Source organism: Strix uralensis, chromosome 4 (genome assembly GCF_047716275.1).
Source record: "Strix uralensis isolate ZFMK-TIS-50842 chromosome 4, bStrUra1, whole genome shotgun sequence".
Classification (NCBI taxonomy): domain Eukaryota; kingdom Metazoa; phylum Chordata; class Aves; order Strigiformes; family Strigidae; genus Strix; species Strix uralensis.
The window spans coordinates 85,020,953-85,256,410 of record NC_133975.1 but is presented as its reverse complement, the minus strand read 5'-3'; the positions used below and the strand labels follow the sequence as shown (position 1 = coordinate 85,256,410).

The 235,458-nt window shown below is 46.8% G+C and overlaps 9 protein-coding genes across 38 annotated transcripts; 3 read left to right on the top strand and 6 right to left on the bottom strand.

Annotated features, from left to right (window-relative positions):
• Positions 1-18,392: 18,392 nt before the first annotated feature.
• HNRNPD (heterogeneous nuclear ribonucleoprotein D) lies at positions 18,393-30,140 on the bottom strand. 6 transcript variants are annotated; one of them, XM_074867598.1, is made up of 9 exons: positions 28,397-28,488; positions 24,777-24,837; positions 24,426-24,594; positions 23,453-23,614; positions 22,160-22,291; positions 21,143-21,242; positions 20,901-21,047; positions 19,507-19,613; positions 18,393-18,712 (listed from the first exon to the last, which is right to left on the bottom strand). In XM_074867598.1, coding segments are annotated over exons 2-9 (882 nt in total). In that variant the 5' UTR covers positions 24,779-24,837; positions 28,397-28,488; the 3' UTR covers positions 18,393-18,649. The 6 variants fall into 6 exon arrangements, 5 of the variants coding, with proteins under 5 accessions (XP_074723699.1, XP_074723701.1, XP_074723700.1 ...); XM_074867600.1 differs by lacking the exon at positions 28,397-28,488 and adding an exon at positions 28,036-28,140; XR_012628839.1 differs by lacking the exon at positions 24,777-24,837 and adding an exon at positions 19,923-20,020 and having other exon boundaries at positions 18,690-18,712; positions 28,397-28,714.
• Positions 30,141-30,239: 99 nt separating this feature from the next.
• HNRNPDL (heterogeneous nuclear ribonucleoprotein D like) lies at positions 30,240-34,723 on the bottom strand. Of its 2 annotated transcripts, XR_012628840.1 has the most exons (9): positions 34,540-34,723; positions 33,873-34,041; positions 33,623-33,784; positions 33,225-33,356; positions 32,992-33,106; positions 31,987-32,154; positions 31,683-31,780; positions 31,197-31,300; positions 30,240-30,502 (listed from the first exon to the last, which is right to left on the bottom strand). XR_012628840.1 is itself a non-coding variant. In XM_074867601.1 (8 exons), the coding sequence occupies exons 1-7, from the start codon at positions 34,626-34,628 to the stop codon at positions 31,710-31,712; spliced, it is 906 nt and encodes a 301-aa protein (XP_074723702.1). In that variant the 5' UTR covers positions 34,629-34,701; the 3' UTR covers positions 30,240-30,502; positions 31,683-31,709. The 2 variants fall into 2 exon arrangements, 1 of the variants encoding a protein (XP_074723702.1); XM_074867601.1 differs by lacking the exon at positions 31,197-31,300 and having other exon boundaries at positions 34,540-34,701.
• A 356-nt stretch (positions 34,724-35,079) lies between these two features.
• On the top strand, positions 35,080-46,462 carry ENOPH1 (enolase-phosphatase 1). Its single transcript, XM_074867590.1, has 6 exons — positions 35,080-35,424; positions 38,868-38,969; positions 39,735-39,937; positions 43,084-43,216; positions 43,503-43,626; positions 44,525-46,462. The coding sequence occupies exons 1-6, from the start codon at positions 35,341-35,343 to the stop codon at positions 44,662-44,664; spliced, it is 786 nt and encodes a 261-aa protein (XP_074723691.1). The 5' UTR covers positions 35,080-35,340; the 3' UTR covers positions 44,665-46,462.
• On the bottom strand, positions 46,447-70,754 carry TMEM150C (transmembrane protein 150C). 4 transcript variants are annotated; one of them, XM_074867592.1, is made up of 10 exons: positions 69,830-69,897; positions 69,130-69,260; positions 65,012-65,152; positions 58,444-58,528; positions 57,338-57,391; positions 57,186-57,218; positions 57,016-57,083; positions 53,618-53,745; positions 51,043-51,220; positions 46,447-48,833 (listed from the first exon to the last, which is right to left on the bottom strand). In XM_074867592.1, exons 3-10 carry the CDS (start codon positions 65,016-65,018, stop codon positions 48,625-48,627), a joined length of 762 nt encoding a protein of 253 aa, XP_074723693.1. In that variant the 5' UTR covers positions 65,019-65,152; positions 69,130-69,260; positions 69,830-69,897; the 3' UTR covers positions 46,447-48,624. The 4 variants fall into 4 exon arrangements, with proteins under 4 accessions (XP_074723693.1, XP_074723694.1, XP_074723692.1 ...); XM_074867593.1 differs by lacking the exons at positions 69,130-69,260; positions 69,830-69,897 and adding an exon at positions 70,688-70,754; XM_074867591.1 differs by lacking the exons at positions 69,130-69,260; positions 69,830-69,897 and adding an exon at positions 70,424-70,616.
• Positions 70,755-78,704: 7,950 nt separating this feature from the next.
• On the bottom strand, positions 78,705-118,152 carry SCD5 (stearoyl-CoA desaturase 5). The gene is made up of 5 exons (XM_074867589.1): positions 117,904-118,152; positions 90,743-90,873; positions 85,678-85,883; positions 81,002-81,234; positions 78,705-80,436 (listed from the first exon to the last, which is right to left on the bottom strand). The coding sequence occupies exons 1-5, from the start codon at positions 118,052-118,054 to the stop codon at positions 80,246-80,248; spliced, it is 912 nt and encodes a 303-aa protein (XP_074723690.1). The 5' UTR covers positions 118,055-118,152; the 3' UTR covers positions 78,705-80,245.
• A 6,952-nt stretch (positions 118,153-125,104) lies between these two features.
• Positions 125,105-172,513, bottom strand: SEC31A (SEC31 homolog A, COPII coat complex component). 15 transcript variants are annotated; one of them, XM_074867572.1, is made up of 30 exons: positions 172,287-172,513; positions 171,722-171,960; positions 171,007-171,089; positions 170,184-170,307; positions 166,964-167,162; positions 165,338-165,433; positions 162,474-162,614; positions 160,295-160,437; positions 159,244-159,343; positions 157,817-157,978; positions 157,465-157,617; positions 155,789-156,037; positions 155,109-155,183; positions 152,629-152,679; positions 151,782-151,859; positions 149,248-149,323; positions 148,488-148,666; positions 146,546-146,672; positions 145,503-145,648; positions 143,828-144,001; positions 143,258-143,431; positions 140,525-140,617; positions 139,728-139,857; positions 138,431-138,784; positions 134,927-134,974; positions 133,112-133,170; positions 130,744-131,013; positions 130,260-130,379; positions 127,369-127,440; positions 125,105-125,707 (listed from the first exon to the last, which is right to left on the bottom strand). In XM_074867572.1, exons 3-30 carry the CDS (start codon positions 171,083-171,085, stop codon positions 125,528-125,530), a joined length of 3,852 nt encoding a protein of 1,283 aa, XP_074723673.1. In that variant the 5' UTR covers positions 171,086-171,089; positions 171,722-171,960; positions 172,287-172,513; the 3' UTR covers positions 125,105-125,527. The 15 variants fall into 15 exon arrangements, with proteins under 15 accessions (XP_074723673.1, XP_074723676.1, XP_074723678.1 ...); XM_074867575.1 differs by having other exon boundaries at positions 134,936-134,974; XM_074867577.1 differs by having other exon boundaries at positions 138,476-138,784.
• A 303-nt stretch (positions 172,514-172,816) lies between these two features.
• Positions 172,817-178,139, top strand: THAP9 (THAP domain containing 9). 2 transcript variants are annotated; one of them, XM_074867564.1, is made up of 5 exons: positions 172,817-172,939; positions 173,032-173,205; positions 173,313-173,601; positions 174,256-174,406; positions 175,666-178,139. In XM_074867564.1, exons 4-5 carry the CDS (start codon positions 174,288-174,290, stop codon positions 177,671-177,673), a joined length of 2,127 nt encoding a protein of 708 aa, XP_074723665.1. In that variant the 5' UTR covers positions 172,817-172,939; positions 173,032-173,205; positions 173,313-173,601; positions 174,256-174,287; the 3' UTR covers positions 177,674-178,139. The 2 variants fall into 2 exon arrangements, with proteins under 2 accessions (XP_074723665.1, XP_074723664.1); XM_074867563.1 differs by having other exon boundaries at positions 173,010-173,205.
• Positions 178,140-180,927: 2,788 nt separating this feature from the next.
• Positions 180,928-222,260, bottom strand: LIN54 (lin-54 DREAM MuvB core complex component). 6 transcript variants are annotated; one of them, XM_074867566.1, is made up of 14 exons: positions 221,995-222,260; positions 205,160-205,887; positions 199,708-199,828; positions 196,727-196,872; positions 195,035-195,190; positions 192,481-192,697; positions 191,666-191,739; positions 191,314-191,511; positions 189,399-189,490; positions 188,075-188,146; positions 185,540-185,642; positions 185,211-185,348; positions 184,314-184,516; positions 180,928-183,739 (listed from the first exon to the last, which is right to left on the bottom strand). In XM_074867566.1, the coding sequence occupies exons 2-14, from the start codon at positions 205,850-205,852 to the stop codon at positions 183,538-183,540; spliced, it is 2,415 nt and encodes an 804-aa protein (XP_074723667.1). In that variant the 5' UTR covers positions 205,853-205,887; positions 221,995-222,260; the 3' UTR covers positions 180,928-183,537. The 6 variants fall into 6 exon arrangements, with proteins under 6 accessions (XP_074723667.1, XP_074723671.1, XP_074723668.1 ...); XM_074867570.1 differs by lacking the exon at positions 221,995-222,260 and adding an exon at positions 219,559-219,607; XM_074867567.1 differs by lacking the exon at positions 221,995-222,260 and adding an exon at positions 213,581-213,739.
• A 101-nt stretch (positions 222,261-222,361) lies between these two features.
• COPS4 (COP9 signalosome subunit 4) lies at positions 222,362-231,980 on the top strand. The gene is made up of 10 exons (XM_074867562.1): positions 222,362-222,708; positions 223,898-223,977; positions 224,729-224,880; positions 226,143-226,246; positions 227,103-227,256; positions 228,351-228,501; positions 228,880-229,050; positions 230,418-230,533; positions 230,899-230,983; positions 231,409-231,980. The coding sequence occupies exons 1-10, from the start codon at positions 222,635-222,637 to the stop codon at positions 231,540-231,542; spliced, it is 1,221 nt and encodes a 406-aa protein (XP_074723663.1). The 5' UTR covers positions 222,362-222,634; the 3' UTR covers positions 231,543-231,980.
• Positions 231,981-235,458: the final 3,478 nt, after the last annotated feature.

Below are 235,458 nucleotides of genomic sequence, written 5' to 3'. Positions count from 1 at the left end.
GCCCCCAAAGCTTGTTTTAAGGCCCAAAAACACAGCACTTACTTAATCTCTGTTTTCAGAAGATGAAAATGCAGGATTTGGTCTGCATTTTTAGTCTCAAAAACACAGCACTTTATGTTTGGTTTTTTTTCTGAGCCCCAAATTCACAGCATTTTATTGGGTACCCATAAATAACATGTGCTCACTCTTGCCTCACAGTTCCCTGTGATGCCTCTTCTGTTCTCTGCACCAGCTGCTGTAAATGAAGGACACAGTCAGAGCTGGGGAGCTCAGTTCCTCTACTGGAAGGACAGAGGGACTCCGACTCCCAGACCAGTAACCCACAGCACTACCAGCCACCTTCCCACCCCCTACCCATCTGCTTTTCTCACCACAGGGATGCCCAGCAGGACTCCAGACTGTGCTGGAGCTTTCTGGGCTTTAAGACAGGCACCCTGGGCAAGGGGACCTGGGCATGCAAAGCAGTGGCCACAGGGGCTGCACCCCTGCTTAGGGCGAGCTCAGTCTGCTGCCTGGACTGCAAAGTGCCTGGGACTGCGGGGGACTGGCCAGGCCCTGAGTTACTGGGCAGCCCTGGTCCCGAAAGCCAAAGGAGGCTCCTTCTCTCCAATTCAGGGACACCCTGACGGGGTGGTCGCCCCGCATGAGCTGCCAGTGGAGCACCGAGGCTTACAGGCAGGCAGGTGGATGCACCAAAGAACTAGTCCTACCCCCACAGCAAAGGCACACCACTCAGCAGCCAGGCAGTGGAGCAGCACGGCCAAAGGCCAGGGTGCTGGGACCCCAACCCCAGTGACAGAGCCCCTTACCCAGCCCCACACATCTCGGCCTCACACCTCTGAAAGTCCAGGGCCAGAGATACCTGCCTGATTACAGGGGATCCCCCCCCAGGCAACCCCCGCCACATGTTCGACACTCTCAGCGAGCCCCATGGAGCAGGAGGCTCCAGCCTAAGCTAGACTTACAGGCTAGCCCTCCCAACTGCAGCGTGCCACCTCATCTTCAGGAGCCCAGGGAGCGACCTTGAGCCCAGCTGTGGGGAGGTCACCCCAGTCAAAAGTAGCGCCAAAGGCAGGTTTTCCCCCTACCTCCAGCACAACGCTTTCTCAACCTGCACCCTCTGAAGGGCGACGGAGGGGTCACTCCTGCTCACTGGCTAAAGCTGCAGCACTGCAGCCTCCCCAGCCCTGCTTACAAGGTCAGGGCTGCTCCTGGGGACGAAGGACTTCGTGGCTGGTGACACATACCTCAAGGATGGGGCTGTCATGCTGGCAGGTCACCAGAGACCCAGGCCCTGACTACAGGCAGGTCACCTTGCTCACACTCCCGTAGAGTGGCTTCTCTCTGTCCAGGGAAAGAAAGGGCAAGCCTGGACTCTCCTGCCACTCGTTGCCTGAGAGGGGACCACCCCCTGCAGCTGCACAGAGCCCTTCTTTCTTTCCTGCGAAACTCAAGCTAAGCTGCAGCAATTTGATCAAAGATCTAAAGGATGAGCTCACTCACTCACACCAACATGGACAAGGACAGGGTAGGAACAACCATGGCTTTCCAAAGGAGAAAGAGAGCTCAGTGCAGCCAACGTCTTGGAGATCCAGCCCTAGCTGCGAGCAAGGAAGAACACCCTCAGACCCGCTCCCAAGCTGCGTGGAGGCCAGACCACTCAACATGCCTAGGAACTTCATGGGTGACCAAAGGGCAAATGCCATGATGTGCCCTGATGACAGGCAGTCATGCTGGCCAGGCTGTCAGCAGGCAGAAAACTGCCAAGGCTGGAGGACTGGGACAGGGAAATGGCCCTCCTCTGCTTACAGGATGGCCTTGGCGTCCAGAGAGCTCAGTTTCCCCCTTGGGTGCAGAGACAGTGACTGTCCCGTCCTGCTCAGATGAGGGAGACAAGTGACTCAGATTCACAAATCCCCAATGGAGTGGAAAATGGTGAGACAAGTCTCAAAGTCCATTTATTAACTTCCCACAAGGTACTAATTGGACACACGATAATTGGCTGAGTATATAACGAGTTGTGGCAAGCAATACAGTATGCCTTGCATTGCTTAATGGTAGTGAAGGAAAAGGGGAAAAAGGAAAGGAGGGAGATGGAGGGAATAGAGGAATAGAGATCACCGGTCTGGGTTCCTGCGTCGATCCTGCCAGCAAGGGTTCCAGGAGGCAGCCGTCTCCTTCGCTTCACTGCACTCTCCAAACCACCCCTCCTCCTTGCTCCCCTCAAATTATACCCACTTTCCTTGGGTCCGTCCCCTGGGTCGACCCACATACCTACGTATCCCATGGATGGGGAGGGGTAAGGTGTTTCATGGGATGATGTAATTAGCATGATCTTGTTAATCTTCGTTAGCATATTGAGGGTGTGAACTTTAACATACATTTCATGGATAATGAAGCAAAGGGCATTCACCAGACAGATGCCCCTTGGAACTTGACCAGGTGCCCCAGAGCAGAGCCATCCTGTCTCCACAGGGCTACCCCCTCCAGCCACATCCTCTGTTACTGGGGCAGCCTCATCAGCTTTGACCTCCACACCATCCACCTTGTGACTCATAGTTTTGGCTTACGAGTGTTTGAGGCATTTCTCAGCTCAGAGGGCCTCAACTTTTCTCTCTTTCTCTGGCTGTTTTTCTCAGTCCATGTTTCTCACAGCCCTGGTTTTTTGTCTCTGACAGTGACTCTCGGGGACCCTCCTTACAGGGTTGTCATTCTCTCCAGGCAGCCAAAGGAGCAACATGGCAAAAGGCCAACAAAAGTGAAGACCCAGGCCCTGGTTACAGGGAGGTTGCCCAGGGCAAAGCCAGCCAGGGCACCAAAGGTGCCAGCAATGCTCTTGCGAGACCACAGCCCTGGTGATGGGGAGACCCCTTTGCCCAGGGTGCCCTTCTCATCCCCCTCTTCAGTGCGCTGCTGCTATTCGTGCTCACTCACTCGTTCCACACCATGCCTCTTCTTTCTTCTCCACCAGCTGTTGCGAGGGAAGGAGGACAGTAAGAACTGAGAAGCACTAACTCCTGACTGCTACACCCAGGGATGGACTGACTCTCGGAGCAGCACTCCCTCAGTCAGGCCTGTGACCTACCTGCAGTCCACATCAAGGGCAATTGTCCATCCTGACATCCTCCTCTCCTTTCTTCTCTGACCTCTCTCTCCCACTCCCCACCCCACTGTCACACTGTTTGTATCTCTCAATAGACAGGACAACATACTCTGTGATTTAAACTTTATTTCATGAGCTCACTGGGAAATACGACAAACAAACAGGCTCAATCCCCTTTTAACCAGACTAGTCTATCACATGAAGTCAGTTATTCACCATTCAAGCCATAAGGTTTCATAACTTACAACCAGTAACTCTTAATATCATGCATCTATGAGCAAGAAAAAAGAATTAGTTACCTAGCTGACAGTGAGAGTGCTCATCCTTCCTCCTTGGTCATGGTGTGGGCATCCCCTGTATCACAGCGGGAAGCACGAATGCCTCAGCAGTCCAGCTGCTGTTGGGTCTGCCTTCAAAAGGGTAAGCTGATGTTTTATACCCTCCAGCTTGGAGGTTTGGTCTATACCATTTCCATAAATTAGTGGATTCTGAGGAAACTGCCAGACAAAAGATAATAACTGATGGAGACAGCAATTTGCAGGTGAGAATGGTGGCATAACAACCCTTTAGATCTTCCTGGCCACCTGTCCTGCCTACTTGGTGCACTGGCTTTGACCTAATGGTGCAGCTCCCAGTATAAAGCAGGCTTTAGCATGAGCCGGGGTAGACAAAATGTAAGAAGGAGTTGAGTGAACAGTCACACCTCACCCCTTGGTGTAGACCAAACATCCAGCAAATCCATCGCCTCAATGAGTGGAGGTACTGTTCTCCTCTTGATTTGGCAGGGGTGAGGGTAGTGGAAAGTTCTGAGCATTTTCACTGAAGTCTGTCTTCACGGTTTGTAATCAGGTAACGATGGGACATGCTGTCAACACAGCAAGGTAAGCAATAAACACCGTTATGCATGTGTACTAATGACATGGTTGGTGAGGGAACCAACTAGGGAAGGCACCCCACTGGCCCTGTTGTTTGTGAGCAGAGAAGGACTTGTGGGTGATGTGATGGTTTGAAGATGTCCAGGGCATAGTGATCACAAAATGATAAAGTTTTCAGTTCTTGGAGAAGGAGGGGGATTAGCAGAACTGCCACCTTGGACTTCCGGAGGTCAGATTGTGGCCTGTTTAGGGGCCTGGTTGCCAGAGTCCCTTGGGAGGCAGTCCTGAAGGGCAAAGGATTCCAGGAAGGCTGGACATTCTTCAAGAAGGAAATCTTAAAGGCACGGGAGCTGCCTGTCCCCATGTGCCAAAAGATAAGCCTGCGAGGAAAGACCACTGGCCTGGCTGAACAGAGAGCTTTGGCTGGAACTCAGGAAAAAACAGAGAGTTTAAGACCTTTGGAAGAAGGGGAAGGCAATTCAGGAGGACTGCAAGGATGTTGTGAGGTTATGCAGGGAGAACATTAGAAGGGCCAAAGCCCAGCTAGAACTTAATCTGGCTATTGCTGTAAAAGACAATAAAAAATGTTTCTATACATTCACAACAAAAGGAGGGCTAAGGAGAATCTCCATCCTTTATTGGATGTGGGGGGGAACACAGTGACAAAGGATGAGGAAAAGGCTGAGGTACTTAATGCTTTCTTTGCCTCAGTTTTTAATGATAAGACCAATTGTTCTCAGGGTACCAGCATCCTGTGCTGGGAGACAGGGATGGGGAGGAGAACGAAGCTCCCATAATCCAAGGGGAAAGTGTTAGTGACCTGCTACACCACTTAGACACACACAGGTCTATGGGGCTGGATGGGATCCATCCAAGGGTACTGAGGGAGCTGACGGAAGTGCTCACCAAGCCACTTTCCATTATTTATCAGTGGTCCTGGCTAACCGGGGAGATCCCAGTTGACTGAAGGTTAGCAAATGTGATGCCCATCTACAAGAACAGTCAGAAGGCGGATCCGGGGAACTACAGGCCTGTCAGTCTGACCTCAGTGCTGGGGAAGGTTACAGAGCAGATGATCTTGAGTGCCATCATGTGGCATGTATAGGACAAACAGGTGATCAGGCCCAGTCAGGAGGGGTTTATGAAAGGCAGGTCCTGCTTGACTAACCTGATCTCCTTCTATGAAAGGTGACCTGCTTAGTGGATGAGGGAGAGGCTGTGGGTATTTTTTACCTGGGCTTTTCATAAAGCTTTTGACACCATTTCCCACACCATTCTCCTAGAGAAACTGTCTGCTCATGGCTTGAACAGGTGCACTCTTCTCTGGGTAAAAAAATGGCTGGATGGCCGGGCCCAAAGAGTTGTGGTGAACGGAGTTAAATCCAGTTGGCAGCTGGTCACAAATGATGATCCCCAGGGCTCAGTATTGAGGTCAGTTTTGTTTAACATTTTTATCAAGTGATCTTACCCCTGTACTCGGCACTGGTGAGGCCGCCCCTCGATGACTGGGTTCAGTTTTGGGCCCCTCACTCCAAAAAGGCCATTGAATGACTCGAGTGTGTCCAGAGAAGGTCAACGAAGCTGGTGCAGGGTCTGGAGCGCAGGTCTGATGGGGAGCAGCTGAGGGAACTGGGGGAGTTTAGTCTGGAGAAGAGGAGGCTGACGGGAGACCTCATCGCCCTCTACAACTCCCTGAAAGGAGGGTGCAGAGAGGGGAGATGAGTCTCTTGACCCAAGGAACAAGCGCCAGGACAAGAGGGAATGGCCTCAAGCTGCGCCAGGGCAGGGTCAGACTGGCTCTTAGGAAGTATTTCTTTCCAGAAGGGGCTGCTGGGCGTTGGAATGGGCTGCCCAGGGCAGGGGTGGAGTCCCCTTCCCTGGAGGGGTTGAAGAGTCGGGTTGACCCAGCGCTGAGGGATCTGGTGGAGTTGGGAACGGTCAGGGTGAGGTTCATGGTTGGACTGGAGGAGCTTCAAGGGCTTTTCCAACTGAGATGATTCTGGGATTCTGTGATTCAATGGTCTGGATGAGGGGATCAAGTGCACTCTCAGTAAGTTTGCAGACAACACCAGGTTGGGCGGGAGGGTTGATCTGCTGGAGGGTAGGAAGGCTCTACAGAGGGATCTGGACAGGCTGGATTGATGGACCAGGGCCAAATGTATGAGGTTCAACAAGGCTGAGTGCCTGGTCCTGCACTTCGGTCACAACAACCCCATGTAATACTACAGGCTTGGGGAAGAGTGACTGGAAAGCAGTCTGGTGGAAAAGGACCTGGGGGTGTTGATTGACAGATGGTTGAACATGAGCCAGCAGTGTGCCCAGGTGGCCAAGAAGGCCAATGGCATCCTGGCTTGTATCAGCAATAGCGTGGCCAGTAGGGACAGGGAAGGGTTCTTACCCCTGGACTCGGCACTGGTGAGGCCGCCCCTCGAATACGGTGTTTGGTTTTGGGCCCCTCACTACAAGAAAGACATTGAGGTGCTGGAGCATGTCCAAAGAGCAACAAAGCTGGTGAAAGGCCTAAAGAATAACTCCTGTGAGGAGGAGCTGAGGGGACCAGGGTTGTTTTGTCTGGAGAAACGGAGGCTGAGGGGAGACCTCATCACTCCCTACAACTACCTGAAATGAGGTTGTAGCAAGGTGAGTGTCAGGCTCTTCTCCCAAGTAAGAAGCGATAGGACAAAAGGAATGAGCCTCAAGGTGCACCAGAGGAGTTTTGGATATTAAAAATATTTCTTCACCAAAACGGTTATCAAGCATTGGAACAGGCTGGAACAGGGAAGCGGTTGAGTCACCATTTGTCCTGGTTTGGGCCAGGATAGGGTTAACTTTCCTTGGGCTGAGAGGGAGCACAGCTGGAGGGCCAGGCCTGGATTGGTCATTGGAGTATTCCAAATGATGTGACATCATGATCAGTATATACGGGGACATGTGCTCTCTCATTTCCATTTCTGTTTCCCAGTGGGCACGGCGGGATTTTTGGTGCTCTCGGGATCACTGCTGGGGGCAGGCTGCGTACCAGTCACCGGTCAGTGAGCAATTGCATTGCATATTACCCATTTGGACTTAATATTGTTACTGTTGTTTTATTACTATTACTAATTTTTTTTTAATTCAACCTATGAATTTCTTTTTTTTGTCCCTCCCCTATTTCACCAGGACGGAGGGGGGAAGTAAATGACTGGCCATGTGGTGATTGGCTACCAGCCGAGTTCAAACCACGACATGTAAATATATACCTGTATTTTTATATATATATATATCTCTATATACTTCACTACGCTTTGCAGTGCACATCCTCTCCCTGAGAGTAAGCTGGGAGGCAAAAATACAGCGGGAAGGCACATGGTGACGGTGAGGTGATTGCACACAGCGAAGCGAGAGCTGCGTTTATCTCATCTGTAGTCTTGTAATACACAGTTTGTGTCGATTTAGTCCCCTGGAAGTTTTGGCTTGCAACCACAGTTTAAAACTCACATAGTACACTGTCACTTGAGATGTAGGAAAGACTCAGAGCATAGTCAGTCAAGCGGGAGAAGACAGTGAGCACCTTATTTGTTTGGATCAGCCAAGGCAAAAGGGTTTGTAAGCTCTGGGTGTGAAAGCCTGTCACCTCCTAGGAATGCCTGCTGCCACCTGGCCCAGCCCCACGCTGCAAGAGAAACCGCACATGCTGGTGACCTCCCCAGCTCCTGCGGGCAGGAGTAAAGAAAACGGCTTCCAGTGCAACCCTTGAAAAAAGCAATGGCAAGAGATGGGGTCAGCGCTGAACTCTGACAGGCAAAGTCAGGTGCTGGGCGCACGGGCAGGGAACGGCACTTCTGCCTCTTCCCAAGGGCTGAGCAGATGCAGTGACCCCCTGACAGACCACGCTTCTCAGCCTCCCAGTGCTCTGGGGAGCCAGGAAGGGCATTTGTGGACCGCTCTGCTAGAATAAAGACCTTAAAAGTAGTTTTGATGCTCCTGGAAAGAAACAATTTTCAGTGGAGAAGCACCTGAGATGACCCCGCACCAAGAAGTGGCAGAGGGTGGGAACGCAGCATCAGAGATGCGTCTCACTGGCAATCGGTCTTCAGACTGCAGGAAAGAACGGGTTGGTTTCCTTGCCCCCCTCCTGCCCATTTCTTAGTCCTCCAGTCAGTCGGGGCAGGAGCGTTACGGTGGCACCAAGGCACTGCTGCTGGCTTGTTTCCCTCCAGGGCAGCCAAGAGGCATTTATTTAGTCCTCACGGCTCTGGGGAAGACAAGGCGTGGGGAAGCGATATGATGATCAGGCTCAGCACCAGCTACGTGAACAGCAAAGTGTTGTCGGCACAATGTTCTCAACTTGGTGAATCTTTACTTAATGTGATGCTTAATTGCCTGTTAACACAGACTTCTAATCACTGTTTCAGGTATTGAGATTAAAAAAAGAAAACATGAGCAATTAAACATTTCAGTAAATGTTCCTCCCCCTTTCTGAGGTTCAACTCAAGCCACACACCTCTCCTCCGCTCCTCCTTAGTCTTCATTTCCTACAGCAAAAATGTTGTAGGTTGCCCTTAGCACATCCCCAGTCCCTCAGGAAATTCCCATTCCTTCAGGAATTTCTGTCGGCAGCATGGAAGGTTGGGGCTGTGTGCTGCCATCACCGCTCCAGCATGGCTGCAGACCCCCCCAAGGTGAACCCCTCCACCACGCAGAGCATGTCCACCCAGGAGCATGTCTCCAGCTGCATGTCTCCTTCACCATGTCTCCTCAGAAATCTCATTGCACAGCTCCTCACATGGCACCTTGTCTCACAGCTTCCTTAACTCTGCCCGACCAGTGGTCCTTGGGCTTTTCTCACCAGCTGTCATTTGGGCATGTGATGCCCCCAGCAACCTGAACCCTGCAATTTTAGTCCACCACAGCACTCGTGCGAGTACTAAATGGGCACTCACACATGAGAAATGGCTGCTCACACGTGAGCTGATTCAGAACTGAGGCATGAATTAACTGGATGCTTGTGTGAGCTACCTTTGGTGCTCATGCTCAGATAAATTGGATATTTGTGCATAAAGTAATTGGATGCTTAGGTATAAATGAATTGGGCACTCATGCATGAACTAACTGGACTCTAATGCATTTTAGGGCACTCAGGTGTGAAATAATTGGATGCTAATGCATTGGGCTGTTCATGCATAAAAGTATCGGGTGCTCATAGTTGGCTGAACATGAGCCAGCAGCGTGCCCAGGTGGCCAAGAAGGCCAATGGCATCCTGGCTTGTATCAGAAATGATGAGGCCAGCAGGGACAGGGAAGGGATCTTACCCCTGTGCTCGGCACTGGTGAGGCCGCCCCTCGATGAGTGGGTTCAGTTTTGGGCCCCTCACTCCAAAAAGGCCATTGAGTGACTCGAGCGTGTCCAGAGAAGGGCAACGGAGCTGGTGCAGGGTCTGGAGCACAGGTCTGATGGGGAGCAGCTGAGGGAACTGGGGGGGGTTTAGTCTGGAGAAGAGGAGGCTGACGGGAGACCTCATCGCCCTCTACAACTCCCTGAAAGGAGGGTGCAGAGAGGGGGGATGAGTCTCTTGACCCAAGGAACAAGCGCCAGGACAAGAGGGAATGGCCTCAAGCTGCGCCAGGGCAGGGTCAGACTGGCTCTTAGGAAGTATTTCTTTGCAGAAGGGGTTGTTGGGCGTTGGAATGGGCTGCCCAGGGCAAGGGGGGAGTCCCCTTCCCTGGAGGGGTTGAAGAGTCGGGTTGACCCAGCGCTGAGGGATCTGGTGGAGTTGGGAACGGTCAGGGTGAGGTTCATGGTTGGACTGGAGGAGCTTCAAGGGCTTTTCCAACCCAGATGGTTCTGTGATTCTGTGATTAGGCACTCATGCAAGCATGCCATTAATCCTGCATTTTCTGCCCAGCAGAGGCGGTCACACTCACACACTGGTTATGCCTTTCTGCTTGCCACCAGCTGGGCACACATGAGCATTCATTCACACATCTCCCTCTACCTCCAGCCCTGGCTGGCCAACAAGCACAGAGCAGTATTTTTTGCACAAACTGGCCTAGAACAAATCCAGACCGAAACAAACCTCCAGGCAGGAGATGATGATTGTGTTACGTGCCATCCGACGCGAGCTTTTATCCTGATGCATGTGAATGAATCAATAGTGCTGCACTGCAAAAGATGTTGATTTTCTTGTCTGCCTGTGGAAATGGAGCACGCATTTGCAGGCAGCATTTACAAAAAGCTCATGATGGGCTCCGTAGGGGTCGATGGTGTGACAGCCTGGCTTTCAGACTCAGTTAAATGAATCGAGAGTTTGCACGAGTCATTACAGCCCCAAGCCCTGATAACTCCTGATTTCCAGGAGGTCTGCGGGAGGACAGTAGGCATGTGGATTTGAGTGCCTCTGGTTTCCCAGTGGTACCTCTGCCCTCCAGCAAACCCCTTGTCCCACCAGTGCTTCCACTGTGGCCACTGAGCATGCCCTGCTTTCCTCCAAAGTCCCAAGCAACAAACCCCAGCACCCCTTCAGTGCCTTTCTGCTGGTGCCCAAAGTGAGGATAGCTTCAGTTTGGGAAGTCTCCCAGCCCTCAGGCTCAGCGCTCTGCCAGGAGCAAGGATGCACCCCAGGGTGGGGGGGCTTCTGGCAGCCCATGGCTGCGAGTCCAGCCCCAGAGCCCTGCCCCAGAGGCAGTCCCCTACTCCTCCGGATTCCCCCAAGCCATTTTGTGTGATGCCATTGCCTCGTTTACAAACCTCCGCACCCCTCTTTGTAAAGTAGATCCTTTTTATCCAAATTACTGCAGGAAACAGCCAGGACCTGCAGGACCCTGTGACATTTCGAGGTAGCTTATGTTATTTTTGCATGTATAAACCCCCCAACCTGCCTCTGCTTGACTCCCCCCCCAGCTGGCGGTCCCCACAGGGTCAGCAGCCCGGGCATTTTCTGCTCTTGGGATGCGCGTGAAGGTCAGCACCCCAGGAGCTGGGGCCCACAGGCAGCCCTGGGCAGGCAGCCCCCGCACCTGGCTGCAGGACCTGACACGTTTCAGCTTGTGCAAGATTTTCCCCCCCTTTCCCCAAAGGAAAGGATCAGCCTGGGTGTGGGAGCTCAGCAGGAGCCTCTCGAAGCTGCTGTGCTCATGGGCAGCCCATTGCCCTCCCCGGGGAGGCAGAAGGTCCTGACTGTGCCCCTCACCCTGGAGCCTGTATTACCCCAGAGACACTTCTGCCTCCCTGAGGTGTCTTCCTCCCAGCAGGGACTTTGAAAAGCAGACCCACTCCTTCCAGCCCTTTTTTTTTTTTTTTTTTTTCCTCAGGGCAGAGCCTGGCCAGCCCTGTCAAGGGCTAAAGCTGACAGCAACATCCCCCCGCGTTACTGATTCCAGCTAATTCCCAACTGCAGAGAGCAGCATGAGCAACATTCACCACTTCCAAAAACCAAAAGGACACGTGTGTTTTAAAATCCACCAAGGCTGGGGGTGTTGCCAGACCACTGCCAAGACAGCCAGTCCTACCCTGAGCTGCCTCATCCCCTCCCCGTCCAAGCCCAGTGGGAGGACTCTGGGAATAAGGGTGCCCAGCCTGAGCCAGGTACCCTCACTGCACTGAGCAGAACACACTAAATTTTTACCATTATAGGCCAAAAACGGTGAAATTATAGCTCTTTCCCCATATGGCTAGCTTTTTTGAACTTGGAGAAATTCAAGTCAAGATGTCAGGGCGGATTTGCCAACTAAGCAGATGCTGTGCAGAATTCACCACTTTGCAGATATACACCAAGCAGTAAGATTTAAAATAAACCCAAAGGTTCTATCTTTTGGCAGCGCTGTTAGGTAACTACCATTTTCAGCCTCCATATAATTTTTTTCATTGCAGGTGTTTTGCTTGGGAGTGTTTAATAATTTTCTGATTCACAAAAATTTTATCCCCTGAGAAACAGAAGGACTAAACAGCTACTATTTTCCCCAAGTTTTACCAAAAAATGCCAGGTCATGTATACATTCCTGTGGCACTAGCAGAACAACTCTAATTAAAAAAATTGGAGCTGCTCAGCCTGCCCAAGTAAAACAGAAAACAGAAGTAGAAAATCCAGCAATTTATTCATCTGCTCCTGAATCTTAGCCCCACAAGCAATTGCTTTGGCATTCAGTAAATCATGGGACTGAAAAAAATCTCCTGCATGGGAGCAGAAAGAGCAGCTAGGCGCACATGGGAACTTCCTGACACAGACGTGTCACCAGTTGAAAAAAAAAAGATTTTTCCATGCACCCTCGCAGAGACCGTGGCTGCCTCATCCATCCATATATTCCTGGCCCTCCATGACCACCCAGAACTCCCCCGCTTCAGCTGGCAGAAGAGACACAAACAGCAAGACAAGGAAAGCAGCTCTGCTCGCTCTTTCTCTTTTTCTTTCTTCCTTCTTTCTTTCTTTTTCTTTCTTTCATTCTTTCTCTCTCTCTTTCTTTTCTTTCTTTCTTTCTCTTTCCCTTCCTTTTTCTTTTCTTTTCTCTTTTCTTTTCTTTTCTTTTCTTTTCTTTTCTTTTCTTTTCTTTTCTTTTCTTTTCTTTTCTTTTCTTTTCTTTTCTTTTCTTTTCTTTTCTTTTCTTTTCTTTTCTTTTTCTTTTTCTCTTTTCTCTCTCTCTCTTTTTCCTTTCAGCAGTGCCTGGTCTCACCAGAGGATTTACGTTCACTGGCATGAATACCTCGTGAACTTGAAAATTCCCCTCTTTCAACCACGGTATTAAGGTGACCTTTTGAATTTTCCTCTTCTCACACATACAAAAGCAATTTTCTTTGCTTTTAAACACATCAAAGACACGTAGCCCATGTAAGGAAAGTATTTCCATTGTAGTAGCCATTAGACAACTAAACATACTCACAGCAAAGATGACAAGGGAGGCATTAACTCAGACAAATATTTTGAACCTTTTTTTTTTCCAAAACTGGGGACTAAGTCTTCACTTAAGTTTTAATGAGATGATGGTGCCCTTGGCTTCTCAAGGGCAGGTTGTACATTGTTTCGCCTCTTTAAAAATTTGAGCAGATGAGATGTGGCAGTATGAGGGATGATGGAGCAGTACCTGCTGGGGAATACTCACTCTTGTGAGTACAACCAGGAGTCAAAGGATGCTACAGTTCCCCTCTTACGCAGTCAAGCTGAGGGAGTTAAAAGTCCTGCCACCCACCAACAAAGAAGTTTTGGAAGAGAACCTGAAAGAGCTGCTTGGAAGAACAGATGACCTCCAAACCCTGGTACTGATGCCCCCCTCAAGCCGTGGCACTGCTTTTTCAGCCAAACTGTCGCAATTGCAACTGTACAATTGCATGGTGTTTTGCAAAACTGCCCAAGTGCTTCTCTTCTAAATCCCGGTTCTTGTCGTCCCAAATGCAGAATGTTTTAAAATGTCTCTTAAGGTAGCAACAGAGGGAAGTATGTGCAAAAAGTTAAGGATTTGACTTGACTAAGGATTTGAATGACTGCATGCTGTACATCTTCTAGCAAACTTTGTACACCCAAAGCCCTGCAGATTATGTCATCCCTTGAGTGCTTATAGCCCATAAACATTACAGCAGCAAAATGAGCTCCTGACAGTAATAAACTACATGCTGAAGGTACTACTACCTTACTCACACCACTAACTTCCCAGATAACTTTATCTCACAGAGGCTGTTCATACTAACATTTTTGTGAGAATAAATGAGGCATATTAGGAATCCTTTCATGCCTTTTATTGTGTATGTTTAAAATGCTAAAATGTCATTGTTTCGCACCTAGCATCTGACATTTTTCTGAAACCACTGCACAACATAGATGAAATTTAGCCCTGAAAAACAAAGAAATACCATATTTTCAGCATTTTTTCTGTGCTCGGACTTTTCAAAAATTGAGAAGGATTTCCAGTAAGATGTGGAGGAAAAACACCAAAATGAGTCGTGACTGCTCTAATAGTTCTCTTACTTGTTCTAATATTCACCGTTCTCCTAGTTACGTGGCAATCCCGATATGAACTTTTAGGACCTCACTGGCTTCTATCGCTCGTGCAGAACTATCCCCGAAAGCTGCTCAGAAAGTCTGGCATCATTTCTCCCCAGGACAAGCACCACGACACAACTGCAGAGATGAAACAATCCCGTTTCCCACACCTTTGCTCCAGATCTGCACAAACCCCACGTAGGGACAGCTCGTCACTTCAGCCAGATGACAGCAAATGTCATCATCTTCCAGTTGCTGTACTTCTCTGTCTAGAGAAATTTTGGGCCAGCCAGTGATGCTGACCTGATTAGAAAACAGCTAGGTCATAGAGAAACTCAGAAATCACATACATTTGTCCTTTCATGTCCTTAGAGAAGTCCTCCCTTTTCAGACACTTCTGTTCCTTATAACTTCATTTTTAGTTTTGGCATCACACTATTGGAGTGGACACAGGAAAAAATTATTATTAGAATATCACCTCAAAGAAAAATAATGACATTTGTGAGAAAGCACCTGATCGGTACAACCCAGCTCTTCCACAGGTACGCGTGCTTGAGCTGCTAGTTGCTTCCCTGCCTCTCTGCTTTTCACCCGTGATTTGCAGCAACCAGGGCAGAGTTTTGCTGTACCTACAAGATAATTACCTCCAGCAGATAATGACAGTCACATTGCTTCCCATTAAAAAGTGAACACTCCAGACACACGCACACACACAGGGTGCTATTTTGTAATTAGTTGCAATTACCTGGCTGTAGGAGGTGGCTTGCTGGAAGACATTAGCAAGCAGAAGCTAACAGCTAACACAGCCTCCTTGCACCCATCATGATCCCAATATTTCACAGGAGCTCTAAACATCAGTGGCGAGAGGAATACCCTGTGCTTTGTTCAGTAAGGAACGCTTAGATGCTCCTATCAAGTGTGCCTTCTTGGCGTTATTATAATAATTCAAATCTCAAAATCAAGTGACTTGCTGAGTTTAAGGGAATGCAAACCCTCTGCTTCTCCCTCCATAAAGCTGCCCTTTGACTGCATATTTTCTCCCCCATAAATCCTCTGCCAGTTACAGCTAAAACTCAATTTTAAAAAAGAAAAAGCTGCTACCACAGTCTCTGGGCAACTGAAATGTCCAGGCCTGTCCATGGAAACATCCTACTCACTTGTTTTATTATCTTCTAAACAGAGACAATCAGCCTGCCCAACAGATTACGCCTGTTTGTACACACTGAAGTGTTCTTATCCCTCCAGCAAGGAAAAGATGGAAGTTCTGTCTCTTAATTACAAATTGCTGGTTCTTTTTGAAGAACTACATTGACAATGTTACCTTAAAAAGATGTGCAGGGAACTTTGCTGTCTCTAACTTCAAGCACAAAGCAGTGACAAACCCAATTCAACTACCCTTTTCCGCTATTCCTAAGCGAGGCAGCGTGGTGAAAGCATCATTTCCCAAAGGTGACTCCTGGCTGAGAAACTGCAAATTCCAATTTACAAGACTGAAACCCCAAGGTCACTAGAAAACATTCCTCCTCATTGCTCACAAGAGCCAAAATGGAGAATCATTTGGGCTTAACTCCCCATACATCTGGGAACCAAACAGCTCAGCTAATAAAACACTGCGTTGCTTAAGCAGTGAGACAGCAAAGCTGCACAGTGATAATGATGCTGCACTGAGAGAAAGCCAATAGCTCTTCTTTCCATCACATTTGTCAAGGAAGTATTCAGATGTCTGCTTTTGTGAGACTTCAAAACAAAGCTTCATTTTTCTAAGATGAGAAGCTAAGCAAATTCAATACTTGCATGTTACTCGCTCTCCTTGCTAAGCTGGGTGTAGCCTTACCGACCACCTGAGCAGTAGTTTGTGTTGCACAACCTATCTCTACCCCCAAAAACGAGCCAAAGATGGTATTCAGGGCATTCCCCAGCTGCAGTTGGAGATGCAAAATGTTACCTCAGGAAGTTCCTTCAGTAAGTCTATGCAGCAGAGCTGAGCTTCTTTCCGTAAGAAGTTTATGCACAGCTCAGGGTGTTCAGGGACACAGTCAGTAAGCAAGAACAGGAGCTGCTTTCACAACCCAGTGTTACATGCACCGACCATTAATTCCTACTCAGTGTGTGCTGGGCATGCCTAGCAGGGAAGAGAACCTTCACATGTCATGGGTGAAGGAACAGAGACTACGGTAAAAATTACATTCCTATAGTCAAGTGCACTTGAGAGCTAGACAAAGACTGAAAAATATAAGGGATTAAGACATTTATTAGTAACTGCTGGCATGTAATGTAGAATATCCTACAATCTTCATATACAAAGAATTCATGGCAATTTCTGGCCAAGCATCGCAAAACACCGGTTAAACAGAAGGAAGCTGAAACAGTACGCACACTATTAAGCTGTTCTGCACACGTAAATCCATCTCATACTTGTCCGATCAACCCATTTTCAGTCCTATTTAAGTGCTACAAGGACCGAGCTTAAGGATTTAAAAAAGGACTGGAGACTGGCAGCTGTTTGCAAGCAGTAGGATGCAACTCCAAGTGACAATTCCCTCCCTGCTTAGGGCTTGATTCCACTCACTATGAGCAAAGTCTACAAGCAAACAACCCAATTTTCATCTATCACTGCAAAGAAAATGGCAGATGATTCTGTAACAGGTCATGCTTCCGAGTCCCCTCTTCTGAAGGGGCTATAAAGGCTATAATCTCATGTGACCCATTCGGTCACAGCATTCCCTGTGCCTTCACTTGCTTGTAGAACCACTGTGCACAAAACACCAGTTCATTTTCAAGCCAGCTGGCCAGTAACCTTCCCTCCCAGTTCTAGGTTTTACTACCTCTGCTTTTTCCTATTTGTACCTAACCTTTCACAGCACCAGCAGATGCTGCTACGATGACAGGGCGTTGCACACCCCAAGAAGTACAACCCAGCCATCAGACCACACGCTGACATTCCCTACAGCTTTGACTGCGTAACGTCTACTCTGGCTGGAAACCTTTCACAGAGTCACAGCATCATCAAGGTTGGAAAAGCCCTTGAAGCTCCTCCAGTCCAACCATGAACCTCACACTGACCATTCCCAACTCCACCAGATCCCTCAGCGCTGGGTCAACCCGACTCTTCAACCCCTCCAGGGATGGGGACTCCCCCTCTGCCCTGGGCAGCCCATTCCAACGCCCAACAACCCCTTCTGCAAAGAAATACTTCCTAAGAGCCAGCCTAATCCGACTTCAGCTCAGAAGTACCATCAGGAGATTATTACAACCTATGTCAACTTGACTAGAAGCGAACCTTGAGTAGGATAAAACCTCTTCTTAACCTGTGTCTGATACTAGGCACATTGTGCTCAGTTGCACATCCTTCAGTTGTACACAGAAATGCTTTACAGCTCTACTCTGGACTAGTCGTGAATCAGTACTCTGAAGAGCAACCCTTTAACATGCACATAAACCGAGTGCAAAAGCTTTCATTCAGATACAAGAATTTTAAACGTTACTCTGCAGTAAACCAGCTTGTAAAACTGGCTCCTAGTACTTTTGCTGCAGAGGCAAAACAGGCAGTTTAAACGCAGGCCTGCCGTCTAGATGGATGGAAGCATATAGACTCAAATGCAGTTGCAGCAGCTTGCCCACAATGTATCTTTTTGCAGCATTTTCTACTGCTACTTCAACAGGCAAGTGATCAATTTCCATTGTAATTAAAATCCAGGGTGAACTTACTGATTATCTCAGTTACTTCTATGTCATATGCTGTTGGAAATTTTCTAAGACTATGACAGCTGCTAAACAGTAGGGAAAATTCCTACATATTTTCTGAATCAGAGTAGTCTAAGATACAGAGAATTGTTCCTCGACCTTTGTGTAGATCCCCAGAGTCACCCAAGTCTGAGAAACTCCCTGGCCATTCAAGTTCAGAGCATTATTACACGCTTTGATGTAGAGCCAAATAGCAGACTTGCCCTGTGCAGCGTGCCCACGAGGCCTTCCAAAACTCACCCATTAATACTGCCCAGTAATTTTGTTATTAAAATAACACAGCAACAGGGCACGTGAAACAGGAGCCACAGTTTGATCCAGCCTGCAGCTTGTAGAATCCTCACTCCTCGCAGGCAACCTGCCTCCTGCCTCCTCCAATATAACACACCCAACTCAGCCCTTACTTGATATTGCCCACGGAAGGTTGGATTCATTACTTCTGGTCCTTTATCCCCTTCTCCTCTTCCTGCAGCCAAGCTACTATTAAGTGTTCCTTTAAGTTAAGTGTTGTTTCTATATCACACTTTAAAAAAAATGATGACATAAGGCATTTAGCAAGAAGAGACCTGGTTTTGGAAAACAAGCCCCCTTTATAATCAAGTAGTGCCTAACTAATCTCATTGCTTCAACGACAATACCAACACCTGCTGCAAAACAGAAACTGCTTTTCCAATTCAAACTTGCATGTGCCTCTGGTCTTGCAACAAAAGGAGTCCACACACATTTATACAAAAAGATTTATTAAAAAACCAGTAAGACACTACTACATCATGACACTGTCACACTGGGCTTTTGAACACAAGACTTTTGCTACAATACTGAGGAAGGGGCATAAAACAAATTGATTCTTAAGCATAGCAATCAAGAAATAAGACCATGAAAGCAATTTTGTCTTAATGGAAACTCAATTAAACTTCAGAGGGACCCAACGTCTTACTTCCAATTCAGGGACTTGATACAAAAATTAGTTTGAACTGCTATTAGCAGGTAGCATGTGCCACCTCAAATGAATCTTCAAATGAGAAAATACTGCGTGTCTCCACCTAGAAAAAAGAAAAGAGAGAAAAGTCATTCTGTGGAAATTGACAGCCAACAGAAAAAAGTTGTTTGTTTTTTTTTAACAGACAACTGTATTTTAGATACCCCTATTTCCCACTCTATGTAAATATTGTATATCAACATTAATCATGTAAATATATGCTTTTTAAATTAAAGCTGAACAGGAGAGTCCATGAGCTGGAAATCCACATGTCCACCAATGTTTTAAGACAAGCTTTATATTGTATGCTGTAAATTTACTTAGAAAATGCTTCAAGTCTTAGATGTTACAAAACATCTATGATACCCATAACCACCATCAAAACTATTTTGGTGGATGCGCCTTTTGGGCCCAAAACTTGCATTTAAGAATTGTGCCGACCCACTATAGAATATTATTAGCTTATCCGTTAAGAAAATACAACTAAAAGAAAAGGTTTTGTAACTACTATAGTAGGATTGTGTTCAGAAGCTAGGGAGAAGTCGACACAACAGGAATTCAGCTCAAGAACTTCTTGCAATTACTGCTACAATGTCTATAAATGGGAAAAGCAAGCATTAAAATAGATTAATAAAATATAAAATTAAGACTGGAAAATCCAGAGACAAGCTGTATCCTTAGAAGAACAAAGTTAAAATTATTCAGTAAGCTGACGTATTTAACCATTACTGGGCCTGTAAAAAATGCATTAAAATTACATTACATATAGTTTTAAAAGCAAAGAAATAAGTGAAGGCAAAGCTTGAAGTATCCATTTTATTTTATAATGCTGATACAGGATGTTGGAAGAGACCATACCAAACGGCAGCATTCGAGAGCGTGAGCATCTCGTACCCTGTCCGCATTGAGCGGGCCTGTGAGAATCGTGAAGTCAGCGCGACACAGGGCCTGCAAGGAAGTTCCCGCTGGCGGGTACAAACAAGGTATAATGTCAGAGTTAGTAGGCAATATTGTTTCGCTGCAATTCCTTAATTTGTACCCATTAGCAGTACTTTACCTGTTAACTTTACTGACTTGTTAATTATAGGGCAAAAGGCAAAAGCTTAAGAGCACCTGTGTTATATATCTTCAAAGTCATTATGTTACATTATGGTAAGCACGTCTGGGTGCTGTGAAATTTTAAAACATTAATCATTACAAGTATCTTATGCAGTAGATTTGAAAAATTACTATTAATTACAAAAAAAGGTTGTAAGTAGATATTTAGGACATACCTGTTTGGGGTAAGTTGCAAACGAAATAATTTAGTATGGTTTGTAGCTATTTTGATGACCACCTCGCCGAGATACTTTCCCATAACCACTCTGCTGATCTAAACACAACAGAAAGCTATCAGATGGAAGGTTCCAGAGCCTACAGCCTTTCAGAAGGAAACAATGCCACCAGCTCAGGCAGCTTTCAAAGCCAGCTTCCCTCACCCCAACTCCTAAGCAACATGCCACTATTGTTTTCACCCTGCCCACAACTTCAGCTTCGCTGGGATATGAAGATTTACACCCGCTCCTTCAACACATCTAGGAGAAGAACCACCACATTCACTAAAATCCTAGCTTATTCCTAAACGTCACGTAGTTTTTGCCATACTGAGACAGCAAATTTACCATAGGCAGGAAAATGCCCCCGGAAGACAGACTGCCTCCGCTACTCTTCATGAGTGTGTAAACGTACAGCTGCCTGCAGCGCCTGCCCAAACTCAGCTTACAGCCCCATAACCCCTGCAGTAACTACAGCCTTTTGTAGAGAAGTAGCTTAATCGTTTATCATGCCATCACTGCATTCCTCAAATTTATGTTCCGTTCTTGGCCAAGACAGCCACTTCAGGAACCCAAACAGTCTAGAGAGCGGGTTTATAAAGAGACATAAAGTTTGTAAGGGTGGGGGCCCTCTCTCTCTCACCAACTAACAGTGCTGTGGAACTAAGGAACATGCTCCCATCTCCCAGGAAGAGGGGGCTTTCCAGCAGTATCACCGCCCCACAACGTAACAAGCGTCCATGCACACTTGACACAGCAAAGCGGAAGCAGTGGGGACAGTGGGGTGCTTGAAACCAAGGACCCCATAGATAAGATGAATGCAGCTAAGTCAGCTGAAAGCCTAAACCAGCATGTTTGAAAGCCATCTATCTTTTATATCTGTAGTAGCAATTCTCTCACAAGCAGCAGAATAGGACTTTTTATAAGTTCAGTACTTACTGCTATAGTCACCATATCCATAGTAGTTGTTGTAACCAGTGTAGTCATAGCCTCCATAACCTCCATACCCTTGGCTGTTGTAGCCATAGTTCCCATACCCCTGATTCCAGTAGTTGCTGTATCCCTGGTTCCAGTTTTGACTGGGGCCTGCAATACAACGTGCCAAAACTCAGAGCTGCAGGAGACTTGCCTTCATTCAGCTGAGCCCCTCACCTTCCGACACCACGGCAGCGCAAGCTTACCTCCACCTCTTCCTCGAGCTCTTCCCACAAATCCTCCTCGACTCCCCCACTGCTGCTGCTGCTGGTACTGTTCCTTTGACATGGCTACTTTTATTTCACACTGGAAACGTAAAGTCAAATCCAATTAGCAAAGATAACCCCCACAAACCATTCTTAAACTCACAGAACACTAGCAGAAAATACAATTTGGTCATCCTAGTGCTTTTCCTGAAAAAAAACGGGCAGCTTACTCTCTCCAATGTGAAAAACCGTTCTAAGACACTGGCATTACAAAACATTTTAAGTTTCCTAATTTTCCACCAGTAGAACCAATTCTGATACGAATGCTTGTTTCTTTGCACGTCTTTCTGTTTTCCCTTTGAAACAGACCTCCAAGGTCTATTTATCTGGGAAAAGTGAAATCAGATCTGAGTTACAATAGTATGGTCAACATTTTTACTCAACTCTGTTTTGAAGCTTCCACTACATATTCATCCAATGAAGAAGAGGCCAGCTACAATTTGAGCTTCTGCTACTAGGTTGAATTTCAAACAGGTTTCCGAAAGGAACCTAACTTCCAACAGGAAAGCCTAACTTCCCATTTCATTTCAGTTTTGGAAGCACTCTAAGATAAACTGACAGTTTGCTTATAACAACAAAATACTTCCATATTAAACACACAAAGATCCAGCTACCAGGAAAACATGGTGCAGGCCGATAGAGTGGGTCAGTGACACACACTGTGACCACACAGTTAGAGCATGTGGGAGCTTCACAACGAACAAATATGCCGTGGCCCAGCCCTCTTCTCCACAGAGGGTGCAGTACAAAACCTCAATGGGAACCCCCTCAGCTCAGAAATTAAGATTACAGGATCCTATTCCTAGCACCTATATAAATACTTCATAGGCTTAATGCCTACATATGAGAAATAATGCTCACAGGTATTTTCAGACTATTATCCCCAAACAGATGCAACTAATAATGTTACTCCCTCTATTGCCATTGTTCAGTTTCTCTAGGAAAAACTCCACCTACTTTACTAAGCCCAACATTGTGGTATTTCTTTTCCATTATTTTCTTCACCGGTTCCTCCTCCTTGAAAGTAATGAAGCAAAATCCACGCCTCTTGTTAGTTTTGTTGTCCATGGGGAGCTCTATCGATTCAACCTGGTAGAATACAGTGATTTTATCTTTTATCCTGCAATTCATGGCACTTAAAAATGTTAGTTCTAGCAGGTCGTATTTGTTAACTGAAATTATTCAGACTTGAATAGGATAACATGCCTCCTTTGTAGCGCTTTACATCACTAGAAACCATCACCATCAGCATCACAAACATCACCTTCCCTAGAAGTAAGTGTTCATAATGGTGTAAAATACTTGTTTCCTCTAACTCATAGTATCATTTGCCCATTCCGGAACTCATACAAAATATGGCGCACACAGAATATTTCAGCTGTGGTGGATAAATAGTCTAACTTTCAGTTTTAAGTTGGTTAAGACTGAAGTAACTAGGCATTTCAAACCCTGAGCAGGCCTAAACCTTCAAGTTTCATATGAAAGAGATGTAGCTTTGTCCAAGTGCATAGTTCTGTTCATCCACAACGCTACTAAAATCGTATGTGAAACAGGACAAATCTTACACCTAACTACAAAGGGTAAAGTTCTCCTTACATATGGCACACGAGACTTCAGTCTAGGCAAAGAGTAGTTAAAGTCTATAGTGAACTGTCTGTAAGGTACTAAGATGGCAGGTATTTGACAACCAAATTTCCCAACAACAGGGTTGCCACGACCGATGCTGGCAACATCTGAGAACTAACAGGGAAGCAGCAGCTGTACCAAGCTCATACAAGGCCAGCTTTTAAGGACCGCAGTGATACTTTGTTCATCTGCACCACCAAAAACTGGGGACAGCAAGAGGTAGACTGTAAGTTACATAATTCAGGCAAACTGTCTGAACCTGTGCCACAGCAGATCAGCTGGGGTGGCTGAAGAGCATCTCACACAACTGACCAAAGCAGCATGCTCAAAAACATTGTCTCCTGTACCCGTCTCAGTCCAGACTGTCAGACATCCCATGAATCAGTTCCTGACCCTCTGACCTACCCCAGCTCCTCCTTCTATTAACCCAGTTTATGCAACCCAAAGCCTGTAATTAATACCCTTATCATTAAAATTCTGACTACTAAGACACATGGAGCTACACTGGCCATTAAGCTTAGAGTAGCATCCATGCCAGGTTGCTTTTGGGGGCTGATTTTTGTTACTAAATTTGCAAAGACAGAACAAGTTCTACAAATATAAGCAGTTTATTTCATCACGTACCTCACCAAAACCTCCAAAATACTCCCTTATTTTCTCCTCAGGCGTGTCTGGAGATAAGCCCCCAACAAAAATCTTTTTAACAGGTTCTTTTGTTTTCATGGCTTTAGCTCTTTTTGGATCAATGACCTTTCCATTCAGCTTGTGTTCCTTCTGGTCCATGACCTGTAGAAAAATCAAAACATGATCTTAGTTGCAGTCCAAGCTAAATGTTTCACTAATGTTTTGAGCAAGGCCTAGTTATTTTATACTTTGTTTTTGTTAATGCTATCGCTTCAATTCCAATACTTTCATTACAGCAATAATTTGTTGCACAAACCCAAACAGTTCCATGATTTTGATGGCTATCCACTGACACAGACAGTTCTGACAAAGCCTTTCAGGAGTCACCTGGAGCCAAGTATCACCCAAGGGAAGTTAAGAGTGTAATGCTTCTGAGAAAGTAGGCTACAATCCCATCCTCAAACCTGATGAAGAATCCATACTTCAGATACCACCAAAGGTCAACAAAGGTGAAAACTCTTCAGTGTGCTGTGTCAACAGCATTTTAGAAAGGTTAACAGCTAATTTTTGCTTGGATAAAGCCCAAATCTATCAAAGCCACTGGCTCTATTCTAGGGGTTCATGTTGCAGCTCTAGAATGCAAACACTGTAAGTGCTTAGTTTAGACTGTTTTCACAGTAGTAGGCAGCAGACATTTATATACAGTATTTTTGAAGTGCTCAAGTCCAGTGGCTTACAGTGCACTCCCCTCTAAGTAGCCAAAGCCACACTTTGGGAATCATTGCTGGTCCTGGCCACTGCATCACGAGTAAGATGGTTTAGGAAAAAAAAAATTTCAATAAGCATCTTAAATATACTGTATCCCAGAATCATCTTTAACAGATCATATACAAGCAACTAAGCACACAATCATCTGAGTGCTGTATCTTTGCTACCTAAAATTGAACATGTTGTTTCATTACATTAATACTACCTTATCTACGCTCTCCGATTCCTTGAAGAGTACAAAGCCGAAACCTCTTGATCGCCCAGTGATGGGATCTAACTTCAGAGTGCAGTCTACAACTTCACCAAATTTAGAGAAATAGTCCTTCAGATCTTTCTTTGTAGTGTCCCAGCTAAGGCCACCAATAAACATTTTCCTGTTGAGACAAGATGGTTTATCTGTTAATGTGTCTTACCCAAAGTCCTGTACTGTCAAGCTTTATGAGCTCAAGTTACCTAATGTAAAGAATAGCAGAATTTTATCAGTGACACTACACATAGGCCTGCACTTTCTGATAACTTGCTTAAATGATCCTGTACAGATTAGATACAGACTTACATGCACGTAAAAGTTTTGCACCATCTTCCACTGCAGCTGCTTACTCTGCTATCCCAAGAAACTACAAAGAGTGACAAAAAGATATTTTACTACTTCCTTGCATCCCCACCACAGGCTTAATTCCATTTAGTTATCTGCAGAGCCTCCACACAACTGCTTATGAAACAAACACAGGCAGAATAGATTTATAAGGCAGTTGCAGTTAAACAGAAGCATTTGTGTACTAGGTTGGACTACACATATGCCAATATTAATAAACAAATAAAGTTTTGTTAAGTCCCCTTCCCCAGAAAGCAGTAAAAAGAGAGAAGTATTGGATGGTCAAAACTTATCTTTCCCCTCAAACACATGATATAAACACCTGGCATAACTTGATACGATCACGAGAACATCTTCCCAACATACTACCTATAGGAGTAGCGTTGGTGTGCAAACGTGTATAGCAGATAAATCCCATCATGACTTGTATTTTCAAAAGCACACTGGAAGCTTGGAATCAAATCATGACCATCCCATCGCATTAGTAAACACAAAAGAACCAGAAAAATCAAGCAGCACCACGTCTCGAGAGGAAACACTTCATGATTTGCATCAACTAAAAAAATGAGCCACTATGCACACAAATGAAACATTGCTAGTTATTAGGCAGAGGGCTTATGCATCCATTCAAAAGAGGATTTGATTTGAGATCATCTCTTCTAATACTGATGAAGAAGATTTTACAGCCGGCTCAAAACAAAAGGTATGATCCATTACAATCTATAAAAATGCTTTCTACAAAGCTTTGTCCATTTTCACCGTACCAGCTTACTCCACAATCACAGGCAGAGTTATCAGAAAACCGGAAAAAACCACTGTAGCACGTTTCCAACTCCTTCACTTTCCACACACAAATATTTCTGCCAATCATGTACAATCATGTTGTACTTCCACAAGTCAAACTCTCTCAAATCAAAAGCTGCTCATGTGCACTAACTCTGTCGAATTAGCTGTGCTCTTACAGAATTAAGGAGCGCACTCAGCTTCTGACAAACATCCAACCTCCATACAGGTTCAGGAGCTTCAGATGTTTCTGTAGTAAGTCTTGAAGTCTATAAACAGGAGTACCAATTCCCCATCCCTTTATCCACTTTTCCCATTAGTTCCAGATCTCTCTTCAACAAAACACCAAAAGCCCTTTCTAGCGTGACATCCTATTGTCTTCAGGATCAATATGGAAAAAATGGTCCATCCTGGTAAACCATCAGCCTCATACCAGTACGGATAGTTTTTCAAAGGATGCTTTGTGCCCTTGCGTTCATCCATCTTTTTTGTTTTGTGGGTTTTAAGCAGCAAAACGGAACACATACAAAGGATGCAGCATTGTATTTCTAACACATGGGGAATAATGAAACTGTAGCAGTTACTACCGAATGCATACTTGCTACATGACATATAAAACACCTGATTTACAGTTATCAGCAAACCATTAACATAAACATAGAAAACCTGGTTTACAGTTCTAACAAACAATCAACATTAACATACAAAACCCTGCTTTTTATCACTAAGCACATGACAGACCAAGAACAGGTCTGAAAACTGACAGCCCTCCGAAGGATTTTCTTCCCACCATGCAATAATTGCATCTGAGTCCAGTTACAGAGCGGCAAAGCACAACTGCTTCAGCTTGCCACCACAGAAGCTGACAAACTACTGCTCCACTGCAAACCTGAGGTCAGATCAAGGATACAACACAAATGTGAACACAACAAACAATTAAAGTGCAACCTCACAGTGCTGTCAAAAGCTTGTAAAATACGTACATTTCCCAAACCACAGCCTGCCTGGTGTAAGTCACATCAGTATATAGTTTTCTAAAATAAGTTACCAGAAGTATACTGGGAAAGTTGTCAAACTTCAGACTTAGCTAAACAGAGTACAGACACTACCATGACTAGTGGCTTTGGTCTTCCTCCAACAGACTAGTCAGGAAGTTGACAACACATGGATTTCTCAAGTCTACAGTTCCAACTGAGGAGATCTGAGGATACGAGAACCTGCACACTGTTTTTCCTGAAGACATTGTCTCTAATTCCTAATGCAAAGGAAACACCAATGTACCTGCATCCAGCGGCTACCAAGGATGTGCTGTTTTCCCCCTACTACCACGAGAGCTATGAAAACACTTTGTTTCCGTACAGCATCACCCATAAGAACTGACAGGTCAAAAAAACAATTGAACTAAACTAAAAGTCAATGTATGCTACATGTAATCACTGCCCAATGTCACTGAGCCACTCAGTGACGACTTTTTCTAGGCTGTGTTGACTCAAAAGAAGGTGTGCTTCCTCCTGAAAACTCTTTAATAGGTGTGTATTCACGGGCAAAAAGTAAAACAAATATGCAAACTGCAAAGGTACTTAAAGCCATTAAGAGCAGGCACAAAGTAACAAAAACATTCTAAGTTTTCACTAACACTAGCAAAACACTCAAAGAAGGTTCCTGTTCTCTCTCCCTGCTCTCAGTAATATCCCTGGTTATTAGAGGAGGAGGAAGACACTCAGGAAGGTTTTGCAGCAAGTCTCTACAGGACACAGTAGCTAGTGTTCCTTTATCCAGTTTATTTTTTATCTTGATCAAAAACAGACCTGCAGCTTGAGTTTCTTATTGGCCTGACAGGAGACAGCATACAGCAGCAGCCCATCTTGTAACTGGATTTATTGTAAGTGAATTTTACCTACTATATGAAAGCAACGCTGTCCCACGCCAAGCATTAGGCAGAGACCCTTCAAAAATTAAAAGCAGCCTTCATTCTTAAGCTGCCACCTAAAGCAATCTTTCTCGCAGCAAGTTTCATGAGGAGGAATGGTTTAGGATGGGAAGAAGTCAACGCTTCTTGCGGACACACAACTGACATACCGTTTGTTTGCCACACAGAGCAACACTGAGCGACCGCAACCTGAGCGTTCTGCTATATTGAGTTATGGTCCTTGACACACACACTGCATGCTAACTTTTAGAAAAGACACCCTCAAAACCAATAAAAAAGTTTGTAGTTTATTATGCGTCACACCAGATGTCCCCCTCAGGACCTGTCACTGCCAACTGCCATGGGATTGGGGTTGACAGGGGCATGAAACTTTCCCCGCTTGACAGCAGCCTTCGGAACCCCATGACAGAGCTACTCCCGCTGATTTCGAAACCGAACCAGGGCACAAAATCCCCCCCGACTCCCTACAATGCTGAAGAGCAAACCAGCTACCGCCCCGGCTTGCACCTTCCAAGCGCACGCCAGGCCCCTGGGCCGCGTTGAGGCTTGCAGCTCCGCTACGGGGCGACCAGCGGCCCGGCTCGCCTCCCTCCCTACCGCGCCGCGGGGGCCCCTCTCCCGCTCCTCACGCCCCGCTGCCGCCGGCGAAGAGGGAGGCGGAGGTGCCCCAGCAGCAGCGGCGCCGCCCGCCCGACCCCCGCCGGCGGCCCGCCCCCGCCGGGCCGGCCCGGTACGTGACGTCGCCGCGGCGCCAAGTAAACAAACAGGGCGGCGAGCGGGGCCGCGCCGGGCCAGGCCGAGCCGGAGGAGACAACCGCCGCCAAGTAGACAAAAGCCGCGGGGCGCCCGCGCCGCCCCCACTGCTCACCCCTCGTCCTCCTCGTTCTTGCTGGCGTCGATCTTGGCTCCCTCCGACTCGATCCCGCCGCTGCAGCCGCCTCCCCCGTCAGCGCCCCCCGCCCCAGCCCCCGCCAGCCCCTCAGGCTGCTCCGCCGGCTCCGCCGAGCTGCCTCCGGCGCCCGCCGCCGCCGAGTCTATGGCGAACTGCTGCTCCGACATGGCGCCGCTGCAGCTGGTCCCGCTGCCGCTTACCCCGCCGAGGCCCCGGCCCCGGCGACGGCACAAACGCACCGAGCCCTCCCCTCCCTGCGCTCGCTTGTTTTAATGGCGCCGCCACCGACCCAACCTAAAATGGCGGACGGAAGGAGGGCGGCGGGCACGGTCATGTGACTCGGCTGCCCGGGGAGGCCGCGCGGCGGGGCGCGCCCCGCTGCCTGCTCCCGCCGGTCGGGGCCCGGGGCCGCAGCGCTGGCGGGGGGGCTGGCGGGTGGCCGCAGGTACCTCACACCCTGTGCCCACCGCCCGGAGCATCCGGGGCCTGAGACTGCCGACAGAAAGCTTTCACCAAAAAAAAAAAGCCGCTTTTAAATTTAAAACATAAATTTCTACAGATTGAAGTAAAACTTGACTTTTAAACAAGTGAGTTTTTGTATATTAACAAAAAAGTGCAACAGCAAAGCCCTGTCCTAGTGGCTTTACTGTGCTCACAGCCATCTGGAGGCACTGCTCACTACTGGCTCCTGCATCTGGCTGCACTTGGAAAAGTTGGGAATAAAGTCACATACATACCGCTGCAGCTTCTCCACGGCCAGGCACTGGTCTCTTTAGTTTGTAGCCAGCGATGTCAGAGTCTTCTCTCATCCAACCTAATTGCTAAGGTGACAGGAACCTCTCCAGGTCTAGGAACTGCTTAACCCATAGCAGTTTTGGCATGTAGCACCCCTGTACAACAGGAGAACAAAATAAAATACCCAGCTGCCTGAGAGAGAAATAAACACCAAAATTACACTTTGGAAACTTTCAGAGAAACCCCTACCCAGACTACTCCCTTCAAGTTTGCAAGGCATCTCCCCTGTGAAGTAGCTCCCCACATTTCACTTTTCTAACAAGCCAGGTTTATTTCAGATGCACATCTAGATACTTGTGCTGAGAAAAAAACCCAACAAACTTAAGTCTTTTGGCCTCAGACAGAATGTGTATGTCCACTTACCCACTGCAACTGTTCTCTTCAGGAGACAACCTGCTGGTTAGTTTCCCTTCAACAATCATTTGTTCACATTTTTGTTACATTGCTTATCAGTATACACAACATGGGAAAGCTGTTTTCTGATTCAGTTGTCCAGCACAGAATCCAACTTGAAGGAAGAGATCCCAACTTGTACAGAAACTAGGTGCTGACCCTGAAGTTCAGGAACTTGTAATCTCCTGCTTGGAATTGGAATAGATGGGGAGCAATTGCTCTAGGGAAGTAGTTAAGTTATAGCCTTGAGTATTCTAGAACCTACATGCTTGAAAAAACCTAGAAATGCAATATAGATCTCACCCTCCAACCCCTCAAACACTGCTATCAGCATTAAAACAGTGCTGCTGTAGTTTTAGGTCCCTCCCTTGAGATGCAGGAAATGGGTATTGTGCCACACACACACACCCGCCTCCTCTTTTCTGCAGACTTTGTCATCTTCCACAGTGCTGTTAACTCAAGGCACTATAGTGTGCTCTTAGGACAGGTCAGGAGGAGGGGGTTGTACTGACCTGCATACACAGCAACCTTGTCTTGAGTCATTTATGATCTCCAGAAAGGTACCTGCCCTTCTATACAAGTAAAAGTATAGTTATACCGCTGAACTGACAGCAAACAGCAGGACTACACATTCACTTAAGTAAGCATTTATTAGAGAATCCTTTAACATGAAATTATACAAATAAAGTTTGTATAAACACAAGTCCACATTGTCTCATAACATGAATGGCAAAAAGAAAAAGTAAAAACCATAAAAGAAAACTAGTCAGCCACTATGTACAGTTGGACACAGTTGTGTCATACACTAAAAGTCTTTTACAAAATAGCCATTTCCTCTCATGAAGACCACCATTCACGATGCGCTGCAAGATGGCTTTGTTGCAGTATCTCTACCTAAAAATCAAGACAAAATATATGTCAGGTCTGTGCAAGTTACTACAAGAATCGTTAAAAGGTCCATTTTCATGAACTGCTTTAAGTCTTCTATATATTCCTTTCTTCACTGTTAAAGATCATATGCATATTTATGAAGGTAACACAAGAGGTTTTGTTACCCATCAGTAATTTTGACTTCCCAAATATATCCATTCAGCCCATTTAGGAAGCTGCTCCAGAACACAACACACATCCGATTTAGACTATTAATCAGGCTCTGGATCAGTTTTTTTCCCCCACTGGAAACACTGCCAAAAGGGTTTCTGATTATTTATCCCATTTAAACGACTGCTGTGCAAACACAAGGCAGGTTGATTTAGTTCAAACAGTCCACATGCGTATGATCTTTAATGTTTTTCCAGATTTAAAAGTTCGTTTTGGTTTGCAGATTTCACTATTAGCTATAAAAAGAAAAAAGCAAGCATTAAATCTTAAAGAATGCACACTTAAAATGAGGTTCCACAATTGAAATACAACACTAAACAGAAGACCAAATGATTAAGCTGTAAAGGCATTTATGTACTTTAACTCCTGTAAAAAACCATTTAAGTTAAGACACTTAATCTCCAAAAAGATTAAAAAAAAGAAGCCAAAGTCTGAAGTTTTCCACTTTAATCTTTACGCTGGTACATGAAGTTGGAAGAGACCATACCACAGGACAGCGTTTTCTGGTGTATGCCTTGCGCTCTGCCTGCAACGTGCGACCCCAGAGATAGACGTGGTCAGGGTGACACACGGCCTGCAATGAAGTTCCCGCTGGCGGGTACAAACAAGGTATAATGTCAGAGTTAGAAGACAACATTCTTGTTTTCCTTAAGTTGTACCCATTTCAGTACTTTACCTGTTAATACTTCTAATAAGTTTAATTATTCCTCTAGACCACCTGGTACACAACGCAAAACAGAAAAACTCTTATGTTTTTCTGAAGTACTAAAGAAGATAAAGTCACATTTTTACAAAGTTAAAGATCTATAGACACTGTAGGCAAAGCTGGTTTTAAAAAAAAGTATTTTTTTAAGTTAACAAAATCTTAATTAAAGGAAAAGTCATGCTACACAAGTTTTTACTCTTCATTTGTCTATTGATCTTTAAATTAGATTAGACATACTCAGAGTGGACCTTGCACTCATGTACACACCTGTTTCCTCAAGTACTAGGTACTGCTTTAGTACGGCTGGTAGTTGTTTTGGTGATTGCCGCCACCACGGGATGCCTTTCCATATGTGCTTTGTTGACCTGCAGATAACACAGGGTGGGGGGAAAAAGCAAAAGCATTAACATCCAACACTCTGAAGGAGATTGTTCCCATACAGTACACCAACAGGGCTACTCTTTAGAGCCGTGTATTAGGAGTAAGAGGTGTTACAGAACAAGTTACTAAGGGCATCCCCTGTTTAAAGATGCATGCTATTCTTATCTGGAATGAGATCAAAACCACTTACCACTGTAATCTGTGTATCCTGGCCCATATCCATAATTGGGATAGTTGTACCCAGAGTAGTCATATCCTCCATAGCCACTGTAGCTTTGATCACTGTAAGCGCTATTGTAGTTTCCGTATCCTTGATCATAGTAGTTATTAAATCCCTGATTCCAGTTTTGTCCCTGACCTGAAACCAAGTAGAGCATTTATAAGTTACAGAACATTATTTCACTCCTCTCCTGTGCCACTTGATCTAACTTTCTACAGCAATTTTTCTATGCCAGAACTATTACCTGGAAGAATCCTCTTACCTTCCCAAGAATCCAAGAAAAATAATAGTCTAAAAACAACTGAGGAATATCATTTGGATATGAGTCATAAGATCCTATTACCCACAACAATGTTAGAGAAAGATAGCAGGTAGTTCTGGTCATAAAACAGTCAGGAAAAACAAAACACAACACTGAAGGCGTGCACTACAGCAGCTCCTGCTGTTTTCCTTTAACTTCCATTTTGGATCATTAATTGTCCGAAAACCAAGTTACAGCACAGGATCAGTTTTACTGCTTTGTGTTGGTTCTGACTGCTTGACTTTAAGACTGAGATGCATTAACCTGTAACACGACAGCTGCCTGCTTTTCATCTGTTTGCAAGGTGTAGCAAAGTGACTGTCTTCCTCTTCAGTGAGCAGCTTGTGGCTTCTCAACCACGAGCCAAATAGCAGTGTATCCCTTCACATGGAAGAGTAACTGCCCTATACATGTAGCTATGCTGTCAGCTGTGGGTATACAGAAGCACCCTACACCCAGCTTGCCACTTCACCACTTGAATGCAAGCAGAGATTCTGAAGCTTCCACAAGCAGTCACAACCACCAAAATACCATTTACTAACAGGCTACTTTCCATGTTCAATTTAAACATGAGATTTGCACACAGCCCAAAACTTGAGAGTATCAACCAAGACCTCAGTGTTTGGTACAGACACTTAAGCGTTTAGATTAATTTCAACATCCAAAACACTCACCCCGTCCACGCCCCCTTCCGCCTCCTCGTCCACCAGCTGCATTGTTTTTTCCTCCTTTCTGCTGCTGCTGCTGTTGCCTGTATACCTCTTTCGGCTGTGCTACTTTGATCTCACACTGTAAAGAGAGAGAGAATTGTTAACTCGCCAAAATTTCAAGACCATTTTCTGAGTTGCTTTCACAGAAGTCTACAGAAATGGTCTATTTCACATGCCAAGAACAAGAGCCTCCATACCTTGCCTGAACCAATTTGATGGTATCTGCTCTCTAATAACTTCTTTACTGGCTCTTCATCTGTGTAAGTGATAAAACAGAAGCCCCTCCTTTCATTCGTCTTTGTGTCCATGGGAAGCTCAATGTTTTCAATCTGAAATCAAAAGTAACTATCAATAATGCATGAAATCTGTAAGCAATTTTTAATGCTACCAGAACTACTCAGCAGCCCAACATCTTTGCTGACTGCAAATCAGCCCATTGCAACGCTACGGAATCATCAATACACCTACAGTTTCAACAATCCCTAGTTTTATGTAAGTCTGACCCAGCTCTCTCCTCAAAAATTATTCCATCTTAAGACAGAGGCAACACTGCACTTGAAAACCAGAACTGTTCTTATATGCCATTATACTATACCTCGCCAAAAGCTCCAAAGTACTCTTTAATCTGTTCTTCAGATGTATCTGGACTCAGCCCACCAACAAACACTTTTTTTGGTGGCTCCTTCCCTTTTAGGGCTTTTGCCCTTTTAGGATCTATTAGCTTCCCATCCAGTTTGTGTTCCTTCAGTTCCAACACCTAAGAAGCACACAAGGAAACAAAGTCTCAGATCGCTACGGTGACACAGGCAGGCTCTGTGCCATCGATCCAGCAGAAATCCACCCACCTTCTCCACACTGGCAGCATCCTTAAAGAGCACGAACCCAAACCCCCTCGACCTCCCAGTGACCGGGTCTGTTTTAATCGTACAGTCCACAACCTCGCCAAAACGAGAGAGGTACTCTGTCAAGTCTTTCTTGCTAGTGTCCCAGCTGAGGCCTCCAATAAACATTTTCCTGGAACGCAAGAAGTACGAATACATGTAAACACACGTGTGTACACACGCAGATAGGTGCAAATGCTCGCGGGGAGCATGGAGCAAGCCCGCTCGCGGCCGCCGCAAGCCAAAGGCGATCGGGAAGCCGCCGCCGCCCGGCTCGCCTCGCAGAGGCAACCAGCCGCCGCAGGGGCAGCCCCGGGGAGCTGCTGCCGCTGGCCCGGCCTCACCGTTACATGCTGTCCGAGCAGCGCAGGCCCACAGAGCCTGCCGGTGACGTCACGCCCCGGATCGGCAGCCCTCCCCCCCTCCCCTCCCCGCCCCGCCCGATGGAAACTGGGTCACCAGCCCGGGACACAAAAGCGGGCTGGGCTACCGGCGTGGGAAGGGGGAGGGCCCGGCCCGCCCGGCCCCGCCTCCCCCGAGCCGCCCCCTTCCCCCCTCCCCCGGCGCGGCCCAAGACTGAGAGAGATGGAGGCGCGGCCCCCCCCTCCCCCCTCCCCCTCCCCAGCCATACCCGTCGTCCTGCTGGTTCTTGCTCGCGTTGATCTTGGAGCCCTCGGCGAACTCCTCCGGGCCGCCGCTCATCTCGGTCGCGTCCTCCATGGCGGGGCGAGGGCAGCGGGGCTGCTCCGAGCGAGCGGCGGAGACCTGCGCGGCAGAGAAAATGGCGGCGGAAGAGATCCGGGCACCGCCTGCGCCGCCCTTATATATGCGCACCGGCAGCCAATCAGCGCCTCGCTCTCGCCCGCCGCCGCAGCGCCCCTGGCGGCCGCCGCCGGGACTGCAGCACCCGCCCGCCGCCGGGCCGCTGCCGCGCCCCCCCCCCCCCCCCGGCCCCGAGCCCCCGGGCCGCGGCGCCGGTCGGTCCAGCCGGGCCGGTCCAGCCGGGCCCCGCCGAGGGGCCCGGAGCGCGGCCGCCGTCCCCGCACGCCTCGGCCCTCCGCGGTGCTCAGCGCTCCCCGCCGCGGGCCCTGGGGCGAGGCGGCGGCGGTATGTGGGGGGTGTCGCTGCCCTGGGTGGGAACAGCGACCGGGGGACCGGGACAGGCGGGCGCTGGGGGGGGTGGGGGGTGACGTCCGACCCAGCAGCCCCGTTCAGGGGGCGGTGGGGCGGGGCGGGCGCTCCGAGGGCGGGCACAGCCGGCGCGGCACTCCCGCCGCCGGGGTCCTGCCGTCGCCGCACTCGCCTGCCGTGATCCGCGGCGGCTCGGCCCGGCGCGGCCCGGCCCGGCCCCCCGCGCAGCCGCAGGGCGGAGCGCCCGCCGCCGCCGCCGCACTCCTCCGGTGTGCCCCGCGCCCCACGTGCCGCTGCCGCCATGGGCGTGCTGCCGGTGCCGGCGGAGGTGCGCGCCATCCTGCTGGACATCGAGGGCACCATCACCCCCATCGCCTTCGTCCAGGTGAGACCCGGCGGGGCGGGCGGCAGCGAACCACACCCCCCCCCCGCGGCCGGGACCCCGCTGGCACTGCCGGGGGCTCCGCTACCATCGCCGTTATTATCGTCATACCCCGCCCCAGCCCGGGCAGCCGGCGGACGGGGAAGAGCCTCTCCCAGGGCTGCAGCTTCACCGAGGGCGGGCCTGAGTTTCCTCCAGAACCGTAAAACCGTGACACATTTTCTGCCTTTTTTTTTTTTTTTTTTTTTCTGAATAATGCTCACGAGAAAACACGCCTAGTTTTACCGATCGCCTGCCTCTTTTGTGGGCAGGAGAACAGGGAATTATTCAGATCAAGGGCAGTTCAGTAAATTATTTTTTTCATGAATATGGGGCACTTGAAGCCTCATTTAGGAAAAGCCCTCAAGCGTCAGTGTTGCTCGGAGCTGCAGCACCCCACCCGAATTTGCAGAGAGCCTCAAATACTATCTTGGGGTTGCTCGCCGCCTTTTCCCTTCAAAAGGGTGGGACAGTCAGATGCCTCCAGTGTCACCAGAGCTGTAGTGTGGCTTTTAGACTGGCTCTTAGGAAGTATTTCTGTCCAGAAGGGGTTGTTGGGCGTTGGAATGGGCTACCCAGGGCAGGCGGGGAGTCCCCTTCCCTGGAGGGGTTGAAGAGTCGGGTTGACCCTGCGCTGAGGGATCTGGTGGAGTTGGGAACGGTCAGGGTGAGGTTCATGGTTGGACTAGAGGAGCTTCAAGGGTTTTTCCAACCGAGATGGTTCTGTGATTCTGTGTATCCTTCCTCCAGCATGCACAGGACCAGTCCAGGGGAAGGACAGCAGAGAGATCGTGTCAAGCGTACATGAGGAAGACTGTACTAACAGCAAATGTGTACGAGTGGCTTCCCTTGCCTAGGAGAAAGCTTGAGGCTATTGAAAATGTTGGTCTAGGTGCAGAAGCTGGGGCACTGGGAAGTCTGGGAGGCCAGCAGGAGGCGTCGGGACAAACGCCATAAATATGCTATTAAAATTTTCAGGACCCTCCTCTCTGAGAGGTTTTGGTCCCCAACCAAGCTCGTGTCCTCACAGGAGGGAGCAATTTGCTTGTATTTAAGACACGAAACGGAATTATCCCTGCTCCTGCCATTAGCCTGTATTTCTCCACGAGACATTATAGGATTTGGTGGATGTTTTTTGCTGGTAGTTTATGAAGGTGCTTTGTGACCCACACAGTGCGTGGAGGGGTGAATGAAGGCTCTTGTCAGGCTTTCTAGGTGTTTCTGCTAACACAGTTTAACAGATGAACGTGACCTACATCTTTCCTGTCACTGTTCTTCCAGTGCTCTTGAAGAAACATCAGGTCTAGATGACATTACAGCTGCCTCCCTCGCCTCAATATCTTTCAATTTAAATAGATTTTTTACTAAACATCTAACAGAGCAATGAAGTTGACTATATCCACCTTGAATCCATTTTGCTGTTGTGCGAATAACATGCAATACACCTGAGATGGTTTCCTACCCAAAGTCTTTCTGTTGCAAGAAAGCCGAATAAGTTACGGTTTTCAATTAAAAGTTTGCTGGATATCCTGAAAATGCTTGAAACAGGTTATTTCACTTGGACTTCCACTTAACCTCCATAATTTCTATTTCCCTTTAAAAGGTCCACTGCTGGTTTTGCAGGCCTTTTATTCTTTAATATTGAAGGATTTTATTTAATCCTTTCTTTAGTATTAGAATTACTGAATACACAAAGTAAGGAAATAGTATGAGCCGGTTGATGGGTGGATTAAGGAAAGATACCGGAAAAGAGAATATTTGGTGGCCCTGTGTTAGAGGTCACCAAGTTTTCTGTTTTGCTGAGTCCACCCTGGCAGAGAAGAGTAGATGGCAGGGGAGAGAGGTAATTTGTTAGACTACATCCTCTAGGATTTGTCAGATCTCCTGTAAAAGAGCAGATTGTCACTGAACTTTGTGACAGCTTGCATGGACATCGAGAGGAAAATTGACCCTGGTTGCTCGAAATCCTGCAAGCGCTAATTACAGCGTGCTACGTGGGTGTCTACTGACGGTAAAAATACCGTCCTTTCTATACTGGGTTTAACATTGCTGTGAACCCCTCTTAAATCACAGACGGATGCGTTTGCCAGTGGGCCAAGGCTTCTACCCTTTTAAAACCCACTGAATCACCAAATACACCATGCTTTCAGAGCCTATTTGGAAGTTTTTCTTTACAAGCACTGCTTTTGGAAAGCAGTTAGGACCTTTTGACATCTGAGTTGTAAGGGAAGTTAAACCAAGTCAGCAGGTCGGTTGCATTTCCCAGTGGATACTCATTAATTTCCTCCATGATTTAAAAGATAGTTTGAAAGCAGCTAAGCTCAAATAAAGGAGAAGAGAGAGTAACTGGGGGTATTACAAGGCTGTTAATTTTCCTAGACAAGTTTGTGGTAATTTTCTACGCATTTAAGAGATTTTCCTTTCCCCTAAATGTACACTGTTTTTAAAATATACAACGTGGAAAACACCATATTGGAGCAAAAGAAAATCCTGCAGTTCTGCTGCCACATCATGCTCTCAGGGCCACCATTTTCTTAATTCAGTAACAAGTTAAAGGTGACATACAGTGAGGAGAAAAATATCACTGGCCGTTTTTTGAGGAGAGATGAGCTCAGGCTGGTTTCCTCCCATCTCCTCCCCATCCCAAATTTTCCCCCATTAAGAAAAGCTCAGTTCTGTACCTGAAGGAAGAAGCTCCCTGCCCTCCCCTTGTCCTGAGGCTCTTCCCGCACCCAGAGATGCTGTCGCGGTGGCTGCTTGTGGCTTCTCACTTGCGAAATTCCACTGATGAGAGCGATTTGTAATTATTTATGGTTGCCCTTGGGATCTCTGGGAAGGTTTGTAATTCTCCTGTGGCACTTTTCCCTAACCCTGTTTCATTTCATTTGCAAGACTGTCCTGTAGAGCTCAGTGTCACTGGACTAGACTTTTCTTTTTAAAAAAGTCTTCTAGCTCTGGTGAGAAGTTGAGATGTGTTTTCGGAACAACCTTCATTAGGACAAGAGCCCCATTAAAAATAGAGTAGTATAACTTCTCAGTTCACAGTACAGTCAGTCTTGTACTCCTCAGCTGATGGGAATTTGGGGTCATATATGCCATTTGAGACATTTTTTGGCAAGCCCAGAAGAAGTTATCACCCACCTTACCATCCTGGGTTTTAAGTTGCAGCAACATAAGCATTTGTGCAAAAAATCCAGCTGTGCTAATCTTGGCCCGAGGTTGGCTCTGGCCTGTGACCAGGCAGCCCACCCTTGGCAGTCAGTTTCACAAGCTGCAGTACTGTAGGGAAAGCTGGAGCGGGGAAAATAACTGTACACACCAGCATGTGCACACAGTTGCTTTAAAAACAAGTCAGCCTTACCTCTGCCAGGTTCAAGGAGCTGCCTGTTTTTCTTGTGTGCTGCCAGGAGACCTTGTTCCCTTACATCAAAGACAACGTGAAGGAGTATCTGCGCGCTCACTGGGAGGAGGAGGAGTGCCAGCGGGACGTCGGGCTTCTGAGGAAACAGGTTAAGTAATGGAGCTACACTGTCTCTTTCTGGGTTTTCACGGCATGCCAGAGACTTTAGGCCACTGGGACTCCCCCAATCACCCAACATGAGCCCATACCTCTCTTTGGCCCCCGCAGAGGCTGGTTGTCTTGATGGGCAAAAGCCTGGGGTTGTGCTCAGGAAGGGCTGGTGCTTGGTAGGCAGCAGCTCAGCTGCTTCCCTCAGCTTGCCTTGGTCTTCATGGCCCCTGAGCAGGTGTCGAAACACAGCTTTCCAGCTTTGTGCCTGCATTGTGCCCTTCTCTTGCCGAATCTGCCACCTTTGGCTTCCAGGTGCCTGTTTGGGAAGCAGCACGGAGGGGTGGCAGAGTACTTGTCCTGCACAGGGCAGCGTATTCTGCCTCCGTACAGGGACACAGCATCAGTTGGAGACCTGTGGCTGTCTAAAGCCAACAGATGCATTTGCTTCCTTGCCTTAATTTCAATAATTAAATACTTAAGCAAGTATAATTCTCATTAGAGTATTTACAATACACCTACAATAGTGCTAATTGTTGGGTTTGGAAAGTACAATCCAAGCAAGTGTTTCTAAGCACTACTGAAGTCTGAATTTCCCATTGAGAAAAGCATTCAAACAGTGTTGTAACCCTTCACGTCAAGAGCAGTTCAAGCTGTGTCCTGCACAGAGGTGTGTGGATGCAGGTGTTAGACCCCTTTCCTAAACTGAGATGTTGAGACCGCTCCACCTCTTCCCTCACCTCTTTTTATCACGGATGATTCCCAGGCTCAGGAGGACTCGAGCTTGGATGGGGCTGTGCCAATCCCTTTGGAGAGCGGCAGCGGGGAAGAGGAGCTGGAGCAGGTCATCCAGGCTGTCGTAGACAACGTGCACTGGCAGATGTCTTTGGACAGGAAGACCACGGCACTGAAGCAGCTGCAGGGCCACATGTGGAGGGCAGCCTATGCAACTGGACACATCAAAGGAGAGTAAGTAATTGGGGGTGTGAGTAATTGTGTGCCCCTTTCACTGGGGCGGGTACGGGGTGCATCTTTCCTAGACTTCTGTTAGCAGAATAGCTGCATAAGCTATTCCTGGAAGCAGCCCCATGTACAAGTGCAAATAGGATTACTACCTTGGTGGAGAAGACAATGTATTTACGTTCAGTCATGGCTTAAGCCAGGCCGCTGCTGTTGTGGAACCAACGGCAGACACTTCATTTCAAACTTGATCATGCAGTGAAACACAACTCCATTGAGCTTAATCTTTGAATCGGGGGACCCAAAAGCTTACGGTAAACTTGGGACTGACCAAGTTGTCTCAGTCCCCACTGGGAAGATGACAAGTGGGTGAGAGTGTTTCTCCTTAAGGAATAATCGGCAGGTACATGCTGGGGAACAGCCAGTTCTCTGGCCACCTGGACAGAGTCTGTAAAGGAGACAAGGTCTGAGAAACAGAATGAGGTAATGGAGGTGTCACACAGGGCGGTTCTGCTCCCACGACTGGTAGAACATTCATCTGGGACAACTATCTTTTACATTAAAAATTCAGAAAATGTCTCAATATTTCTCTATAGAGATTTCTTGGTAAACCAAGAGACTGAGGCAGAAATATGAACTTCTTACAGTTCTCCATTTTGCATTTTTTATCCCTGAATTGCACTCACGTTTTGGAACAAGGCTAAACAAGCCGGGGTTGCAGGGTCAGGTCCTTTCAGTTGTTTCCTCCTGTGTTGTCTCTTTACGTGAGCGTTTCCTGCCTTTCCACTTCTTTTTGTCTTCAGGCTCCTCTTCAGCTACAACGCGAGTGTGCATAAGTAGGAACGACTGGAGTTAAGCCTGATTTTCTTACTTAGGTCAAGAGATACTTGGTTAAACTATGCATTTCAAGTTTCTAAGGAGGTAAAACAAACCCTAAGTTCACAAAGTGTTTTGCCAAAGGAAGAATGAGGAAGAAGAAAAAGAACTCACAGAAAAATGTAAACATCCACTAGAGAAAGCAACAAAACCCAAAAGCAAAGCAAGAGGGACAACCATCCTGTTGGTTTTCTTTTTAAAAACAGGGCTAATTGTCTTATAGTGGCCCAAAAACTGTGGAGCTAGCCTTGCTGCTTGGCAGCATTCAAGGAGTGAGATCTTCAAAGTCACCCCCTTGCCCAACTGTACCTGGCACATCAGTGTCTGAAATCCAGGCACTGAACTCAGCATGTGAAAACACGGGGGTGGCTGGGAGTTTCTGCGGGTGCTGTACAACCTCAAAGTCTTTTCATCTGACACCAGAGACATTTAATAAATAACCATGGAAAAAAGCGAACTTTTTTTTTTTGTAAATACATAACGAGGCCCTGAGCAGATAGCCAAGAAACTGGAGATGAAGAAAGGGCCAACTGATGGCTACAAGTCTGCAAAATTCAGTCTAACACCTCCTTTTGCATCTATTTGGAGTCCTCTTCAGGTGTTCAGGGGCTCAGATCCCCTTTTCAGGGCAGTACCTCTGGGCCTTGGCCCAAGTGGCCACGCAGAGCTGGTACATGGTGGGAAGGCTGCAATTTGGACTGGGATGAAAACTTGGTTCCCTGGGGATCACGTCTTCTCCAGCTCCTCTCTCCATCCTTTTGCCATATCAAACTCAAACCCCCTCCCTGCCCTTCTGAGACTGTTTGTGGCCTTACCTTAACCATCACATGTATTACTGAGGGACTTAATGTCAGCCTCACTTTGTCCCTCTTGAGCATCCTCTAGTCTTCGGTTTCCCCCACTACATGGGTAATCTTGTAAATGTCCTTTGCATACAAAGAGCTTTTACATACATGTAAGTGCAGCACTGGAGAGGACACGTGGTACAAATGAGAAGGCTATGAGGGAACTGACAGACATGTCCATTAGCAGTTACACAGCAGTTGCCTTGGCTTTGGTCTTCCTTCCGTCTCTCACAGCTTTACTCCCTGCTGCCGGGCTTGTCTTTACGCAGCTACTACCCAGGAGTTAGATGGAGCTCACATTTTGAGACTCATCAGCTCGTTGCTAGACTGGTATCTTGTCTTCGCAGCGCTCTTCAAGGCTGGAAGAATAAGGGGAGAGACTGCTGCCTAGTGAACAGGAACTGGTTCACCCTTTGCAGTGCAGTTAAGCCAGGGATGCATCTGGCCCACGGGTAGTACTGTACAACCTGACTGAGTCACTGAATAGAGTAGCTCTGACCTCAGTCCCTTAGGGGACACTCCTTTCCCGAGTAGTTGTCTGGCTTCAAACACAGAATTACAGAATCATCCAGGGTGGAAAAGCCCTTGAAGCTCCTCCAGTCCAACCATGAACCTCACCCTGACCGTTCCCAACTCCACCAGATCCCTCAGCGCTGGGTCAACCTGACTCTTCAACCCCTCCAGGGATGGGGACTCCACCCCTGCCCTGGGCAGCCCATTCCAACGCCCAACAACCCCTTCTGGAAAGAAATACTTCCTGATATCCAGTCTAATAAACAGTTCGTACAGTGCTGCTCGTTTAGCTCCTGCGGGCTGCAGCCTCCTCTCAGCTCCTCCCTACACACAGTCAGAGCCTGAGCCTGCGGGCTGCGTTTGCCCCGTGTGGGTGCAGCTTACAGCCGTAGCTCTTAGCAACAGGGGAACCTTAGTAGCTTGCAAGACAGGGGGGACTCAGGATGCAAGAGCCTGTGCTCCCCTTATTCTTCCATCTCAGAGGAAAGTGGCAGGATGCCATCTTCCCTAACCTTTCCTCCCGTCTCTAAATTGATGGGGCTGGAGAAACTCCTGGAGAAACGTAGCACTGAGGGATCTGGTGGAGTTGAGAACTGTCAGTATGAGGTTAATGGTTGGACTGGAGGATCTTCAAGGTCTTTTCCAACTGAGATGATTCTGTGATTCCTGCCAAATGTCTGAGACAGCTCATTAGAGCTGCTGTCTGTGACTGCATAGCAGTCAATGAGCTGCTCGGTTGGCTGGAGCTAAGGATATATCACCCACTGCTGAAATAGACTCCCCGGCTGCAGAAGCCCTGAGCAGATTGAGAACAAAGTCCTCTTGCAAACTAATGGGACAGTTGTCACAGTGCCTGGCTAAAGGTGTCCTGGCTCAGGTGCCTCTGGCTTTGCCCTTACCTGCTGCCCTGTTTTGCTCCAGAATCTTCGAGGACGTGGTTCCAGCCATCCGGAAGTGGCGGGAAGCGGGGATGAAGGTCTATATCTACTCCTCAGGCAGCATTGAGGCCCAGAAGCTTCTGTTCGGATATTCTACAGAAGGTGATATCCTAGAGGTAGATAACCTTATCACCTTCCTTACAGCTCCTCCCTCTGCAGAGCACTTCCCTCCCACAACTGCCTTTGCCTTAACGCGTTGTGAATAGAGTCTGGGACAGGAAGGTGGGGCGGTGGGTTTGGCCCTCGGGAGTTAAGCTCAGCCAGTGGCGTATGCTAGCATGGCTGCATCAGCCCCCCGTTACTGTGGGAGAAAGGAAAGGGGACGTCTTGCGTGGGAGCGAAGTTTAGCCCTGCTCTTCAGGTGGCACTGAGCAACTGCCTTTGCTTTTCTCTCTCTTTCAGCTCTTTGATGGCCACTTTGATACCAAAATAGGCCCCAAGGTAGAAAGTGAGAGCTACAGAAGGATTGCTGCCAGTATCGGGTGCACCACCACCAACATCCTCTTCCTGACGGATGTCCCTCGAGGTAGGTGGCCTGCCAGTCCTGCTGGCTCTCACCTGTGCTCTTTGAACACGTGCTGCTGACTTGTCACAAGCACCCCAGAAATGCTGCAGACCACCTTGCTTCAGTGGCATCCCCCTAACTGCTGCCACGCTTCTTCCCTACACATCCAGGCTCTCACACAGCGGTGGGATGTCTGTGAGCAGTGCTGCCATGAGGGAAAGTAGGTCAAGTAGAAAACCTGCCCTTGCTCCAGCAAGCAAGGAGACTGTTAAAGCAGAGTGGAGTGTTTGCTGAAGCGGTTGGCGTGCCCCATTTACAAACAGGGTCAGTGGTTTTCGTGACCCGTGCTCAGGGGAACAGACAATGTCCGCTGTGCACATGCGGTGGCTGGTTCTTTGTGCCACTTGCTCTTAGGTTGTGTTCAGCAGCAGGAAAACATTGCTCCTGGTCGCCAGGACTTGACCCCTGGAAAGCCAGGCTCAGGAAGCTAATTTAATTGCCTGCCATTGCTGGGAACATCTTTCTGGCAGAAATGACACTGGGTTGTGATCTCAATCTAAGCCAGCTCAGTCCCCAGGAGTTAGGCCTTACCTCCTCCCCAGCCCTGGCAGCAGAGCTGGTGGGAACTTGCAGTTTTCCCTGTGTTGTCTTCCTGTAGCCTCCTGCTGTGCTTGGGGAGCGAAGGAAGCTGGTGAGAAGGGACTCCTGGCAGGGGGTGTTGGACTCGCTAATGCCACAGTCCAACCACAGCCCAGCTTCTTTGTGACAGGAGCTGGTCCCTCTCTAGAGCCCTGCACTGCTCTCTCAGTCTCAACGTTTAAAAGCACTTCAGTGTTTTGGGGCACCTTCAAGCCAAGAAGACCCTCATGTGGGGAGGTCAGTAATCACATCTCATCTCCATTCTCCCTGCCTGTTTCAGAAGCCAACGCGGCCGAGGAAGCAGATACTCACGTGGCTGTGGTGATCAGACCGGGCAATGCAGGACTGACAGATGATGAGAAATCATATTACAGCCTCATCTCATCTTTCACCGAACTTTTCCTGCCTTCCTCCACTTAGGGAAAGTGGTGCATGCACGAAAGACACTGCTTCATCTGAATTGTCCTTGTGTAACATTAGGTAACTTTGTCCATAATCAGAATTGAAAACCAAACCCGCATCATGTCTTGGACCCGTGACTAGTGCAGGCAGGTATGGATGGAGCGTGTGGTGTGGGGTCCCTCGTGCAGTAGGACAGAGGCCCGCAGCAGCCAGCTGGAGCTGGGAACAGCGTGAGGAACAGCACCCGTAAGCCCTGCTGTTCCTCTCCTTTCCCGGCTAGCAATGAGCTCAGGGGATACTTCCTTCAGAGACACCCATTGAAATCTGGGGCTGAGACGCCCCACCACCAGCTCCGTCATTTTTAGAAACAGTCTGCAAACAAGGTGTATGATGTCCCCCTGTCCCAGAGGGACCTCCAGGGACCATTAGGGGATAGGAGCTTCTTTCTGCAGACAGGGTTGCTGGCTAAGTCAAAACTTTTGAAGTTAGAGGGGTTAGGATGCCCTCAGGAAAGTGCTGAATGGGGGCTATAATACAGTAGGTTTGGACTGCCACAGAAAAAGCCAGCCCTTGCTGCAGGCAAGCTCTTTAGACCAGGAACAACTTAAATCTTGGCTGTATCCACTGCAGGTGTAGGTACCAAACAGTACAACTTGCAGATGGAAGCTGCTTAGAGCTACACAGCCAGCCTACCACAATGAAGTAGAATATATATAAATATAGCTTTAAAAATTAAATTCTAGACCCACCTCACTGCTGCATCGTGGTGCTGGGCTATGGGATCCAACTGACTGATCACCAAAGTCAGCTTGACCGCATTTCTGAAGTATCTCCCTTAGCACTAACCCGTGGAGCTCCTTCTTGGTAGCCAACATCAGTCACCCTGTCACACGTTCGTAGCACTGGTCAGCTGACAAACAACTGCTCCCGAGGGACACATCCTGCTGCATTTAAGGAGAATTAAAACCCTGATCTTTTCACCCACCCTACCTAAATTGTGCCAATTTCTATCAGATGGTCATGGAACTTTTCCTAATGTAGTAAATAAAAACACAACTTTGCTTTCATGTGTTCACTCCATCCCACTATTTAGCTTTCCTGTCTATCACCAGTGATCCCAGCACCTAAAGGCAAAAGTCTTTTTTTTGAACCCGTGCACACTTTATTTTCCTGCTTTCGCCCTCCCTGGTCCTTTCTTTAAGGCAGACAACCCTGTCCTGCCAAGGAAGCTGTATTACCTCCCTGACCGTCTTATGATTTCAGTATGGGTGCAGGAGGGAGAGCCACAGCTAGGTTATACCTAGTAATAGTGGAGGCAGAGGCAGTTTGACACCCCAGTTCCCTGCCTTCGTGCATGAGTGTCACTTGCTCCTTAAGCATTCCTGCGTGGCTGCGCTTGAGCTTGCCCTCACAGCCAGCCAACGTAGAATACTAACGCGCGTGTTGCCTTCCTGAGCTCTGATCTACAGCTGTCCCTGATGAGGGAGGCTGCTGTGTAGAGAAGAAGGAAGAGACGGGCATTTTGAGAGCACACCACATCATGCCAGCATTGCCCTTCTAAAACTTTGATGGTAGCAGGTAAGGCTGTGAGGCAGCTAGTCTGGGTGCCTTTCTGAGCTGCGTAATGAGTCTGATCCTAGAAAGAACCTGCACTGTTAGAATAAGTGTATCTGCATGGCTGAATAGTCCCTGGCTTCCTTAAGTGTTAATTTTAATCATGACACTGTAAATACTCACCTTTTGTTTTGCCTTTGCTATCAGAAAGCTATGCATGGGGTAGGGGACAAAAATAAAACTCACTTTCTCCATAAAAGCACTTTATTTAGTGGTCGTGTTTCAGTGTTTATCAGATGTCATTTAGTTGTACTGAAATGTGTTGTTAGAAATACTCTAAGAAATGTACAAAGTTATCACCAAAACCTGAAGTTCAGTTTGGATTGCATATAGGAAAAGGAGAGAAAGAAAAAAAAAAATCACAAACATCTTTTTTTTTCCTTTCGCAAAATTACAAACTATAAAATGATAAACTGAAAGTATTAACTGATTTTTAAAAAGTCACATTGGACTATTTACAGTAAAACACCCTTAAAACAAGTTGCTGTTTTGTGCTCCATATGTACTGAGCGTGCGTGCCCGTGTAAGAGGATCCCCACCTGCATCTTCTCCCGGCTGTCCCCTCCTGCCCTTGCCCAGGAGCTCCCCAGAGGGGCTGCTGGGGAGCCCTGAGCCTTACGCTGCGGTGCCTTTGGGCCACCTGCAGCACAGCCCTCTGGGGAAGCTTCCCGCTAATGTCACAGCTACAAAGGAGGCCTTCAGCAGTTCAGCGACAACCCTCCGTTGGCTGGAGATGCTCTGGATTTGTAGCAGCTGCCTGAGAACAAATACTGGCCCAAAGAAGATAAAGGGCTGGCTGAAAGCTTTCAACTTACACTAGTTTTGACAGAAGTTTTTCTCAACTTTTTCTTCTTTCAGGAGAGGCCTCTGACCTTTACAGAAGACTGAATACCATACCCTCATGCCTTTTCCCTCACTGTCAGAAATGCCACAGCACAATACAAGTTCCCCTTCACCGTGCCTTTTGCCACCATTTTCATTTCTGTTTATTTTCCTGCAGCTCAGACAAGGTGCAAATCTAAGCTGAGCCTGACCCATGGAGGACAACAGGAGCCATGTCCGTGAGACAACTGCCCAGCCAATACATCAGCCTTCCCAAAATCATTTTCAAACGGGGTTTGAGCTCCTGCTTTTTCTCTGAAAACAGACCTGTTTGAAAACCTCCCATCAGGGAGGACAAGCCCTTCTGGTTTTGCTATTTCCTTCCTGCACCTCCAGCCCTCAGGCCACATCACCCAACCTCTGGGGCTGAACTGCCTCCCCGCACCTTGGAAGGCCGCTTAAACCTGTAACAGACAGGACAACAAGCCACACTGAGGGGTCTGGAGCTCAGGCCTAGTGTCAGAGTGTCTAAAGTTTGACTTCTAAGTGCCCAAGGAACAAAACCAAACCCTATGCCCAGAACCACCTGCATCAGTTCTGTTCTCATGGCAGGCAAGCCCAATGTCTCTAACACAATGTCTTCCCCCTCAGTGAACAAAAAAAAGCTTCTGAAATATTACACACAATAATGTGGTGGAAGCACTACACACATACGAAGAGCAGCCTTTCCTGGGTCATCTTCAGAGCACACAGGCATTCCCATCCTCATGCAGCACCTCGCTTCCACCAGTCCCTACCACTGAGTCTGAAACACGAAGCTGAGCAAGCACCCCACTGTGCCATCTCCTCTGACCTGGGGACAGCCTGCCCAGACACAAGGCAGCATCAGCAAAGTCTCCCTTCCTGATCACAGCAGTTTCTCCCAAACCCAGCTTTATCGTCAGCTGCTTTCCAGGCTGGAAGAAATGCTTGCCTGCTTGCCATAAAACCCAGTCAGTTGGAGCCTTCCACGGCTCGATTCCAAGTCCAGAAGAAAGAGACGCTCTTTCTCACCCTACCAAGGTACACCAGTTGGCAGCAAAGAAAACAACACAAGTAACACACAGAAGATGCAGTCTGGTGACACGGGAACCTCCTGAAGACTCTTGGTGCCCAAAGAATTCTGATTTCTTCATCTCCTCCTCTGCAGAACAGGCTGAGGAGTGCCTGTGTCGAAGGGGCATGGCGAGGACTGGCTGTTGAATGTTTTGAACAACAGGAGTGTGACAGAGCCACTCAGAAAGAGTCACTGGTAGCACAAGCTAAACAGCTTGTGCTCTCATGCTGCTGCTGAGAACAATCCACTCCTCTTCCAGCAGACAGCTATTTTTGTTTGGCTCTTAATGAGACAGCCACCCGCAGAGCCCTTTGGCAATACGGTCATGATTGCACATGAAAACAAACTCATCAAAAAAGTGTAAATGAGGTCATGTTTAACCCATGAGACCACACCTGTCCCCTTCCTACCCGTCCCTCCCCCCCCCGCCCCCGCCAGAGGACAAGCTACACCTGATCTGTCTGGTACTCAGAGGCTTCCGATAAGCTTTCGGAAAAGCTCAGAAAATTTTCTTGGTACTCAGAGCAAACGATCTCAAATCTGTAGTGCCTGAACTCCACTGCAAAGGTGCCAAAGTAGCACAGGAAGCACATGACCAGGCCCCACTGGATTCTGGAAGCATGCATGTGAATGCCCTGTGCCATGAGGATGAAATCTGGAAGAGGAAAGTCAAGGAGATCTAGTGGGAGCAGAGACACCGACCAGGACGAGAGAAAGCCAACAGGGAAGACAATAAAATCCTAACAATCAAAGTCACCCGGATGACAGTCAACTCAGCCAGCCATCATCAGGAAAGCGTGAACGTGGTGCCAGTGCCAGAGATGTAAGGTATCCAGTGATGTCCACGGAGCACAGCAGGTCTCCTGTACAGACCAGGGCTTCCTGACCCCAAGTCAGGCTGATAAACACGTAGAGAGGGAAAGATTTAGGTGCGGAGAAGTCCACAACTTGCTTGAACATCCGACTAGGCAGTGACAGAGCCTGCAAGCTGGGGATCTGGCTGTGGGCCCCTACCTGCCAGGAGCCTCCCAGCAGGAACTGGATCAGATCTCTGCACCACGGGCAATGGGAACACCTTTCAACCTACACTGTGCAATCTTTCATTCTCTTTAGATCACCTGCAAAATCATTGCTTTCTGTGAAATCTGGAAACATCAGGCTATGCAGTACGGCATGTTATACTGAAAGGAAAAAGAATGTTGTCAGAGCCAGGAAACTGTCCTCCAGGCTCATGTACCCACGTGCTTGGACTGCATATTGCCTGGCGTTGGGGTCTCACTGCTGTGCCTCAGGTTGTGCTGGGGTACTCCATAAAAGCCATTCTCAGCTCCCCTAAAGCAGAGGGCACCCTCCTGAGCTGGGGACCTGCCCTAGCCCAGTGTACACCTCTAAACCTACTGGCTCTCCTGTCTTTCAGGATGTCTTCTGCACTCCAGGAATGCAGGATCACAGATCTTCACAGGTAAAACAAACAAACAAGCAGCCTCTCCCATGCTTTAACTACCCAAAGCAGGTAATCAGAAACACTTCATCTTGGGCTTAGTGTAAGCAACCACAGCTTCACTCAGCAAACAGCATTCTGTGTCTGGCTTTAAGGATCTTCTACTTTCCCTGTAGTGCAAGGGTTATGCATAAGCTGCATGGGATGGGGTGCCAGCCCCAAACCTTTGCAAAGCTGGGGAGGGGGGTGGTGGAGGGGAATGGGACTTCTGCCTCAGCCTGCTCCCCTTCACAGAGGGCCCAAGCAGCGCCAAGCAGCAGGCTGGGGCAGACTGGGCTGGGAGCACCCAGCGTGTCACTACAGGAGCAGCTACACCCTGGCTTACCTGGCTGCTCCTGCTTCCAGATGGGCAGAAACCTCCAAAGGTGGCAGCACAGCAGGAGCCCAGCGGGCCCAGCTCCTCGCAGGCAGCCCTGCCCCAGACACCTTGCGGGAGCTACGAGCTGGTGGCAAGGCAAGGCGGGGAGCACAAGAACCGGGCAAACTCCCGGACTGTGTACACCAAAGCGTTGTGCTCAGCTACAAATTTTTCCAGGGAAGCTTAAGAGGGGACTGACAATACATCTCCAATCTGTTATTCCACTGGACACTGGCTGAAATGTTCAAAACCAGCCAAATGACTAAAGAATTGTTTAGTCCCCCTCCGAAGAGGGGGATTAGTTTATTCCTCGCCAATTATTCCTGCTCTCTTGCTTACCCCAGCACTAACATTGATGCAGCCATGCAGTGAATGGATCCACCCTAAATACCAAGAGCGCTGGTGTGAACAGAAGGGCTGGAGTGGGGCTGACAGGCATGAGGTGGAGAGAAAGGCACATGGACATCCAGTCTGAGTGACCACAGATCCCACAGCCCAAATCCCATTTGTAAAGTACCTAGTCTTACTCGAAGTTCACATGACCCATCAGCTCTTGACTGTAATAACTGTCTTAAAAGGCAGAGCTGGATGTAGCACCCTGGAGCATTTCAACAAACACATCGAAATCTCCTCAACTTCAGAAACCCGATTTCTTCCTTTGTTCCTTTGTTCTCCTGAGGACTTTCATCTCAATATTTTGCATAATCTTAAATGCTACTGTGTAGGTAACCAGTGGTGTCATTAAACCACACAGATACTATTCAATATTGCAACCACTTTGAATACCACTGAGAAGTTTTAGAAACATTTATGAAGTAGGTGAGCCCATCTGTGAAGCAGTGCATCCTGGCAGATCACAAAACGAGCCAATCATACGATCATGCCATGAAGACAAGCTGAGTTGTATTTCTAAATGCTTTGAGATCCTAGGACAGCGTTCCCTGCTGCAGAGAGTGTCAGGCATGGATGATACCTGGCTTCCCAGGGAGCAGGACAAAAGGATACAGAGCACCACGCAGAGGGTGATGCTGGCTGACAGGGTGACTCGTGGAATCCCAACTTTCCGTCCCTCATTCTTCAGGTTGATCTTGAGAGTGAGGGCAGACTGGATCCAGCACGCCAAGGTCCCAAACCCAAAGGTCAGCGACGTGCCCACATTGTGGATCTCTTCATCACTGGAAAGCTAGGAACAAACAAAACAGTGATTGTTTGGATGCAACAGGAATTATCTGCTATACCTTGGATTGCTGCTGGGGTGGGATAGAAGAGAGTGGGAATCACTGGGGTGTGAGACAGAAATGCTGTACCATTTCTTCTGGCAGAGGTGTAAGGTGTAACATAACCAAGGTGAGTGACAGCTGTCACAGACAAGCAGATCTTGTGCCCAAAGCCCAAGCACAGTGGAAAATGCAGGTGCTTGGGGACTGTCCTCCCTCACAAGACACACCAACGCAGAGCTCAGAAATCAATCCTTTCCTGGCTCGATGTGATGGCCAGGGCCGGCAAGGACAACCCGCTGGGTACGGCTCCCTCCAATGGAAGCAAGCTGTGCAACCTTCAGTGCCAGCTTCATGGAGCAGTGCTGCCAGAGCCCTGACACCTCCGCTGAGCTAGCGCAAGCCAAAAGACAGACACATGCTCCTGGTTTGGCAAGTTTCTCCCACCAAAAAGCTTGACTGCCTGTTCCCTCTTCTGCCCATCCTCGAGGTCTGAGGCAATACGGACCCCTCTCTGGAGTGCAAGTGCTTCTCTGCTCCCTGGGCTGCCCTGTCTCACGGGGCTCAGGGACTGTGCAATCCTGCAAGGCAAAAGGGTAGCCAGGTTCAATGAGCAAGAATCTGCAAAGAAACCTTGAGGCTGCAAATCCATCCAGAAAGCCCAGCATGGACAAGACTTAAGTCAAACAATTTCCCTTTTCCCTCTGCCTCCCAGGCTTTTCTAGAAAAGAAACCAGCAGTCTGTAACTCCTCCCTGCAGCTCCGATTCCTGTTCAGTGATTTAACCAATTCCCATCAAACAAGATGCAATCTACAAGGTAACAGTCTAGTTACTGTGTCTCCATTGATCTCTCCCCTCTCCACTCCCTACCTTGAGGGTTTTTTTCAAGGGTAGGTCCAAATCATAGTACAGGCAAAAACGGGATTGAGTTGCCTTTCTCAAGGTAGCCTGCACTGCAAGGGACTCACAGCCATAATGTCCCTCTAATACAGCTAATCTGTAATTTTCCAGAAATACTATTTAATGCCACATTCAGTTTAGCAGGCAGGCAGGGAAAAGCATGGTCTCACTACCCCATGCTTTCATGGTTTGGCAAAAGATCTAGGCGAGGATACAGGTAACTAACAAGGAGTGGATAATTGGCTCAGAATTTATAACTAGGCATGATTCAAAGTATCCACTTCTAAATAACAAGCATTTGCTTTGAGGAGCAAAGGAAGGAGAGGTTGAAACTACTTCCTAGTGCCTGCCCTGTACTAGCAATACTCACACCTAGACGAGGCTGTTACAAAAGCCTCATATTTCCTAGCTGGGAAGCTCTCATGAAACAACAAGACTCAAAAAAAAGTGTTTTGCTTGGAGTTAGAAGACCAGGTCCAAAACAGTCAAATTACCTCATACCTCATTCAAAAAAAAAACCAAAAACCTCCAAACAAAAAAAACAAACAAAAAACAACAAAACCCCCCAACTGTAAAGGACACAAAGTTCCTGCAATTGCTCCACAACCCAAACAGGCGCTCACCCTTTACAAAACAAGTACCTTGTCTATATTGGAAAAGCAGCTCCTTGCCTACAAAGCCAAGAAAGAAGCCAGCCTACACTGACCTTCTCAGTTCCTGCCATTATAGGGGGTCATCACTTGCACCCCAGTGAGAGACAGAGCATCAGAGACTGCAAAGGGATGGGAAAACCCAAGTGCCACTGACTCTAATGCCTTGATTTTCACTGCAGGCCTAACAGACACACTCGTGATCACAGTGGACACCCAACCCTACAGAGCAATGTTGTGACACTGAAAAAAGTTTCTTGTTTGTATAATGTTGCAGAACAGATGGAGAATCGGAGGCACCTCATCCAGGCACCCGTCCCATCAGGAGAAGTCGTGGCACTCCTCTGCTGCATCCCTCTTGGGCCCAGTCGGAGGACAAGCAGGAGGTAGATCTGAACAACATATGTTTTAAACGAAGGACACTGAATTGTCTGCTAAATCTGTTCACACAGATGTGTACATGAACTTCCAGCTCAATCCTTTTACCCAGGACCATCTGTGCCAACCCCCGAGGCTCAAGAGAATCAGTAGGTTCCTGGCTCTGTCTCTCGGCAGGTCAAGTGTAAGCACGCAGGTGCAAATCCTGCTAGGAATATGCAAAAAATGATTGAGGCCCTTCATCTCAGCATGTCACTGGAACCACGGCAGCAGCAGATAGAGGTGGCAGAGCAGGTACAAGGAGGGCTGGGGCACAGCCAGACGCGTTATCTCCTGAGCTCACATCACAGGTGGTTCAAAGACCTAAGCAGATCTGCTAGAAAAGCAGGAACCTGACAGCAGAGACACGGTGGTCCAAGCCTGGAGTCCAGTACCTGAAAGTTGCCAAGTAGGGTCATCCCAAAAGAGGCCAAGCATAATGCCACCAGGCCGCTGACATTCAGCCAAGGGTTTAGCACCTTGGGCTTCAGCTGAATGAAGCGCAGGACAGCCACAACAAGCGCTGAGAAGAAAACAGAATGCAAGGTGCATCATTAGGTAGAACATGCTGCAGCAACCACCTGGCTAGGGGCTCAGGGACCCCTCACCCCCTTTCCACCCAGAGGGGAGAGCTCACTGCAGGCTGGCTAGCTTAGAACTTCTGCATGGCTCCCTCCCACTTAGTCATCGACAAGAGTAAGCACAGGAAGCATTTTTCTTTAATCCAGTTACACTGAGCTCCCACACTCCCTCTTCTCATGATGCCTTGTCTAGGAGCTGGGTTGCAAATTTTTGGTGGGAAAGAAGAGCACCTTCCTATTTGCCCATGAAGCTCCCAGCACACAGTCTATCACATACACACCATGCGTTCACATCGTGGCAGCTGGGCTTGCAGCAAGTTTCACTCCACTCACGAGCACTGAGCTCTCTTGGAGGAGGTATGTCAAACCCTACCTGTGTTAGAAAATGTATGAACAGCACAAAAATATTTCTGCAGCTTTTACCATAATGCCTGCTGCCTCTTCTCCTCCTCTGGAACAAGTTGCTGGTGCCACAAACATGAGCCAAAATATTGCACTATTTTCTGCAAAGACTGGAAGAGCAGTCCTTCCAAGCTTACAATCATCCCAAGCGCTATGCTATATGATACATGATATATATATATATATATATATCATATGATATAACATAACCACAGGAGATATGCACATCGTATATTCTTGCCCTCCCTAGGGAATGCTGCATGGAACAACACGGAAAGCCAGGCAATCAATTGGCCTTCAAGGTGGGGTTCAAACCAGACCACTAAAAAGCAATTTAGTTGAACAGGGAAATTTGCTGGTTGCTGCTGAACACCTTCTTATGCTTATGCCCAAACTGATAGCATGCAGGTCATATGGATCTGCATTAGCAAATCAGATCTATATTTTCCACAAAATGCCTGGTATAATACCAAAAACATTGTTTAGAAAAATAAGGGCATTGTAAGTGAAAAATATCCACTTTTATCCAAACTGCAAAATATGTTTGAATTTACTCTCTCACAATTTGCTTTAGTGAATCAATCCACTCCAAATCCTTGAAGAAAAGAGAATTTTGTTCCCCCAAAAAACAAAATTTCTGTTTTCCATCCCCAGGTAATTGTTTGGGACAGCCACCCTGTGACTACTTGAGCTCACATGAAGGAACTTTTTCATTTCTATTTCTACGGGACAGGACCCTGCAATTATGTGATCTTTTCCTAAAACACTGATGGGAATGACAAAAGGGAATTAAAAGGTCACCTTTCAGCATTACATGCAAAACAATGTAATTTTCAGCATTTGGTAATGCCTATGTTTCTAGCAGGTTGTTGTAGTTTTCTTCCACTATAGCAAAAGCTTTGGCACAACTAAGGTGGCCAGAGGTACGAGCTAAAAGCAGTTCTCAGAAACACCCAATACAGCAGAGGAAAGCTTGGCTTTATCCACAAAACAGAGATAGGATAGGATAGGATAGGATAGGATAGGATAGGATAGGATAGGATAGGATAGGATAGGATAGGATAGGGTAGGGTAGGGTAGGGTAGGGTAGGGTAGGGTAGGGTAGGGTAGGGTAGGGTAGGGTAGGGTAGGGCAGGGCAGGGCAGGGCAGGGCAGGCTAGGCTAGGGCAGGGCAGGATAGGCTAGGCTAGGCTAAGATAGGATAGGATAGGATAGGATAGGATAGGATAGGATAGGATAGGATAGGATAGGATAGGATAGGATAGGATAGGATAGGATAGGATAGGATAGGATAGGATAGGGTAGGATAGGATAGGATAGGATCATTTCATTTGGAAGGGACCTACAACAATCCTCTAGTCCAACTGTCTGACCACTTCAGGGCTGACCAAAAGTTAAAGCATATTGTTAATGGCATTGTCCAAATGCCTCTTGAACACTGACAGGCTTGGGGCATCAACCACCTCTCTCGGAAGCCTGTCTCAGTGTTTGACCACCCTCTTGGTAAAGAAATGCTTCCTAATGTCCAGTCTAAACCTCGCTTGGAGCAGCTTTGAACCATTCCCACACGTCCTATCCCTGGATACCAGGGTGAAGAGCTCAGCACCTCCCTCTCCACCTCTCCTCCTCAGGAAGCTGTAGAGAGCCATGAGATCGCCCCTTGGCCTCCTTTTTTCCGAACTACACAAACCAAAAGTCCTCAGCCACTCCCCACAGGACACGCCTTCCAGCCCTTTCACCAGCTTTGCTGTCCTCTGGACACATTCAAGGACCTTCACATCCTTCTTAAATTATGGGGCCCAGAACTGCACACAGTATTCAGGGTGAGGCCGCACCAGCGCTGAACGCCTCTCTTGCCCGGCTGTTCTGCTGTGCTGGATGCACCCCAGGAGGTGCTTTGCCCTCCTGGCCGCCGGGGCACACACTGCTGACTGCTATTGAGCTGCTGCCAACCAGCACCCCCAGAGCCCTTCTGCAGGGCTGCCCTCCAGCCACTCCTCTCCCAGTTTATACTTGTGCCCAGCGTTACCCCATCCCAGGTGCAGAATCCGGCACTTGCGCTTGTTAAATTTCATGACTGCCCAATGCTCCAAATCAATCTAGATCCCGCTGCAAGGCCTCTCATCCCTCAAAAGCATCAACAGCACCTCCCAGTTCGGTATGATCAGCAAACTTGCTAATGGTGCATTCAACTCCTGCATCCAGACTGTTGATAAATATATTGAACAGCACTGGCCCTAGAATTGAACCCTGAGGAACACCGCTGGTGACTGCTCACCAGCCAGATGTAGCCCCATTCACTACAACCCTTTGAACCCTGCCCTTCTTCAGCCAGTTCTTCATCCAGCACACCATGAACCCGCTCAGCCCACAGTTGGACAAAATGCCAGTAAACTTCCACAGGTTTAGTAATGGAGTTTAGGAAAAGGTGGGGTAGGGGGACTTCAGCACAGATGATATTTTGCATAATCAGTTGCTGCATTTGCCAATATTCCCATGCAATTATCTCACATTTACAGCATATATCCCACCATACATTGAAAAAGAGTCACACAGATTCAAGGCTAAGATGAGACAATTAAAAACATGAGAATAAATCAGAAACCAATAAAGTTCAAATGCATCCAGCTTCATTCCATCTTTCTACAAATGAAGACAAAATAATACTGTCTTAATCAGCAGCAATCACAGTTTAAATGATTTCACACCATCAGATTCAAGAACAACACGTATGGGGTATTACTTACGCTTCAGTGACTTCTTAAAACAAATTATGAGAGAGAAAGAAACATTCCCCTCACGTTTCCTACCTAGAAATGCCGCCATGTTCATGACTTGGCTAAACACGCAGCTTGCAGGAGGTGCATCACCTGCAATACTTGGAAAATATAAAGTGTATCATTGTAACTCTGAGGTGGCAAAGACACATAAATAACAACCATTAATCAGAACAGTAGTTGGAAGAAAAGCATTCACTTACCTTATATAAGGTGGTCTTTTGGAACCAGGTGTCCTAAGAGACATAAATGCATAGGAATAAAGATTCAAGAGTTTCTTTCCCATTTAGCTTTCACCGTTTTATTATTTTAAAGAAACAAGTGATTGAACGTAAAGCCCGCAACCAGCTCTTACCTATCTGGCACATTTAGTGGGAGAATTTTGTTATCTTCCACTGCTATAAAGTACCTGTCAAAAAAAACCAAACAAACATGAAAATGGTGTAAAACCTCATCCTGGCTTCAATTCCAAGTATCACTCAAACAACGCATTAAGTGTCTCAAAGGTCGCTGGCAGGATCTGCTGGAGGCAACCTGTGTTTCTCTCTGCTCAAGCAGGCAGTTTTTCTCACTTCCCGGCCTAACTATTTGCCTTCCTTTGTGTGGCATGGTCAGGTAGACAGACAGGGTCAGTGAATTGAGCTGCCTTAAAAATAACCAATTGGGGCAACGTTTTAATTTTTAATCTGAATAATTTGATTCATCTGGTTTACCATGGTCCCACCTTTGCAAAAGCTGTTCTAATACAAACAGAGTGGATAGGACAAGAAGAACCACAAGCAATAGGGGTCAGACAAAGGACTTAAGCTGCCTCTGCTGCTGAGAAACAACATCCACAGACCATGGCCAAAGCCATATCCTACAATATAACTGCTTCTCAGGCTGAGCATAGCTGCTGATCACACATTTATTGCTCAAAAATTCATGCTGCAGTCATCTGCCTGCATGCTTGGAGAAAGCCCAGCTCAGGGAAATGCATGTCCCATGTACGTTTTGGTAAGAATTTAGTGAGAAAGTGAGGTGTCAGCATTAAACCACTGGCAGGTTGTCAGTGTGGTGCTGGATGCTGCAGATTTTGAGTCTGCACCCCAAAACAGGGCCTAAGTGCTTCTCCAAGAGCTCTGCTGAGTCACTCGAAGAAAATGTAACGAAAGGGAATTTTTGCATTTTTGTCTGTCTCTTTTCAGGCAGCTCCCAGTAACACGTACCAGGAAGAAGGCAAGGTCAGAAACTCGGCCTGGGGAGCGCATAAACTCAGGGATAAAAATGTGATCCTCCAAGTCATGAACTGGCACGGACTGGCCCCTGCCCCTACCATGTGCCTTCCCAGCCCCACGGTAACTCAAGGACAGAGCATCTCCAAAAGACTCTCTGGACTAAGATGCAGCCCACACCACAGCGGTACTTCCAACTTCCCCAGCCTAACCTGCCCTCCCGAGTAACCAGCAAGAGATAACTTACACTATCCATAATCCAGCTGATGTAAACAGGGTAAACACAAGAGGTAAAAACATCCACACGCTGCATTTCTTCCCATCCATACCTGCTAGAAACAAAGAACAAAGTAAAAACAAAAGAAAGAGGGCAGAGGTACCCACCTGCCTCGGCCCCCCTCTTTTGAAAGCATGAAGAGCATTCACACAGAGGTGCTGAAGCATCCCAGGATCAAGCTCCTAATGGCCAGGCAGCAGGCGCTGCAAACCTTTCATACTGTCATCACTGGCATAAGGGGTTAAGCTGCTGCACAGAGGCAGCATCATCCGCAATGTGAATAAAAAACAAGGCACAAAGAGCCTGGAGTTGTAGAGGGGGAGACTCTTCAGACATACCTACAGAATTTGAGCAGTTTTCAAAGTATTTTTCTCAAGCGTTTTGCACAAGGTGACACCGCAAGACCTGCAGCCCTAATTCCCTGCTCCTGCCCATAGGCACAAAGCAAGGCAGCCTCCTTCCCAGGATCATTACCAATTCCACACATGCTGCCTCAGCAAAGCCCGCAGCACTAAGGGAGAAGGATGCACAGGCTGTCTCCTCCTCTCCACAAAGCACACAACCATCTCCCATCCTGGCCGCAGCAATCAGCTAAAAATAGCATTCGGCCGCACCCAGAGCAGAGCCCAGCTCAAGTGCCCACACCCAGAGTACTGTCAGGATGAGGCATTACAAACGGGATCAGCTCTTGACGTGTAGGCACTGTGAGATCCTGCACGGGGTGTAAGGATGCTGCGTGCACCACCTCCTAAGGAAGCATTTGTCCTCCAGGCAAGATCATGCTGGATGAGCATCTGAGATGTTGGGGCTGTTCCTGTAACACACACAGTTCAGAAACGCTGCCGTGTTGCTGGGCTCTGGAGATAGTCCTATGTCTCCCCGTGAGTCCGTTGACAACAGATCAAATATTTCCTCATGCTCTGTCCTCCTCCAGAAATGTTCCTCCAGGCGCCAGCGCAGCTGAGAGCCCCAGAGTGCAAACAACACGAGGCTCACAGCTCCAGCACCTGCCTTACTTTCACCAGGGCAGCGGCACCTGCACCCCTGCTCTCTGCCTCCTCCTCCTCCTGCCTCCTCCAGCCTGCTGCAGGGCAGCATTTCCTGGGGTCACGGAGGTTCCCACGGGACAGGGCAGCTCGGTTGTGATGGCCTTTCACTAGAGCCTGCTGGCATTTGCAGCTCAGTCATATATCCTTAAAGCAATGACTCTTCCCTTTGCTCCAGAGAAGAAAGCACTCACGTTGTCATCCTCCTCCTCTCAGCTCCCCTGACCTTCCTACATCTGCAGCACAGGAGCCATGGTCTCTCTGGGCTGCTGCCCTGCTCTCCCTCTTCTGTAAGGATCCACAGAGCAGAGCAAGCACCCTCACTGTGTCACAGCCAGCCCCCAGCTCACCCGTCCCACAAGAGGGGTCCGAAGGCAACACTGGCCAGACACTGCTTGAGGCCCCAGCCACTGACTCCCACCCTGTGGCAGAGGCTGAAGGAATTGAGGTGAGGCTCCCCAGACCCTGCAAGAAGGCATAGCAGCCTCATACGTGCCTCTGCAGGTCAGCTGTCCTGTCTTCCCTGCACGTCGCCTGGCAGGGGTACAAAACAACACCCTGGCGGTACCCTGAGCCACGCCACACTTGCACAAAACCACGAGGCTCTGCTTTGGTGCTGTCTGTACAGACAGCCTTGAGCGAGGCTGAACTGCAAACCTTAAAAGACAGAAAAGCAATCAGATAAGGTCTCTTCCCTGACCTGGGAGCAGAGAGAACTACAGACAGGGAGCATGAAGCAATCTACGTATTAAGTATGTCAATTTAAAAGGCAGTCAGCTCCAGCACATATACAGATCTTTAGCATGGTGTATTTCAGAAGAAATCGTCAATGAGGGTGGACTAGATTTCCCCACCCATCTCATCTCTATTCCTCCTGCACAGGAGACACCAAGCGTTTGACGGCTCTGCTCCCCGCACAGCCCCTGCTGTAGTGGTTGCAACTGTTCTGTGAAGCCCTGCCCTTGCCTTTTCCTCCTGCAGCTCACCAACACGCAGCAGCATCCCTTAGCCGGTGCTGGCCGTGGCTCCGGTGCTGGCAGACCCATACCAACAATGTCAGGGACCGCTTCCAGGTGGCAGCTGCCTGTCCCTGCCAGGCCCTGGCAGCACAGTGCCCAAGTGATCACTGCTGTAGCTGAGGTACCCACTCCTGCCCTGGTTGAAGGGAAGCAGGCAGGTAATGTCACCTCCTGTCCTCTGCAAGGTAGTTGCACAGTGCTCGACTCTCCTCTTTTCTCTGGTGGTGGCTGGACTAAGCCAAGGTAACAATTCTTTCAGGTCAGGGGATGGCAGATCTTATTATTTACCCTTCCCCTTTGGAAAGGTATAAAGAATTCATTTACACAATAAAAGCAATACTAGCCATAACACTTGTCTTCATTAATGGGGTTGCCACAGCTCCTCCACCTTCTGGCATGTCGCCCAGCCAAGAAAGAGCAGCCTTCACAAGCTGTGTCAGCATCGTCTGTCATGCAGAGAGGGAGGTGGCACTGGGCTTCTCCCCCAGGCAGAGCAGCGAGGCAGCACACAGGGACGGGGACTCCCGGCCCAGATGAGGTGGGGAAATATGAAAATGCTGTCAGGATAACCATAACTCTGTGCTGAGCTCTGCAACAGAGCCGGGGCAGGACTGGTGCCCAGCCTCATCAAAGTCAGCGTGACATGGCTACAGATTCGCTCCCTTGGAAAACAGCCCTGTGTTTAATATTTACTGTGCCAGAGTCCCCTTCTATCCACCACTAACAGAAAACGACATCCAAAATCACTGCACATTAAATGAACAACCAGCTAGAGTACAGTGTCCCAATGGGAAGATAGGCCCATTGTTCAGAGGAACATGCTCATTTCAGCTGGATAAAAAGAAACACCTAGAGAACATAGCTCCCGCACACCTCTCATCATGGCTGGTTGGGTTCACAATGAGGAGGAAGGACAATGCTCCCACAGAGTACAACAACGACCTGCACGGGGTCAGGTCTTCACCAGAGCTCAGTGCAGCCAGGGCTGGACCTTTTGGAAAGTAAAGCTGCCAGTCAGAGAGGGACCTGGGGGTGTTGATTGACAGCTGGCTGAACAGGAGCCAGCAGTGTGCCCAGGTGGCCAAGAAGGCCAATGGCATCCTGGCTTGTATTAGCAATAGGGTGGCCAGCAGGGACAGGGAAGGGATCTTACCCCTGGACTCGGCACTGGTGAGGCTGCCCCTCAATGACTGTGTTCAGTTTTGGGCCCCTCACTCCAAAAAGGCCATTGAATGACTCGAGCGTGTCCAGAGAAGGGCAACGGAGCTGGTGCAGGGTCTGGAGCACAGGTCTGATGGGGAGCGGCTGAGGAAACTGGGGGAGTTTAGTCTGGAGAAGAGGAGGCTGAGGGGAGACCTCATCGCCCTCTACAACTCCCTGAAAGGAGGGTGCAGAGAGGGGGGATGAGTCTCTTGACCCAAGGAACAAGCGCCAGGACAAGAGGGAATGGCCTCAAGCTGCGCCAGGGCAGGGTCAGACTGGCTCTTAGGGAGTATTTCTTTGCAGAAGGGGTTGTTGGGCGTTGGAATGGGCTGCCCAGGGCAGCGGGGGAGTCCCCATCCCTGGAAGGGTTGAAGAGTCGAGTTGACCCAGCGCTGAGGGATCTGGTGGAGTTGGGAACGGTCAGTGTGAGGTTCATGGTTGGACTGGAGGAGCTTCAAGGGCTTTTCCAACCGAGATGATTCTGTGATTCTGTAAGCACCCCACATCAGACTGGCCAGCCTCACAGGGTGCGAAGCTCTGTGTCAGCTTGCCTCTCAGGGCAGGCAGCAAGAATTGACCAGGAAAGGATGTTGCCACTGTGCACCTTCCTCTGACAGGCTCCACACCGAGGCATGGGTGTGGGACAGCAGGAGCAAGTACTCTCTAGCACACCCTTGGAATGAGAGCAGGGGGCAATGGCTGGACCAGCAGTGTTGGTGGCCCCTGCCAGCCCACACAGGAGGAGTGAGCTGCCTGTGTCTGACACATGAAATACCAAAAGCAGGAAAGAAGGGTCCCTTTCCCCAAAGTCCCCACATGGCAACACCTTTTAATGCTGTCCATTGGCACATCCCACACGTGCTTGAAGATGTTTCAGCATCCCCATGTGTGCAGAGGATGGTTTAAAACCAGGACTCAGCTCCTGCACATTCCTCATTTACTCCCTGCTGTGTTATTTGGGTGCCAGGAACAAAATTACATGTAACCTCACTTCCTCCCAAAGGAGAAACCCCAAGCATGTGCGAGGCTGCCTAGCTTTGCTGTAGTGTTCAGCAGATATCCCTCTCAGCAGCTACCTTTAGGTTAGCCTGTCCTCTTCAGGGATGGCCCCAGTGCTTGTGCCTTCAAGCTGGGAAACTTCTGTGAACCCTAAGACTTCAGCAGCAGCCAGAACAAGAGAACAAGGAACCCAAATGACTTACCCAAAATAAAATGGCAAGAGTGATAGGAACAATAACCTAAATTCTCTGTGGAAAATGTAGAAATGATTTCTTTGACAGCTAATTGCTCCACAGGGATGACATAAAGCCAACCTTCCTCTCCACAGCTCTGTTCTGTACCACTGCCGTGACCAGTGATGCCAAACTCAAGCAGTCGACTCCACCTGGTGACAGCAGCCATCTCCGCTGGCCCTTATTTTCCCAAATAAACACACTGCATCCATGAGGCAGCTGATAATTGCACACACCTGGTTGCCTTCCATTTTTAAGGCTTGCACAGGAAGGCCTTCAGCGACAGAAAGCCCTCACGCTGCAATGGATTCACAAGGCTAGTAACAACATGTTTTCAGCTTTGCAGCTGACCCCAGCTGGAGTCAGCCCACCTTCCCAAAACCACACGCTGTGGTTTTCCACTCCCTTGACTCACGGTCTCACACCAGCACCATAAAACCCCATCAAGGTGTGCTCCTGCCGCCAGCTACCACGGCTCAGGGTTCAGAACTGCAAAGGGTTTCACAGTAGCACTGCCACAGGGTGTGGGTTACTCCCTTATCTCCATTCCCATTTTTATGTCTAATCTACTAAGACTGTCAGCTGTTTGCTCTGCTTTTATTACGATTGCCCCACTCTACCCTCTCAACCAATTAAGCTCCCATTCCTCTAATGTACACACTTCAATTCCAGCAGACTGCTGTAATATATACTGCTGCTTGCTCAAGGTTCATTTAATGTGGCCATCTTAATTTCATCTGCCAAACAAAGTTACAGGCTCTTCCTGAAGTTGCTTTTGCCAGATAACATGAATGCAAGAAAGGAAAATATTAGCATGTTAACAGAGTTGTACATCTTTTTTAAGACTGGAGCATGCAGATGCATTTCAAGGGCCCATACATAAGCCGCATAATAAGCCAGAGCAACGCTCCTGCGTTTCACAGCACCAGGCCATCGAGTCACGTCGGAGAATAAGTACAGAGCCAGAAGCACTGGGAGAAGGAGGACACAGTTCAAAACATATGGCAAGTCATAAAGAATTGCTGCCAGTCAGCAACAATCAAAGGAGAAAAAACCACAATTTGTCTTTTAGGGGAGCCCACTATAACTCTCAGTCACTTTTAAAAGAAAAACTAACCACAGTCACTTGATACCTAATCACTGTAACTGAGCTGATACAAACCAGCACATTACACAACCTGCCACCTGCAAGTCACAAAGGCCAACATAAAAAGCAGAGTGTTTTCAGGCTTATCTCAAGGTTCCCAGCCTGAGTGCACAATCAGAGAGATAAGGCACGCCAGAGATTTGTAAATACATAACAAAATAGTGGGGTAACAGGAAAAGAAGCCATCCCCTTCCTCAACAGGCTATGATGCTCTTCTTGCTCCAGGTACCTACCTACCATCTCAAGGGTGTGCAGAAACACCATTTTCATTTATTTATATAAGAGAGGAATGCGAAAAGGTAAAGACATCTCCAGGTTGCACGTGGGGGAAGCGGGAGATGCTTCGGTAACCCTACAATGATGTTGAGAGTCAATGCTTTCATCCACAGAAACATCTGTACATGTTTCTTGTCTCCTTTCAGCCTGTAAATGCATTCAGCATGCTAACGAAATGCTCTGGCCAGCACAAACCTAACAGAGATGGGTGAAGCACACCAAAGGAATGAAACCTTCTAGTCACCAAAAAACAGGGGCAGAAATTAGTATTAGTATCTGCTTGTCCACACCATCCCTCCAAGTTTCCCCAGGAAGCTGTCTCCTGGGATTGTGTAAAGTTAATTTGTTATCAGTTCTGCAAAAATACATATATATATATATATATATGAATATATATATGGAAAAAAATATATATGTATTCAGTCTTTTCTGAGTGCCTTGGGAAGAAGATCATGCAACCGACAGCATGTCCTACCCAGAGATACTCCTGCAGCACCACTGGGTCCCGAGGCCAGCATCACCCCTCTGCACCCTACTGTCTTTCAAAGGGTGCCCTTGGTATGCTGCTTCCTGCTGCTGCACAGCCTTCACCCTCAATTGCACATGAGTACTTACAGGCCATTTAGGAACCAGTGTTGAGCTGCTGTGTTACGGCCAGAGACGTCGACTGTCAAAGCTTCTGGGCTGTGTCTGCCTTCCTCACATTTGGCGTTGTACAAACGAGGCGCGTCCTGCTTCAAGACCAGGTTCCTGGATCTTATAAAAGAAAAAATAATGTAATTTGACACATTAGGACCAAAGAGGTATTCTGCGGGCTTTGACAGCACAGAATCACAGAATCATCTCGGTTGGAAAAGCCCTTGAAGCTCCTCCAGTCCAACCATGAACCTCACACTGACTGTTCCCAACTCCACCAGATCCCTCAGCGCTGGGTCAACCTGACTCTTCAACCCCTTCAGGGATGGGGACTCCCCCGCTGCCCTGGGCAGCCCATTCCAACGCCCAACAGCCCCTTCTGCAAAGAAATACTTCCTAAGAGTCAGTCTGACCCTGCCCTGGCGCAGCTTGAGGCCATTCCCTCTTGTCCTGGCGCTTGTTCCTTGGGTCAAGAGACTCATCCCCCCTCTCTGCACCCTCCTTTCAGGGAGTTGTAGAGGGCAATGAGGTCTCCCCTCAGCCTCCTCTTCTCCAGACTAAACCCCCCCAGTTCCCTCAGCCGCTCCCCATCAGACCTGTGCTCCAGACCCTGCACCAGCTGTGCTCTGACCTGTGCACCTACATTGGCCCGCAGTGACTTCCACGAGGTCCCACTCGTACTCCAAGCAGGGCTTGGGCAGTCATGGCCCTCAGCCTGCAGTAGGCAGAGGGGGATCAGGCAGAGGCAGGAGCGGGGTCAGGCAGAAGGTACACATCCAGTTCAGAGAGAAAGAGCTGGGTCAGCAGGCAGTGAAACCAGCTGGGAGCAGCCAGGGCTTAGAGCGACCCTCACAGTGAGCATTTAGCAGGTGCTATGTGTTTGTTTGCCCCGAGGACCCCATTCTGCTTGGGAGCACCCATTGCAAGATTCAGCCCTCCTGGCTCCTCGCAACCTCAGGAGCTGCGCGAGCCAGGCAGCAACCAGCCCCCAGCGAGAGCATTGGACTGCCCACACCCCAGAACAGATGGGTTACCATCTCTCCAAGAGCAGAGGAGCTCAAGACTGAGGCCACTTCAGCCAGACCTCTCCTGAGATGCAAGGGACATCTCTAGCAGAGAGTCTCAACACAGACCCAGCCCCAGAGTCCCATCCCATTGCCACAAGGGCGTATTTTCCCCTTCCACAATCAGCCAACCCTTTGGTCTGGGATGCTTGTGAGAATGGCACTTACCCCCAAGTCCCAGCCAAACCCCAAAAGCGAAGAGTTGCTGGAGAATTACGAGGGCTGTTTTTCTCCTAATAAAATAAAAGACAGCAAAGCTCTCCCTGCTTCAGCTATGCTGTGAGGAAAGAGTCTCGGAAACCATCTCCTTGCTCTGCAAGCAATACACAGACGCAGGCTGATGTTCTGGCAAAGCCCAGAAAGTCTGAGGCACTGTGCAGACAGCCTGTCCGGTGATCATCCTCCACCTTAACCACCCCAACCTAATGACCATGGCCTGAACCAGCAACGAGCATAGTGGGTGTTTCTCCTCCCGTAAGGTATAGTGACAGTGTATTAATAGACTGATAGAGGTCTGCGGAGCTGTTTTATTTGCTCCTCAGTTCCAAAACCACGAATGCCTTCAAGCATTTCCAATGTGCGTAAGCAGCAAAGCCAAGAAAAACATTACAACAGAAGGGGGTAGGAAGCCTGCCCGAAAGGTTTGTCCCTTTATCGGGAAAACAATGTAAGTGTTGGGAGTGGCAAAGAACAGGCAAGGGAGGTGAAACCTGGCAAAGAAAGAGGCAGATATGTCACGTTGACTTACAGATAGCTTTGAAGGTAAGGAAACAGATTAAGCCCAAAGGAGCAGACTTTGCAGAGCAGTTATTCCTGGTTATATTGTCTCCTTCTGTTGGTTATGGATGGCAGAGTGCCTGTTCTGGAAGGCCAGAACAGTTCCAGGTTTCCCTCCCTTTGCTACCCTGCCGCAGTTTTTTTCCCAACAAACACAAAACCTACACTCAAGCTACAGAGCTTCCCACGCAGTGTAAGCAGGGCTTTCCCCACCCATTCACCTCGTCTTTCACCTCTCTTGTCCCTTCTACCCCTCTTTTATTCACTATTTGGAAGCACAAGCTCCTTTTCTCACTGCACTTCGCAGCTCTACAGTTTTGAAGAGATGTGCGCTGCCCCAAAGCAGCATTTCCTTCGGTTACACCAGTGGGCACCACCACCAGAAGCATAAATACCGAGCAGTCTGTCAGCCATGGGGAAAACACGCAAGGCCCGTGAGCTTTTAGGGAGTGTGGTATAGCACACTGAGCTTTCTCGGGACATTTTTGCCTCACCAACCTCTTCAGCCTGAGGACTTAGGCCACCTCCACTACTCATGTGGCAAACTGAGGTCCTTTTCCCCTCTTATTAACCACCAAAGCCCCAGAGAAGCAGCAATGAGATGATGGGCCAGATGACAGGCTACAAGGAATGGACATTCAGTACTCATGACTTGGCTTTTGTCATTGCTCTAAGGTAGCCCTCTCTGGCATGGAGATTGTCAAGGGTACAAACTATCATGTCAGTCTTTTAGCTTTGTTTAGACCTGTGGAAATCATTTTTCCTGAGACAATTACAAGGTAAGCAACTGTACACAGGCATTTCTGTGGTGTTCATCACTGCCTTGCCAGCGTTCCATCTTCTGGAGGAACTTACTTGTTTATTTACCAGTCCCCCAGGCTGCTGCAACCATAAATTGCTATTTGCAGGGTGCTCAGGTGAGCCACAGGAGGAAGGTACCACACAGCATTTCACTTCATGCAAACCAACACAACGGACAGACGGAACCAGGGAACAGCCTCCTCCTGTTAAAGCCTGCGAGCCTGCTGTGAGCAGCCTCTCCATCACATCTGGAGGGCTTAAAACTTTTGCTCCTTTTTGAAGTATTTTCAAAGACAGACTTTTCTGTGGTGCAAGAGACCACATTAAACCACCCTCTAAGAGCATTCAGCTGGGCCAAGACCACACTGGGGAAGCTCTCCCTGGCAAAGCTGTGGCCATCTCCAGTGGCTTGACCAGGCAAAATCCACTCCTGCAGTCCTGTGGTGCCAAAGCTGACAGGCCACTGGCTCTCCTGGCTCAGGTAGCCACACAGCGATTCCTCATGGGGAGCAGGAAATCAGACCAGGAGGGCAGAAGTTCACTCCCCAACTACCTGGATCTGCCCCAGCTCAGAAAATCGAGCGGAGGATGCTGAGCACCTGCCCCCCATTGCAAGTCCCCCGGGCTTTTTCTCCCTTCCTGCTGTTTCTCACATTCTCCTACCAGCACCAGGCAGCACCCCAACCTCCCCTCCCACCAGACTTGCAGAACATGCCCCCTGTTCCACAGGGGAGCACAGCTCACCAGCTCCCGGGTGCTGGGGAGGAGGCCTCTGCTTTTCTGTGTAGCAGGCAGGGTGGAGAGGGGGCTTCCCTCCTGCCCCACACATGGGACCAGCCCTCCCTGAGAGAGCCAGGTCTGCACGCCTGCCAAAGGCAAACACTTCTCCACTGAGCAAACAGCAACCTGACAGAGAGACTGCTGCTCTAGTAAGCACCTCTCCCTTGCAGGCACAACCATCCAGAGGCAACCTCAGCATTAAAAATTTGCGTTAAACACCATGCAAGGTATAGCTGTTTTAACAGCTGCTTTCATAGCTTTTGAAGCTTCATCAGTCTTCTTGTCCTTTCTGCCCTCCCACTGTTCACTCCACCCTTCTCTCTTCACCTGTTCCCAAGGCACTTTGCTTCCCTTTCACCCCTCTCATCCCACTTTCAGGTGACTGCTTCTGCAACCTGCGGGGACCCAAGGTGAGGGGACCGAGGCACCTAGAGACCTTTGCAAGTCTTCTCAAGACAGCAAAAAATATCATTATTCCCATTTTAGACAACGGGGCCAGTAAGCTGATCTCTGAGAGGTCACACGGGAAATCGGTGGCACAGAGGAGTGTGCATTCAGAGTCCTGGTCCAAGCCTTCTACCACAGCAGCAGCCTCCTCAGCTGCCAGCCTTCCCCCCTCACAGTTTATTCCTCCCAATATACTGCTTAAGATCATCTCTCTCATTTCCCACATACCCTTCTCTGCCTCTTCGCTCCCACTTATCCTGCAGAGCTCATTGTTTCAGCTTGGACTGCAGGATTGGGACCTTAAAGGGTCTCTGTTGGGCCAAACCGCAACCTTGTGATCCCAGGCTGCCCAGAAATGGCTGGGGGAGGAGAGGAAATCGTGGACATGGCGTTTCTTCCAAGAAAAAACAATCGAAAATGTTGGTGTTCATACAAGCACACATCCCTGCTCTGCATCTGAAAAGCAAACACTGCAGCACAAGGAATCTTAAAAAGGGAAATGAAACAACTGCACTGACTTCCACCGCCCTGGCTCAGAAAATGCTGATGGCTGGGCATGAGGAGCAGCACAAGAAAATAATTTGACTTTTAACAGTACAACAGTGAAAACAGGAGCCAGATGTTTGTCAAGCAAATATGAGTCCCCATTCTTTACCCTGCTACCCAAAGGCAGAAAGTCACCAAGAATCAAGTCCCCTTCTTTTAGGCAGTTTTATCCATTTGAGCAAGACACAAGAGGCAGTCAGTGTGCTGCGATATACCTTTCACACGCTTCCCTCCTCCATATTGAGTTGCTATTCATAATTAAGCATACATGTGTACATTGTTATGGCGTAAGGACTGTGTGAACATTCACAGAATCCCAGAATCATCTCGGTTGGGAAAGACCTTGAAGATCCTCCAGTCCAACCATGAACTTCACCCTGACCGTTCTCAACTCCACCAGATCCCTCAGCGCTGGGTCAACCCGAAGATTGTCCTTAAGGTCACTTTTCCGAGAAGCTTTGTTTAAAAAGAGAAGATGAAAAAGCAGAAGGGAAGATTAGCTCAGAATTTCTCCAACCTTTACAGCCTGAGCGCTCTGAACCAAAGGTCTGGCACAAGCCTGCTGCTGTAAGAAAAAGCCAAGGCTGAGATCGCGAGTGACCCCGTCAGCATCCCGGGACATCAGCACCCAGCTCGGCTCAGAGGCAGAACCTTGCCCTTCCTTCCCTGAGGGTCCCCAGCAGAGCCGAATGCGGGCCCTTTCTGGAAAGCTCTTGCCCTCCCGGGGATGTAGCCGGACCCGCATGCCAGGCACCCTGAGAGCATCTGGGGAAGGCAGGACCTGTCCCACCCCACAGCCCCTGTGCCCAGAGGTGCCGGCAGCGGTCTGGCAGAGGGCCCTACCGAGTTCTGTCACCATCGCACCCCTCAGCCCCCCCAGGGTACCACGGAGGGGCAGGAGGATGCCGGCAGGACCGCCTGGGGCATCTCCCCCAGAGCTCGGTCCGCCGGGCCCCGGGCCGAGCGCGGTGCCTACCTGCCGCGGATCGGGCGGCGCTGGGGTCTCGGCTCCTCCCGGGGAGAGCGGGATGCCCTCGGGGAGGGGGCAGCGCCCGCCGCCCGCAGTCCCCCCGCACGCCGCCACGGGGCCCGGAGCCCCGGACCGCGGCCGGGCAGGGAAGCGACTGCGCGGGGGGGGGGAAGGGGGGGATCGACGAGTCGCAGGGCGGTGCGACAGGGCGGCGACAGCGCGACAGGAGGGGCCGGAGGGTTTGGCGCTCCCAGCGGGGGCGGCTCCTACCTGCGGGCGGCTCCGGCGGCGCCTCCGCCCCCGGCCCCGGCGGCGGCGAGCGGCGGGCGGGCGGCGGGGCCGAGGGGGCCGGGCCGGGCCGGGGAGGTGCCCTGGCATCGGCCCCCGCCCCGGACGGGCGGGGATTACGCCGGGAGAACGCGCTCTGCGGCCTGAGCGCCGGCTTTGGGTTGGTGGGGGGAGAGCACAGCCCCACCGGGAACCCAGAGCACCCCCCGGCCGTGGCTGGGCCGTGGCGAACAAAAACAAGCCCCCGTGGTCAGCGCCATCACCGGGCATGGACCCTCTAGCGGCACCTCCACAGCCACCAGCTGGGCTGTGAACCGGCTGGAAAGGGGGTCTCCTACTCTGTCCCCTCCCTGCCCTCCCTGCCCAGGCCCACAGCACCTGCCCGGCGTGCGGCTCCGGGTCACACCTGCTGCTCCAGAGCCCCCAGGAGCACTGAAGGGGGGGCACCACCCAAAACGGGCCGTGACATCTTCGCAGTCACACAGAATCACACAGAATCATCTCGGTTGGAAAAGCCCTTGAAGCTCCTCCAGTCCAACCATGAACCTCACCCTGACCGTTCCCAACTCCACCAGATCCTTCAGCGCCGGGTCAACCCGACTCTTCAACCCCTCCAGGGATGGGGACTCCCCCCCTGCCCTGGGCAGCCCATTCCAACGCCCAACAGCCCCTTCTGCAAAGAAATACTTCCTAAGAGCCAGTCTGACCCTGCCCTGGTGCAGCTTGAGGCCATTCCCTCTTGTCCTGGCGCTTGTTCCTTGGGTCAAGAGACTCATCCCCAGCTCTCTGCAACCTCCTTTCAGGTCCTCCTGGGGTGTCAGGCCCATTCACTAAGTGCTTCAGCAGACCTGAAAGAAGCAGCCACCCAGCAAGAGACCCCAGCGACAGCCCCTTTCCACCCCCTTTCCCTTACTGGATGGTGGGCTTTGAGTCTCCATAAAGCATCAACTATGTTTGGGAATTTGAGACATTCCCAGCAAAACAGCTCGTCGATAACCATTTGGGAATGTTTCCTGGGGTGGAAACATCCCTTTGCTCTTTTGACCTTTGTGGGATTAAGTCAGCATGAACACTACCACTTCTGTCTCCCGTCCCTCCCCTCTCTCTCTGCCAGGATGCAGTATGACCGATGTTATTCATTGACTGTCTTGTTTCTTCTCCTAAAACCCAAATAAGGTGGCACTTATCCAAAGTTTTGCCCTGGTGCTATGACTTATGAGCCAACACAAGACCTGCCTAAACCCACGCCAGCCCCAGAACTGAGCCGAGTTATACATCAGCAGTTTATCAGTATTTTATGCACTGTCTTTCTAATCATCAGGCAACACCCCGCCCTGCAGCTTTAGCCCTCGTGGCACACCCTGGAGAGATTTCATCACTTCCATCCCTGGGGATTACGAACCCCTCAAAGCACAGGTCCTCAGAGCAGGCACAGCACCAGCAGGTCCCCTGAGCCCTCACCAAAGTGGCTGCATCTCTGCGGCGGCAGCGCTGCCAAGGGAGAGGGCAGCCACTCTCGCAGAAAGGCAACTGCTGCATACACTTCTCGCTCTTCTAAAGGCTGAGGGAGCTATTTTTAGTGCTGAAATAACGTTCTTCCTGCTCTGGTATTTCAAATCTTGTGTCATCCTGGACTAAGAAACAGCTCCTCGCAGCATTTTCTTTTTGCAGCCCCACAAAATCCAGAGATCTTGGCCAGGTTTTCCTTCTGTGCGCACCTGATGCTGCCCCATGGCGCTGCCACACTATGGAGCTGCAGGCCAAGACAGGTGACTGCTGGGCATGGCTTTCCTTGGGCAAGGAGTTGCTATTGCCCCCATGTCACCAAGACAGGCTGCAAAATCAGGTGCCTGGAAAAAAGTATGCCTGAAGTATCAGAATTAACCCCAACCCTGACTGCAAGGCTTCCTGCGATAGCAGAAGTCAAGCAAGCTCACTTCAAAAATAACAGAGGGGAGATCTTTGAGTTCAGTAACCTCCGGCTTTCAGCAGCAGAGGCTGAAGAAAACCTTCTGACAAACAGGTGGGAAGTGACAGCACTCAGCCCCAGTGATTTTGGCCAGAAAAGAAAACACAGTGACTAATCAGAAACTGCCTTAGACACTTCACCTCTGCTGTCAGCCCAAGCTGGAAAGAAAACAATGCAGCATATGGGATTTTAAAGCAACTTCATTTTTGGTAAACTCTGAGCATCTGAGACATTTTGTTCACAGCTCTTTTTTGAGCAGATGGTGTCCCTTTGAGTGCTGGAAAATGCACGATGCTGACAGGCCCACCAAAGACCTCTCATAAATTAAAAAATCATGGCTTAAAAGAAAGGGTGCAGCCTGGGGACAGCAAGCATGTGCTGGAGCCCACCCAGTGCAGGATATAACAGAGGTGCAGGGAGGCACCAGCCATCAAGGGGTGGTGTTATGTGGGCCCACGGGGGTATTTCCCACAATCTTTTCTGCACAGGACACCAGTCCCATGGAGGAGCAGCCCCTCTCCCGTGAACCTTGTCCTGCAGCATTCCTCTGCCAAGGGGGTGTAAGGAACTGAAGGAGAAATGCCTCAAACATTCATCAACACAGAAATTGCCTAATGACATGTTAATTACTAACGGCCCCTTCGCCATTGAGGTGGTAACAAGAACTGCTAAGAGGGGATCATTTCTGGGACGACTGATAAGGTCTCTGGGAACAGAGGAGAAACCAAAGCTGGGCAGCGACCACCAACTCAACTGGAACCCATGCTCCACCTTTTTCCTCGTCTCTCATGGAAATGAATTTGTGGAATACCTGCCCCTCCTCGTCTAGTATGCTAATCAGCTAATAAGATGAACTTAAAAGGGCAACAGAAACTTTGCTGAACCACATCCCACAATAACACATCCCTCGCAGTGATGCTGCGCATCCCAAAGCCTGCTGCAAACTCACCTTGACCTGTGGAAAGAGCCTTTCCTCTCACATCTGTGCCAACGCTGCCTTGGCAAAGAGGAGTAGCCACAGGTACATTCCCCCAACTGGCTTCCCCAGGGGTGGGTGTGCCAGAGGCTGACACTGAGGTCTCTCCCCACTCAGCCCACGTCTTCAAATTGCAACGACACTGGTGCCCAGACATGGCAATGCTCCTGGGATGCTGAGAGCAGCGCGTGACTTCCCTGCCCCAGTCCTCACTGAGTTTTCCTGCTGGGCCACTGGGACCCACTGGGGATCTGCCTGGCAGTTCAACTGGCCTGGAAAGCGGACCTGCTCCAAGGCAAGCAAATATTCAAAATGATGGCTTTGCTTTGCTGTCTGTTAATTCATATTTCCTCCACCTGATATCTTACAGCACGTGCATGTTCCCTCTCCAAATTTCACCACTTCGGTGCTCTTCGTGGGGCCCACACTGCACACCATCTCCACATCTGCTTTCTTCCGGCGACAGAGAAGTGGGAAAGCTGGGCCCCGGTGTCCTGACATGAAGTAGCAGGATCAGGCCTCGAAGGTATTTTATTTGTCATGTAAAAGAGAGGACTACCACAGAGCTAACCCTTGCCCTTGCAGACCTCACTTGTGGCTCAGGAAGAAACAAAGCAAACTGATTTCCCTCTAATTACAGTTGTCTCCAGGCTGACATTACCACCTAAGAGTGGCTAAGGGTTTACTGGGCTGTTTTTTTTTGCGGGGGGGGGAAGGTATGCAGAGGCGAGGAAAACAGAAAAGGGAATTGCTTTGGGTTTGCTTTCATTCCTGGGAAATATATATCTTCTGTAAATAGATTTACCACCTGGTTTTCCTGTTCTGCTCCTTTCTGCTCCAAAGCTGGAGCAAGGCCTGGCAAGGAACGTCACCCAGCCAGAAATGGGAGCAGCGGGGGAAAGGGGCCAGGGATCGCTCAATGGCAGCCAGCAGACCTGCTCCATACCCCGTGCATGGGCTAAATACAGCACCCAAGCAACTGTTTCTCAGCTTAAGCGTTAACCCTCATTTCATTAGCCAAATCATCTCTCGTCAAAGCCATCTGTTCTTTTATCCAGCTTTTAAAATATTGTGATAGACTTCATTTCTCCAAATGCCCCACTGCTAAACAGACACCATCTGAGCGTGCGCACCCTTGGCTCGGCATTAACATTTGTGCTCAGAATTTGCTGGAGAGGCAGTCACCTGCAAAGTGCTCTCTCTCACCCTAAGAAATATCCCCAGATCCGGCCCTCCGAGATGAGGCACTCCTTCTTCCTATCTCACCCACGTGATGCCAGCTGAGAAAAATTCACCTGGATTTGGGATTGGAGCAGCAAATTGAAGTGACCCGCCCCATCTCTCTGCAAGAAAGTGACACCATTTACGTGGTAGTAAAGGAAATGAAGAAAATGGATACAAAACCTCATTTTTTTTTCCATAAAAAGAGAAATCCAAAAAATTCCATGAGATAAACAGCACTTGCCTGCGAGATGGTCAGGGTCCAGACTCTGGGAAGGAAACCCTTAAGTGCTGGTGTGTGCGGATGAGAGCTGCAGGCTGGTGTGCCCTGGTCCCGATGGGCGTGTGTTCTGGCCTGGCAGGAGGACAGGCCTATATGAAGCACTGAAAACACTGTAAAAAAGACTTTTTTTTTTTTTTTTTCTGAGAATAATGAGATTTAGTAAAATAATAATTTCCTATTATTATGCTATAAATGCTAATGGAATTATGTCAGCCACTGAGGTTAGGCATTACTGCACAGGGATGGCAAGCACCATTTCACCTACAGTTTTTATCTGTGCTGCTCACTGGAGCTTTTCTCCTGGGCATCTTCCAAGACCCGCAAAAGGGGATTTTTTTGGTTTTTTTGTCCTGCTTGAAGGGTTTGCTGCTTATCTGCTTCTCTTGGGCAGTAGATTTATCTTTACAGATGCATCTGGTGGGGGGCAGGGCCCCACTTTTACCTTTTACCTTTGCTCCCTGCCCTTTTGGCTTTAATCCCAGCTTGGCCATGGTGGGTGCAAGAAGCGGGGTGGGCCAGCAGCACCACTCCCGGTGCAGGGCTGCAAACCGTTCACCTCCCTGGGACTCGCTACGGCTGCCACCAAAGCCAGCAGGACAGGATGGGTATGGTGGCAGCCAGGGCGCAGAGCAGCTGGACAGGCCTACTGGGGTCAGCTGGCTGCAGATTTGCAAAACCAGGGTGGGAATTCTGCTATTATTTTCTCAGAAAAAGCCTATATCAGGGTTTAACTCTCCAGGAAGCAGGACAGCAGGAGATGCACTCAGTAAACACAACGCGTCCCATATGCGAGGGGTGGTTTAAACAGCAAAAGCCTCCAAACCATCCAGTGAGCAGCTCTGCCCATGTGAGGGCACCCCTGGCTCCTCCACAGACTCAGCACTTTGCTGGGTTTCACAGAATCATCTCGGTTGGAAAAGACCCTGAAGCTCCTCCAGTCCAACCATGAACCTCACCCTGACCGTTCTCAACTCCACCAGATCCCTCAGCGCTGGGTCAACCTGAGTCTTCAACCCCTCCAGGGATGGGGACTCCCCCTCTGCCCTGGGCAGCCCATTCCAACGCCCAACAACCCCTTCTGGACAGAAATACTTCCTAAGAGCCAGCCTAAACACTCCCTGGAAAGGGAAGTTTCAGGGCGTTTTTTTCCCCCCCCTCCTCATTCGCCCCTGTCTAGCAGGGCTGGTGTTGCTGGATATGCGCCCCTGGATGTCCGAGGTTTCAGCTCCCAGACTGGGCACCACCGAAGCAGAGCCACTGTGGGAGCTGTGGCACACGGGCCCGTGTTAGCAAATGCCTCCTTTCCGTCTGGGCTCTGCTTTCTGTTTTCCTTTTCATTCTTCATTTAAGAGAAGATCTTAAAGGAAGTTGTACCTTGATTCACAGAAGCTATGCCTGCCCTGGGACTTGGCACAATCACTAAAGGAGGATTTCAACTGGAAAGCTGGTGGCAGTCATCACATGCAAATACCTCTTGTTCTCAGTCTTACGTGGTGTTATTCCTGAGTTCAACTTGCTGAGAACAGGGTTAGACAAAACAGATCAGGCACTGTCAGACCATCAGGTCTCTGCGAAGCTTGACAGTCACTGTATCCTTGGTTTAGCCTACTTGCAATCTGTGAAGGGAGATAAGGATGCATACATCACCCAGGGTCACCAAGCACCTCTTCTACATCCCTGTAGCCCCCCAGAAATCCCCCACTTTCACCAGGTATTTTTAAACTGGCCCAAAGCTGACCACACACCCTTTTCCCATCGCAGGCCCCATGCTAAAGCTCTGCATCAGAGTGCCAAAGGGCTGAGTGAAGTTTTAGTGCTGCCATGCAGGACCCCAGCACAGAACTCTGCCCGACAGCACAGAGCAGAACTGCCACCAGCTTTGGGGAGCACAGCAGTGGGGCTGCCGGGCAGGAGGTGGCACAGGAGATGTCTGCTCCGCTTTGCTGCTTTTCAGGCACTGCAAATCCTGACACATTTCTTTAGAGCCAGCACTCACCCTCTCACTGCAGCCCCTTTCTCGAGTCGTAACTCCAGCACCAGCAGGTTTTGCTCATGCTTACCCTCCGCTCTGGGGGATTACCCAAATGCAGCCCAACCCAGAGATGGGTTAGATGGAGCCTGGAATCTCCTCTGTAGTTAGCTATCACAACCTTGGCCTCAAACCACACCCTGACATTGTGTTTATACACAGCCCTGATGGGGTTTTGTCAATGTTTGCATAGCCATGTACACGCTATAGCTTACAGCTGGAATCCTCCTCTAGTGATTGTGCCAGGTCCCAGGACAGGCGTAGCGTTTCTTCAAGCCACCCCACTACCAAAAGCAGGGGACCTGCTCGGGGGTTTCTGCTGTGGAAGGAGCACACGACTCCTGAGCCAACATTGCATTTCCTAAGGACCCCACCAGTTCTGTGAAAGGCATCAAAAAAGATCCAGTCCCTGCTCTGTGCCAAAGCTGAGAGCCTGGAAACACTCAGTGCAACACTGCATGAGACAGTGTACAAATACCTCTTCTTCCCAGTCCTACGTGGGCAACGGAGCTGGTGCAGGGTCTGGAGCACAGGTCTGATGGGGAGCGGCTGAGGGAGCTGGGGGGCTTTAGTCTGGAGAAGAGGAGGCTGAGGGGAGACCTCATCGCCCTCTACAACTCCCTGAAAGGAGGGTGCAGAGAGGGGGGATGAGTCTCTTGACCCAAGGAACAAGCGCCAGGACAAGAGGGAATGGCCTCAAGCTGCGCCAGGGCAGGGTCAGACTGGCTCTTAGGAAGTATTTCTTTGCAGAAGGGGCTGCTGGGCGTTGGAATGGGCTGCCCAGGGCAGGGGGGGAGTTCCCATCCCTGGAGGGGTTGAAGAGTCAGGTTGACCCGGCGCTGAAGGATCTGGTGGAGTTGGGAACGGTCAGGGTGAGGTTCATGGTTGGACTGGAGGAGCTTCAAGGGCTTTTCCAACCGAGATGATTCTGTGAAGCAACAGTGCAGTCTTTCTAACCAGCAGATCAGAAACTTCCAGCCCATTTCCACCCCCTCCCGCAGGCACTGTAGGGGATGGGGGGTAGATGTCTCCTACTTCCGTGCGTGTAATTCCCATCTCTGTCAAACAGCCCCGAGTCCGGATCAATGCACATCAAGACACAACTTCTGGCTCGCCCAGGTCTTCAGGCACATCTCAGCAGAAACAAGGAGAACTTACAGCAAAATCTTAACAAAATAATTAATATTTACAGTCAAAGTATTGTCCTGCAGTCACACTGGGTATTTTGCTATTAAAGTGGGATTTTCACATGCGAGGACTTGCCCCGGTCTCCTTTCAAGCTTACGTCAGCTTGAGTTTCCTTTCCCCCCTCTATCAGCTTGGCCAGTAAGCCTGAAGTTATGAAATCTCTTGACGCCCTTCCGTTTGACAACATTCCTCTTCCACTGATGAGGAAGCCAGAAATGCTGAGGGAGTAAGTGTTTTGGAAACACCGCGCAAAACACCGCTGTAATTCTGGTGTGTGATGCACAAAGCCTTTCGCTTTGGGAGACGTTTCAAAATAAAACACAGCAGCCAGTCTAACTCATAACTGTTTATTGTAAATCACTCAAGAGTTTACACATCATTAATGGCAAAGTAACACTGTTAAAACACCTGCTGGATGAAATACAGAATAAAGACAACTCTTTTATATTATATGGCATCATTTAAAAAACAAGAAACAGAACAAAGAAGAAACCATTTTAGTTTGTTTTTTTTTTTTTTTTCCAGTTCTACATCTTTGCTGAAAATATCTGGGCCTGAGTCTCAGTTATCTCAAGATCCCTGCCTTGCCCAGGTTATGGGGCTGCACAGCTGGAAAACGGGCACTCCTTCGCCAAGGGGCAAGGTGGTGATCTTCTTTATAAATGAAAGTCATGCCCTCTATCTTCAAAAGTGCTCCAGTGCTGACAGTACAAAGCCTCTCTCATGCACTGGCTAACATCTAACACAAACAGCTATATGACCCATTAATTCCACATGCTTTTTTTTTTTTTCTTTCTTCATATTTTTGCTTTTTTTTTTGTATTTTTTTTTAAACAAGGCAACTGTTAAAATTCAGACGCTACGTAACTGTCTTTATATTTTGCTCAGAAACCAATGGATGTTGCATGCAGCTGAAATACTGGTAGAGACTCTGACTTTGATAAAGATCAGTTTTCTAAGATACGCTAGTCAAAGGCAGAAAAAGAAATTAAGAGGCCTCTTGTGCAAAAGGAGCTAAAATATGCATGCATTGATGGCCATGACCAATTAGAATATAACTCAGGTCTCCAAATATCGAAACTGAAGCTTTATTTGGCTTAAGACATGGTTGAGCTCTGTACCTTTACAATTTACAATGCGACAATAAAGGAATCATCTCAACACAGCATCAGTTGGTGTTTTGGCCTGTATAGAGACTAATCTTCAACACAAAAGCCTGCTCAGCAATAAATGGTTTTCGTATGTAGCAAAGACAGCAGCACACTGGGCTGGCTAACAGGGCTAACGAAAAGAAGAAAGCAGGTTTTCAAACTAACATCTAACTGAATTTAGGCCAATTTTTCCCCTTGGACATCCTGTTTTTCATCAGGGCTGTTACTGTCCTTTCCATTAGTCTGTAGTTGAAACAGCACATTGGGCCGTGCCCCATCCCCTCCAAGAGAGGCATCTCAAAAGCGTTATTTGATTAACAGTAGAAACAAAAATCTCCCCTAACTGCACTTGGAAAGGATAGTTAGTTCCTCCAACCTGCCAACATTTACCATGAACAAGCAAATTACAATGTATTTCAGACATGAACTACAGTGACTAAAATCAAGTCTCTCTTCTGTTTAACTATAATATTAAATAATATGTAACATTTTTACACTTAATAGTCTGAAGTTTGGACATAAGACAGCTAATAAGGAAAAAAAGCTGGGGCCAAATCTGTTCCTGGGGAAATAATTTGGCCCCACTGATCTGAAAAGAAAAAAAAAAAAAAAAAAATCTAGTTTTACCCAGAGGAAAATAAATCCTCCACCACAGGCATGGGGGTGTGCACACACCCACCCACCCCCAGGTACGACAGCGCTGGCCCAGCAAAGCGTTACTTTTCAAGCACTGCCATCTCCAGTCCTTTCCTTGCGAGACTGGATCACCTCCTTTGGAACCTGCCTGCGGTCAGTGACCAACCCCAACCAAAACATGAAGTCAATGAACCAGGTGGTCGGGTTGAACTTCAGGCCCAGCTCGCTGGCCGAGTAGTCGAATGGGAAGGTGTGGTGGTAGTTGTGGAAACCCTCACCTGAAAAACAGAGAGCGAGTTTCAAGACCATGCAGCCAGCATATTTATGAACTTAGGAACACGCTCGGGTGGGGCACCCCAATGCCCATTTCCCCAGTCCTGAATCCAGTGCAGGTTGTGGTCCACCCCTGGCTATAGGAAACCTCTGGGGCAGACCCACACAGACTCCATTTCAGTGCTCTGGATTTTCCTCCTCAGTAGGAAAGGGCATGTCCCACCCCTTATGCTCATGGAAGAAAACCATAAGTGCTTCAAGAGGGGAGAGGCACAGCCAAGTAAGAAGCAGAAGCACTTACTTCTGCTGCACTGTCCCCAGCTGACTGCTGAGAAGAGAGGATTGCTACTGTGAACATGTCTCTGCCCAGAGACTACATGGCGTTATTTCAACGTGGGCACCATCAGTGGAACAAGGTAGCCTTCCTCTAGGATGCGCAAGCTCCGGCCTCCTCCAAGCCCTGGCTCCGAGTGGTGTCCAGTTGTAGGTACCCAAAGTCCCAACCGGGGTGAAACAGGCTGTGATGTCACTCTGAGTTTGCGAAGCTCTACCTGGGGCTACAGCACTTACCGATGGCTCCCACAGTGACAAGGGTGTTCTGCCTGGGGCTGATGTACTTGTCGTAAGGGCGGTTGCCGTACATGTGAGCAGCGCTGTTGACCAGCCAGGCGACGTTGAGGGAGATGGTGTATCTTAGGATGGAGGCAAGGAAGTAGGCGTTCCACAGGCTCTCGCCCCAGACGTACCACGGCACAAAGGTAGGGATCACAAAGCACATCAGCACAACTGAACTCTTGTAATACCTGTGGGGAAAGAAAAGGACACCATTACCGTGGTGGGAATGGCAACTGGGGTGAAATGGGGTTGGATCTCTGGAGACACAGCTCTGCTAGAAAGCACTGGCATAACCTGGGCTGGCCCCATCACTGGGGCAGCAGGGAACATTTCAGACATCCATAATCCCAGAACCATCTCGGTTGGAAAAGCCCTTGAAGATCCTCCAGTCCAACCATGAACCTCACACTGACCATTCCCAACTCCACCAGATCCCTCAGCGCTGGGTCAACTCGACTCTTCAACCCCTCCAGGGATGGGGACTCCACCCCTGCCCTGGGCAGCCCATTCCAATGCCCAACAACCCCTTCTGCAAAGAAATACTTCCTAAGAGCCAGTCTAACCCTGCCCTGGGGCGGCTTGAGGCCATTCCCTCTTGTCCTGGCACTTGTTCCTTGGCTTAAGAGACTCATCCCCCCTCTCTGCACCCTCCTTTCAGGGAGTTGTAGAGGGCAATGAGGTCTCCCCTCAGCCTCCTCTTCTCCAGACTAAACCCCCCCAGTTCCCTCAGCCGCTCCTTGTAAGACATGTGCATGACATAATTTTGCCAAGTGCAATTCAAAATGCCAAGACAACTCGAAACCCCGAAGCAGCAGGTAACGCTGGAGCTGAACTGATGAGACCCAGTCCCAAAGCAAACCTCCCAAGCTGAGCACCTTTAAACCCAGGGAGGCGTAGAGTTGGCTGCACACCCTGCACCTAGGGTCCAGCTCTGGGACTGGAAAAGCTCAGGGTTTGGTGTGGCACTGGTGATGCTGTGTCTGAAACACATTCACTGCTAAGAGCTGGCAAAGATTTCCCCCGTGCTCAGATCAGAAGGGAACCTGCAACATAGGTTAGGAGCAGCTCCTTTCTGTACCACTGCTGCTGCGTGAGCTCCAACAGTGGCAGCAGACCATGGGCACCCCTCCAAGGGTAAGAAAGATGCATCCTGGCCTAGGGGCCAGGGTTACTGCTTCTCTCACAGCCCACTGGCTGGCTCGAGCCTTGCCACATACCGGAGAAAATCAGCGTTAAGTGCAAAATGGGGAAGGAGGAAGCCAAACAGTCTGAGAGCAAACAGAAACGCTTTATAGTACAGCTAAAGCCACATGCCCAGGAAAGGCAGGGAAGAGAGAGTGTAGGATGCAGGGAGCACAGAAGTGAAAAGCAGAGACCACAGCGGAATTAAAAGAAGAGAAAAGTCATGCTGGGGCAATTAATCCAAGGCAAGTGGAGAAAGGGAGCAGCTCAGCAAGAAGTGGGGAGACAAAGCCAAAAGTGAGATAGGAAATAAATGACTAAATGGAGAATGGGCTGGCTAATGGCGCTCAGAAGCAGAGAGCGGCAAGACAGTGCAGCTCGGGAGCCACCCACGGTGTGTCCCCAGCTCGAGAGGAAACAAGGCCCCATCTTCCCCGTGGAGGCCTTCCACCTCCCCAAAGCCCAGATTTACTACAGCCCACAGTGATCCCCGGGTATCATCATCAAAGCAAGCTGACACATGAAAGTGGAGCGGTAGGCTGAGGTGACAGGATTTTGAAGGGTGCAGAAAGAAAAAGAAACACGAAGTAAGACCCATCTTATTTGTGCCCATATGACAGGTTTAAAATAGACCCCTGCTTCTGTCGAGTTTTCTGGAAGGGATGAGGAAGAACAGAGTCTGGATTTATTAAACAGTTATTAAAACTTTCCATTTGCTGAAAGTTTTTCAGATAGGAAGAATGGTCAATTTGGTTTGACAAAAACAAACAAACAATCAATTTTCAATTCAAACCCCCAGAGGATTAGAAAAACGTTAATATTAGCAGTATTTTTGGAAGGAAGAAAGTTTCCATGAGCATAGTTCTCATCTATAACACACCAGCTAGTTTTTATCATCTTGTATATGAAATAAATTAGGCTGCAAGTTCTTTGTTTGATATTTTTTGTTGTTGTTTGGAGGGTGTGCCTCACACGCTGGGCTCCAGAAGGAGATCTGCAGCAATCCAGCAACACCAACCATGATGACAACAGAGCATCTCCTCAGCTCTCTCACAGAACTCTACCTTCACTTACCTGAGCCAAGGCTCTCCAAAGGAAACAGTCCCCATTCTTTGTTCCACCAAAGATAACAGATAATTTCCCACTCATCTGTCTGATCTCTGAATCAGACTGTGGATAAGGTTTGCAAACCTCATCAATTCAAGGCCAGGATTTAAGTAGAGCTGGAGGAGAAAAATATTTTCCAGTCCAGAAAACTCCTTCAAAGTTCAAAGCCTCTCCTGCTTCAGGAAAATAAAATAAAATATGAAAACAGCTTAGCAGGCACCAGTTAAAACCATTCTGTGAGATGCAAGCAGCCCAGACTGAAGTCTTTGATGGAGACAGGCTATCTTACATTCAGACAAGTACCCGACTAAGTTTTCTCCATCTCCCATTGACTGAAACATCCACCCTGGAATGAGAAACCTCCTTACCTGGAGTTCAGGGGAACCAGTGCCTCAGTACATGCTTGGGGAACACAGTGCTGCCTTCACCACATGAACACTTTGTCATGAAGAGAGCGCACCTGCGTGCCTCTCTCACATCACATGCAGGATTATTGCTCTGTCATTCACAATTCTGCTGTCCATCATGCCTGGAGCAGTACTGTGATTTCAGCTAAAGTGATGTGGTTGGATTGAGTGGTGCCTCATCCACAGCTCACCAGCACCACTAAACTCAGCAAAGCTAACAGCCTGGCCTTAAAACAAAACATGACAAAGAAGGGTTTATTATGATTCTTACTGATCTGACCTGCCAGGTTTTCTATGCTGTCAAAAAATGCAACACTTCAACCTTATAGAAAGGAGAAACCTGAATTTTTCTTCCCAGATAAGGGAAGGTAAAGCCCAACGTTCTAAATTCAAATCCAGAGCACTTTTGCTAAGATATAACTTCCCTGAAGAAAACATACTTCTTCACCACACAACATTTGCAGCATAACAAAAGCAGTAGAGCCTCTTTCTCATGGGATGCTATTGTCTTGGAAAAGGTAGTAACACAACCAAGAGGAGCTGCAGCAAACTGAAAGGGAGCCTTTGCGAACAGGCCCTGCCAACTGAGGAACCAATAAAAGCAACAATATGCATGTCCTCGTTTTGGCTGGGACAGAGTTAATTTTTCTTCTTAGTATCTAGAATAGGGCTGTGTTTTGGATTCAGTGTGGGATTTGGTATGAGAAGAATGTTGATAATACACTGGTATTTTCAGCTGTTGATGACAGATCAAGGACTCTCCAACTCCCCACGTCCTGTCTGTGCGCAGGGGTACAAGAAGCTGGGAGGGAGCACAGCCAGAGCACCAGACCCAAACTGGCCAATTCCATATCCTGTAACATCATGCCCAGTATATAAAGGAGGGGTGGCTGGGAAGGAGGTGGGTTCTTTCTTGCTTCTGGGATTGCAATTGCGGGATCTTGGTATTTCGGGATTACTGGCCCGGAGCGGGCTGGGTATCGGTCAATGGATGGTGAGCAATCGCATTGTGCATTACCCATTTATACTTTCTATTATTGCTATTGCTTTATTTTATTACAATTATTAAACTGTTTTTATCTCAAACTACCAGTCTCCTTACCTTTACCCCTCCAATTCAGCGAGCAGCTGTGCGGTGTTTGGCTGCCACCTGGGTTTAAACCACGACAAGGTGGAAGGCACTGAACTCCTCACTCCTGGATGCAGGGCTAATTCTGCTAGTGCATGGATTTCTCTAATGCAAAAAAAGCAACTGATTTCTGGACTCAACTGACTGCTCCCCTCACCCAGCTTATGTGGTTTGCTGAAGTACCTGGACGAAATGCTTGCAGGCAGAGACAGTCCCCTTGTGCCTAAAATACATGTACTTACATAGAGGACAAAGCACGTTGCTCGGTTTCCACCTCTTGCAGAGTGTATAGCAAACCAAACTAGGTCTGTGCTAATTCTCAAGGGAGATAATTAATCCTGTGAAGAACGGCAGTCTTGAGAGAGGAAGCGCTTGGTTTGGCTGGCCCACAGGTGCCAAAGATGAGTTTATAGAGTGAAATGTGCACTTCTGCATTAAGGCCGTTAGTGATGACAGCATGTGCTTCAGTGACCAGAGGAGAAGGCCAAGATCCCAGCAACTTCTGCTGGGGCTGTTTTAACAGCCAGCCCTGGCATTTTGGAAAAGCAGAGGGACAAGGACAGGGCTCACTGCTTATGCAGCAGAGCCTGCAAGAACAGTCAGCAAGTGTCAGCCACGTGGCAATAGTGAGGGCCAGAGGGATGGCAGTCCTGATGCCTGCAATCAGGGTGGCAGGGATATCTTGGGGGAGAAAAGGGAGCTGGGAGCTTGTTTTTGTCTTAAATAAGGAAAGAACCACAACTAGGCAAGCAGGCGGAGGGATCCCTCCGCCCTGCCTCGCACAAGGGCCCAGCGTTCCCACTTACTTTCTTTGGAATCGGACGACGGGGTCATCCAGCAGGTCAGTGAAATCCAGTTTCCTCCCCTTCTCTATGACGTCCCGGTGCTTGCGCATGAAGAGCCAGCCAATGTGGGCGAAGAAGAAGCCACGGCGGGCGTTGTGTGGGTCCGCATCTGTCTCGGAGTACTTGTGGTGAACACGGTGGTCTCTGCTCCACTCGTAGATGTCATTCTGCACAGAAAGCACGGTGGGGTGAGAGGAGAGAAGGCTGGGCGCTGCCCCAGCAGTACCACCTTCAGCTCCTTCCCCACACAGTAGCAGCAACAAGCCCCTCTCTGACGCTTCTCAAAAAAGGTTATGGACTGAAGACATCCTGAGGGACCTCAGCTTTGCAGCAGCCAGCCCATCAGGCTGCTTCTGTCAGTGCCCACACAGAACGGGATGTGCTCAGAGAACCGGTGACACAGACCGGACACATCTCAGGGCTGGGGATGGCTGGAAGCCAACAGCCTCTTGGGAGTTACCATCATCAGTCTGACCTGGTCTTGTGTCCTCTCTGGGTGTTTGCTATCTGAGGATGGACACTGGGCTGGAGGGACCACATACATACATGTTTACCTTCTTATTTTATGACCCTGTCACAGGGGAAATTGCATATTTATTTTCAGGGTACTGCTGTGCAGAGGCACTCAGTTCTGGCATCCTTTTTCTAAGCTGGTTGCAGCTGGTTACCACTGATGCTCTCCAGGCACAAATGCGGCGCTGAAAATGGGACAGAGCTTGTGAAACACTACACGTGCCTTTTCCTGACCTGAACAGGAGCTGAACTTGCTCAGCACCTCCATTTAAATTACCGTTCTGTCTGAGGGGATGTGTACAAGACCATGGCCTTCCAGTGCTTCAAGGGGGCCGACAGGAGAGATGGGGAGTGACTCTTGATCAGGAGGTGTAGGGATAGGATGAAGGGTAACAGTTTTAAACTGAAAGAGGGCAGAGTTAGATTAGATATCAGGAAGAAATTCTTCCCTGTGAGGGTGGTGAGGCCCTGGCACAGGTTGCCCAGAGAAGCTGTGGCTGCCCCCTCCCTGGAAGGGTTCAAGGCCAAGCTGGATGGGGCTTTGGGCAACCTGGGCTAGTGGAAGGTGTCCCTGCCCAGGGCAGGGGGGTGGGACTTTAAGGTCACTTCCAACCCAAACCATTCTATGATTCTGTGATTAAGATATCAAAAGGAGACGTGCCTATTTTATGGGCAATCAAGACTTGCATTTGTGGCCAGGCTGGAATAAAAGTCTCAGACCCATAACATCAGCTCAGCATTGGATGCAGATCAGATACACAGCAAGTTCAGTCCTGTCTCTGCTCAGGCTGTCAGCAGATATGGGTCACTGGAACGCCTTATGGATGTAAACGGGATTATGGGGATTGCAGGGAGGAAGGGATGGCCCAAAATTTCAGACTTGGCTCTGTAAAGTGAGAGTTTCTGAGTTTGCTCAGCCAAAGGAATACTCAGCCTCCCAGTTTGCTCTGCAGGACACATGGGCTATTGGACCAAACCAGTGATTTTTGCAGTGGTGCTGAGCTATTAGTGCAGGGCATTGTAAGCATGTACAACACTTGCAAAACTCAAGCCACACACTCATCTATGAATTAAATTGCCCAACACCAGCACCAAAACAGAAATGTTAGTTAATGCCCAGATCCACAACACTGCGAACTTTAATCAGAAAATGCTTAGTGGAGTGTGCTTTCCTCTGCTATTTCCATCTTTGCACAGCCAGGGAGGTACCCAAACAGTAATACCCAAAGGAAGGACAGGCTTGGGTTACTTTTAGGAAGAGGAGTAGCACCCACAAACACAGCAGCTCTGTGCCCAGCAGAACTGAGCAAACCATTTGCAGTGTCTGGGAAGTAACCTCCACGCAGCAGCCATCATGGTGCTGAATATGCTGCAGGACACAGTAAGCACAGGCTGATGACAACTGTGTATATCTACAGCCTGTGAGACAAAAGCCCTATGTCGAAAGCATCGTGGAAATTATTGCTCTTTCTCTCAGCTGCCAACATTTGAGATAAAGCACTGAGGCCGTCTGTGCTGCTGAGGGGACCCCAAGAACAACTGCAAAGAGCAACTAAAGAATCCAGCTCAAATGCCTCCATGTTCGATTTCAGCCTTGCAGAGATGCTCTCCGTTTGCAAGAGCCCACAAGGGACAAGTGAAGAACAAAAGCCTCAGAAAGCCTCGGCTCCGTGGCTGTCAGCCGCACTCAGCCCTGTGCTGTTGTCACGCTGTGGCCACAGTGACCCTGGGAGCGGGCCAGGGAGGAGGGGAACGTTTTCCTGCAGCACTAACTCATCGAAGCCATTGAGACGAGGCAGCAAATATCAGCCCCTTACTAGCGCTCCAGTACGTTACATCTTAACTATCCTATCGCACAAAAGAACAAAGTCAATGGAGTGAAGCAAAGGAAGTCACCAAACTCCTCAGTGAGAACAAGGGGAGATCTTTACCTTGCTGCCATTTTTTTCCTGCAGAGAAATCAAAGGGAATGAAAGCCTCTCCACTGCTTCAATTGGTTTCAGCAGGAATTTCCAGAAGACTGGAAAATGCCAAGACTAAGTCATTTAAAAATAAAACGGGTTATGCAAGAAGCACACCTAGGAAAGGTCCTCTTTCTTAACCAGAAATAACTTTTCAATTGAGACTATTGATCAGTTTGTCACTAGAGCTTTTGATAAAATTATTTGTGGGACAGCAGATAACCAGGTCAAAGCAATGGTACTGTGAGAAATTAACTTGGCTTTTCATACCACAGCAAACACCTGCAGGGCTGGCAAAAAACCCTAAGATTCCCCAGATGAACAGGTTAGGAAGCTGTGAAACAAGTGAATTGCATCTAATTAAAACCCACAAAGGCTAAGAGGAAATAAAGGCCAGAACTGTTGGCAATAAATATACCAAGAACCAGAGTACAGCACGTGTAAATATGCTCCAAGCATATTATTAATAGCAACCATTTTTCAGGAATGCATCACTTTTGATCAAATTTCAGGTAAACACAGAAGCGAAATCCCTTCCACAGCAGAGTGATGGCATCATGCTGTGACAGTGATGCAGACATGAGGTTTCCTGCAGCCCAAAACAACTGTGGCAACAAACTGGGCTATGTAACAACATCAGTATGCTGACATGAATATCCATACAGCTACAACCGCAGCGGAACAACACCGCTTGTTTCACTGAGATGGCCAGGAGCAACAGTAAAGGCAGTAAAGGCAGAAAAGAGCACGTCCCAACTGAGATGCAGAAACAAACACTAGGAGATCAGGTAGACGTAAGCCAGGTATTACCTATTTCTCAAACAGACATGTGACAGCAAGCAGCACAGTCTTTCAAAATTGTGAGAGCTTCACTCTCAATGGAGAGAAGAAACATTGCTCAGCCTGCTCCGATCATAAAAAATGCACTGGGCAACAGGGCAAAAATAGCTGCATCTGATGGTATTTCAGAGGAAGTGCAGCATGTCACAGCCCGTGCAACATCAAGTTAAAACTCTTTAGCAGAGCCTTCCCTGCCCTTCGAGAAGTCTGAATATTCCCTCAGTATTCAGCATCCAGGGAGGTTGTAGGTATCTCCAATCTACCTCTTTCTCCCAAAGCCAACATGAGGGACATAGACCTGAAAACTCATTCACTGTCTGCTTGTGGTGGTGAAAAAAGCCTCTAGCAGGCAATCGATGTCACAGTAATTAGGGGCAGGCTTCAGACTACTTAAAGTTTAGAGTGGGTGATCTGGCCTTTCATTTTCTTTCCAATACAAAGGACACAAAGGTGGCTTGAAGCTACTTTGAAGTACTTCCCTGCCTCAGAATCACACCATGTCCTCAGCCAAAAGCAGTGATGAGGCCAACGCAGCTGAGAGCAAAATCCATAGCAACAGGGGAACAGAAAGCAATGAAATCCCACCGTGCGGGCTCACTAGAACCAGCTCGACACATTCATTTAAATTACTTGTGAAAGATAAGATCAGCTGTAAAACAGGAGGACAGTACCAGGGGGTTCTCAAAATTCAAACTGGTTGTTTAACAGGCTGAGCAAAGAGCTTGTAAAGCTCTGCAAGGAACCAGGCAGCACAAAGCAGCTGGAATATGGTTCACAAGAAAGGAAGGTTATAGTCAAAATGGACACATTCCCACATTCAAGCAAAAGCATTGTGTTCTTTGTAATGTCTAGAGGGATTAACAAGATTAATTCTTTCCACCTTAGAAAAAAAAAAAGATAAATTGGTGATGATAAATGAATAGTAGAGAAGCAGATAAAGGGACTCTTTTCATCCTCCGTCAAGGTACATGAATGAGAAGTCAATCAAACAGACTTAAGGGAAAAAGCTGAAAACTCAAGGCACAACACACACGTGGTGCCACAAGGGCTTATAGTAGCCAAGCTCGGTAAGTTTAGTGTTAGTACAAGTTCGTATCTCTATTTTGAACAGCCAAATGAATAACTAAATTCACACCAAGAAGATCCTGGTTCTGGGCTAACTCCTACCACCAGTTGGGTGTTACACAAACATAGGAGGTCTAAGATTGCCTATCAGTAAGCACAGAGCTAGTAATACGCTTCTTGCAAATGTATTTTAATTTTATTGGTGAAAAATGCTGCATAAAACAGAGATAAATTAAGATTGTGAAAGGATGCTTGCTCTCCTTTCTGGGCACATCAAAATCTCCAACTGCCTGGATGGACAAAGAGACTTGATTACGCAGACATACTTGCACCAAGCTGGCCCTTACAAAAGTTTCCATGTGAAGCGTGGGGCCCAATCTGTGGCACAGGTAGGTTGCTGAGCCCCTGATTTGGGCATGTTCAACCTGGTCCTTAAGTAATTCTTGCTCCTGGACTGTCTAATGCATACTGTTATGTGGGTGGTGAGAGGGGCTCTGCATCCCCTGAACCAGCAGAGTATGTTATCAGCAAATGTCTTTCTGCCAGTATTTTTTTTTTCTTTTGCTGTCTCTAAGTTGAGGGGATCCCTGCACAGGAGAGAAAGCTGCCTGGAGGCCAAGAATCTAGACAGGCAACCACAATCCAACCTGGAAAGCCATGGAGTTAGCTGTAGCCAGAAAGATCCGCAAAGGCAGCTTGGCTTTGTAGGAACGGTGGCTCCACAGGCGATGCGCACCAGCTGTCACACCCAGAGCCGACATCAGGAAGCAGAAATACGCTGAAAGACACAAAAACAGAACACACAGGATGTGCCAGGGGCCAACTGCCATTTTTGCTTTCTTTGACGTAAAGATGATCCTTGCCCCTGCCCGCTGACGCCTGCAGGATCACTCGGAAGGTGAGGCTGGGCAGACAGGAGGTGAGTTCTCAGCCCCCCCTTTGCCCTGTGGCCCCAGGGACATGTCGTTCCACTTCCCACCCCTCCCCATTTAGCCAGGGCGTTGCTCAGGAGAGTCCGTCAGCACTGAAGCACCATGTCATGACATGTCTACGCAGCGTGCCTTCACCAAGTACAGTGGAGTTAAAGCTCATCACTGTGTCAGAACAGCAGCAACAACTCTTCTAACAGGACACTGTCAGCCTCCTCCAGACAGGTCTTTGCTTGAGTCCAATCAGTCAGCAATGTCCCAGCCCTCGAGATATGAGCTGTGTCAGAGTTTCCACAATCAAAACTTCTCTTATCATCGGGAGCTCGTGAATCAGTAATAAAAACGTGCCAGGAAGCAGAGCATTCACCATCTCCCTCAGTTTCAGGAACTGCTTTTCCCTCCCTTAAGTAAAAAATTGGCCAAGTGAACTCGTTTTGAGAATTTTTTCAGGTGGCCAACATGGCACGCGGGCAGGTCTGGAGAAAGACTGAAGGGAAAATGTGAACAAGTATTATATAAGTACCAAATAAACTGGACCACTTCAAACCACTCACATTCAAGCTACCCAGTTGTCATGATATAGACTCTTATGTCTCCCTCCCATAGGTGTTCATTTCTCATACTGTGCCTAAAGAGTACAGGCTCATTTTACAAGTGTGAAATTAAAACAAGAGTGGATTGAAACAATAAGAATATTACAGGACAACCTCAAATGAGTTTGTACAGTCTGAGCGATGTGCTGTTTATCCTGCCACCATACACACACAGAAGCATGTTTTGGTTAAAACAGCATATTTCAAATTCCTAAACGAGTTACTGGCACAAAAAGGGAAAACCCCACGCCCAAAAGAGAGTTTTCCACTTGTGTCTGTCTCTGCACAACAGTCTGTCCAGCAGGGAACCCTGTTAGACATGCAGTGGCTAGAAAGGAATTCACAATCAGCTTTTCCCAGTATGTAATATAAACTATCTATCTTTTCAAACAGAAAACAAAAATATGTATATGTAGGTGGGTGTCTGTGTGTCTCCATCAACTCCCAACTCACAGTGCTTGGAATTACAGCATGTAACAGAAAATATATAGGAAGATATTTGGTAAAATAACAGCAACCCTATTTCATGTTGATTGTCACCTCTGTGGACTGAAGGAGTAAATGAACTTTATCCGCTCCACTGGTGGATCCATCAAAACCAGATTTACCCAGACTGTTTCCTTTATGTACATGGCCCAAATTCCTGTCATCTCCTGCACAGCAAACCAAAGCCTTTCGCACAAAATGCAACAGACAAACGGAGTCAGAATGGTCCTAGTAAAGACGACGAATCTCTAAAAGCCTCTTTGGACACCATCACTACAGAGGCATCTCTCCTTTTCAGCAGGCTGCAGCGTTCAAGCTACTCCCAGAAAAGGCTCATCTGTGCAGTTACGTCCAGTGCTCTGATGTCTGTCGCCAAATTCAGACTTCCGCCTGCTTCCCAAAAGGATGTTCAGAAATGAACTGAACATCATGCATCCTCTCTGCACGTTATTTTCAGTTGTTGTTGAATTTACAGATTACTCTCAGATCAGTAAAAATGACGACACCACAACTCACACTCCAGTCTCCACTGTTGCTGTTCTTGCACATGCCTTGTCAGTGCACGGACTTGGACTTCTGTGAAATTAGGGAAAACCCATCCTGTCATTTTCTGTACGTGATAGTGATGTTTCTGCACAGCTCAACAAGTAAGGTCTTCCAAATCACTCAAATGACTGTAATTGTGAAAACAGATCTGTGACAGACAGAATGCTGGCATTGCTCAGCTAACAAAAATATTAAGGTTAAAGTCCTGAATCATTACAAGAACATATTGCCTGTGGGCTTTATGACTAGTTAACCTCACGCTAGTCACGAGGGCTAAAATCTCCCATCTTCACCAGTCTCTTTGCTTCCTTAAAGCATAAAGAGGGGCCTTTCTCCCACTTCAAAGCAACAGGTCACTTAGTTGACCAAGCGCTTCCCAAGCCATCCATCCATCCTTAATCATGATCAATTGCTTAAAACCAGAATTCAAGATCAATGGGTAGAATGAGACACATGCAACATTAAGGTTGATTTTGCTTTCCTTCTCTGTCCAGCGCAAGAAAGAGGTGAGCGGTAGGTAACATACAGACCACATGGAATAGCTGCACTGAACAGAAGGGATCTGTGCCACTTGATGATTCAGCTCTTACAGAGCTCAGCTTAACAGAGAGCCTTTCATTCAGCCCGCTCCACACCACCAGCATTGCAGCAGAATAAACAACAGTACCTTGGGAGTCTGGGGGCTGCTCTAGGGTCTACATGCCACGCTGTGCACCTACACGCACCTCCCTGCGTCATTCCCGATTCACACTTGCTGGGAAGCCCTGGACTACAAATGGGAGGAGGATTTAGCGGAAACAAGCCGGCTCTCGCCTGTGTGGCTCAGCAAGGGGAGAGGCAAGAAAGGCCAACCGACAACAAGCGCCAGGCTGAGGAAATACCCTCAGAGCCTCCCAGAAACATGCTGCCCTGACCAAACGGGGCTTCCCTGGGCCATGCCCACAAGCTCCATCCTCCTGCCCTCTCCAGCCTTCCAGGGACTTGCCAGCTCCAGCCACTACTACATTATCAAGCTAAAATGGCTGGGGCTTATACCCATGGAACACACCTATTTTTTGACTTTACAGAGGAGGAATCCTAACAGCAGGAATCTTCCCAATATAAATCCTGAGGGCTGAAACATCCCCAGAAACAAACAAACAAAAATTACTCAGGATTTTGGTGACCAGAGCAGAAACAAATTATGTCAGACAAATGCACTGTACAGTGATATCAACTGTTTGTGGTTCTTACAGGAATTAGGGTGCCTGAAAATATTATTTGGATACTAATTCCCAATGTATAAATAGCCAAGATGATAAATATTTGCTGCGTAAAGATAGGTCTCAAGCCTTCCTTTTCAGAATAAATTATGAACTCAAAAAAAAAAAATCAGACTATAAACTGTTTGATTTGACATTAATTATGCACAGCTACAGTAACTACATGAGAAGAGAGCCACTACTTACCTACCTGGCTCATTTCTGGGGAGTGTGGAGTGTGTGTGTGGGGTGAACATCTCCATACAAAACCACAAAAGGACTACACTGTGAAGCAAAGCAGCTCAGTTAATAGCAACTTCCCCTTATACTGAAAACTCCCTCTTAGACCTGTAACTAAACAGGTCTCCTAAGTTATACAGAGTAAAAAACATAGTTATTGCAGAAAAAGGGGAAAAAAGGAAAAACACAAGAAAAGTACCCATAAACAACCTGGAAACAGTTAACGATACAGTTCTTTTTAATTTAGTGAGGTGCTTAATGTACAAAGAAGTTGCTAAATTAGCCAGATGAGTCTTCTTCATGTTTCATGAGCTAACTCTGCAACCAGGACATCCCAGAGCCATCACAGAATCACCTCGGTTGGAAAAGACCTTGGAGATCATCTAGTCCAACCATGAACCTAACACACAGTTCCATGGGGCTGTCCTCACCAGGAGGCCAAGCTGGCCTCAGCACTAACTGCACAGCGAGGGCTGCTTGTGAAATGAGAGGTGCTTGAGGGATAAGGAAGAGAAAGGGCTGGGAGAGAGGATTTGCTAGCCACAAGTCTGGGGATAGAGCACAGAGAGCTGCTGGGCAGTCAGGGCCAGTGTCTAAGAGAGCCAGGGCATGGGAGTTCTGCCAACAGCACCGCAGGCTGAGAAGGAGCTCTGTAGCCACCTAACAAAAGGTTGTCATGCTAATACCAAAGTAAAAGAAAGAAGAAAAAAAAAAGTGGAATGAGGACTTCAAGAGGAAAAAAAAAAAAGAAAAAGCAAAGCTAACACAGCAGAAAAAAAACTGTCTTGAGAGACCTGAGATGAGAGAGGAGAGCAGCCAACGAACAGATCTGTGAAAGACAGTGGGTTTAAGGCTGGTATTTCTGGTGTCCTGAAAAGCAAGCTAGAGCTGCGCAGTTCACAGTTTCACACTAAAGCCAGAGGGAGAGGAGGAAGACCCTTTCAAGCCATTTTCTGACTGTTTATTCAGTTTTGCCTTACTCAGTGACTGAAGGGAACGTGGACTGTCTGCTTCACAGAGCCACTGGCAGGGAGCCATCTGCCTGGCATGGAGCTGAAGTGTGCCACTGGGCTGGGAAAACATCCCAGCACTGACTCCACGGCTACATATCCCAGTGCTGATGGACTCCACGGGTCCGACTCCTGCAGTAGGGTTCTTCTGCCACATGCGGACCCAAAAGCAGCTCCTTCTCAGCATCAGTTCCCAATTACCATGCTCAGTGTGAGAGTTCAGATCTACTCTGTTAATGCAGATACCCGTGTCAGTCACGTGTCATCCTCACATCCCTCTGCACCTTCTGGATACCGTGGCATTGCATGGCAAGGAGCTCCACAGGTCTGCAGGGCCCTCTTGGGCCTTTACTCCTGCTTCTCCTATTGTAAAATTGTTTCTTTTGAAAATTTACTCAGAACAAGAGCTGAATTATCTTCCCTCAACCCTAGGATGGTGCGGGAATGCTGTGTGCCACGCCTGCTGCTCCCCAGAACAATAGCTATCTTGGCCTAGACAGGTGGTGAAGCCCCAGGTTTACAGTTTTAGAGGATTTCATTCAGCTGTGGTTTGCTTTGAATTGCTGTCTGCTCAAAGCAATGATTACAGGAGCTTTAGCTTTCTGTAAGCTCACTTTTCTCCCCTTTATCTGAACATGCTGGCTTCAGGACAATTCCCTAGAAATGTGGCCTCTGGACCTCCTTTTACAGTAGTGGTCACAGACATGCCCCCAACTGTCCTCAGCTATGCCTGTCGCAGCCAGGAGGGAGCCCGTCGCTCTGCAGAAAGGCCCAGGCACTTGCTCTGATCTCACTGCCCCACCAGATGGATGCTGGAGCACTGGCCAGAGCCCTCTGCCAGGGCCAGAGCTCTACCCCCAACACCTACAAAACAAGTGTCCCCAGCTAACAGCTCTAGCTGCCATCCCAACTAGGACCCAAACCTCCGCAGGGAGGGTTAGGGCTTGCTGCCAGTCCGGGAGAAGTCTGAGACCTGAGTGCAAGTACCTGAAACAGCAGAGCTGTGCCAAGAGCTCTGGGCTCTGCACAACTCAAACATCAAGCCCAGAGCTGCCTTTGACTGGATGGTAAACCAGGATCTGTTTCAAAGAAGGATGATTTAATCTGGCAGAGCAGAGGTTTTAAGAGGGTTCCTCCTTGTTTCTCCCTACTTCTCAAGACCTGAAGGCAGAATTACTCTCAAACATAGGAATTTTACTTCCTCCTTCTCCCTCACCCTGCAAGCTCTGCAATACACAAACCACGCTTAATGGAGTAAGGTGGTGTGAAATGCCTCCACGGTGAGCAAGACTGTGGAGCAGTTTGCTAACAACTGGCTACGTGAGAAAGGGCACAGCACCGAGGAACTGCTGACAACGGCGACGTGATGGGAAAATACCGAAAAGTATCAAAGAAGAACAAAGAACAGAAGCAAGACTATGTAGAAGGCCTTGCAGAAATCATAAGGGGAGGGATTGGTATTTAACCTTAGCAACCAAGATATCTAACCTTAGCAACCTATAAGGAGCTCGCTTTTTGCAATATGTATGAACTGATTATTGTAGATATAAAAGAAGTGTGAGTACTAATAAAGTTGAGCCTTTGTGCATTAAATGATGGCTGGGCTCCCTCTGCGTTCTTTCAACAAATGGTGACCCCGACGTGATACGTGCCAAAGGACGTATAAGGCGCCACGAAGGATAAAGACCAGTGAAGGTGGTTCAGGTCCTTAAGCAGCGAGGACGGCGAAAGGCAACTGAAATAAGAGAAAAGGCCCGCGCCCTGGGTGTCATAAGAGGTGAACCCTGCTGATACGTGCTGCCGAGACCTGGAAAGGCTGCAACGGAAAAAATTCAGGTATGGACAGGCAAGCAGCATATGATTTATTTGCATCCTGGCTGACACAACGCCGGGTTGAGGGAATAGATGTAAAAAAGGATCTTCAGGGGCTTTTAGCTTATGGGGTAGAGCAAGGTTGTTTTATTAATCCACATGCAGTTCATGAGTTATCGGAATGGCGAAAATTTGGAGATAAATTATGGGAATTAACATTGAACGATGATAAGACAGCAAAAAAGTTGGGAAAGTTATGGAGGGTGGTTCATAATGAATTGCTAAGGTATCAGGCTGAAAAAAGAGCTGCACAGGGCGCAGTTGCGGCAAAAGAGAAAAACACCAGATATGGGGAGGAGGAAACTAGGTGGCCATTACCGCCTACGTTTCGTGAGCTTGTTTTACCACCTTTACGTTCCGAAGAGACGGGACAGGAAAGCTCAGAACGAGTTCTCCCTACCGCTCCCCCCGCCCCCGCCCTGAGTAGCCCTGACGCGTCCAGCCACACTGTGACGCCGGAAAGCGAGAATTCTACTCCTGGCTCAGAAGATGGGCTGGGGATAGAGATCGCTAAAGAAAGGTGTCGGGCTTGGAATGCATTGGCACGAGAGGGGTTAGAAAAAGGAGATGAGGCGATGACTCAGATGGCGACAGCAATGGCTTTTCCAGTTCAGTTTCAGCCGAACCCAGCTGGTGGAATAAATGCTACTGTTACGGCATTAGATTGGAAGCTTTTGTCACAATTGCGCTCTACAGTGAGTTCTTATGGTGTTACTGGTGAACCGGTTCGTCAAATGTTAGATTATCTCTGGAGCACTCAACTTCTTTTGCCTGCAGATTGTCGGGGTATAGCAAAGTTAATTTTCTCTCCTAGTCAGTTGTTGTTGTTTAATGCGCATTGGCAAGCGAGAGTATTAGAATCGGTAGCGGTACAGCGGCAAGCAGGAGATCCATTACAAGGGATCACAATGGATGAATTAATGGGGTTAGGACCTTATGCTAGAGTAGAAGCTCAAGCATTGCTCGGTCCGGATAAGGTGAGAGAGGCAATGAGGTTAGTGAGAGAAGCCATAGAGCAAGTGAAAGAGCCAGGCGGAGTTCCAATGTATATGGGGATTAAGCAAGGGAGAGAAGAGACTTTGGGCAGTTTTGTAGATAAGTTGGTAAATGCAATTGAAAGAGCAAGAGTACCTATCCACATGCAGGGTGCTCTCTTAAAACAATGTATTTTACAAAATGGCAATCCTGCTACAAAGAGTTTACTGAATACATTAGGGGCAAATTGGACTGTAGAGGAGGCACTTGAAAAGGCGTCATCGATACCCACTGGACCTCAGGCTTTTCTTGTAGAGGCAATAAAGAAATTAGGGGAAGGAATGAAAGAACAGGCTCAGGCTACTCAAAGTCAGGTTATGGCAGCCCTTGCGCCTCTCCAGACTTCGGCAGCAGTTAGAGTGCAAACACCTCAAAAGGGGCAGCTGCGGTGTTACTGATGCGGAGCTCCAGGGCATGTACGAAAGAGTTGTACAGCCAGAAATGTATGGTGTCAAACTTGCCGATCCAACTCCCATAATGAGGGGGCTTGCCGCAGACGGTCGGGAAACTCCACACGGAGCGCGTTCGCCGGCCGCCGCGCGACGACAAAAGTTGCAGCCGCAGCGCAGTCCTTCAACCCGCCACCCGGGGAAGTCTCGGGTTGGACCTGGCAGCAGCAGTAGATGCTACCCTGTTAACAAATAATCCTCAAACAATATCTACGAACGTACGAGGACCTATCATCATTAATGGGAGAGCCATGGGAGCTTTATTATTAGGAAGATCATCGGCATCACAATGTGGACTATTTGTTTTACCGGGAGTTATCGATGCAGATTATGAAGGTGAAATCTATATTATGGCATATACACTGAATCCACCAGTAAAGATTGCACAGGGACAACGGATTGCACAGCTGGTGCCCCTGCCACAAGTGACTCAAACAATACGACCAGTGACTGAGGAGAGTCGCGGAAGCAAAGGCTTCGGATCCACAGGAAGCCTGACCCTGCTAACACTGAATCTGAGTACGAGACCCAGAAAGACTGTTCACCTGTCATTTCAAGGTAACGCAATAACTGTGGAAGGGGATATCTTTGTGTTTCTACACCAACAGGCACCGCATGGGTTCCAGCGAGATGGGCGAAACCTGCCGCACCTCCCAATGACGCCGGAAGAGAGACAAGCTCATCGACAGCGACTGAAGATTCAGCCGGTTCTAGCGGGGATTGAGAGTCTACTCGGACATCCACTTTACTGGGCAACGCTGTCAGACGTTTGGAGAATTATTGAATGGTTAAATGTTAGTGTGACAAGTGTTAGTCACGCTTGCTTAGGCTGCCAGAGTCAAGACCATAAGGCCTGGGTAAAACTATTCTGTGGGGGGTGTGAGAAAAGATATTGGATACATCAATCACAGCTATATTTTGGGTCAAGGTGCATTAATTGTCGTAATGCATGGATTCATGAGAATCCACTGAGGGCACTTGCAAGGTTAACAGGACAGCCAGCTCAAGAGTGTCTATATCTGTGGGAAAATCAGGAGTCATTATACTTGTCAGCGGCTGTTTGGTGGTTACAGCATCACGAACAGCGGCTAGTGCAAGAATCAAAATCTGTGTACTTACAGACTGAGTGTTTCATACATAGTGCTATCCCTACATGGATGCAGGTTACTCCCCGTAGGTGGGGACAGATGCAGAGACGATATCTAACAATAGGGAAAAAGGTAAAACAATGAAACAAAGAGGTATAATTTGTCTTTACATCCTCACACTAAGTGGAGCAATAGATGCATTGATGAGGTTTAATCAGCCAAGGGAAAATGTGTGGGTAACGTTGACCAACTTGACAGGACAGTCATCACTCTGTTTGGCTTTAGGAAGTATCAGCCATCCATTCCGTACTTGTTTGGTTGGACTTCCAGTGTGGAAACCTGGAGAGTTTTGTAGTTATGTTGTGAATCAGACACTATGCAGTGCGGCTTATACAGAGGATGATGGGAAACATCAGTGTGAGCTTATATTATCACTAAATACAACATTAGAATCCCCACCTGAGGAATTAGAACTTTTTGGAAGTGCAAATGCTAGCATAACAACTAAAAGAACTGGAAAATGGGTCAGCTTTCTGTCAAAAAGGCAGGAACACCTTAATACACACAGGAAGATGTGGGCTTCATTAGATTCAGCATTAGACCCTGGTAGTGTGTATGAGCAACTATATTCAAGCTGTAATGGTAGCAACATAACAACAGCAAGAGAGCTACCAACAGGAATCTTTTTAATATGTGGTGACAGAGCCTGGAATGGTATACCGATACACCCACAGGGAGGTCCCTGTTACCTGGGACGACTAAGTTTATTTCACCCGAATATGTCTGCCTTGATGAAACTTACTAACAGAACCAGGACGCAGCGGTCCATACATGAACTAGATTGTAGTGGGATAGGAGAACCACGATTCTGGGCAGAATTTACACAGGTGTTAGTTGCAACTATTTTGCCAGGAGGAGCGGCTAATAAAGCCATGAACTTAGCAAAACAGATAGGATGTTGGGCAAAAGATGAGCTTAATCGCACTTCTGAAATTTTAGATCGGCTTACAGCAGATGTAGAAAGTGTTAACCATGCAGTATTACAAAATAAAGCAGCTATTGATTTTTTGCTTTTAGCACAAGGCCATGGATGTGAGGAATTTGAAGGAATGTGTTGCATGAACCTGACAGACAATTATTCTTCAGTCCATGCAAAGATTAGGAAATTGCAAGAAGGCCTGCACAGCTTGAAACAAGTAGATGGATTAGGGATTGAAAGCTGGTTAAAAGAATGGGGACTTTCAGGATGGTTAATATCTCTGATCAAGTCTATAGGGGTAGTGATCTTGGTAATTGTGGTTGTACTTTTGATGTTGCCATGTATTGTCAGTCTTCTGCAAAGGGCCCTGCAGAAGACTGCCTCTGCAATATTTTTAGCACAAGTGCAAAAAGAAAACGGGGGAGATGTGGAGCAGTTTGCTAACAACTGGCTACGTGAGAAAGGGCACAGCACCGAGGAACTGCTGACAACGGCGACGTGATGGGAAAATACCGAAAAGTATCAAAGAAGAACAAAGAACAGAAGCAAGACTATGTAGAAGGCCTTGCAGAAATCATAAGGGGAGGGATTGGTATTTAACCTTAGCAACCAAGATATCTAACCTTAGCAACCTATAGGGAGCTCGCTTTTTGCAATATGTATGAACTGATTATTGTAGATATAAAAGAAGTGTGAGTACTAATAAAGTTGAGCCTTTGTGCATTAAATGATGGCTGGGCTCCCTCTGCGTTCTTTCAACACAAGACCCCAACGCATCACTCCCCTGGACAGGTAGCACACTGTCCCCCCTAAAGCCCTGCAGAAGAACAAGGTCTGACAGGAGCATTTCCAACCACGAGCTCACTCGATAGAGCACAGCATAAGCAAAGTACTTCTGAACAGGAGCAGTGGGAGAAGCATTTAAGAGAGGGAACAGAAAACAACAAGTAAGCCTGTGCAAAAGGACAAAAAGAGAGAACCAGTGCACGGGGACAAAGAGAGGATGCAAGAGAGACCAGATACATGAGGTTAAACTACTGTACAAACGAGGAGCCGGCGGGTTGCTAGGCTTCCAAGTACACTGTGCCTGCGCACAGATGCTATTTATGGGAACATGCCAGAATCAATAGGCAGAAGATCTTTATTCAACATCCTTATTAATGACCTGAAACAAAGGCAAGCAGCATATTAATTACAACTGCAGATGATGCTAAATTTGGAGCAGCAGTAAGAGAGCTAAGAAACACAAAACGATCTATGCAGAAACAGGGAAAGTAAGGTTCAAAATAAAGATCTGCCTAGATAGAAAAAGCAAAGTAATGTAGTTCAGGGGGCGATAACTGCAGACAGGGATCTGCAGTGAGGATGAAATGCCTGGGGAAGCACGAGCCTGCAAGGAAGATCACTGACAGCTCATAAAATATTCTCAGTGTGCAATATGATAAGGCAGCAAGACATCGGTGTGATTTTGAACTGCAGGCACAAAGGTATCATCTCACTGCCAGAGAGAAGCAATGAAAACTATACCTGGCAAACCATTTAAAAATGGATGGGATGGGAGATCAACAGCATAAAACATCTGAGCCATCTTTTTCAGAACAGCTCATTACTCCCATGGCTGGATTTGCAGAAAACCTTTGTTATGTCCAGTGCCAAGCTCTTCTGAAAACCTGAGTGTCCAGGGGACCGACCTCTTACGATGATATGGAGAGATATTGCCACAACCTGTAGCTACTTCACAGGCATTGGGAAATCATCCTCTGCTCTACATAGTTGCTTAAATTGGAGCAGGTATTCCCCCCCCCGCAAACATTTCAACTCTGTTGTTATGCTGAATATCAAAATTAGAAACTCTTCAGTTTCTGAAACCTGGGACCACATTAGAAACATTGTACTACTGTTTGTGAATCCAGCAGATTCCAGATTGCTTTTGACTTTTATCTGGTTATAAAAAAAAACCCAAATCAACCAAAACAAGTCCAACAAGCCCTGGGTTCACTCTGCACATCTGACCAGACAATGCTGGCTGCTGAAAGAGACTGACATCCTTCTTAGGCACAGATTACAAGGAGACACTGTGTCTGATAGCAACTATCCACACATTAACAATGTCAAACATAACCTAGTTACATGGAGAAAATCACAATTATCCGCGAGGAACAAAACACGAAACACAAAAATAGTAGTGGTGAAACAAAATCAATTGCACATTCACAATGGCACTACTGTCAATACATAAAACATGAAGATGTTTTATACAGAATAACGTCATGACTGTTCCCGTGGGGTGACGACAGGCGGAGCCTGGCACCGACTCACACTCCGTGCCTGCAATCCCTGCCTGCACAGGGGTGGTGAGGGAGAGGAGGGCCGAAGGCAGAGAAAGGAATAACCGCTTGCCAGTTTCACTGCTGGCATCTCTCATACATGACTAAAAACCTCACAGTCCCTTGCAGAAATAAGGGATTTGGACACTAGTCAACCGGTTGTTGGACGTTGGAATGGGCTGCCCAGGGCAGGGGGGGAGTCCCCATCCCTGGAGGGATTGAAGAGTCGGGTTGACCCAGCACTGAGGGATCTGGTGGAGTTGAGAACGGTCAGTGTGAGGTTCATGGTTGGACTGGAGGAGCTTCAAGGGCTTTTCCAACCCAGATGATTCTGGGATTCTGTAGCAAGGTGACTACTTTGAACCTGACACAGAGCCATTATCCTCACAGTTTGATCTAGGTGAGTTGTACCAAACAGATCCCACCACACCCCCATTTTCCAAACAGACCTTGGGACTAGGCAAGTTTTGTGAACATTTGAGCTTTTTTTGCATGTTACAAAATGCAACAAATGTTTTTCTGGTCCTGATGTAGCAAATCACTGACTGGGTTTTAAGTCAAGTGTTTACAAATCCTAGGTCAGCCACCATGGGGTTGTACTACATCAAGTGCCAGGAAGCAGGGCAGGAACTCCCAGACCACCTCTGTCTCAGCAGTACCAATGATGGGGAAAAAACACATGGGAGAAAGAGCTAGCTACTCCAAACAAGACATGATAGAATCCCAGAATCATCCTGGTTGGAAAAGACCTTAAATATCCTCCAGTCCAACCATGAACCTCACACTGACCATTCCCAACTCCACCAGATCCCTCAGCGCTGGGTCAACTCGACTCTTCAACCCCTCCAGGGATGGGGACTCCACCCCTGCCCGGGGCAGCCCATTCCAATGCCCAACAACCCCTTCTGCAAAGAAATACTTCCTAAGAGTCAGTCTGACCCTGCCCTGGCGCAGCTTGAGGCCATTCCCTCTTGTCCTGGCGCTTGTTCCTTGGGTCAAGAGACTCATCCCCCCTCTCTGCACCCTCCTCTCAGGGAGTTGTAGAGGGCAATGAGGTCTCCCCTCAGCCTCCTCTTCTCCAGACTAAATCCCCCCAATTCCCTCATAAGACATGTGCTCCAGACTCTGCACCAACTTCATTGCCAAGCCTTATGACACCAGAACAGTGGCTTACCTAGCCAAATACTTTTTCCCAACAGGGGTCAGAGGAGTTGCTATTCGGAGGAGACAAAAGGAAAAAAAAAAAAAATTTAAAAGGGAGGAAAAAAGATGACACAGCCCAGTAACTGTTGCACTAGCAGCACCTGCACACTGGTGGACTTCAAGATGTGGCATTTCACAGAGTATGTGGAAAGTAATTACCAAGGCTGGAGGCTGTCCCAGAGTTGTTATCACACTTGCTCTTACCAGAATGGTGACAGATCTTGGATCAAGATAGCCACCAAGGGTCAGGGCCTTGGTTTTATGTCTCATTCTGATGACGTCAGCCTCATTTAGTTCCGAGCTAGTGCAAAGCCCAGTGCAGAGAGCTCAGAACAAGCTGCATGAGCTCTGCTCTCTCCTAGGACTAGCCACAACCACTGACAGCTATAGCCCTATAGCTCAGGTGAGCAGGTAGGGGACCCCCAGCTGGGGCTGCCAGATCTCTCTTCGGGCTGCTGAGCGCTTCCTCTGTCTCCCCACAGCATCCCACTCAGTGGAGATGGAGACTCTGGCAGAAGGAAAGATCACAAGCCAGCAAAGAAAGCCAGGAGCACCAACAATGAAACACAGACCAGAAAAAACATCCAGCGCACTCATTGTGGTGAGAAACACAGGGGAAGAAATCTGCATACTCCAGCCACAAAACCAGACCCTGTTTGAACCTCTTGTTGGAGTCCATTTGATTTCTGGTTGCGGGGGCCTTTCTCCCAAACTCTGTGTCACAGCCTCTACCCACAGCCACTCCCTGCCAGCCCCACAGTGCAAAACCCCACTCACAACTGCCATGCAGCTTTATTTTGTATCTGCTCAGGGAGCTGTTCCTCAAGTGGCATCTTCAGCTTTCAGTTGCTATCATGGAGAAACCTTAGCTCTCCTACTGCTATCATTCTGAGAACAGTTTCAGAACCCTATAGCACCCTGGTTCTGCTGGAGGTCTCACTGCTGGGCAACAACGTTGCCAACACTGCTTAAAAGCCTACAAGGTCTGATGCGTTCCTAGCCCCAGGTGGGAGTGCTTGAAGTGACATTCAGCAAAGGTTTATAGATTTTGGCACACACACACAGTGTCTCTGGCAGTTCAAGGGTCAGAAGGCAAGATCCCATGGATACAGGAGGGAGTAATTTCTTAAGACAACGTGAATTCTAGTGACACTAATGATCAAGAAAGCACATCTTTTGCTTTGGAAAGAAAAATTAACCAACCTAAGGGCTGTGCTTCACCCGTAGACATATGTTACCTCTTCAACAATAGGGCAGCTGAACATAACTGACCTTAAAAAATGCTGTTGCATGATGAAGACATCTTGCAAAAGGATACCATTTGGTGGAAATACTCTCTCCACTGCTGGAATAGCCAGCAAAGTCTCACGCAAACCTCTGTAACAAAGCCTAGCAACAAATTTCCACCTCAGCACAGGCCTTTTTTTTTTTTTTTTCATCCCTGTATATAAAGGGATACCACAACTAGACTTATTTGTATAAATAACAATTTCAGGATTAAAAATAACAGGGATGGACACACAACATTTGTCCATTTCCACACCAGCATTTTACCTCTGCTTATTCAGCCAGATCAAAATTGCCTGCTAGGGAATTTTAATAACTGAACGCATAAAACACAAGGTCTTCCATCAGGCTACAAGAACTGAATGAGAAATACAGACTGAAGTACAAAGCGAGCATTGCAAAGCTGACTGATTGCCATAAATATGTAACACTTCTGTATTTTATGGTTCAGATCTTTTCCTTTCTAAAAATTAAATTACATCTGCATATCCTGTATCTGCCTTCTCTTCCTCAACTTGTAGGTTTTTGCTGTTATTCAGTGGCAGATTTAGGACTAAACAACCACATCAGCTAATCTGACCAAAGCAGGGAAAGCACTTCCAGTAGCCTTGAGTGGTGCCCAACTCCATTCCCACTGAAATTAAGGGCAGCACTGCCATCCATTTCAGTAGCTGCACCATGCTTGGCCTCTTCTGAACACCTCAGAGATCCTCCACTTCACTATGCACACAGATAGCAGTAGAAGATTCTCTCCTGATTCAACATCAAGGCTCAGACCAGAAATACAGCCAATAATTTCATGATGCCTGGTACAACAACACTTTTTTGCACTATCATCAGAAACACCAAGTTTGGGGATATATTTTCTTAAAATGCCGTGTCTGCCCTCAGAAAGGAAAGTTTTCCCATGCCAAATTAGACCAACACTTGGTCTATCCAAATATCTCATTTAAAAACACTGGTTGCTGTCATGCACTGCATTAACAAGAGGGCCAGAGCCAACACGCAGCATTATTAGATCTGGATTAGATACCAAGTCTCCAGTACACGTCTCTACTTCTGTCACCCTCCAAGGCAACCTTGGAGATCTCCTCCTCCACACCGGAGAGATGTGAACAGTAACACAGCACTTAATCCACATCATTCTACCAAAAAAGTCTTATTTCCTGACCTGGAACTACGTTTACTAAGGAGGGAGAAATTTTCCACCTTAGTCCCTAAATTGCTGCCAGGAAATGCTGAATTAGTGCTCTGGCCCTGGGATCTCTGGGAAGGAAAAACTTCTCTGCTAGCAGACGGAGTCAATTGGCCAACGCACTGTTCGCTGAGCCCTGCTAACTACCAAAGGCTGGCATCAGAAGCACCTTGGGCTGGAGTCAAACTAGCAACTGAGAATTAAAAAGCACCAGTGGAGAATTAAAAAGTAGCACCAATTCCCTGAGCTGCCCACTGTATAGCTCATGACGGCTCTCACGGGAAGCCATGCATTCCTGTGAAGAACCAAACATGTGAAATCTCAGGCCAGAAGCAGGTTCATCTAAAATTAGATCTACACCTTCTCTGAGCTACTCTAAATTGAACCAAGAGAGAAAGAGATAAGAGGAAGCACATCAAAGGCAAAGGGAAAGTGGAGTTTTAGAGCTGCAGAGAAGATGAGTTCAGACGAGGCCCTTCTCCTGCCCCTCTGTAGTGTAGTGAAGGAGCCCCAGGAGGAGCCATCTGTCACATTTTCTTGGCCCTGCCATCACCAGTTCATGAAATCCAGGTTGTCTCTGCCTGGATGCACATGCCTGCGTACACATTTTCAGGAACATTCCCCAGAGCCACCCTTTTGGCTGAGTATACAAAAGACTTTATTCCGGCTGGAATAGCAGAAACTTTCATATTGACAACTGCAGCCAATGTGACATAAGTAAAGCCAAGAGAGCAATGGAAATCATGGCTGACAGCAAGGATTCCAGTGAATGCCAAAATTCCCCTAGGAAGCAAATACAGATTCCCTGAACTCACCAGCAACTGAAGATTGCCTTAAGATGCTGAACAGTTTATACATATTTTTAGATCAAAAGAGAAGGCTGGAAGATGCTCTGGTTTCTCTGAAATTTTTGATGCTTGTGTGTAGCTTCTCTCAGCTCAGCCAAACCCTGCATTATACAAAACCACGGGCAGATTTCAATTCTCCCCCAGTGACCTCGCCGCTGTCCTCAATGTACACACCAGCTAGAGCTCTGGTGGTTTTTAAGTGCTCTATAAATGCTGAGAAAGAATTCATGCCAATTTTGTCTCTTTTTTTTTTTTTTTTTTTTCCCAAGGATGGAGCAAAGAAATAGTGCATTTAAGCCATTAGCACGGCACTCCAGAGCCCTTCATTCAGCAGGCAGCTCTGCCCCAGCGAAGGACTGGTTATTTAGCAGCCCTGCCCATCACTGCCCAAAGCCTGCCCCTTAGGCAGCTGGGTACCTGGCAGGGGAATGGCTTCAGCCTGCCGCTCACACTGTGCACACTGGCAAGACCACCCAAAGCACAGAGCCAGGGAACAGCAGGTTCTCAGCTATTAGAAACAAAGAAGTGTTGTGCTACATACTTGTGATCTGGGCAAACTGAAAGCTTTGACCTTTTATGAACTCCAGGCATGGGGCACAGGAAAGGACCAGGGATCAGCAGGAAGCAATCCCCTTCTGAACTGCTGGGCATCCAGGCACGATTTATGGCCTCAAGTTGCACCAGGGAAGGTTTAGACTGGCTCTGAGGAAGTATTTCTTTGCAGAAGGGGTTGTTGGGCGTTGGAATGGGCTGCCCAGGGCAGGGGTGGAGTCCCCATCCCTGGAGGGGTTGAAGAGTCAGGTTGACCCAGTGCTGAGGGATCTGGTGGAGTTGGGAATGGTCAGTGTGAGGTTCATGGTTGGACTGGAGGATCTTCAAGGTCTTTTCCAACCTTGATGATTCTGTGATTCCCTGGGGAGGCAGCAGCACCCCTGTGTCCCAGGTCCCTGCTGAACGAGATCCACCAGATCACAGGATCCATGCACAGGACAGACCCTGCTCCAACCCGGTGCCCTCCCAGGCCAGCTAGCAGTTGCCAAAGCAGAGCTCTGATGGTTTTGGCTTCTCAGGACTTCAGACTCTGGGCGACATTACCATCCCTCTGTATCACCGCATCTTGCCCAGATGCTTTGGGCCTACTTCACTTGTATGCTGTCAGCTCCTACACCTTTTCCTCCCTTTTCCAAAGCCAAACAGAGCTCAGAGAAAAACCTGTTGCAAAAAACCAGCCTCTACCAGTTTTCTCTCCTTCTGGCAGTTTGAGCCTCAGAGATGGGCTATAAGCGCTCACCTCATTAAAGTCAGAAGGCACGGGGGTCTCTTGCATCCAGCTGAACACGTGGGCAGTTGCCCAGAGCCATCAGGTTAGAGGATGGTGCCAGGGGAGAGGAGGACACCTTTGCCTGCAGTGCAGTGAGCAGGCTGATGCTGCCAGCTCTCCGGGGGCACTCGCTGGATGACTGCTCACCACGCTCCCTGAACAACTACCCACTGCGCCCAGCCAGCCCAAACAGCCCTAGCCAAGCCCCCACAGCGAGCTCTGGCACAGGGAGAAGGCCCACACACTGGGTCTCTGCCGCCAGCAGGATGTTTTTTGTATTTCCCCCCTCCCCACTTCCCCAGCACCACCTGTGTTTACACTGCACAAGGAGACCGGCTTTCATCTGCCTGCTGTATAGTGGCCAGGCAGTTTTCGGCCAACTCAAGCACACAAGTCTATCCCTGTGCATCAAAGGTAGGAGCCAAAGCCAACGGAAAACAAGGAGAGCCTTGCTATGGCTCCTGCGAGGAAGTCTGGCCACACTTGCATGCCTGCCTCACTGCGGCCAAGTCCAACTGACTGCAGCAGAGGAAGGAGCGGCTCAGAATGAAAATAATCATCTATGACTATTCCAACTGATTGCTTCAGTTGACCATAAAGGTCCTATTTTCCACACCTACAACCAAACGCTCCTGGAAAGAAGTTATAACCTCAGGGTGCTGGCCAAAAAAATTATTAAAAGGCAAACCCCCTTTTTATACCCTCAATCCCCTATAAAATACAGAGTTTCTGACATGTTCATAAGACATGCTGCCATTTCCAACCTGCGCTGTTCCCACACCCATACATTTCCCTTCTCCAGTGCCCTGGTAGTGGCCCTGCCTGAAGGATCACCCAAAGAGAGCAAGCAATAGGCACCAAGTGGGAGCCCAGGACTGCTCTCCCTCCACCCCATGTGCTGCCAGGGCTCAGAGCACCTATTTCCAGACTTTCCCACCAGGATCTGCTTTTACTGCTCTGCCCAAGCACTTCTCTACAAGAGCTGCAGCCCTTCTGCATCCCCATTCCTCTCCCTCCATTTATGAAGAACATGAAATAAGCCTCAGAAACACCTTGTCTTACCCTGGCCTCCAGTTTCACTCCAAGCTCACGGGTGTCCACGAGGACACAGCAAGCTTCTATGTCCACTCCAGCCCTGGACTGCAGCAACTGCTGCTGGTTAGAGCAGCACAAACCCCTTCCAGGTGCCTTCTCCCTTGCTTCTGCAATGCCACCTAAGGGCCCAGGCAGAAGTCTCTTCGCAGATTCAGCTGTGTGGCCGTGATAGGAGACATCCTAGGAACTACTCCAGATGCAGAGGGCAAGGTAGGAGCAGCCAAACACTGCAACCCCTTCCACTGACACAGCAGGATCCCACAGGCACAGGGAAGGCTGGATTGGGGAGGATATGAAACACTCAAAAATACCAAGTCAGCCAAAGAACAGAGCTGAAGAGCCAGGCGAAGAAAGAGTCCAGTCAAGAAGAGCTCCCCCAATTGCCAAGGCCAGGTTATTTTATTCCGAGCTGCTCAGAACATCATCTGAGGAGCCTGTGGCCAAAAATGGGTCAAGAAAGATCCTCACTTCAGTCTCCCTCCAGAAATTTCCATCCTGGTGCTGAGGTTCCTGCACAAGAGGGATGGCACGCAGGATTCCAGATGTCAGCATGTGACAAACAGCCCTCCCCTCTCTTTTATATCAGCCTTGCTTTCCTTAGCATAGTAATTGTCAATGTTTCAGCTCTCCAGTGGGGCAGGACATTTTATTGTTAGCCTACGTGGCAAAAAAAATCCGATTGCAATAAATTGCTTGGTTTCAATTATAACATCAGTGTTAATTACAAGTGCAACTGTAATTGTAGGGAGGGAAGGCAGAGTGGCAGTGATGAGGATGCATACTAAATTCTGGTGGGCGAGCCGACATTTTCCAGCCCAGCCCTCCCAGGGGAGAGCAAGGCTTTTGCCTCCTTGACAGCAGTTGCAGCAGTCCCAGACAAGCAGGTCTGCACGGCTCACACCGTTCTGCCTGGAGGCACCTCCTGGAGAAGAGGCATCTGATCTGCTCCCAGCCCCAGAGAATTCGATGCTGACACACCTCTGACATGCATTCCCTCTACCTGGAGCAAAGTCCATCCCGACTTATCCACGGAAGCTCCTCAGAGCCTGTATACTGCCATCCCCACCTCTGCATGTAACCAGAGACCAAAAGCTAGAGCCACCAACCTCTGTTGCCTCCCCAGAGCCTGCCTGCACACTCTCAAGAGCTGGGGGCCAGGGTCACAGAGGGCTGCTGCGGCCCTTGGCTGGGCTTCTACGTGTTTGACACAGCCAGCTCTGGGGGTGCCGAGAAACCTCCCCTGCTCTTTCCTTCACAGGGCTGCTTCAAAGGGATGCTTCTCCCAGGTCCCCAATGTTGGGGGCAGCCTGGAAGCCAACAATCCCTGTCAGATTCAGTAGGAGTAGAGATGGGGATTTCTACCTTTCCTGGATCCAGCTCTCCTCTCTGTCCTCATCACACAGGTCAAACGGAAAGAGTATTCCATATATATATTCTGGTTTGCCTGGAGCGTGGCTCAGAGCAGCCAAGGGCCTGGCAGTGCTTTATGTGGGGGGAACATCCTAGCGTCTAAACATGAACAGCTTCACTACTCACTCACACATTCATGCTGCCCAACTTGCAAGAACTCGTTAGCAGTGCCTTGAACCCACCTCCTGAGAACAACAGGACCGAAAGGCCATCACACGCATCCAGGGCTCAGCACACACACACTCCGCACCCACATGGCCATTAGGGGTTTTTTCCTCCATTTCTTTATCGTGCTCATGGTGACCACGTGACACACAGCATGCAAGCAAGAAGGAAACAAAACAGAGCGCCACCAATGCACTGGGGAGTAAATGAAGACAGGGAACAAAAATATGTACTTACAGCAGAACAACGTGAAGTTCACAGACAAGACCTTAAGGAATCATCTCCAGCAGCAGATAAAACAAGAGAAGCTTCAATGCTAGGGAAGGGAGAACATCTGACAGGCAGGAGTGTCCTCTATAGCACAGCATCTCCGAGCAGGATCTGGAACAGGCCCAGGACCGCTCTCATGTGTGTGCATTGCTAGGAGGAGGGTATGTTCCCCAGCTCTGCAGCGGACACAGGGCTCAGACCATTCCCAGACGCAAAAGGCCGGGAAACAGAACCTTACAGCCACAGCCAGCTCCAGGGCACTTAATATTTTTAAGGAGAGAAGTACTGTTTGAGAAAAGACTCTGTTCTGGTCAGAGATGATGGGAGTTCAGCTCTTGATGCTAGCAGGGAAAGAACAAGCCAAGAACTTGTCTATTAAGACAGACAGCTGTAAAACAACGCTTTCAAACAGGGCAGGGGAGGAAAAGCCAGTCCAAACCCACTCTGGGGATAAGCAGGGCTATTCCCCGATGCTGATGTGCATCTCAGAGATGCAGTTCCCGTTCTGAAGGTCAGCCTGTTCTCCACTCATCTAGTGGTCCAGCTGCTAGCTTGAACTGCTGAAAGAACAACGGAGCTAGGGGTTGATGGACAACAAGGCTGGCCTCCTGCATGCCACAGAAACCTCCCAGAGCTGCTCACAGACAAGAAGGACCGTTCTGTGAGCTGGCAGATGGGAGATCTCTCGTGGGAGTAAGGCAAGGGAAGGTCCTTCTGCTCATTAAGCCCCTCCCACCAAGATGGCCAGACACCTCTGTAGAGGTATCCAAGAGGAAAAGATTCACTACCTGTTTCCTGACCCAAAACCTTGCCTACAGAAACCACCTGAGCATAACCACTTTGCAGGACCCAGAGGGTGCTCCTGCCAGTGGCAGCAGGAGTGACAGTAAGAGAAGTTTCATTTCCACTCTCCTTCATCTACAGAGGTCTCAGAGGCACTGAGTAGAACTTCCTCAGAGCTAGGACTTTTTATTGACAGCTACCTGTGCAGTTTCTAACACTGCGTGTAGAAAAGGTTAATGAATAAAACCAGTTAATAACCAAAAAGCCAGCAGATGGCACTCAAGAATATACAAGACTTCCAAAATGTGCAAGACCAGTAAAACTTGCATCTGCAGTGCACAACAGCAACATGTGCCTCATTACAAAGACATGCTACCAGAAAGGCTGAGAAAGATGATGATCTCAGCGATGGCCTCCAGGCACCACAGTAACCCGAAGTGCTAAAACCACAACTGCTTTAATCTCTTATCTAAGGGATCCAGGCAGCAGGATTTGGATCTAGAGCCGTGCCTGGGAGCAGCTTGCGTTTTGGCAGGGATGCAGCTGGGCAGCACCGCCACTCCGTCTGTGCTCTCAGCCAGCCAGCACTCAAGCACAGGGGAAAGCCGTGGGTAAAGCGTGGCACGGGGCCCACCACAGCTGAACATGATCAATCTGGCATTCTCAAGAGTCTAAAACGTCTCCTAAACACTGCAAAATAACAGCAACGAGCCTCCCCTCCCATATAAACACCATTAGAGCAAGGCCATCCTCCTCCCCAACCCCAGGCTCTGGCACGGCGTATCAGCAAGTGAACCGACATCTGCTCGGCTCTCAGGCGAAGCACATCCCAATGATACAGGGTTTCTGGGTGGCCATGCCTGTGCCGGTTTTTAAAGTTGTTAGTATTAGTAATGCTTGGCAGCCTGGAAAAAAAGGTTTTAAAACAGGTAAACAGCTTAATCTTTTGTGGGGTTTTTCTATATCCTGTAATGCATTTGGCTACTTTAAGTGCTTCCTCACAAGCCCCCTGTGAAGGCTAAAAAGCATCTTTTTCCAAACAGAATTTGAGATCCTTATGCATCATGTGATCCCCCAGAATGGTGTCTTTAAGAAAAAGTCTTCATCAAAAAAGCCTGTTAGCTGTGGAAATGTTAGATCCTGTAGTGAAACGTGCTGGTAATTTTCTCTGTACAGGGATTTCAGAGTTTTTAGCTTTGCTTTCCTAACCCAAACAGATAATCTCGCTGGGACTGCAACTGGCTGGAGCAAAGAGGTTTGTGCTTAAGAAGCATCAATTTAATGGACAAACTTATACGGGTGAGCTGCACACAGTTTCCTACCAAGTGGTCTGTGAAAGGAGGTGCAGCCAGTCCGGCCCAAAAGAGGCCACAGGCGAACCACAGCCACATCCACAGTCCCAGCTGGCCACAAAGACCCCTTTGCACGAGTTCATTCCTGGGGAACCTCCATGCCCCACCCAGCTGGCAGACCCATCACGCTACTGCCTGGTTTCTGGCCCCACTAATAGCAAGGTGCTCCCACCCTGCTTCGGTTCCCGAGGCGAGTCTGCAGAGAATTATGATCCCTCCCCTCAAACCTCTCTACAGGGGCTGCTAAGCATCAGGAGCCCAAAGCCCTGCAAAAGTAGGAGGACCAAAAATAGACCTGAAGGGGAAATCCCACATCCTTGGGACCTGGGCTGCGCCATGCTCTGGGCTTTGCTGAGTGCCTACTGGTGGGACTGGGGGCAGACAAGCCTCGAAGCACATTTCCTCAACAGTTCCCATCCTTTTCCAATGCTGGGAACCTGGAGCGCAGGGATGCCCCAAAGCAGCAAGTGTCAGCTACAGAACGGCACGAACATGGACAGTAAAGCACCACAGGGAAGGAGGGACCATGTATCGCAAGCTGTCTGGCTGTGGATCAGGGGGAAAAAGGGAAGGTGACTGGGTCTTCACACCCTCCTGCACCAAACCACAGGTCAGGCTGGCAAACAGAAAGGCAAGAGGGCTCCCCGTGAGTGCGGTCAGGCTGGTGGAGCAAGAGACATTTCAAAGGCACATTGCTGGCTACATGGCTGTCCCATGGGCACAGCCCAGGGCTGCTCAATGCCTCGCACATACCATCTGCTGCCTCTTGGGTCAAGGCAGTTCCCAGCTCATGGAAAATTCTGACATGAGCAATTTTATTGTTTTTGTTCAGCTTGGACTGAAACCAAATTCCACCAAGGCATGGGGATGGCCCCGAAAGCCTATATTTTTAAACAGTTTATCTGTACATCCCTTGAAAGATAACTCAGTTCCCAGTGGTCCCTGGGTGAGGTGGTTGCACCACCCAGAATGCTGTTTGGGGATCCCTTGTGCAACTCCAGCTCCTTGTGGGGTGTGGGAAGCTATAACATGGGCCTCAAGGTGCTGGTGCGGGAGGCGATGGGAACAGGATAGCTCAGATAATCCTGAGTAAACAACCAGCTGAGCCTTCACTTGGCAGCATTTTTCCATTGTCTATTATGTACAGCTGGACAAATGTCAATAAATTACCAATGGAAATGAGCCCTGCTGAGCTGGCAGTTTCGCTTTATCAGCTGTTTTTGAGGTGGCACAGTGGCATTTCAGCTCTAAGCTTAACAAGCGGCAGTGAATCAGGGATTACCAACTGCCTTCAGGGGTGGGAAGGAGGAAAGCAAACCCTGCGCGGAGGGAGGGAAGCACCCAGTCAGCCCTGGCCAAGAACCCACCAACCGAACCGAGAGATGTTCATATCTCCGGGGAAAGAGAAAGTAAAAAGCCAAGCAGGCAGTGGTGAGTCATAAGAAGCTGCCCGCTTCCTGCCAGACCCCACGGCGGTCACACCCAGCACCACAAGCCAACCTCCACACACTTGCTCCTGCAGCTTCTCCACAGGGGAGCACGGGACAGAGCAAGGCAAGGGCTTGCATAAGATCACTGTGAAGCTTCCCAAGCCCCTGGCAAGCTTGAGAAGAAAAAGCAGACCACGGATGAATGCAACGAGGGCTGCAGCTCCTCCATCCGCACCCTTCAGCGTACCTGTGTCTCTGCACTACCCAACACTACACTGTTACCTGCCACCCAACTTCCGTGCTGTGCCAGCCCTGCTCCAGAGGCTGGCTGGCAGCCACGGCCCCAGAAAGGCAGTCCCACAGCTGGTCTGTGCAGGGAAGATGATGTGGAAAAATGGAGAGAGCAAGGGACACCTCTGATGGACGTTTCTTCCTTCCACCACTCCACTGGTTGGCCCCTTCCAGAGCGGAGCAAGGTGGGTTTGTTAACTTCAGCAACAGCAACCCCAAGAGAGTCTCTCAGAGGGACCTTGGACACGGGTCTCCAGCATGACAGCAAGCTACTTTTGTCTTGACATACTCTGCAGGAGATCCTGTGTTTTTGCCTTGCCCACCATCTCTGAGGGTGGACAGACCTCGCAGCAGGCAGCCGCAAGAGTGGCCCATAGTGTCCAGCTGGCCAGGACAGTCGGAGCCCACGCACTCACCCCCTGCAAAAACCACCAGGCAAACTCCTGGGAAAAATTTGCGGTCTGTTAAAAATAACGATGTTGAGAAATGGAAGGCTCTCACTCTCAGAAAGAAAGGCATTAAAGTTGCAAAGTCGTTGAGACCCGTTTACTATTTAGCATCTGTTTAATCTCGACTAGGAAAAAATACCTTGGAGGATGGAGGGCTGAAGGGCTGAATTGGTAATTCAACCCTTCGGCTCCCAGCCTTAGGGAGTTGTGTAATTAAGACACAGTGAAATCAGAGATGATTTCAATTTGTCTTCTTGGAAAGGCAAAACAGATAAGAACAAAGCCCACCTGCCCACAAGCTACAGGACCTAAAAGGGTTGAAAACAGACTGCAGGCTATGTGTTCTGGTCATGCAGCTCCCACAGGCTCTCCTGGTCTCCCCAATCATCAAGCTACAGCCAAGGTAAACTATGAAATCAGCCTAAACTGGACCAGGAATAGGCAGGGGAGAGAAGTAGTGCTCACAGAAGGAAACTAGGCAAAACACGACCACCCTCCAAACCTTTTCTGGTCACGAGCAAGGCAGGTAATGGCTTGTGCAAACCAGCCAGCCAGTCAAATATCAGGTCCCCAGCAACAGAACTTGTCAGAGGATGCTGACAGAAGGGTTCCTTTCCCAAGGGTTCATTTCCCAACTGCAAACAGCAATGGTGGCTATTTCAAAGACAGAGTGAGTATCAAAAGCTGAAACAGTGAAAAAACAGATTTAGGAATTCCTCAAACAGAAGAAATAAACGTGATTTCTAAAGCATTTGGCTGGGGCTGAGAGTCACCTCAACGCTACTGATGGCATCCTAACAACTCAAATTCCCTGCGAGTTCCACGCAGCATCCTTCTTTCCTCTATTTGTATAAAAGATTGCCAGGCCATCACATTCTCCATTCACTGAAAAACTCCCCAAAGTAGGTCTTTTACCCAAGAAATTGCATTACTGTAGGTAGCATTCAAGTTTTTATCCTCTTGGCCACCCACATTTACATGACTCAAGACACCATTCTGCCCAGCGAGGGATGATACTGATGTCCACCATCCATCAGTCTCACAAACCCCGAGAAACCTTGCACGACGCTGCAGCGCTTCTACATGGCTCTCCTCCCAGCATTGTTCTCTTGTGAAGAAATGGAGGACTTCACCACAGATTGGAAGCAAAGATGCTGTATTTCACATTCTCTTTCCCAAACCGCATCCTCAGCTTTTCACAGCGAGCAAGGAGACAGCCGCAGCAAGCCACCTCACCTCGGAAAGCACCGCTGGACTTATTTTCTCCTTCCCAAGTCTTACAGCTCACCCTCGACTTTTAAATATTCCCTAACAAGAAGAGGTATCGCCTTCCCCAAGAGACAAAGGACGGGGTGATTTCCTACTCCCAACCGGAGCAGAAAGACGCGTGTGTTCACAAAGTAACACGAGGAAGCAGCAAAGGGAAGACAAACGCGTTCGCTATCAGACTTTTAAACCGAAATATCAGCTGCTTGACTGTTTCAACTGAAAATCCTGATCAATGGAACAGGAGAGTGCCTCCTGTTTCTACAGCAACGGAGGGCCCGGCGCGGCGCTGGCAGTGGCGCCTCGGGCGGGGCACGGGAACAAAAGCGGCGGAGGCTGCCTGGCCTCGCCGGGGGTCCGCCCGCCCCCCCGGGGGTCCGCCCGTCCCCCCGTCCCCCCGTCCCCCCGTCCCGGCTCTCGGCCCACGCCTGCCCGCCGCCCCGCCAGACACGGCGGAACGACCGCACAAAGAAACGGCGGAGAAAGACACAGAAACCAAGGCGCGGCTCGCACCCCCACCGCCAGCCCCGGGCGGGGGGCACCCTCCGCGCTGAGCCGAGCCGAGCCGAGCCAAGCCAAGCCAAGCCGAGCGGGGACTGCGCCGTGGTCCCGGCCGCCGGGAAGCCGCCGCCGCCGCCCCGCACTCACCCCAGAGGAGGGTGAGGAGCTGCGCCCTCGGCACCAGGCTGAGCGCGTAGACGGCGCCGAGGTGAAGCAGCCCCATCAGCACCACGTTGCGCCAGACGATAGCCTGCCTGCAGCCCGCCGGGCCGCTCGCCACCCGCCGGGCTGCTGCCATCCCGCCGGCGGGGCGCTGCGCGGCCAAAGGAGCGGCCGGGCCGGGCCAGGCCGCGCCGCCGCCACCGCCCCCACAGAGCTCCCGCGCCGCCGGCTGTGCCCCGCACCGCGGCGGGGGAGGGGCGGGGCGGGGCGAGGCAGGGGCCGCCGGCCCTGCGTGGCGACAGCCAATGGCGGCCACGGCCTGAGCGGAGACAGCCAATGGCGGCCAGGGCCTGCACCGCCCCGGCTCCGCCCCCGCCCCCGGCTCCGCCCAGCGGCCGCGCGGGAGCTCGCGGCGGTCTCCAACAGCGGTCACGGAACCCCAGAAGCATCCAGGTTGGAAAAGCCCTTGAAGCTCCTCCAGTCCAACCATGAACCTCACACTGACCGTTCCCAACTCCACCAGATCCCTCAGCGCTGGGTCAACCCGACTCTTCAACCCCTCCAGGGATGGGGACTCCCCCCCTGCCCTGGGCAGCCCATTCCAACGCCCAACAACCCCTTCTGCAAAGAAATACTCCCTAAGAGCCAGTCTGACCCTGCCCTGGCGCAGCTTGAGGCCATTCCCTCTTGTCCTGGCGCTTGTTCCTTGGGTCAAGAGACTCATCCCCCCTCTTTGCACCTTCCTTTCAGGGAGTTGTAGAGGGCGATGAGGTCTCCTCTCAGCCTCCTCTTCTCCAGACTAAACCCCCCCAGTTCACTCAGCCGCTCCCCATCAGACCTGTGCTCCAGACCCTGCACCAGCTTCGTTGCCCTTCTCTGGACACGCTCGAGTCATTCAATGTCCTTTTTGTAGTGAGGGGCCCAAAACTGAACCCAGTCATCGAGGTGCGGCCTCACCAGTGCCGAGTCCAGGGGTAAGATCCCTTCCCTGTCCCTGCTGGCCACCCTATTGCTGATACAAGCCAGGAGGCCATTGGCCTTCTTGGCCACCTGGGCACACTGCTGGCTCATGTTCAGCCGGCTGTCAATCAACCCTCCCAGGTCCCTCTCTGACTGGCAGCTCTCCAGCCACTCCTCCCCAAGCCTGTAGGCTGCTGGGGGTTGTTGTGGCCAAAGTGCAGCACCCGATATGTGGCCTTAGTGAAACCCCTACAGTTTACTTGTCCTTCCTTAGTTATTCAACCTGAAAGCGTTACCCCTTTCAGCCTTCAGAAAGCCGCACAAAGTTGTTCAGAGTGAGGCTCTTGCCAGAGTCTCAGAGCGGCGTGGTGGGGGGTGGCAGGCAGACACCAACTCACCTCCGCCCCGAAGAGCTCCCAGTGCAGCACTGGCCACCACTCCTGGATGCAGGGGAGAGCAGCTCTATGAGTGATGTTGGTGCAAAGTGCATCAGTCTGATGGGCTAATTAATTACTAACTACACCTCCTGAGGCAAGTGAATTAGCAGAGAGTATATAATTAAACCCAAGACTGGTTTTGATATATTTGAAACATTTTTTTAGAATTCTTCACCTGGAAGAAAGAAAGAGGGCAGTGACAGTGAAAGGTAGAGAATAGCTCATGAGAATACAGTATCATTTTAATGTTACTGCTGCCTGCTACCATCATTTCAGCACAGAGCTATTTAAAATGTTGGCAAGAGTGGCCTTTTTTTTCTTGTCTCTTGCCATGAAAAATGAAGTAATGACCCCAAAGCATTGTTCAAATGGAGGCCTTAAGTGGTAAAGAAGGAAACAAAGCCTAAAACATCAGAGGGACAAGAAATATGTGCTAAATGTTTATGTATTGAAGTGCTTCTTGTGCACCCGGCAAAGAAGTTGAGCAACAGGTTCCCAAGAAGTGTCCCTTGTGCTGTCCAGGCAGGCACAGACTTACTGGTGAGGTCAGCTGAGGTTGCCTTTTTAGGGTGCTCCTTAATAAATCCTCTGTTAATTAGACTCTTCTGCCTAACTTGCAGCTCTAAAGCTGGTAGGAATTTTAATCGGTTTAGCTTCTTTTGAGTGGGGGTTGCATGAAATGTATCCATATGTCCAGCTTGGCCATTTGGTGATGTGTCTGTCTGATCTGCAGGACTGACAGAGGAAACATGGGAATGACTGGCTCAGCATGCAGCAAGTCAAGGCTGGGAGATTACCCTGAGCTTCTGCATTTAAGATTGGGCACGTTGAAAGCGTTCGTGGTATCAGTACATTATTTATTACACTCCTCTGTATAACCTGACAGTGGTCTTGGCTCCTCAGCTCGACACCAGGCACCCTGGTGGGATTCTCAGCATCCCCTGCAGGGTAGGCACAATCAGTTAGCAGCAGACATTTGGCCATATGAAACCTGGTTTTCCCTTTAGTTTTGAGCCATGCCTGGCTCTATACATGCTGCCCTGACTTCGCAATGGGTGCTTAATGCAGCTCTGAACAGTGAATGAACCCTTACGGGTTTGCAGATATGGTGGGGAGGACAGAGGAGGGAAATATTTGCCCCAGGGACCCCTTTTTTTTCCCCTCTCAGGCATAACAGAGTGTCCAGCCAGGCTAATGACACAGTGGGATTTGTGCTGCTGAAGCAAAGGACCAGCATGATGGAGAGGGTGAGCATGGAGCTGAGGGGAGTCTGCAGGACTCTGTGGAATGGTGCCACTGCTCTGCACGCTGTCCCTGCCATGCTTCCCAAAACACGCCCTCTCCCCTCCGTAGTTTTGGGGAGAAACGTCCATAGCAGCAAGAACTCCCTCCCTTCCCTCTCAGTAGCCCAGTCAATCTAGCATACGCTCCTTCCTGTTGGAGAAAACATGGTTACTAAACAGTAAACCCATATTCCCAATCTGTACGTCAGGGAACTATGTTATCTGAAAGGCACAACACAGAACAAATTTGATTCAAACATTGCACAGGCTAGAAACACTGCAGTGATTAAAAGACAATCTCTAACATTCATGTCTAATGCTGACCTTGGACTTCTGCCAGCAAAACCAAGGTAAATCCATTACAGAGCCTTACAGGCAGAAAAAGGGTTTCACTCAAGTACTTAAGTTAGAGGTTCTGCGCATAGCCAGCCTGCTGTGCAGTACTGCCCCCATTACACCCCCTCTGCAGCAGGACAGAACTGCATTACCCCAGCCCTTTCCCACAAACTCTCCTGCTGGTGCTCTTGCCTGGATGGCAATAGCTGAGGTAGCGAGACGCCTCCTCGTGTCACCTGCCATTGGACAACACCCATGCTGCCACAGCTTACATCTTAGAATTTCCTTCCATCCCTTTCTCTTATAATCCCACAGCCTTGGGAGCCCGCAAAGAGGAGTAGCTCGGTTGGTGCTAATGTCATGGCATAAATCTCTTTTTGCTCAGTGAGATCAAAATTAGGCTATTTGGGGCCAAATTCCTTTACCAGCGTAAATTGGCAGGGCTTCGTTGCCTTCTGTAAATGAAGATGGCCATTTGTATTTATAACATCAGATGGGTGGCTAATTGCTTGGCATTCCTTGAAGATATGAACAGACGGCAGCATAACTAATTAGCTTTTATTATTCATCTTGGCCACTGTCAGGAGAGAAGTAGCAGATTTTCGCATCCACTCCTGTTATGTGCTTGGGCAGTGCAGTTTGCCAGTCCTGAGCTCCTGAGGATGGCCGAGGTGGAGGACAGCTTTCATAGAATCACAGAATCCCAGAACCATCCAGGTTGGAAAAGCCCTTGAAGCTCCTCTAGTCCAACCATGAACCTCACACTGACCGTTCCCAACTCCACCAGATCCCTCAGCGCTGGGTCAACCCGACTCTTCAACCCCTCCAGGGATGGGGACTCCCCCCCTGCTCTGGGCAGCCCATTCCAACGCCCGACAACCCCTTCTGGAAAGAAATACTTCCTAATACTTTCTTTTCAGCAAGGAGAGCAAGATTACTCCGTTCCTGGCGTACAGTGTCCAGGTTGGTGGTGCAGCATCACAGTACCCAAAGATACTTTCACCTCCAAAAAACCCCAGTGTTTCTCTCTGATCTGGTGGTCTCATTTTTTGAGCACTTCAATTTCCAAACCAAGCTTACTCATGGTCAGCTCATACCACATTTGTTCTCATGCTAACACTGCTCTTTATTTCCAATCAACCTGATTCCCTCGTGCTCTTTACTAGGTGAACAAGCAAAGTTTATTTAGTCTCTTCCAGTTAAACAAACTCTTTGGTCCCTGAAGTCTGCATGTCTTGCTGAGTCCCTTCTCACTTGGCATCCTCTTTTACAAGGACGGCAGTCTCGCAGAGGCTCGTGCAAAGCCAATTAAACATTCCTTGGCTTTTATAAAGCTTCTGCCACCGCTGCCTGTCTGGTTGTTACCTCCAGGAACAGCCAGCTTCACAAACAAACTGCAGACCATCTGCACGTCCATCACGAGTGCCACTTGCCACCGCTCCTGCTTCTTGTCCAGGAGTACTCCCAAAAATGCTCAGGGAGAGCATATGCAAGACCAGCTTCTGAATTCCCCTTCCAGCCTTTTCGCAGCACCTCCCATCCGCCAGTTTGGTCCCAAAGCACTGACATTCTCTTTTACTTTCCGTGCTGAACATCAGGCCAGGCCAGCACACCTGCTTTTCACACTACTAAGGTTTTTTTTATTCCCATTTACCTTTGAATGTGCTCTTTCTTTTAAAACTTGTTCTTTCTCACCTTGACTCAAGACACAGGGGTCTGTGTTTCTCTGGCCAGACTGTGTCGTTTGCTCTGAGGGAGGCATCAATCCTGAAGTTCAGCGCTGCTGTCCTTTCCACATGTGCAGAGATCCTGCGGTGCTAAGCTGTCCGAATTCTGCTTTTGCTGCAGGTGGCAACATTTCTGATTCTGTGCAGCCCCTTTCCTCCTGCCTTCCCCACTGTCAGGGCCTCAGCCTTTCATTCCAAGCTTGCAGAAAGCATTCTCAGGAGAGGAAAGGTGGAGCACACAGAGCTGTTGCCATTCTCATTTGCCTCAGGAAGTGCTGCAAAATATTTACTAAATAGCGTGGGCCCAACAATCAGGAGTGGGGCTGGTGACCTGAATGGTTTTCGCACTGAGGTTGATGGCCATTTCCTTATTACCAGTTTCTGGCAGCCCTAACATACTTCATGTTTTTGATGTGATTCAGTGAACGCCAGAGCCTGCTGGGCAAGGAGTTTTTATTAAGGGCACGGATGGATAAAGGATACCTGCAAACCTTCCAAATGACAGGAGCAGAATACAATCCACTGCTTAGAAACCTGTCACCTAGATCAAGGGGAAGAAAATTACTCCAATTGTTTTTTAAATTCCTGAAACAAAGCAACTCCCAAATTGATGCTTTATGTTCACCAACTATAAAAGCTTATAAGGTCAGAAAATGTTTGAAAGGAAGTAAAATAAAGCTCAATGGAGCTGTTTTGCCTGACTTCTGGCTTTTGAGTGTGTGGCAGGGTTTATGGTAGTGGGCTACAGCGGTGGCCCCTGTGAGAAGCTTCTCGCAGCTCCCTCGCCCCCATGTTGGACCCTCCTCTGGCCAAGGCTGAGCCAGTTAGTGATGGTGGCCATGCCTCTCAGATAACGTATTTAAGAAGGGAAGTTGTGAGAACATCTGTGTGAGCACTGGGGTCAGTTGAAGAAAGGATGAGGAAGCAGGGGAACAGCGCTGGAGCAACCTCCCCCTTGGATCCTGTGCTGGGAGGGCAGGGGCCCCCCTGCCACCCATGGAGGTCACCAGGGGAGCAGAGACCCACCCACCGCCCGTGGAGGACCCCACACCAGAGCAGGTGTCTGTGCCCAAAGAAAACCAGGCCTGTGAGGGAAGCAGCAGCCCCTGCTGTTGTAGTTCAGCGCTGGGAGGACTGGAACACGTGGGGGTGACCCACATCAGAGCAGCTCAGGAAGGGCTGTGACCCGTGGGAAGGACTCACAGGGCAGGAAGTTCATGGGGGACTGTCTCCTGTGAGAGGGGGACTGCACCGGAGCGGGGAAGAATGCCTGAGTCATCCTCCCCACCTCCCGAGGTGGAAGAAGCAGCAGGAGTGACCACAGCCCCCATTCCCTGCCCCCTGCACTGCTGGGGGGTGCAGGGAGAGACAGGAGCAAAGCTGAGCCCGGGAAGAAGGGAGGGGTGAGGGGAAGGTGTTTTTCAAGCTGTAGTAATGCTTCGCGCAGCCCTACTCTGTCTGTTAAGTGTTGGTGTTGTTAGTGTCTATTAAATTGATGTTCTTTTATTCTTCCTCTAACAGGTCTGTCTTTTGCCCATGATTGTAACAGGTGAATCACCCCTCCCTGTCCTTATCCCAATTCCCAAGGCTTTTGCTTTATTTTTCCCTTCCCAGCACTAGGCGGGGGGGGAGCGAGCAGCTGCATGGTGCTCAGTTGCCCTCTGAGCTCACACCACGACACTGACAAATCTGTAACTCATCAGCACTGATTTGCCTTGTTATTTATATTCCTTGCACTATGTCGGGCCAAACCTACATTCCACAGGCACCAGTATTAGAGTAGTTCCCAGGCAAAATGCCTTTTTTTTTTTTTTTTTTTTTTAAATGTGGACATTTCTTCCACCTACTGTTCTTCTTAGACATACTTGCTATTCATGGCGCACCGCTTCAAATTTTTAAAACTTCAAGACAACTCCAGCTGTGCCCTGGGAAAGGACAGGATGCTGCTGGGAGACTCCCCTGACCCAACCCGCAGTCTCCCAGAGCAGCAGAGGCAACAATCTCCAGGGTCAGGAGAGTGGAAGAAACAATTTGCAACTTGTTTACACACTAAATACCTGTGTCTCTGTGTGGGTGGCTTAAACCACTCTGCATTATTTCTGCTCTTAGCTTGTAAAAATACACACAGATGTGTTCAGAATCCTTGCTAAACTTTTCCTGGAAATGTACATCAATAGAAATGTTTAACAGAGCTTTTAGTGATGAGCATGGAGAAAAAAAACATCCTCACGCCTAGGACACAACAGAAAGCCACCCCACTGTACTCCACTAAGCTGCACTTCATAAAGACACATTTTAATAAATTAACATTTATTGAAAAAAATCACATTAGCCTTTATTTTGCTTATTTGCCCCAGTGCAAAATTAAGCTATTTAACATGTAAATTGTAATAAAAGAACTGCAAGCAGCTTCATAAAATGAAACACCAAATACACTTAAGAGTACGATCAGACTCTTTAATCTGGTGAATAAGGAACAGTGGGGTGGAAGGGAATAATCTGTTTTAGGGTCTGATACACAACCTATCTTGTTGTTTTAATGCATATATCTGTTATTAAAAGCCACCGTTTAGCTGTATAACATGCATCTAAAAATTGACAATATGGGGCATCAACCATTAAATATACTATTTGTAGACAAGAATAATTAGGGATGGGAAAAGGATTAAAATAAAAAGGAAAGCACCAGGGCTCCAGGGCCCTCCTAGAACAAAGTATTTTGCAGGGAGAGTGTAATGCCATTTGTCAGCGCTCTACTGTGACATGCCATCAGGACTAGGATTTGGTCCATTTCCTGCATGTTTGCTGTAGAAATGCACTTCTTTGGAAAAGCAACTGTCAAGGCTTTGCAGAGTGGAGGGTTACGTCAGACACCCAGCTTGTTGGCCTGGGTGAGGACAACTTTCAGAACAGGCATGAAAGCGGAGGTCTCGCTGAAGTTGCTGGTGCTAACGATGTGCGTGTGGATGTTCAGTCCTTCCTGGTAGTTGCGGGTTTCGATGCTCTTCACAATGTTGTGCAAACCGCTAATTATGGTTGGGGAGAGCTGCAAGGAAGCCAGGCAAGGTGGGTCAGCAGAAAGAAAAACCAGCACGTACGCTAGTGCTAGAAAAACAGAAATCCTGAGGGTAACACCTGGCTCTCAGGAAGGGGCAGCCGCCCCTGGATGCCGTTCCCCAAGGTGGCAGATCTGCTGTGGCACATGAAAAATGTACCGGGCTTTTATGCCCTTGGGGTAAAGCTAATTGCTCAGCAAAGGTGGCCTGCAACGACAGGACTAGACCACTCTAATCCTGAAGTACTAAGGGATCTAAGCCCAGTCCTTTATTCTGCCACAGACTTCCTGGAAGGCTTTGGAAAAACTGCCAGATCTTCAAAAAGTACTTGCACATCTGCCTTCCAGTGAAGTCAGTGAGCCTCCAACATCTACATCTTCTGGGCTTTTTTGGACCCCAGGCTGCATGTGTCTGGCCTCCTGCTGGGAGTGGGGGAAAGGGACCCTCCTGGTGCTTTCACCCAGCGCCTCTGAACAGCCAAGGCTTGGACAACAGCCCCAAGCCAGAGCTGACCTGTAGATGAACCCTGTATATTTTATAACTGATAACCATTGTGCTAGTGGGTATTGTGCTAAGTTATAACAAGCCACCTATGCTGATGTAAAAAGTGCTAAAGTGTTGAAGTATTGAAGCCTGAACAACAGGCCCCGAGCCGAAGCTGCTGACTTGGTATGTAGTCATTAGTGAAGTATGTAAGCTCGTTAATGGAAGATGTAGCTTAGATATCATAAAACATGTCTATCCTGAGTATATCTTTATCCTTCTTTGTGTGGGGGCAAGTTAACAAGGCCATGGAGCCAGTTGTCTGGCCTCGGGACCAGATGTGTGACCTTGCTCATAAATCAATTAGATAAGCAGGGAAACTCCCTTCGCTTCCTCCTTGAGCCCTGGACAGGCTCTGGGAGGAATCTAATGTGAGAGTGAAACCAGATGTTTCAGCTTAAAACAAAGGTGCCAGCTATTCTGGCTTGCTGATTTTTGGCCCATAAGGCTGGACCCTCTTGCAGCGGCTCTGGATGCCTCAGCTACGGGTGGACGCACCGCGTAGGATTTCCCACTCGCCGGGAAAGACTCAACAAATCCTCGCTGTAACCGGGGCTGCCCAGCACCTGCAGGTCTGCATGTTGGTAACGTATGCAAGTGGTGAGGTGTCTTTCTTAATCACTGTTCTCCCCGTCGTGTAGTAATGATTTGATGTATTACTCTGTATTTTCCTATTTGCTTTAAGTGCATTATTCTGTCTTCTCTTACTGTATGTTTTCTGTATTACTCTGGTCCATTATTTAGCTATCCCCAGTAAAATACACCTACTCTTTTCACTCTGGCGTCCGGGTTTAATTGGTATCCCTAATCAGCAAAACAGCCTCCCGCAAGGAGCTCTGCTCTACAGCTCCATGCGGTCCCTGCACAGCACCATAAAACTCATGACACAGCCCCAAAACACTGTAAAGCCCGCACAGGCACTTGGGGCCAAGCACTCTACCCAGCCACTCCTGGGAAATGCCTGCAAACATACAATAAATGGGTTTGAAGCATGCTTTCAAAGAGCAAGCACCTGTTACATATTGCAGGGCCCACACACTGATGGGAGTTCTTGGCCATACCTGCAATATTTGACAGGGGGGAAAAAACCCAGTAAAACAGAACTTACTGTCTGTTCCCTAAGTTTGTCATACAGAAACTCCAGGCGTTTATTTGCATCATCTAGTTTCCTCTTGGTTTGCTGCAAGAGAAACAAATATATTAACACACAATGATTTAAGACGACCATACTGATCTGGTATCATTGGAAAGGAGGTTCACGCAGCACGTGAAATTCCTTTCTCAAGAACATCTTCCTAACACACCATTTGAATTCTTTGCTCTGTACTTTTCTCCTCTGATTTTGCTAGGAAAAACCACGTGGTGTGACTGTAGCTCTCCACATGTAACTGCTTTATTGAGCTACATAGAGGAGTAAACTGTAGAGGGGCATCCCAAAAGCCACCGGTCATTTGCAAAACCCACTGGTGCAGCTGATACAGAAAGTGACAATCCTGAGTTGCAGCACGATTTTTTTTTTTTCTGCAGTTCACTGGCAAAGTATAATGATAACTTTATCCAGCTATTACTGGAATCAAGTATGCAGCAACATCAATGAGAGCTTAAGGGCACACGCAATCACTGAAGTCTAAGTGTGCATCGCTCACTCATCATTTATGGCAAATCCTAACGATATTTTTCATTATGCGATGAGTAAAACGCCAATTGAGTTTGTAAGTTTTTACTGGCAACAGAAAAACTAATAGCCTAACCCAAACTGTCCTTATAGATCCTTTGTGCTTCCATGGTTTTATACAGAGTAAACCACTCACTGATGTGTCTGGAATTATTTTGCCACCAAAGGCTCTTAAAATAACCTCAGTATATTCCACCTGGAGTGCCCACAGTGGCTGCTGGAAAAAAAGCTTGCTTTTTTTTTTTTTTTTTAAACAGCTACAGAAAACGAAGATTTTAATCCAGAATAATAAAAGCAGTAATAAAGCATCAAGGTTAAAATTACAGAAGCACAGAAAAGGTGGTGGTCAACAGCAGTAGAAATGGCATCAGTGCACAAGAGTGATGGAACTTCCTCCTAAATCAGTACGCACATCAATCCATCTTCAGTCAGGATAGTGCCATTTCCCCTGACAACTGGAAATGTTTCCCTGGATTAAGTAATTGCCCAGAGAGAAAATAAAAAAGCCTGTGGGAATGCTCTGTCTTACAGGTAAAGACAGAGTGGTGGCTGCCTGCTGTGCTAGAAATTCGGGAAAGCTGCTTAGATGGCAAAGGGCATGAAGAAGAACGTAGCATGTGGATCTCAGGCCACATGTGGAAAACCCCTCAGGAGTAGTTATGTTGTCAAGGAACCGAGACAAGGTAAAAGTACCCCAGGAGGAGCAGATAAGAAACTGGCTAATTCTTTTGGACTGGCTAACACTCTCAGATACATGACTTCAGAACATTTGTTTCCAAGCCTGTGAAAAAGCATACATACTATTTTCATTTTACAGATGGCCAACTAGGGCAAGGAGGAATAAACCGTGTTCAGTAAACAGCAGAACATCTCTCCAGGCAAAGGACATTAGGTGGAAGAGGTGCAAACTGGTTCTCCTCACTCTTTGCTTCCTGTTACTGCATTCTGAAGGGGAAAACAGGAACTGAGTAGTGTCTGTGTTGTTCTGACAATAACTGATGTATACAGTCAGGGTAGTGTCTTAGCACTGTGTGCTGGAAACGCTTGCGCTGCCTAAGAAAATCAGAGAGACTTAAGAAGCAAGCAAAATGTGTTGGCAGAGCAGAAAAGCAATCCCTGGGTGCAGATGTGAACTGAAGGGTTTTGCTTTATTTGTGTGTCTGGGAGGGGCACTCAGAGAAAGAAAAGGTCAAGGGGTCTGGGCAGTGTATGACTTCTGTCCCTGCACTCTACAGCCTAACCTTTAAAGAAAGGATTTTGAGCTGACTGAACCTTATGAGGTCTGCCCAAAGAAAGGTCTATGGCCTCGAAAAGCTTCTGTAAAGGAGTGCGTGGGGGAATACATGCAAATGCCAAGTCTAAACTACAGAGCCAGCTGAAATTGTCCAGCAGATGTGAGACAGGAGTGACACCGAACACCCAATATACTCCACAGCTGCTGCCACGGAGCCCTCGGACAGCTCAGCAAACAGTCACTCTAACAGGAGCCCCAGTCTGTGCTGCTGACCAAGCATGTTTAGCACACCAACTCCTCTGCATACTACATCCTTCACCATCCACCTCTCAGCATGTGGCAGGCACAAGCTGAACAGTCAGCACCTGGGCGTTGGGGTAGCATGTTATTTACCGACCGCTGGAAATAAATGAGAAGCGTTGAGACAGATGGCTCATTTACAAACTACTGACTGCCAGAGGGAATGATCTCCCTGTCCAGCTCCAGCGGTCACGTTAAAGCTCATAACCTTCCACTTCTTTGCTACCTGTTGTTTCCTTTTGAAATGAGCTTCTCATCAGAAATCACAAATAACACATCAAAATCTGAGGCGTGTACTCATGTATGTGAGCTTTGGCTCAGACCCGGCATAATATCAGCTGCTTCCTGCTCTGAATTATAAGTAGTAGTTAAGCAAATATACAGGGCATGCCTCTGCAGCGATGACCTGACAAAAGGAAGGGCAGCCCTTTCCGAAGGTTTCATAAATAAGTGAGCAAAATGAAAAATTCTAAGAATCAACATTAAAACCTCAACTGTAACCAATTCCAACCCTCTTCCTCAGAGAAGAGCAGCAGAGGGGGCTGCAGTGGGTTAATTCCCTGACCATAAACAGCACCATCACAGGGCTGTAGGGACAGACAAGAGTCAAAGCGCTTAGGCAGCTGCGCTCTGGCCCCAGATTGCCACATCCTGTGGCTTTTCTACACGTTGCTGCTCGAAGCAGCCTTTAGGAAGACAAAACTGTGAGGAGAGGCTGTGATGTCTATCCGTGGCTGCAGGTACCAGCGCATCCACCCAAACACGCTCTGGGAACCCCGCAGAGCCCTACCGGATCGGAGGCAGACAGCAGGCACCGCTGGATAAGAGCTTCAAACGTAGTCTTCAGAATAAGGTGCTCCTCAGGAATGGGTTTCTTGGTAATCTTCTCTGTTGGTAGTGCCTGCACATGCTGAGAAACAGAGAGTGGATGAGGCTTCTCCAGGTTGCTGTGACCACACCTTGTTTTCAACTAAACCAAGCATCATTATTAGCCAGCTTGGCACAACTATTTCTTCCCTGTAGGCATGTGAAGGTGACATGATCAGCATCTGCTGTCACTCCCTCTGGAGAGCTGTGAGGTCGCAGCTCGTTGGTCCATACTGGGTATTAACTGCAAAGAGGCAGCATCTCGCTGGAGGTGACAGTAGCAAAGTGCCATCATGGCGCAAAGCTCGTGACTAAACTCTGCAGTATGCTTTGGAGGTACAAGAAACGTCCGGCCAACAGGATCCCAGCCTGCAAACCAACCCCACGTGGCACTGGGGCTACGTTACCTGGATGGCGTTGCCGATTGGGGCCCCAGGAGCCCCCTCCGTGCTGGGTTTGGAGGCAGCGGGTGGCCCGATGCAGGGCCCCAGGGGCTGGGGAGCAGTGGGGTAGCCCCCCTGCAGCACCGGCGGCCCGGCAGGGAGGTGTGGCTGGAAGCTGGGTGCACCCATGGGTGCTGCCGGAGCTGGGGGCTGCTGCACCTGAGACTGCGGGTCCGCCAGCAGGTTCATGATTGGGGAGGTGATGGGAACCGGGGGCAGGAAGTTATCGGGGACCTGGGGAAGAAACAAATGGTGTGTGGAGGCTGTTGTCGCTGCCACAGGCAGAGCACAACACCCAGTTCCTACTCCCCAACCCACATCGACTGAGAGCTCTGGCAAGCAGAGTGCTGAGCCCCCAGGACACCAAAGTAACAGGGGCAGGCAATACAGGATTTCACTCTGCCTAAACAAACCGTTCCTCTGGCTGCAGCTACTCATGTGGCAAGAAGTGCCCTGGAGCAGTAATATCCTCCAGGGTTTCCAGCCCAGGGCGCTCTGCCTGTCATCCTGCCTGCACAGGGCAGGAGCAGCCCCTGGCCACAAGTACAGGCACCATCAGAGCAACTCTGCCTCTGCTGAGAGCACAAAACAGAGGTTTGGCAGATCAGCACTAACAGAAGAAGAGTTGCACTAATGAAAACTAACCCATGGCTACATATGCTTACATTATATTTAGACTTTTGTGTCTCACTTTGAAGTGTACATTTTTGTCTATGCAGTATAAAGGTCACAGCAAGCAACACACACCAACAAAGCTCCTGAAAGCCCTTCAAGCTTCTGGCAAACACATTTGTGCTAAAACAGATTATGAGTGCATTTGAGATTCATCCCTAATCATCTGTCAGTCTTTATAAAGGGGCATTTTGGAAACATTTAGTAGAGAGAAGAAGCCACAAAATGAGCTACTGGCCTCTGCTACTCATCATACAGGAATCCAAACAAAAGAAAGAGCTCCCTTGGGAACACACACATTTCTTTTGGTGTGCATGGAATAAAGGAAAGATGACAGAACCCTGAACGAATGATGCCAGAATTAAGCTAGTGGTTTGGGACAGCAAGAAAATATATTCCCAATCCAGCACCAAAGTCAGTTATAAAAGCAATGAATCACAATGGTGGGTAAGTTCTTCGGTGGAAAACAGTTGCAAATTATGCCGTCGCTTGAAATGCCACACGGTTCTTCTATTTTATAACAACCCATGTGGTGAGTCATTTTACAATATCCTAAACCACCCCCTCATACAGCAGACATAAGGGAAACAAACATAGAAACATTTCTGACAGATAGATACCCGACTGGGAATGCAACAAACATGACTCCTTGTTTAGAAGGGAGCCAACCCTCAGAGCCCTGGCTATGGCAGAAGTTCTGGCTGTGACACACACACAGACTAGTTTTGCAGAAGGTTGCTTCTTGAGCTCTCAGGTCCAGTAGTTAATTCTCACTGACAACTCCTCCTAGTCCAGAGCCTGAAGCCCCAAATGGCAGCATGCCAGCTACTGTGCAACAAACGCCTCAGCACTGGGGCAGTCAGGAGCAGACAAAGCATCCCCTATCCATCCTCCAAAAGCTTCTCAACCTTGAACTGCAGAGACCAAACCTCAAAGGGTAAGGGAGACTTCTGCCTTCACCTTTACCCCAGACCTTCTCTTGCCTGCTCCAACGTCCCCCCCAGCCCTGCTTTACACACTCCAGACTGACTCTTGCCTCCCAAATGTGCCAGGCTCAGAGAGCAGCGGATGGCACTGACTGCTGAAGAGCCACACGAGGCTACAGCAGTCACAGGGGATGAAAAGGCTCACTGTGCTCTGTGCCAAGTGTCCCCAGTCATTCTGCCTTGCTGCAATTTAAATCCATTCTACAAAACTATGATGTCTCCATCATGAAAATTGTCTTACTCTCAGCAGACCTCTCAGGGTCAGGCCCTTAATCAGGATAAATTGCTTTCAGCTCCAGCAAAGTCAGTAACCTATAACAATTTGCACAGCCTCATCATTTCGCGTAAGTATCATCTCCTGCAAAACTCATCTGCTTTACTGCAGATGAAAATAGTCTGAGGTAGTTTCTTCTCTCAAACCAGGATCAATGTTGTTATTAACAACCACAACTTTAGCAAAAAGTCACTATCTCTTTAGAGGCTTAAAGATTTTGAGAGAGATGATGATATTGGAGAGGCGTAAGGGCCATTTCTGCTCACGAGGTGCAGCTTTTGTTTGCTGCTAACCCTTCTTTTTCCCTTCTCCTGCCAACAAGTTTCCCAGGAGCCACCTAAGTTACTGCTTTTCCAGTGGCCAGCACTCCATGGTGTCGAGACAACATTTCCTAGAGTACCTTCTTCTTCTTGGCAGCTCTGTTCAGGGCAGGAGGGTCATTCCAGCCATTCTGAGGCCCTGGGACAGAAAGAAAACAGAGACTAAGTACCTCAGAAGAGGGCAGCGATGCCTTCTTGAGCTCAGCTGGACCAGCTCCCCGCCATGGCTCTACTGGCAGCAGCTTGGAAGAGCCTGCCCTCGCCTGCCTGCTCCCCTGCCCTTCACTGGAGCCAGGACAGTGCCTGCACCAAGCAGAGCCTCCCAACACCCCAGCCCTCAGACCCTCTGGGCTCTGCACCGGTTTGGAATCTCGACCAACTGTTCTCAAGTTTGACAGAAGTTGATTTTTATTTTTATTTTTACAATTAACTTTTTCTTCTCTCATGAGAAAAAAAAAAAAAACACTGTGCAGACACACCCTTTGAAAAGGCAGGCAGTTGCCTACTAACCCCAAAGCACAGCTCTGCTACACAGACTGTCTATGTGAAGCCAGCTTCGGTTACTGGTGAAAGTTTCTCCCATCTGCATCATACAAGAAGAAATGAGAATTTGAGAATTGGTTTTGAACTTCTTTTCCCCCCACGATCACCACAACATTATTATAAACATTAATCAGCAGCAGAGATGTGAGAAACCACGGGTGAATAAGAACACCAGTTAAGCTGCATTCACTTCCCAAGAGCTGCTGCTGCGATTGTGTACTGGGATGGATTTATACATGACAGTCAAGACATGTTCCCCAGCAACACAACACAGAAAGAAGCAGCGTAAGAGGCAACAGGAGCCTTAAACATTTTAGGCCAGATTCACCCAGCCACCCTGGAGACACAAGAGAACCATAAAACCTGGTTTCCACTGCCAGCTACAGCATGTTTTATGGGTGTTTTGTGTGCCAAAAGCAGAGCAGAGCTGCTGGGGCAAGGTGGCAAAATCTAGCTTTTTGCACCAAGGGCAATTTGTTTGAAACTGGAAGCAGCACAGCAGATTCGCTCTGAGACTGGGGTGTTGTTCTATACCAAAGCTTCTGCTCTTCCAAGAAAGCACGTTCCGCGCAGCTGCAGGATTTGGACACCAAAGCTCACATTAGTGCATTAGAAATCATTTTCCCATCTCATCACCAGGCGCATATAATCGGGACCACAGCATTATACCTCAGCATTACCGCGGCCTCAGCGAGTAATCAGGATTTATTGCACAAAGCCACAAAAAGCCAACAAAACCAAATCCCTTCTCAATGGACTTTTTCACCACAGTGTTTTTCACTTAGCAGATGATGAATTCACCTTCGACAGCAGAGCTTAACATCACTGCAGAATTCGCGCATTTTATCTGAAATTTCAGTTCCTCCTGAGCTTTTGTTAAACAAGTTTGACATCCAGAGCATGGATGGGGAAGGGGTACAACGAAAACCAATCTAAAACCCCTTTCACATCTGCTTTCTCTTTAACCAAAGATAGTGCCATCTCCTGACAGCCATGTGCCCAAGGGGCTTCTCCATTCCTCCCTATCCAGAAAATCCCAAAGTATTTCTGATATAGGAAGTCCAACTTCTGCAGTGCTGATAGTGGTAACACGTTAAAGAAAATCTTCCAGACTGATACTGCTGTTAATTTCTGGAAATAACTTGCTTTAAAAAAGGAAAACTAGCATTTGTTTCTGTGGTTAAAAACTCCAGATATGTTGTTATTGGTCTTAATCAAGGAATTAAAAATTGATTTAAGTCTAATTGGCAAACAGCATCACACTTAATGCTCTCTGAAGGACATATGCATTATTGATGTCTGTTCAGTTAATTTAATGTAGTGGCTGCAATTATTTTCAGGTTAGTTGATACCTAGTTCACCTGCAAGGGGAAAGGCCTGGTCTTGAGTTGGTAGGCTTTCTGCAGATAAAATGCAAAGAGAACTAAAAAAAGATTTTCTTCAAAAATAATAAAACAATTGGTCTGTAATTTTTGATTAGCAATGTAGTTTCAATAAGCATGAGAAATCAGGAGAAAAAAAACGCCTAGTCTAATTACAATGCCAGTTTAGAGACCAGTCATTTATCCAAACCACCCTGTGGAACTGCTTTTGTCTGCCTTCCCTGGAAACAAGGCTGTTGCTCTTTCCCTGCAGTAAATCAGGGTTTCTAGTTGTTTCTAACAAATCTTGCAGAGTCCTGGCCCACTTTCTTATCTCTTCTGGTGTTCTCATTTTCTATTCGTGCCAGCCAGTGCAGCCGACAGACCATTACTCTTAGCAACAGTCTTCTCACCATGGTTTTATTATTCTAGAAAGCTTTTCAGGAGATGCTTAAAGTACTTGATTTCAAGGTGGATGTCAAGCATTTTCCCAAATCAAGGTGTGGTCTCAACTGCATCCAGCCCAGCAAAAATAAAATAAAAGTATGTTCACACAGCAGCTTTACAGCCATGTGAAAGGACACGTTGCCTGCTCAGACTGAGCAACAAATCCAAATGGCAAAACACAGCCAATAAAGCCTTTGCCATTTCAGAGGGAAGAGGAACATTGGGGATAGCTCCTGGCCCTGGGGTTGGTCTTGATGCGCTTCTAGTTCTGGTGCAAACCCTTCCCTTAGCTCAGAATTGCTCTATCGCAATTTCAAACAAGATTCAAGGCTCTGAAAATTAAAACTCCCTTGAAAGCAGGTTCAAAGATCTATCACAGAACAAAGTGAGATAGGTTGAAAATTAAATTAAATGTGGGCTTTCCTTGCTTACTGGAGCTCCCAGCACAGCTTCACACACTGCTGTTACATGCATTTGCAAAAAACCAGAAAATATGTATAGAACTGTTTCTTTAAGTGCATCTTTAAATCCAAGCCAGTTCAAAGGTCAGGTGCTTTTCAAGACTTCAAATTTGAGATCTTTTTTCCTTCCTCCCTTACCCCTGCCTTTAAATGAATCACATTTGCAAAGTGAAACGTGATGTTCCCAGATCAGATCACCACCACAGACAAAAGCACACCGCTTCAAAGCCAAGACCAGCATCTTTATACGCTCTGCTCTGGAACATTCAGAGTTACAGGTGAGATCTACTCCTGGCTGCAGATTTCTGTGGTTCTGCAGGATTTCATGCCAGGGCATCCTTCACTAAGCAATGCAGCTACTCTGGAAAATATGTTGGTGGTTAAGCGTATTAAGCATGTACACTGTCAGTCATTTCCACATTTACAAAGCAAGGTTTTTTTCCTTTTTGTTTATATACTTTTTGAAAGACATAATCTAAAAATTGGAAGAGGACAGAGTGTGCTCTTCAGATACCTATTATCTTTTTTCCTGCAGTTGCATGCTGCAGCCCACACGCAGGAGCCGCTCAGCCTTGACACCTCACTGTGCCCTGGAGTCTACCTCTGCATTTCAGCCCAAGGCTGGCGTTGATGACGCCCAAGTTTGGGCTCCTGAAGGTTTGACACTTTGTATTGGCTGCCTTCTCACCACAGCTGCTGGGAAAAAACACAAGCAGCACTGACAGTTCTCAGAAAGTTTTATAAAAAGCCTAGTATTGACAACTTTTAATTTTGAAAGGAAATCTGGCAAGGCAATGAAGATAATGACTGCTTCAGTTCCCCTTATATTAAAATGATGTAGGCAAGTTGTGTTAGACTACTATGTGAATTACACAATTTTACAAATTGACTGATATTGTCATTAATGTCTCTAATTTCTATTGTTCAGAATACAGAGCTTCACCCACCCTGAGCACACCACACAGACTTCGACACTTCACTGTTAACACCAGAAACTTAGCAAGTGACAGATCTGAAATGCCTGCTAGTGACACAAGCAGAGTAGTAAATGGATAAGAACAAATAATTTTCTTGTTCCTTGAATTTATTTGGAGGTGTGGAAGCTGTGCTGTCTGCATTATAATGTGCTGCTTCACATCGCAGGCCTAGAACCCAATCCAACACCTCTTCCTCTGTTCAATTTAGTAATTCCTCAGGTTTAGACATAAGTTTGACATGCCCTGTAACGTGGGGTCAGGAGAGGTCATGGTACAGCATCTCCAAGAACAGAGAGGACACCAAATCTGGCTGTAGGATGGAGGGAAAAGGCCTCTTCTCCCCTTGCAGTCCTGACCGCTGCCCTACACCAGTCCTCTCCATTTTCTGACAGAACAAAATACCATTTCTCCCCAAAACAAGTATGTGAAGGCAATGCCATGAGAGGAGCGGGCTCCCAGCCTTACAGTTGCCAGGAGCACCTACTCATACGGCTGCTCCTGCCAAGACAAAGGCAACGTGTCTCTTCTGCACCGCATCACCCCTAACAGACTTTTAAAGTGAGAGAGGGAGTCACAGTGGTGTCCTTAAGGCCTGTCAGCAGACTCAGCCTCCCTGGAACATCCCTCAAATCCTGCCTAATATTCCCTCTGCTCCCTGCTTCCCAGATTTGGTCCTTGAGTCTCCAGCTGGACCACCTGGATGTGAAGTATGTTTATGGCCAGGTTTAGAAAAGGACCGCTCATATTTCCCGCACAGTCTGATGTATGCAAAGCTGCTAAGTGAAGAGACAGGTTTGTTATCACAAGTGAGGTCACTGTCCCATGGCAAACAGTTAGGTGCGGGCAGTCACAAGGAGACACTGAGCCCCACCTCAGCGCATGCTGTCTCACCATGTGTGCTCAAACATGCTCCTGTGTCAGCCACACACACATGCTTTTAATTAACATTCAGGAAAGAGACATGTAAAAGCATTTCTAAATCACTTCTGATTATCTTTACAGTTCCAGTAAATCCCATCGCACTAAGTGGTTAGGAAGAAAAATAATGGAAGTGAGCTGATGCCCCAGGAAATGCTGCTTGAATTAAATACGCTGCCAATCCCCGGCTTGAAATGCCACTCACAAACCAGGGACACAGGGACAAATTACATTTGCAAAATTGTTCTCCAGCGAGAATTAGGATCGTCGTCTCCGCATCGATTGCAAAAACGAGCAAGTTTTCCTATTTTGCTCTCCAGCCACATAGCAGGTTTCGATGCCAGCCTCCCAAAGTTAAAACTCTGCCACCATCCGTCCACAGCATACGACAGTTTTATATCAAGACGATGCTGTAGCACCCTGTCTCGGGCAAGACAAAAGCTCTGTACATCTGACTCGCAGGAGAACGACAACTGCTCGCGCTGCTCAGCAAGTGCTCACTGCAGCAACGTAGCTGTATCATCGCCAGGCGCACAGGGAAGATGAGGTGTTTTAGAAATGCTTTGACCTGACCTCTGAGCAAAAGCAAACTTCGTACGGAGCATCCACAAGAAAAAGTTGCCCACTTAACTGAGGAAATAATAAAGCAGAACCCTCCCTCTCCCTGTCTGCCCCCCAATCCGAGCGCAGACCTGTTCTCTGGGATGCAGGAAGGTCACTGGTTGCAGGCAGAGTACCTGTTGGTCCAGTAGGTAATGCATAAGCCACAGAAGTTGCTGGAGGTCCTGGCCTGCCATGCTGAAAGGATGCACCGAGAGGAAGAGGGAAGGAACAGACGGGATTCAGGCTCGTTGGGGAGGGTTGAGGCTGCCCGGGGTACAGCGGGGAGGGAAGGGAGTGGGCAGGGGCAGAGGGCAAGTAGGGAGGGGTGGTGTTAGGGGCAGGGTTTGTGTAAGAGGCTGAAGCAGGAACAGTGAGAGGCTGCTGAGGCTGATAGAGAGCTGGTCCCCCTGTTCCACAGGAGTACTGCTGCGTGGCCTGATATGCTACAAACAGGGAGAAAAGACATTCAGTCAGTGAGTTCACCACAGAAGAGCAGGTTTGAGCTGCCTCCTTCTCCACCTGCCTCTTCCCCCTCAAACCACTTACCTGCCCAGCCAAATCCTGGGTCCCACAACTCTGCCTGTGCGTTGCAGGACTGCTCAGAACCTCAACCCGACACATCATAGCCAGGGAAAGGACTGCCTTGGACTCCTGTTCTCCTCCTAGACTCTCCTGCCCAGAGCCACCGTGCCATTTGGGGTGGGGCTGGGGCACAGAGATGCTGCTGCTCTGGCTGTTTTCCAGACCACTGCAATCCTCGTGGTGCCTCTCAGGGAAGGGAAACCCTGCCCAAGGTTTGCACAGAGGGAAAGTCTAGGCCAAGGACGAGAACAGCAGCCTCTGGACGCGAATGCAAGCTCTCAGCCTTTCACCGTGGGCCCTGCAGCTTAACTTCACTGCCTCTCCTCTGCCCATCTACGCCCATTTTTTCCTGTACTTTCAGTCCCCTGATTTGAGTGAGTCAGTGCTCTGCCCCCTTCCTCACTCACCTCTACTACTGCCCTTGTCTCCTCCTCCCCTTTCCCATCTTCATGGGGTCCCAATGAGAACTGGATGGTCCAGCTGCACACAAGATGAGTTGGGTCCCTCTTTGTGCTGCTTCTCCAGGACTCACACCTGGGGGGCTTCTGACCCCAGCACACCCTTGGGAAGGGCCAGCTGAGGAGTGAGTCTAAGCGCTGAGGGCAGACACCTCAGCAGAGGAGACAGTGTGTGACAGAGGGTGCCTGATGGCTGGATCCCACTAAGAAATAACAACCTGCAGATATCATCTCAGAAAGGTGACACTGGCTTGGTCTGAACCCTCCCAACCCCAAGGAGGGAACTGGTTATCCCCAGGTAAATGCTGGCCCACCTGGGAGGGAGAGGGGAGCCGCTGCTACTCACTCTGGGGATATGCTGCCCGGGTCCCTCCTTGTGAGTACATGCTGTAATTGGAAGGTGTGACTTGCTGTGGTGGCATGTTGGGGTTAACGGCACCTGGCATGATAAACCCTGGAGGAGGTGGGTTGTCTCCCTGTAAAAAAAGATTGCAGGAAAAAGGGTAGGGGGAGATAGAATTTAGTCAGCAATGGTAATGCAGTGCTGAAGCAGAAATGTAACAAAACGATCAGTTCACATGGCAAGGCCTGAAACCACATTCCCTGGAAGAGCCACCAGCACAGGGGCAAATGCCTCCAACCACCCCAGTGGCTTAGGGCGCCCAGCGTAACACTGAAAGCACAGCCTGTCTATGCAGTGACTTCGACAGCAGCGGAGCAGCAGGTACCTTCCTGCACAAGTAAGAGGTACTTGACACCGCTGCCAGTTATTCAGGCTGTCCAAGAGCACCCTGACATTCACAGCTTTCAATTAAACAACTTAAACGTTAACTCTGATGCTTCTACTTTCCATGGGAAACAGGGAAAGGAAAAATATCATCACACTTCAAATATTCCAGTGTGGGGGGAAGGGCTGGGGGGGATCAGGTCACACTGAGCTCCCACTCAAAGCTTTCCAGAACCACTCATCTGGGTGTTGGTGAAAAAAAAGTGTAACACGAGATGCAGAGGAGCAAAACCAGAGCACACGTGGATGCTGCTCCTCCTGCCTATCTGTACCAGACTGTGTCAAGCACAGAGACTACACCAGGGGACATAACTGGGGTGGAGCAGGGGCTCAGAGAGGAATAATGAAGGTTATACCTGTGTGTCAGAGGGACAGCCTGCAGGAGGATGGCTGGGAAGGGCAGTAGGAGTTTTGTTACTCCAGGTAGTGACAGTAGGGGCAATTCTAACCTGAATCGAACAAAGAAATACCAATCATGGAAAACAAAACAATAAAAAAGTCTAAAGGGTTTCACAAAACGAGATGCAAAGAAGTGAACATGAAAAGGTTTGCATGCTGGCACTTGTAACGCAGCTGTAAAATCTCAGGAAGAAGGAAAAGTGCATTCCAGACAGATGAAATCACTGTGCACTGGAGCCAAAGTGAATTGCAGCGGAGTGAAGATGAAGCACAGTGGAGACGCAGCTACAATAGGCTGTGGAGCAAGTGCGGTGTTACACATGACAGTGAGCCAGGTCTGTCTCTTCTACCATATTTTCCTACTGCAGAAGCTCCCCCCAGGCTACTGCACAACACCAAGCAGCACTAACCACAGCTGGAAGTCCCAAGTTCCATGTTAAATTCAAACATATCGCCTCACACAAAAGCAGTCTGTTTAAACCGAGCTTAAGATGAATTAAAAGAGGTTAACATCTGATATTCGGCTCTTGCACATGCACAAACACACATCTTAATGCTAACTGCTTCCCAGCCAGTCTCCCACAGCTCCCTTCCTCTATCTTCCTTTGCCACCCTAAAGCCCTTCGGTTCCATATGACCACTACTACCTTTCTGATGGCACAGAAACCCAGAGATAGGCCTGCAATGTCCCTGAGCAAGGAGATGGTGTGCTGCCCAGCAGCGAGATGCACAGCCAGGAGCCCAATGTCCCACTGAGCACAGGCAGAGGGAAAGCCGTGGCCTCGGACTCCTGGCTGGCTCATTCTGTCAGTCTCTAATCCTGTGCAGTGCTGGGCTAGCAGTGCAGTCAGCCGTACACCCCACTGTTAATGTCTGCATAACTCATCACTGGAGTCATCTAAAAGACTTTTCCATCCCCTTTCATGCATTTTTTTTTCATACAAAAGAGGGTTCAAAAATCTATGCTGAAAGAAAACCGAGTTTTAAGTATGTGTTCCTATTTGGGATAGCAATCGCACAAAGGTTGCCTCAAGCTTGAACAAGCCCTATGTACAGACTTCCTTAAAAGAAGTAAAACACAACAAGTGTCCTAAGACTGAAATATGTAATTTCTTCCCATTCTGATTCATCAGCACCTTTCTGACATGGCACCCGTTCCCTTCAAACCCTTCCTGCTGAGCACGAGCTCCCTGGAAAGCCAAGAACACAGGGGGTAACTCACTTGCAGTGTGCTCATGGGGTTGTGATACACCCAGCCTTCTATTAATGAGCAGGGCTGGCTTAAATAATACCTTGAGGCACTCTGAAACAGTAGGAGAAAGAGGGAACTTGGGTTTAAAAAGCGTTGCTAAGATCTCGCCATCTAGAGGACAGCTGCTATTTTCGACAGCCAAACGGGAAATACACAACACTGCTTCTCAAGAAATTTCAGTGGTTACACGGAGGAAGGTCAAAGAGACAGGAAAGAATAGTAAAGCTAATTATTGACAATGATGCATTTCAAATGATCCGCAACGGCGTTAGCGAGGTAATCTTGTATGAACAGGATGAAGGCTTTATCCCTTCCAAAATCTACCTTGTTAACACCCTGGAAAGAAGGCGAAGGCACACACAATTGTTGAGCGAGAGAACAAAGCCCAACCCCCTCCCCACTTCTCAGCCCTTTTTCCTTCCTGCCCCCGTTTTTCTGTCAGGCAGCGCCTGAAGGGCAGCACTGACAGAGGCAGGCCTCTGCTTGTGCAAACCTCCTCTGTGGAAGGAGAACACCCACAGCACTGACACGGCTCCACTCTCAGAAAAGCCCAGCCCAGAGCCCCGATGTAGAGCAGGGCCAGTGGAGCTCCAGCACCGTGCTGAGGGATTAGGGACTTGGTGATGCTCTTCAAGCATGCACGCAGCCAGGGCTGCCCACCACACCATGCTCTGGGAATGGCCGACGTGGCCTGATGCAGCGTCATCCGCCAGCTAGAGATAAAACCACAGCATCTGCCTCCCCCATTTCTCCTCTTCCTCCCTGCACAGCCCCCAGCTCCATATTAGTCCCATACTCACTGGGTCTTTCTTCTGGCACATTTCACTCTCAGCCCAGACCTGCCTCATACACCCCCTTGCCCATGCTCCCTATGCCCCCTTACGCCCGGCTGGGAGGGTGTTTTCAGAGCAGGCTGTATCCACAACTGCTGAAACAGACCCTCTGTTTGCTATTGCCACTGCTCAGCAACTTCTGCAGCTAACATCAGAGCTGGGGGTGGAAATAATCAGCCCCAGAAGAGGCTGGTGAGCAGCATGAGCAAGCCCCAAGGCCTGCAGGGATGGGATGACATCTTGGACTATGAGAGCAAGCACAGAAAAATCCTGCAGTGCTCTCCCACACAGTCATTTTTGGCACTGAAGCACATTTTCAAAAAGGGGGCAAAACACCTAATCTTCAGAAGCAGGCTACCTGACAAGGTGTTGAACAGATGTTTCCAGACAAGGAGTAAAGGAAGCATCTGTACTGACTGAAAAGCAGCACCAAGGACTTCTACCACAAGGTCCTTGTACGTCATACAGCCCCAACTCAGACCAAGAAAAAGAAAAAAAATTCCTCTATCCATATCCATTACCCTCCAGAACTTAAGCATCACATGTCCCTCCCTGACTGCCAAAACCTCCCTGACTGCCGAACCCCTGATTACCAAAACCATTACCTGTTGGTAATACTGCTGAGCTGGAGCCTGGGGCCCTTGCATCTGTTCAGCCACAGGGCCAGCTCGTCCTTTGGGCACGGGCTGTCTCTCATATGGTGCCTTAAGTGCCTCCTGTCCTACTGGGAGCTCCCCTCGGGCTCTGCAAAGCCTGTCCCGTAACAGCATGATGTTGGGCTGCAATCAGAAAAGGACAGCGAAGGAAAAGTTAACTGCATGGCCTGTCATCCAGTACATCACACCAAGAGGCTGACTGACCACAGGCTGATGAGTTCAAAAGAAAACCATCAACCAAGTGTCAAGGTACACGTTTCACTGTGTCTGGCTTGCAGCAGGGACAGCTGCCCTTTTGGCAGCCACTGGCTGCAAGGACAAGGATGTGAAAGGAAGAGGGAGAAGAACAAAGCTATGTACTTCTGCCAGCTCAGCGAGGCCAACACAGGGAGAAGGGAAACATCCTGAGGTGCATTTCAAAGGGCAGCTGTGCTGGCTAACTGCAGCAGGCAGAGACCTTTCCTCAGAGTACACCTGTTCACACAGAGAGAGGGAGGAAAAACCCTGAAGGCTCCGTACCTGGTTGGTGTTCGCAGGGAGGAAGGTCAAAGCTGCAGCAATGCTGCCCTGGGCTGCCAGGAGGTTGGCGTACTGGCTCATCTTCTCGGCCAAAAGGGCCCCCACAACATTAGGGTCCACGGTCTGGCTGAGCTGCACGGCTTTGCGCAGGATTACGACTTTCTCTATTAAATCCTGGAAGATCGGGGTAAAAAAAAAAAAAACAACCCACAAATGAGAACAATGGGGTGAAGTAAGCCCTGGCTAATGACTGTCACGGAGGGCTGTTCCTCAGGGCAGCCCTGCAGAACCCCTCGACCCGATGCGAGGCTCAAGCCAAGTGCAGATTTCCCAGGCAGTTAGAGTTGCACCAAAGGCACGACCGTACTAGCACATGAGACAACACAACAGCAACCGCACACTACGTGGCTTCTAACAGCAGAGCCAGCAGCAGCATATCAGGTAGAGTTCAAAGCCAAAAGAACTACTTTTATTAAATGAGATTTCAGGGCCCTATCAGCACTGAGCATGTCCACCAAAAGAGTACACTTTCATACAAATATCTGGTGAGAGCCACGACAGCAATCTGAAAACATCACACCCATCACCACTATCAGTGCTGGGGTGCTGCACATTCATTTGCAGCATTTTAGTAAGTCAGTTCTTAACCATCTTAATCAAAAGGGTCTGATAACTCCTTTGGGAGAGTTGTCCATGGTTTTCTCGTTGTTACTGCAAAGATGATATTCACCAGGAATACTCCATATCCTGCCTTCCTTGCACATCCCCAAATACCAGAGCTGGTCTTGGTTGGATTTTCTCCTAGTGCTAAGTTCCAGGAACATTTTCTGGTCAGTTTTCTCATGTTTTTCTTACTGTGCTATACTGGAAGACACTACAAATATTCATTTGCCAATATTAATATGCAATCCCCTTTAAAATCTTATTATAGATTTAATGAGGTTGCCACACACACGATTTCAACCATATATCACTAATAAGGACTACTACTGACTGTTCAATAATACATTTTTGTTTTTCCCAACAAATCAGGACTTCAAAAGAGACAAGGGGAAAAAAAAAAAAAAAAAAAAATCAAGAAAACCAACAGCTTCTACAAGTTTCAGCAATTTCACATCATAGTAAACAAGCAGCCTCATTACGACTTCAGCAATATTTTTTAATTTTAGTGTCTGAGAGAGCAAAGCAATGCAATCAAAATGCAAATTTAAACAGAAGGTGAATCTGTAAATGAAGCCCTCACAATCAAGAGACTGGAAAGTAATTCTGATAATTCAAAACTGGAGTTAATTATTAGACTTCTTCCCCTGAACACCCAAGCCATGTCTTCCAAAAGCAAACATGTCCAAGTGTTCCCCTATTGCAAGAGATACAAGCATTCAAAGCCCGTTCTTTACCAAAATACTCGAAGCCCTACACCTACCTTCTTAAACAAGCATATTAGCAGGACTGCCCAAGGAACAGAGGAGACACGAGGGCCATAGTGCTTCACAACACACTTCCCAGTATCATATTTGTGTGTTATTTCTATGGAAGCCACCCATTCCAGAAGGAAAAAGCTTGCACCCTGAGATTCATGCAGCTGTCAAGACAGCATCAAAGCTCTGCACTAGATTATTTAAGTGCCAAATGACTGCAGTGTGTTACTTCCAACGTCTTTAACAGAATCACCAACCTGAAGGGACAAGGGGCTGTTTCCATCCTGAGCTTTGGTCCAACAAGCAACGAGTTTTTCCACGTTGCCAGCACAAATGTAACAGAGACAAGCCTGTGTCTGCAGAAGGCTGTCCCCCTCGCTCTCCAGCCTGTTACCCAGGAGATCTAGAGAAAATATGAACAAAGAAGATGCTGGTGAATCACTTCAGTGATCCCTCCACCACTGCCCAGGCTGGGGAAGCCTGCAACGCCCGTTGTGTCTCTGCTCAGCACAGCGAGAAGGGATATTGCCTCTGGGCTCCGCTGGTAAGGACATACACTGGTGTCCAGCACAGATTGTCTCCTGGGAGCCCAGCGCACTTCAGAGACAGTTAATGTCATAGCAGCAAGGACTTGTCAAATGCCTGCAAACCTGAGACAGGTCAGAGGGGACAGTCCATCTGCCGACATGACAAAAGACAAGAAGCCAGGGCTCGATTCTCCCCTCTGCCACCCATTTTCTGCAGTCTCTCATTTCAGGAGCATGACCTAAATGTGCAACCAGCCAAGGAACTGTGAGAAACAAAGCTGTGATACTGCTCCAGGCTGTCATTTGCTGAAGTACACCTCCCTACACACCATGGCTGGCATCTGAGCGGCCCAGGGTGTCAGGCACACAGCTGTTAAGAGCGAAGCGTTTCCCTGAAACTTTTCCACTTGTGTCCCATGCACAAACACTCCAAGACACTGGTCCCTTGGCTGAGACACCTGTCACATCATCATCACCGTCACCCATCTAGAAATGGTAAAAGACCACCACCTGTGCACTACACAGGTGATGCCAGGACACAGCTGCTCACAAGGGTCTCGGTTCATGTGCCCAGAAAATCAGGGAACAAACTGGGAACACAGCACCCCGGAGGTTCCTCTCCTCTCCTCTGCAACAGGACCAAAGAACTGTATTAACCATCAAAGCAGCTAGCGAGGCATTACAATAGTTTACTGGAAGGAAAACAACTGTGGTAAAGTATAGTTTTGCTGTAAGTGGAATAAATGACATCCAGTCTGTAAAAGTATCCTTACCACAAAGGGCTGCAAACTCATCTGGCCTGGCGTACGTGAGGACAGCAGCCAAAGCCTCTCTCCAATTCTGCAGGTCACAAGACTGCACAATCTCTTTCCAGTTCTTTGTTACCACTGCAGTGATGAGCTGGACCAGGAGAGACCACAGTTAAGATCTTGGTAGGATTTCCTCAGGACACAGTATAATTTGTATCTATTCAGGCGTACTCATCCCCGCTGCATCCAGGGTCATGGCAGATACTGCACTGCAATTAAACAGCTCCACAAGAGTACATTTTACTTCAAAAGGAGTTCAGTGAAAAAAATCACGAGACAAGCTCAGATAACACAGACAGGCCAATTATTCTTGCTACAAAATGTGCAAGAAAAGAATGCACAAGAAAAGAATCCGCAAGATGGGATTGCTGCAGATGGCTTTCAGGACTGTTTTTGCAAAGATAACATACCAAGTGTTTAGCTACAAATCTTCTGCACAATGCCCAGCAAGGGCTATGAATTTTGTTTGTCAAACTGTTTAATTCGGTTTTAAGCTCTTGGCCTCAGGCTGACCAGTGAGGGGCAGCTGAAAAGGCTGCTCAAAGGAAAGAGCAAGTTGGCAGCAATATCAACCTGAGCTGGCCTGCAGTATCCCTACCCTGTACCCACACACAGGCTGCCTGTCCACAAGCCTTCAGAACGAAATTTAGTGAACAAAGCCTTTGTCATGCTAAGACTTCAAGCTCAGAAACAGCTGAACAAGCAGTAAGCGTGCAGTTTGGGACCAGAAAAGAAAAAACCCACACCTGAACAACAAATGCAAGGTCTTAACAAGGTCAGCACTCACTTGTTAGCACAGACTAACTGTTCATAATAATAACTGGTCAGCTTTCCATAAAAATACCTTTTCCAAAAGGATGAGCTACAGTGAAGAAATTTCCCACGCACTACAAAATTCTCCTTTCTCTGATTAGACCAGAGGCAGAAAAGGAGCTGGGGAAGAAATCCTGCAGTCTTAATACTTCAGGTTTTCCTCTTTTTGCTTGTCCACTACTAGAAATGCAAATTGTTCCTATCTCAAACTGGATCACAGGCAATGACCAGCAAAATCCCACTTACAGATCCTTGCCTGCGGTGCTCATATGCCCCAACTCCCCAGGTGACTGTGCTTTGCAGCCTTCAGCCTTGCTCCAGGAAAGAACATGACCATTTTATAGGCTGCCTCCTGCTACTATATAAAATGCCCTTCTCCGAGCTAAGAAGTGACCATGATCAACTTTCTCCTGTCCCCTAGAAGTGGCCATCCTTGCCAGACTAACTGTCCTGTGCTCTTTTAAGGCCACTTCTTCTGTTTCATCTTCCTGTTGCTACTTTCTCATGTCAGTAGTAAAGAAGAAAGATTTGAATGAGCAGCATCAGCAATCCCTAGCATTGCAAAAAGCTGAAAAGAATAACAACCAGCTGGCCATACAAGCTGCCTCCTAGACAAAGGATGATTGATCTACCCTGGGCGTACTTCACTCTTCCGTGTGTGCAGTGAAACAAAGCATTGGCAAAATCTGTTAAGACTGATCACAGGCAGAAATCACCATAATGCTGCTGGCACTGAGCATGGGTCATGTGCAACTCCTGAAAAATGTGACGAGATAATAGACTGAAACGTGTGCTGCTTAAGATATTTATCAGTGAGAATCTACTAGTGTATATGCAACTCAGAGACACTGGAGACAAAGTAAAGAATACTTTTCTTGTGTACTGATATCCAAGTAGTGCGCTGTTTCTCTCCTTATCAGTGCATTAAAAAAAGACTAACAGAAATCCTTCTGCTCTGAGATCTTGTGGATGACCTGAATACTTAATAGCTTCTCACAGAAATAAACCTATGAAATGGCAAGAAAACTTTTAAGGTGAAAAAGGGAGTTTGAAAAGGCCTACATGCATGTTGTTTCTTAACGAAAAAACATACCCTGGTAATTTTGCTCTGCATCTTAGCAAAGTACTTTTCCTGTGTCCTAGAAAGCAGCTCTCGTCCGCCTGAGATGGCCAAGATAATGGCGTCAGCCATGCGGTTATCGTGCAAGCAGAGATCTACGGCGCTCTCAAAGTTCCCTGTCAGCAAAGCCTGGGTAATCAAACCGTCCACATCTGCAACGACAGAGGAGTGCATTTTCAAAGGATGGCATAAAAGTCACTTCAACAGGCAACAGCAGGTGATTCTGTCCAAATGTACAACACTGCGCAAAGCTCTCTGCAAACCAGCCTGTTCCAAGCAGGTACTCACAGGAATGGTCAATTGCATCTCCAGCCTCAAACACACTATGGTCACAGCCACATCGGGCTAAACGACCTCTGAAACAAACACCCTGTGTACAGTGCCAGAAACAAAGTCAAACCTAGACAGGAGTCAATGGTTTCTGTGTTATTCAAGAACCCCAGGAGTTTCTGAACAAACAGCGACATTAGCACTTCATTCCTGATCAGGTGTGCTCTTTTATATCAGGAAATCACTCCGAGTAGCTGCATTTCAGCAACGGGGTATACAAGTGCTTCCCTAAAGAAGCTGTATTTTCAAGTGTCTCAAGACTGCTGTGAAATGGATGGAGTTAGAAGCAAGTTATGACAATCCTTCACAAAATGTGCAGAAATTGCCTTCTCACTGGAACACCAGTATCAACATCAGTATTTATAAATATCATCACATACAATGAAATCACTATCAAGGTTACCTCCACTAACAGAGATGTTAAATGTCTTCTTTGCAGATCCTAAATCTTCAGTTTCTTGCTTATGGTCCTTCACCCTCTAAGAGAAAGTAAAAACATAATTTTTGAGGTTATGTAAACACTTGGAATATACACATTTAAAAAAAAATGGCTCTCGCATTACAAGTTAAAGATAGACCTTCAACTACCAGTCACCTAAGAGATCATTAACTTAGAAGGAAAGAGTATCTCTGTCATTTAAAACACTGTTTCAGCACAGGATAATCAACCTCCCCTGGCACCTGCACAAAGTCACCTCCTAAGCACACTGAGAAAGGCCTGGGCTTGTCAAAGGATGTCCAGTACATGTAAACACACCATTATTCACACAATTATTCATTGTTCTGGGAGATCAGAGTGGATCATTTTTGAAAATGGACACCAAGGGGAAAAAGCACTGGAAGCCCCAGATTTCTAACAACCAGGGATCACAAATACCAGCAACCAGGTACCTGGATCCTGGGTACTGACTTGTACACGTACATCCGTGCCTATATACACACAACCCCCTCAGAGCAAAACAGCAGCCACAACCACAAAATCAGAAATCTTCTCCCTTCCGTCCTCTTTCAGCTTCAACCCCTACCGAGAACAGTCTACCATAATGCTACCTAGGTTTCATTTAGCTCCACTTAGACTTTCAGCTCATCTTTGAAACACTCTGTAGTTTACATACACCCTAGTTTAATTAAGCGAAACATGGGAACATATGCTTAATTTTCAACACAGAAGTCCAGCGTGGTCCACACAGACTGAAGCGCTTTGCACTCAGTACAGGAGTGCTCAGCGGACAGAAGCTAAAACTCCCCCAGGAGTTAAAGATAGAGAGCATTTCCTGCAAGCACTTGGATTCTGGGATTTCAAACAAAAAATTTCAATAATAATATCATCAAGAGGGAAGTGTCTCCACCACCCATTTTCACAGCACAGCTTAAGAGCAGCACAGAAATTGTCCCACAAACTGCCTTCTCTGTCATAAGCCAGTGAGCTAGTACATGGAGTTCAAGTGTCTGCTGAGAACACCCTGCTTATATGCTGATCATTGTGAAAGTGTACTTCAGAGGATGAAGAACAAGTACACAGTTGACCAAGAACAGGCATTTGGGATGGGGAGATAAGTCTGAAACAAGCTTTATGTTTGGTTCATGAAAGGAGGCAGTGTCTGGAAACTTATTTTGCTGTCAGATAACGAGTAATGTGCATTTGGTATTTTGGTATCAGTTGAGAGCACATTGTGACTGTCTCAGGAATAATGTGCCCATCCAGTTACTTTATGTATGTGAAAGCACTCCTCAATGTGCATCATCAGTGGCTTCAGGTCAACCTCACAAATATTTACCACCATGTGGGTAAGCTAAGGTCATGTTTGGCTCTGAATTCTCTTCCAGAAGAGACATTTGTTATGAGACATCTTCATGACTGCATACAGCAAAATCCTTACGCAGTCAGATATATGTGTCTGCCACTACAGCATCTAACAAATTAACAAGCAATCAAGCACCTAACCTAAGGAAAGCTCTCTGTTTTGGTGTTCTTCACAGGCTGTCATATGGAGCCAACAAGTGCACCACTATGACATGCATGAGCCATGAACCACCTTCCTCATCCTCACAGACAACTGCAGACAGGCAGGTCTGAGCACAGGGAGCACAGGCAGTTTTGGGCTAACAGCTCAAATTCTAACCCAAAAGGGAGACTGAGGGAACGGGAGAGAATGAAGCTGGCCTGTTCACACAGCGATACCAGCATTTTCAGTGCTATCACATGGCAGAGGCTGGGTCCTTATATTTAAGACACAGGGATCCAAACAATACTGCTCAAATGGACAGAAATCAATAAAAGTCCCAAAGGCAGATGTGGCAGAGCACAAACTGCCAGCGATAAACCTGCCTGAACTGTTGCAACAGACATTCAGTGAGGCAGCTAGCTGTCAAAGCCCTGATACTCGCTGTTCAGGTGCAAAGGGGAGGGATGGCTCTGATGTTGGTGGGAGCAATGCAGGGAAGAAATGTTCCCCCTTTCCCCCAGCACCACAGCTGCATCTCTGCAAAAGGTGATACCTCGAAACAGGGCAGCAAAAAGCTGACACCTTGGTAGTAATCGAGCAGAGGAAGGGAAGCAAGGAGTGAGGAAACAGAAGGGCGGGGGGTGGGGGAATGGAATGCATTAGAGTTGTGGCAGCAGATCATTTAGTACATGTTAGGGAATTGTCAGAGTGAAAATTATGGCAGAATAAAGTCCTTGAGTCTGGTGCCAACTGGACTGTTACAAAACAAGCTTGTTCTTCATTGCCACCAAAATCTATTCACATGAAGTCTGAGGCTGATGAGAAAGTCTCAAGCAACTTAACAAGAGCCCACATTTTACTCTTCTAAATAACTTTTTGTATTTCCATATACTCTCAGCGCTAGGAAAAGCCAACATAATAAAATGCTCTTAATAGTAACAAAGTAAACATGCAGGAGGTCAACAGGGTTAGTCTAGAGGGCAACAGATACCTCTCCCAAGAGCTGCTCCTCTGTAGCCTGGCCTTCATCCCCCTCATTCGGCACAGATTCATCAGATTCTGCGAGAGTCTTCAGCAGAGAGATGTCATTAAAAAAAAAGCCATCAAGAGGAAGAAATACTTTGCAATGTAGAGTATAGCCACCAACAATAGCCAGAATCAGGCTGCAAGTAACAGAAATGCATTGGCAATATGTGCTTGAGTACAACAAACATGGTAGAGGCCCTCCACTTCCTCGCTCTTTGCCATTACACAGTATGTTGTGCTGTTTGCATCTCAGCTGCCTGAAAACATGCTGCAAAACTTCTCTTCCCCATTAGGCAACTACCGATAACATCTGAAATGTCTATGGCACAAAAAGCAATGCAGTTCCCCTCTGTTGTTCAGGCAATGCCTGAACTGTATTTATCACTCTTGCAGGGAAGTGTTATGGGACCATATTCAGCCCTCCTTCCTTTTTTAAAGTCTGGAGAAGGTGCTGCTTTTGAAACCAGCTGCCAGGCAGCAAGGCTCTGGCCTACCTCACAAGCAGCACAAAGTGGCACAGTGGGCAAAGACACAGGCAGCAAAAAGGAAAGGTGGAGGGACATCACTCGACTCTGAATTAAAACATGTGAGTGAGAGCCCTTCAGTGGGAAAGGGGGAGACATTTGAGTGGAAAATGGTGGTTGTTTTTACAAATAAGTACCTTCATCCTACTGAATGGAGGAACTTGTCATACGCTGGGTTATTTGTGACTTACTTTGGGACAGCTACCAAGCAGAAAGAAAAATTATTCTCACTTTGCACATTACCATGGCATTACAAAACTTAACAATTGTACACATGTGTTTGCTTACCTCTCCCAGGTCACCATCTGCAAGACCCTCTTTATTCAGAGCTGATGCAATCTAGAAAACAACCAAGATTTAAGTTAGTGCCCTTTTATTTTGGAGAGGCAGACTTCTCACTGATCTCTTGGATTGCAGAACTGGCACATGTAGCCAATACATTGTTTGCAGAACAGTTAATGTGAAAATAAAGCCATTTCCTTTCCCAGCCTGGCAATGGATTTAGTGCTAAGCCCCCTGCACCCCAAGCTCTGATGGAAACAACAGCTGCTCTATGCCTTTAAACCTTTAATTGTTAACTCAAGAGCCTCAAACCTCACTAGAGCTGCTGGAAGCCACAGTAATAAAAATAGTATCAGAGCATGCAGGACAAAACCTTCTCTCTGCTCTGGTTAGGGAAAATGAAGCGGTGACAATCCTTGTGGAGCAGGAAGCTGTGGTTTCAAGCACAGCACGTATATGGCTACAGGCTAGGATTTTCCAGGGTATGGAAGAGTTAAAATGCCCAGTTTTTACTGCTTTGCAAAGCAAATCTGGAGTCATGATTTAATTAGGGCACTTAAAAACACTGATTTAATGTATAGAGTTTAGAATACATTCAGAAAATGTATTAGTCAAGCATCTGGAAGACTGGGTTTCCTAATGCTGCTAATGTTATCTACTGCTTTTATTGCAGTATTTTATTGCAGGCTTGATTTTGTCCTTTAGGCTGGTTTTCACAAAAAGCTGAGCTCAAATTGCTGGAGATAGCCTTCTCTTTCTTTTTTAATCATTAGTTTACAGTAGAAAGGAGAAATCCAGGACTTGACTGGCATGTGAGAATCACAGGTTTTAAGAAGATAAAAACAAACCACCATGCTCTTAACAGCTTATTCCAAGAAGCTGAAATCTGTGACTCTTTTTCACTTTCTTTACCCTATCAGTAACATGAAACCCACGTTGTAATTTAGTGAGTTTATCATCTGGGTATCACAAATTTTCAGACGAGCTGTCCTGTATTGTTTTTTGACACTAAAAAACACAGATTCAACTTCAACATGGAATGCTTTGTTGAGAAACAGCTAGATGAAAACATGGCCTTGCAGCTCCCCTCACCTGTTCCTCAAATACCAAAATAACAGGGTAGGCCCAGCATTTCAGGACACTCAATTCAGCTATGCCCATTTTCCCAGCTTCTCCCCATGCACAGGGCATATCAAGCCCAGAGCAACAGTGGCAGAGGGCTCCAGTCTGCAGGAGGCTGCTCTGCAGGACCACTACTAAATTTTAACTGGATTTTCTAATCAAGATCTGCTTTTCAAAAACAGGATTTCCATTGCTGTGCTTGCCTTTGACTCATGCAACAGAAACTTAGAAGCTGAGGACAGACTTAGCAAAACCATGATTTTTTTGGGTAGTCATAAGGTTGCCCTGGAGGCCATTTAATTTGTAACCATAATGACATTTTTATGGAGCCAGTCTTTGAAAATTAAACGTTAGTTTGATATAATGAAAATGAATCAAACATTTAAGTCCACTGAATCAGAACTGAAGAAATACTAGACAGTTCCTGGGTACAGCACTGAAAGCAACAAAGAGCTAAAACACACAGCAGATATTGCCCTGTAACACTGAGGTAAGAATCTTCTTCCCACTTGGAAGAAAGCTCTATACCTCAGATGTGCAAGTTGCTTCCCAGGAATCCAAATTTTGCCTTTCTAAATGTAACCAGGTTTGATGTTTGCTTTCTTTTTTTTGGTAAAAACAAATGGCATCCTCCACAGAAAAAAAGGACCATTCTAGGTTTTCCAAGGTACCCAATGAAACCCTGAAGACTGCTTACATGTTATTCAACCAGAAAGCATAAAATCAGACCAGATTCCATGATGCTTCAATAGAAGGATGGCACAAAGTTACATGAATAGCTTGAACCAACAAATATCAAAGCTTCTTGATGGTTGAGAATTTCAGATCAACACTGGACAGTCAGATGCAGACACGCCTCTGAAGTCTGTTGCCTGCTTTGAAACTTTCATTGAACATCCATATTGCAGGAAGATGACATAGCTAATAGGAAAACCCAACCAAACAAACTGCTTGCTGTAAGAATTTGGAAGTTACTCACGAGTAGTTTATCTAGACAAAATTTAAAGAGCAGAGGAAGATTTCTAGCATCCTTTAGAACAAAGACATTCCTTAAATAACACAACTATTCAAGTCAGCCGTGTTTAAACAGAGGCCCCGGCACGATGGGTAACAGTTGTATTATGGCTATTAGGAGAGCTGCAGCACTGACAAATACTATCTGCTGGGAAACACACCAAAAATAACGTTGTATAAAAATGTTTATTGTATTGAATAGCCTGTGGATACTGGTAATTGCTCTTCCAGTGCCACAGGTGAAGGAGTACTTCAACCATACATGGCATTGTCAACATATTAGGCTGTACTCTGTGGATACATCCATCAGGAAAGCATTTAACACAAGCCCAGCTTCCAGGAACATTTACCTTCTTCCTCAGATCATCTTTCCTGTATCCTAAGAGTTCGAGGTATTTAACACGTGAATCTTCTTCAAAATTCACCTTTAAAAAACAAAAGTTAAAAAATATATCGCAATTCACAATTTTCCATTTTCTCCCTCACTGGCTTTTTACTTGACTGGCACAAATCACCTAGTAAGAGCTACTGACTGTGTAGACTGAGGGTAATAAAAGGGAACTGAAAAGGTCTTCATTGACTTGGGCATCCAAGCAGTTAGGCAAGGCTTCAATCTGGTTATTGCAGGTGAGCATTCTGCTTATCCACTTCACTTGGAAAGCTCTCAATGTTCATAGTGAGCAGTGAAAAGCACATCTAAAGCTATTTCAAAGCTTTATCCCTTCTCACCAGTTCCCTGTACAAAGATGTACTGATGAGGGATATTAAAAAAAAACACCAACCCACAGGATACCTTCCCCCAAGACTTCGCTCTGCCAAGATTTCTCACGAACCCCACAAGCACCCCTGGCCCTAAGGACCCTCTCTCTTCTGGTGAGCCACCTCCAGGGAAGGCTTATGGGCACTATTCCCACAGCCTTTTTGTTCCCAGCACCTCTCCTGCTAAAACACCATCACGTGCAGAAGGAACCATTTCTGTACTTGCTTTCCAAGTCAGTGGGGGACTCTTGAACCCCTGTTATTCTGTTACCTTTAAGAAGGCCCACACGTTTTTCTCAAAGTCAGCCTGGGCCATGTCGATTTTCGTCTGGCAGTAGCTGACAAAGCCTTCAGACTGCACAGCCTCCTGCAGCTGGTTTGAGCGGGCCAGGAACTCCTTCTCTGTAACAACCTGGCTCACGTAGACATGGTGACGCTGCTGCTCCTGCTGCTGCTGCTGCTGGATGCCTGGCTGCTGCTGAGACTTGGCATTCTCAAATGTAACCAGCTTGCCTCCAAACTGCAATTGAGGCACACATGTAGCATGCAAAAGTAGAATCATACACTGGAGCGTGTATGGAAAAATATGCACATACACATATGTACGTACATGATTTTATATAGTGTATATATGCTTATGGTCCAAAGGACAAACGTTCCAGACACTGACTCATCGATTTTTTTTTTTTCACCACCCCCTATTTCTATGCACGTAAGGAGCTTGCTGGGTAAGTGGGAGCACATTTAACAAGACTAATGAGAACAGCTACTCCTGTGCCTGTTTTTTCTCAGGCAAAAGATCCACTAGAAACTGAGAATTAGAGCTGTGGGTCTGTACAGTGCCCAGCATAAATGGAGCACCTCATGATACCGCAATGTAATTACCACAGAAACCCATGCATCATTAAATAAACGCTCAAGCATGATGCTTGCCCTCCTCTTGGCAGGCTGTTTACCAGTTACAAGCCTACTGATAGATGGGCAGTAAGTTGTGTCATCGTTTGGAGAGAAGTAAAATCAACAGAAGAAAAAAAAAATTAGAAAGGGCTTATAATATTTCATTCTGTAGCTCAGTTAATTTACACAGGCCAGTCCAATAAACAAGAAGGTCAGCATTACAAAAAGCAAAAGACTGACAAGGACTGACAGGACGAATAAGGGAATAAACACCATTATAAAATGACACATCAGTCAGCGGCTAGGCATCCCATCATTTGTTGGGAGAAAATTACATTTAATTTGTGCATCAGATCATGAGTAAGCAGACAATACAACGCTGAAAACTGAGGAGTATTTTGGCAAATAAATCCATTTCAAGTGGACAGGCTGAAATCTTCAGGAGATCCCAAAAAATGGCCTGTGAGTCTAGAAAATAAGCCAAAGGTGGAGCTAAAAAGCAGGTGACTCTGCTTTCACAAAAAGCAGAGCCTTGCCACCCTCTCACCTGGCTCCTCTGCAAATCAACCAACCATGGAGAGCCTAGCCGTGTGCTGCTACAGCAACTCCTGCGACCTTGATCAGAGCTAACCTGAGTGTTCTCCACCACACCAACTCACGTAATAGCTTCACACTGCACTAAAGTCTCAGATACTTGCCCAGTTTGGTCCCATTGCCCCCCTCCCAATGTATATTTATTTACTCCAAAGTAAGCACAGCACATAAAAGCAAAGCCCTAATCCCAAAACAGAAAGAAACAAGTGCCTGCGGCAACACACCACCTCCTTGTTTTTTTCCCCAAGCATTTTTGTTACACTTTTGCTGGCTTGCTGTCCCAGGTGCCTGGTCTGGAAGCTGCTGCAAGCATCTCCTGCCACGATGACAAACAGGGGAAGCTCTTCCAAGTCTGAGCGTGACACTGAACTCCCCTCTTCCTAAATTGTTTTGCAGATGCCACCACTACCTCCCTCCCTGCCTGGCCATCCACGCCGAGCCTAGTCTCCTGCTTACCGAGAACGATGCTCCCACAGGCCGCCGGATCCATTTGGGTGGTTTCTTTAGGGGCAAAACAACACTCTGTGGGACAGTCTGCTGGGGAAGCTGCAGGGGTGGGAGGGGCTGTCCTGTACCAAATGGATCGAGGTTCCCAAAAGACGATGAAAGCTGTGATAACAAAAGGGGGAAAAAGCAAAAGTGACATATCTCCAATAAAACTAAACATAAGCATTTATTTGTACCAGATAAGTACTCCTGCAAGCAGGGCTGCAGACAGCCACTGAAAACTTCCCATGAGCCCTATTCCCCCGCCCACCCCCCCCCTTCCCCTTTCAGTCCATATTCTTAGCTGAACATTTTTCAAAACCTGGTCAACTTGCTTCTGCCTCAAGCCATCTGTGCTGCCTCCCATGATGGAGTAAATGCTGATCCGCCCATCGAACGAAGCCGCAGACAAGACAGCGGGGTTCCTGGGACACCACTGGATATCGAAGCACCACTGTGTGTTCGTGGGCAACTCATACAGCACCTGGGCAGCAAAAACAAGTCCAATAAATCAGGGCTTTTATGGAGCACCACATCCAACAGCAACAACTCTCCTGCCTGCCCTGAGACTGACATGCTCTTCTTGCTCCCCAGCAGCCTCCACATTACCGTACATACTAACAGTGGAGAAACCCTGACAAATCACCAAACAGGAGATTATCACACTGCTTAATTTCCTTCTCCTCCTATTATATCTTCTGTTTAATCCACACAGGACAAACTATGCAGGCATATGTCTGTGCTGTTCCACTGGAGGCTGTGAGCTGCCGCTGATATTCATGCTAGCTCAGTGCTAATCTGGGTATCTCTACACACTACATGGAGACATGTTCAGGCTCCAAAGGAAGTCTGTTTTCACAGAAAAACTGGAAAAGTTAAAACCTGCACTCTGGGCAGACAGACTCTCCTGCCCTGGAACAGACAAGCCCACCACTGCAGCAGACATTTAACCATAAACTAGGAGAAGCTCAAAGAGCAAAATGCAAACTGCCTTGCTGTCTCCCAGGAAACTGTTTTTTATTTTTAGTAAAAACATGTAGTATGATTCATTCACATATAAAGTCTTCCTAACAGCACAGGATCCAGCTCAGATAACTAATTTACCACCCCACAGCTTTTTCACTTTTGGGCCAACGTTTGAATTTTACAAACACTACTCAAGTCCTCCAAGATTATTGCCCACTGCAGGCAAGGAGCACCAGGGTGTGCCTGAAGCCCTTCTCATGCTCTAGGGGCAAACACTCAACTTGTCTGAAAAAAGGATCTGCACCTCCTTTGAAAGGTATCCCCAGGCCCAAAAGCGTGGGGTCGGAACACATTTAAGTGCCTATCACTGACCTGTCACTATTGTAGTAACCTACAAAATCCCTCTTGTCTGGATAAAAGTTCTTATGCTTACAGAAGGTAAAAGGCAATTGCAACAGCAATCCAGCCACATCAGGCCCAAAGCAAAAGAGCAGGAAGCAAATACTTAGTTTAAGTGTGGCCGTTTCTATTCCTTTCAATTATCAGGGACTTTACTACTCGGCAGGAGCGAAGCAGTAAGGACAAACGGATAATATCAGCAACACTAGGAAAGAATCCTGCATCACCAGAACAATTTCAGAAGGCACATGTAGCAGCTGCAAGTACATGGGATATGGAGAAACATCCCATAGAAGCATCATTCCTAGGAATGCAAGCACAAAACACCTGCTTTGCCACTGTGCCACCTCTGAACAGAGATTTTAAGCAGTGTGTGTACAATACCTCGCCCGTGTTAGGACTGGAGCACAGAATTTTAGCATCCTTCCCACAGCTAAGCAGCAGCTCCGAATCTGCCATACTCCAAGCAATGGCCAATATACCCCTGCGTGAAAAGTCACAACCAAAACAAGTTTAACGTAAATGCAAAATGCTGAGAAATAAAGCATATTTATAAGCCAAGTTTCTGCATTAGCTGAGCATTCCACCTCTCCACTCCTTCTTATGAAAGAAGAAATTTTTCAGTGCTATCAGCACTTTATTCAAATAGACGCTTTCTATTTTCTGCATGAAGAGGTGAAGCCATCGTATATGAAAATGAAATGCAACAGTCACGTGGGAGAACCTGGACACCAGTGTAACAAAATGGTTTGTTTGCCTGCAGCATCATCAACATACAGTGTGCAAACCTGTAGGAAAGGTCGGTGACTACAAAGTTTGTCAGCTTCTTTTTATTAGCAGGAGGTTCCAGTCAGCAGAACCACTGGCAACAGCTTTGGTAGCAGCTGCAACACACTTATTGCTGTTCTCTCTCCCCTTAAAACAAGTGGCAGTTTTGGACAATAAGGAAAGTTTCACTAACAACTGAGGAGGGAGAAGAATTTAACAAACTCTTTTCTTGTACCCAAATTTAAGGCATTTAGGGGACTGAGGGGCAGAGAGACTGTCTGCATGTGAGGATGCGCTCAGGTGCACCTTCAGTCCATTATCCAGACAAAATCTACTACTACTACTACTACTAACTCTTTGCACCTCAGCTACCGCCTCTCAAAAAGCACAGAAACAAACAAGCAACTTCAGTGTTCCAGCAGGATGGGGTTTTTTTTTGGAGGGGTCTTGTTCCCCTCAAACCAGCAGGCCCCAAAAAGGCAAGCCTTTCCGGACACAGGGTTGGCTAGTCAGCAAGCCAGCATATAACACTGTCTGCTGCTGGAATCACCTCCGCCAACTCAGTGAACCCTCACAGGAAACTGAACAACAAGTAAGACATACAAACTGGGATGCAGTCACCAACTGTGTAAACACCATGGAGCAGCAGGTTACATAAGACTCATACCTTGTATGGCTTTCTAGAACACGAAGTGGTGAGGAGGCAAATCTTAGGTCCCACATCTGAATCACAGGCAACCTGTCATCCTCCGAGGCCAAAACCATCTGGGTAGCAACATCAGGGTGCCATGCCAGGCCCGAGCAGTGCATCTGAGGGAAAACATTGTGCCACAGCATAAAATAACTAAGCAGCACCAAAGGACAAAAGACAACTAGCCTAACAGGCTAACAGACAACTAGTGCTACAGGCTTGGGGAGGAGTGGCTGGAGAGCTGCCAGTCAGAGAGGGACCTGGGGAGGTTGATTTACAGCCAGCTGAACATGAGCCAGCAGTGTGCCCAGGTGGCCAAAAGGCCAATGGCATCCTGGCTTGTATCAGCAATAGGGTGGCCAGCAGGGACAGGGAAGGGATCTTACCCCTGGACTCGGCACTGGTGAGGCCGCACCTCGATGACTGGGTTCAGTTTTGGGCCCCTCACTACAAAAAGGCCATTGAAGGACTCGAGCGTGTCCAGAGAAGGGCAACAAAGCTGGTGCAGGGTCTGGAGCACAGGTCTGATGGGGAGCGGCTGAGGGAATTGGGAGGGTTAGTCTGGAGAAGAGGAGGCTGAGGGGAGACCTCATCACCCTCTACAACTCCCTGAAAGGAAGGTGCAAAGAGGGGGGATGAGTCTCTTGACCCAAGGAACAAGCGCCAGGACAAGAGGGAATGGCCTCAAGCTGCGCCAGGGCAGGGTCAGACTGGCTCTTAGGGAGTATTTCTTTGCAGAAGGGGTTGTTGGGCGTTGGAATGGGCTGCCCAGGGCAGGGGGGGAGTCCCCATCCCTGGAGGGGTTGAAGAGTCGGGTTGACCCAGCGCTGAGGGATCTGGTGGAGTTGGGAACGGTCAGTGTGAGGTTCATGGTTGGACTGGAGGAGCTTCAAGGGCTTTTCCAACCGAGATGGTTCTGGGATTCTGTAAATATGTCTACATGCTGTGACTGTTGTGAGGAAATTTGTAGCTGTGTTTCTGGGATTATTTCTGACTGCATTCAGACTGGGATACTCTCCTCATTTCCATGAGTGAGGAGACTTGCAGTTAGGTTTCCCAAGGTCCTCTCAAAGAGATGACTTTGTGCTGTCTTGTTCACAGTCTTATGTTTTAATGTAAGAAAACTGTAAAGCCCTCTGTACAAACCTTCTTCTCTAACATTTTTATTAATATTTTAATAAAAGCCATCATTAGGCAGAGGTTATTGTCATGTGAACATTGTATCACTCGCCTCCAATCACATCCTGAAGACAGCCTACTGTGCTGCTGTTATGTTAGGCAAGAAATACGTAAAACATTGAGAGTTACAGTTTATCAGAAAAAGAGTGCAGTGACCAAGCAGCTACTTCAGGAGCACCCATCTGTAAATTTTGTTTTGAACTCTTGCCACATCTTCAAAGTTGTTATAAGCAATATTCCATTTAAAATATACAGAATTATACAAATATGTCACTCTCCACCAGTTCAATGGGCTCTTTTTCACATTTGCACTGCCTGAGGAGCAGGCATGGTGGTTGTAAGTCTACAAGGCAGTGTCCCCTGTAATCTGCTCAACAGCAATGCTCTGTGGTGCGCTCTACCACAGACCCTGCCCTCTCCAAGCTGAGCTGCAGCCTGCTCTCATTTCCACGTCCAGACCAGCAGAAGCACAAGCCCCAGGCTCCACCAGCTGTCAGCGTCCTGCCAGGGTTCAGCCCTTGTGGTCATCCCACCCCGTGACGCTGAGGAGCCTGAGCACTAAGTCATGATGTCCCCTGCTCTGAGAAACTAAATGTGCCACACAGAGCACGTGAGCATCAACTTCATCTCTCCAGTACACAAAACATGTTATTTCTGACTAGCTGAATAAAAATCTTTCTGTGGTAGCCCCAAACAGATCAGTAATGGCTTTCTCCAAACTAACTTGTCACTCTGACAGGAAATCTGACTGCCTTGCTTCAATGTGCATCTGCTCATTTTAGTTTAAAATGCTGATAATCCCTCTGCATATACTTTTAAGAGAAAGCATTAGATATTTAGCACGTCATAGAAAACTGGCCCAGGCACCAGTATCTTTCTGTCATGTAAGAAGGGGTGTTATGACCTGTCCCCACGTGCCAAGAGGCACCCACACCTCTCCACAAGTGCCCACGCAGCCGCACGAGAGCCAACTCACCCGGTTATTGTGGTCACTGACTTTGATGATGGGCTCGTTCTTCCTGAGATCCCACACGGTAGCTCGGCCGCTTGGGCTGGCGGACGCCAGGATGTGCTGGACTTGCCTGTTCCATGCAATACAGCTGATGTCCTCAAGAGGCTGTCGCACACACAGAACAGCCTGTCACAACCTTCCCAAATTGAAGACTCAAAACCTGCTATTTTCAGGACTTGTTAAATGACAGTTGCAAGGAGACTCATCCCAGGTACTCTGTGTGTTCTGGTTTCCTACGTACAGGAGTAGCCTGAAAACCCTGATTTATAAGCTGCTAGTATTTCTCTGTAATATTTGCATTTTCTGCTTTACAATATAATACATTAGTTGCTTAAAGAAGACTAAGTACAACTGTCTTCAGGAACAGAAAATTGCTCCATAAAAGTGTATCCAGGTATATGAACTGCCCTTTTGCCTTGGATTATTACGTTTTGCCTTACAAAAAAAATATGTCTGGTTGGAGGAATTTTGTGGGGTATTTTTATTGCCCCCAACTGCTTATTTTTAGTCCAAGAATTAAAAGCAATGTTATCCCAGTGTTTGTTGCACTATTATTTCCAGCTGTCATTAAGCATATGGACTAAAAAACTTCCCAGCCTAAAAAATTACTATTAGACATAAAAAAATTCTATACAGGGATCTTTAAGGTGAGTGTCCTCCAAAACGCCCACATGATAATAAATGACTCAGACTAAACAAAGTATCTAAACTCAGAGAGTTTAAACCAAAAATCTTGAAACAGAAGATTACTTCTCATCCCATTTCCTCACTCTGTTGTCTCCAAATTATCATGCAGTAATAAACCCATTTTCCAGTAACCACAAACTTCTTGTACAATTTTGTAACAGCTACAGAAACGTACACGCATCGAAACAACTTCCTCCTATTCTATCTCCTTCACAAGGTACCAAGTACTACTGTTTCTTCCCATATATCTTCTTTAAGAGAGACAGGCTAAACACTGGCTCTTAAGCACAGCAATTAAACACTCCCTGAAGCCCATGAAGGTAACTGTCAAACCTACCGCCTCATCTTCTGACTTCTCAGTAGCTGCTTTTTATCTTCCTCCTACTTCCCTCAATCTGCACCCTCACGATCTTCAGATTCACGCATGCAGCGGAAGACCAGAAGACATGCAATGGTTATGGATATTTAAAAAGTGGTGTAACCTGAGAGACTTGGCTTATTATTTGTGGCTTGATAAAATGCAACATTTCTCAAAGACTATGGGGATACTTCAGCTTCCCCTGGCCAAATACAATTTTTTAAAAAATAAAATCCCACCACATGAAGACATGAATCAACTGCTTGTGCAGCCAGTCAAAACCACCAGTCTGTTGTGGATGAACATGGCTGCACATCCAGGGTTGCTGCACAGGAAGCAGAGCAAACTACTCCTCGCGTGGACCTTTGCACTTAAAGGCACAGCCAGGGAACTGCACTCCAGGGGCTAGAAAAGGAGCAGCTTCCAGTCACCCTTGTACGGAGCTGGGCAAAAAAATCACAAAGGGTGGCAAAATAGTGCTGTCGTGACTGACTTCATACCACTGAAAGCTACCTACGCTGTCACTCAGACACTTAAGGACACGGGCTCCTGCCACGCACTTTCGGTCACAGCTACGTCACTGAAGTGCTAAGGCTTGGACACAGGCCCAAGCCAGAGTTGACCTATAGATGAATCCTGTGTATTTTATAACTGATAACCATTGTGCTAGTGGGTATTGCACTAAGTTATAACAAATCACTTATGCTGGTGTAAAAAGTGCTAAAGTGTTGAAGTACTGAAGTCTGAACAACAGGCTCCGAGCTGAAGCTGCTGACTTAGTATGTAATCATTAACAAAGTGTGTATGCTCACTAGTGAAGGATGCAGCTTAGACAGAATATAATCAGTACTGAGGATGAAATGCTGAGAGAATGTATCCAACTTCCCGATTTAGCCTTGTTCAAGGCTGAGAACACAAGTGTTTGGCCTTGTTAGAAACTCCCTTGGTTCTCCCCCCGAGCCCTGGCCAGGCTTTGCGTGGAATCCAACAGGAGGATGAAACCAGATGTTTCCGCTCAAAACAAAGGTGCCAGCTATTCTGGCTTGCTGATTTTTGGTCCATAAGGCTGGACCCGCTCACAGCGACTTTGGAAGCCTCAGCTACGGGTGGACGCACCGCGTAGGATTTCCCACTCGCCGGGAAAGGCTCAACAAATCCTCGCTGTAACCGGGGCTGCCCAGCACCTGCAGGTCTGCATGTTGGTAACGTATGCAAGTGGTGAGGTGTCTTTCTTAATCACTGTTCTCCCCGTCGTGTAGTAATGATTTGATGTATTACTCTGTATTTTCCTATTTGCTTTAAGTGCATTATTCTGTCTTCTCTCACTGTATGTTTTCTGTATTACTCTGGTCCATTATTTAGCTATCCCCAGTAAAATACACCTACTCTTTTCACTCTGGCGTCCGGGTTTAATTGGTATCCTTAATCAGCAAAAGTCACGAAGAGAACATTACAAAAATTAAGTGCCAATAAGCGGCCTATTTTTGTTGGCCTTCGGGAAAGCCACTGGAGAACAACATGCAGGAACACGTTTTTCTTTATTTTGATACAGAGAGATACATTGTACCACCCCTTAAGGACTGTATCTAACATTGCCAGAAATGTGGCTCATGGCTAACTACAATTAACAGCTACCAGAGTTAGACTTCAACTGGGTTTTTTTCCATCCCCTCCTCCTTGAGACAGCTTTAAAACTGTACGTTTCAATGAGCTCTCAACTTAAGTGACATGCATATTTTTTACTAGTCTGCTCTGCAGTATTTAACAAATACAAATCTGGTACCTGCGTCTTCACTCCTGGTGTCATTGGCGTGGCAAAATTGTTCAAGTCCCAGATATAGATTTCAGACTCATTAGCACCAGAGGCCACCAGATTAGTCTGTAAGACACATTAATAGATGCTAAGAGTATTTTCAGCATCAGCTTTCACAGTTTTAGATGCTGGGAGGCATCAGATTCACAGAACTGTGCCAATTTCTCCTATCAGCTCAGCATATAGCCTTTGGCTCACACAGAGCAGCTTTGGGAAAGAAGGAAGTTTTTTTGAGATTGAAAGTAAGACTAAGTCAATGAAAAAAAAAATCCATATGGTGCACTAGACTGGTGCATGCCAAGACCAAAATTCCTGGTTTGTGGAGTGTTTCTCCACTGCACAGCAAACACCCATGAGGAGGCTGCAGGGGCGCAGCCACGGGCAGGTGAGTTGGGCAGCAGTGACACTTCTGGGAGGGAGCAGACGAAGTGGTGCTGCAGAGCAGACAATGACACGTGGGGTCGGCTGGAAGGAGCGTGGTGTTTGTGCCTCCAGCAGCAGAGAGCACTCAGCCCGCAGCAAGTGCAATCATCCAGAGCAATCCTGCGTCCGGGCTGCAAAAGTCCAGGCAGGGTGACACGAGCAGAGGGCACCGAGCACCCTTTGATCACATCCAACGGCCGGTGACAAGCAAGTCCCAACTTCGTAACAGGCAGAAAGGGAAAGGAAGCTATTCAGAGAAGACACAATGAACACAGGGTGGCCTGGCTGAAAGCAAGTGTGCAGGGACAGAAGCGCTATTTAGGAAACGAATTCAACTGAATTCTCGCACAGCTGGTGGGGTCAAGGAAAAATCAACACACTGTATCTAAAAGGAAGTAAATGCTCATTAGTGACTGAGGAAAGCTTGTTGGTTTTGAGAGCTCTTCTGCTAAAGAGGCCATGTCACTGTGTTTCCTGTTCTGTCTCCTCTTTGTGAGTAACAATACTTACAGGTCTTGAGGACGGATCCTACCCAACCCCCAAAGGAGATACCTAAAATCTGATGTCACCAGAAACGTAAGAGCATGTAAATACTCCCTGTGTGATGAGAACAATATTGGCACGGTATGTGGGAGCTAAAAAGGAGACTGGGTAAAAAGACCACAGGAGACCACCTCTACTTTACATGTAAGCTGAGCTAAAATGACCCCCTAAACTGACAACATAAACTGATGAGGGGGAAGGAACGAACCAGGCACCTTAAACTCTTTTATTCCCCATTCTGAAATACCTTCAAGTAATTTCTTTAAATCACAGAAACTTGAGCATAAAATACATACTGCATCAAGCTACACAAAGAGCATACTGGGTGAGAAATACTGTAAAACCCAAGTGCTCTGTCTCCTAGTGCAGTGTTCAGATTACAGTGGGGGTTCACCGAAGAACGATACCACAAACAGAAATTGGTCTGTGATATCAGACAGACCCTTTCCCTGGGTATGGTTTTTATACTTCTGCACCCCAGTAACAGGGTAGGTTCTTCCTATTAAATACACAGACACTCAAACAGCAAATTTAGTTCACACTTTTCAGGAGAGGCGAAAGGGACAGAAACATTTGAGGTTACAAGTTAAGACAGGCCACTGATGTGATGAAGAACAGCAGAAAACCGACCTGGAACATGTTGACATCGAGTGCTCTTACTGGTCCTGTGTGCTTGTCTTTCTGGGCAATTATTACTTCAGCATCTCCAGCTATGATTTTAGCTGGGTCATACAGAATGACATTTCCGTTTTCACCCCCAGCAATCAGGACTCCAGAGACTCTCTCCTCTGAGGTCATGCTGTGCGGCCCCCAGATCAGCTTGTGGTACCTGTAAGACACAGAGGTCCCTGGGATAGTCCCTCTACAACCATCCACCATTGGTTCCATACACACCGATGCACCTCGTTTTGCTCACCCCAGCTAAAGCCTCCAGACTGCTGCTAACAGACAGAGCAGACACGTCAGAGAAAAGCACTGCCTGCATTTCTCCTTAAGGATGAGTTTTTGCACTTACAACTCCTTCTGTCAGAAAGACAACATGTCCCCGTTCTGCTTGTTATCAAGATGAAGGGTCACAACATCTACAACTGATAACCTGGTGACTGATAACATCTCTCATCTCCTGGCTGCAAAATCAGGGAAGTGCTCCCAACTGCACCCAATTTTGAGCTCACCTTTGCAAAACAATAGAAGTAAAGGACTGTAAGCCCATCCAACCACAGCCTGGAGGTAAGCCTCTGCTGTTTGTGAGCAACTCTTCATACAAGAGAGGAAAAAGGTGGAACTAGAAAAATTCCAAATCCATTTCCATATCTGTGTTTCTGGGTGAGCAACTGTTTCATCTGCTGTACTGGAGGCTCAGCAAGTAGTTCATTCACATCACAGACACTTGTCTCTTGGACCACAATCTATTTTCCAGGCTAAATCAAGAGGAATTAAACATACTTCCAGAAATGATGTATTTTCACACCACTGTGCCCACCTGCAAATACCCAGATTTCCTTCAACTCAATGAACTTGCTGCACAAGCAAAACAGCATTCCTGTGCTTCAGCCAAACAAGGAATGAATTTTTTCTACATAAAATGACACACTGCCATATATCAGCTCTTAGGCAAGCAGAAAGCAAACCCACACTGACCGAAAGGTGTCAAGGAATTATTTTAGCATTCACTGTGTTATTACTAATCTTTTCGTTATTCCTGGACAAGTAATTTCTTTAAATCACAGAAACTTGAGCATAAAATACATACTGTATCAAGCTACACAAAGAGCATACTGGGTGAGAAATACTGTAAAACCCAAGTGCTCTGTCTCCTAGTGCAGTGTTCAGATTACAGTGGGGGTTCACCGAAGAATGATACCACAAACAGAAATTGGTCTGTGATATCAGACAGACCCTTTCCCTGGGTATGATTGCTTCTGCACCTAACTATGCAAGGTTACGAGAAATGGAGTGACCCACAGGGTTGTTTGGGCACTAGTATTACACCACGAGCAAGATTCAACAGGACTTAAGATAACCCTAAATGAAGGCAGAAAACAGTCAAGAATGAAAACCAGAGTTAACCATGCAATTACTTTCCTCTTGCCCTTTTCTTTTTCCAGGATAAAGAATGGCTCTGTAAAAGCAGTGCAAAACTTTCCTCGGAGGACAATTAACAAAGCCTTTTGCAGGATTTATCTTTTGTGGGTTTAATCACCCAGACATTTTCATTTGCTGCAAACCAAAATAAAACCTGCAGTATATATTGCTAGCCTGGGCACTTCTTGTTATCTTTAATAAAAAACAAACAAACAATCTACCTCCTTTGTAATGCATTTTCTGGAGCCAAGTCAAATTCTTGTGTTGCTCACCAAGGGAAGTACTTTCAAAGAAGCACGGCATCCTGGCTATAATGAGTGTTTTTTGAAATTCAGTAAACAAATGTCACTTGACAAGCCCTGAAAAATTTCAGTCATGGTGAAAACAAGGTAAAACAAGGAAATTGTAAAAGATCAAACACCTCATCCTGCTCTCAGCAGGTCAGCAGGACATGTTAACATCAGCTTTGCTCACAGTGCAGGGCATTAAACAGACTCTGGCTTTCTCACAAGTCCCACGTACTAAAATGTGGACAATTGCAGGGCACAGATCGCAAGCTGCCTGCCAGCACGACTGCTCTGCCAGCCCACGGGTCATTACAGCAAACCTGACATGGCACAAAGCCAGCAGCCTAACACCTTGTACTTCCTCCTGCAAAAGCTACTGCAACTGTTCTTTACTCAAATCAGAAAAGCATTCCCAAGCTACTGTGTGCAAACACACACAGTTTCAACCCCTCTCAAGTTGTTTATAGGCAACACAACCTCTAGGAAGCCAGCAAACAACATTTGATCAAAAACTTTAGGAAAGAGTTGTAGGTCCTTTAGGTCTTGAAGTTACAGCTTTACAACACATAGTGAAGACTCAAATCCAAATATTTTCTACTCATGTCGGAGGTGGTGGTGATGGCAATTACTTCTCTAGAAGTGTCAGATTCTCACTGGAACATACTCCTGAAATGCTGTAATTGCCCCCACCTCCAGTCATGTTGTTTCAGGTCACCAGGGGGAAAAGTGGTTCTGCTGACACTGTAGCTGGTACGAAAAAAATCATGGATCCAATCCAACGGCAACAAAAATTTTCACCTCTTCCTCTACCCACAGCAACATCCTGCACTTCCATCTATGTTTTTTCAGCTCACCCACAACAAGCAGCAGCCACTGGACCAGACACCAGAGAGCCGCTACAAATGCTGCTGAGATGGAAACCGGACGCTCTGACGCTAACAATGTTTCTTTGGACAAGCGCACGGTATGGAACTAAGAATTAAACGGAGTTGTACAGTCCGGAACTGGGCTTCCCAGCTGCGGGGTGAGGTATGATACTACACACACAACATGACCCAGTTTAGCTCTGTTGCAGGACTCTCCCTGAAACACCTAAATGCAAACAGGACGGGGTAATGTGAAAAGCTGACTCGCATTTTCAAAATTTCACATTTCCTTCTGTTGTCTGGAGAATTCCAGAAGCTCCCCAAGATAAATTGTCTGCATGCATATTCAAACCTACCAGCCAATGACAGATTTTTTAGGTTTATGTCAGAGCATGAGCTGCTTGCGACTCCTTGGAGTCCAAGCTCATTGCCTTCACAATGACACCTCACTGTCCCACAACATCACTGCCACTTGCGCCTTCATCCTTCAGTGCTGAATTTCTGCTCCTCTCCTTAACAACTGCAGATAAACCTCACGAAGTGGCCTTTCCACACGCACCACGTGCAACACTTCCACAGCCGTTACTTTTCCCTTACAACCTCACTGCTTACCTGTGAGAGGAGGAGAAGGTGGCGCTAGACTTCATATTCAGCGAAGGGTCTGATAAGTCCAACTCAAATATTTCTAGAGAAGCACTTGTACTGAAGGTTGCATCCAGCTGCTGAGCTGATGTACCTGCGAAGAAGCATGCCTGGCAGTGAGAAAGCCACGACATACAGAAGAGCAACTGCAAAAGCAGCACAAGGAGGGGCATAAAAACATCATCCTTTCAAAAAGGACCCCGAGACAGGGTCAGGTTTCTGTTATTTAGATGTAGTTCTACATAACTCTCCTCCCCGTGATTCCCCCTTTGGGGGTTTCTTAACCAAGATGAACAGGAAAAGCTTCGGGCAAGTGCCACTCTCCCTGACAATGCTCAGAAAGCGATCAAAGTTACAAACAAGCAGCAAGGGAAAGTGAACCAGTGGTTAGGATTGCTGTCACTCTACCCCAGCAGAAAGAGGATGCTTGCTGTCACCTGCAGAACGCAAAGTGTGTTTGCACGCACAGCACAACTGGAGATCTCCACCAAAGGGACTACACCATATACCCCGCTCCAGCCTTCAGAACAGGAAATAACTCCTACAACTTTCACAGAATCACAGAATCATCTAGGCTGGAAAAGACCTTGAAGATCATCCAGTCCAACCATGAACCTCACACTGACCGTTCCCAACTCCACCAGATCCCTCAGCGCTGGGTCAACCCGACTCTTCAACCCCTCCAGGGATGGGGACTCCACCCATGCCCTGGGCAGTCCAAAATTATGACTGCTTCACGGCAGCCACCACACACAGCCTGAGGCCTGCTAGCACACGCTTCCCAGAAACTCACCTGTGGCCAGGTAAATGGGGTGCTGCTGGGCAGGGCTCCAGGTCTGCATGGCAGTACGATCAACTTCCTTCAGCTTCATTTTGCTAAAAAATAAAACCAAGAAAGCTAATGCTTAAATGGAGCACGGGGAGACTGCGCTGCCACGGATACAGCAGCTGCATTAGGACTTGGCAAAAGCTGCCAGGGGGATCGTTTTCCTAAAGAAATCCCACAGATGGACAGACACCTAAGCCATCCTTTCCAGAGCAGACCCAGGGGGAAGAGAAGGAATAATTCTCTGTTGGCAGAATAACATTGACACTTAGAGGAAACTGATAGCTGCTGAACAGACCATAAAACAGGACAACGTGAGCAAAGCTTCAACTGCTCTGAAAAACCGTCTTCTAGCTGCATCGCGGCACACATCGGGCACCCTACGGCAGCTTCCAGTCTTAACCCATAAAACAAACCCATCCTCGAGAAAACCCTCGTTAGACCCCTGCCGCCAAACACCCTCCGCAACCAGCCAGATCAGAGAACGGAAAACGGTTCACGAGCCTCCACCGTCTCCTTTCTGGGTCTTTTTTTCAACACCCTGGGGCTCCCCCCGCCTCGGAAACACCGTGCGCGGCCAGCGCCCGCCGGTCGCCTCGTCAACCAGCGCCTACGCCCTGTTTCCGACAGGAACTGAAGGAAAAAAGGTGTTAAACGAGGGTTTCCCTCGCTCCCCCCGCACCTCACCGCCGCGTCCCCGTCCCGTCCCGTTCCAACGTGGCAGCCGCGTCCCCGCCTCCCGCTCACCGCCGGTTTCCGGGCGCGCCCCGCGTCTTCCGGGCGGCGGGGAGCGGGGCTCCACCTTTCCCTGCGCGGGAAGCGAGGGGAGGGCGGGCCACGAGTGGGGGGGAAGTGGTGGGGCAGCGTCCTCCTCCTTCGGGGTCTCCTCGGGGTTTCTCGGGGCAGGAGCAGCGATCGGCCCTAGGGAAGAGGGAAACAGGCATTAGGGGCGGCCGCCCCGCTGGGGTTTAGGGGAACGGGGAGAAAGCGCCGGCAAGGCGGCGGGGGGGGTGTGTGGGGTGTCTGGTGCCGCCTGTCCTCCTCAGCTCAACGGCAGTAATCACGGCGCCATCATGATGTGAACAGCAGTGAGGCTCATCATCGGACAGCGGCCAGACCCACGAGCGGCGGCGGGGCGGGGTGTGCGGGCACCCACACGCGGGAGCTAAAGGGCTCAGCCGCCGCGGCCCGACGGCTTCCACAGCCCAGCTCGGGGGGCACTTCAGGACGCGGCTCCCCCCACCCACCTCTCAGAGCACAGCCCCGCCGCTACCGCCTCCCGCCGCCAGACTCCGCTGCCGCTCAGCAGCGGGCAGACGCTGCGCCTGCGGCGGGCGCTGCCCCAGCCCCATGGTGCGGCTGCGGCTCCCGCCCGGACGAGGCTGCGGGCGAGCAGCGGCCCCGCCACCGGACACCCCTGGGCCGCTGCAGATACCCCTCACGGCGCGGCGGGAAAGACAACCCTGGCTACCCGCCCCACCCCCCCATAGGTACAGGCTGGGAGCGCTGCTCCCATTGGCTGCGAGGATCGCCGCTTGTCATTGGCTGCTTCTCCCCCCATCCCTGCTAGCGGTTGGCTGGGTTCCCTGCCCGTTCCGGCCACGCTTCTCTGCTTACGTCAGCCGAGGCGGAAGTGCAGCACTGCCGCAAGGCCATGGGCGGCCGCCGCGCCCAATGGGGAAGCAGTTCCCAACGGGAAGGCCCGGGAGTGGCAGCTCGCGAGCCAATGGGAAAGGAGGAAGCGAGCGGGCGGTGGTAGCCAATGGGCGGGCGCAGTTCCGGGGCGGGGCGTCGCGGCGGGCCGCGGCGGCGGGGCGGCCATGACGCGGAGCTGCTCGGCCCTGGGCTGCACCGCTCGCGACAACGGGCGGAGCCGGGAGCGTGGTATCTCCTTCCACCAGTGAGTGCGGCCGGCCCCCGCACCCCGCCCGCGCCTCCCGCTCCCGCCTCCCACTCCCTTCTCTCCGCAGGTTCCCGGTGGACGCCGTGCAGCGCCGCGAGTGGATCCGCGCCGTGAACCGCGTGGACCCGCGGAGCCGCCGGGCGTGGCGGCCGGGCCCCGGGGCCATCCTCTGCTCGCGGCACTTCGCCGAGACCGACTTCGAGCGCTACGGGCTGCGGCGGAAGCTGCGCCGGGGGGCCGTGCCCTCCCGCTTCTCCCCCCCGGTGCGTGCGGGGATCGGCCTCGCTCCGCCCGACCCCCCACTCGGCCGGGCCGCGCCGGTGTGCGGTGACCGGCTGCCCCCCGCCTCCCCTTCTCTCTTCCCCGCCAGGAGCCGCTGGGCGCCGGCCGGAGGAGCGGCCCCCCCGGCCGGGCGTTGAAGCAGCCCCTCGCCAGCGCCCCCGCCGGGGACCACAACTACAGCCTGAGGGGACAGCGGGCGGCGGGCGGCGAGGCGCGGCCGGTGCCGGAGGCCGCGCAGCAGCAGCAGCTCCCCGCGGCCGGGCCGTGCTCCCCCGCCGCCCCCCGGCCCAGAACGGTGACGAGCGTCCTCCGGGAGCTGGCGGACAAGCAGCAGCTTTCTGAGGAAACCGTGAGTTTGCTGCAGGCCCAGTTCTCAGGTACTGCTGGGGGCGGTTGCTAAGGCAGAGCGCTTCGGGGTGCGTGCTTCCCCCACCCCGTTTTAGGTACTTGTTTGACTTCACGGTACACAGAACCCCTCATTCCTAGGTCTGGGGCTGGAGCGCGGAGGCCGTGTGATTTGAAGCTCTGGGACACAGCAGCCAATTCGGAAAAGAATTAAAATCTCCTTGAAAAAACTCAATTCCTTGAGGCTGGTTATGGTGCTCAGGTCAGACCTGTAACCAAGGCTGTTGAACCAAACCGTGCCACCCTTCAGCTGATAGAGGACTCAAGAAAATATTCCCCTTGTCTTTTGTGCTGTCCAGAAGCAAGCTCTGTTCACATGAGTAATAGAACCCGAAGAAGCCATTTCAAATTGCAGGGTCAACCATAAGTTAATGTCTTCTCTCCTGTCATGTCAATTTTTAAGCAGAACCCCCATCTAAAACACAGTCTTTACTCAAAACTGTGGAATAACATCAGATAGGAAAAGATGGTGGTGTTGAACAGTGATAGTATTGCTGAGCTGTACGCTTTATGCAACTCAGGACTGTGATTCCAGAGCCCACACTGCTGTCTTGTATTCTGCATCCCTCTGGTATCACCTATTTATTTGCTTCACTGAACTGACCTCCTTTTTTTTTTTTAAGCAGATTTGCCTTGCGACTTGCACAGGTGGAGGCAGATGACAGAATATTCACCAGAAATGAAGCAATTTGCTTGTATTCTACACCTCTACCATGTTAAGGCCTATGATTATCTACAGAAGATTTTTCCCCTCCCTCATCCTTACAGCCTGACAAAGCAAGTTTTTATTCATTCATTTTGAATGTATTTTTAAGTACTCATGTAAAAATCGGTGTAACGTATGTCCTGAAAACGTTCAGCGTTAGTAGTTTCTCCCTACTTTGTTTTAGTAACGGAAGCAGAGTGGGAAGCAAATGTCAAGAAATATTGTTACCCCTCATCTCAGAGAGCTGGTATATGTGGGTCACAGCATAAGAATAACACATTCCTCACAGTAACAATTTTAGAGTGAGTGTGGAGTTTGCCAAGTACTGCCATCTTTTTTTGAAAAAAGCTACATTTCAGGGCCTCAGTTGCTGTGTTTTACTGTTTGCTGGGGAGGCAGGGGGAATATAAAAAAGAGGTGCTTTAACCTCCTGGGACATGGTCTTGCCCTGTGTGCAGCATAGACTTGTGAGAGGGGAGGGATGAGACAAATAGTGGAAGGGCGGGCAAATACAAGTAAGGTCATCTAAAAAGCAGCAGTAGGAAGGCAGGGATAAGGGAGCATCTGCAGTACTCCAGCAGCAGCCTAAATCAAAGGAGGAGAGAGGGGCAGGAATAAGAAGCAGTAGAGGAAATCAAAACCAATAGGACTACACATGGAAAACTTTGGGGCTGTTTTCTGGGAAAGGGAAAAGTCAAGAAGGGAACATGAGAACGTGAAGGACTGCATGAAGCAGAGTAGAGCTTTGGTTTTTCTCACCTTGCCTCACAAAGAATCTTGACAAGTGCATGTTTCAAAGTTACGGAAGGGAGATACTTCTGTATCACATAACTCAATTGTGTCACTCACTGCAAGTAGTTACATAGACTCAGAATTTACTACCTGCAGCGCTATCAGACCCATTATCAAGGAGTGAAGTTGTAATAGCACACAGAAGCTGAAGAAAGTCATCCCCCCCTGCCAGGTTTTGAGTCTCAAACTCCTGTAGCGTAGTTGGAGGATGCCCAACAGACACCCACTGTCCATGCCAGCCTGTGGGGTCTTCACACAGCTTCTTCCAAAGGATCTGCTCAAAGGGGTGCAAGAGGTAGTGGATGGAGAGTATGTTCCTCATGGGCTGCCAAGGCTTTCACATCTAAACTGGATTATGATGCGTGGGGCAGAAAAAGCCAGTTGGGAAGGAGAGCAGTCTGGTGTTGGTGGCCCTCTGCATACTCTGATCTGCTCTGCAGCTCCAGACACAGCTGACCACAGGCTAAGTGGTAAAAGGTGCTGACTTGCTTCAGTTTTCTCAGAATCACATGTAATTGTATCCTCCCTTTTTTCCCAGTTGGCTGTCTAATGATGAGGCTGCTGCAGGCTTCAGCAACGACATTTTTCTCCGCCTTCAGGAAAAGGTGGAGAGAGGGGAACAGGCCTACCGCTACTGTGCCCTGATGGTACAGGACATGTCCCTGCAGAAGCAGCGGGAGTGGGACCTGCACACCCAGCACCCGACAGGCTTTATTGACTTGGGAGCAGGCGCGCTCGATGCTGACGAAACTCCGCTGGCCTCGGAAGCCCTAATTCTCATGGCAGTCGGCATTTCGAGTCCCTGGACAGCTCCACTTGGCTACTTCTTTGTGAACAGCACAACTGGCCACTTCCTTGCTCAGCTGCTTCGTCACACCATTAATAAGCTGAACAACATTGGCATCGTGGTGCTGGCTGTGACGTCGGGTGCCACCGGTCGCGGTGCCGAGACTGCCAGAGCTCTGGGGATTAGGATAGATCCCGAAAGGATTCAGTGCACTTTCCAGCATCCGCCTGGCTCTGCTCACAGCATCACGTACTTTTTCGACGTCTGCCACGCGCTCCAGCTGATACGGAATGCTCTGCAGTGCTTCCAGAAGATAGAGTGGCTCAGCGACACCGCGCAGTGGCAGCATGTGGTGGAGCTGGCGGCTTTGCAGGAGCGGAGGGTGTTAGAGCCATGCAGTCCCAAGTCGGGCGGACCTGGGAATAAGGAGAGTTACCACCTGAAGATTAACCTTGCTACCCTGTTGTTCAGCGAGGGTGCTGCTGATGCACTGGAACACCTCCAGAAGCTGGGCCTGGCCTCGTTCCAGAACTGCAGCGGTACCGTCAAGTTTGTGCGCTTGATGAGCCGGCTGTGTGATGTATTTCACAGCGGAGGTCCCTGGAGAAGGGGACTGAAGGGGCCTTTGCTAGCTGGAAATTACACCAAAATAAGCCACCTCTTTAACGAGGCCAAGAGCTTCTTCACCACCTTAACGGACTCTATGGGGAGATATATTATTAAGAGCAAATGCAAGTTAGGATTTCTGAGTTTCTTGCTCAACGCCGAAAGCCTCAAGTGGCTTTACACCAACTATGTGTGTCCAGAAGACGCTCCTTCCCGTCACCTCCTGACCTACGCCCTCAGCCTCAACCCGCTGGAGCTGTTCCTCGGGGCCCTCCAGCAAGCCTGTGAGGGCAGCGGGAGCCCCACCTGCACCGTGTTCCGGGCCGCGTATCACAAACTGCTGGCCAGCTGCAGCCTGGCACCGGCCTCACCCCACAGCCGTGGCTCAGGCAGCACAAACTCCTGGGATGTAGCTCTGTCTTGTAGGAGAGATCTGACCCTCGGCAGCGTGCGTGCTCAGTATAACACAGCTCGGGGGAGGACCCCGTCCCAGTACCCCTATTGCGCCGGCCTGCTCTTGCGTGGCACCGCGCTGAGTAACGCGCTGACAGACCTCTCGCTGCACGCACGGAGCCTCACCTGCGCCGCGGGCTTCGTTGCTGAGCAGTTAGCCTCCGACTTGCAATGCGAGGCTTGTCTTGCTTCCCTTTTTGAGTTAGATGAGAGCAGGCTGAGGTGCAGGTCTGTGCTCTATGTAAAAAAGTTTGGTGGAGTGACTCTGCCCTCGGCAAGTGTACACTACATCACAAGCATTTCGGAGCAAGTCCTAAACCAGTGTGACAAAGTAGGAGATGCCAACAAAAACACTAAGCTGTGGCATTTGTCTCTAGAACAGAAAGTCTTCCAGGAGCTTCTGGGAGAAAGTCCCCTCTTCCCCACCCTCACGAACCATTTGTTTGATGGCGAGTTGTGCGTCAACAACCACTACACCATCTTGGTAAAGGAAATAACACGATGTTACTTAAACATCAGAACAAACCATGCCAAACACCTGAACTTGACCTGCCGTTGTGGAAAGCACAGATTGAAGAAACTGAAGGGAAGACATGGGTTTCCATCACCACTGGGTAGCTGTCAGTCAAGCCAAACCCACTGGGGTCATGAGTCCTCACTGCTATTCCAAGGATGGCTGGCCCCTGCTGAGGTTCCGTGATGGCCAGATTAGGTGACACGCGTGAGGAAATGATGTTTACCCATGATTTGGCCAGCAAAACTAGTGTTGGTAAGCAGTGATGTGTTGGGCTGCTGCAAACAATCCGATCAGAGCTTCACTGAGCAAAGCAAGGGAGTTCATCTGATCCTGCGTTCCATCAGGTGATCCTGCAAAGCGGCCACGTATTTCACGAGAGACATGTGGCAGTCAGGATGAGCAATGGTTGCTCAGGATGTCTGGGGAGGGGTTAGGGGACACTCTGCAGTGTCCCCTGGAGGTGCTGGGTGGCTTAGTGCTGTGAGTGCTCTTGCCAGGAGAAAATTAATGTGTCTTCCACGTGGGTGGGGGGCATGCATGTGTGCTGGCACTTTGTTGTCACCAAAGCAGATACGCTTTCAAAAAGCTGGAGGTAAGAAAGCTTGCAGAACTTTTACTTGAAAAGGAAAATAAAGACGTGAAAACAGCACTCAAGTTGTATACAAGCTCTAATCTCCACTCCAACACATCTCATCAAACACATAACAGGCTGTGTAAGTCTAGATCCCTTGAAGGGGGGAGTACAATATCAAACTGTACCCCTAAAGCCCCACATTTTACAGGTGAGGTAGTGGATCCATGGCTGTTGTCCACGAAGGCGAGGGTGCAGCGCTGAGGCTGCGACTGGGCTGTCGTGCCCAGCAGTACCCGTGGGCACTGACACCCTCCTCTCGGGGCAGGAGCCCCAGGGTGTGCTGTGTTCTCGGTCTCATTAGACGGCCCCATCAGGTCACCCACATGCCACACGGCCCCATCCTTGCGGAGCTGGCGTGTGCCCTGCAGCCCAAGGCACGAGGCAGTCTCCTGTTCAGATCTTGTTTCCACCAGTGACGAATCACAGGTTTGATGCCACCGAGTAGGACAGGCTTCTTCAGTCAGTTCACTTTCCCAGCAAGGAAGCTGCCTTGGTGTGCAGTGCTTCAGCTGGAATAGCAAAGTTTGGCATAATTGCTACTAAATGGCTTCCCTCTGCTATGCAGAACAGCAGGTCAAGATGGAAGGCAAGTATTTCCCACAACACTGGCTGTTCAGTTACTTTTGAGCTGCGTTTTGGAGATGGGATGAAAAATGGTGATCCACCATATCCCAGGGCAGGAAGAATATTCAAGGTGCCATTCTGCCTACCAGTGACTTGACAAAGCTGTCCCTTGTCAGTTTGGGTTCTTTCTCTTCCCCTAGTCCTCACTCATGGTAGGTAAACGGTCAGTGTGAGGTTCACGGGTGGACTGGAGGATCTTCAAGGTCTTTTCCAACCGTGATGATTCTGTGATTCTGTAAAGAGCTGCTGCACTCAATTCCTCAAACTCTGAGAGCAGCAGCACTGCAGAACTTCACACATTCTCTGCTGGGAGTAGCAAACCAAAACATGTAGACTTTATTTTTCTAGTCCAATTATCTGTGCAAAAAGCCATGTTGAAGCTGTCGCTGCCACGGAGCCATTCCAGCTACAAGAGACTGCGGGAAATGATTTCCCTCCCATATACATGCGAGACATGATTTTTAGGACAACTGGCAAAACGCTGATGAAAATCCCAGTGGTAGGCTGGTTGCACTCACATAATGTAATATTTGCGTTTTCTGAACCTCCAGCCCCAATATGAGCTGAGCCATAGGGAACAGGCACTTCCTCGCTGGGCATTTTTGATGGCTGCGTGTCAGCCTGCTGCAACCTCGTGTTTACACCTGAGGGAGCTTGTGTAGCTCGGTTCTTTCTGAGCTTCCTCCCAAACGGGAAGCTCTTGCACGAAGATGCACGAGGGTTCCTGGCCGCAGCACCAAGCTGTGAACATGGCGGGTGTGCCACGCACAGGGCTTCCCCATCTGAATTTCTCTGAATTTCGGTTGAGCTGTGCAGACAGGCTGGGCTCTGGGTGTTTCTGTGGCTGACCTGCCTGTACCCGTGACCATCACAATTCACACATCCTTTTGTAATTCGCTGAAATACTGGTGACAGGTTTTCAAGAGATGTTGAGGAAACTTTACAGGGCTTGGTAGGATGAGGTTTGAGCAAAAGCACATTATTAGAAGAAAGTGTGGCTGTTATCTAGTTAACAAAGCTATCCAATATTATAAAAAAGCTTGACAGTTGTAATATAGGAACCCTGTACCAATTGCCATTATTTTCCAAAAATACAGTCCTGCTGTGCCCACCACAGATACTGCTGGCTGTACTCACACCACAGGAACTGTCACGTTTCAGTGGAATTTTTCAGCATTCCTAACTCCACAATTGCGACCAAGTGCTTTTCTGCACCACTCCTTTTCCCACAGTGTCTTTTGGACACTGTTTTCCCAGCAACTCCTTGCTCAGACATTCACCTTTTCTCTGAAACAGGCTCCCTCTTGCCCTCCATGAGGTCCATACAGACCCACCCCTAAGTCACTCTGAGCACCTCCTTCCTTCTCTCATCCTCTGTTGCAGCCTCCTCTCACAGCAGCTGGTGTGCTAAGGGGGAAAAGCTCAGTTCAGTAACATCTTTTGTTCACTCAACATCCTAACAACACTCTCAAGACTCCCTGAGCATTGCTCATATACTACCTTTACCAAGCTGCATGTAGAAATTGGATGCACAAATAAAACCAGGTTTTGCTTCGTAGAAACAAACCACAAGCTCTCTTAACTGACTTGTATTCCTCAGTGCAACTGAGTAATACAGCTTTGCAAGAGCTGCTCACAAGCCCCCTCCCCAAGAAACATATAAAAAGACACAAACGCTGCAAGAAAACAGTGCATTGCATCCTGCTAACAAGCAGTCTAAGGCTCTCAACAAAGCTTTGCCTCAAAGTTCTGCCTGGGGTCCTCAATGAGCTCTGTGTAGCACCCTGCTGTCTTCAAGGGTGCTGCAGAATGGCCTTGAGCATTATGCTGAGCAGGAGGAGGTTCGTCTAGCCACTGCATGTGAAAAAAAAAAAAAAAAAAAAATCTATGCTTTCTCATTAAAGAATTTAAAAGAAATTGAGAAATTAATGTGCTGGCTTGGTTGACACATTTTGGCCCTTTATGAACTCTGCCACAACGTGTCACGAATCGCTACGCAAGACAGCATGCTAGTAACCATGGTTTATCTCTGGTAGGATTTGATCTCATACTGAAAATCCAAGCCAGTACTTGCATCAGAAGTGGGCCTAGTGTTAACAGATTTATTTTGTTATTTCAGTGAAAATCTGTATGTATTTGTCAGTGCTGAAGGAAAGGAGTGCAAAAAAAAAAAATCGTATTTACAGAATAGTATAAATGTTTATTTTTCTTTGTGATTTATCTGACTGTTTTATTTGTACAATATAGAAAAGTGTACTCTTTGAATAGGTCTAGTAAATATAAATTTAATTTTCCTACTTTCCAATGTAAACAGAACTAGAAAATGAATCCTTGCCCCACTCCCAATTATTTTTATGTAACTGGATGAACTTGACTGTGAATCTTGTCCAGCAATTTGATGCAAATGGCTAAGGAAGTACAAAAACCAATTCACACATTCTACACCAGGGAGAGGGGAGAGAGGAATTCAAGCTTAATATCTGAGAAAGCTTGTTCGAAACAAAATAGAAGAACCAAGAGCATTTGATTGCACCTTCAAAGTCTTTACAAGCAAAATATTCTCAAGCAATGCCATCATACATAATTACAACTGTAATCTAAATTTCACAAGTGTTTTTGCACACTGTATATAAATACACATCACAAAAGGTGCAATTTAGAGTAAGACAGATTATATACAAAATTAACATGGATTGAAGTCTAAACAAAAGAAGGCATATTGCAATCTGTTTGAAAAATACGTAAGTAGGTATTACTTTATTCACTTACTCTAATTTACATTTATACAAATCTTACTGGACATACTATGGTCACTAGAAGTAAACTGAATATCCGCACTATCTACATGTAAAGTTACTGCACTGAGTTTTTAGTAAATCCAAGTCCTAATTATGAAAAAAATGGCATTTGCTTACACAAGAGGTGGGTTCCCTTTTCAGAGATCTGCACAAATACACTTGCTATTTATGCTCAAAGAGATGTTAATAGCAGACAGGGCCCTTCAGACAGCGACTGGCAGGTCAGACCTTGTCTGCAGTGGGCACTCAACAGGCCTACCACCACAGCTGGCCACCTCCCAGGCCCTTTTTGTCCCCCTGAGGCATTTTGAGGAGGGTCCAGAGAAGGGTCAGGGAGAAAGGGCCTTCTGCTCGGTGCGCAGGATCATGGGGTGAAGACGAGAGCGGAAGCATCCCCCCATCCTATTGCCATCACGCGTCCAGGCACTTCGCTCTGCTGCCGGCTTGCCTAGCCCCTACCTTTCGCCAGCATCGCCCTGCTAGAAAAGCTGGAGGAAGAGCTCTGCTGCACTTCTCTGTATTTATAGCTTTACAGGAGGAATACAAAACCCCTTTTGGAAAAACCTAGCTAGTTCAGGCTGCAGTGAGACAGGTAATAAAAATGCTTGCGATTAAACACGGTTATTGATGTTCACAGTAGCTTAGTAACCTACCAGGTTAATTGTGCCAACACTATCAAAAATGTGATCTGAGATTGCCCGTAACAAATACTGAAAAAATCTCCTGCCCTAGTCTAATACACAGCTATAGTTGATTCCCCCTGCCCCCCAGCTTTGTATAAAAGGATCCGTGCATCTGTTTTGGTAGCAATCCTGATTCTGTGCTAGCACCCTCTCAGATCATGGCTTTCACAGTCATTCTAAACAACATGAAAAAAAGCGTACACTAATTGCCAACATGCAGAGAAGCAGCATCCTGAAGACCCACAACCAGGCTGAACATGATCCCTACCTGTGTTTGCAAGTCGATTTGGATGCAGATTGTCTCGAGTCCTTGTTAAGACAACTGTGGTTCCACCATCTCCCATGACCTCAGCTTCTCAGACTTTTCCAGGGTGACAACTCCATCCTAGAAAACACAACGGGCTGCACAGCCCTTCCTCCAGTGAGGGATTAGGCTGCTGCAGACCTCTGAAAAACCAAGCTTCACCCAAGCAACAGCATCCACCTGCTGCACGCTTAGGTAACAGTGCACACTGGGCAGACAGTCTGGCATTGTGGCACAGCTGCTCTTCCTCACTTCTGAGAACAGGCCACTGTTTTAGCCTTCAAGTTCCAGCTTAAGAGATATCTGAGCTCTCAGTCACGTTTCTATAAAAAAATTCCCATTAATTCCATTCACCTCTAAACTCCTTGGGCCCTGCTCCAGCGAGATTCTCCACCACTTGCCCAGCGCTGAATCTGCAAGCAACCCCTCTGTATTATTGCCTATGTATTTCACAGTGCTCCGTGCACTAAAGGAATATGCTGTGTCAAGTCCTAAATATGAGTCCTACCTTCCATTTAGATGATCATTTTTACACAATTCCTTTCAGAGCTATCTTGGATACACTGATACTTCCTTATTATTGGCCTGTTGACAAAAGCATCACCTGGCTGTTGACATCACCTGTGTTTTCCTGTATGCACAAAGTGATGCAACTCCATACACTGTAAATAATATATATTATAATAATTTATATATGCCCTTCAGGCAATTATTCTGGGGGAAAGGGGAGAACACATCTAATGTTTAAGAAACCCAACGTAAAAGCTGTACATCAGCAAGAAGATTTGACCTTTAGGCATTGTCTTAAGTAGAAGAGGATTTAGCTAAGATTTAAAAGGCTCTGCATCTTGTTATAAAAGATTTTCTTGTTTCAATCTTATACAAGTCAATTTACAACAAGCACCAAATTAACAAATATTATTAAATCCTCTATGCCAAACAAAAGTGTCCCTGTGCCTTAAGTGTTCTGTTCAGTCCGCTTCATGGTGGCTCATGTGCACGAGTCAGCAGTTCATGGCACAAGGGTCACTTTTGGACTTCCCTGCAGAGTTAATAACTCTCATCAAACAGCGTCCAAACTCCTCGAGGATCATGCGCTCTGCTGCAGCTTTTGACTTGCCCATCTTCTCTGCTTGCTCTGCCTGGGCGAGAAGGCATTCGCAGGTCGCATCGGCTACCTCCTTGGTTACAAACGTAAAGGGCAGCCTGAAACAAAGATAGAGGCACTCACTTTCAGCAAAAACACAGTGCACCGAACTCCAGAGCTGGGCAACTTTTTAGTACAAGGACTGATGAGATTTCATCTGTCCCATTGCTTCCAAGAGCCTTTAGACAACCAGCAGGGAGTGGATAAGCCACAGTTAGTGTCACATGAATTGGTGGGCCGTTGCGCTTTGGGGCCTGCCTCCATCCACGTACATTTTGAAACAGCCTTTGAAATGCCCACATACATAGAACAATTCTCCAGATTTCACTGTAAGGGCAGCTCAAGGATTACATCCTTTAGTAAATGGAACACTTGTACTTCATGCTTTCTGTGAGCACACGGGCAACCATGAGAAGAGAATGCTTAGTGACACGCTGGAGCACAGCTAAGCTTGGCATACCCTAGGTCCCACAGAAAGCACGGTTGTGTGAACATAAAGCTCCATTCACCTGAGCGCTCCTGCTTCTACAGCTTACGCAGATAACATTCAAAGGTGACAGGGACATACCTGTCACATACATCAGAAAAAAAACATGTCAGAAGCAACTGAAACAGGGTGCTGCATTAACTTACTTCCCGCCACCACTGCTGAGCGCTGGTGTTGGCCTTGTCAGCAGATCTGAGATCTGGGAAGATAACTTGGTCTTTGCAGCGGTCTGCTGCTGCACCCTAACTTCTGCAGCGTCTGCTAAATGCATCAGTGTCTTTCGCTCTGGGCTTTCTTCAAAATTTTTACAGCCAATGCATTTGCATATGGAAGAACACATGATTTTTGCCTGAAACAAACAAACAAAACATGAGAAACCTGTAGCAACCTTGACTCCCTTTAAGACAAACCAGAATGAAAAGGAGATCTTGTTTTAATCTCTTATTAATTAGTCACTAGAAGAAACTCTCAAGTAGTAGTTTTCTCTCCAAATTCTCACCTCAAACTGAGATGCCTTTCCAGAAAGTATACCTGAATCAAATGCAAATCAGTGGTTTCCCACTCATCCCTTTCTTCACCAACCTACTGTTAACAGTGGAATTTAGGTGGTTGAACTGTGAGAGAGGTCAGTCTGACATACCTCTGCATCCACAGACCCATCAGTTAGCTGACAACAACTTTTGTTTTTGTCTTCCACAGACATGTTCTATCCCAGAACATCTGTGGGATGCTGCTTCAACTCCTCCTAGGGACTTGGTACGGCAGATTTCTTTAGGAAATACCACTCTTCAGTAAAGGACAAATCCAAGCCTAAGTTTGAAGCTGCTACATGGTTTAAAATTAAACTTATAGAAGTGATCAATTCTGCCATATACATGGCTTTCTGTGTGCAAATTGCTGGAAGAAGAGATAGCATTATTGCAATAGAAAAGAATAGAAAACATTATAGCAATCAGTACAAAGAAGAGACAAAGCAAATCAGAGAAGCTACAGCACTAAAAGGGAAAAAGACGGTATCTTCAAGATGAGATAATGCTTCGTACCTCATAACATTCGCAGTAGTTTTTGAGACATCCTGAGCGTTTACAGTTACACCCTTTGCTGTGTCTCCGATCCGATTCTCCTTCCTTTCCTTTCCCTATTTTGGGCTTGAAGGCTTCAGGGTTTCTGTCAAGGCAGGCCTGTCAATGGACACCCAAAGGGTAAGTCACTGCATGCAGGGACCAGAATTTAGAGGTGTGATAAAGAACTTAAGCCTTGCACATGTGGGAGGAGGTCAGGGCATTACACACCCACTCTGCCCCACGCCGTAGCTTCAGAAGACGGAAGCTAAATGGCTTTGATCCCAGGGACAGGGGAAGAGGCCCCTCACCTTTATTGCTTTTTGTCTATCATTTTCATGGTCCAGGTTGTTGTAACAATTTGTACAGTTGCAGTTATTGCAGAATTCACCATTTGCAAAACAATCGCAATACCTGAAACAGAAGATGCAGAAGGCATTTGTAAACACGACCATTACAGTGGTGTTAGTACCGATGACAGTAGCAGAAGGTCCTAGTCTGACGATACGCACACACAGTAGGTGTAAGGGTCACCCTATGCTCAACTCCAGGTGTACGAGTGGTATCAAGCCTCACCGCAAGGCCTAAATCCTCTAGCGCAGGTCTAGTTGCTGTCTAAAGACACAGGTATAGCTCCAGGCTGTCTGTTGGAGCTATGTGTTCACACAGCACAGGTCCCCTCAGCAGCAAGAGAAGCTAATGAGACTTATTTCTAGGGTGACTCTGGGGTGGCTGACCCACACATTGAGGGCCATCCTGCCACAGCCACCTCATCGCCAGTTCCTGGCCCAGCCACTTCATCAAGTCAGCCTTCAAGAGCTCTCCTACAGCCAAAACAAAAGGCAAGCCATTGGAGTGCTAATCAACAGGCAAACTGACTAACACAGCAACTAGCCTTTTTTTGTTAATTTTGCCCCTAAACTGTTTACAGCTGTGAACTGAGGCAGAGTTTGCCATAGCAGGGATGGAATAGAAGAGGAACTTGTTAGTGGTACACCTCATAGGCTTTGGAGCACAGGTAAAATAGGAGAGGATCTGGATGAGGATAAAGCTGTAGTTATCTGAGATTTTTTAAAGGGACAAGTGTGTGAATAAAAAGCAGCAAAACATTGACAGGAAAAGCCAATCACATTGCCATGCCTCTTATGTACCTCTGCTACCTCCCACCAAAACCAAGATCTCATGACACCATCCCACAGATCTGATACATGGAAGCACCACATTCATTGTCAGCTCAAACATGGCTTTGGGCCACGACAAACTCTGGCATGTTTCAATGCGTCCAGTACCACCTCCACGTATAGCTGATGGAAACTGCTGATCCTCTTCAGTTACCTTTGAAATCCTGGGAGCACATCTTTAGGAGCCTGAACCCCTTGCAAAACTGGCTTCCCGTGGCTAGCCCAGGGTTACACCACAAGAACTAGATTAGGGTTGGCCCAGAGTCCCTTCGTCTGGTTGAACTGCATTTTGGTGATTTTTAGCAACCTGAATGGTCCCAGGGACAAACTATATCAAAAGCTTTTACAATCTGTAATAGCTCTCCTTTCTGTCCTGTATAAAATTCAGTAGTGGAATGGTCCTGGTTTCCAAAACAAACAGCGCCAACATCAACCCAGAGCATCAGTGAGCAAATAACTTCTCTGAGTTTTCTTCTTTCAGGCTATGTGCCTACCTTCAACATTCATTTGGGAAAAAGGAACTCCCCTTCCAGATGGGAAAAAGTTTTACTAGGGAGAAAGCACATTTGCCGGAGTGAATTAGCCATTTGCTCCACACCTAGCCATTATATATATATAATGCCATTTTATATATGCCTAGCCGTTGTATATATATATAAATTACAGTAACTTACAAGAAAAGTTTGTTTCCAAACAGCATTCTGAAGGTGCAAAGCATCACCAGTGATGCCATTATTCTCCTAGAATTTCTAGAGCATTCAGGTGCCAAAGTGGAAAACCCTAAGCATCTAACATACATTTGGCACTATGAAGCCAGTCACATATGTTGTAAAACATCTGAAAAACCAGCTATGCATCTTCCTGTTTACCATGTCTTCTGTGCAACAGACAATTTTGAGGCTAGGAAGCACAGGGCACACCTCCCCACACAGAGGTAGGGTGTATTACATGAAAAGAAACCCAAGCTGAAAAGTTTAAACACACTTCTTAACTTGGGTTCAGCTACCGTTGCATCACTTTCCCTTTGAGTAGCACACCATCAATTTCCTCTTCATCGTCCACGATTCTGGGAACCACAGATTAATTTCACTATCTCCTCCTGCTATTGTCCCAAAACTGTTAGACTGACTTTAACTTGAGACAAAGAAACATAGCATCTCCTCAGCTTAAAATGCTTTTATGTCAAATTCTTACAAAGACACTGAATGGAGTAGCAAAATATCTCATGAGGATGAGCAGGACTCAGACCTATCAGTGAAGAATCACTTGTCTATTCAGTCATTTAAGAAGACACACAGCCCAATTTTTCTGAAGTACTTGATACAACATGGTATCACCAAAGTATAGTAGTTACCCACTGATGATACCAAGGGATGTCATTTCACTCATAGCAACAACAACACAACTACAGCTGCTGAGTGGAATTGCCTTCACCACACCACAAAGCTGCGAAATCAGGAATTTATAAAATGTTAGGGTCTATATAGCTCACAGGAGTTACAAAATTACACAGGCACTGCAACATCTCCACCAATATCAACAGCAACCTTCAATTAGCATCGAGACATAACATTTCTGATATACTTAAAAACATTATATTCCGATACTCAGCATAAATTTGTGATGTCAAAAATAAGGCTTAAAAAAACCCCAAGTTGTACTTACAATTTCAAACATAGAGACTTAGTACAATTGCAAGGCTTCCTGGGACGGTTTGCAGATTCAGAAGGAATTATTCTGGGGGGGGGAAAAAAGTGCATTTATATACACGCACACTGTTTTATCAGTTTCTTCCTACTTTAAATTCAAGTAAATCACTCATAAGAAAAACTCAGAAAAGAATCTTTATATTGCCCTTGCATTAGGTTTTTGGCTGACTGCGTTTAAGTAACGCAGTTAGCCTATAGTGCCTTTATATAGTGCCTTTGCAACCCAGAAAGAGATGGGTTATTTGCTGCAAGTCTGGCTGCAGGCCTAAAGTAGAAATGACGCTTAAAGCTAGAGGAAGCATCATAACTGAAAACTAGAATCAGGGAAAACTGCCCCAGAACCGCTCTACATGCAAGGGGACTAGATCCAACCCAGGTTCACACAACATGACTGTATCTCTCCTTTTGTTCTAGTTGGAATTTAAAAAAAAACGAACAAAGCAGCTCCGGAATAATAGGAAAGCAAGCCAAAACATGGTGTTCAGTTTCTAGATAAATTTTATATCAGACACAGTCTTTAATGGCTCTTAAAACTCCGATTTTGTGTCACTAATCGCTTTTGATGAAATTCATTCCATCCCTATCCAGCACTTTCAGCATGTAATGCCAGGGAGATTAAATCAAACCCATTTGTTTGAATAGCTGCATCTAGGTTTTGGATTAGTTTCTATCAGTTGAGGTTGCAAGCAACAAAATGCACCTTGGCCTTCCAGCAAACAATAACACAAAAGGACTGTGCAGAACAGCTAAGCCTGCTGGATTGGCAAAGGGAAGATAATACATGTTAGCTGTTATTTTTATCCTTAAAGAAAAAAATACAAGACTGAAAAAAATCAAAGCCTCCTATGAGGATTTATTTTGGGCTTTAGTTCCATTTTGCCATTCGGCTGGATTTCTGCACATGCTAAGCATCTAGCTCTTATATTGTCCAGCACCTCTTTCCAGCAATGTCAAGAAATAATTGAGGCTGGTAGCTCCCAGGTGCTGATGCAAAAAGAAGAATGAGCAACAGGAAGCTTTCAGGTCATCTTCCTGCTACATGAGTTTAAAAAACAGAAAGGAAAACACAGCTCTGATGATGAGACCACCTCAATTGTCAGACAGATCCATGTCCTTTAGTCAGAGGTAATAACCATACCACAGTATACTAGATTTTCTTGGAATATCCCCCAAACCAAACTCCAATACCTAAGCTCCCACTCTTCCTTATAATGGGTCTGACAGATGTTAATTCAGCAGCCTATACAGGTTTTTTTGGTTTTTCTTTGCAAAACACTCACCCGTTGAATGGCAGTCGTGCTTGTGACTGGATACTAGATGTCCCTGTAAAGCCAGTGTTGCTTGCTATAGATACATATGATGATTGTTGTAGCTAACAAAACAAAAACGTTAATGTGTAACAAAATAGATTAAAGTATATACAAGAGGAGGTGTAGCTAGGTTTCTTCAATTAGTTTTCCAGATATTGTTATAAAAATAATATGCTTGCACAGTTTTAGACATTTATAGAACTTGGACCAGGTGGCAACCTCCTGTCTCCACACTTAGCATAAAAAAATTATTTTAGAAGGTCTTTTTGTTCTCTATTACAGTTCCTACAGCCATACAGATAACAGACTACACACAAGTGTTCAGAGTACAAACTGTTCCAGCTCCTAAAAACATGGTCATTTTCCCGCTTCTTTTCCTAAGCAAACCTGCCCCTAATAGAGCAGGATTGCTTCCTGCAGAAATTACTTTAGTGACTTCCTTAATATACAAGCCACTTAATATGGAATCAAATAAAAGCAAGTGAAATGATTTCCATTTCAACTTCTCTGCATATCTGGACCCCACGGTTTGTTTTTCACATTAAAAAACCAAAACCTCCTAAAAACCTGCTAAATGACACTGTTTTGGGCTCCCTTCTTTTGTATTACCCATACACAGCCATTTGCTCCCGCTGGGACAGTTTCTGAAGACAGATTGGTACATAACAAGATATGGACCTACTGGGACCAGGCCAAAGGGGACAGATTGGGTTCGGAAGAAAACCTCTGAGAAGAGGTCCAACAAATGGTATTATTTAGTTTAAGGTAAGATTTGTGAAAGTGGACTGGAAGGACACAGCAAGAGTCTTCAGGGTTAAACTGCAGCTGTGACAAAACCAGAAGGGAACCCAAAATGAGGTACCAGTAATGCCATGAGCTGACAGAGTCCTTGTTTGTACAGACTGGCTGGTCAGCCTTCAACAGAATGTTTCATTTATTTTCCTTTTCATTCTGAATGTTGGTCAGATCTTGGCAAAGAGCAAAAAACCTAATCCCTAGACCTGGGTTGGTGTGACCAGTACCCCCTGCTCCTGACTGCTGGTAATGTGGTTAGCATAACGAACACCATTTTATAATGCCAGCACCATTCTCTGTGACCGAGCGGTTGCATATTCATTCCCTTTCTCCTCATTATCTGGCCACGAAGGTCCTGTGAACCTGAAGTAGACAAACCAAACAGATTTCTTCCCCTCACTACTGGCCTCAAGATTCCTGGGCACCAGGCCGATTCCTTACTGTCCATGGAGGTCTGAGGCACCCAGATAACCAGGTGGTGGCGATGACCCTGTCACAGAACGGGGAAGTGTAACAGCACACATTGTACACAGTCTGTACAATCAACCAGTTACAAGTTCTAAGTGAGGAACCTGGGCCAGAACTGCTGCTGGACAGCAAGACCTGTGATGTCCTGATGGCCAAGGATGCCTCCAGTGACATCTGCTTCCCCCAAGGATAGAGTGACTCATAGACTTTTATGTGATTTTTGAGTCTAGATTATGATTGTTATATCGATAAAGCAAACCATGTATTAAGAATCTGACCTGATCTTCAGAGGGTCTAGGTGATTAGAAATTCTAAGTTAAGTTGTATTATAAATTACGTACTACGCTATTTATAAAATTGTATTACACTGATTCTGCTTATAGAAACCCTGTGCTATTCTGGTTATAAATTCTATGCTATGCTAAGCAAAAAATCCTGTTAAGAAAATAAAGTTTTAATTGTAACTACAATTTAGTGCTGTCATCATTGTGCCAAGGATCCCTGAAAGAAACTGTGTCCCCTTATTGTCAGGTAACAGGTGGTGAGCACGAACGTTTAAGAGGAAAGCAGTATGTTCCACAACAGCTCTACTTTCTTATTTATCTCTGGGTTAACACCATACCTGTGTGACATACTGAGCTGGAAGGACTGCATAGCCAACGTTTCCTGTACCCGGTGCTGGTGCCAGCACAGTGCCCGGCGGGAGGTTGGTGAGGTTGGGCTGTATCTGTGGCAGTGGAGTGGCTGGCATAATAAGTCTTTGTTGGGGCTGACTAGTAGTAACTATCTGGGAAGTTGGGTTAATCGGTTTGGGCACCACCTGGAGAGAGAAGAGGTTTTTATGAAATCATTGTTTTGTTGATTCTAAATGCACTTTTATTACTAGAACATTTCATTACAGTGCTGAAACCAGACTTTTTTTTCCCCTATCCAGTCAAAATAAGTCAGGAATATGCCTTTCACATTTAGCTCACCTGTTTCACAGTCTGTGCTGGCACTATGGGAACAGACATCCGCACTGGGGTCGCGTTCACCACCACTGGCTTCGCTAGTATCGAGAAACAACATCGCATTAACACACATTATTCCCTCAAAGCCCACAGTTGAGTCCTCCAGACTTTCACATGCACGTAATGCAAAGGTACTTAATACTGTAACTATGCACTGAGATTAACTGACCAAACTCACAGCACGTAACATTTATGTCTAAAGAACACCTTTGTAAACAGGTACTTGGCACAAGATTGTGTGCACATTTCACAGAAATGGCTTAAAAACCATCTTGGGTACACAGCTCCTCTGGACCTGGATTTCCCTTGGCAAGAGGAGAATACAAACCCCACAGCTTAGTTTGAAATCTTTTATTCCATCACAGCTTTGGAAAGCATGGACAGAAACATCTGGTGCTCCTAAAGCATTTTACATGGAAGGATCTTGACGTTGCAGGGGTTTTGGCAATATGTTGGTGGGCTATCCTGGCTTCATACTTTTCATACAGAGGATCTGGGACTTGCTACATGTCACCCACAACACTGGGAAACTAGGGGAAAGCAACCTCAAATGCTTCAAGGATTCAGACTCCACTACAGAGCAATTTGATAACTAGGAGAGTTTCCACATACAAACCAGAGTAACAATAGAATATGAAATTTATAGGAGTCTACCACAAAACCAAGCACATCTGGCGGTCTTGATAGATCTCTTATGTATTCATTTTAATGCTTACAAAACAAAAACATGAAAAAACCCACGAAAAACTTCAGACAGTACATTAAGCACCAGCACTTACCCTGTTGAAGAGGCTGTGTATTTGTACTGGGATTTTGACTGGCTGATTGGGTTGAACTATTGGCTGTTGTGGCTGTAACAAGTCTGACATAATGGAACTTGCTTCCAGGTACCTGAATCTGCTGAACATTGGGTGCAGTTGCCAAGGGAATAATTGTCTTAAATTGAGATGTACCCACTCCTCCTACAGTAATGGTCTGCACTGCTGATTTCACACCCTGTTAAGCCAACACAGAGGGCACAAAGTTACTTGTACAAAGGCAGAAAGAACATCAGCATGTTTTGTTTACTCAATTTGTCAGTGAGCAACTCTTTAATCCATTCATATCCTTGAAAAGCATGTCAGTTATTCCCATTTTTGCTTTCAAAAGTAAAACGGATGCAAAGAGATTAAATGCCTCTCAACAGCTCAGAGCAAACTCAGTTCCATTTTCAATGCTCTATACCAAACACCAGAGTAAACCAATATTTACATGAGTAGGGTCACTCAGTCCACCTCCCCAGATACAATGTCTGTCAAAACCACTTCAGGTGACTACAGAGAACATTGCTCGGTTTGTATTCAAAAAAATCAATCAACAAACCAACCTAGAAATATTCCTACTAATACAACACATGGTAAGAACTTGCAGAACTGTTTGTGCTGGACCGTGGCATGATTTATCTCCGTGTGTAGAGGTATGTCCTGTTAAGACACTTTGCAATTAATACACAGAAATCACTGCGCAGCCCTTGAGAAGGGAACGGAACAGAGTCCATAAACTGATAGCTAAAGATATAAGAAGGAGGGCACAAGCTGAGACACTAAAGAAGCAACAACAATGAAAAGCAGCAAAACAAATTTATTAGGAAAAAAAACAAAAAGGGGAAAGAAAGGGAGTTAGGCAGACCTGTGCTACCTCACAGCTGGAATAATGGTACATCTGGAATTTGCAGGACTTCGTATTTCCAATTTATCTCAAACTACAAACTGGTAACAAGCAAGTATTTATTTTATTTATACACTTCCATAAGTCTACTGGCTTGATAATGATCTCTTTTCCAGTCTCGCTGGCAAACTCAAACCTTGGTTTTCTTTCTCCTTTTTGTCCTTCCATCTAACTTCTTTTGGAGCTCAGCTTTTTATTCTCAGGATTTTTAATTTAAGAATCAATATTAAACGTATCATTGTCCTTGGCATTAAGTTTTAGTATTATATTTGGTTGATAGTATGATGTGGCTTCTTAGAAGACTTTCCCATCTCCCCAGCTTTCAGCAACCTCACAAATGAAATCTCACTTTGTACATATTTCATTAGAAATAAGTTCAGGCTTTTAAAATAAGATGTTTTCTTGGGATTTTTTTTTTAAATATACTGAAACATCAACAACCCGGAGTGATTCAAAATAAGAACTATCTGCAAGCACAGTCACAGCCTAGGTGTTATCACAGGGACACCAGCATGGGCAAAGTTGCCGCTAACACACAAATTAGTGGTTTCCATCCAAGGACAACTGGGAAAATTGTAAAATTCAAGTGACGGCTCTTCTAAGGGCATGTTCTTGATCTGAATGAAGACAGGTGAAACCCTTGTGTTGTGTTAGATAGCTCTGGATCAGAACTCAGTACGCATACCACACAGCCAACTCCGTTTTGTCACTTAGGGTGCTTGAGTTAGAGTGACTTGTCTTTTTGAAACAGTTGTTTAAAGGTTAACTTTTCCAGTTTTACTATGAAAAAAAAAGAAATATTCAAATCATGCTGGTGTCCACATCCCCGTATCAGCATTCCAATTATCACCTGTATCAGTAAGATGAGACTGGCAAAATCTGTCCAAGTCTCTGGTCTCCTTGTTGTACATGCAACCGTGTCCACTCCCTGCTATATTACATCCTCTCTGGTTATTTACACTCATACGCACTCCTTCATGTTTACCAAAACAGACGTCAAGATAGAAAAAGATTCACCCAAGATTACAAAAGAGTAAACTAGTTTGTAAGAATGGTCAGTTTTGTCTTGATATTCATTAATGCAAATTTATCAAAGCTATTATAGAAACCCTGATATTTTTCTAGAAATGGAACACAGGAAAGTAGTAATTTCTAATTCTGTAGGTCTCAAGACCACGGTGTCTTGCGTATGCAGACCTCTACCACAAGAACATGAACTCCACTGTTGCAATCCTCAGAAACACCTGGAAAGCAGTCCTAGCCACTGGCACAGAAACACTGGTAGAAGAGATAGAACAACCCAAAAAACTCATCCTTGTGTCAGAGGGAGCCTTTCAGATTTGGGAGATTCAGTATACAGAGACAAGAACTTGGACCAAGTAGGGCTTTCCAGGTTGGAAAGCTGTTTTCTAAAAGCATGCCCTCGTGTATGGGGTTACAATGGCTTGTACCCCTTGACTGAAGAAGCACATGCTCCTCAGGGCAATGCTTTTGTCAATTCTTAAGCAAGCACTACTACAAGAACACCTTGGGACTGACCACTGCCAATTTGCAGTTCAACACTTCAGTTTCCCTCAAGCGATGAGACAGAGACATGCTAGAAGACAAAGGAAAGTCAGTCTGTACCTGGGCAGTTGTGTGGTTGACTATAGCCTTCCCAGGGGAGGAGGGTGCTGACTGCTGCACTGTGAGGATCTGCTGTCCTAACGCTACATTCAGTGGGACACCCACCGTCTTCTGGGGTGAGTTGGGAGGCTGGGAGGCCACTGACACCACTGTTAGCTGCTTGGCAAAACAAAGAAGCAGTTTAAATGTCTGCGCAGGATAGAAGACCCTGTACATATACATTCTCCTCCTCATGAAAGAACAGTCCTCCACCAGTACAAAGAGTTCTTTCTGTCAACAAGGGTGCTGTATTTAATCACAACTCACGTGGGTCCAACGTGCAACAGCAGCACATAGACACAGTAGAAACTTCAAGGCATTGCTGGTTTCCAGCATCAAAAGGCCCCTGCAGAAAGCTAGCACAGCTTCTGTTTTTTGGTTTGGTTTTTCCGTTTGTTTTTAGGGAAACTAGCCTACCAAAGCCTGAGCATTGTCAGGATGGATTTTCTGAGTAACAGCTTTATAATCGGTACCATGACTATTTCATCAGAAAATGAAATTTTAAAGGAGAGCTGTGGAAAGGCACAACAAAATAATCTCACCTCATACTACTGATTCAGCCAAAGTACAAGAACAAAAGTATTTTTCAAATCTACTTTCCAGATTCCTGTAAAGATCCAGTCTTCTGACTACATTTCTGCAAAGTGCAGTGTTTGAATACTCTATTCTATATATAGTCACACCCTTCCCAGGGTTGGTTTTCTACTTTTTGTTCTAAACTTCATTTGTTATGTTTTAAGAAAACTCCCAATTTTTGAAACTATTTGCTTTTAAAAGATATTTAGAATTACTTATCTACAGTAAATTCAAGATGCCTAAGGAATCTTTTTACCCCACTCATTGTTAGCTTTGCTTCTAGATTTATATTTTGTTTACTTCTTCCTCATGTTGCTTTCCTAATAATTGTCAAACACAAGTCCTTCACTCCATTTGTATAACATTACATACGTAAAGCACAGCCAAACTAAGAGAATTCTTTACTCTTATGCTAGTTTTTATACACGATACTTCGTTTGCATGCACTATGCATCTTGCCTCACCCCTTGACTCTTCCTTTCTCCAGCAACATTTCTCTTCTCAAGACAATTTTATGAAGTCTAAAATACAAGCATCACCATGACGCTCGTCTGCAACACAGCTTACGATGGACGAGTTACCTTTTTATTGCCCTCCTGTGCCAATCTCCAGCTCTGGATTTGTCAAGGACCACTGCAAATCTCATTTACTTCAGACATCATTAGGGAAGACTAAATTATCTATGCGGTAGCAGGCAACAGTTAGTAAGTGCTGACCTATTAACATCATTGAGGTCTCCTCATTAAACAGCCTGATGACATTTTATGAAGGCATTAAAAAAAATACTGTTTGAGCACTTGGCTAAGAGAGAACAGCCGCTCTCGGAATGGATACTTAGGGAATGGCAAGAAATAGCAGGAATAGGAAACTAATGCAGTAATGCTTATTTACTTAAACCACAGTAAGGGAGCCAATTGGAAAAAATCTAGCTTAGGCCGTTACCGCAGAGCATCACGATGCACAGTGGAGCCTCTGCACTGGTGGGATCATAGACAGCTTGCAGCAAAGGCCGAGAGCGCTCCGTTCAGACCACTGTGCAGGAGGGACAGAAGGTTGCAGCTAGAATCAGGTCCTTACCTTATTAGGGGATTTGAGTGGTGAGATCGCTATTTTATTTGGTGTCTGTTGTGTTGTTGTACTCAGAGATGATCCAATGACTCCACTCTCAGAGATCGTTATTGTCTTTGGTGGTGTTCCTGGAGCAGACTGCGAAAGAACCCTACCTACAAAACGAAGATACCATCAGCTCAAGTTATTCTTGTTTATATTAACTTTTAAAGCAATGTTTTCTCTGCATATCCTGCAATTGATCCCTACTTCTGAGAGTGTATTACCTGGTAGGAAGGACATCAGCATTCTTTAAGTTAGATTTATCAACAAAGAAGAAAATAATTGGCATCATTGCAAACAAAAAGACTTGGGCTTAAAAAAGCTAAAATAGACGTTGAGCATTCCATGACATTCAGCTGAAAGTTTTTTAAAGCCAGGACAGCATCCTGAGGCATGCAGCACTCCAATACACCTGCGCTGAGCACAAACACCCAGCTCGCAGTTTCCCAAGAACTCCCTGGGCTGCTGCAATGTACAGAGAAACTGAGCATCTGTGGGGGACTATTTCCTTTTAAAATCTCAGCCATCAGAAACAAGCGGTGTTACAGTGACTAAGAAAAAGGTCTTTGGTCTGTCTATGTTTAACTCTAAGTTTGTTTGGGTTTTTTTTCCTCTGTGTTGGTGGTGGTTTTTTTCACTGCCTAACAGAATATATGTCAATATGGGTGGTGTAACTCCTCAAACTATCTGCTTTTAGAGTAGCAAAAAAGGTTAAACAGCAAAACCAGCAGCTCCAAATCATGAAACTGGTCTTAGGAATATTGCAAAACTCCTAGAGTGGAAAACAGATTTTTTTTTTTTTTTTTTTTTCATACTTCTAAGTTTCTTTCCAAAGAGTGCTTGACCACTGAGCTTTCCTCTGCTGCACTTTGGCTCAGACTCATTTCTGTCATCCATTCTCTTGTACTACATTTATCAAAATAAGAAACAAACACACACCAGAATAACTTTTCCATCCAAAACCAACTAGTGGCATGACAATTAAAGAAACTGGAACTAATAAGAAAAAGCATCATCCTCATGGAAAGCTGCCTTCCTTACACGCTCTAAAATTACCTTCACTTTTGTGCAGCCTAAGTAACAGCGAGCAGCTGCTAAAGCACATTGCAACCTGAAAAATGTCAGAGTCTCTGGGAATTTTACCATCTACAGTATTCAGGGCTTTGAGTTTGTTTTTCCTTGATGACAGCTTTCCCTTTCTCACTACATCCCTTTAGCATCAGCTTCCTAAACAGAAATCTGGCTGCTTGTATTGACAAGTATTCCAAATTTACAACTTCCACCTCAGTTTGCAGAAATTCTCAAGCAATTAAAAATATTTTATCAGATTCATAAAAACAGGCATACAAGATCAAAAGACAACACACAAATGTTACACTTTCCCCCAAGTGGTACCAGCCTCTCAAAGCTGTCAAGCTGTAGTGGCTGTTTGGGATGGCAAGAAGAAAGGCAGATGTTTAAAGAGATTTCCATCTCAATTAGCATCACCTCCCTGTGATTCTTCTCTCACAGGCTTAGGGACAGGTACTACTGATTTTCCAACACATTGATTTAAAAGCTGGAAGTTTGTTTATTTTGTAACATAGCCGCTTGTCAATATTACGTAGGTATGTTTGGATTTGGACATTTCCCTTCATTCTGGAGGCAGCAAACTTAAAAATTCTTGTATTATTTTTTTTGGGGGCTCCTTACTGATCACTGGTTTTCACGTGTTGCCAGATGAAAATGTATGGCAGCTTGAAGTGGATCGTTTCAGGGATTGTAATGTTTTTGAGTTTTTTAATTTTTTAATTTTTTTTGTTTAAAACACAAACAGCTAACTCAAATATTTATAAACATAGTGAAGCAATCTTCTTATTCACGGGCCTGTACATTTGGTAGGGAAATGTTTAAGAAAGAGAAAAAACTGGGGACTGGGATGGGGAATCCATCTTTCACACAAAACATGAGTCAGGCTTCAGGGTGCAGGCAGCCTGACAACTCAAGGAAGAGATTATGTTTCAGTTACGTGCCATTCACTTGTATCTATCAAACTTCCGAATACAGGAGACAGTTGCATTCTTTTTAAAACCAGCTCAAGTCCCAGTTCTGTAAAGGCTTAACAAATTCGCTTAAATATGTGGAAAAGATTTTAGGCCGACTTGGGTTGGTCAATTTGGAAGCAGTTGAAGACATCCTTCAAAGCTCTGAAGATGCCTCTGGTTTCCTACATTTGTCCTTTTGAGATAATTTACATGTCTCCGATGTTACTGGCATAAATGCAATAATCCATCAGTCCCACTTCCATAATAAAAAATGATTACAATGCAAGTTTCTTTAATTTTTTTTGGTTTGTTGTTTTCCTTTTCTTAAAAGGACACAAACATAGATTTGTTTTCCAAAGAGACAAACCATTTCTTATGTGCCCTAATTACTTTCTTAGACTCTTCTGTGATGCTTATTTCTGAAGTAGGTGAGCAACAGAAACAACACAGCCTTATTCACTTTTTTCAATCAAACATTCTTCCTGTTATTTGCATCTATTATATTTAAGTCCAACTATAAGCAGATTAAAGTAATACAAGAGCATGTGCCTCCTTTTTGCCCTGTGTATTTATAGAATGCATCTACAAATACCTTGTATTTATCAAGTAGCCTTTTCTCTAGCTGTGAGGTATTTTTTTTCTCCTCCCCAAAATCCAGACAGTAAAAGCATCTTACAGTAAAAGCTAAATGATCAAACTCTGCAGTCCCAAAGATAATTCTAAACAAGCAAAGTGTAAAGGTACCAACAACTGAATTTATCTGCTTCTATCCACAAAATTTTCTGCTGATATTTTGTTTTCAATTGCTTGAGGTACTTCAACAGAAACTACAGTAAAATCGAGACAGACAAATTTCTACTATCACCATCTCTTTGAACAGCCTTTAAGAAAAAGGTAAAGCAAAACAAGTCAAAGTAGTACAACCTGCAATGACTGGTGACACTTGAGTGGTCTGCCCTGTAACTGCTTTGCTATTGATTGGTTTTGCAAAGATCAGCTTGGTGATCACTGGGCCTGAAGTTGGGGTTCGGGTCTTCTTTGCAATCTGAAAGATGAAGGAAAAAAGATCTAATGTAACTTGAGCATTTTGGATCTAAATTACTGTATTGTTAAGTACATTAGAAAATAAAAAGGGCAATACTCACACACATAATTAGAAGAATAGTTGCTTATCTCGCATTTCACCCCCATTTCTCACTATGGAGAGAACTAGGATATCATCCCTGTCACTTCAGAAAACCAGCCACCAGAGCACGACAGCCAAATCCCTTACAGCTTTTTCGTAAGATATTGCTCTGTGTAAATATACTTCATCTTCAAGATGTGAAATTTCTTATGTGCCATTGGTCTATATAAAAATTAAAATTAAATGCACAACTCTCAATATTTGAAGCTTTAAAAAAGTTTCTTCTTTTTCAGCCAATCATGACAAAACTAGTTCCTTGAGTGATTTGAAAACTACTGCTCTGAAACATCTCTTGACCTATTCTGACATAGCAGCACACTTTTATCCTGCAAATAGGGAAACAGCCTTCTTCAACAGTTCTCAAAAAGTACGTGGACCATCAGTCCCCGAAAGTTTTGGGTACTCACTAGCCAAGAACAATTTAGCTACATCCAGGCACAAGGGAGTCTTTTTTCCTTCCGTGATCCAGTCTCCTGAAACATAACTGGACCAGGAACATGTATGTGCAATCTGATGAGACAGATCACTTGAAATCTTTATAAGCAGGGTTTTATAGTCTTCAAAGTCTTAAACAAGACTCTTTCCCCTTTTCCACACTGACAGAAGTTAACTACCAGGTGCTTTTATCCTAATAGTTTCTATACACCAGCATCCAGCTGGTGAATTGTTCAATTAAGAGGTTGACTTCTTTCAAAGACTATTTTAACCTGCTGACTGCAGAGGCTGCCTGCAGATGCGGACTATCACTAGAATCTTCCCCAAGTCCGAGTGAGCACGCTGTAAGGCACTACTCAAGCCCTTACCACCCACCCAACAGCCAGTTGGTGGGCACCAGCCACCAACTCCATCAATATCAGAGGTGCACCACATGGGCATCCATGTGGGGAGCCACCTCTCAAAGGCACAGAGCCACCTTCGTTACTCAAGCAGCTAACTGGAGAAATCTCACTGAGATGCAAAGATACAGAGATGACAGCTACTTTTAACAGCCTGAGAAAGTTGTGAGTGCTTAAATGAAGCAATTGAGTAGGCTGAATATTATGGTTTCCTAGACAAAACACTATTTATAGAATTTGCTGACTGAAAACACCTCCTTTACAGTGCAGTAATGCCAAAACATTCGAAGTGTTCAGTAGCACATAATGAATTCCCCAGCTGCCCCACAAAGAGCACGTGTGAGGCTGTTTCAGCTCCCAGCTGCACACACACAGCACGGCCAGGGAAGCCAGGGCTTCCCACTGCTATGAAACTGGAGCCCTCCAGCCCCCCACGGAAAGCAAACTCTGACTCTGTGTGCCAGAGCGGTGCCCAGCCAAGGGAAGCTGGCAATGAGCAGGTCTGACACCCAGCAGTGCCCAAAACCAGACCTCATTTAAAGGAAGCCATGTGCTGCTCCATAGTTACTGTACAAGTGTTCCTCAGAGACCTTCCCCTCTTGCAGGTGAAGGTCATTTGCCCAAATATGCTGCACCCAGGCCATGGGTAGCTGCTTTATAGGTGGCATACAACAGTCAAGGCTTAAAATGAAACAGAAGAAAAAAAACCCCACCTCCTCTTTTTGGAGATATATTAACTAAAACCTTGAAACATAAGTTGTTTAAAGAAGGAAGCTTTATTCAAAGCTCAGTTTAGAAATTTAACTTAAAGCCATTTTAACATTTCAAGGATTCAGTTGCCTTAGCACATACACAGCTAACAGATGAGCAGGCATTTTATCAGTAAATTTGTTTGCAAATTAGCACACATTTTAATTTCTCTTAAATTCTCCACATTTCATCTACTTGATTTGAGATTTCTGTTCTGCTGAAATTAATCTTATCCTGCCATAAGGTATTACTGTAACTCAACTGCTATTGCTTTTACTCTCTGAAGCGAGGGCAAAGTCTGGCTTAGAACGTGATCAACATCCAGTAGGAACACACAGCTCTAGACAACAACAGTTGTTTCCCAGTAGCGGTCAATAAATATGCTTAAATGACTTACATGAATACACATAAAATACTACCTTCCCTGTTAACAAGAAATATTTCAGAAAAAAAATGTAAAAATCCCAAAACTATAGCTGGTCAACACAAGTTGCCCTGCTTCCCTCAGACTCAATTTGAAACACCCTCCTCAGATAAATTTCTCCCCGCTTTTTGGGTGAACTGTTGGTCTACAAAGAAGGAGGTCTAACAAACAAATGAACCCCCCCCAAGGCTTAGGAAACATGGCAAAACTCAAATGTGGTTGGTTATAGGTGAGCAACAGATGTTGGTCCCCAAAGTGCTGGCAGAGTACTCCTGCCCGTAGTTGCTGGATTTTGCCATTGGAGCTGATAACCCCAGCCACCTGTGAGAGCCTTCTAGGCAACAGTGGGAAACTCACTACCCATTTCATTAGTGACTGGAGAAGCCAGAGGAAATAATCAAGATGACAGACTGCCTGTTTGATGCTTCAGAAAAAGCAAGCTCTTTGGAGCCCTTGCCATTACTTGTACTAATCACAAGAAGCTTAACATTGTTCCTCTGCCTACGTGGGCTAAGCATGCTCCCTGCAAGTTACTTTGAATTAGACTGCAAAAATATTTCCTGGGGCAACAAGCTTTTCCATAAGAAAATTATTGTATTTAGAAGGACACACCAACCACCTTCCCCCTACAGAAGTAAAGAGATTTATCTGCCAGCATCTTTATTTAAAGGGTCAGTTTGTGTCTTCCTAAGCACTCTCCACTAAACAAGATGAACTAGCAAGTTTCTGAGGCCCAACTTTGCTTTCAGCTGTCAAACTCTGTTCTATTCATACAGAAAAAGGGCACATGCACACCTCGCATTTACTGCTGGACTGCATACCCCCATAGTCAGCTACCACAAAGGAGCTAACATACTACATATACAATCCACTCTCTAGATAAACTCATGGGAGCCTGTCCAGGTAGCCAAGCTCTATGTAATTTTTATTTGATATAGTATGAAAAATCAGGGACTCTAGAAATAGAAGAAGAGAACAGTGTACTTCGGAGGAGATGAAGAAACTGAGCTAGGAATGGGAGCTTGCTCTGAGGTTAGGGAGTGCACAAGGGCACTTTTCCATTATGAGATGAAGTCACAATGATGGCTTCGCAGTTGTCTTGCCGTGGTAGCAATGATGCTATGGACACATAGATTTAACTGCTGAAATGCAGAACCAGTTACCACATCAAGACAAGCTTAGCGACAGCAATGGTGATGTTTCTGGACATCTGGCTGAGAGTCATCTGCAAGGCCAAACTCCTGCTTAACACACTTCGACTAAAGTAGTACACCAGCAGACACAGCGGGGAGCTAGATTCCAAGGAACATTTTGCTCAACTCTATCAATTATGCCTTTTCTCAAGTGCTGAGATTTCAAATGTCACAACTGGATTACAGCAAGGCTAATTGAGTTTCTCTGATGACCTGCAAAGCCCCTATGACAGTGAGAATGTAAGGAGAACTGAAGAGAGCTCTTTGTCAACTAATCTTTTATCAATTCACTTTTCAGTACCAAACTGCTGTGCTGCCTTGCATGTGAAATACTCGGTTCACAAGCCCAGAAAGAGATAAGTTACACAAGACCGTTGGGAGGCAGGGAGGCATTCACAGCTTCCTTTTCTCTTACTGAAAGGTTAAGAGGCTTGTTCAGGATAATGGGGTAAATGCATGACTTCATTTTCTAAGCTAGGGACTCAAGGCATGGGCTGCCTCCTATTCAGGATAGGGTAGACCATGAATTTCTTGCCTAGCCTCATATACCCCTCTGATACCTCACTGATTTCCTACAGGGAAAAGCACTGTCTGGGAAGTGCTAATGTAATTATCTTCCTTGCAGTACCAGGTACTTAGAACCACTAAACGCTGCCTTCTTGCTTTGCATTTCTATTTCCTCCTCTCCTTATAGGAAAAAAGGAATGCCAAGTGTTAACAATTCAATCTGTTGTGCAAATAAAAGCAAAGGTTTAATAAAGAGACCACAACAAAACAAATTTACTCAAACTGCAATTAACTAGATTTACAAATGGATGCAAGTCCGTTTGTAACAGCTTCTATTAAGGAACCTGTAGAATTCCTAATGACAAACGGCAAAGGTCAATTGCCAAGTCACTGTATTTCAGTCATTGAAGGCACAGGTCATCTCATTCAAGAAAAAGCAAATCACAGCTAAGTAATTCTCCTCAGTTTCCAGTATCTGTCCCTTGGCAGTAAGTGACTGAAACCAATTAACAGGAACTGATACACTCTTAAACATTTCTGTTCCGAGTCAAGAGCAAAGGCTTTTTTTGAAAGCTATAATGACAACCATATCATTAATGATCAAGGTACAAAAATCAAAGTCACTTAAGAAAATTGGCATGTTTCAAACAGCTATTATTAAACACATTTTCCACTGGTATGACGTAGCAACAAAAAAGGAGAAAGAAATCAGTGCAGGGATCATCTGCAGCTTTAAAACATCTTGAGAGTAGCTCACATTTGCTTGCCACGAAATACTAGTTGGGAAACTTACCATTCAGCTAAGTTTGTCATTTTTCACGTGCAGCAAATTATTTTTTATAAGCATACTTAAATTTCTCATTTTGTTTAGACTGTAAAATAAACACCCTGCATTGAGTTCTACTTTTCCTTCACTGTCATGAGGTCTTATTTCTGCCTCACTGCCAACTAGCACAAAATCACTCACATTTAGTTCTGCCATATACCAGATGAAAATCAGACCCTTGGGGTCATAACCCAAGTCTTTTCAACACATTTTCAGATCCCAGTAGATTCTCTATGGGTTCAAATATCTTGAGATTCACGCCAGAGATTGGGAACAAGACCTTCAAGCGTCCAGCTTACGATAGCGTCTAGTCTATCAGTATCTATTAACAAGCTTAATTATATTTGAGGCACATAAGATATACCTTTCTGTTCTTTTTGAAATGATGGAAGGTTTTTTTCAGAGAGTTTATTTTAATAGCTCACTTTCTCTGAGGCAAATCCCAAGTTTCTAGACAGTAGCTAGAGGTAAAGGGCATAAAATGGTAAATGCATCCACAGGTGAAAGCATGGGCTAAGAGCAGCGTTGTATTTTTAATCCAAGGAATAAATGCAAAGGCTAAAAGCAACCGTGTGTCAATCAGTGAAGGAAATGGACAACAGTTGAAGCAACAAAATTGTTTTTAAGATGTCTCATCAGTATAACTCACTTTACCTGTACTGTTTTTAATTGCTGGGTCTGCAAAACAGAAGGTTGAGCCGCAGTGTTTATCAGCTGACTTCCTTGTGTCAAAGCTGAGACACCAACAACAGGTTTCACTTCTGACCGACCTCCAATAACAACTTTGATCTGCTGGCCTTGTACCTTGGAGTCTCCACCTTGGGCTTGGGATGTGGCCTTCTGCGCCTGCGGGAGTTGGCTGTGGGGTAACGCTAAAACAATAGGTTGGCCAGACTTGCCCAAAGTTGTCACAATTAGCTTTTGCCCATCCGGTTTAATACTCTGATTGCCTATTTTAATATCGGCGGTCTTGTTCAGAATAATCTGATTGGCTGATATAGTGACAGGGGTCTGAGCACCAAGTTTATGGAGGCCGCTTGGAAAGGTAGGCTTTACTACTGCATTCACATCAGCTTTTGGGGTTGTGGCGTTCACTGTTGCGTCGTCTGAGTGATTGCTGGGTGCCGTAACCGATTCTGTGGCGACTGTGACTGTAGTCGTAGCTGAGGAGTCGCTGGTGGAGCTTATGTTCACTATTTCTTCCAGTTCTGTTTCCATGGGAATAGAATCTCCCATAGGCGATGACACGATAACTGCCTCGATGCTGTCGTCTTCCACCAGAGTTATACCGGTGTCCATTATTTCCTCAGGGAGCAAGTTGTTGACTTCTGCTGAAACCACCTCCATTTTAGCAGTTGTGGCAGTGATGATGGGAGCAGGTACTGCAATAATATTTAAAAAAGTTATTGGCTTCCAAAAAACCATAATTTTCAAAGCTTTATGAATAATATTACCAAATAAGAAAATGTAGCAGCAGAAACTTTTTCATACTGAAGGTATTGTGCATGCACAGAAGGGATATAATGAAAAAAATTGTTATCCAAACCTAACACATTAAGCTAAATTTACTCTCAGTAAGAATTTATATCAAACCTCTTCAACACCACCCACTGAAGTCAAATCAAGGCACTGACTTGCTGCTGATTACCAGTCCACTCTTGACAACACAGTACACAAAGCAGTAGTGTTCCCTCCCAAAGATGCAGGCACCTTGTTCACAGACATTTAAGCTTACTGAAATATAAAGCGAGAGTTAAACAGCTTTAAAAATTCAACAGATGATAATGGCTTTTCTCATACATGTCAACACTGATTAGCAGGCTATCTTGCCTCAAGAGGCTTTTTATCCATACCAGATGTAACAGGTGTTCATTTTTGCCAAATCCTCATTTTAGAAATCTCAGAAAAACAAACAGCTGTCTAGTAACAGGCAGCTCACAGTTAAGTTAACCCTACAAACTCAATCAACAGCCACTGACCAAGCCAAAGTCTTGCCTTTCCAAGATGAACAGATAGTTCCTCTATGCTGGCCGTGAAAAGAGCAGGTCAATATTTTCTTCCTCAATACTCACAAGAAAATATAATTCATGATTAATTTGAAACTTGTCCTAAACACAAAAGAACAAACACGCCATCTGAAAGAAAACAGAATTTTTTAAGCTGACTAGTAAGAGTGACCAATTTATATAAAAAAACCTACAATGAGATTCAAAGCCAGAGTCACTTCCCACTTGAGAAACCTTAAAGACATTGGTGGAAATGGTTACGTCTAGCATTCCCATTAAAACTGTATCACTGTCAGAGGAGGAAAACAGATCAGCTTAATAAGGCTTTTTCCCCACTTCCTGACCCCATCAGCATGCTTGGGCACTGGACAGGCAAGCACACTGTGTGGGTATGTGTACACACTCTCGAGTACTCATTATAAGCTCAAGAGGATGGGATCCTTGGAAATTCAGTTTACTGCTTGCTAGGAAAAGCAGAGCTGAGGTATTTGTACTAAGTGACATTCATAATTATGAAACTGTGCCGCTAAAAACCACTGACCAAATGCTGAGATGACATTGATTCCTCTGAAGTCACTGTGGTTACACTTTGCAAAGCAGCTAACTACAGAAAAACTGCATTTTGCCCACAAGGTAGGAGGATGGGGAAAAAACCTCTGCTATAATTTACCCAGTTTCCATGCCAAGCTTGACCTGCTCCAGCACAGCCTCCTACAGCCTTCCTGATCATGAAGGGTGCCATCCTGATTCCCCTCACCTCCAGGATACAAGCCATACCAAACTGTCACGATACTCAAGAAGCCCGAGCTGTGAAAGAACTTGTTCAGATGACTGATGGTCAAACTCACACAGAGCTCACTTATTGGCAGGCATTTAAAGATACAACGTTATCTGATGTCACTGCCAGAAATACCTCCTTTGGAAAGCATTTCTTCCAAAGTAATGCCAGTACAGCTTGCAGTGATGCCAGTCCTGGTAACCAGTGCTAGACAAAACAGCTTACCCCTAAGGACACATTAGTAATAGTATCATATTGTTGTCTTAAAGTCAAATTGGTTAACTGCATACGAGATTACACAAAAAGATTACACAAAAATAGGATTAGTAAAAGCAGACTGTTTCGGCATATGCTAAGGCCACTAGCTCTCCTGAGTTTTGTTGCTTCATCATCTCCTCAACCACCTCCATGGGCTTGTGTCTTAGATCTTACAACTTTGAACTATTTCAGACAAAAAAAACCCAACAACCACATCATCCTGTTCAATACTGACAAGCACAAGGGGCTTGAATCCAGAAGTTAGACTCCTAAGGTCAACTGTAATCCAAATACTGACTGCCTCCACGTTTGAAAAGGAGGGAATCATCTAAGTCAGACAGTGGAAAAATCACCAGATTCAGTAATGACAAATAATTTTAAATTATTTGCTTCTGGTTTGCATCTGTACATGTTATTCCTGGAAAGAAAGGTCATTCTTAGTATCTTTTAACAGTATTTACATATATTTAAGTAGTTATACTGTTCAACAGTTATTTATATTCTTCATTCTCACACTTGGTTATGTTACAAAGCAGTAAATGGTTATTAAATAGTTGAAATGGTTATTAAATCTAGTTGAAAGGATATTTATATTAAAATGCACAGAGTCAGGGTTTTAAACAGCTTTCTGACTTCAAACAAACCACTTCCAAGTCAGAATGCAGAAGGAATAGAAATACATTACATTGAGTCTGGAGTCAGTAACTGACAAGTTACATTCCGTGGTTACTGGATTAACAGCTTACGGCCACCACACTGGAAGATTTCACAGTTATTAGGTCTCATCATTTTACAGTATTCAGGCTAGTGTCATCAACAACAGCAAGAAAAGAACCACAACACAACCCACTTACTGTATTTCTTCATTGCTTATTGGATATGATTGAAATAGATACATGAAATGCAACAATGAAAGTCTCATCCTAGCTGCTGTCATCAAAGGCAGGTTCAGCATCCCAGCAGATTTTACTTCTGAGTATTTAGCCAGGATTTCTGAACCATTCAGCTGTTCATTTTTTTCTAATGCTTTTACACCAACCACACACTGTTTCCATTTTTCCAGCTCCTCTACTGAAGTGATTTCCAAAAGTAAAAACATGCCAATTTCTTTTAAGATTTTAACAGCTTTGAGATCTTTGGGACAGGGTAGAGAATTATTTTAACTATTTAAGAAGACTTGAAAGTTTCCTTCACTTCAGCAATTATGCTTTGAGTCACTTGATAATGCAAGAGATGTACTGACAACCCCCCCCAAAAGATGCATCAGTAAGTGTTTACACTTATTTAGCTCAAAACTTTAAGAAAAAGATAATCTAAACCAAGGAAGTGGATAAGCACACTATCAGACTGGGAAACTCCACAAAAATTGTAGGATCGGATTACTAAATAAAATAATTTTAGCCTACAAAATAACATCCAGACAACTAAATTGAAAGCTCAAGAAGAAATTAATTTAATGAAGATTTGTTTAGAAAAAGACAGTCCCAGCATAGCTCAGGACACCGGCCCAGACAAACACATATAAAAAACATTAGGGACTAAAGCATATCGTCAGCAAAGACTCGGAGCAGCAACTTTGCAAAATGCTGAGTACTGTTAGGAGGACAGGGACAAAAGCGCAGTTTGAGTGAACCACCTCTGATCATCTTATCCATAGCACAGATTTCTATACTTGATATTCACAAAGAATAATATATATATAAAACACGTCATAAAGGGTAAAGGAGATTTATAAGGAAGAGGATAAAGAATGCCATCACTGTTGGCAAAAATACAGAATGGTGCCTGACAGATACCTGTGAACTTTGATCTGTTTTTTCCTTTTCTGTCACTAGTATGTCTGCAGAATCTATTGAAGAAACTAATACTGTTAAAGTGATGAGATCGATTTTGTCCATACCTTTCTTGATAAAACATGCAAAGCAGCCACACTAAACAGCAAAATCAAGAGAATCAATAAAGCACATTAGCCTGCAAAGAACTAAACAAAATGCACGACATAACGCCTGTACTTTACAGTAACTAATCTTATTACATCTCCAGAAATGCCTCCATTTCACTAAGATAAGAATAGCTAACCTTCCAGTCTGCAACCATGAGCAGTTCGAGTGCAGCACTTACATGAGCACACGTTACAGTATCACCAGTGCAGCTACATACTGCAAGGAAAACTGTTCAGAAATTCCAATTACTTGAAAATAAGGCTGCTGAGACCAACTTTACAGGATGTCCTGGGATGGTACTGCATGTTAGCAAGATCACCACAGTGAAGCAGTGGACCAAGGGACTCATCACCATTGTGGTCCCCTTCCCCTTCTCAGTACAGAACAAGCTGGTGGTGCTCAGCCATGGGAAGATTGTGGTATAACTTGACAGCTTCAAGAACATTGGCCAGACCTGCCTTAAGTCATCGGTAGTGTGAATTTTAAACTAAACTCTGAAGTGTTACTTTCACCAGAATATAGGGAAATAAAATCAGTAACCGTTTTTGCATGAGGACCTATCTCAAAGTGGAAAAAACCCCACCCCAAAATCAAAAGCTTTGTAAATGCTTTAAGTCCAGCATAGCTCCTAAAAATAGCAGGGATTCTCTTGGGATCAGTAAAACTGTTGATGCGTGCTAAGCAAATGCTACCTGAAATCAAGTATCCTTGCCAGATACAGCAACAGGTAGTTCTTTAAAGCTGGGATAGATGCACAAACTTAAGTGTAGCATTATTAAGAGCCAGCAAGGGCAAATAGTTTCAACTTCCTGACTTAGGAACTGCAAAACCCCTTAAAATAAATATGAAGAGGAACAATGAAACACCACAAAAAAATTCCTACCCACAAGAGGTCACCACTAGGGTGACTGTCCAGGAGACAAATCACATGGACATACCTAGCACATGTGAAAGTAGTTACTACATCACTAACCACAAGAAGGTGGAAATATGACCATATATTCATTATTACAATTTTCCTCCTGAGGGATGTAATGCAGAACAGCTTTGCAGCTCCCCAAACCCAGAAAATCACAATCCATGCATTAAGGGACTTAGAAGTGTCTCCACACACCTTTGGTGTTGCAAAAGGCCAAGTCTTTCCCGAAGATCAATAAAGTTAAGATGATGTTATTAGGTTTTAAGAGAATCAAGGCATATGCCTAATAATTTGCGAAGTGTAAGGGAGAACACCAATAGCTGCACCATCTCTCAAGGAATTTATCAAGCTGGGGGGGACAAGGCTGGAAACTAGGGTCAGATGAATGGCAGAAAAGTGATAGTGGACAACATAACAAGGAATTCTTCACTGCAAGTACAATGGACTCTAAGCACAAAGGTGGGGGGAAAGTCCAAAAGAATACAGTATCACCAGTTAGCCAATACAAAAGGGGTAGCAGAGACAAAAATGTGACACCATCACTTCTCTTTCAAATAAAGGTGGAGCAGGAGACTGTCGGCAGGCCATGGCTCAGATTTGATGATTTTAAAACTCAAAAATCCCACAATATTCGTAGGATGTTATATTCATAAAACCAGAATATTTCTCTTAACTAGTAAAGGTTTAAAACCAACTTATTTAATTCCTAAATCCACCCATTAGGACAAAGGCAAGAGCAGGAGGAAGTAGGGGAAATATGGAATGGATCCTTGAAGATATCTCTGAGAAGCATGAGATGCTGTCAGCCACATGCAGTCAGTTTAGGCACTTAAATGCTTTACAAATTTTTCAGCTTCTGCTTATCTGCCCTCTCCAGCAGTGGCGATATGTAAACTCCTGAAGGCTGCAGAGCTGAAAAAATGAATTTTTTTTTGCCTTAACACTTAGAGATTAAGCAGTTTAAAGTTACCCAGCCTCAAGTTGGTAGCTGCAGCAAAAGAGATCCAAGTACGATCCAGTGGGAACGCTGCAGGAGCAATTCATTCACCTGTTCCCATTCCCTTTGCTAACCTTCCAGCTCTTGGGATGGGCGGAAAAAAGAAAAGCATCCTGCAATTATTCAACCATAGAACAGTCACTAAGCTCTCCATGCAGCTATGATTGATGTTATAACACTACAAAATATTGACAATAAGTCAAAAAAAAAGGAACAAAAGATGCTTTGTAGACATGCTGTAAACATCTTTTACTTAAGTTTTCAAAAAATTGTGTCCCCTTGTCTTCAAAACAGAATTTTTTTACCAACATATTGATATGAAATACACTGCCTTCACCACAAAAATCTTTAGCTGACCATACACAAAGCTTTAGAAGCGATGCACGCAACATGACCACATCTTCTTCCTTCACCACAACCGCTGTTACAAATATACTTTAAGACTCAGGTATCCTTTGACCTGTAACTGTTTTCTTCACACCAAAATTAATTCTCACATACAAGGAATCACAGCATGCTGCCACAGAAATTAGATTACACACGTCGAGTACAAAATCAATGTTTACAATCAAACTAACCAAGACCTTAGATATAGCAGAGAACCAAAAATCCTTAGTCAGAGAACCTTTCAGGCAAAATGGAAGCTAGAGAGAAAGAGAAAAAAATGCCACAACTAAGTTTTTGATGAAAGCAGCATGTCATACAAATTGTAAATGGCTGAATTACTTTACACGTACATGTGAGTGCACTGCTTGCTGAAAAAACAGCATTTTAAACCACTCAGATATCTAACTCTGGACTCAACAACCCCCTTTTCATCACAAGAAGAAAATACTACATTGCCAAATGTACCATCAATTACAAAACAAGGTTAGTAAGGAAGAACATTCTAGCCATTGTGAGATACTGAGCAGCGTTACTGAAAAAAACCCAACAAAACTCCAAGCACTTGCCCAGAATCATTAGTATCTAGAAAACTAAACCATTTAAAGGTCAAATTACTCTCCCATGCATGGCTCACAGCTGTTACCTAGCTCTCCCATGCTAGTTAAATGTCCATTAATAGGGGGGTAAAACCATACCATTTTACTAATATTAGTCTGCATTTCAAGCCATGTCTACATTTCAAATTTGCATAGACATCTATCTATCCCATAACCACCAGTTGACACTTTCAGCATTTGCTATTTGTGGCTCACAGCAAGCCGAAAACTTAAGACTTCCATGTCGTTCTGAAGAGGGACCAGGATCAGCAAGCTGATGATAAATTTGCTTCTCAAGAACAACGTAGTGCCCTTTAAGGGTCTAATCCTCACCGGTGTTAATTAAATTCCAGAGCGCACTGAAGAGCAAAGGCATTACTATTATGTGAACACCGCTGGCTGATCTAACACTGCAGTGTTCTGCACAAATAAAACAACATCGATACACATAGATTTTTCAAATCACTGGCATGTCCAGCCTAAGAAGGCAGAACTAGAGAAGTAATGAAGATAGCAATTTATGCTTTGACTACCAACAAATGCACACTGTTGACCACGGAAAGATATTCCATACACATCTGTACGTCCTCCTTTTCTCTTAAAAAGGACAAGCTATCATGGTAAGGTTAAAGTCTTAAACACTGCTTGTTTAGCACACACCTTACTTTTAGCAACTTTCCAGGAAAGAATTGGAAATAACATTCATTGCAGCAAAACACTTCAAAGCAGTTCAGTTTGCTTTCTGTAACTGGAAACAACGTTCTACTTTCAAGCAGAGTTTCGTGCAAACTAAAAATAAAATAGAAATCAAAAATCAGAACATTTCCCTTTACCATGCCCTTGGCTTGCATGCCAGTTTCAGTCATTTTCACAACACACTGTAGCACAAAAGCTGAAAAATAAAACTGCACAGGTGTTATGATCATTAAACACATTCTGAAGGTGTTCACTGCCATGAACAATCCAGTATTTGAGTCTGTAGATTCCAGGGCCTTCACATTTAATGAAGCATTTCTGACCTTATGTTCTATGCAAATTTTGTGGTGAGACCAAAAGAAATAACCCCTAAAATAACTTCAAATTATTTTATTTTCTGCAGTGTTTAGGAGACCAAAACTAAAGCATTAAGAATCTGAAGTTAAAATGAATATATATGTAGTGACCTTAGCATGACTGAAAAAAACCCCCCACCTTAATAGATGTGAAGAACACTTATCACTAGGCCCAAGAAATGCAGGTTTCAGTCTTCTAAATATAGCTTGAAATAAAGGTCTTGCTTTCTAAATTCCAGAAGCCTCTTGAATGTGGGGCTACTGAAGAATTCAGAACACACAGCGATATCACACCAAGAACACTCTTAAAACAAGCTTGAAAACTGCCATCATAGGCTTGATATAGAGTTCCCGGCAGACTTTTAACAGGTGTTATCATACTGGGCACCTTTTAAGGTAAGGCTTGCTGCCAGCAATTTCGGGCGAGAGTGCATATTAGTGCTGTATTTATGAGCAAAGGTTCATCACAACAGAATTGTAACCTACCAATTTTATTGAGACTTTGCAAATCAGGAAGCACAATGATTATGCGGTGCATTACACACATACTTCGGCAGCACTGCTCAGTCAGAAGGTACAATACAAAGTTCATTCTAACTGAAACAAAACCACATGCAACACTGATTTCAGTGGGGTATTTAATTTCCAAAAATATGCTAATATGGCACAGAAAAGCATTTTGTCCAGAAAAGTTAATTTCTTACGCATCTTACAGAATCATATGATTCTTTTCAAAGTCAGGAGAACGCAGAGATAAAACCAGATAAAAATCTAAGAGCATAAACTGCACTGCTTTCAGGCTAGTGCTGTTAAGATTTGGATAGCAGTGAACTATGTTATGGCCACTATTGCTTTTTAAGCTTATCCTAGAAGTTTAAATTGGCTTTCTTCATTTTTTAGTCCAATGGAACATTGAAAGAAAAGCAAGAATAGATCAACAGTTATATTGCAGTGATTCACCAGAAAACATGCTTCTAGCTGCAGATCTCAGTAGCCCTACCAGCCTTAAACATCACAACACTTAAGAAGTACAGAATATATTTACTTGCAGAAGGACTGAGTTGAAGATAAATAGCTTGCCTACAGGCAAACCGTGACATGGTTCAGATGCCAAAACACACTATTACTCCCTCCCCCTTTATCTCTAGATAAAGCACCTCCATATTCCTTTTGGGGAAAACTTATTTAAATAACCAGGATTGTACAATAGCTGACTGGCCTTTGTGTAATTAAATTCCACATTAAGATTTTGAGTTAAGAGATCAATTCAATAGAAGAAGTGGGAATTTCAGTGAAATCTTCATCTCTGCTCCAGAACCATGTGGGCCACTTTAAGCGCAGGCTTCTCAGTCCTCTGAAGTCTCACTTATAACAACAAAAAAGGTTGAAGAGCTTCTGAAACACAAACGGGGAAGTTCCATTAGGTGTACATAAGAAAACCAACAGTTAAGCTTTTCGATAAGCACCTCAAAAAAAAAAAAAAAAAAGTCTTACAGACAAGACTAGCCAGAGACACGCCTTTCAGTGATTAGGACCAGGAGTTACTCTTACAACCTTTGTTTTCAATATCCCAAAAGAAACATGGAGAGACATTTACTGTATCTTACTCTATCCCTGGAGATGCTTTATTCTAGAGAGCATACCAAGGCCACCTGGACGGAAGAGTTCTTTGTATGCACCCCCCGTGCTGCTCAATATATCCCTTTCTGTCCTTACAGGTTACCCTTCCCAGTTTAACTACCATGACAAACATGCTTTACCACCAGTCAGAAAAATCACCACTACACTGTGTGAGTTGAAATGAATGCAGAAGGTTCTTCTCATTCTCAGAATCAGTAAGAGAAGAAACCATTATATTCAAAGCCTTAATTGTGTTTCTCCACGGAAACAGGGGTGTTTTGGTTTTTTTTTTATGTTGCAAGATCACCTAGCTCATAGATTCCCTCTTTACTACATGTAAGACAACTCTGTATACACAAAGGAAGCTTTTGCTAACTGTCAGTTTATAATTTGGGGGATTGGAGATTAAGAGTGTTGATTTATGATGGGATATTGAAGCTGACTGTAGCCTCAGCAGGTTATCTGCTGCGACTCAGCTGTCCCAGTCTACCGCTACACTGTGTTAAAGCGCCACATATCCCCCAGTGAGATAGACACGCCCAAATCAGAGGGTGTCTCAGCACCTCAGTAAGTTCCCCAAGAATTTGTCTAAGGACATGCACCCAAATAGCTCTGTGTCAAACTGTACAGTCTATCAAAACCAATGGAACATCAGCTATATAACTTATAAGTGACAATGGCATGAGTTGGTGCAAAATTGTATAGCATCTGCATTGTTGAGTGTTCTTATTATCTGGACAACTAAGAGATAACTCTCTTCCAAGGACAAAGCTTATTTTGCAGCCATAAACAAATATTAGAAGCAGAAGCAAGTATCAACTCATGATAACAATGCCATTGAGAATTTTTCTTAAGAATTCAGGACAACCAACTCGTCAAAGCTTTTTATTCAACCTATGTCTTTGTGCTGATACAACACCAAAACTCACCTTCCCATTCAACAAAGAATGAGCTCTTATTTTCCCCAGGCATTCCTGTAGCAATGGTAAAAATTCGCTAGTAGCCTCCCTCTTTCATGTTTTCTGCTTCCCTCCTGGGAGAATCTATAGCTCATATGCAATCGTTATTTCTTTTTCTTCACAGGAAACAGAAGTGACAGTCTTTGTAGGTGCTAAATTGACTACAGCCTTGTTGGTCCCTCTGCTGCAGCCAGCTCGCAGCACTGGCACCAGAACTATTCCTTGCAAGCAGAAAAATACCCACTCTTCATTTAATCTTCTGGATATTAAACAAGAAAAGAGAAGAAACTTCTTTCAAGAAAAGACTGGATAACTACATAACCATACAAGGCTCATAGTTCCCACAGATTCTCGACTGCCTGCTAGCGCAAGCAACATAGAACACCTACCTAGGCAAAGCAGGAACAAGCTACGGTGAAGAAAGTGAAGGTCACTTCTTTGCCTAAGTTGATTTCCAAGGAAAACAAAAAATCTTAGAGAAACAAGTAATTTTACTGGGTCATTTTATAACCAGAACAAAATAAAGAACGTGCTAGTTCATCTCCTTGTTTGCTATGTTCTCCTATACCTTTTTGCCAAGTACATACAAGCACACATCAACTATTCCAGGCAACTGAAATTCACAAATATCAATGGCACAAAAATATAGGAAACACAGTTCTTGAGGAACTCTTGACACTGGACATGTTTTCACTCATTTGCTAGAAAAACCTTCACAGAAGCACGTGTATACCCAAGATTTGTCCCATACTGCTGGCATATTATCAAATGAAAGACCACAACTGCGTGTAGGCGATCTTACCATACTGCAATTCTCCTAATTAATTGCCATCCTTCAATTTTGCTACCATATCAATAATGGTTAAAATAGTGTAATTCGTTTTATGCATTCCCTATTTTCATACTCTTGACACTCTACGTTTTGTCTCTAAAATGGAAAGGTTTGTCGTAAAGCAAAGAGTTACAAAATCACTCAGCACTACATTTTTTCAACAGTCTTTTGTTTAAGCTTACTGAGCTACAGATTGTCTTAAGAAATACATGTCACGAAACCAAAAAAAGATTAATCTGTAAGAAAGCTACAATTAACACCGGTAAGTGGAAAAATTAATCATCTAAGACTGCAAACTCACCATGTTTGCATATGTAACAGCAGAGTGAAAGCATATAACACAGTAACAAAATATGTACGTGGAACACAGTCAAAATAATTTCCATCCTCTTTTCTATTCTCTACAGAGGGGACAAGATGTGGAGGCAGTTTGTCTGCATGGTTCCCAGAGGATCATGGTTTGAGATTTATCAAATACAATACCAAAGGCAGACTATAGCAAGGAAAAAACCCCAACCTTACTCCTTATCAAATGTTGTAAGTATCCGGTCTTTTTGCATCGGTCACAAGGAATACTAAGAAAGTATCAGGTGTTCTTCACCACAAATTTAACCGCCTGTAGTTTCAAAATTCAAAATAATAGTTCCCAAGGCAACCATAATTCACTCAACCAATGCATACCACTCCCTTCCCATTACTCTGCATTCTGTCAGGTGAACACTCCGTATGTGACACACCATACATACAACTGTGTGCAGCATATCAGAGGAAGAGGCAAGGTACACAAATTAGCAACTCCTATGTGTTTAAAGCAACAGTTATCAAGTGATATGGACATTATATTACACAGTTAAGGTTTTTTGGGGTTTGGTTTTGGCTTTTTTCATGGGAAGAAAGATTAAGCTTATGTCACCACTGACATGTTTATAATAGAGGTGCTAGTTATTTCCTTTTTAAGAATGGCTGGAAGAAAAAACCACCAAACAAACCAACCACTTGCCCACATACCAGTTATGAGGAGATCCTTCTTCCCTTGGCAAGTTCTGGGTAATTTAATCTTCCATTATAATTTAAAAAGGAAAACCAACAGCTAAAAAACCTTATCTGTCAACAAAGTGGTAATTAAATACTAATAAAACAAGCACCTTCTACAACTCTTTAGGATTTACTGTGAAAAACATCCTAGTAGTATCTTCATTGCACTGTTATTTCAGATAGCATCCTTTGCTACTCTGACCACTGTGTGGACGTCATCAGCGGCATTACTTTCGTTATATTCCAATTCCCTGCGCATACTAAGCCAGCACTACTGCTAAAGCTCTCCTGTGCTCCTTTAGCATCTGCCTATTCATTTCTATACAAACATTTTCCCTCCTCCGTGTGCTAGCAAACGTTTATGTAGCTGCAAGGGCAGCCCAGATGAAGGAACCAAGCCGGGTTACAGCTAGCCACCCAAACCAAACTGTGGCCCTGTCACAGTCCCCCTTTCTCCACGCTGCTGACGCTGCTGTTCAACCCAAGAAGAAAACTACTCCACAGAGTAGTGAACAAATTCTGGTGGGTCAGTGTGCTGAGACAGCTCAGTTCAAAGCTTGTGAGCACCAGAACAGCACCAACAATCCAGTTGGGTCAGGGGGCTGTGGAAACCCAGGAACCCCGCTCCCCTCCCAGCTTGGCATCTATACTCCCTGCACAGAGGGAAAGAGAAGAGTATAACCAACTCCTTCAGTGGTGGCAGAATACTAGACTACAGCAGGCCACGTAGCTGCTTAAGTGCTTACAAAGCACAAAAAACCGGGAAAGCATAGAAGAGAAAGAAGCTGCCAAGGAAGAGCAGAGCCATCTTCCCTGCCAGCAAAGCAGCAACAAGCACTCATAGGATTATAGCAGTGCATAGCCACATCTCCCAAATAAATGGAAAAAAACACTGAAAGGAAGTACGAAATGACAAAAGCCATTAGGAAAGTTCTGCCCAGACACTACAATATTAACAATTAACTAGATTTTAAACCAGAAAGCTTTCACCTGTTTGCAGATTGTGTCTCCTGTTTCATTCAAATATTTGGGGGGGAGAACAGATTTAGCAATGTAGGCAGACCTGAGACCACTGGGAACTTTCTGATAAAAATAATATAGAAAAAAAGCGAACCCTGAAAAACTTTTCACAGGAACAACAGATTCATCTAAAGAAGTTTCTAAATCATTCTTCAGATAGGCTTCTCAAGTCCATAGCAGAAACTGCTGTTACCCCAAAGAAAGAAAAAACAACCCACAAAAACCAAACAGCCAGACTATAGAGATAGATGGAGATTGGGTATGTGCCTGGTACTCACAGGACAGATCAGAGCAGAGCCCAAAACTAAGGATATAACCCTCACGTGGCTAGCAACATGTTTGATTGCAGAAGTACAGCTTGTGAAGAGGAACAACACACAAGCTGGAAGAGCGAAGTAGCCACTAATCTACATCCTGATCAGGAATATGAGAAACTTGAATCTCTTGCATCATGTAGCTATGCACCCCATCACTGATCAAGGGATTATTCCAGCATTCTCATTCTTTCTTCTGCAAGAAAATCTTTCATGTTTTCTAACGCTGTCAAGTGAGCAAGCCTAGTCATGGGCTGTACTGAAAGTCACACGCTGCTTACCGGTTTTCTAAGCAACTGAGGAAACCAAGCTACTTAAGGCCTGGCAAAATACAAACCCTTGAATCAAGAGTTCAGGAAACGTTTTCCACTTCTTACTGGGAGCTCCTGCAGATAAGAATAAAAAAAACCCAAACCAACCATGAGTTTGCTTCCTAAGTACTCGTTATGAATACCACCATTGTAGCATACAAATTCTGGAGGACATTAAGATGCGCTTCTAACAGCATGTGAAATAAAAAAGCGCTACTCCTGTAGCACAGGAAGGGAAGAGAAGCACAAGCAGACCAAGTGACAGATAACCAAGCACAGTTTGTTACTGAAGCAGAAATCAAAACACACACCCCAATCTACCTTACTTCCCTCCCCCAAATATTTTTCAAACAAGTGTAAGGGAAAAGAATCTAAGGGGCTTTGACTGCTTTTCAAAACCTAAGATAAAAGATATGCCAATGTATGACATAATGTCTCTAAGGCTGAAATCTGACAGCACTCTTCATTGCCATAACTTCAAATTTACCTGTGGTTAGCAGATACTCAACCTGAAACCACTAAAGCTTTTCGAGAATTCTAGCTGAACAAACTTTTGAACCTTACCACATTACAACAAGCATTAAGCACCTTTTAAACCCACTCGAGAAGCTGGGCTGTATTTTCTAACATACTCTCCAAGCTAGCCTTTAAGAGTGCTCGGCCTACAGAGCAATACAGTCGTACATATCTCTGTATGTTGATACATGTCTGTGCGAGGCATGTAACCAACAGTTACTCCTTGCTGACGCATATGTAAACTGGATGTCTTGGGGGAAAAAAAAAAAGGACTAGTCTAACGCATTTTATTTTACAAAAGGATTCCCCTGACAGAAGAAATATTCTCAGCTGATAACCCACTATTCTTCTTGCCTCCAATAAGCCAAAAAGCTATTGTGCATCAGCTAACCACATGCACAAGGCAATTGCCTGTTATTGCCAGCTTTATGTAAACATTGTAAAGAATATTCCAAACTATTTTGCATATTCAGTCTTTTCTACAAGAACTGTAATAGATTTCAAGCAACTGTTCAGAAGGATGAACCTAATGAAAGACCATTTAAATACCTGTTCTTTCTTCACTTGAAATCTGAAGTCTGAGAGCTTTCCTCCTGTTCACACTATGTTCCAGTAGATAATTTCACATGCTCAATGCCTCAGTGCTTTCCAGAACTCAAAACTTCCACACCAAACATTACTTAATTAGTACACGATGTGCTTCAAAGTCAAAGCCACAAATAATTAATAACACATTCTGACTGCCAATATAACAAGCGAGAGCGATGGAGAGAAGCTGGGACTGTACTGAAGGATGGTCCAGTTAAACTGCCGTCGAGCTCGGAGCTGCCCGCGGCCGCGCAGCAGCACGCTGACAGCCCAGATACACCCTCGCACTTGGGGGAGTTTAAGGAGCACGGAAAACACTCTCCGCCGTTTCCACCGCCCCCCACTCCGCAGGGCAGAGCCCAGCGAACATCCCCGCAAACAAAGGCAGAACGTCCTCAGGCCGGCCCCAGCCCGGCGCGGCCCCTGCGGGTCCGCAGGGGCCAGCCCGGTCCCCTCCGCCGGCCCACGCCGGCCACTTTGGCGAGCAGGGCGTCCCCGGGCCTAACCCACCCGCCGCTGCCTCCTGCCGCCGCCACGGCCGGGGGCCCGGCACCGGCCGACCCCGAGGGCTCCAACCACCGATGCGGTGTCCCGCGGACCGGAGGAGCCGGGCCCCGCCGGCTCCAGGCCCAGCGAGGCGAGCCCCGGCGGCCACGACCGTTAGCATGGAGCGACGCCGGCAACGGCGGCCCCCGCCCCCCCCCCCCGGCGACCGTTCCCCCCGCGCGCCCCCCGGGGCCTCACCTCACCGGCGGGCGGCGCGAGGGCGGCCGGGAGCCGCCGGGCTCCGTCAGCGGCCGCCACCGTATTTCGAAAGATCCGCCATTTTCACCCCGTCACCGCCACCCCCCGCGGCCCGCCCCCGCCGCACCTGCCCCCGCCCGCGGGGCGCCCCCCACCCCCGAGCCGCCCCGCCGCCAAACCCCAACTGCTTCCGGACCGGCAGCGAAGGGGACGGCGGCGGGGGCCCGCGCAGCCCCCGCCCCGGCCTGCGGAGGAAGCCTCCCCGCCGCTCCCCGGGTCCGTTTGAACCCCGCCGCTCCGCTGCGGCTCGGGGCGGCACTGATCCCGGCGAGCAGCGGCGATAAGCCCCGCCGAGAGGACATCCCCGGCGGCGGACGGGCGACCGGGACGGCTAACCCCCGCAAGCCCGGGGAGGTCGGCGGGGCCGCCCGGGAGCCCGCCCCACCGCGGGGAGAGCGCCCAGCGGGGCCGGGCCTGTGCCTTCGCAGCGGGAGGCGACTGTCAGCGTTCCGCCGCTCCCTCCCGGCTTCCGCCACTGCCTCCCCGCCAGCGGGGCCGTGCCCGCACCCCTTTCTGCGTCCTCCCGCCGCCGTTTTCCCGCCCCTCGCACTCACCGGGCGGGTGGGCGCTCTTGCTCTTCCTCCTCCTCCTCCTCCGCAGCTCCCGATGCCTCTCTCCGCCGGCGTCACCGAACGCTCTCCACGCCTCGCTCCGCCGCCGGCCCCCTTCCCTCCGTTACCGCGCCCGGCGGCCGCGGCAGCGGCAGCGCCCGCGACGAAGCCGCCGTGTTTGTTCAAAATCACGCGCCCCGCGCCATTCCCCCGCCGCATCCCATAATACTGAGCCGCGCCGCCCTGGCAACGGCCGGCGCAGCGCCCCTCGCGCGCGCGCGCCGCCCCGCCCCGCGCTTCCGGGACCGCCCCCCGCCCGCTTCCGGGGCCGCCCGCTTCCGGGGCCGCGCGCGCCGCTCGACCAGGATCTGGCCCTGCGCCGGGGGGAGGCCGCCGCCGCGCGCGCGCGCCCGCACGTGATTTTACACGTATATAATTCTATACGTGCCGCCCTTGGGGGGGGGCGGGGGGCGGTGTGTGTCGGGCCCGCCCGAGAGTGATGCCCTCGGCCGGGCTCTGCCCGTGGCGACGCTCGCTGTCACGTGACCCTGCGGCGCGGCGGCCCCTCTAGCCCGCTGGGGGCGCGGCTCTATGGTAGGAGGTCCGCCCCGCGCGCCAGGGACACGGCGGCGGATTGGCGAAGATGGCGGCCGCGGTGAGGCAGGACCTGACGCAGCTGATGAACTCCAGCGGCTCTCACAAGGACCTGGCGGGCAAGTGAGTGCCGATGCCGGCCTCCCCGTAGCGGGGCGAGGAGGGGAAGCGGCCGTTGGGTTTACGGCCGTTGAGGGAGGTGGGGAGCGATAGGAGGCTGCCGGGCCTGGGCAGGGGAGGCGGCTCTTGCTTAACTGCCGCGCTTCTTTAAATAAAAAGAAGAAAGAGTTCACCTCACGATTCTGTCTTTTTTATTTTGGTTTGGGTTTTTTTTGTTTCAAACGACGGCTTGCTCTGTGCTGGTGGTGCCCTAGTATCTCAGTGGGGCCTTAGCCCTTCGCCGTAGCTCCCTCGTGTCTGCCTGCCGCCCCTCAGAGGTCGGCTGCGCCAGACTGATAAGTCGGGGAATTTATTTTTCTCCACTGCTATCGCTAACGTAACTCCGTTGTTATTATTTTCCTTAGTTGGATATTTTGGATGGCAAACCTTGGGGTTTGAGCTACGCACAGTGCAGTGTGTCACATAGATTTTTCTCTCCCCGAGGGTTCAGTCAAATGTAAATTCTTTGAGTCCCAGTAGAGTTGCTTATTTTTTAGAGGAATTGCTTCACTTTTAGGACTTTCATGTACAACTTGGAAACGTTCCCCTCAAAATGTGACTTCAGTGTGAACGTAGTACTTCATCACTATTACAGACACTGAGGTTTTGGCCCAGGCAAAATTTAATTAGCTTTGTGAAGCACAAAACCTGGAATTTCTGTTTTTGCAGGAATAAACGCCTAAAAATGCATAGTCGGTGCCAGTGCTAATGTGAAGTGACCGTAACATACTATTTGCCTCCCACTCCCAATGCTGTTTCTCATTGAATATGGCATTTTGAACATTTTACTAACTTTATTAACTTCAATCCATGAGCATTACAGTTTTCGTTACTTTTTCTGTGCGCTATCCTAGGGGTGTAATTTTTTTTTTTTTTTTTTTTCAGAATTGCGCATATGTTCTCAGATAACAACATGGTAAGCTGTATTATCTGAGAATCTAGTCCTGGGCTTTAAAAAGAGCCAGATACCAATTCTAGATGAATGTTCCTGATGTTTGAGCACAAACACTTTGGAAAATTGTCACCTGAAAGGTGTAGAAAATACAAGCAAAAGCAAGGCTCTGACATTGAAAATAAGCAGAGAAACAGAGTATGTTAGTGAAAAAATGTGCCCTATGAGTGATTTTTTTTTTTTTTTTTAATCTGTGGACAGATATCGTCAAATATTGGAAAAAGCCATTCAGCTGTCGGGTGTAGAACAACTTGAAGCTTTGAAAGCTTTTGTAGAAGCAAGTAAGTGCATCTGGCATAATTGGTTGCACGCTGAGTGAAGGCCAGAGGTCTGTGGGACTGCATGTTGGTTAGGTGTGCGTGAGGCTACGTAAATACATGTTATTGTGGTCCTGTTGGATCTCAAACACAGCTAGAAGAGGGATCATCATCGCCACGTTCAAAAGTTACGGGAGAATAGACTTGTAAGCTTTGTAAGTTGTTTTAACTTTCCAGTGTGACAGTGTTGGAAGGTGAAAACAAAGTAGCATCTGTGGTATGCTAAAATTGATGCTGGATGCCCAGTGGTATTTAAACTAACAATCCCCTTCTTCCCCTGTCTCAAGTTTGAAAAACTGTCAAGAAGAGACGGTTAGGGTTTTTTTGTGTTACGTTTACCTCTATAAATTACACCTGTTGTAATTTTTTTAAGTTGAGAATAAACTTAGTGAAATTTAGCCTAAAGGTTTACTTTGTCCAAAATATTTCAGCAAATGAGAACAGTGATTCATAATGAAACTGTAAATCAAAGTGAGAAATTCATTATTATCTCTCAGGGGTTAGAACTCGGGTGACCTCTAGTGTAAAAAAACTTTCTGAGAGGAAAAAAAATTCACCTTTTAAAAACAAAGAAAAAAAAAACCCTTCACTTGGATATGGTTTTAAAAACGTGAACTATTCAAATTTACTATAAAAGCAAATTATCACTTACAGTGAAGGCACTGATGAGCACTGCATCCATCTTGTGTTTTTCTTCCATGCGTAACTGAACCAGTGGTGAATGAGAATGTCAGTCTAGTGATCTCACGTCAGCTACTGACAGATTTCTGTACCCATCTTCCAAGTCTTCCTGACAGCACAGCCAAAGAAATTTACCACTTCACCTTGGAAAAGATACAACCTAGAGTTATTTCATTTGAAGAGCAGGTGAGCGATCAATGACAAGGGGTTTTGGTTTGCAGGCTTGGCTTTGGGGTTTTTTTCCCTTATCTGCTGAGTATTTTAAGTCTTTAAAAAGCTGTTCAAAACATGTACCTGCTCAGAGTCCAATTTTGCATTCCTGTACATGCAAAACCAGAGCTAAATGCAGAGGGTATTTAGGACCATGCAAAGAATACAGACTCTGTCTCGTCATCAAGATTCTGGGCATGTAATTCCTCCGCTACCAGAAAATGGCTTCTTACAGTGAAACAATACTTGTGCTACTGGAGGTACTGTTGAGAGACAGACTGGTACTCATTGTATTGCATTTTACCCAATTACTGAAACAGGCAGGTGATGTAAAGAGCATCTTGACAAATAGCTTTTGTTTCAGAATAAATACCTCTGTGTTTGTATTTTAGCCATAATCATTTTAGCAGGATAAAAAAAGTTTTTTTGAAATCACAATTCTACTTAACTACTGAATGTGCTGCAGTCCTTTTTCAGTTCAGTTCTTGGTTTTGTTGTATGAGTATTCAACCATTATCTGAGAGTTCTTATAGAAGATGTTTATATAAAAAGCCTTTAGGATCTAGTATTTGAGAAGAAAAGCAAGGCAGTTTCTGTCATGATTTGTATTTGCTTCTTTTTGTCTTTTTAAGCAGCTTTTACTCTATGGCTTAACCAAACATGCTTGCCTATATGTAATAATAATTATGCATGAATTAAATCCAAGACATCAGATAATTTCTTTTTTTACCCACACTTCTGCTTATAAAACCCAGATTGTAAGCACTGGTATTTTACCTGCTGACAGCTGCTCTACAAAGTAGAAGTTTCTGCATTAGGCTCTATTCATAGTTCACCTCACTCCTATCTCACAGGCATGATGTGAGGTACAACTGTAGGAAATGGCTTGTGAATCTCGGTGCTCCAGTTCTTGAAAGTCTTGTTTCATGTTTTTAAAAGCTTTATAAAAGGTTGCTACTTAATCGTTCCCTGAAGATAAACTCCTTTTATCTTGTCACAAGCTTAAGTGGAAATGCTTCAAATCAGCACTGGTATTTAAGAAGCTCGATAGTAAAGCTTGACCCAGGAGTCCCACGTGGGACTCCTGACGTGGGAAGAGTTGCGTGCATGCACGTTACTGTGTTTGTGAAGCTGGGGTATCAGTTGAGGGGGTTCATGAACAAGAACAAGTATTGTGAAAGTTAATACAGAACCATTCATCTTTTATAGTGTTTGCTATTGATTTTATTATTGTTTAGGTTGCTTCGATAAGGCAACATCTTGCATCAATCTATGAGAAAGAAGAAGACTGGAGAAATGCAGCACAAGTACTGGTGGGGATCCCTTTGGAAACGGGGCAAAAGTAAGTACTGTGCTAGATACAGTTCTGTGTTGTTAAATATACTTGCTCCCTTTGTATTTGACTAGACCAGTGAGTGAGAATTTTGAGGTTGCATATTTTCCCAGAGTTTCAGTAGTTTAGGCCAGAACTACTGCCAGATGACAGAAGTATAGTTTGATGACTATACATTACAGTAAACAGTTTAGTGGGTCAAAATACTGCACCAGGAGTTTTGCAGTATTTTTTAGTCTTGTTGATAAAGCAGCCTTTTTGATAATATTTTACAGAAGTGCTCCTAAGGTTATTGAAAGGTTCTTGTAAGGTGGCAGTTCTTCCATGTGTTCACCTTTACAGTTCAAAATGAAGACGTAGTTTGAAATTGAATATTAACAAATACAGCTGAGGGTTTTTTTGTGGGGTTTTATTTGTTTGTGTTTTTTTAATTCTAGAACCCTTGCTGTTACTTTTCTCTGGCTGCCCTTTCTATCCTCTTTCTCTGTATGCACGTAGAAGGAATTGCTGTAGGTTTTGCTTATTTAGCATCTATTTGTTCCTCTGCAAGTTTGCTGCTTAACTCAACTGGCTCACCACTTATGGCAAACTTCCAATCCACTAAAACCAGATCATTAGAGTGTACATTTGTGTCTTGGTGGACAGCATTGTTTCTACCGGTGTTTGTAGGAGCCAGTTCTGTATTGGCATTCATCTCAAATTTCCTTGCCCTGAGCAGAGAACACAAATTTTGGTGTAAGGAAGAAAAAAGCAGGGTAAAGCAAACATTGACAAGTGCTTAAGAATCATAATACATGTTTAGAACAACTAGAGCAAGGGTAGTTGTGGAGCAACTCTGAGCACTTGCTTTTCTGTTTCTCTACAGGCAATACAATGTAGATTATAAACTGGAGACCTACCTGAAAATTGCCAGGCTGTATCTGGAGGATGATGACCCAGTTCAAGCAGAAGCTTATATTAATCGAGCTTCCCTGCTTCAGAATGAATCAACTAATGAACAGCTGCAAATCCATTACAAGGTTGCCTAACTTGCTGTATCGTTTTCTCTTTCTGAAGGGAGATGATTCCACACTGAGATGTTTTTATGCAATGCTACTAAAAAATTCAAAGTGAGAAAAGTGACAAAGGGAAAAGCTTCTAAATGATTTTGGGAGCTTGAGAGCCATATCTTAGCAATAATTAAACAGCTCCTTCCTTATGATTTGGAGATAAGTCTGTAAAGGTTCCTTAAATGCCAGCTTTACTGATTGAAAATAAAACTCAGGCTTCAAAGCTTCTGAAATATTGAAAATATTGCCTCCACCTTTGTCTGTAAATCTAAGAGGGGAAAAAAATTCACATCCAATCTTAGGGACAATGGAAGCCCCTGCCTCCAGTAATTAAATAGTAAAAGTAGCTTTAAGCCTCAAGTAGTAAAGTAACTGCTGATATTTCCACTTATTTGTGGGTTTACTGTGTACATAGTTCGTACACTAATTAGTCAAATTGTTTAATAATTGGGACAAATTATGATAACTGTAGTGTGACTATCAATCAAGTGTGGCGGTGTTTAAAATTCACCAACACAAAGCAGATGTGCCATGAGCTGCAACTCAGGGTATGGTGGTTTTGGTTTGTTGGTTTTCCCTTTTCTTTTTTTCTTCCTCCATGCGATGTTTTAAAGTGTGCACTCAGTTGGAAGTGTACATATTTTCTGTAAGCATTAGAAAAGCAGAAAGAAAGGGAGAGAAGAAATATCAGATGCTGTTACAGTGCTGAAAGGGAAAAGCAAACACTTGAAAGGTATAAATTGCTACATAAGAGCTAGTTGTCAATGTCAGTAGTGAAGGGGAAGCTTACATAAGTACAATATCAGCTGTACAATATGTCATTTACTTAGCTTCTGGCATTTAGACATTTGCAGTGTTTAACATATGAATAGTGCTAGGAAATGCTCTTTCAGTTGCTTTCCATTATATTTTAGCAAGGGCTTTACAAGTCAAGCTAATCCTTTGAGGACACGTAGAGCAATATTTAGGGGAGCTGTCATCTGATAATGTGGCAATTTATAAACACCTTTATTATGCAGCCACCCCAGTTAGTTTTCTTTTTCTGACATGTACTTTCTTTCTAGGTTTGCTATGCTCGAGTTCTTGATTACAGAAGAAAGTTCATTGAGGCTGCCCAAAGATACAACGAGCTCTCCTATAAGAGCATAGTCCATGAAACTGAGCGATTGGAGGCGCTGAAGCATGCTTTGCATTGTACTATTTTGGCATCAGCAGGTAAAATACACGTTACATTTTTGTATAGAAGACCCGACATGGGTATTTCATATCCCCTGAAGCAAGTCAACTTGTGCATTACTTGTGGGGAGGGATCCAAAATTGTGAACTCCGTGACAAAATTACCTGTTGGCATGCTGTTAATTCAGAGTTGGGTTACTTCTGTGTCTTTGCCAGTGGTAAGGTGGCATCTTGGCTAAAGACGCAAAAGATAGTCAGTGGCAAACAGTGTTTTGGAACTGAACACAACCAAGTTCCTTCTTTGGTAGAGCTTTGTTGGTTAATTGCATGTCTTGAGAAAAAAGATTCTGTTTATTTCTGTTTACCTCTTTACCTTATCTTTGGTGATCATTTATGAGGATTCTTCTTGACTCCTAGGGCAACAGCGTTCTCGCATGCTTGCTACACTCTTCAAAGATGAGAGATGCCAGCAGCTTGCAGCCTATGGGATCTTGGAGAAAATGTATCTCGACAGAATTATCCGTGGAAATCAACTGCAAGAGTTTGCAGCTATGCTGATGCCTCACCAGAAAGCAACTACAGCCGACGGTGCGTATTTCTCTAAAGCCTTGTGATGCTAAGTGTTCATCCACAGGAGTTAGACTTGCCCAGGGCAGTCAAGGAGTGTGATGAAAAAGAATTTAGGATTGCTTATATGATTATTGTAAAATTATTTCCCAGCATGTTATCCTTATGAGTATAGTTTAATAGCAAAGCTTCTTAAGCCATAGTTCATCTTTCTGATGGGCTATTAAGGTTTTGAAATATTCTTGTAGAAGATAACTTGTAAAAACCTTGTTTCTCTGTCCATGCAGTGTCCTCTTCACTGACAGCCTCCCAGTATTTCTAACCTTGCCTCGTACATTGAGCCTCTGGCCTTTTGAACTTCTCCAGTCCCTAAGTCACTGTTATAAATAGGATACGTAGAAACATGTGACATGCATGTAGGCTGTAAATGGTTTGTGTGGATGATTAATTTATTTGAACTGCTTTGTGACTTGACAGGAAGATGACAGATAGTGAGGGGATGACTTGGACCAACTCACACTGTCTCCAAATTGTTTTCTGATCCATCTCACTGACATCTTATTAGCTCTGTTCTTCCTGGAACTGCTGAACAGTGAGAAATAATGTGAAGTAACGAATATAGAACTGGAATCCTAAACACACTCATCTCAATTTTCTATATTAGAAGAATATTGAAGTGGAAAAATACATAAGCATGAAATACCTCTTAATCAGGAAAACCTTCCTAGTGAACAATGCTTGTTGATTAAGGACAAATAAACAACTGTGTAATCACAGAGGTGAAAACTGGTTAAAGATACTTTGCTAACAGTAAGCTGCAGTCCTTTCCTTGGGTCAATTGTTGTTTATTTATAACCTGTACTGTTTGTCCGTGTAAATTAAAGAATGCAGGTTAGTTGGTATTTAATAATGTGCTTATCTTCAACTAGAGGTTAACGGGCAAATGAGTTAAATTGTTAAGAAGAGAGAAATTAGATGAGGGTTTATCACTGTACAAGCACAGTAAGAGAGAGGTTAATTGTACTAAGAGCTATAATGAATAATAATAAAAAGCAATGGTCTTTCCATTTGGCAAGCTGGGAACTGATCGCAGGAGGTCAATCTCCCTCAATTCAGATGTTGAGTCTTGTAGCAAAATGAAAGGCTCCACTTGATTATTCTAGAAATCAAATAAAAGGGTTTAAGCTACCTGTCTTAAACCATGTGCCATCCGTTTCTTTTTGTTTGCTTTCTTCTGTGTATCATAACACTGATGCAAGGCAGATGCATCTGGACCTTCTGCACATGTAACCCATGGGGAAAAAAGCATTACTCATCTGCTCTACAATATAAACCAAGTATTTCAGTCTTACAGCAATGGATTTTTTTTTTCTCATCTGACCCCTAAGGTTCAAGTATCCTGGACAGAGCTGTTATTGAACACAACTTACTATCTGCAAGCAAACTTTACAACAACATTACTTTTGAAGAGCTTGGAGCATTACTAGAGATCCCTGCAGCTAAGGTATCAGTTTTCTACATCTTTTGTGAAAACAAGGAACATCAGAGACATGAAGAAAATAGCTGTGGTAAATATTAGAAAAATTAGGTCAATATTAGGAAATAATTAAATATTCCGTATTATGAGGAAGGTTAAATATCTAGCACATCTTTTGAGAAGGAAGGGTACACAGTGTGGAATGAACAATAATGGAATTACATGCCACTGATACTGTGTCTAATCATTTCATAATTAGTGTTGTCTGTAGGTTCCTCCCCCCAGTGGGTGGAGATGTTGAAAAACCCATAAGGAGTATAAAGTCTTAATAATTTTTAACTTCTTTCAGAATGGAAGAAGTTTGTAACATCTTTCTCTCTTCGTTATTTCAGGCAGAAAAGATAGCTTCTCAGATGATAACTGAGGGTCGCATGAATGGATTCATTGATCAGATTGACGGAATTGTTCATTTTGAGAGTAAGTTCGACCACAGTAATTTTTTTTTTTTAGCACCATTCAGAGTGAGCTTTTTGAGTTGCCTTACACGATAAGGAAATGAAGTTTCTTAATGTGTTCCGTCTGAAGTGAGCTTGCTGCCTCTTGCTGTGGCCAGGAGGTGGCAGAGTTTGCCGCAATGGGGGACGACACTTCACGCACCCTCCCTATCACCGGGAAAGCCTCTGTTCATTTCTACTTTGCAGTGCGGGAGTTAGGCTTGTAACAGACAAAATCATTGTAGCTTCTGAATGAGCATGATGTAGCTGCAAGGAAGGCTTTCTCTGTGAGGTGGGTGAGGGCAGTGGCAGAAGAAAAGATTGCAGTTGAAAAGGCAAGGGAATTGCTAAGACTCACTTTGTTTTGTATTGGTTGGTTTTTTTTGTGTGTGGTTGTGTTTTTTGCAGCTCGTGAAGCTTTGCCAACTTGGGACAAGCAGATTCAGTCGCTGTGTTTCCAGGTTAACAACCTGCTGGAGAAGATAAGTCAGACAGCCCCAGAATGGACAGCGCAGGCCATGGAGGCCCAGATGGCTCAGTGACTGTGCAGCCATTGTCTGAGTGGAGACAATCAACTGCCTGCTGTGCTGGAAGAAGGGAACTGAGTAGGACTGTGAGCCAAATGAATAACCCACCTTCATTTCCCCACCTTCTGCTTTCACTCTGGCTTAGGGCACAGTTAGGTGATACCCTGTTTGGTGTAACAGTTCCCCAGTTCTCCGAGCATAGAATGATGCTGTTGCTGCCTCTGCGTTGCACTCTGCTATCCTGAGAGGTGTGGTTTCCACGTAGAAAAAGCTGCAATGTCTGCAGCAAATTTTGGTTTTGATTTATTTAATTTTATTTTTTTTCCATTGTATTGCTATAGCTTTGTAGCACATTACTTGCTATGGTGCTTGTCCTGCTGTGAAAATATAAGTGCCATGTTTCTTTTAGTTGTAATTATTCTAATAAAGGCTGGAATGAGCCACTTGATTTAAGTGTTGCGAAGACCTGTTTGTTTTTTCTCTTGGGCAGTAACTTGAAATAATTTGAATTTTTGGAATTGCCAGTTTCAGCCCCTGAAAATGTTGAATGAAAACCAGCTTTTTTCCTTCTCTGTTTATAAAACGCAAGTTTGAAATCTTAACTGAAGGAAATACTGACCCTTCTCCTGGGTTGGTACAGCAGAGCACAGAGTTGGCTGTGCTGAGAGATGGTGGTAAAGACCGGTGTTCCCAAGAGCGTTTGTTGCAGTGGTATGCTAAGTGATGAGAACATAGCACATGCCAAGTCAGGTAAGCCAAGCACTCTCTTTGTTTTATTTTCTAGGTCAGCATGAATTGGTAATTTTACAAAAGTATCCATAGTGGTTTTTTGGAACTGGAGGTGTAACAAGAGACTGTGACAGGTAGGGATTCTGCACTACAAAAGATTAAACGCCTTTTGAAACGAGTGGCTGGAGAATACTGTGCAAATTACTTACATAATGAGATAAAAGGGCTAAGTAGAGGTGTCATGTGATAAGCAGGACTAACTTGAAATGGTTATGCACAGCAATGAGGTATTGAAGAATATTGAAGTATTCGGTGCCCGGGAAGCTGATGGAGCAGCTCATCCTGAGTACCATCATACAACATGTGCGGGACAACCAGATGATCAGGCCCAGTCAGCATGGGTTTATGAAAGGCAGGTCCTGCTTGACAAACCTGATCTCCTTCTACGACAGGGCGACCTGCTTATTGGATGAGGGAAAGGCTGTGGATGTTCTTTACCTTGACTTCAGTAAGGCCTTTGACACCGTTTCCCACAGCATTCTCCTGGCGAAAATGGCTGCTTGCGGCTTAGATGGGCACACGCTTTGCTGGGTAAAGAACTGGCTGGATGGCTGGGCCCAAAGAGTGGTGGTGAACGGAGTTAAATCCAGTTGGCAGCTGGTCACGAGTGGTGTCCCCCAGGGCTCTGTTTTGGGGCCACTCCTGTTTAACATTTTTATTGATGATCTAGACGAGGGGATTGAGTGCACCCTCATTAAGTTTGCAGATGACACCAAGTTGGGTGGAAGTGTTCATCTGCTTGAGGGTAGGGAGGCTCTGCAGAGAGATCTGGACAGGCTGGAGCGATGGGCTGAGGCCAACTGGAGGAGTTTAAATAAGGCCAAATGCCGGGTGCTGCACTTGGGCCACAACAACCCCCAGCAGCACTACAGGCTTGGGGAGGAGTGGCTGGAGAGCTGCCAGTCAGAGAGGGACCTGGGGGCATGGATTGACAGCCAGCTGAACATGAGCCAGCAGTGTGCCCAGGTGGCCAAGAAGGCCAATGGCATCCTGGCTTGTATCAGCAATAGGGTGGCCAGCAGGGACAGGCAAGTGATCTTACCCCTGTACTCAGCACTGGTGAGGCCGCCCCTCAATGACTGGGTTCAGTTTTGGGCCCCTCACTACAAAAAGCACATGGAATGACTCGAGTGTGTCCGGAGAAGGGCAACGAAGCTGGTGCAGGGTCTGGAGCACAGGTCTGATGGGGAGCGGCTGAGTGAACTGGGGGGGTTTAGTCTGGAGAAGAGGAGGCTGAGGGGAGACCTCATCGCCCTCTACAACTCCCTGAAAGGAGGGTGCAGAGAGGGGGGATGAGTCTCTTGACCCAAGGAACAAGCGCCAGGACAAGAGGGAATGGCCTCAAGCTGCACCAGGGCAGGGTTAGACTGGCTCTTAGGGAGTATTTTCGGAAGAGGTTGTTGGGCGTTGGAATGGGCTGCCCAGGGCAGGGGGGGAGTCCCCACCCCTGGAGGGGTTGAAGAGTTGGGTTGACCCAGTGCTGAGGGATGTGGTGGAGTTGGGAACGGTCAGTGTGAGGTTCATGGTTGGACTGGAGGAGCTTCAAGGTCTTTTCCAACCAAGATGGTTCTGGGATTCTGTGAAGTGGACCTTCTGATGTTTATCACTGGAGTTGTGTTCTCTTCTTACAGTCTGCCAGATGCACAAGTCTTTCTGTGCGATTTGCTGCAGAGGTTTTCAGAGAGAGGTCTTTTGGTGATGGAGAGCCAAGGTGGAGTTTCATCAATAGCTGTTTCTGACCAGAGGTTGTGTTTTAATTTGAGGTGTTCTCATTCAGGTTGTTGTTCCAGCTTTGATATGGATTGTCTTGGCTCCTTTTTCATTTCAGTCAGGTAGTAATACTATTAATGAGTTTTCAGTCTATGTTCATCCTAGTCTTTTTGTCTTAAAATCTTGAGGATGTTGATGTCTTCTTGAGTCAAATATTTTGACTTAATCCACAACTCTAATGCCTTGATTTTTGTTTTGGCTTTCTTTTTAAATGTGTTTCTGTGTTTAGATTTGTAGTGCTGTTACATTTTTAGAAAAACCAGGAGTCTAGTGAAGGGTGGTTCATCCATAAATAGGGTGGACTTTGTCAACCTGGTAGATAATATTTCTGAGCCTCAAAACAACTGGCCAAGTGGCAGCAGAGAAGCTGTGGAAGCAGGAGGGAGCTGACTACCTCTTGACAAGTTTACTGTAAAAGAGCAGAAGTGGAAGGTTTTCCAGGTCCTTGTTACAGATGGAGCTTGGGCTGTCCTTCAGTGTGGGCTGCCGTGCTCCAGTAGAAGAGTTTCTGTCTACCAAGGGTGTCTGGCACTCTGGATGCTCATCTCCAATACCCACAAGGGTCTCACTAAATAACCTCCTGCATTACCCTCTAACACAGCAGATGTAAAGAATTTACTGGCTGCAGGAGAGGTTCTGATGTTCCTGTACACATCAGTAAAAGCTGTGCTGACCATGAGCAAGTCCTGAGTGCACTGTATACATCTTTGCTGTACTGCTTTTTCCAAGTTGACAGTGTCAGAACTCAGAGCTGGCTTTGACTATTCATTGGATAGCTTCTTGTAGTTCCAGATAACCTTTTTTCCTCTCAACTCTCCCTGTTACTTTAAAGGCAGCTATAGTGTCAAAAAATGTATGTAGACAGTGTAAGACAGTTACACAGTATTGGTAATTACTTGAGTAGTAATCTAGTATCAGCAGAAAAAAGCCATTCAAAATTTGTGATGAGGCTTTTGATAGTGCATTGAAGTGCAGGGACTTCATAATTAAAATAGAAACTTAAGTGATGTGGTAAATTCACTCAACCAGTCATACCATTACAGCTTGAGGTTTGCAGTGTAACCTTGGTTAATGGCTGTTCTACAGAGGATCAGACATTCGGTCTCATTTCTTTAGAGCAACTTCATTGTTGGCCTGGCTTATCCAGAAATTCTCTCTTACATTTTGACTTCTTTTATATTCTCTTTTGCCCTGGAATGCTTCTGTGACCCCTGAAACTTGTGTTACTTAGGGATTTGGGGTTAAGCTGGATGCCCAAAGCTCTTATCTGTTGAATCCTACAAGAAGTTGAATTTGTGGTTTTGCAGTAACAAAACTTTAGCCCTATTGCAACAAAATATTCACTGCTAAGATTTTACTCATTTCACTGTTC

Bases quoted from the DNA above. Each gene is read 5' to 3' on its own strand.
- HNRNPD (XM_074867595.1), bottom strand. From the start codon at position 28,587: ATGTCGGAGCAGCAGTTCGCCATAGACTCGGCGGCGGCGGGCGCCGGA. The intron at 24,595-28,396 runs GTGAGCAGTGGG...TTGTCTCAACAG, and splicing joins AAGAACGAGGAGGACGAGGG to GAAAATGTTTATTGGTGGCC. The intron at 23,615-24,425 runs GTAGTATTAATG...ATTTTTCTACAG, and splicing joins AATCGGAGAGCGTAGATAAG to GTCATGGACCAGAAGGAACA.
- HNRNPDL (XM_074867601.1), bottom strand. From the start codon at position 34,628: ATGGAGGACGCGACCGAGATGAGCGGCGGCCCGGAGGAGTTCGCCGAG. The intron at 33,357-33,622 runs GTATAGTATAAT...TTTTGATTTCAG, and splicing joins ACTTTGGAGCTTTTGGCGAG to ATTGAAAACATTGAGCTTCC. The intron at 33,107-33,224 runs GTATGGAGGCTC...CTCTCTTTACAG, and splicing joins ATCAAATTGGTTCAGGCAAG to TGTGAGATCAAAGTAGCACA.
- ENOPH1 (XM_074867590.1), top strand. From the start codon at position 35,341: ATGGGCGTGCTGCCGGTGCCGGCGGAGGTGCGCGCCATCCTGCTGGAC. The intron at 38,970-39,734 runs GTTAAGTAATGG...GATGATTCCCAG, and splicing joins TCGGGCTTCTGAGGAAACAG to GCTCAGGAGGACTCGAGCTT. The intron at 43,627-44,524 runs GTAGGTGGCCTG...TGCCTGTTTCAG, and splicing joins CCTGACGGATGTCCCTCGAG to AAGCCAACGCGGCCGAGGAA.
- TMEM150C (XM_074867593.1), bottom strand. The intron at 57,084-57,185 runs GTAAGTGAATGC...ATATTTTCCAAG, and splicing joins AAAAGACCACCTTATATAAG to TATTGCAGGTGATGCACCTC. The intron at 53,746-57,015 runs GTAGGAAACGTG...TTTTCTTCTCAG, and splicing joins GAACATGGCGGCATTTCTAG to CGCTTGTTGTGGCTGTCCTG.
- SCD5 (XM_074867589.1), bottom strand. From the start codon at position 118,054: ATGGCAGCAGCCCGGCGGGTGGCGAGCGGCCCGGCGGGCTGCAGGCAG. The intron at 85,884-90,742 runs GTTGGATTGTGG...CTTTCTGTGCAG, and splicing joins CTAACTCCATGGCTTTCCAG to AATGACATCTACGAGTGGAG. The intron at 81,235-85,677 runs GTAAGTGGGAAC...CTTTCCCCACAG, and splicing joins GTCGTCCGATTCCAAAGAAA to GTATTACAAGAGTTCAGTTG.
- SEC31A (XM_074867572.1), bottom strand. From the start codon at position 171,085: ATGAAGCTGAAGGAAGTTGATCGTACTGCCATGCAGACCTGGAGCCCT. The intron at 139,858-140,524 runs GTATAACCTTCA...CTTTTTTTACAG, and splicing joins GCTGTCCCTCTGACACACAG to GGAGACAACCCACCTCCTCC. The intron at 133,171-134,926 runs GTATCAACTAAC...TTTCTGTCCCAG, and splicing joins TCCCCTTGCAGGTGAACTAG to GGCCTCAGAATGGCTGGAAT.
- THAP9 (XM_074867563.1), top strand. From the start codon at position 172,860: ATGACGCGGAGCTGCTCGGCCCTGGGCTGCACCGCTCGCGACAACGGG. The intron at 172,940-173,009 runs GTGAGTGCGGCC...TTCTCTCCGCAG, and splicing joins CGTGGTATCTCCTTCCACCA to GTTCCCGGTGGACGCCGTGC. The intron at 173,602-174,255 runs GTACTGCTGGGG...TTTTTTAAGCAG, and splicing joins GCTGCAGGCCCAGTTCTCAG to ATTTGCCTTGCGACTTGCAC.
- LIN54 (XM_074867566.1), bottom strand. From the start codon at position 205,852: ATGGAGGTGGTTTCAGCAGAAGTCAACAACTTGCTCCCTGAGGAAATA. The intron at 196,873-199,707 runs GTTGTACTACTT...TTCGTTTTGTAG, and splicing joins AGTGTCACCAGTCATTGCAG to GTAGGGTTCTTTCGCAGTCT. The intron at 195,191-196,726 runs GTAAGGACCTGA...TTTGCCAAGCAG, and splicing joins CACTCAAATCCCCTAATAAG to CTAACAGTGGTGTCAGTGGC.
- COPS4 (XM_074867562.1), top strand. From the start codon at position 222,635: ATGGCGGCCGCGGTGAGGCAGGACCTGACGCAGCTGATGAACTCCAGC. The intron at 227,257-228,350 runs GTTGCCTAACTT...CTTTCTTTCTAG, and splicing joins AGCTGCAAATCCATTACAAG to GTTTGCTATGCTCGAGTTCT. The intron at 230,984-231,408 runs GTAAGTTCGACC...TGTTTTTTGCAG, and splicing joins CGGAATTGTTCATTTTGAGA to CTCGTGAAGCTTTGCCAACT.